Genomic DNA, 226,557 nt, shown 5'->3' on the forward strand with positions numbered 1-226,557 from the left:
TGCAAACTAAACAAATAATAAATACAAAGCCCAGACACAAAAGTTTGTGTCTACACAATACATGAATATTAATCATTTAACCCACTGTGCAAAGGAAGTTCAAACTTTTACATGAAGTCTATTGCTAGGTCTCTAAAAATGCTGCACAGTAATTACAAACCCATCAAGTTTATTCCTGACAGCCCCACATGCGATTATCAGTACCCTGTAATTGAACTATTTTAACAAGCCCTCCAAAACAAATGCCAGGAGATCCAGTAACAATGAAAGCATGAACTCTGAACTACATAGGAAATATGTGTTTGCTATTTTCAACTGAAAATTGTTTGGAGATGGAATAGGCCAGATTCTCAGATGGTGTAACTTTATCATAGAATCATAGATGATTAGGGATGGAAGAGACCTCCGGAGGTCATCTAGTCCAACCCCCTGCTCAAAGCAGGACCAACCCAAACCCAAACCCAAACCCAGCCAAGGCTTTGTCAAACTGGGCCTTAAAAACCTCTAAGGATGGAGATTCCACCACCTCCCTAGATAATCCATTCCAGTGCTTCACCACCCTTCTGGTGAAATAGTTTTTCCTAATATCCAACCTAGACTTCCCCCACTGCAACTTGAAACCATTGCTCCTTATTCTGTCATCTGCCACCACTGAGAACAGCCTAGCTCCATCCTTTTTGGAACCCCCTTCAGGTAGTTGAAGTCTGCTATCAAATCCCCCCTCACTCTTCTCTTCTGCAGACTAAGCCCAGTTCTCTCAGCCTCTCCTCATAAGTCACGTGCTCCAGCCCCCTAATCATTTTTGTTGCCCTCTGCTGGACTCTCTCCAATTTGTCCACATCCTTTCTGTAGTGGGGACCCCAAAATTGGATGCAATACTCCAGATGTGGTCTCACCAGTGCCGAATAGAGGGGAATAATCACTTCCCTCGATCTGCTGGCAGTGCTCCTACTAATGCAGCCTAATATGCCGTTAGTCTTCTTGGCAACAACGGCACACTGTTGACTCATATCCAGCTTCTCATCCACTGTAATCCCCAAGGCCTTTTCTGCAGAACTGTTGCTTAGCCAGTCAGTCCCAGCCTGTAGCAGTGCATGGGATTCTTCCATCCTAGGTGCAGGACTCTGCACTTGTCCTTGTTGAACCTCATCAGATTTTTTTGGGCCCACTCCTCCAATCTGTTTAGGTCACTCTGGACCCTATCCCTACCCTCCGGCGTATCTACCTCTCCCCACAGCTTAGTGTCATCCGTGAACTTGCTGAGGGTGTGATCCATCCTATCATCCAGATCATTAATGAAGATGTTGAACAAACTGGCCCCAGCACCGACCCCTGGGGCACTCCACCTGATACCGGTTGCCAACTAGATATTGAGTTGTTGATCACTACTGATTGAGCCTGATGAGCTAGCCAGCTTTCTATCCACCTTATAGTCCATTAATCCAATCCATACTTCTTTAACTTGCTGGCAAGTATCCTGCTGGAGATTGTATCAAAAGCTTTGCTAAAGTCAAGGTATAGTGCATCCACTGCTTTCCCCATATCCACAGAGCCAGTTATCTCATCATAGAAGGCAATCATGTTGGTCAGGCATGACTTGCCTGTGGTGAATCTATGTTGACTGTTCCTGATCACCTTCCTCTCCAAGTGCTTCAAATGGATTCCTCGAGGACCTGCTCCATGATTTTTCTGGGTACTGAGGTGAGGCTGACGGGTCTGTAGTTCTGCAGATTCTCCCTCTTCCCTTTGTTAAAGATGGGCACTACATTTGCCTTTTTCCAATCATCCGGGACCTCCCCTGATTGCCACGAGTTTTCAAAGATAATGGTCAATGGTTCTGCAATCACATCAGCCAACTCCCTCAGCACCCTTGGATGCATTGCATCCATCCCCATGGACTTGTGCATGTCCAGCTTTTCTAAATAATCCTTAATCTGTTCTTTCACCACTGAGGGCTGCTCACTTCCTCCCCTTACTGTGCTTCCCACTGCAGCAGTCTGGGAGCTGACCTTGTCTGTGAAGACCGAGGCAAAAAAAGCATAGAGTACTTCAGCTTTTTCCACATTGTCTGTCATTAGGTTGCCTCCCCCATTCATTAAGGGGCACACACTTTCCCTGATCATCTGGTCCCTAACATACCTGTAGAAACCCTTCTTGTTACCCTTCACATCCCTTGCTAGCTGCAACTCCAATTGTGCTTTGGCCTTCCTGATTACAGCCCTGCATTCTCGAGCAATATTTTTATACTCCACCCGAGTCATCTGTCCCAGTTTTCACTTCTTGTAAGCTTCCTTTTTGTGTTTAAGATCACCAAGAGTTCTCTGTTAAGCCAAGCTGGTCGCCTGCCATATTTGCTATTCTTTCTGCACATCAGGATGGTTTGTTCCTGCACCCCCAATAAGGCTTCTTTAAAATACAGCCAGCTCTCCCGGCCTCCTTCCCCCCTCATATTGGCTTCCCAGGGGATCTGGCCCATCGGTTCCCTGAGGGAATCAAAGTCTTCTTCTCTGAATCCAGGGTCCGTATTCTGCTGCTCTCCTTTCTTCCTTTTGTCAGGATCCTGTACTCGACCATCTCATGGTCACTGCTATGATTTACAGCAGCTGAGAAACTGGCAGATCCTCTTCACTAGATGTTATTGCCTTCTTAACATTAGAGATTCAGCACACATTTTCAAAAGCCAAGTTATCACAGGGAAACAAGATTCATTTAGATCAATATGCCACACCATCGCTGGTCCCAAGTGACTAGGTGCTGCTGCAGACGAAGTAAAATATAACGTCCTACTACAAGAACAAACCATGAGCTACTGGGACAATATTTCAGTATTATCATCACTTCCACACTCCCTGGATCCAATTGGGCAACTATCACTCAGACTGGCAAGCACATACCTACATCGTCTTGCTGTAGTCAATGGGACTACTTGGCTTAGTACTTCACTCGACTGTGGAAGGGGTGCAAAATTGGGGCTTTTAGGTCAGCCTTATCTAAAACTCAAGGAAAGAGGATGGGCAAAAAATATATTATCTCCTCTTTGAAAAAAGATTAATTAACATTATCTCAGAAAAAGTCATAATCTATGAAAAAGGAAAGTTCTGCTCATCTCAAGGGAGGCTGATAAAGGTAGCCTTGTAGCTTTTTTCCTCAAGAGAATTTTAAGATTTTGAATACTTTTCCTATAGTTATATTGTGTAACTGTGCATATTGAGCTACACCCATCTATGTAGCTCATGTAGTGAATAGTATTTACTCACTGACATTTATCATGAATGCTAAGGTTGAGAAAACCACATCAGCTTTTAGTATCTCTCAACTTTTTGAGTGAGTAGGATGGTTTTTAGGACAAAATTTTACACACATAGTCTTTAAAAAAAAAAAAAAGACCAAGTTTGAATCACATCTGTTTGACTGCTTGAATAAAAGGAAAATGAGAATCCTCGCACTTTCCCTGTTTGAAAGATTTGTCTCAGGTGTTTGTTCAAACAGACACAGATTAGCAAGCGGCTAGACTTCCAAGATGAAGTCATTACAGTGTCTGAAGAAATCTTTTTTCAGTGATTTTAAATATGATTTAAGCTTCTTTTTTCTACACGGATTATTTTTAAGAATACTCCGAGGATTAAAAGCATGAGACAGTGATTATGATGTCCATCCTGGAACTTCATTTCTTAGTCATGGACAAGTGGAATCCGATGCACATGTAGCAGAGATGATTGCTACTTTTGTGCAATAGCACCACCACTTCCCCTAAGCATTAGTTCCACAATTCCACTACAAGAGTCTGTGGACACACGTTTCTCACACAGAGGCAGAATGATGTTCTGTCTATATGACTAATAATGTTTTTACCCTTAGTTTATTTTAGTTTTTGCCCAAAATGGCATCCGCTGGAACAGATTAGATCAAAATGTACTACTATAGTTAAGTCCTTCAGGTCTCGTTTTGCACACACCTGCTTTAGCACAAAGCAGAACTGCTTTTCCACGCTGGATAAAATACTATCTGCTGGCAGATTTCTTTAACTGCATGGCTAAATCATGAACATCTTGTCTGTGTGTCAAAAGACCCAGTGTGCATAATACAACCTGAATCTGTAACACTGCCAGGCTTCAGAACTAAGATTAGCCAGCAGAGTTATGATTCTACTTGGATGGACAGATGGAGTTCTTATCAAAAGGATTATTCACATACACAATGGCATAGACGCCTCTGGCTAAATGTAGTCATAACAACCCTTTTTAAATGTATCCCTGAATGGAAAGTAAAAGCTCGCAAGAGAGAAGTCTGAAAATATATACCTAGAAGACAGGTTAACTGCATATTTTATCCAACAGCAGCCAAAATTTTCAAACCTGGGAGTAAAATTTTCAAAAGCGAACTGCAGTAGTAGAAAGAGAATTTTTGCTATCATTGAAGGATGGATCCACCAGCATGTCTCTTCTCCCCTCCCCTCCAATCACACACAATACATAAATGACAAGTTTCAGAGTAACAGCCGTGTTAGTCTGTATTCGCAAAAAGAAAAGGAGGACTTGTGGCACCGTAGAGACTAACCAATTTATTTGAGCATAAGCTTTCGTGAGCTACAGCTGCATCCGATGAAGTGAGCTGTAGGTCACAAAAGCTTATGCTCAAATAAATTGGTTAGTCTCCAAGGTGCCACAAGTACTCCTTTTCTTTTTGCGAATACATAAATGAGGAACCAATGCTCTATCCCAACCCTGTCCATGCCATAAATTCACTGCACTCTTACAAACAATATCTGAACTGGGAAGGTCCTCATCTTGTGGCTAGACTGCTTCATCAGTACTGTCATTAATCTCCTCCTCCATTAGCTCCTCCAGTTGTTTTACCCACCAGTCCATGAGATTAACCAACTCCATAGCAAGCCTGCGAGAACTCCTTGAAATAGTGACAGGGCACTGGTTATTAGAGACCTTTTCAACATCTTTCCCCTGACTGTAATGCACCATCATGAACATTATTTTCTCTCCGTGCTGCCTAAGTTCACTGGATCCTGCTCTCCACAAGCTAAGAGATGCCCCAATACGCCTTCTGACTGTGTTTGGAAGAATTAAGTTCAGCCTGAATGCTCTCCTCTTGTCAGAGTAACCAAAGTCCCCATTGGGCCAAACAGCCAGTCACAGATATCAACAATTTACCCAGCAAAACAGGTAAGACATTTTAAATCTGCCTGTGGCTTCCTGCTAACTTAATCAGGTATGTCCTCTGGAATACCTTATGCACACAGAAAGAGTCCCCAGAGGAAAAACCAAGTGACATCCTCCACAATGTGAGATGTTCAACTGAAAATTTGATTTGCTTAACAAAATAGCCACATATGCCTATATACTGATAGGAACCAAGCCATGAGTCAGAGTAGGCAGCTGTGGGTTAAATGATTAATATTCATGTATTGTGTAGACACAAACTCTTTATTTTTATCCCCATACCAGTCTGTAGCATAGTAAAAAGCCGCTGCGTGAATGGAGCCTTAGTCTTTCATGAATAATTCTAGTATAGTTTTAAAAAAAATTCAAGGGTTTTCAGATTTACATTTTTCCCTCACATTCCTAGTATAAAGGCTACCCCCACTATAATTTTTCCTCACAGCCTAGTTGCTCTGCATTGTTGCTACTATTATTTTAAGCAACAGCCTTCTCCATATGCCCAAAAACTTTAGCCATAGGCCCAGGAGACTAGATATTGAACAGTGTTCTTCATGACCATGAGGAGCATTACAACCAATAAAATATAACCTTTTTGTCAGTTTAATTTTTCCTTATTACTACTTCCAGTTGGAGCTTTTTGAATGAGTTATAAGGATAACTGATAGAACTAGATTAATCAAAAGCCACTATCTTTAATTGTGGAGGAAAACCTACATAACAGCATGTGTCAGCTTCAAAAACAAAACATCAAAGTTGATCATTGTTTTAATTATGTGGAAATCAACACATATTGAGAAGGAATTTACATTCTTCAGGAGTATAAAGTGAATTTGGGTTTAGAGATTAAAGTGTATTTATAGATTATGTATCTTCCAGTTTTCAGAAGTCTGATTTGACCATGAAATTCCCTTGAGTTAATCTGATTTTTAAAATATTCTTAACTGCAATCCAATAGCCAGCCATAGAGTGCCACATTTAAATACTGAAAGAAATGTTCAGAAGCTTAACAAAAAATACGGTAAATTCATACTAAATAAAGGGAAACTCCAAATGTATTTTATTAGAATTTTAACAGACATTGCAAAAAAAATTGCCTAATGATTGAAAACAACATTTTTAAAAGGTAGCAATGCAGCATCAAGTAAAAGACAAAGAATGCAACTTCTGTGTACATATGCTGTAAAGGAGATTGTAACAGGGAAATCAGGATTTGGGGAAAATGAGAGATATTTTTAAAGTCCCAGGACAAATATGAACAAAAACAGCCTAGTTTGATAAACTGATTACATATTGCTGATGTTTTACAGACTGCATAGCAGTGTAAAATAAATGCTGTTATACTAATTACGTAATGTATTCCTGCATATGAAACAATTTACAAGCAGAAATTTTGTTTACAGCACTGATATTTTAATAGCTCTAGATTTTCATAAAAATAGAAACTTATATTTAACAAAAAAGTCAGTATCTAACATTTGAGAACAAAAGTGCATGTGTTGAGAATGTAGTGTTATCTGTCAAGATGAAAATATCTAGTATTTAAAATGCCTATTTTAACAAAGCAGCAGAACCGATTTTACTTTAGCTGCATATTTGCACTGAGCTACAGGCTACATTCTGTCAACATAAGCCCTTGCAGTACCCTCTTCTCTCTAGAGAAACACCTCTGCCCAGCCCAGTTGTTCTACAGGAAGCAGGATCCTGGTAGTTACAAAGAACACTAAGTACCAAAGTCACAGAAGTCCTTGGCTAAGTGAATATCTATTACCTTGGGAGGCAGCTTTAAAGATGCATCTAAATAGTCTGAGTTCTTCCAGTATAACAGCTACTTCTGGAAGTCAGGGAAAGGCAGCAAGGGTCCATTACAGCTAAGAGATACAGTGCTGAAAGGGAAATTTTCCCTGCAAGAGACCGGAGGTTTCTTTTCTCTTGGTTTTGGGAGTAAACAGCATTACCAACAACTAGAGGGCAGGGAAGTAGGGATCCTTCTACCTCCAACTAAAACCTAATTTGTATGTCCAAATTACTATATCATACATGTTCCCTGCAGCCACCACCATGGATATGTATGGAGAGTTACTGAAAACAGATGAACTTTTTTTTTTCCAGAGGGTTCTTCCCCAATTTGCTCCCATCCAAGGTGGGAGGAAGAAGTGTGAAAAGAGGACACATGATCACAAGATTCAGACGTTCTAGAGAACAGGATGCAGAGAGCTTGTTTTGCTTGAGCTCTTCAACAGTTTTGTCATATGGCATTGAAGAACTGGGTTTGGTTTCTTTCTGGAGCATCTTTAGCATTCTGAACAGAAAAGGGCAATGACTGTTTAGCTGGATTGGACCCAGAATGGACAATACACAGATGCTGCAATTGTGAACTGTAGCCAGGTTAGCCATAAACAAGTATCTCCTATAGAAGTTACAAGCTTTAAATGTAGCCATTTTTGTAGCATCCTCTTAAGAGTATCTTGTTTTACCTAAAATTGAAATACATTCTATATTTCATTGTTCCAACCTCTGGTTGGTTTCTGTTTTAGTGTGTGGCACAGTTACCAAGTGCAACAGTCCATGGTCACCAACATAAAAGTCTGAAAGTCATTTTGAATTAAGCTATTATACTTTTGCAATTATCAGGGCATTTCTCATAGCACATACTTCCTATTCACAAAATGCTATGCAAGTTTCTACATTACAGGAGACTGTGGAAACAATTTAGAGTTGTTCATTTAATCAAAGTTGTGGCTGAACAGAACATTTTGGATATGCCTTATGCAACTTATGGAAACTGCCTCATCTTATGAAGATGATACATTTTGATACACTTAGGCAATTAAAATGCCCTCAACTAGTGTAGCATTTTTATAGACAAATTAACAGAAACAAAAGACAATACATGTTACAATACCATAAAACAAGTTAAGCCCTTTTGTTATCTGCATTTTAAATCCACAGTTGTGCATCCCATATTCCAATTTATGACCAGAAATAGGAAGATTTTGTTCAAGCATTTTCTCCCTTAATCAACTACAGGATTGGGGAATGGGATTTTTTTTTAAAAAAAGTGATTTTTAACTCAAATGCCAACTAAGGGCTAATATTTCATGGTTTTAACTTCAAGTGAAATAACTGTTAGTTCCCAAGAAAAGTAACAACTGCTGAAACGTCAAAAGAAAGTTGTGCTAAAATTAATCTGCCATAAATCAGAGTTCACTTAGCTCATTGCTACATATTTTAAAAAATTCATATCCTAGGTCACATGTATATTAACTAGGATGAGCACTAGAACACTGATTAAACTAAGAAATTCGCACACGTGCTTAAAAAGTCAAGGGTTTGTCTGAGACATCTACTTCAAAGTTCTGAATAGTGTTCAGCTTTTGAACGTTTAGTAATTTGTAACAAGACCAAACACACAAAATGTGTAGTCAGGATCTTGTCTCACTACAACTCAAAGTATCCTATTTGAATGTGCATACCTTTAGAAGTCCATTTCTGAAATATTATTAATTCAGCAAAAATATGGGCACCAGTGAATCAGGAAAAAAACAAACATACATTAGAGAATTTTTTTTAAAATTATATAAGTTAGATAAAACTACCCTGTCCAGCAAGTTCCAAATTTTTCAGACATTAAGGCAACTTTCAATACTTTCAACTAAACAGTATTATAAAAAATAAATGTCACTTCAAAACATTATATACATAGTGACAGAGTAGATTTAACTAGAAATTATCTTTAGTACATTAATAAAGTGTCACATAGTATTACACAGAGGTTATATCAGGTGCTTGAGTGTATGTGCAAGTGAAGTGACATAGCATTTAAAGTACAGGTTTCAAGACAGAGCGGAGTGAACGTCCTTCTTTAGTGAGTTCTCGTGTTACACACATACATGGCAGCGGGACAGCCTCCTCCCTTCTCTCTACAGCATTATAATTACATTTCTTCAAGTGGTCAGCCATGCTTACAATGTCAGCAAACTTCCATTCATTCACAGTACAAAAAGCTGTACTGAACCGCCACACCTGGAAAACAAGAACATGCTTAGTGTCAAATTGTTCTTTGTAAACAGAGAATCAAACTAGTACTACCATGAACACTTCGTTTTGTAACTAATTTGGGTCCGCCCATTAATTACAGCTAAATCAACATTATCAGCTTGTACTGTTTACTAAGTTCCAGTCAGTAATATCCACCTTGACTTTCAGATTCTAGGCTGACTTTACAAGATGGAAGTTTGGGGCAGGAGCTGAGGTGGGGAAGAGAATTATTTTACTTTTAAACTGAACACATTTGATCAGGAAGTTACATGTCAGGCAAAAACATTGTGTGGTTTTAAGTCAGCGTGGTTCTAGTTTGAAAAGTAAGGTTCTGGTTATCAGTCGTGCTGAGTATCTTCAAGTCCAACTGAAGAGAAAGGAGATGCAGGTACTCAGCTCTTCATGTAACGTGTAACTTGATGCTTGATTTTTCAGGTCACTTGAATGTTTAAAAATTATTTACTTACTTGATGAAGGCACTCAGAACCATGGCAAGAGACATGATATAAACACCCAGACAGAACTTAGAATTTTAGAATCTATATACTATTTAAAACTAGACAAAATTCCCGCTTTCAGATATATATAGTATTAAATAAAGTTATGGAAGCAGATTTCTGATTTCTAGATAAATATTTCAATTTTTCCCAGTATTACAGAACTATTACTTTACACAAGTAAAGTTACACAATAGAAACAATGAACAGGAATTACCTCAAATCCCATTCCCCAAACTGTTGGGGATACGTTGAATGTGCTGGGAAGGTGACAACCAAACTACTTACTGTAGCACTTTTTTTTTTTTTTCATATTGGCTCTCAGAATAAATAGCATTGGGTTCCAGAGAAGATGGTCTTTTTTAAGAGACACCATGTCGTCAATTAACCTGAATACATATTATTTGGAGGGGCGAGGGGATGTTAGGGAAAACAGTCATCCTCAGGACAAGAGCAGATATGTCCCATACCTTCCTATCTTACCTTTTCTTTTATTTGCCATGAAGAACTTCCATCTGGGTACTTTCTCTTTTCCCAAAGCAGTATGACCATTCCACGTGCTTGAAGCAAGCTTTCACATACATCTCTCATTAATCGTGACACTCTTGAAAGCTGACACAAACTAAAGCCATCTAGAAAACCAGCAATATGTTGTAGAACCTCAAAAGGAAGACTACTCAGATGGTCACTACATGGACCAATGAGGCAGCTTTTAGCTGGTTCTACTAATACTGTAGATATACAAGGCTGAACTCCAAATGACCGCAGATGGCGATCATGAATAATCTTTGCCCCTTGTGTTGAAGGACAAAACCTACGTTGAGAGTAAGTACACCCATAGTATGCCAAGGGACACCTCTGTTCCATCCAGCCATTGAGACCAGCATGAATGTCACCATGCACATTCTTAAAATGTGAAGAAAATTCATTTCGCCTAAACAATTGTCCACAAACAAATGTAAACATTGAACGCTGTTTTGTTTGGTATCTAGCCACACATTCCAATACCAAGTCCAGCCCAAGTGTCTGAAAAGGACTTGGATTTGAGAGCTGTGGGTTGGCATGATCACATGCTGAAGCTGAAGCTATTTCCCCTACCATTGTATTTGTGGCCAATATCGCAGATGGGAGGGAAAATGTTTGAGTCCCAAAATCAATGTGATAGCCATCAACAATGTGACTATCTGATATCCCCCTACCACCCGGAGAGTCTCCTAGACAGAACAGCAAAGCTGCTGTGATTAGATCTATCCCCTGAAGACCCATAGGGTCTTCTGTTATCTCCAAATCTGATGTATCAACAGCTTTGTCTTCCTTTGGTGTAGACCAACAGTGGTTAACAAGAAAATTGTATGATCGATGATGAATCAGAGAAAACACATCTACATTTCTCAACCTTTCTTGTTCCAATTGCCTCTCTAACACTTCCTCTCCACTGGAGTCATGTGGCAGTTGTCTATGGTTAACAGTGCCATTAAATAAACGGTGTGGCGTTATTACTTCACTAAGTTGTTGTGCTGCTACAGGAAAGGAGCTGCAAGACTTCACTGCTCCACCACCAGGAGATGCAATACATTCACTACTTGCTACATTAGATGGTTTTGAATCACACACATCTAGATCTTCATTCTGGTCCAACGCCTCTGTACCTATATTTTCTGCATGAAAACCATTACACAAAGCAGAAGCATTACCATGATTCACACTGAAGTCATGTTTTTGCACTACATCATAACAAAAATCACTTGAACCATTTTGTTCCGATTGTGAATTTTGACTCAAGACATCCAAGTCAATTCCACCAACTGCTCCCATGTTATCTTCATCTGGATATTCATGGTCTGACAATTTACTCTGGATACATCCATTAGCAGTTTGTTCTTTAATCTGAAAATCTTCATTCATCCCATATGGCAAAATACATAGTCTTGAACTTAACATGCTTATGTCTCTTGTAGCAGTGTTCAGTATATCTAATGCAGCAGCTAAACTCTTAGTAGTTTCCACAGTAGCTTGATAAAGTGCACTGTAGGAATCTTCATCTGCAGGTACCAACCCATTTGAAAGCACTGTGTCAGGAGCACTTGACTTAACAGAAGTCTGCTCTCTAGGTTCTGATAGCGGATCAGCTGCTTTTGACATCATAGTTGCTACTTTGAGGGATTCTAATAGCATGCGCTGGTCTTGAAGGGCTAAAGCCATGTCTAACTGCTCTACTTCATCAACATCTTTACTTAGATTTTCATAAGATTTCCGGTCTGCATAACTGACTGGCCATCTATTCCATTCCATAGTGCAGCATACCACACTTGCAGGACAAGTTTCTAGATGTTCAGCAATTTTGTTTCGGGCTACATTAAAGGGACATCCAAAGCCACTATTCAAACAAGGCACTCTTTCAAATGGACACAAAATGCGATGCTCCTCAGCTTTGCATGAATGAAAGACTGCTCCACAAACCAGCGGGCAGCCAATCAAGTCACAGGAAATTCCAGTCTCTGGTCTGGTCATGCAACGCCGACTGACACAATTGACACAGTGTAAATGCTGCTGATGTTCCTCCATGATTGCAAGTCCAGCTCTGGGCAGGGAGAGGAAGAGAAAGGAGATAAAACAATCTTAATTTTAACTCAGTATTCGTTAAAGTTTACTAATAAAACAAGTAACTACATATTCTTGGTCTATAATGTATACAGAGGTATAAATGAACAGTACACTAATTGATCACAAACCATAAGTACAATAATAAGTAACACTTTACAAAAAAAAAAAAAAGAGTTTGAGTAACAGAGAAATGAAGGTTACTCAACTGTCACTGTTACTCAACTGTTATTCAAGATGGAGAACACAGCAGGACAAGAGGCAAACCTCTTAAATGCTAGTCTCTTCCCCTCTGAATCCACCATAGGATCAGTAAGCCCGAAGCAAGGTGCAGGAACTCATAAAAAATACATTTATAAAGAAAACAAATGAGCTAAAATTTCTAATATTAATCCTAACTAAGAAATCTAACTAAGGCACCAAATCTTTAAAGAAGATGGGTAAGTCTGGAGATGTTCCTAGTCCATCTGCTGCCACAGTTGAAAAGTAATAAGGTAATTGGAGTGTCATGGTGCCTTTTACAATCTTGCCCATAAAACACTGAGAAACAGCGAGGGGAAGACAGTAGGGGGGCACTCCAATGGCCACCAGCAAAGCTGCACTGTTAGTGCATCCCATGAGTGGGAATGTGCAATGGTCACTCAAAGAAGAAATCAAGTTACACTGTTTTAAAGTGACCTCAAACAAGATCATGGACACTTCTTTTAAACTTAAATTTTTAAAATAATTTCACACCTTTATGCAAAATGTTTGCTCAAAGCTCTAGCATGCAGCAGTTTTACTATCCTTTCTAATTTGCTAACCCCCTCCCCCCCACTCCATCAGTAAAAACAAAAAGGTGCATTTCCAGGTGTCCTAAATGGCTTTTTCTCCTCCCTATTTGGTTATGCTAATACTAGTGAGAAGATGGGGGAGCAATAAAGAAACTCCACATAATTGGAGTCATGTGATCAGTTTTTTTGTGAAGCAGCCACGACTGTAAAGCACTTTGGCACTAGAAAGTTGGATTCCTTGTTCTGATTTGGAGGGCAGAGTAAACACGGCATTCCATGTTTCCCCACTGCAAACATTTGTATTTGAAAGTACATTGCATTACTATGTTTCAAAGTCAGTTTATCCTCCCCCCCCACACACACATTTTTAAGATACAGGGGCGGAATACACTTAAAATTAGAGGGCAGAGAAAAGGAGACAATTGCTCAACAACATGTTCTTCACATTCACATGCTGTTCACATTCAGTCCATGTTTACCCCAAACCTTTGTGGTTAAACTATTAATCTTGGAAAAAATAAATTTACAGGTTGCTCATTTATGCTTCAACCCCTTGCGTTAGCACAATTAGCAATCTCACAATATCACAAGCATCATACTGCATCACTCCATGATTCTCATGACATGTTTTACTGAAAGACTACACTGATGAAGTATGGAAAATATTCTTAAATCTTTAATTTTTTGTAGAGACTTAAAGGAACAGAACAAATGTACATCCCTCTGCCCACCAATAAATAAATAAATAAGTTTTCTAAAAATAAGCTGAATATAAAACTTAAAGTTGATAGAACAGAAATGTTTCCATGTTTGATTTTTATTTCCAATGGCAAAGAAATATACCCTGCAATGTTTTCAACTCAAGCAATGCAGCAGTATGCTATTGCAAAAACTCTGAAATGAAATTAACTGACTATAAATAAAAATGAAAGTGACTAGAATTTTTTCATTGTCTAAACTGACAAATGTAAGTAACCAACCAACGAACTCACAAGTTTTTATATTTTTTATTTTTTAGTAACTTAAGGTGGTTTTGTCACAGAATGCTATTCATGGGATTTTAAATCTATGCTCTTCTGATGCTTAAAGTTGTCTTGAAGTTCAAAATGTGAAGTATCAGCCCCCTAAATTTGAATAATTCAAATGTTTTGGCCACCCACTCTGCTGAACTCTACTAACAAAGAAACATATGTGCTGCACTTGATAGGCACAACACAGCTGGTTTATTTTTCCCCACTATGAAGAGTTCCTTTTTATTTATATGTAACAAATTAGCTTTTCATCATATGTTGTAAATAGTTTACCAATCACTAAAGTTATGCAATTAGTCAAAGGCTTCTTGCATATGTCCTACAGATTAAGTCAGTGTCTAAGGAAATTCTTTAATGAAGTTTTAAAATGTTTTGACTGTAAATAATTAAAAGGAGGGTGGGGGAAGAAAGGTCCGTTACAGAATTTTCCATAAATTTTCCATTCTGCCAGGAGTGCCTTTTAAGATGACTCCTGCACAAATTTCTAAACTGAACAGAAATAGTTTAAAAATGGCCTCTTTACAGCTATGGAAAAATATTTCCCTCCCCTTCGGATTCTATTAGTTGAAAAGGAACATCGAGCAGGTTATTCAAAGAAAGCATCCTTTTTCACCATATTAGAATTACTTTCTCTGATAGGACCACCCCACCCTGCACACACACATACACACACACACAGCTTGCAATCTGTTTCTACGAAGCTAGGAAAACTAAAGGGCATGGAGAGTTCCACAGAAGAGGGTCTGCTTGCAAGACCATGTTGCAAGACCATTCCAAGCTCAAAAGAGGATCTTTGTTTGCCCCCGTTTCATATCTCTGCTCTCTAAATAAAAATTCTGAAGCACAACAGTCACTCACTCATGACCTCCCTCCCAGTCCAGGGTGGAGAGAGGGACCCAAAAAAGTAGGACTCATGGTGATGGAAGAGAAGCTTGTCTTTACTATTGTTGAAGTAGTAGAGGCTGCTATTTTGGAAGCGGTTGAGAACTGTATCATTCTCAGGTTGGGAAGAGAGATGCTTTCAGGGCTGCTGGGGATAAGGTACGTGGTGATGCCTGGGAGGAGGCCATATCCACATTGGGTTTATGTGAAGGACTGTCATGATTCTGGGATCGGGGCAGCAACTGCGTTAGTAAAATGAATATTGGGGAGGGAATGCTGTGTGTTTTTAGAAGAAAAAGTAAGGATTCATATTGAAAAAAATTACAACCAGCTACATTCACTTTGGATCATAGAAATTAGCTAGTGACAAAAATTAATTTTGCTAACATGTTCAGCTAATCCCAACAGATATACTGATAATCCTTCAAAATCATACATTGAAACTGTCAACCCATACCAAAACGTGAAAATAGAAAAGCAAGTTTATTGAAGGGGAGAAATTCCCCAAAATTTCCCATCACAAAGTGACCTAGTCATTGAACGTAGGGTTGAAGGGAGTGTGTGTGGGTAGGGGAGAAATAGCCCTGTAGCAGCAAGGCTTGGTTTATTCAGTTTTCCATAGTTATTTTTCAAGAGAGCTACAAACATCGTTAAAAGTGACCAGTGACTTCACTAACTCAGCTGCAGCCCAGATCAAACAATAATGATGCACATCGTCGAGAAGTGCCTGCTAACCAAATTTGGCGGTGGACTCCGAGAGCTCCACTTGGCCACTAAGAATGCTATTGCTTGGCTCTGTGAATACAAAAGCGGGAAATAAATAAATAAATCAATGTAGCCATCATGAAACACTATCTTTAAATAGACTATATAAGTTTATACAAGAGCATGCTACTATAGCACTAATGCACCCTAGCAAGCTATATTAGTCTTTGAAGTCAGATTGTGTGAAATTTGAGCTCTGTGATTAGTAAATAATCTTTTGTTAAGTTCCCAGCCTCTTCTCTCAGCCATTAGCTGACATTCACTAGTACTGAGTCAAGTATTTATTACACACATCCAGACAAAATTTAAAGTGTCTGGGGAGGGAGGACGTGGTGGAGACTTTTCAAATAAACCTAATGGGCACTATATAAATGCCAGATCAGACACTAAAATTTAATCACTTATACTAGGCAGACTCAACTAATTTAGCCTAGTATTCGCTAGGTGTTTGTGTTTGCACTAAATGTATATCTGCTTCTTAATAAAAATATTTTAAAAAAATACTTTAGAAGTGGATTTACATTTTCAGGAGGCAATGAGTACTTCAAATTCACCAAAATTCTGCATGCTGCACACTTAGGACTTCAGAACCCCAGCTGATGAAGTGTAATTGTGTCAGTAGTGTTTTATTCGTATCTTATTACCAAACTTCAAATCTTTTTGGATATTCTTTTCATGGATTTGTTATTTTAATCCCTGCTAATCAACACTGAACATCTACAGTGGACTTTCACTGGTTTAAACCAACCATGAACTCACTGATACACTGACAGTGTTTTAAAGTAACCTAAAATCAATTAGAAAAGGAGTACTTGTGGCACCTTAGAGACTAACCAATTTATTTGAGCATGAGCTTTCGTGAGCTACAGCTCACTTCATCGGATGCATACTGTGGAAACTGCAGCAGACATTATATACACACACACAGATCGTGAAACAATACCTCCTCCCACCCCACTGTCCTGCTGGTAATAGCTTATCTAAAGTGATCATCAAGTTGGGCCATTTCCAGGACAAATCCAGGTTTTCTCACCCTCCACCCCCCCCCCCCCCACACACACACACAAACTCACTCTCCTGCTTGCAATAGCTCATCCAAACTGACCACTCTCCAAGTTTAAATCCAAGTTTAACCAGAACGTCGGGAGGGGGGAGGGGGGTTAGGAGAAAACAAGGGGAAATAGGCTACCTTGCATAATGACTTAGCCACTCCCAGTCTCTATTTAAGCCTAAATTAATAGTATCCAATTTGCAAATGAATTCTAATTCAGCAGTTTCTCGCTGGAGTCTGGATTTGAAGTTTTTTTGTTTTAAGATAGCGACCTTCATGTCTGTGATTGCGTGACCAGAGAGATTGAAGTGTTCTCCAACTGGTTTTTGAATGTTATAATTCTTGACGTCTGATTTGTGTCCATTTATTCTTTTACGTAGAGACTGTCCAGTTTGACCAATGTAAATGGCATAGGGGCATTGCTGGCACATGATGGCATATATCACATTGGTGGATGTGCAGGTGAACGAGCCTCTGATAGTGTGGCTGATGTTATTAGGCCCTGTGATGGTGTCCCCTGAATAGATATGTGGGCACAGTTGGCAACGGGCTTTGTTGCAAGGGTAAGTTCCTGGGTTAGTGGTTCTGTTGTGTGGTATGTGGTTGTTTGGTGAGTATTTGCTTCAGGTTGCGGGGCTGTCTATAGGCAAGGACTGGCCTGTCTCCCAAGATTTGTGAGAGTGTTGAGTCATCCTTTAGGATAGGTTGTAGATCCTTAATAATGCGTTGGAGGGGTTTTAGTTGGGGGCTGAAGGTGACGGCTAGTGGCGTTCTGTTATTTTCTTTGTTAGGCCTGTCCTGTAGTAGGTAACTTCTGGGAACTCTTCTGGCTCTATCAATCTGTTTCTTCACTTCCGCAGGTGGGTATTGTAGTTGTAAGAAAGCTTGACAGAGATCTTGTAGGTGTTTGTCTCTGTCTGAGGGGTTGGAGCAAATGCATCGCAGAGCTTGGCTGTAGATGATGGATCGTGTGGTGTGGTCAGGGTGAAAGCTGGAGGCATGTAGGTAGGAATAGTGGTCAGTAGGTTTCCGGTATAGGGTGGTGTCTATGTGACCATTGTTTATTAGCACTGTAGTGTCCAGGAAGTGGATCTCTTGTGTGGACTGGACCAGGCTGAGGTTGATGGTGGGATGGAAGTTGTTGAAATCATGGTGGAATTCCTCAAGGGCTTCTTTTCCATGGGTCCAGATGATGAAGATGTCATCAATATAGCGCAAGTAGAGTAGGCTCCAACCCCTCAGACAGAGACAAACACCTACAAGATCTCCGTCAAGCTTTCTTACAACTACAATACCCACCTGCGGAAGTGAAGAAACAGATTGATAAAGCCAGAAGAGTTCCCAGAAGTTACCTACTACAGGACAGGCCTAACAAAGAAAATAACAGAACGCCACTAGCCGTCACCTTCAGCCCCCAACTAAAACCCCTCCAACGCATTATTAAGGATCTACAACCTATCCTAAAGGATGACTCAACACTCTCACAAATCTTGGGAGACAGGCCAGTCCTTGCCTACAGACAGCCCTGCAACCTGAAGCAAATACTCACAAAACAAACACATACCACACAACAGAACCACTAACCCAGGAACTTATCCTTGCAACAAAGCCCGTTGCCAACTGTGCCCACATATCTATTCAGGAGACACCATCACAGGGCCTAATCACATCAGCCACACTATCAGAGGCTTGTTCACCTGCACATCCACCAATGTGATATATGCCATCATGTGCCAGCAATGCCCCTCTGCCATTTACATTGGTCAAACTGGACAGTCGCTACGTAAAAGAATAAATGGACACAAATCCGATGTCAAGAATTATAACATTCATAAACCAGTCAGAGAACACTTCAGTCTCTCTGGTCACGCAATCACAGACATGAAGGTCGCTATCTTAAAACAAAAAAACTTCAAATCCAGACTCCAGCGAGAAACTGCTGAATTGGAATTCATTTGCAAATTGGATACTATTAATTTAGGCTTAAATAGAGACTGGGAGTGGCTAAGTCATTATGCAAGGTAGCCTATTTCCCCTTGTTTTCTCCTAACCCCCCCCCCCCCCCGACGTTCTGGTTAAACTTGGAGAGTGGTCAGTTTGGATGAGCTATTGCCAGGGGGGGGGGGGGGGGGGGGAGAGAGAGAGAGAGAGAGAGAGAGAGTGTGTGTGTGTGTGCGCGCGCGCGCGCGTGTCCCCCCGGGAAAAAAAGGGTGGGGGGGTGAGAAAGCCTGGATTTGTGCTGGACATGGTCCACCTTGATTACCATGCACATTGTAGGGAGAGCGGTCACTTTGGATGGGCTACTACCAGCAGGAGAGTGAGTTTGTGTGTGTATGGTGGGGGTGGAGGGTGAGAAAACCTGGATTTGTGCTGGAAATGGCCCAACTTGATGATCACTTTAGAGAAGCTATTACCAGCAGGACAGTGGGGTGGGAGGAGGTATTGTTTCATGATCTCTGTGTGTATATAAAGTCTGCTGCAGTTTCCACGGTATGCATCCAATGAAGTGAGCTGTAGCTCACGAAAGCTCATGCTCAAATAAATTGGTTAGTCTCTAAGGTGCCACAAGTACTCCTTTTCTTTTTGCGAATACAGACGAACACGGCTGTTACTCTGAAACCTAAAATCAATTGTCCATAACTAGGGCTATGATTATGTCATGGAGGTCACGAAAACCGTGACTTCCAGAAACCTCCATGACATTTTCTGCTCTGGGGTTGGACTGGTCTCAGCAAGAAGCCCCGCAGCTCTCAGCTGCTGCTGGTGGTGGCCCACAGCAGCTCCTAACCACTGGGCAGCAGGGGGACCCCGGGGCTCCCTCCCTGGGGGTCCCTCAGAGCTCCCACTTGCCACGGGCAGCTGGGCTCACAGCTGCCCATCCATGGCAGTTGGCAGGAACCCCCCATCCCCAGCAGCCCAGCCATGGCAGGGGATCCCCCGCAGCAGCCCAGCTGAGGGGGGTGATGGGAGTCCTCCGGCATTGGCCCAGCTGCCAGGGTGGGGATTGGACCCCACAGTAGCCCAGCCACTATGGGTCCTGGACCCTCCTCCCTCCCCATTTTGTCAAAGATATTTTTAGGAAAAATCACAGGTCATGGGCTTCCATGAATTTTTGTTTATTGTCCATGACCTGTCCATGATTTTTACTAAAAATATTCAAAACAAAATCTGAGCCTTACATAACCCATAACACAAAATGTTTAAGTCTACATCAAAATGTGTACATTTTCCAATTGGGAAATTTAAGTTTAAGTAGTATTCATTTGTTTTAGGAATAATCAAATATATGAATGACAAGTTAGTTGCCATTACTACATTTAATTTTTCAAGCTAGCATACCTACTGAAGCCCCTCATTTTTCTTCTTCCATTTTCATTAGTTACAATATCTCTCACAGCTAAGCTTTTACATGATCCAGCAAGCAAAGAAATCTTTATTACTCAAATTTAAGGCTACAATCTTTTAAATGAAAAATGAGTCATTATTACTTCACTGAAAACAGGGAGCAAGAACCGTGAAACACTAATGTTTGTGTTAACTTGAAAAAAAGAAAAACTCTGGTAAAAAAGGATTTAGGTTTGAAGATACCTGAATGTTTAACAGTGTGTGAAAGTTGTTCTTTCAAAACAGTAATATAAAACTCGAAGAGTAAACAGATCAAGTAGTTGTGTTGCAATCATATAGAAATGACAAGGGAAAATATAAACGTTATTTCCAGATAGAACATGCCAGGAAAAGAACTGACTTATTTTATGTTACCCTACATGATATTAGTTACTTACCATACTTTGTCAAATTAGTGACTATACAAAGAACGAACAGCTGTACTTTTCCGATTATATAATGTCAGCAACTAGGTTTAGTTCATCTGAGAAGCTGAAGTATTTACGCTTGACTGTTACTAGCAGAGAAACCTAAAAATACATCCAGTTCCAGTGAGGTGACCACCGCTCTCAGAATTTGAAGGATCACTTGATGTTATTGTACATACAATATAGTCAGCTGACCAGATCAGCCAGAACATGCTTTGAAAACCTGCCATAATGAAAAGGATTAAAATTCCACCTGTTATGAACAACCTCATGATTATAGCTGTTGTGCTAATACAAATATTAAGACAGAGTTTAATAATGGCTTCAAAACGGTATCTTCTAGACCTTGTAGCAAGGCACCTCCTTCACCTCACTGGGCTCAACATTTTCCCCTCTAGCAGTTGGGGGCCAGGAGCAAATCAGTCCCACTTCGGAGAATTTTTATTCCTCAATCAGATTTTATTTTTGAATATTTACAAGGTGGGCCTCAGAGGAGGCCCAAGGAGTAAGCTCTAGCCAAATAAAGAGAATCAAGTTCATAACATAAAAAGGAAATACCTCTCCCTGTCACCTCTCTGGGGTGTTGCCTTGTTATGCTGGCTTTGGGGTGCCAGTCCTTCCCCAAACAGTCCATTAGCTGGATTGTTTCCCTTATAAGCAAGAAAGCAGTCTTCCAGCCAGGAAAAGATTTTTCTCCCTGCTGCAGCTTGTCTGTCTGTCTGACACACACGTGCACGTACCAGAAAAGGGGTTTTAAAAGGTCACAGGGAGCCCTTAATTGAACTGAGGTGTCCCTAAGTTCACCTGAAGTAACCTTTTTTCAGTTCATGGGGAAAAGAGCCTTTTACCATTCTAGGGCTCATATCAGTTTTCCACCACTTTCTGGTAGCTGTCCTGTCTCATTTTGTCACAACTTGCATAGTCAGGGTGCTAAAAAGGCCACTTTCCTACTTGCTTTACTTTTTAAAAAAGTTTCTAGCCCTTAAGATTTTGAAGGGAACCTTTCCAATGTGAATCAAGTATAAACTGATGTTATATCGTCTGCCCGACTCCAGACTGACCAATCTCTGTGCCTCTATTGCTCCTCAGCACCTTTTAAGCTGCAGCAGAATGAAAATTGACCAGTCTATTCAGAATCCTGTGAAACTGACAGTTACGTTCTAATGTTTGCTTTGGAAAAACATGGAGCAGAAATAGGCAATACAGCTAGTCACTGAAGAAGAGGACTCAAAAAATGAAGACAGACATCCCCTTTTAGCAGCCAGGTGGTTAATACAAAAGGCAGAATCCAGAAAGAGAACCCAGAAGGGAATCCTGGTAGTTTGGGGAGGATGTGGAAATATTTGGCATCTCACCTGGAATGGCTCCTGGACACTGCCACCCTACTGACCTTTCCATCTTTCATACTGGTTTTTCACCAGTAGATTGAGTCCTCTGTCTATTGTGTCTGGTAAAAATTTCACACCCTATATTTGAGAGGGTGGATTTATGTGCTGAGTGTAGGTGGGCAGGAGAGAGAGATGGGGAAGATTTATGATATGTGTTAGAAAACAACTGGATTGAAAGATTCTGGAGGACGAGGAGAAGAAAGGAGAAAAAAATACTGGAGAAGGTAAAGAACACAATGTAGATAAAAAGATAAGTACATGGAAGCAGGAGGAAAAAAAAACTGAAGACAACTCAGGAAAATATTCATCAGGATCCATCACAGGAGAAGGAACCCACAAAAGGAAAAATGGTGAACCAACCTGCCCCCCCCCAAAGAAATGCAAGTTTAAAGTGCATTACAGAAAATGGATAGGCAATGTTACAGTTAGATACAAAACAAAGTTAGACCTATTTTACTCTTTTAAACTACACGATGCATACTCTGATAGAAATTTTTCATTTTAACTAGTAAATTTAGTTCTCAGGTTAGTAAGTGTTAGGCAATTTTTTTAAGCTCTTACATAAATTTAAGCTCTTACATAATGTTCCCCAGCCCATCCTCCCCACATTCAAAAGTTTAAAATAATTTACAAAGTTAGAAAAAAGTGAGATAAGAACTCATTCTCTACTATAGCAGGACAATAACACTAACATTTAAAGTATGCATATTATTTGTAGCACTGTTTTTTTTCAGTTTTATTAAGTTTCAAATAATGGGGCAGATACATTTAACTGGAAGAGGGACATGCAAGTTCTATATCCTTGCTTCAACTAGAACTCTTCTGCTAAAAGAAGGCAGGTGATATACCACAACCTGTCATCCCTATGGGTTTTGACCAAAGGAGGGTAGCTTTAATGCCCACTGAGGGCTTCAGAGGAACAAAGGTGCTCAGATAAGTTGACTACAGCCATGACCTCTTCAAAGCTAATACAGCCTCTGCACCACAAAACAGAGGTTGCAGCCTCAACTTCCTGTTCAAACTTCCCTTCCCACTTCTGCAAGCAAGTGCAGACTGTGAGGGAAATTTAACCCAGTATTAGTTTCTTTATTGTAAATAAATAAAATCTTTATTTTAGTTGTAAATGCATACTATTATTAAAAATTAGTGACTGGAACTTAATTAACAACATCTAGTGTTATTTGGTAATCATTCATACGAAATAATTATCTAAAACAAGTAGATGGCCATGTATTATGCTGTACATATAGACACAAGGTACATTTAGACACGGATCTCAGTATATATTTAATACACAAGCCCTTTTATTTTACTATGTACAACAATTATTATGCAATTTTTAATTGTTTCTTGGATAAAGAAATATGTGGTTATTATAGATACAGCACCCAATGGTATTAGGCACTTCAGATAAATACAAAATATGGCACTTCCCTGATGAGTTTATAATCTAATTTTAAATTTATAAAACTAGAACAGTAAGGAGGATGAATTAGCAAGGGTAAGGGTTATAGTTTCAAGATTAAGCAGCTACTCAGCTGAGATATGCGCACGTCTTGATTCCATACGAATTTTTTAAGAGCAAATTAACACTTTCTGTAGCAAGAGTCAAGTGAGTTTTAGGAGATACTTGAACAAAGGTTTTGTTCAGAAAAAAGGAATTGAGAAGGCATGACTTCTCTGAAAACAGCATAAAAAAAGAGAGATCATTGACAAATTAATCTAATCCTCACAAAGCATATACAATGAACAGGATTTTGTATTTGATATGGATTTATAAAATCCCATAGTCCGTTTTCAGAAAAAAACTACCGTAAAGGCAACTTCATGTAGTTGTATGTTTCTCTCGTAATTAGGTCAAATCATATGTATTCAGTTTACAAGAGGTTTTCCCCCATAGCATCTAGAAGTCATGCTGGGTTCTTTTCTTCTCACATACCATCATCATCATAAGGTTCTGCAGGCCAGTTACATCTTCAGCAATACCTGTGCAAAGCAACTGCCCTCAAAGCATTTGCTCAGGTGTATACAACTAGACCAAGGCTTTTGATGCCCAAGAAGGAACAAAATTCCACTCCTTTTCTTAAAAGTGCTGGCTCTCCATGGCTAACATGAATAAAAAGCAGTAAACTTACTTTAGACACTAAATTCAGTAGAGAGAGCTCTGAAAACACACAAGGAACATACTACTAACTTTACTGTCACAAAGCATGACTATTTACAACCACCATACGATAGAAAGCAGAAAAACAACATTCACAACACTGTTTCCTGATATCTTATGGGGAAAATACCACTAAGAGAGATTCAGTTAGCATCTTATAGTTCTATGCATCAACAAACTATGTCTGACGAATGATCAAAACAAATACTATACTATTTGAAAGGCAAATGACCTAAAATCATGCCCGACGCAAAATTATAGTTGCTTCTAAATGAGACTCGGTAGAAGAAATAAAAATCCTCAGCACTTATTCCTTTTTAGATTTTAACATTAGTGAGAGAGTTTTATACATTTTACTAGTTCTAGGAGTTATAAGCCTGTCTCTAGGCCCCTTATGCCTCCGATTTCTTGTCTTAAAACCATCTCCCCACTCTCCAGAGTATTTATTATGACAGGGATCGGCAACCTTTGGCACATGGCCAGTCAGGGAAATCTGCTGGCGGGATGGGACGGTTTGTTTACCTGCCAGCGTCCACAGGTTTGGCCAATCACAGCTCCCACTGGTCACGCGCCGATCCAGGCCAATGGGGGCTACCGGAAGCAGCGGCCAGCACATCCCTCGGCCCATGCCGCTTCCCACAGCCCCCATTGGCCTGGAACGGTGAACCGTGGCCAGTGGCGGCTGCGATCGGCCGAACCTGTGGGTGCTGCAGGTAAACAAACCGTCCCGGCCCGCCAGCGGATTTCCCTGATGGGCTGAGCGCCAAAGCTTGCCAATCCCTGAATTAAGACTATTTCCTTCAGAAAGTCTTCTGACTATAGCCCAGAAATAGAATAATTTAAAGAAAAAACCCTTAGACCATTATACCACTTCTAGATTGGACCCCTCCAGCTGGTGCCTTTGACTACAAGACACCGGTTTTATTTTAGAATGCAAGCCTCTCTCAGGTGGAACTCAGGCTTCCCTCCAACAACCTTAAATAAATTAGGTAATATTGTCATTTTAAATCACCAGGATTTCCCTTTTGTGTTTTTGTGACACAGGTCTACCATGCTTTCTTGATCTCTTGCCCTATTTCCCAATTAACAGTCCAAAACTTTGATTAACCTTGGGCAATAGACTACTACAGGACAACTACACCTGGAGCAACTATACTTAATGCAAGGCTCAGGCACAAAAGCACTCTACCTGCTGAGACGGTGGCAGAGGGAAGTCAGCTAGAGAGCCAGTTTGGCTTCATGTGTAAATCACTTCTGAACTTGACCTCAGTACGACTGCTTGATTGTTGCAGACTCTGCAAAAGATGAAATAAAAAAAGATATAAGGCTTCATTTTTGACTGTAAGGATCACTCCCTAGTTGTACAATCCTCTAAAAAGAGTTATATGCTTGCCTATCTGGGACTGCAAGTAGGTTTGTATGACTAACATTTTGCAAAATTCTATATTCCACAAAGGACATATAAAATGTAATTAGTTTTATTATTAATCTTAATAAAGAACAGGGCAAACAGCTTTAGCACCAAAGATGGTAAGTTTTGCAACACTTGTCTGATGCCAGTTATCAGTCACACGAGATTGCTACTTCATAGATTTTAACGCCAGAAGCAATCATTAAGTTTATCTAGTCTGACCTCCTGCATAACATTCACATAGCGATTCCTGCATCTAGTTCAAAAACTGGCATCTTGAATAAGAACATATTTTAGTAAGATCTCCAATTATGAGTAAAAGGTTACAAGTTATGAAGAATTTAGCAAAGCCCATGAATATAGGATCTAGTGGTTAATTAGTCTTAAAAAATCTGCATTGTATTTCCAGTTTGAATTTGTGTAGTTTCAATTTCCAGACATTGGATTTTGTTAAGCATTTATCTGCAGCATTAAAGAGCCTTCAAGTGCCCTATCTTTGCCTTGTATATGCATGTAGCCACGCACTGCTAGTAGCTGTTAGGGGATATGGAGCACAGGGATGGTAAAAACAAAGGGGGGAAACGTATCCTTTAGGACGGTACCCTCTCTCAGAAAAGTTCTGTCTTCAGAAAAGCCAAATCAGAGGTTAAGAAACAAGGATGAGAGGGAAGCAGTCTGACCTAGAGAAGTAATGAGACACTGCACAAGGATAAGAAGAATTAATTATGCACCTGTTTATACTTATAAATGCAAAGATCTACATTAATGCATGATGGTTGACATTTTTAGCTGCACAACCAAAATCACAGCGCTACACACCCTCTTGCATATGTGATATATATTATTTCTGCAGAGGGTGTTAAGTTTAATACTTTAATTCATGCATGTTGTGGCAATTTTGCTGGGAAAACATCTAAATTCATGATCTTTGCCTAATTATAGATGTCAATCATAACATCTTGTTGAAACTTTGTTTCTGTGGTTTCTACACAGATATTTGTAGGTGCCCACCTTGGAATGAACAAGCATATTTAAATGCAAACTGAACATATGAAAACCTGTGTCTAGTGATCAAGCACTGAAATGCAGATGCAATGCATTGTTGTGTAATTTTACATATTATGCATGTGTATCTGGGGATCTGATCATTCTTTTGTACTATTGTAGCACCTAGAGGCCCCAACCAGGCCCCCGTTTTTCATTGCACGAAGACAGTCTCTGTCCCGAAAGACCTTCCAATCTAAATAAACAAGACATACAACAGACAGGAGAATGATACACTAAACAGCAGGATGATCAGTTCCCTTAAGTTCATCCTGTGTGTTAAAATTTAAGAAAATTAATGTCCCTTCTACTTTCAGGAACTTAACTTCAGTATCATTAAACCATGCTTCATTAAACAATCCGAAACATTCATACTCATTGCAGTCTAGCATGTTTCCCCCCCCCCCCCCTATTTTCCCCTCTATTTGAGTTTTAAAGCATCAGAAATCATAGGCCTTTTTTACCAGGTAACTGAATAATACAAAACAAGGAGGAAAAACAATTCAATGTTTTTCATTAAGCTTTAAAAAGCCACTTTTGAGCTACAAGTAACTGAGATATCTAAGCCCCCAAAGTAACTTTCAGAATGTTATAAGGACATGTAAACAAGGGCTTAAAATTGAAGAGCTCTCTCAAATAGTTGCTAGGATGTACCTTTTAGCAACACAAAAGCGAATGTGTACTGATAACTGCCCAATGATCATATCTGTCAATATACTAGCTGTTTTATAGTTATTGAATTAAAATGAAGACGACTGTGTAAAGAAAAAAAGCTTGGCTCTTCAAGATTGTTTTGAGATGAATTTTTAGAGGACAATGAATCACCAATTTCTCATCTATATTTGCCAGTTAAAAACTGAAGTATTTTCCAAATGTCAGCAGACATGAAACTTAGATATATAATCCATGGGCTCCAAACAAGCATGCTTGTCCAAACCCTCTCAAGGACTGATGACAATAGTGACTCAGCTAAAACAGAGTGTTTTGAGTATTGCAATGCACTGTGGCTGTGGTAAACAAAGCATACTTTAAAAAAAACTACCTCATTTGTAACTGAGCTGTCACTCAAAACTGTTATGCTTCTGCACAGCACAGAAACATGCCCACATTCGGGGGGCGGGGCGGGGAATGGGACGGGACTACTGATTCTATAAGAGTTCTACTTCTAAGCCACTCAAATTTACCTTAACTGTAAGTATGATTGGCAAAACTGAAGATAATTTTAGCACCTACATGAAGTTTTTAAAAAAATGTTGCAACAGATACCAGTAGTTTGATGAACAACTTGAACCAAAGTCTTTTGTTAAATTGTTTTGTACTGACCATTACTTCTGCTAAGATTTTGTACTAAAAGACAGTGAGCTTACTAATTAGAAATTTAGCCACCAATATACCTTGTATTTGCTTTTAAAAAACCATTTGAGAGGATTTATTTCATAGTAGTGCTTAGAACAATTGTTTTGCCTTTGGCGAATGAAAAAATTGTTTTCCATGTGATTATATTCCCTCCAATGATTAATAAATGTTCGTTGCATATTCTTTATATACGCGTGGTACTGAGAGGTATTTCAACATGAAAATATTCAGACATACTATATGTAAGTCACAGGTACTTTCATAATTACAGTGTATAAAAAAAAAAAAAAATGTAAAGACCTTAGTTTTCAAAGTCAAGTTAGAAAATCCAAGAATTTAGGTTGCCCTTGCAACCTTAATTCTGCCCTCTTGTGTGTATGCATTACAATACAGTCTTTCATTACATGATCACATACTACTTTTAACAGGACCATTGCTTCATTCAGTGCAGAGAGGATGGACTATGCTCACAGAATGAGGCAGCTGTTCAATACTTCTTTTTATCCTCTAGCAGTGGCTCCTGCATACCATCCAAAGCCTTCAATTAACACAGAATTATTAATTTCCTTGTGGTCTTTTCTAGGGTATTCATCATCGTAACATCTGACTGACTGCCTCACTAACAAATGAATTTATCTCCACTGTGAGATAAGAGCATTATCCCCAGATGGGGAAAATAAGACAAGAGATTTGCCTAACGCCATACAGCGATTTAGCAATACAGACAGAGTTAGGATTCCTAACCCTATAGTTACACCTCCAGACCACACTGGATTACTGACAGAGTGCAAAGCATCCACCTTATTTGCAGTGTGAGCACTCAACACTTCTGCTTATCAGGCTCCAAGTGTTTCAAGTTGAGCACCCAGAATATAAGAAGCACATAAGAAGCCCCCTGCCAAAATTTTGGTTTATGTGACTTGTGTAACATCACAGAGGAAGTCTGAAACAGAGGCAGGGAGAAAACTGTGCTTTCATGTGGCATTCACCTGCCTTGAACATGAGACCATCCTCTCTCTTCTTTCAGTCTCTTCCTTTCTTCTCTAAATACCTTTACACTTCTGCAACAAATGAGGCAAAGAGCATAAAAAAAGCCTCATACATACTAAGGTCAGAAGGGACCATTATGATCATCTAGTCCGACCTCCTGCACAACGCAGGCCACAGAATCTCACCCACCCACTCCTGCGAAAAACCTCTCACCTATGTCCGAGCTATTGAAGTCCTCAAATTGTGGTTTAAAGACTTCAAGGAGCAGAGAATCCTCCAACAAGTGACCCGGGCCCCATGCTCGAGGAAGGCGAAAAACCTCCACGGCCTCTTCCAATCTGCCCTGGAGGAAAATTCCTTCCCGACCCCAAATATGGCGATCAGCTCACACAAGCCTGATTCATTTCTCTACACCAAATAAAGCAACGCTCTTGTAGAAAAAAAAAAATAGTACGTGATCATGTAATTAAAGGCTATCATAATGCATACACACAAGAGAACTGAATTAAAATTGCACAGACAGCCTAAATTTAGACATTTTTCAACTTTCAGCTGTTTGACTTCCCAACCTAAATAATATTCTTTTAACAGTTTTGTATGTGTAATTTCTTAAAACTTTTTTTAAAAAAGTAAAAACAAAAGTATATGCAAATATTGTGCATCTTTTGCAGAGTTTGAACCCTAAGCCTTCAAAACTGCAACACAGGTTGAGTTACAGGATTAGTTATATTACCTAGCAGTGACAGAAGGTTGTTATCCTGGGTGAGGTGGGGGATTGGGCTACGTTCTGGGCCCAGAGAAAGGGAAGGGAACCCAGCCCAGCTCTCTCTTTCCCCACTTCCTGGGGAGGTTATCAGCTGCTTGGGCTCCCAATGCAGGATGTGCTGCTGCTGCTTATTTGACATGTTAATAATACAAACAACAGAAGAGTAATGCGGATTTGAAAAGTTTCTCAGACAAATCTGAATGGAATTCCAGGGGACAAAGAAAAAACACTTACCCAACCCTACAGCTTTCTCCCTGCCAAATTGCAAAGGTGTTAAAGGCTTCTCAAAAATAAACTGCATGATTTTTTTAAAGCTAAAAGTTTTAGGCAAAGTCACTACCCAGCCCCCCTATATTTATGTTTGTTATTCTTTATTATCAGAGAATCGTAGAACTGGAAGGGACCTTGAGAAGTCATTTAGACCAGTCCCCTGCACTCATGGCAAGAGTATTATCAGTATTAATAAGTATTATCAGTTTCAGAGTAACAGCCGTGTTAGTCTGTATTCGCAAAAAGAAAAGGAGTAATTGTGGCACCTTAGAGACTAACCAATTTATTTGAGCATGAGCTTTCGTGCATCCGATGAAGTGAGCTGTAGCTCACGAAAGCTCATGCTCAAATAAATTGGTTAGTCTCTAAGGTGCCACAAGTACTCCTTTTCTTTTTAAGTATTATCAGTGTTCAGCTCTACTATCTCCTTTGTAGTTATATAGGAACAAGTTGCCTCCTCTTTTTTTATTTCAATGGATTAAGCAACTAACGGACCAAGTCCTCTCTTAGTTGGAACTGTCACTTATAATACTCACATAAAGGATCAGAGAAATCTTTAAGCAACTAGGAATTATTTGCTCCCTTTTCTATGAGTAAAAGAGCAAGACCGCACTGTGGGGCAGGGGCTGACTTTTTTTATTTGGATCACACCTAGCGAAACAGGATCCTGACCCTACTCTTTGGGGGCTCCTGTAATACATGTTTTTTTTATTAATATGAACAATAGCCGCAATGGGCAGGCTAAATAGAGGGGGAAAGCGACCATATGGCGAGCGTCTCCTCCACACAGCCATTGTGTGCTCCGCAAGAAACCTACCCAGGCAGCGGCCCTTACAGGGAAAAGGGGTGGGGAGCTAGACAGCAGGGGTGGAGCTGGTTCGCCAGCCACCCTAAATGGCATGTTACCACCACATACGCCCAACCGCAGGCTGGGATCGGTATTAAAGCCCAGCAGCCAAGGGAAGGGAGACACGATCCCCGCCCCGCCCCCCGCCGGGCTGTCCCAGGAGAACCCCCCCGTGCAGCGAGAGATCCCCCCCCACCCTCTCCCGGGGCAACAGAGAAGGGCGGCGGCCACCCACCCACCCACGGCCCGGGCTACCCGTCCCCCGGGCCGTGGGGAGGAGGGAAACGCCCCTCCCCGGCCCCGGACTCTCCTGGGGGTGGCCGAGCTTCTCGCGGCTGCGGCCTCTCACCCCGCAGCACCTGAACTTTCACCGCCGCCGAGCCGGCGCGCGGCGGCTCCCGGCCCCAGGCCCGGCCCAGAGACCCCGCCCCCCTCTGCCCCTGGCGGCGCCGACGGGGAAGATGCGGACTGAGGAGAAAACGCCGCCCGGCCCCGGCCACTCACTCACCGTCCGCGCGGCGGCTCTGCCTCGGGCAGGGCCCTGTGCAGCCCCGCTGCCGGCCGCTCCTGCCTCCAACCGCCGCGCGAGCCGGCGGGAGGGCGCGCGCGCGCGGGGAGGGAGGGCGAGCGAGCCCCTCCGGATTCGACCCGGTTCCGGGGTGGAAGGAGGAGAGAGTGTGCGCGCGCCGACTCCTCCCTGGGACTGGCGCTGCCAGCGACGTCCCGCTGCCCCAGGTTCCATGCAGCGGGGGTGGGGCGGGTCGCCGGTGACGCTATGACGCACGCCGCAGGAGGGGAGGAAAAAAAGGGATAGATGGAACGTCCCACGGGATAGGGTGAGCGCGTGCGCGTCAAGTACCCGGGCGTACGCCCGCCCGCCCGCCCCGCTGTGTGGGTTGCTCTGGGGACTCTGAGCTCAGTCATCGCCTCGGCTCCTGCTGAGGCGGGGGGTCCCCGCAGACGAGTGCGGATTGCGTTGGAGGTTGACGGCCGTGGGGGTGGGGCAGGCTTAAGTTCGTCACAGCGCGGGGGCTCGGTCCCCGCCCCGGGCCGCTGTCACCCCGCGAGGGCAACGGGCCCCGCGTTCTCTCGAAGCCGGACGCCAGCTGCGGCGCCCCCCCCCCCGCCGTGGGGGCGGCCCGCTGGAGAGGGCTGTTTTGATCGGGTTAAATGCTGGCTGGTGTTTTACACGGGCACGTTGTTCGGTGGGACCGTGCGTGGGCCCTGGGAAAAGAGAACGTTTTAAAAAATAACTTATTGCCACTTTAAATCTGTTCCAAGAGTAGGAGCTGGACTAGCTGGAATGAATTAAATTCTGCCCCCCATGGGAAAAGCCAGGGGGAGCAGAGTGGGCCTGTAATTCGCTGCCAAAGGCGTACTTGCCTCATGCCCCGCTTCCGCCTGTGTTTTTCAAAACCCTTCTTCAAATGGTCAGCACGCAGGCCAACTCTTATTGAAGGGTCAAAGCCAGCGAAATTCTGAGCACCTGCAGTGAAGTGAATGAGAGTTGTGGCTGCTCGGTATCTCTGAGGATTTATCCCATAGCTAATAAGTGCACTGTAAGAAATACAGACTTGGACCCATGCATTTTTATTTAGAACATAAGGACTTCTTACTTTTTCTTGTTCTAAGAATAACACACAGAAGAGGTTTATATATACTACTCATTCAGTAGTATATATAAACTGAAAACGGTCTCATAATAGGAAGCACTGCCAGCTTTGCCTATAATGAATATTTGCAAGTTTGCCAACATTTACAAAAAACCTTGATCCTGCATTCAGATTCCTGTGGTGAGATCTTTGTTCCTGCATAGATCTGATTACAGGATCAGGACACAAGTATCCCATGTAGTAAGCTCAAGAAGACAGGCATGGAGCCAGTCCTTGCTATATACAAAAGCAAAAAAAAAAAAAAAAAATCCTTTAAATTATGCAGCAGACAACTAAAGAGATTCCCAAGGAGTTGAAGAAGTCCAGCTTTCACTTATTGGCCCTGTATCTGTATTTGGGCTAGTGCACCCTGTGGGAGTTTTTGTAGTCCTACTATCTCCAACTGGGAATGTGAACTGAATTCCATGTCTAGTTTGAGATCAACCTGGCTAAACATTGTTAATTCTTTTGTACTGTGTGCATTTGTGTACAGCAGTGGTTTTCAACCTTTTTTCATTTGCAGACCCCTAAAAATTTCAAATGGAGGTGCAGCCCACTTTTGAAATCCTAGACATAGTGTGCAGACCCCAGGTTGAAAACCACTGTTATATGGTAACAACAACCTTTTGCAAACCCCTTAGACAAAGTCTGCAGACCCCAAGCGGTCCGCAGACCACAGGTTGAAAACCGCTGATATACAGAACTTATGCTTCCAATTTCCAGCGTGCTATGGCAGGACTTCTATTGTGATAGCGGGTCTCCTTGTTCTAACTACTTTTTTGAATAAGTAGAATAATTTTCAAGTACATGGACTTTTTGTTCATGCCCTTGGCTGATCTCACCCGTAGATGTTCAGTCCCAGAGGGGAGAATCCACCCTTGCATTAATACATTAGTGGACTTGTTCATACTCAGTGAGCTCTCGCGCTTTACTCCACCAACCAACATAATTTCCATGAGCATAGCTGCCATTTAAGGGTGATCAGGCTGGGTGGAATCACTCAGTTGGCATTCTGTGGTTACTAAAGAAGAGGTGGTACTCTGTGAGCACAGAATGCAGTGGATTCCACTGCGTCAGGGTCCAGAGGCCTGTGAGGGTTCTGCGAGTAAGCAACTGTGGAGGCAGTTTTCTGCTGGCTCAGGTCCAAAATGAATGAAACTTCATTCTGGTTACTTATAAAGGGAAACGGAGAATCTATGCTTGAGCCAGTATTGTTTTGCATGTGGAACTCCTATTAAAAGTCAGTGGGAAGTTGTGGTGTGAATTATGCAAAATCTAATTGAGTCTCAGGCCAAATGCCATCCAGTTCTTTCCACAAGTCTGAAATAAAAACTATGATCAAGTGTCAAGCTGTTCGGTTGTGTGTGCAGGCTCTGAGAAACTCCTGCAAATTAATAGTTATTTGTGAGTAAAATGTTAGAAGTTTCCAAATCTACAACTAGGTTCAAATTATTTGCCAAGAACCAGTCTTCTTACATGCCAATTGTTCCCATAAATTTTAAAATACGTAAGCTCTGTCTCAAGTTGCAAGTAGATATAAATACCCAAGTTTAGAATAGTTTTTCTTTTGCAAGAATTTGTGCATGGGAATTGGTGTGTACACCAAAAATATTTAAAGTTTTGGTGAGTGCTGTAAATTTGAAAATAGGTACAAATGCTTTCAACACACATTTGCAACAGATTTACAAGTATGTAAGCATTTCCATTTAGCAAGGTGTAAAAATCAAAAGTTTTGGTATCAAATTCTGCCTGTAGATCTGCACATGCATCTTCCACTGTTTGTATGCACAGATCTCAGAGGGAAATATATATAAACAGAGACCTCATACTAAGTTTAAAATACACATCGAGGGCCAACTTTTCAAACAAAGGCGCACATGGTGGCACTTCACAATCCTTTCCAGCAAAGCTCATCTGCTCCTATTAAAAACATCAAACAGTAAAAATTGGGGTTCATACCATAGGATAGCAATAATACTAATACTAAGCCTCACAGCATTTGGCATACTGACATTATAAGAAAAGTGGTTTGAGAAGTTCTCATGACCGGTTAGATTTTTCTTACTGTTGCTTCAATGCATTCTGCCTTTAATCATGAAAGACCTGTTTGCTTGTAGGAAGAAAGGGTATTCTAACCACCTTCTACATTATCATTATGACTGAGTCAGGGTTCCTGCTTTCAACACAATTATTCCCATTCCCAGTTATAATAGTTAAAACTTGTAAACAGCAAAGTGCCAACTGGGTTTCTATAACAAATCATGGCCTGTCTAGTGTTTTAACACTGTTACAGGGATGGGATTAAGTCTAGACTACTAATTTTGATCATGATGTAACCAGATCCCTTAAATCTGTCAAAAAGTGTCAAATAGCAAGATACAAAGGATTAATGCTCATCTCAAAGAATGCAGAAATTTAGTTTCTTCATGTACTTCAAAATAAAACGTGCCAATGAATGAAACTTGTCTATTGAATTGGAAGAGTAGAACATTGATGACTTTAGTGATCCTGCAAATGATACTTTTGATACCATCATAGTCTCTGAAACTACATAGTAGTAGTTTAAGTGTCTGTTCCATGACTTCTACTAGTGACTCAGCATCAACTTCAGTCAGAAACAGTCTGTTTATCTTTGAGACAATAGCCAATTGGTGATTATGCCATAACAATTGGGGTGGCCTTTTGGGGTGAAGTAGGAGGAGGTGAAAAATATCTGGGTTTTTTAGGTAGGGGAAAATGACAAGTCTATGGTAAATTAAAATTCTCCAGAAAACATAATTATAGGTTCTCAGCATGCATTACTTTACCAATTGCATAATAAACTGTACTGTTTATTATGAAAATGAACAGAAAAGTGTAGCCTCATTAATCTGTGGCCTTCAGTTGAATCAAAAATAAAAATCACATGTATAAAATAAACATTAATTTGAGATTGGCACCCTATTAGGCCTCATGACCCTTGCTGTGACTCAGATCAAATATTGTAAGATAGAGGAATCAGCTAATCATGATGCTACTTCTGAGTTATGAAAATGTGACATAGTCAGCTGAGCTTGCATAGGAGGATATGCTCTTCTTGACTGAAGCAAAAGTGTTCCAAAGACTCCAGTTATAACTAAAAATGCCATAAGCAATCCTCCAAGGATCAAGGTTTCAACTGCTGGAAGTTTTCCTTTATCTGGGGGGAAAAAACAGAGAGGATTTACAAAGGAATTGCCTGTCATCAAATCCATCTGACAGTATTGTTACTTGGGACAGAAGGTGTTTTTCCAGTCTTAAAGGCAGTGGTGAGCTGGAGCCGGTTCGCGCGAACCGGTTGTTAGATTTTGAAGCCGGTTTAGAACCGGTTGTTAAAGGGGTGGGGAAGCTCAGGTGGGATGGATAGGATGTGGCCCATGGGACCGTCCTGTCCGTCCCACCTGAGCTCTCGGCTGAGGAGGCTCCCATGTGAATTTTTACTGACCCGGCGGCACTCCGAGCCTTCGGCGGCACTTCGGCGGCAGGTCCTTCACTCGCTCCGGGTCTTCGGCGGCGGATCCTTCAGTGCCGCCGAAGACCCGGAGGGACTGAAGGACGTGCCACCGAAGACCCGGAGCGAGTGAAGGAACCGGTTCTTGAGCTTCTGGCAGCTCATCACTGCTTAAAGGTATAAGAATTAATTAGAATCCAATTCGGAACCAAATTTACATAGTTCTATCGAATGCATAAGCTGCAGAAGGCGGCAAAAGTGAGGGGCACCAGACTCACTTATCTTGGGGAAAGTTAGTTTGATGTGCAATGGCAGGAAGAAGGAAATCACACCTGAAACTCAGGTTCAAGCAGCTTGTTGGGGGTGAAGTGTGAATTCATGTAAATGATCTCTCCATCTTCTACATTGCATATCATAAACCTTCACTATCTCTTCTATTTGCAGGTGGCATATGGAGGCAGCAAGGGTGGCATAGGGTGTGTTTAGTGGAGGTGAGGAAAGGATCAGGTTTCTGGTCTTGTTTTTAAATAAAACAGCAAAAAGTCTGCCCAGCAAGAGATGGATTTCCTCCTTCTCCTCCCTTTACTGATTGCTATAGTGGGGAGAAGAAAAGGAGTACTTGTGGCATATGCATCCGATGAAGTGAGCTGTAGCTCACGAAAGCTTATGCTCAAATAAATTGGTTAGTCTCTAAGGTGCCACAAGTACTCCTTTTCTTTTTGCGAATACAGACTAACATGGCTGTTACTCTGAAACCTGTTATAGTGGGGAGGTGATTATCTTGATCCCAGGGGGTCCTTTGTACTATTGTTTCAGACCTTTCAGCTATTGGCCAAGTCTTCACTTGGCCCTTTCTGAATTTTTCCCCTTCTGTCTGTCAACTGGGAAAGAATTGATTCCTTTGCTGAGAGGTTGGAGAGATGATCAGAATGGTTAAAGAATTCTCTGATATAGTCCCATGTGTGGCAACTGGGCTGGGCAGAGTGTTAGGGCTGGATTCTCCTTTCAGTTACACAATTCTACAATGGTGTAACTATGGTAACTATAGTGACTTCTATGGAGTTACTCCTGATTTACAACAGGGTCAGTGACAGAAGAATCAGGCCCTCAGACTCCACCACTCTGAGAAGCTGGGTGGATGACTGAATTGGACATGGCTATTTCCAGGGGACCTCCCCAGCTCAGGACAAAGATTAGCTTCTAAAGGTATATCTACACAGGAAAAAAAAAAAAAAAACCCACCCAAAACCATGGTACTGAGTGTCAGAGCCCAGGTTGGGCTCATGCTACAGCACTAAAAATAGCCATATAGACATTCTACTCAGGCTGTGAAGCCCAGGAAGGAGGGTGAGTTTCAGAGCCTGAGCTCCGGTCCGAGCTGTAACATCTACATGGCTATCTTTAACACCATAGTGCAAACCCCACAAACCCAAGCCTGCAGACCAGGACTCTGAGACTTGCTGCCACAAATTTTGTAGACTCAGAATTCTGCTGTGTGGACATGCCCTGAGGCTACAGAACAGTCAGATCCCCACAGTGGGCTGACTGCAGCCACGTCTCCTGTGGTGGGGGCTGACCGCCAGCCCTGGCAGTTAACCTGGCCCTGTTGCTCGTGCTCCAGCCCCAGGCTTCTGGTGTGACGGTGGCGGCTGCTGCTTCAGCAGCCCCAGCACTGCTCCTGGGGCAGGGGCTGACTGTCGGCCACTGCTTCGGTCCCAGGCCACTACTCTGGCCTCTGCTTCTGAGTGGGGGCTGACAGCTGCTCCAGCCTCGCTGCTGTAGCGGACAAATAAGCCAAATAAGTCATGGGAGGTCCACTGAAGTCATGGAAGTAAGTTAAAGCAACATAGATTGACTTAATCACATAAATAAGAAAACTCATATTTATGGTTTCCATCACAGCTCATAGGGCCATTGACTTCTCTGGGAGTTTAAGGTTTTCAGAACCATCCAGGAACTGGCACATAATAAAAATTAATATGCATTGGGCAAGGAAGCTAAGTTGTCTGTGGTATGCATGAGTTTGAATTTCTTGGATTTTGTGTGTTTAAATTTTTTTTCCTGTTAATGGAATATTTGACATTTTTAACATTTAAAATATACCAAAATGGATCACATCAGGCTACATAAAACATTTGAAACATGGCTTTATACATTCAATTTAAACATTGAAACATGGCTTTATAAATCACTTACTTATGTTAGCTTCTCCATCATCTTCCAGCTTTCGCTTGATGGGACCATAAGAGACTGTGTGAGTAGGAAATGGTGTAGTTTCTCTTTTATTCCTGGTTATTCTACCATAATTAGTACAATTCTGATAAAAAAGAGATTGCAAACAGTAAGTGTCCATGCCTATATGCATACATGCTCCACAAAGGGAGGTCAAGTAATTCACACTTAAAACTGTTTGCCTGATAAACACAGGCCTCTGATTAGATGAAGGAGCAACAGAATCGAGCAATGCTGTGAATAGAATAATGTTTGAGATGAGCAGAGTCATCTTGCTCCAAAAGAGGGCAGTGATAACCATACACACACACATCATATACTCAATACTTAAGACAGAGCTTGTCCTGAAGTCCAAAGCAGGAGTAGCTGCTATTCAGGAGAGTCATAGTGGAACACAAACCCTTATCATGTAGGTTACTGGCTCAAATTCGGGTCAGGTCAGTAGTGACCTGATCTTGCAGACACGTACATGTTCTTCTCTTTGCTGAACCATAGTGTCATTAAACTCAGTGGGGTTACCTGTGAGCAAAGCTAAATTGTTACCATCTGGTGGCTGTTCAGTGACCTGTTAGAAATGAATTTGGTAGGTTCAATTTTAGTGGACAAGAGTCCATATTACAAGAAAAGAAACCCTCACCTGCACAATGGTACTAACTGGGACCTTTTATGCCTTTCTCAGCAAAAAGACAAAGGACTGAATAGACTTAGAGATAGAACTGCCCTCTCACCCCCAATTTAGTGTTAGGGAAGCATGGGAAAGTTTGCTAGCTGCTGATCATTCTGTACTTATTCTGTGGATAAATTGGAGTGCATTTTCCTCAGCTGCCAATCTTTTACAAGCACCAAAATCATTTAGAAAAACAAGACTCTCTCAAATCTATGTGTTCAAGACAAGCTATCATCTAAGAATAAATTTGCAATGATCTATTAATATGTGTATATATGTGTGTGTTTCTATGAACAAATCATTGCAAATAGATATATTCAGTAACAACAACAGAGAGAGGAAGTAATAGGATTCAAACCTGGACATTTGATCACAAACTACAGGGTTCTTGTCTGATACCTTAATGCATAATTTCTAGCTGTACTTACATTTCAGGTCTGGTACCAGGTCCTCTAATAAAGTACTGGATACAGAAGTAAATTGAAAGGTAGTTTCTAGACTGCAGAACACTAAGCGTTGGGGTAATAGTTAAAAGTTTGGGGGGTTGTGACAAGCCCCTGAACCCACTTAGCACCTACTCACTTTGCAGACTTGTGTTCTTATTTCTTTCTCTCAAATATTAACAGGTATGGCTAAAGAAAAAGGTCCATATTAGCTCAGTGCAAAGAAATGCTATTCTTTAGCAGAGCCTAATCCCATAGAGGGCAATTTTATATACATGGCAAGAAAGCACAACTGTGGTTTAACTTTTGGTGCATTGCAGATGCAAAGGATAGTTGCTGTTGCAGTAAGAATGGGTTGGCACTGCAGAAAGCTCAAGTGGATAGATCACAAGTGGAAAACTCAGGAGCACGTCTGCCAGCTTAATAAAAGACACTGGGCTCTCAGTACAAAACACTGACACCTCCAGAAGTGAGTAATACTGCTGGGAAGGAGACGTGGCTGGGGTAGCAATAGCACAATGATGCACATATTTAAAAATATTATTTTGGAAGGTCCTGCACATCCAGAGGGGACAATTTTCAGATATTAATAAATTTGACCTTTCTCATTTTATACCCCAAAATAAACAATGAGCTTGATCCATCCAAAATGATCCTACATGGCTGCTGTCCCATGGAAACTGTACAGGACCTTTAGTCTCTGCAATCATGGAAGATAATCTCTAGTCTGAGGAAGAAATGTCCCCTTTCCTGCAGTCACAGGTCAAATCAGTCATCCTGTACTTTTGCCTTTCCGAGGACAAAATTAGAGGCTTCTCCCAGCCCAAGTACTGTATTGGCATTCTAGTTCTTGGGGATGACAGGGAATCTCACATTCTTGTGGGAGACTGGGTTCTTTCCAGCACTCAGTAATCTGGACGGGGAGGAGGCTTAAAAGGTTTATATATCTGAATAGCTGTACAGTGTGGGAGACAAGAATTTTAAAAACAAGGATCAGGATTCAAGAAACCTTCTGCATCCATAACAAATCAAAGATCAGGAGGCAGAAATTCTACCCTTTCACTCCCTTGCAACACACTGGGGACTGGACATCCAGGTCAGCTGCAGAGACAAAAATAAAACTCTGTTCATTGGTTGGGCTCTGAGCCCATCAATCCCTCCACTCACAGCTGTGCAGGGAAGTTACTAGGGCTGTAGTTATCCCCTCATTGTGCTGCGAGAGATTTGTGAATGTCCTGAGTCATGAGAGTTGTGCAGATCTATAGAAAGAGGGCTGGCTCATTGACAGAAGTCCGCTTCCTCCTGGGTACATCTACAATGTGCAGCCACAAAGCCTTTACTTAAAGGCTTCTATTGCAGGCTGACTTTTCTGCTGAGGAACTGGGATCCACATCCTCCCAACTTTTGGGTTCCCAGCCCACATAGGCATATTCTTCTGGGTCAGGCTTTAAAAAATCCCAATCCATATATTAGACTACCAGCATGCACAATTTCATCCTGTTCCAAAACCTGGAAAAACAGGTTTCAGAATAGCAGCCGTGTTAGTCTGTATCTGCGAAAAGAAAAGGAGGACTTGTGGCACCTTAGAGACTAACACATTTATTTGAGCATAAGCTTTCGTGAGCTACAGCTCACTTCATCGGATCAAATAAATTTGTTAGTCTCTAAGGTGCCACAAGTCCTCCTTTTCTTTTTGCTGAAAAAACTGGTTAGCAGTAAAGGACTGCAAAAATCTACCCAACACCAGAGGCCAAATTCAGGCTTGGCGTAAAGGGATTCAACTGCAATGGAGGTTGAACTATGCTATTTCCCTATGGAATTGCACTTTGCTATACTGGGTCTGAATTTGGTCCCAGATATTTAAGGCCTGATTCTCTTCTCACTTACATCAGCTTTACGTGTGGGTACGTCTATTGACTGCAATAGATTTACTCCGATTTACACCAGTATACGTGAAAACAGATTACAGGTCAAAAGAGGTTGGATTTTTTTTTTAAGGGGAAGTGTACACTGTTTTCTGGGCATCTTATAAAAACCAGCCTACATAACAAGGTGCGTAGCAACAAATGACACATGTATCAGGAAACAGACGCATACCCTAAATTGTCTATGGCAGATTTTACTTATGCTGAACTACTGTCTTGTGTGACTTTCAGACAAAGCATCTGGTTTTATTTGAGTCAATTTCCAAAATGTCACACTGACTTCTTCCTTAAAAAGAAAAGGAGTACTTGTGGCACCTTAGAGACTAACCAATTTATTTGAGCATAAGCTTTTGTGAGCTACAGCTCACTTCATCGGATGCATACTGTGGAAACTGCAGAAGACATTATATACACAGAGACCATGAAACAATACCTCCTCCCACGCTACTCTCCTGCTGGTAATAGCTTATCTAAAGCGATCACCAGCAGGAGAGTGGGGTGGGAGGAGGTATTGTTTCATGGTCTCTGTGTATATAATGTCTTCTGCAGTTTCCACAGTATGCATCCGATGAAGTGAGCTGTAGCTCACGAAAGCTCATGCTCAAATAAATTGGTTAGTCTCTAAGATGCCACAAGTACTCCTTTTCTTTTTGCGAATATAGACTAACACGGCTGTTACTCTGAAACCTGACTTCTTCCTTGATTTCTTTCTTTGCTTAATATGTCATCCTGGTAGCTTTTCAGATGTAATTCTTGAGGAAATAAACCAACGTACAAAGCCTTGTTATCCTTATGAAGCTGCTGTTAATGCCTAAACATCTACCATCAAAAATCATTCACACTGATATTGCATTCTGTGCCATAATGTCAGACAAGTACTGAGCAAGCTGTACTGTATCTTCCTTTATGATATCAAAAAGGTTTCTCTCCTGTTCTGTATTGTGAACAAAGATATAATCAATCTCCTTGCTAATAATATAAAATTCAACTGCATGGACAGTTTTAAGAACAGTGTGGTTCTGAGATGGAATTTTGTATTGCTCCCTTTAGAAAACTTGTCTTCTATGTCACCAGCCCATAAATTGTCAGCTGAACGCTGGTAAATGTCACTTAGTTATAGCTCCTCTAGGATCAACTAATATTTCATGCTTTTTCTTACCACATTATATTATCAGATGAAACGGATGCAAACTCTGCTATATGTTTTGCTACCATACTGACATATCTGAATTAAGCTGTAAGCTTCCAGCAGCAGAGCCCTCATCTTCAATATGTGTTTGTACAACATTGGTTACATTGATGGTGCTCTAAAAATAATATTATAAATCAGTCCAAACTATGTGACCTTGCTCAGGCAAAACACTCTTTGATGTCAATGGGAATTTTGCCTCTGGAAGGTCTGAATAAGGACCACAGGACAACAGTAATTAATATAGCACTTCACATTTGAAAATTGCTATACAAATATTAATTTCTCATGATAATGCTGAGAGTTAGGCAAGTGTGATGGCGTTCAGAGACACGATGTTGTCCTTAGGGAGCAAGGAGATAAACTCAGCTCCCCCTCCCTTGTCACAGGGGGGAAGGACTTAAAAATGGGCTACTTGGGAGATGGGGGCTGGAGGGGGGGATGCCAGTGGGAATCAAGTCCACAACCAGAGTTGGAGAACTTGGCTGAAACTCTGGTGGAGAGAGTTTTCTGTTACTCTTTTTTATTTGGTTAACTTGATTTGATTTCTGTTTATAAACATTATCCTTAAATAAAAAGCACGTTGAGTGCTCCTGGGTTTTGTTTCTGTTTAGTCATTCGACCAACTTGCGCTAAGGATTACTATTCTAATTTTGCAGGGGAAGTGGAGGCAGAGGGCTATGTGTCTTGCTCAAGGCCACACATCAAGTAAATGATAGAGATTAGAATTTAGGAGCTCCTGATTTCCAGACCTGTACTCAGTCTACTAGACCACATAGTTTCTCCAGTTTGGCCCAACAATAATAATAATAATAATTAATTAATAACCCCACCCCAATCCTCATGCACACATGGATATATACAAAACTTACTGGCTTGCAAACAGTTGCTCTACTGTGACAAATCTGAACTGTGCAGTGTAGGAAAATGTCATTGTAAGAGATGCCAACAAACTTGAACATCTGGATCCTAAACATTGCTTCTGCACCTTCGCCATTCATTATTACTGACAGTGTTTCATCTTTGACAACTTGGGAGCAGCTATGTAGGATAAAAGATATAAAATAATTAGATCCAAGGGTCATAAATCTTTGGCATTCACCTGTGTTATATCAGACACTAGAGGAGATTTAGCCAAACAGCAGAGTCTCAGTCTGATGACTGATCTTGTTTGTGCGTCCCTCACATTACTCAAGGTTAGAGCTGGTCAGAAAATGTCTTTGCAACCAAAATAAAAAAAAATTGCAGAATAATTTGTTTTGATACACTTTTTTGAATTTTTATTGTTACAAAAATTTCAAAACAAAAAAAGTCATTTAGAAAAAGCTTCAGATCTGTTTGTTTTCAACCCTCCCCTTCTTTCATCTCTAAAACTATTCTTCCCTATTCTCACCCCCCCCCTCCCATTTTTCCAGTGGGGAAAAAAGCAAGGAAATGTGAGTAAAACACCCATTCTTCTAAGTTTTACTGTCATCCCCCTTTTCAAGTGCATAAAATAGGGAAACACTAAAAGTAAGAGGAAAAAGAAAATATCTAAATGATTTTTTTTTAATTCAAAATGAATTGAAACATTTAATTGCATTTAAAAAATTTTAATTGAAAAAATTCCTCAAGCCTAATAAAAATTGTTGCAGGTAGTTGGCTTCAATATAAACACCTTCACAATGTGAATATATCAACCCCAAAGGGTAGGAGAGTAAGGCACCTAAACTACAACCTTAATGATGCACAGCAGTGCCATTTTGAATTGAAATATTTTGAGTTTTGGCCAAAATATTTTGGTTTTTCAGGTGTTAAAGTTTTTCAATGAAACATTGAAATTACCTAAGGATAGGAGAAACTTTTAATAAATATTTTGTTTATTTGAAAACCCAGTTTTCCATTGAAAAAGAGTTTTGATGGGCATTATTCAACTAGCACTAATGTGGGATTCTTTTTATTTGCCTTCTGGTTTCTGAGACATTAGGGTACACTTGAGTCATGTTTTCAAGATTTTTTCCGCAACCATGAGGGCTAGAAAATTTCTCTTTTTTTAAATGATAGCTGAGATTTTCACATTGTCCCTTCACTTCAGGAACTGCAGTTTTAAGAAAAATACCAAATAGAGCAAGTCTAACAATAAAATTGCAAAAGTTGGCAACACTGAGATTCCTCAAATGCAAACTATGAACTTAGAAATTTGAGTATTCACACCAGAACCTTGTTACTAAGAGTTGCTCTCATCCAATCTAGGAACATAAATAATAGCATGTGATCTACATGTCCAGTCAAAACTAAATGACACAATTTTAATTTCAAATATCAAATAATTGCAGGGCTTAAAACAGCGCAGGAGAGGGCTGTGGCTGGAAGCAAGCAGTTCCCAGGCTGATTGGGGGAAGCAGGCTCAGCTGTGTGCAGATGGCCCTTATAACAGGACAGTGGGCCAGGAGCAGAGAGTCCTCCTCTAGCTGAGGAGGGAGAAGGACCTAAGGGTGCCTGGAGTGAAGCAGGGTTGGGGAAAGGCTTGAGGAGCTGCGGTGCTCCAGGCCTGCAACTCCGCAGGCTGCACGGCCTACTCCAAGGCCTACAGGGTTGCAGGAAAGGCAGCAGGTCAAAACCTCCCTTGCCTATGATGACTGGCTTGTACAGACTGCAGTCGGCCCCAGTGAAAGGGGGCTAGATGGTGACTGGCAGTAGCCCATAGGCTGAGGCAAGGTGGGGTTAGAGGGTGGGGGTTCCCCAGGGAGGGGAGACCCAGAAAGGTAAAAGGGCACTGGGATCCAGGAGGGACATGGGGGCCAGCGGAAAGCAGGACACCGGCCTGCAGAGGGCGCTCCGGAGGCTGGACGAGCTAATTCCCTGAGACACCAGCAGGAGGTGCTGCAGGGGTGAGTCGCCGCCCCGTGACATTACCATTCCATCCAACAATGGAAAATAAGCACATTAACTTGGTATTTCTGCTAAAATTATCATCAGTGGAAAAAGCTAATGTATTTAAACTGTTCTCAGTCTTCACTGTCACCACCCCACAGAGATGAATAACAGAAATTTATGCTACTTACATTACAAGCTGTGTGCAGACTCAAGCAGATCTCACATGATTGGTTTACATTTAGCTCACACTTGAAAAATTTTTCCTTCCCAACTGTATGGTATAGTGTGACATTTTGGGAACCACCCAGACTGGTAATATTGTGTTTTGTTTTTAAATGAAATCTTAGATTCTGGAATATAATTGCATGGGAATTTAAAATGATGTAACAATTTACATGGCTGCATAATCACATTATACAAAGGGCCCAGCTAATGTACTTTTAGAATGATGCATCTACTATGTATGCTGGGATACAAACCTATCTTCTATAAAGGAATATTGAACAGCATGAGAAGGATTCTTTGTTGGTGTAGACCAGCAGTTTTCAAGCTGGATTATTAAATGACCTGGAACCTGCCAGAGGACAGAAAAAGAAATCTGCATTCTTATCAGATTCATTATCTTCAACATATAATATTCTCACCACCTACTAGGTGCTTGTGACAAGCTCAAAATACATGAAGGATGAAACCAATAGTTAGACCTTCTTCAGATGACAAGAACAAAATATCAGGACACATGGGGGGGCAGCCACAGGCTCACCCTCCCCCCGCCCCCCTTGGGGCTGGAAAGCCAGAGTGCCGCTGAAGCCACACACACACAAAAAGTTGGAGTGCCACCGAAGCAAAATATTGGGACAAATGGTGTCCTGACGGTACATGGGTCGGGATGCAGGACAAACAACTAAATATAGGGACAGTCCCAATTTTATCGGGACATCTGGTCACCCTAGTTAGATCAAATTGGTTACACTATGTCATGGTTCAAACTCTCCAACAGAGGTTGTGTTGTTGAGACCCCTTTGCATCCACTTGAAGCATTTCCGCATCGACTTTCAAACTTCACTGAACTATGGGGGCAGTCAAGGAAATTATGTGTGTGTGTGTGGGGGGGGGAAGGGGAGTAGAAGAAAAATGGGGGACATAGAAGGACACACTGGTTTGTCTTAATCCATCCCCACAGGATCTCCACTTCAACAGGCCTTCTCAGGTCCACCAGAATGAGAACTCCTCTCCCAAATTAAGTTCTCCAGAAGGAGCTATCTCCAGAGTTAAACTTGTAGCTCCTTCTTGAAACATCCTGAGCTGCAAGCATCCGCATCTTCAGGATCTCCTCCCTGTAATAAGGGCTGGGACATGGTGGGAGGGGACAAGATGAGGGGGAGCTTTGCAGCTGAACAGTGCTACCAGCTCCAGTCCTTTCTTCTGGCAGATTATTTGTCTGGTGAACTGCCCATAATTCACTATTGATGAAGGTCTGATAGACCCTTGGTCAGACTGGGCTTCCGTAGGCTTTACAGCCACAAAAGGGTGGGGATAGATTATGGGGGCATTATACATAAATGGAGGGATGTAGCTGTAGGCAGGGAGCATACATGGTGAAGGGTATGAATAGGGGCGGATATGGCAAGGGGCTCAGAGGTTGTTGAACGGGCTGGAGAACAGAGCTGAAGAGCTAGGCTGAGTGGAGGAGCTCTTTGACTCTCACCCCCATCCCCTCTGACCATTGGTTCCTAGCGCTGCTAAAGAGACCAGTTCCCTGGCCCCAGTGGACAGCCTTGCTCCCTTATTCCATAGGCCTCTGACCAACCACACCATCCAAATCTATTCCAGGCAGAAAATTTTTTCCTTGCTACCCCTTTATTTTATTATCTGTTTTAAAGGATCAAAATAAATTATCATAAAATTCCTAATGACTGAAATGTTTCCTTTTCTGTTCCTTCTCTCCCTTGTTTGGTTAACTATCAGAAGGTCTCTGTTATACTCACTGTGAAGACCAATGGTTGTACAGATGCTTGCCTTCACTTTCTCGGCACTGTGCCTTCACCTGCAAGGGTTTAATCAAGGAATCAAGTGTATTAGGTACCATATTGACTTTGACAAAGATGTTATCCTCTAGGGTTAGAAAGGGAACAGTAGTCCACATATCCTCAAAATTTGGGTCCTTGTACAGCATCATTGAGACAGAAAAATTCCCATCTTCTGTGTTCAGTGTAATGGTTCTGTAAACAACAGTTCAGATCAATCAATCAATTAAAATGGCACACACGTTATCATGAGTGTATGCAAAAGTAAAGCTAAAACATTTTAACTGCCATGGTTGAAGTGTTTATTAAAGTCTGCACTACAGAGAAGCAGCAAGGTGCCTGGTGATCAGGCATAACCAGTTAGATTACTACACTCAATGGCTTGACTCACCATGGGGCAGACCCTGTCCCACACCCTTTGGCTGCTTAACATCATGACAGTAGTGCTGGTTGGAAAATCTTTGACAGAACCATTTTCCGTCAGAGAATGCATTTTACAATGTTGCAACATCCCATTTTGACATTTTCAGAATGAAACATTTCTATTTGGAAATGACTTTTCATTTCATTTTGTATTCTATTATAATGGCAAATAAAAATAATGACAAAATCCAAACAAGATGAAATGGGTTTTTTTCAGACTTTTCTTTCACTGAGAATTTTCAAGAGTCTACGGATTTCCTTCCTAATTTAGAATGAAGGCACAGAATCCTTCACAAAATGGAATTTGCATTCTGCCATACAGCTCTACTCTCCAGTGATGCAAAACAGCTATAAAGCCAATGGATCTGACTCACTGAGGACTTTCCCTAGCCAGGGGAATCCTCAGATGGGCTGAGCTGCTCTACTGCTTCCTATGCCACTATCTTTCTGCTTAGTGCAAGGGGGTGTAAGCCCTAATTATCTCTGACTGCCAAAATGATTCTTTGGGGCCATTGATAGCCAGGCGTAAGTTCGAGCAGCCTCTGATCTTCTTCAGTTTATGACAGAATCTGGCCCACCCCATGGTTGTCTCCAGGACGAGGTTAGCATAAAGCTACCTTTGCATCCCCACTTCAATGGTCTTGCCCTGATAGGGTGACCAGATGTCACAATTTTATAGGGACAGTCCTAATATTTGGGGCTTTTTCTTATATAGACACCTATTACCCCCCACCCCTGTCCTGATTTTTCACACTTTCTATCTGGTCACTCTATGACCTGAAAACAGGTTAGTCAGATTTGGGGATCTGGGCCCATTTGTGCAGACTCCACAGTACTCTAGCTAAGACTCAAACCATGGCTATCATAGTATGAGCCAGGAAGGCCAAGCCAGTATGAGTTGTGAAAGTGTGTCTGAGCTAGAAATAATTCTTAGTGTCTCTTACAGGGATTCCTCTATTTTTTTCACGCTAGTGTTTCTGGATTTTTCCCTTTTGCCTTCAGAGGTCCTCTTGTTTCAGGAAACAGAATCAATTATTTTAAAATAACAAAAAACAGGCTGAAAGAGAATATTAGTTAAAAAAGCATTATTTTACCCAGGGTGGTGCTGGGGCCCTGTGCTGCTGATGCTTCTGTCTTTCAGAAGACACACAAAACTGAGGCCCAAAGTTAGAGGCTCAACTCTAATGCAGCAAAGCACTCATTACAAGCTCAAGTCTGACTGAAGTCAATGGGACTTGAGCACAAGTTAAAAATTTGCTATATGTTTAAGTGCTTTGCTGAATTGGGGTCCTGTCACGGTCATTTTTCACAAGAATAGGGCTGTTAACCCCAGTGTCCTGGCCAGATTCCATTTCTGATATTTAGGGGTGAATTGATTAATCTAGGCCCAGATCCACTTACACTCTGGGGTTACTCTGACAGCTGAGAGTGTGTTCATGCATGCCAGCTGACCCAGTCATGCCTCCCATCTGTTGCTGGTACTTCCCCTATCTTGGCTGACATTGTGCCTTGTGGCCCCAGAATTCATTTCTTCTCTGAGTTCTGGGCTGGGAGTAGATGGGTGACCAGCAGCAATCAGCTGTGCACCATAATGCCAGTACATACTGAGGCAGTGATTCAAGAGCTCCTCAGTTGGTGATTTAGTAATTCGTATTAGTCAGTGATTTAGTAATTTAGTAACAATTTGTATTACTTTAGTACCCAGAGGCTCCATTGTATGGACATAAAGAAAGACAACCCCTGCTCTGAAGAGCTTACTGTGTAAAACAGACAAGACAAAGGAAGTATTATTAGCCCCATATTTTAGTTTAACAAATGAGCAGCTGCGGCACAGAGAGATTAAGTGATTTGCCTTAAATCAAAGTCCATTACAGAGCCAGGGACTGGAAGGAAATCTCCAAATCCCAGTCCAATGTCCTAGCCAAAAGAGCGTCCTTCCTCTCAATAAATGTGCCCCAGCCAATATTACTGTATATTATGCAGCCTGGTTCTTCTGGATGAAATGAGCTATGTAATACTAGACAAATGAGGAGTGCGTATACCTTCTGGCTTAATTTGCCTTTGTTCTCAATGGTGCTTTATGCAGGGCAATTTTAATAGTATAAGCTAGAAAACAAAAGGAGTTACCTGATGTCAACACTGATTTTATTCTCTCCGTTAGGCTGTTGCACCATGTAATTAACAGGGTATCGGCAAGCAAATGTGATATTGATAAAGGTCCTTGTAATTATATCAGAGAAGTTGCTTTGTATAGTGTTGATGAAAACAATGTGTGCACCATCAGAATCCTGAAAGGTAATACAAAATATAGAGAGTTGTTGCTATTTCTGTATAAAGAGCCTAGTTTGCTTAATACGCTGGACACTTAGGGATGCATGTATCACTGTACATTCTGGAACTCCATTAAAACTAATTATTATTTATTAGTTAATTAAGTCTATGGCACAGTACAAACATACACCACTTGACAGCTCCTGCCCAGAAGACCTTACAATCTAAAGGTATGGTCCTGCCTCTGCATTCAGATATGGTAGTAGGTGTGTGGTAATGGATATGCAGGACTTGGAGATATGACTGTCATCATACAAGGAGACCCAGTAATAGACTCGTAAAAGACATGCGGAGATGGAGTCATGGCAAGCTGTGTATAGACATATGATAAAGAATGTTCATGGAGGTGGAGCGCTAGGTGTGTGTGAAGACCTTGTAATGCCTGGAGGCAAACCACGATTGTAAGCAAGGGAGTGCATGTGCTCCCGGAGGCAAATTAATGAGTGTGGAGGTGAGCCAACCATGTGAATAGAGCTGTGGCAATGAGTATGCCTTTTGTGGTACACATGTTTGATTTTTGTAACAAAACAAACTCACTAACATTATAAAAGTTTTTGGCCAGATGTTGGTTTTTGCTTTGCACAGCATTAGAGGGCAATATGTTCTATTCTCTCCAAAGATGTCAGCTATTAAGGGAACCTGCTTTTAACTAAACCATTCCATACTTGACAGGGGATTGTATCTGTTTTCCCCCACAATAGCTGTAGAACTGTTCTTGTTTGTGTGTTCATTTAATAATCAAATACTGAGAATCTGAAAGGTGATGTCAAATTCAAGGAAAGCAATAATACAAAATACAAAAATCTTGTGCTACCTTATTGCTTTGCTCATCCTTCACGTTTGGATGTTCCAACTGTTGTTTTAGTTAATATTGCACCAACGCTACTTATGTGTAACTTCTCTGGACTTGAGTGGGAGTGGCATTCATGTAACCAAGGGCAGAATTTGCCCCTTCTAGTCTTAATAAATGTAAAAGAACTGGATCACATCCAGTGATTCATCTAGTCCAGTGTCCTCGCTTCCCAGATAAAGAACTTTTTAAAAACTGGGTGTCACATAGAGTACTGTAAAATTTTTACAAATTTAGGGCCAAGTATCTACAACTCCCACGGAAGTCAGTGGGAAGTGCATCCCCCACATATGAGAATAAAATATGGCACATAATATTTTACCTAAACTCTGTCTTGTGTTTTAGCTGTATTTTCTTTCTTACAGTTGCTGATTATAAAGGAAAAAACACATAAACCCGTGTAATCAGCCGTATCATCCTTCTGAATCACTCAATAATCTCATCTCCGTGGAAATAACTGGAATCCCAGTTATTTCCACAGAGATGTAATACTGTGCAAGAGGAGACTGGTTAGAAAGGGAAATGTCTAGGTTTACACATTCATACAATATCAGGGTAATGGATCATCTGATGGGGACATTAGAAAAATATTATGGGCTTGATTCTGCTCTCACACCAGTATATATTGGGGGTAACTTCGCTGCAGTCACTGGATTAAGATGGTGTAACTGGAGTAAAGGAGAGCATGATTGGGATCTACATTTTAAAAACACAGAACAATGCACCTTCAGTGAAGCAGTTTTAATCTGACCAGAGTGTGGGGTTTTTTGTTTTTTTTTTTGGATGTGGTTAGGTGCTAGAAATTATCAGACCCACAATACATTGGGAATTAGAGACAAAGGTATTTGAGGAACTTTTTGTAAAGAAGCATCTTTGATTTGAAACTCAGAAATTTAATTGATACCTATTACTTTTACAATGGTCTGTTAATTGTAATTCATGTTAGATTAATAATTTTACTTATTAGTCCAATAAATGTAATTGGAGAAAGTTGCTACTTCTCCATCAAATTCTTCCTTGCATTTTCCTAATACAATTCTGTTGATGTCTAAGGGGTTGCATGGGATTTTATTCATGGCAGAATTTGGCATTTTATTATTGCTGGGGCTTTCCAACCTAAACTGCATACGTACAGCAAATCTTTGCAATTGCCTGTAATAAGACCTGCTCAGATGCACCTCTGGCAATATGAGCTTTTTGATCAGTGACAGTTCAGTATAACTTCCCTGTCAGCCATTAACACATTAAGCGTTAGTAATATTTTTACTAGTGAGCCCACATTACTACTACTAATAATTCAGACTACATGTATGATTGGTGTTAGTGCTACAATGTTCTAGGAACTCTTTATGGCAGCATCAGTCTTGCTGAATGTCTGAGAGAATAACAAGAAACTAAGACTGACTAGCAGCAATGGAACATGCAGAGAAAGTACCGAATTGTTTGATTCAGAGTTAAACATTTGAGTTATTCTGCAGTTGCAATCTACCACAGCTGTAGCACACAGAAACAAACATGGTATTCAAAGGAGGTAATACAGCTACTACACAACAACAGCCTCTTGTGCATATTACCATTCTAGTCCCACAGTCTGCGAAATTGGTTTTAATGCTGAATACATAGAAGCTTCCTGTCTCAGTACCATGGCATTCTGGGTCATTGAGGTGTAAATCAGAGATCTGGAATGAAATGATCATTTTTTGTACAATTTATCACACTTTTAGCACCAGTTTATTTAATCACTACCTAATCTATACAACATCCTGGGTCTTAAGACATAATGTTTCACCATCAGATAGTAAAACAAAGAGGAGACTATTAATCTTAACTACACAGAGTAAAAAAAACAAAAACACCCCCGCCAACCGGATGACTAGACTCTTTAAAAAAAGAGCCTGATTCTGCTCTCACACCAACGTAGGTGAGATCAAAATCAGGGTCTAAAATACTATGGGCCAAATTATGGCTCTGAGGACCAGTGGAGCACAAGACTTTCAGCATGTTACAGGGTGACTGTGGAATGCTTTCAGGGTGCTGGGGGACAGAGAGCTGAGCAGCAGCAGCAGTTGTTATATCCGTTCTACAGACGGGGCAAGTGTTCCCTGAGTAATGCTCTGCTGGCCCAGGGCCCTGATCCAGCGTTGCTCTAACGACCCAGGGCCATGACCACAATCTCTCTGGGGCATACAGCACTGCAGGAAGTCAGGCAGAAGCATTGTAGCTGTTTCTCACAATGTCGTACTAGAGAGCTGGGGAGGATCAGTTTCTTGTGTTTTCTCCCCTCTAATCTTCCACCCCTGCCCAGGGCAGGCATAACAAAACCCTGTGAGTTTGATTTAGATGACTCCAATGTAAACTTTGCTTCTTTTTTGTTATGGCTTGTGCTGCCAGCATGCCTGACTTTTCATGCCAATTTATGTGTTGTCAGCTAAAGGCAGGCGAGTAAGTCTCTCAGTTCTCATAGCAGTTCCAGGAAAATGGTGGCAAAGAATACGGCAAGACATTACCATATATATAATCTTTTCACACCTCTCTGCCTGCCCCACTCCAGTCACTAGGTAGACCAATCCATCAACAAGTAATAAAAAGCAACAAATGTGAACATAGTTCTCGTAATGACTCAGCAAATTATGCAGCAAACTGAAAATATCTTAACTGCCATCAAATTTCTCTTCCAGTGTTGCTGAAACATGCAAGCATTCTGCCTGAATAATGATGGAAGAGACTCTTTAAAAGGGTAACCTGAATCTTAAGGAAATGTCTCTCTTGCGATACAGAACATAATGTTAAGTACTGGATAGTTATGTAAAAGCTCAAGGGAACAGCTACATGACATATCCCTGTGCATAAGCTGCATGCAAAGCAGAACTTCACTCTGTTAAAAATATTGGTAGACACACAGTAGAGCCAAGTTTTCATTTCAAGCTCTCTTGTTTCTGAGTGTTTGTGAAATTTGATTGTAGGGCATGCCCCCACCAAAAGTCAACAGTGAATCAGCAATAAGATCCCTGGATTGCAAACTGTTGAAACCAAGAGGGAGAAATATGCTCTCTTGATAGAGGGAACATTCAGAAACTCCTGCCAATCCCTCCTGACATTTCAGGAATCGCAATTTGAAAAGATAAACAATTGCTCTTTCTAGAAAGAGCCATACAGACAAACCTTCCACTTTTGTCTTCACTGGAGATGTACTGTCCATACCTGCTGAGGATCTGGCTCATTATGCTTTATTAAGGCCCCTTAACAAAGTCAAATAAAACTTATTTAAAGGGGCTTAATACTTAAATGCATTTTCACAAATTTTGGTCTAATCTGCACTGTCCTTTCCATGCAGGTGTCTGCCTGGACCATAGTGTCTGCCAGGACCATGAGACTTTACAACTTAATATCTGATTGAGTCAAGGAGGAAAAGTACTAGGAGGAATAAAGGAGAAAAACACGCATTGTTTCCTCTTGGTCACTGCTAGATTATATAGTTTATAGGGTCACATATGGTGCATGGGTGGATCGTGTTGACCTCAACAGTTGCCAGGATGATAGAATTTGGACCATCATTTGTTGTCTACCCAAATTCAGGAGCTTGCACAATATCATGATGATGTGAACTACAGGTATGAATAATAGTCACTGAGATCAGGGGAAACCATATTGCATACCAGAAAAAAAGTTGACATATGTGAACACAGTATTTTTATTTATTTATTTATTTATTTTTAAAGCATCTGAGCTGTTTAACATATTAGAGTACTTACTAGGATTGGAGGGTTCTTTGATAGAAAGAATTTACTTGGAATCTCCACCTCAATCAGGTCTTTGGTACAGATGATGGTTTCATTGATTTCTGTATAAACATTAAAGTTGCTGCATATTAAAGGGTGAGGACTTTCACCATCACATTCGATCAAACAAATTATCTACCTTGGTTTTTTTATACCACAGCAATGGGCATGAAACAAGTACGTTTTGCACAGATCTGAGTACCAAGTTGTATGCATTTAGTATTCTGATTGGCAAAAATTAATTCTTCAAGGAATTCTTTTCAATATCAGTTACTTTCTAATAGCTACATCTCCATTTTACTGCTGTCCCCACCTGCATTTAAAGTACAATATGAAATGTCTTTGTCTCTGTAAGGAATGTTATTTCTTCCTTTTCCTGTAACTGAACACTCCTAGCTGCCTTGCTGAGCTCTGCAAGTGAACAAGACTCCAGTTTATTTGTCCAGTTGGCATTTGTTGAAGTGGGCTTTTCCTTCCAAAACTGTGGAGTATGTTGACACTGAAGCCTCATCTGGGTTGTGGTTTTGTTACTACACTCAGGCCTTCTCTACTTTTGGGAATACCTTTAATTTAACCATCAGTGGCCAGCAACTGGTACGGCTGCAACTGTGCAAACCCTTATTATGGATAAAGAAAGCCACAATTTGTACCTATTGAGATAACCGCTGTGTCTAGCAGGGGTCAGCTACATCAGCGTAAATGGCTATGTTCCTTGTCCACACTAGTAGTGGCTTGTGTTGGTGATAGCTAAATAACTAGAAAAGGATCCTAGAGAGAAAGGAGGAGCCATTTGTTAGGGTGCTGGCATGAGGTCTGAGTGATTTCCCTGGCCCACCACAGACTTTCTGTGTGATCCTTGGCAAGTCAGTCTGTCTGCGGCTCAGTTCCCCATCTGTAAAATGGGGACAATAGCACTTCCCTACCTCACAGGGGCATTTTAAGGCTAAGTATTTAAAGATTGTGAGGCACTCAGATACTATGGTGTTGGGGTCCGTATTAATATCCTGGGTAGTTATGGTCTCAGAGCAGGTTCACTGAAAGGCTTTTAACCCTGAGCAACTGAGCCTAGGCCAATTTATAGTTTCAATGCACAGTCAAACGAAACCTGGCAATTTCATCTGAGTTTTGTTTTAAGATTTTGTGTTCATTTACACCACTAATTGCATATGAATTGCTTATTGGCCAGGTTTAATCCTTATGAAAGATCTTATGATTTAGATACGTGGCTGTTATGTTTGCTTTCTAGTCTTGGAGAGTAACTATTTCCCAAAGTGCTATTCTTCAGACATGTGTAGATATCATGGACAGGTACCATCTATCTCTCCACAGTGAATTGCTTAATGCAGTATGGTGGACGGAACATGAAGCTTGAAGTCATTTTAAATGAGTGAAATAAAGCTATGTAGCCTGACCCAAGTTGACTCTGCATCCAGTATGTATTTAACAAAAAGCCTACTGCTTAAAGCTGAGTAATAGATTCCATGGTTGAAATGTCTTCAATGACAATACATACAAAGAAAAAAAATGCTATAATAAAAAATCAGGGAACAAGCAGAGCTGAGCAAAAATCAGAACCCCATCCCATCCCATAGGAAATTCTGATATTTTGACATTCAAATCCTGACCCCAAAAAAATTAAAATATTAACATTTTTTGAAGATCAGAAAGTTCTGAAAAATTTCTGTTCAGAAATGTCAAAAAAATATTGACATTCCTTCATCCAAACATTTTGTTCTGAGTGAGTATGAGATTAAACCGCCTTTACCTCACGTGCCATGGTAGTGCTTCATACCCTCATTCTTTTCGATGGGCTGGACTAGAACTCCCATGATGCACTATAGACCTGTGACTTCCATGATGCACCACACAGTTTAGTCATACAAGAGACTGTGGGTACATAATGGGAGATGTAGTCTGGCCAAATAACCCGGCCCACAGGAGAGAATGGGGGCACGAAGCACCTGAACTACAACTCCCATGAGGCACGGTGTCAACTTAGGCAAATACAATTTAATGTCAAACTGACTGGAAACAAAATGTTTTGATTTAAATTTAACACACTGAACTTTCCCTAAATGAAATTTTATTTCCATTTTCCCAATGGAGAAATTCCCAATGGAGATTTCAGCAAAATTGAAATTTTCCCTTGGAAAATTTTGATTTTGCAGAAAGTAAATTTTCCATTGAAAATGATTTTGACAGGAAATTCCTGACCAGCTCTAGGAACAAGACTAGGGTTGCAACTCAGTTATCAGTTTACACAGTTATGCCCAGGGACGTCAGGAAACACAGCATTATGTGTGTGGTTTTGCATGCCATATGGTACAAGGCATAGACAAGTTGAACTTCTATTAGTTTTATTTTTAAAACTGGCCACTGTCGGAAGACAGGATACTGGGCTAGACGGACCTTTGGTCTGACCCAGTAGGGCCATTCTTATATACAAAATTCTCCTCTTTGAGCCACACTATGATTCTCTTATCCAAGCAGATTTCCTTTGTATATTCTGTATTGTTCTATGTACAGAATCAGTATAGAATATGCTTTAGAGAGCCATAGTTTTAATTAGATAGGAACATTTTGCTTTTAGTGTTAGTGTAATATACATTTCCTTTTGGAAAAATCATCTCTCATTTGTAGAGACACTTACATAGTACACATTTTGTTGTGCACTCATGCCAGTCAGTATTATACTGGAGAATCTTTAGAATGTAAATTATTAATACAACAGATAGTAATATCCCAGTGAGTCAAAGCTTACTTTGGAACCTTTAATCCAGAGTTTCTGGTTGTTGTAAATCATTATGTCTCTATCATGTTAAGACCTAATTTAGCAATTCCCTCATTCACAGCTCACTGGACCAATAAGCCTCAAAGGTCATGTCAGAGTTCTTAAGGATCACTGAAATAATAAAACAACACAACTCCTTTCTTTCTGGTACTAAAAGGGAAACAACAAATCTTTTATACATGATAGCAAAAGACCTACGGCATGACAACATTTCTGTTATTTTTGCTATTTCTTTAACAGAACCAATTTTTAAAAAATTATACACTAAACTTTCTGTGGGCTTGAGAAATTTTCATCCTGGAAAAAGAAAAGGAGTACTTGTGGCACCTTAGAGACTAACCAATTTGTTTGAGCATAAGCTTTCGTGAGCTACAGCTCACTTCATCGGATGCATACTGTGGAAAGTGTAGAAGATCTTTTATACACACAAAGCATGAAAAAATACCTCCCCCCACCCCACTCTCCTGCTGGCAATAGCTTATCTAAAGTGATCACTCTCCTTACAATGTGTATGATAATCAAGTTGGGCCATTTCCAGCAGAAATCCAGGTTTTCTCACCGCCACCCACCCCCAACACACACACAAACCCACTCTCCTGCTGGTAATAGCTTATCTAAAGTGACCACTCTCCTTACAATGTGTATGATAATCAAGGTGGGCCATTTCCAGCACAAATCCAGGGTTTAACAAGAACGTCTGGGGAGTGGGGGGGAGTTAGGAAAAAACAAGGGGAAATAGGTTACCTTGCATAATGACTTAGCCACTCCCAGTCTCTATTCAAGCCTAAGTTAATTGAATCCAATTTGCAAATGAATTCCAATTCAACAGTTTCTTGCTGGAGTCTGGATTTGAAGTTTTTTTGTTGAAGAATTGCAACTTTCATGTCTGTAATCGCGTGACCAGAGAGATTGAAGTGTTCTCCGACTGGTTTATGAATGTTATAATTCTTGACATCTGATGTGTGTCCATTTATTCTTTTACGTAGAGACTGTCCAGTTTGACCAATGTACATGGCAGAGGGGCATTGCTGGCACATGATGGCATATATCACATTGGTGGATGTGCAGGTGAACGAGCCTCTGATAGTGTGGCTGATGTTATTAGGCCCTGTGATGGTGTCCCCTGAATAGATATGTGGGCAAAGTTGGCAACGGGCTTTGTTGCAAGGATAGGTTCCTGGGTTAGTGGTTCTGTTGTGTGGTATGTGGTTGCTGGTGAGTATTTGCTTCAGGTTGGGGGGCTGTCTGTAGGCAAGGACTGGGAGTGGCTAAGTCATTATGCAAGGTAACCTATTTCCCCTTGTTTTTTCCTAACCCCCCCCCCCCCGACGTTCTTGTTAAACCCTGGATTTGTGCTGGAAATGGCCCACCTTGATTATCATACACATTGTAAGGAGAGTAGTCACTTTAGATAAGCTATTACCAGCAGGAGAGTGGGTTTGTGTGTGTGTTGGGGGGGGGTGAGAAAACCTGGATTTCTGCTGGAAATGGCCCAACTTGATTATCATACACATTGTAAGGAGAAAGAAAAGGAGTACTTGTGGCACCTTAGAGACTAACCAATTTATTTGAGCATGAGCTTTCGTGAGCTACAGCTCACTTCATCGGATGCATGCCGTGGAAACTGTAGCAGACATTATATATACACAGAGAATATGAAAAAATACCTCCTCCCACCCCACTGTCCAGCTGGTAATAGCTTATCTAAAGTGATCATCAGGTGGGCCATTTCCAGCACAAATCCAGGTTTCCTCACCCTCCAGCCCCCCACACAAATTCACTCTCCTGCTGGTGATAGCCCATCCAAAGTGACAACTCTTTACACAATGTGCATGATAATAAAGTTGGGCCATTTCCTGCACAAATCCAGGTTCTCTCACCCCCTCACCCCCCTCCCAAAAACCACACACACAAACTCACTATCCTGCTGGTAATAGCTCATCCAAAGTGACCATTCTCCCTACAATGTGCATAATTAAGGTGGGCCATTTCCAGCACAAATCCAGGTTTTCTCACATCCCCCACACCCCCATACACACACAAACTCACTCTCCTGCTGGTAATAGCTCATCCAAACTGACCACTCTCCAAGTTTAAATCCAAGTTAAACCAGAACATCTGGGGGGAGGGGGTAGGAAAAAACAAGAGGAAATAGGCTACCTTGCATAATGACTTAGCCACTCCCCGTCTCTATTTAAGCCTAAATTAATAGTATCCAATTTGCAAATAAATTCCAATTCAGCAGTTTCTCGCTGGAGTCTGGATTTGAAGTTTTTTTGTTTTAAGATAGCGACCTTCATGTCTGTGATTGCGTGACCAGAGAGATTGAAGTGTTCTCCAACTGGTTTATGAATGTTATAATTCTTGACATCTGATTTGTGTCCATTTATTCTTTTACGTAGAGACTGTCCAGTTTGACCGATGTACATGGCAGAGGGGCATTGCTGGCACATGATGGCATATATCACATTGGTGGATGTGCAGGTATACGAGCCTCTGATAGTGTGGCTGATGTTATTAGGCCCTGTGATGGTGTCCCCTGAATAGATATGTGGGATATGTGGGCACAATTGGCAACGGGCTTTGTTGCAAGGGTAAGTTCCTGGGTTAGTGGTTCTGTTGTATGGTATGTGGTTGTTGGTGAGTATTTGCTTCAGGTTGCGGGGCTGTCTGTAGGCAAGGACTGGCCTGTCTCCCAAGATTTGTGAGAGTGTTGGGTCATCCTTTAGGATAGGTTGTAGATCCTTAATAATGTGTTGGAGGGGTTTTAGTTGGGGGCTGAAGGTGACGGCTAGTGGCGTTCTGTTATTTTCTTTGTTAGGCCTGTCCTGTAGTAGGTAACTTCTGGGAACTCTTCTGGCTCTATCAATCTGTTTCTTTACTTCTGCAGGTGGGTATTGTAGTTGTAAGAAAGCTTGACAGAGATCTTGTAGGTGTTTGTCTCTGTCTGAGGGGTTGGAGCAAATGCGGTTGTATCGCAGAGCTTGGCTGTAGACGATGGATCGTGTGGTGTGGTCAGGGTGAAAGCTGGAGGCATGCAGGTAGGAATAGCGGTCAGTAGGTTTCCGGTATAGGGTGGTGTTTATGTGACCATTGTTTATTAGCACTGTAGTGTCCAGGAAGTGGATTTCTTGTGTGGACTGGACCAGGCTGAGGTTGATGGTGGGATGGAAATTGTTGAAATCATGGTGGAATTCCTCAAGGGCTTCTTTTCCATGGGTCCAGATGATGAAGATGTCATCAATATAGCGCAAGTAGAGTAGGGGCTTTAGGGGACGAGAGCTGAGGAAGCGTTGTTCTAAATCAGCCATAAAAATGTTGGCATACTGTGGGGCCATGCGGGTACCCATAGCAGTGCCGCTGATCTGAAGGTATACATTGTCCCCAAATGTGAAATAGTTATGGGTAAGGACAAAGTCACAAAGTTCAGCCACCAGGTTAGCCGTGACATTATCGGGGATAGTGTTCCTGACGGCAATAAGCTATTGCCAGCAGGAGAGTGGGGTGGGGGGAGGTATTTTTTCATGCTTTGCGTGTATAAAAGATCTTCTACACTTTCCACAGTATGCATCCGATGAAGTGAGCTGTAGCTCACGAAAGCTCATGCTCAAATAAATTGGTTAGTCTCTAAGGTGCCACAAGTACTCCTTTTCTTTTTGCGAATACAGACTAACACGGCTGTTACTCTGAAACCTTTCATCCTGGAGTAATTTTCAGGGACAAAAGTCCTCCTTTTCCTCTCTCACTCTCACACACACACACTTACTTCTTAATATATTAAATAATACATTAAAATAATAATAATGGACCAAATCCTGAAGTTCTTACTCATGAAAATTCCTGTTGACTTAAATGGGAGTTTGCCCAGGAACTAGGCATTGGCTTATACTGAGCCTGGGTGTTTGTTCATGCTGTTTAATGCAAGAGCAACGATCAATAAAAGTTACCATCATCTATGATTTGACCAGGGATAAGAACCTTGATTTATGTATAACAGACCTGTTTAAGATGAGTCTGCAGAGCTAATGTTGTTCCAGCTGGTTCTGAATAGGTACTTGTCTCAGACCCAAGAGAGTAATGAGGAGGAAGAGTGGCCTTGGGTTTTGCTACTGACTCCAAATTTGGAGCTGAGTGCTTATGAACAAATCTCAGGATGGAATTTATGTTGTAAATAATCCGTTGCACCGTGAAAGCCCTTTCTGAGTTTCTCCAGTTCATCACTGCGGTGATACTAGTACTAAAACTGATACTCCTTGGTGACAATGATTCTTCTGGGTGGAGTTCCTGGCTACCATGGCCAGAGTTCTCACAGGTGATTGATGTCTTCACCCATATAGTTGGCCACACTCTGGATCTAATGTTTGGAATGCAGATTGGAGAGGTAATGATGACAAGCTTATCGTGGACTGATAAGGTTTGAGGTTGGGCATTCTTAGCCCATCCAAGTGAGACATATTTTGATGGACTGCCCAAGGAGACAGCCAGAACCAGAACGGTTTCAGAAGGCTCTGAGGAAGTATATTCTTACCTAATGGCTTCTTGGCACTGCTGGCAGGATGGCTATTATGAATAAGTTTATCCATGATTATTGATACCGTGGGTCTTAAACACTCTTCCCTCTCACAGCTCACTGTGGTCCAGGTGATGCAAGAGGGAAGACTGCTAAAGTGCTAGTGGGAGAAGTCCTGATCTGAGTTTACCTGATTGTGACATAAAAAGATTATGAAGTCTTACACCCTGGCTGCGTGGGAATCAGTGAAAGGTTTCTTTGCCGCTTTCAGTGCATATTTGAAGTCATAACCAGCAAGTGATAGAGAGCTTGATTATTCCAGGAGGCCTCTGTGTGGTTACAGAATTCACTTTTTTCTCGCAATGAAGAATATTTAAGTTACTTTGTGAGTAAAAATCTGAATGGAGCTTGCTGTGTCCATGGGGTCAGAAGAGTTAGGGAACACACACTCAGTCAGTTTCTACCAGTGTTACTTGCTAGGATTTTGGGGATGGGTGGAGGTGGGTGGAGGACTTCAGGCCAGTATCTGTGAACTAGATGCTTGTCCCACCTGGCTGGCTAAGGCCAGCAGGGGAGATAGTGACTCAGTTTGGTGGACACTGTCAACTGACAATCTTGTTGACTATAGACTGGCATTAGTTCTCCATCTTTAGGAAAGATTATTGAGGTGGTGGTTGCAGAGCAAGTATAGAAATATTTGATGTCTTCATATTCCTTTCTCCTGCTCAATCTGTATTTATACTTAGGTATGGGACAAAAACTGCTGTATTTGCACTTGTTGATGATTGATTGGCTGCTCCTGGCTGTGGATGGAGACAATGAACCTAACTGGAGTTGGTGTAAGTCAGTGCCACCAGCTGAAGGTATGAACCAACAATGCCCTAGTTAGATTTGCCAGTTGCCTTTGATACGGCTGATCACACGGTGTTGTTTACAAAGATGCAGTCCTTAGTGGGAGTGGATGCCTTGAAGAGATTTAACTCCTCCTGTGGAAGTATGCAGAGGATGATTATGGGCAATTATTCATCCATCTCAGTAGCTCTCTCATGTGGAGCATTATAGCCATAATTCCCAACATTTGCCATGCCAGGACACTCCCCCATTCCCTTTCCATTTAGCAATATGGGAAGGACAGGGAGAGTCATGACCCTCAGGGTGAAAACTCCTCTGCTAGAGAAGGAATCTACTCTCTCACTCCTCCTTCAGCGTATGTATGAAGCCACTAGGTAGGTTAGTAAGGAAATACTGGTTATGGTGTTTATAGCATGCAGATGATCCCCAGCTGTATAGCCTCATTATGGTCAGTCGTGCTGGTGATGTGGAACAGTTGACCTAATGCTACTGGAGATTGTGGCTTGGATGAGGACTAGCTGCCACAAGTGGCTTCAGGTAAGACCGAGATAACTTTGCTAGGGCTGGAGCAAGCAATTAAAAAAAAAAAAATTCTCGCTATCATTGTCCTTCACTGAAGTTTTGGGTACTTGTGAATCAGACATACAAATAGACTCAAGCCTGCTGCTGGATACCCAGTTAGTAGTCATGTCGATAAACACACATTCTCATTTGCACTAGATAAGATGAGGGAAACATTGTATTTAGGATGTGGCCCTTGCAATTGTCTGCCCCAGCCTTTCTTACCTGTGTGTTTGAAAGGATGCAGGGAGGATTATTTGCAAAGCTTGTAGAGGTGCTATACAGATACTTTCAGCTCTCATTTAGCATGCTTGGAGTTGAGTTACTCCTCTTGTACAAACTACCAATTCATGTCAGCTGCAGCTAGTTTATTACACCTCAGTACAAACATTTAATTCTGTCTGCCAGTTAAGGCTGGCACAATAAGCTACAAATATTTTTTCCATATTGCAGACAGCAAGTCTTTCGAATTTTATGAGCAGTTCTTGCTTCAGTTGAAGCTGCTCATGAGCAACCTTTTGTGCTAATTGTCTTTCAAAATGTCACAGTGGTTATTGGTTTTTAATTTACATTCTGGAATGGCTCATTTGCTGTGGGTAGTTTCCACAGGCAGCTGATATTTATGAGGGGTCTAATTTCTGTATATAGTTGCTACCAGAGAGCATATCTAATTTAGAATAGCTCCTATTTCTTACAAGCTGAAGCAGGCGTGGGGAGAGGATAAGGAGATCTGAGAAGCAGTTCTCCTTTCCTCCCCCTTTTCCAATAAACCATCTCCATTTCTCAGCATCTCAGTTAGTCTTCATTTTGGACTGAGGCCTCAGACTGCTTGCAGGAGCCTAAGTATCACGCCATATATGTCCATGGTTTAGCAAAATGGAAGGCTGGGATTTTCAAAGGAGCCCATGGGCGTTAGGTGCCCAACACCCACTGAAATCTCAGCTAAAGTTAAGGGGAATTAATAAAATAAATGTGAAAACAGAATTTCTCAAAACTTGACTCCCTCTTCATGTAAGGATCAAAGAAGACTGTGTGTGTGTCTCTCCCTGGCTGTGATATGTTTTCACAGGGGATCACTGGGAGAAGGGATGTCCTGAGCCCCCAGCAATCCTCTTGTAAAAGAAACTTGTGCATGTTCTAATATTGCGCACTTTTGTAGCAGCTTCTGAGGACCTGAAAGTACTCTGAGCTAAGTCTCAAAATGCCTGTAACGGGGCTCGGCACCTTCAGTTCGCCCCCTCATGTCCTACGGCCATGCTACAAACAGCCTGCCTAAATCTCTGCTCTTGGACTGTTCAACACTTTTATCCATTCCTGTTCCTTCTTTATTAAATTGACAGACATTCAAAATAAAAATTTCCAGACTATCCAAAAATAAACCAAGGTTTCTCTTCCTCCTCCAAGGCCTTCCTGCCCAGGGCCTTTCCTGCTTCAGCAGACTACTCCCAGCCTCTACTTGGCTGGAGTTTCAGTCCAAACTTCCAGGACTCTTCACTAGAGCCTGTTCATGGCTAGTAATCCGTAATTTCTGAGCATTCACTGCTTCTTTGCAGCCTCTTTTGTTTTAATTTCCTATTGTATGAAAACAGAGGCGTGGTTTGCTGCAAACCAAGGGCATAGCATTTTCAGGGGATATTCCATGGGCCTTTGCTTCACTGCTGAGTGCATGCATCCTGGGATAGTTTTTGTTGTCAATTGTGAGAAGCCAGGTAGGTTCAATTAAAAAAAAAAAAGTTTCCACCACATGCTTCCTTTCCAGGCAACCTCGTACTATTTTCAATTGCTGTCCTCCAGCATGGATCCAGCAATTCTTCACACCACAGTGGTGATAAGTGCAAGTACGCACAGGCTGTTTGGACTCTATTACAACCCTCAGAGCCAGATGAATTCTGCATTGGACCTTACCCCTCACACCACTGACCAGATGATAAAGGAGCAGGACAATGTTCTTTTAGAGCAGTAGCTCCTACGGCAGCAGGAGGACACTCTGTGGTGGTGGCAACAGCAGGATGAGGAGGAAGGACAGGATGATATGGAGCTGTTGGAACAAGATTTCTGGATCACCTGCACAGCATTCAGCACCATTGCTGGGCCTGGGAAACCAGTGTGGATTAGTGGGAGAGGATTATTCTGCAGAACTGGGATGACCTGCAGTGGTGAGAGAACTTCAGGATGGAGGGGGTACCTGTATTGAGATTTTTGCAGAACTGACTTTGGAGTTTCAGCAACAACCTACAACATGTAGGACCCCATACCCAGGGAGAAACAGGTCACCATTGCCATCTGGAAGCTGGCCACCACAGAATATTACCAAGCTCTAACCAACCAATTCAGCCTGAGAAGATAAACTGTTGGGGCCTGTCAAGGTTCCTTCCCCACTCTGAACTCTAGGGTACAGATGTGGGGACCTGCATGAAAACCTCCTAAGTTTACTTTTAACAGCTTAGGTTAAAACTTCCCCAAGGTACAAACTATTTTACCCTTTGCCCTTGGACTTCCACTGCCACCACCAAACATTTATCTGGGTTTATTTTATTAGGAAAGCGTTGTTTGGAAACGTCTTTCCCCCCAAAATCCTCTCAACCCTTGCACCCCACTTCCTGGGGAAGGTTTGGTAAAAATTCTCACCAATTTGCATGGGTGACCACAGACACAAACCCTTGGATCTTAAGAACAATGAAAAAAGCATTCAGGTCTTACAAGAAGAATTTTAATAGAAGAAACAGTGAAAAAGAAGTAACAATAAAAAAGAATCACCTCTGTAAAATCAGGATGGTAAATACCTAACAGGGTAATTAGATTCAAAACATAGAGAATCTCTCTAGGCAAAACCTTAAGTTACAAAAAGACACACAGACAGGAATATCCATTCTATTCAGCACAGCTTAATTTCTCAGCCATTTAAAGAAATCATAATCTAACACATATCTAGCTAGATTACTTACTAAATTCTAAGACTCCATTCCTGTTCTGTCCCCGGCAAAAGCATCACACAGACAGACTTTGTCCCTCCCTCCCTCCAGCTTTTTAAAGTATATTGTCTCCTCATTGGTCATTTTGGTCAGGTGCCAGCGAGGTTATCGTAGCTTCTTAACCCTTTACAGGTGAAAGGATTTTTCCTCTGGCCAGGAGGGATTTCAAAGGTGTTTACCCTTCCCTTTATATTTGACAGGGCCAGTCTGAAGCAGGCTGCTATGCCATTGATTAGATGCTATCTAACCAGGTCATGAAGCTGAGTAATGCTCAAGAGACTATTGGTGGCTTTGCATGCATGGCGGGACCAAACTGTACTGAGGCAATTGATATAACCCATGTGCCTATCATTTGCCACCCCCATCCCTGCTGCCCCATGAGGAAGCTGAATTTACCTATAGAAAGGGGTAGTTGTCCATGGTGCTCCAAGGACTGATTGACCACTGTGGGAGGTTGACAGATATAAATGCAGCGAGGTCAAGGAGGGTTCATAATGTGATGATCTTTCAGAACTCAGTTCTATTTAGAGTTACGGAGAAAGACTGTTCACCCCCCCAGGAGCACTGTGGTTGATCAGGTTATTCTGGGAGACCCGGCTTATGATTCCCTGGCTAATGAAGCCACACACAGGCCACTTGGACAGAAGGAAGAAACATTTTAACTTTTGGCTGAATAGCTGCAGAATGGTAGCAGAGTGTGTATTGAGCCGTTTGAAAGGCAGATGGTGCAGTTTTTGGAATAGTTTGGAAGCGGCAACAAAAACTTTGCAACCATTATAATTGTATGTTGTGCTTTTCATAATACTTGTGAGAGGAGGGGGAAAGCTTTACTGATGGGTGGGAGGCTGAGGTGCAGAGACTTTCTTGGAGGTTCAAGCACCCAGCAAGGCGTCCCACAGAGAACACGAACATCTGTGTGAATGCAGTCAGGAATGCCCACCGTTCGTATTTTGAGTCTGATGCCCAAACATGTTAGACCATGGATTGGAAGAGGTGTTTGTTGGGATGCACACATTGCAAGCACTGGGGTACTGCGGGTAGATGATTGAAGTTTATCTTTCCCTATGTGCTTTTGTAAAACATTTCAGCTTTATTTAAAGGATTGTCTGTGTTAAATGCAATGACGACTCAAGGGATGTACTGTGAACAGTTTTATTATGAAACAACAATAAAAAACAATAACATTTTAATAAAGGAAATGGAAAAATAATTTATTTGTGTTTGGAAATACATTTAACAAACCAGTCTTCTTAAGTAACCAACTATATACAAACCTTTTAATTACTCCCACTGTGCGAACACAATTCAAAGTGCAACAGTCACAATATTCCAAGTATAACCAAATGGGGGATGAGAAGGGAGAGTGAGAAAGGGAGTTAAAGGCAAGTATAGCCCTTGCCTCCCATTCCTCTTATCCACATGGGTTCTGGGCTTGAGCGCCACAGTTCAAAATTCTCAGACAGATCACAGGGCTCAAAAGTGCTGGACTCCCAGGTGCAAATGTTCTCGGTGGCCAGAGGTTGAATATGGGAGATGAATGAATGCTCCGTCTAGGAACACTGCGGCTGGAATGCAGATGTTAGGAGTTGCTGCTGGTCTCAGTAGCCACCATTGTTCAAGGGCTGAAGGAGATGGCTGGAACCTAAATTATGGGACTGCAGGGCCCACTGGCCTAGCTGAATCATGTTTTCCAGAGGGCATTCTGACTCGGGATAGCATCCATGAACTGCCTCAGCATCTCTGTTTTTCCCATGCTCTCCTTCACATGGGGCAGCTGCATTTTTTTTCTCATGTACAGCCTCCACCTCTCAGCCAGCCTTGTTTTCCTCTTTGACTCTGCCATGAGTTCAGCAAACATCTCCTCTCAAGTCCTCTTTTTTCTCTCCCTCAGGTTGGAAGGCCTGTCAGCATTAGATAGAGGCCCTTCCTTGACAGTCTGTTGCAGGTGCTGGGGCTGTAGGGAAAAAACCCAGTTGCTTATTGTTCATATCCCAGAGAAGTCATGCTAGCTTTTATTCATTGGATATCTCTCCTGGAGACTCTTCCCATTCTTGGGGGCACCTCCGCAATGGTAAGTGGTCAGCATGTACGAAAGGTGCTGGGTGCATTTGCATTTCAGTCTGTGTCTGCTTTCATGCTGGTAGGGGTGGCTTGATTGGAGCTACGTTCCAGATTTGTTTTGGCAGTTTTATTTGTGCTATGGTGTTGGAGGTGTAAAGAGGGGACTATGTGGGGCGGGGAGGAGGAGGGGCAGGGGGGCAAGCTGAATAGTAATACCTTCTATAGCCCCTTTAGGCCATCCTGATTCTTGATGACATTTCACAGAGGCAGATGATCAGGAGGCAGAGAATGGTCTTATTCAAAAAGGCAAAAGGGAGACTAGTGAGATATGCTGTGAAGTTATTCACCCCCCAAAAGTGCTGCGGGAGTGGAAGGGGCTTGCAAGCTATACTGAGGAGCATGCGTATGGGGCTATTCCCTATAATGTGCAAAACAAAACAGAGCTATTTCTCAGACTGACATTCTGCTAGATCTCCCCTGCAGACATGGAGAAACTGCAGGGGAAAATAGAGTCATGCAATCGCTGTCAGCCAGACGGCGTGTTACGGGGCATTTGTACTTCAGTGGGCAGCAGTAGTGTTTGTGCCTTGAGCAGGCATGCAACGTGCACTCATACCTAAGGCTACAGTTATGTCATGGAAGTCACGGAATCCATGACTTCCATTGATCTCCGTGACATTTTCTGCCCCGGGGCTGGAGCTCTCAGCCAGCCCCGCCCGCACAGCTCCCAGCCCCTGCCCCGTGGCAGGGGGACCCTGCAGCTGCTCAGCACCGCGGCAGGGGGACCCTGGAGGTCCCATGCACCACAGCAACGGGGAACCCAGGAGCCCCAGCAGCAGTGGGTGCTGGAGCCACCTACCCCTTTTGTCAGGGATATTTTTAGTGAAAGTCAGGGACAGGCCACAGGCCATGAACTTTTGTTTATTGCTTATGACCTGTCCCTGACTTTTACTGAAAATATCTATGACAAAAATTTAGCCTTATACCTCATGTAAACTGTGCAAACTAAGCACATTTCTCTTCCTGTAAGCACGGTCTCAATAAACTGCTGAATTCTGCACAAATGAATGTTTTCGGTATTCAAATCTGCCGGGGGTGGGGGAAGGAGGGGAAAGGGAGCAGGACAGACCGCACCATGCTGGCGGGTGCCATTTTGAAGCAGCACAAAGGAGGGTTGGGGAGGTGGCGGGGACTGGTAGCTCACATCTGCCAACAATAATAATACATTTCAAAGATAGGTACTTACATGCTGAAGTTTCCTCCATAGGATTGGACTCTTCAGTCCCGGCCTGGCTTTCTGGCTGGGACTTGGGCTCAGCCTATTCAGGGCAGGATTGGTCCATGGTAGCAGGTCAGACCAGGGGCTGGCTTTCCAGCAGCTGTCATCAGGGTCCTGAGTCACAAAAAGATCTTGGGGCGGGAGCCAGGGGGGAGACAGCTCTTCTCCGGCATCCTCCTGCTTATCCTCTGATGGGTTGAGCCCATCATCCTTGGAGGGCGGAAGGGAAATTGTGCAAAAAGTGGTACATAGCAATTGTGTGCACAGAAACAAAAAGCTAAACCAATTCAAAGCAAACACAGTTCACTTTGCAAGAAGACTCCAGATTCCCCACCAATGTGGAGTCAGTATGCAGTGATAGGTTGCATTGTGTGTAAAGCAAGCATTTTCAATCCAGGTTAACTGGATTTGATACAGTTTTAAAGCCCCGTGTAGGCAAGCCCTCAGCGTTAAGTATTATTGGAACAAAATCCTGAAGTTCTCACTCATGCAGAACTTTCTGAAGTCAATAAGGATACTTACATGGAGAAGGTGAGCAGAATTTGATCTCAGCAGGTGTAAGCAGCCATGTCTGCCCTCAGTTACACGAGGTGTAAGTACAGAGAAACTCCAAAACACCAGATTTACACTGGAGTGACGATGGCAAAAGATGTCCCAAAGCCTTTAAACTTTTCCTAAGCCATCAGCTTCCTTAGAGAAATCTTTTTAGGAATAGTCCCCTCTGTGCCCTTGCTTTTGACCTCGTGCTCAAGCTGTCGCTTCTATCCAGCTTCTGCCTCCCATTGGGTCAGATGTCAGGTTGTTTCCCCTGTGAACATCTCGCAGCACTTGCCCTATTAACACCCTGCATTCCAAGCTCAGGTTATTTTAAATTAAAAGCAGGTTTATTTGACAAAGTGAGACTCAACAAATGAAAACTAAATGGAATGAAAGCCATGACTAGGCTTATTCCTGTGCACAAGTGCAGCAAACAGGCCTGACACTGTAGTTACAATTTATTGATTAAGCTTTTTAATCCTGTTTAAAGCATGCTTATCCCTCCTGCCAGCAGCATTCTGTTGGGTGCGTCATCTTTGTCAACTTCCTGTCAGATCTTCTTGGAAGAAGACCTGTAGAACCCATAGATTACATAGGTCGTTGGAGCTTTTTTCCTCATGTTCAATCATCTTCATTAACAGGTTGAACAGTTTATCATCTGTTTCTCTCAGAAGTCAATATGCAAGTAACAATTATACTTTGTATAGTTCAGCATTTTTGGTTATGTTCATTATCCTTTGATATAAAATCTTCTCCTTCTCCTCCGTGTTTGTATAATGAGTATATCGGAGAGTATCAACCCATCAGAAAGATCTAGTCAAATGTGTTAACAGCATTGCTCCCATTTCTAAAGAACTACGGTCCTCCAAGTTGTTGCTTGAGCCAGTGTTTTCTCCACTTTTAGAGGGAATTTCATTAGTAATTTACTAGCTTCTTTAGCTCAAGATGTCTTATAACCATTTTAAAATGAGTAAACTGAGAAAAAGACAGCTTGTGAGATTTACTGACAGTCACAGTGAGCTGTGGGGAGTTGGACCCACAAGCTCTGACTATTGTTCCATCCCTTGACTAATACACTCCTCCTCAGGTTAAAAAGAGTCCAGATTGGCTTGTCTTATTGGTTACTTCCCACTAGGATCTAGTAAAAAGAGCAGCATCTACCAAATATCCTGTCCATATTACACCAAATTTTCACCAAGTCCTAAGAAAAAGTGAATATTGCAAGAAAACAACAATAATTTTAGTCCGATTCTGCTTTCCTTGCCTCAGTTGTACATAGACATAACTCTCCTGGGGCTGCTACCACTTTCATCTATATACAGTTGAGTAATTCCACTGAAGTCAATATTATTTTAAAACCAGTGGGTGGTGAATCTGGCCCATTGACTTCACCGGAGTGACTTTTTACTGCGCACTGGAGTATGCACGGTTAGAATCAACCCATTGTTGTCATGTTCCCTGGGTTTGTTTGGAAAAAGCCAGAGTCTGCCTGGTGCCCGTTGGTCAGCAAACCAGCCATCAAAAAGTTGATTTCTGACAGGAATAAGGGGTGCTAGCAAGCACTGTGAGCAACAGCAAGTAATGAATGGGCCCCTGGACTGACTGTGCTAACATCCTCACATGACAGATTCTACAGATCTAGGTTGGTTTGCTGCTGCCTACAACAAATGCATGTAGGAGACATCATTCCAATGGATGGGGTGCTGGACTGGACATCAGAAGGTCTGGGTACTATTCTTGGCTCTGCCTTTGAGTGACCTTTGGCAAGTCTGCTTCTCTGTGTCCCTTTCCATTCTTTGTCCTGTCTGTAAGCTCTTCTGTCTCACTGTGGGACTGACCAAAGCACACTGAATTCAATGAAAAGTCTCCCATTAACTTCAGTTGGCTTTGGATCAGGCTCTGTTTGTAGAGCTCCCAGCACAGTGGGGGGTGGGGGGGAGGGGCTGATCTCTTTTGGGGTTTCTAGGTGTGACTGTGATACAAATAAGAAATAATAATAATTATACACATTCCTTATTTACAATATCTTCACTTCCACTTTCTCTTTCAGAAAGTTTGTTTTTTCAAACATTTTACCAACTATTTTTTCTGCTGTGAAACTAGCACCCCTGCTTCTAGTTAACGCTAAGTGTAACTGGTGGAGTAACTTTGTCGATTTTTGGTTTTTCATAGCTATATGGTTTCCTGAAACAGTCATGCCTGAGCTGCTACTCGGCAAGAGACTCAAGGAGTTGACTTCTCCAAATGTAATCTAGAAAATGCTGATTCTTTATACCTGGGATGGATGAGAGGTGATTTATAGCCACAAAAGCAGAAGTACACTACAGTTTAGCAGGCAAGCCAGCAGAATAATCCCACTATCTCAGTTCCATAGAACAGGAGGCCTCAGAACGAAGGATGGGAAGAGAGCAAATCTGGCCATCTGACTTAGTTCCAAAACAGAGCTGGACTTGGCTTCAGTTTCAGCTGGCCCAATTCCAACTGACTACAATGAGTAGTGATATATTAATAGTAAACAAATTGGAATAAAAATCAAAACACTCTTTCAAGTAATCAGGTGTCACTCACTTGGACTGAGATGTCATAAACCTACCAGCTCTGCAGGCGCCCATGAAACCTTGCAGGGTAAATAAGACTGGAATTTCTAAGTTAAAAAAACAAGCAGGGGGAAAAAAATCCCTTCAGACCTTCTTTATACATTAGAAAGAAGCAAGAGGGTACAGGATCATTATATCCCCTTGCCCTTTTTATAGGTCCCTTTTAACATGTTTTCTAATACAGACATTTCAGTCTGAAAACCAGGAGATGTCTACATGCAGTTTACTCAGAGCAATCCCATTCACTGAAACTGCTTAACAATGTGTAGCACAGGTTACATCTGTCAGACACCTCAGCAACATGCGGTGTAAAGAAAAGGATTAGGAACACAGCATTGCTTAACGACTAGCTTACCGGAATGTTCCCCAGTGATTTCCCCAATGGCTTAGCAAAAAGTAATGAACATTTCACAACAGTTTAAAAGAAAAGGAAAAATGTTTTCGTAAATATTGTAATATATGCTGTTATTTCAGTTCCCAGGTAATTCAGAACAATTTTGTATTTAAAAAAAGAGAGATTAAGAGAAATTTTAAGAGACAATCAACATATTTAACACCAAAACATGATTTCAAAATAAAAGGCTGCTGACAGAGACGTGTAGTTCTTCAGGGACCAAAGGCACAATATGTTTCCTGCTGTGTTAAGGTACCGATAAGTTATCAGAGAGGAAAAATATATTGCACAATAAAATTAGAGGTGATGCAGCAGCATGTGATATAAAAACCCAGAATGAGTAATCTGACTAGAAGAGATACCAGCCTCAGATTTTCTATGTGGCAGCATTCAGTGTTTTCTTTACACCTTTTCACTCAGCAATTTGCTTTTAATTTTTCGTTAATCTAGTTTAGGACTGAATTCCTCCATGACAGAACACCCACCCACATGGCGCCTAATCAAACACCTGTTGAAGTCACTGGATCAAGTGCTAGAGGCATAACCACGAGACTGAAATGTTCTAGTCTGGATTAGAAACAAAATCCAGAAGCTCTGATATTTCACAAAGTAAAAATATTGAATCCCAGTGGAGAAATTGTGTTACTGTTCGGGGAGGAGCACTTGGGAGGGGGCGAAACCTTACATCAGATTTGGAGTATGACAGGGAAAAAACAGATTTTTTTGGCATATATTCCTTTCTTTAAATTTAATTTCTTTACAAATCTCTTCACTGTAGCCTGCTAGTGTATAAAATGATTAGTTCCAGTTTTCTCTTAACAAAGCAATTCAGTTAGCATCTCAGAATGGAGAGGGAGTATCATTAAATTACAATATAAGAACTCCAACAATTTGTGAGTATCTGACTCATGTTATTTTATAAAATACAAGTTGATTTATACATAGAAGAATGCACATGCTAGCTCAACATTGATGCCCAAAACTAATTAAAACATACACAGCAACAGAATAGTAGTAACTGCAATTCAAACAAAGCTCCATGTCAGGATTAATTTAAAGCTTAATTGTAAATGCACAGTGCTTACACTTACCAACCGATCACATAATGGGGACATATTTAATGCTGGTACAACTAACCATTACATTCTAATACATTTATTTATTTAGATTTAAAATACTAAAAAGATGCCTATCCAAGGCTTTCGATGCCCTAACATTTTTAACAAAACAATAAAGTCGTATATGAAAGTAATTCAGGTGCAAGCCAGGAAAAACAAAGGTTTCTAAATATTATCTCAGTTAAACTCAATCGCATCTACACCCACATATACCAATCTGATGCCTAGTGAGTACGATTTGGAAAGCATGCCATGTCCTGTGCACACAGAGCTTGAGTCTGATCTCACATTGGTTTGAAGCCAGTGTAGTTACTCCAGTGCAAGTGCAGAACTTGGCCCACGCTTGTTCGGAATTCCCCATGGAAATGCTTTTGTTGTGTGTGAATTAATGGTAACATTTTTCTTTTTCAAAAACTCACCCTCCCCGATGCCAGCGTCCTTTGCTGGAGTTAAAGAAGTCAGCAGAGAAACGGTCAGGAAAGCAGCAAAGAGCATCTTAAACACTACACTCAGAACTAGAGATCCTTCAAACAGCTCAAAGTCAGGAACCCCCTAAGTATCTCTTGCCCTTTCAGTCCCTTTACTTGGCTGGAATAACTAGCTCAATGGGGGGTGACTTTCCTCAAGACTTTCACATTGTGGGTAAGTTTCTAGTTTTGTTTTTTGTTGTAAACCTCTTCACAGAAATGACCACCTCCCAGCGAACGGCTGAATGGGGTCCTGTGCCCAACAATGGGATTCCTAATGTACACAGAGATAGTCAGTGGAAACCAAGATTACTCACAAATCAATTTCTACCTAGTTTAGGACTGAATTCCTCCAAGACAGAAAACTCCCCCCCCCACACACATTTTTGTCTTTTACTATAGCAGCAGCAGAGTTCATTCTTTGTTAGGCAGGAGTCTAGCCTCCTGTAGACATCGCTCACGTCGCTGATTCCTTTGGCGTTTTATACCCTTGCATTTTGCTTTGCAGGCTGCTCATGGGAGCTGTGAATGATTTAGAGGCACCTATCCTTGTTGGAAACACGTAACAAAGAAGCCCAAAGCATTTTGTGCTATCTCCCCCTCCCCCGAAAATATAATGATCCTTTGAAGAGAGGCAATTTTTTGATGAAGGAAATTTGTTTTAATGTTTTTTTTTTTGAATGCTACATAGAAAATCACAGTTTCAAGAGTCCTTACTAAGAACGTATATGAAAGAATAATGGTCACATGGCCACCAGTTACTGGAGTTGAAATATTTATGATACAGTCCTGTTGTGAGCTACCAAAGGGAGCCAGACTCCCGCTCTGCAGCCTGTATGCTCCCATACAGTGGAATTGCAGTGGTTCTTTGCTTTTTAAGCCTTGTGCTGACATGCAAGTTTGCAAGGTGCAAGATTTCATTTTGTGGGGGACAGTTGTGAGATTTGCAGCCTCATCCCATCAAGATGGCTGTACAGTCACTGCAGAGAATGACTTGTAAGGCTAATGCATCTGTTTTAAGGACAAAGTCTATAATTTTATTGTGGGGTGCTATACATTTGTACTGCATGGTGTTTTGCTATTACACTCACAAATCTGCAGTATGGGTTTGGCCAACAAGTGCCAGAGTAGTTATCACATGCATTGTTAAAGTACCCGTCACTATGGCAAACCTATACAAATGGGGTTATTTTCCTCAACAGCTGCAAAGCCCTTTACGTTTCCAGTAATTCTGTTTGTTTCCACTAAGAAAATAACTATAGTCTTGATTATAAATGCAAGTAAAATATGGCTTGATAAACGTTCATATTCAGCTTTTTATGATCCCTGTTGCCAATGAATGTGTTACCTATGAAAAACACATTATTCATTGTTCATAGCTGAGGGCTGGATCATTCTTACCATGGGAGAGGACCTGGGGGGAGGAAATTGCTACAAGGATTCAATGGTTCTCTTCCACTGTTCTATCAAGAGTGGGTTCTGCCCTCCAGCAGGGTAGGTCACAGGACCAGCCCTGAACCTGACGGATGACCAGGGACCTAAGGGAGGCCCCATGCCTCTTCACTGGCTGAATGGGGCTCTCCTGGCTTGTTACCAGCTGCAGTGCCAGGGTTGCCTCCTTGTTACAGCTGCTTCCAGACCCAAGGAGTTGGAAGGGCTCTGTGGAAATGACAATATAGTTCCAAGCTATGTTTAAGTTTTACTGGGACTCACCAAGAGACTGAGAAGGGACAACATGCATTGCCCCAGCTGACCCATTTTCCTTTCTCTCTCCTGATGTGAACCAGATCTACAACATGCTCCCCCTAGAGTATGGAGAACAGTGCCACAAAGGCAGCTAATCATCCCCCTTTTGATTTTGGAGCAGGTCATCCATACGAAAGAGCCCCTAAGTGCACAGAGGTGGGAGGCTGATATCCGAAATGTCAAGGACAAATCCTACACTCTTTACTCAGATTAAATCCCCATTGTCTAAAGAGTGCAGGATTCGACCTGATGTTAGGAAACCATTGCAGAGCAAAGCTACTTGCTGTGCACCCGCATCCATCATTCTTAAGCTTTCTTTCATTGGTGTTGGAATCAGCTAGAAGATACTATGGCTGGAATAATGATCCACTCCCTACACGCACAGCAGCTGGTAAAGTAACAGTGTAGGCCTGATGTAAGTGGGAAGAGGAAGAATTAAACCCATTTGCCTTTCCTCTAGGCAAACTTCCTCCTTTTGTCACCAGGAATTGCCCCTCCTCTCCCCCCCCCCCCCCCCCGTTAATCTACATGAGTCTGAAAGCTCTCTCTGAGCAAAGACTTTGCATTCACGTTAGCTAGGTTACCAAGGTGATAAAGAAAAAGCCGTTCCCAGGAACCATGGCTCCAGTTCAGCGTTGTCTCCATCAAATCCAAGCTACTGCTGGATTTAAGTACAGTCCCCTTTGTCTCACACATCAGATTAGTTAGATCTATATGTCACTATTTGTCCACTGTACTCATGTCTGGGCTGAAAATACGAATTTAGCTCCCAGCACAATTTAACAGGCGGTACAAACAAACAAAACCCCTCAACTAAAGAAGGAGCAAGAAAGATGTCAGTCTAGTTGCTTTTATGTTGCATCCTTTCCCTGTTTCCTTAGCTGCAGCTTGTTTCTTTTGGTTACAAACTTGTCTTATGTGTGCCCAAAGACCTTATACAGCAATGGCACAGTATCAATAATTGTAATTATTAAGATAATATTATGCAACATGTAGGAAAGGGCCATGTCAATGAGAATTATTCACAGCTGTGTGTGTTGAACATGTGTGTGCTTGTGTGAGGTGACCTATACAGGAATGGGTCAGGGTTAAGTGGTGGGGGAGGGAATGTATGTATCTTGGTATTGTTAAGTGTCTAGCATTTGGATACCTAAATAAAATAAACTATAACAATGTCCCAAGTAAATAAGGAAAATGTAATTTTAATGGAAATGTTTGTTCTTATTTCTTTTTAGAAACGGGAACTTCATTTAAGCGGCTTGATGGGGCCAAATCCATTCCTCTGCTTTTTTGAAGCATCTGATATAGTGGCAGTGGTCTCAACTTAAACATAGAAATGTGGGGCTGGAAGAGACCTCAAGAGGGCCTTAAGTGCAGCCTCCTGTGCTGAGGCAAGGCCAAATAAACCTAGACTACCCCTACAGATGTTTGTCCAACTGCCATTAAAAATCTCCAACAAGGGGGATTTTACAACCTCCCTTGGAAGCCTATTCTAGAGTTTAAGTACTCTTCTATTAAGAAAGTTTTTCCTAATATGTAAGCTAAACCTCTCTTGCTACAGATTAAGCCCATTATTTCTTGACCTATCTTCAGTGGATACAGAAAACAACTGACCACAGTCCTCTTCAGAACAGCCCTTAACATATTTGAACAGAGTGTTATATAATTTCCCCTTCAGTTGTCTTTCCTCAAGACTAAACCTGCCCAGTATTTAGAAAACCTGACCTGTGAGGAAAAATTTACAAACGTTTTATCATTGTTGATGCTCTCCTCTGGACTTGAATTTGTCCACACCTTTCCTGAAGCGTGGCACCTAGAATTGGACACAGTACTACATCTGAGACCTCACCAGTGCCAAATAGAGCAGGACAAATTACCTTCCATATCTTAGATACAACACTCCTGGTACTGTACCCCAGAATATTATCCTTTTTCACAACCGCATCACATTGTGGACTCATGTTCAATTTATGATCTACTATAATGCCCAGATCCTTTTCATCAGTACGACCTGGCCAGTCATTCCCCATTTTGTAGTTATGCATCTGATTTTTCCTTCCCAAGAGAAGTAATTTGTGCTTATCTTTATTGAATTTAATCTTGTTGATTTCAGACCAATTCTCCCAAATTGCCAAGGTCGTTTTGAACTTGAATCCTGTCCTCCAAAGTGCTTACATCGTCCCAGGTTAATGTCATCCGCAAATTTTATAGACATACTCTCCACTCCATTATCCAAGTCATTAATGAAAATACTGAATAGTACCAGACCCAGGACCAACCCCCGCTGGCCCCACTAGATACACCTTCCCAGTCTGACAGTGAACCATTCACTGATTACTTTTTGAGTACAGTCTTTCAACCAGTTGTGTACATACCTTACAGTAACTTCATCTAACCCCACTTCCCTGGTTTGCTTATGAGAATGTCACGTGAGACTGTGTCAAAAACCTAACTAAAAATCAAGATATATTGGATCTACTGCTTCCCACCAGTAATCCTCTCAAAGAAGAAAATTAGGTTGGATTATCATGATAAACTGGTTCTTTAAATATCCTATGATGAATTTCATCAGGCCCTGCTGATTTGAATACATCTAACTTACCTAAATATTCTTTAACCTGTTCTTTCCCAATTTAGATTGTGTTCCTTCCCCATTCCTTCCTTAATCATAGAATCATAGAATATCAGGGTTGGAAGGACCCCAGAAGGTCATCTAGTCCAACCCCCTGCTCAAAGCAGGACCAATTCCCAGTTAAATCATCCCAGCCAGGGCTTTGTCAAGCCTGACCTTAAAAACCTCTAAGGAAGGAGATTCTACTACCTCCCTAGGTAACGCATTCCAGTGTTTCACCACCCTCTTAGTGAAAAAGTTTTTCCTAATATCCAATCTAAACCTCCCCCACTGCAACTTGAGACCATTACTCCTCGTTCTGTCATCTGCTACCATTGAGAACAGTCTAGAGCCATCCTCTTTGGAATCCCCTTTCAGGTAGTTGAAAGCAGCTATCAAATCCCCCCTCATTCTTCTCTTCTGCAGGCTAAACAATCCCAGCTCCCTCAGCCTCTCCTCATAACTCATGTGTTCCAGTCCCCTAATCATTTTTGTTGCCCTTCGCTGGACTCTCCAATTTATCCACATCCTTCTTGAAGTGTGGGGCCCAAAACTGGACACAGTCCTCCAGATGAGGCCTCACCAATGTCGAATAGAGGGGAACGATCACGTCCCTCAATCTGCTCGCTATGCCCCTACTTATACATCCCAAAATGCCATTGGCCTTCTTGGCAACAAGGGCACACTGCTGACTCATATCCAGCTTCTCGTCCACTGTCACCCCTAGGTCCTTTTCCGCAGAACTGCTGCCTAGCCATTCGGTCCCTAGTCTGTAGCTGTGCATTGGGTTCTTCCGTCCTAAGTGCAGGACCCTGCACTTATCCTTATTGAACCTCATCAGATTTCTTTTGGCCCAATCCTCCAATTTGTCTAGGTCCTTCTATATCCTATCCCTCCCCTCCAGCGTATCTACCACTCCTCCCAGTTTAGTATCATCCGCAAATTTGCTGGGAGTGCAATCCACACCATCCTCCAGATCATTTATGAAGATATTGAACAAAACTGGCCCCAAGACCGACCCTTTTATTTGATTTTATCTAGAAATGGTCAGAGAGGTTAAGAGCTAAAGAGGATTGAACAGACTATTACATTTCTCAGAGGAGGTTGGTAGGTTTGTTTCTCTGAAGGAAATGCTGATAATTTCTGGTAGCAGTGAGCACAATTCTTAGTTAGTGGAGGATCTGTTTCATATTGGGGTTTGTTTGCCATGACCTCAAGCTTTGAGTACTTATGGCACCTTAGAGACTAACACATTTATTGGAGCATGAGCTTTTAAAGCTGTAGCTCACGAAAGCTCATGCTCAAATAAATTGGTTAGTCTCTAAGGTGCCACAAGTCCTCCTTTTCTTTTTGCGGATACAGACTAACACGGCTGCTACGCTGAAAGCTTTGAGTGTGATGGGATCAAATTCCAGCAGGAACAACAGGTAAAGCACACTGGTCTTAATTAAAGTAGCTTTTCTTTGCTTCTTTTAGTAGACGGCATAGTCCCAGAGAAGGTCTTTGTGTTGTAATCTGCATTGTAATCATCTGCCTATAGGCCTTTACCTAACAAAGTTAGTTGTTGAACTATGGTGATCTGTTGGTGTAAAGAGAAGGCCAAGGGACAAGCAGTTGTCCTGTCCTAGTAGCTCATCAGCCCTTTGGTTGTGTAGGTGGGTGATGGTTTTCCTAAGGCATGCTGGAAACTTAAGCTTTAAAAGATTTTGTGGGCAGACAGACTTTGGTGGTTCATTCCCTTAGTGCAGGGGTGGGCAAACTTTTTGGCCTGAGGGCTGCATCGGGTTTCTCAAATTGCCTGGAGGGCCGGTTAGGGAAGGCTGTGCCTCCCCAAACAGCCAGGCATGGCCCAGCCCCTGCCCCTGCCCCCTATCTGACCCCCCCACTTCTCACCCCGATGGCTCCCCTGGGACTCCTGACCCATCTGACCCCCCTACTTCTCACCCCAATGGCCCCCCAGGGACCCCTGCCCCATCCAACCACCCGTTCTCCCTGACCACCCCCACCACCCCATTCAACCCTGCCCCATCCAACCCCCCAGTCCCTGTCCCCTGACCGCTCCATCGAACCCCTCCTCTCCTTCATGACCGCTGCCCCCATTCAACCCTGTTCCCCACCCTCTGACCACTCCAACCCCTATCCACACCCCAACCTCCTCTGCCCCTAATCCCCCGCTGCTCCCTGTCCCCGCACTGTCTGGAGCAGCAGCGCGGCTGCACCAGGACAGGCAGCCACGCAGCACAGAGCACCGGGTCAGGCCGGGCTCTGCAGCCCTGCTGCCCAGAGTATTGCGCCTCACGGCAGTGTGGCTGCAGGGGAGGGGAGACAACCTCCCAGGCCAGGAGCTCAGGGGCCACGTGTAGTTTGTCCACCTCTGTCCTAGTGGAATGAAGGGAAGACAGTTTCACAGGGCTGAGATGGTGGTTGGACGACGAGATCAGGACACTTTGTGAGAGTTCCAATATCCACTCCTGAGCGGACAATAAGGTCCTGTTGTGTGAGTAGGTACAGAAATAGTTTCTGTGAAAGCCATTGTTTCCATGCAGGTTTAAAGCTGATGTCCTGGGTCCTCTCCATGTGCAAGTTGAGGTAACCAAGAACATGATACCATAAGCAGACCCTCCCCACACATACTTAGACCCAGAGCCTCCTATAAGGAAGAAAAACAGTAACAGACTTGATGAATCCAGTCGGGGCCCTCACTTAGCAGATCTAACTTAGAGGAGATGCACTAAGCATGAATATAGAAAATTCTGAAGTACATAGGCCATTCTGCAATTCATGCAAAGGAAATTCCACCCTAAAACATACATTTCAAAAATAGGTTATATTTATCAAAATATAAATCAGAGACTGGGACTTGAACAAAGCTGTGAGTCTAAATGATTACTTAATACTCAATTAATACTTAATTACTTAGCTGCCTCTCCAAGTCTTCAGATGATGATATTGTTGACGCTATGTAACAAGCTGGAAATATAAAGTGCTTAGATTGAAATTCAAAATTTGCTTCTGCAGTAAACAGAGAGACAGGCAAAGAGGAGACGTTATAGTCACAAAAAATGTATAGTGGGGTAACAATGGGTTAAACTTTTCTTTAAAAAAAGTTTCCACTCATCTACACTCTTTAGTTCCAATAAACTAGTTTTACAGTAGCTATTTAATAGATTGTGACTCATCTGCCCTAATGCCATTGACCAAACACACTCATTCTTTGTAAGAGATTAAGCAAGCTGGGGGGGTGAGTGAGGAGTGATTTCTTTGGGTTCCTTTTTCCTAGTGTGGGATTCCCATGGTCATGTACCATAAATGAGGGCTATTCTTGTAAACATCTTACATGTCCCAGACAACCAAAAAAGGAAGAAAAACACAGTGTACTGACACAGATGCTTTGCAGAGCAGTGTGTCAGCATGTATAAAACTAAAGAAGCTCTTGTATTTCAAGCAACAAGCGTTCTGATTAAAATTCAGAAATAGAATATTCTAGTTAATCATATTTTTCAGACTCTTCTGTTCACGTCCTTACCACAATTTAAGGGAATGTAAATTTTGAGCTCAAACTTTATCATATTGTTCAGTCCACCCAAAAAGTTTCTCCTCTAGTTTATCACAACATTTGTATTGGAGAAAATAACAGTGTACTTTCTCTAAAAAACAGCTGTATGGAGTGAAAGCCCAATTAAGGAAAATTTTTGTACATTTGCAGACAAAACAATGATCCTGGAAGAAATAATGCAGACACAGGGAGCATTAACTTGGTGCGAGTTGTTCTGAAGGGCATAAGGAAAGTGTTGGAAAGGAGTATGTGTGAACTGCCCCATGCAGATCCTGCAGGTGTGCTCTAAAAGGTACCTAGTTCACATTAACGTAGTCCACAAGATGAGGTACCTTTTAGACCATGCCAGAAGGGTCTATACAGGCCAGTTAGAGCACAACAACATGTTAGCGTGCGTTACAAATCACACCCTTCTGGCGCACTGTGCAGAGAAGCCCACCGTTTCAGCAAAGAAGTGAATGGGGAAAGAGAAAAACACACAGACACCAAATGAGTATAAAATGATGGGTAGCTTATTTTCTTTTTAAATTCTATAACAAAGGAACCCACATTCTTACAGCAAAGCAGTAAAGTAGTCATGGCTTCAAGAATTTTTTAAAATGTGTACAACTGATTCAGCTTTTTACTGTTATTTCAAGACCAATATACATATAAAAGGCATAATTTATCAAGATAACACTGCAGTAAGTGAACACGAAATCTAACTTGCAATGAAACTTCTGTTGTGTTACATAATCTACACGAATACCTAAAAAGGGCATTATGAATACCCAACTGGTTAGTAAAGAGTTTAAGTGTTAACAATAAGAGGTGCAATCCTTGAGAGTTAAATGCTGAGAACCCTAGAGCCCTTTCTATGAGGGTATTCATTCTCAATAAAGCTTTGTAGAGTAAAAAACTGAGAAGCAAAATACTCTGTTCAGTTTCTCTGATTCCACTTTCCCTTCCCCCAAAGTGAAGCTTTACTCGGAGTGAAATCCTGGCGCCATTGAAGACGGTGGCAAAACTCCTGTTAACTGGGGCCAAGATTTTACCCTCAAAAGTCCAGCTCAAATGTCCTTTGGAAATAAAATCCATTGTTTTGTATCGTGTGCAAAGTGCAATATCTCTCCAGTGCTATCAGAAAACATGCTGATAAGGACATAGCCACAGAATCAAATGAAAACAATTAAAACCCTTACTAATTCTAGCAATCCTAACAGAAGAAGGGTGTTTGATATCTACAGGAATTTATGACAGGTCAACTGATTTAATACAGATGCTATTACTAAGACGTGTCCCTTCTGATTTCACTGCGTCAAATCAAAGTTGTTTCACTCAAGTTCTTCAGTTTCTTCTGTGAAAAGGTCTGCCAGATCAGCCACTGTCAACACTGAGGCTTCTGACTGTTTCATGGAAGAGCTGGTGTGGCTGTAGGGAAAATTTGCACATGAGAGTTAGAGAACAGACTCTGCACAATAAAGAAAGAACATGCAGTTGTAGATTGTCTAAAATTTATACTACAGTGAACATCACAAAGGAAGATGACAAGGAAGGGTATGTATACAGTGTAGTTGTAGCTGTGTTGGTCCCAAGATATTTGAGACACAAGATGGGGGAGGTATTATCTTTTACTGGACCAACTTCTATTGGTGAGAGAGAAGCTTTCGAACCACACAGAGCTCTCCTTCAGGTCTGGGAAAAGTACTCTGAACATCACATCTAAACGCAAGGTGGAACAGATTGTTCAGCATAAGTAGTTAGTACATATTTTAAAGGACCATTTTAGGCAGAGTGGCCTATTAACTGCTCTGCAGTGATAGGACAAAAAGAGGGAGTTAGTAGGTTACAGACCACAATGATGCCTGCGTCAAATATTTACAAAACAATGGACAGCCCTCAGATATCCATCCCAAACACGCGGACAAACTTATCCATTTCATCCTCTCCCGTAACAATTTTACATTCAACAACAAACACTTTGTCCAAACCATGGGAATAGCTATATGCCAACCTCTTCATGGGCCACCTTGAAGAAGACAAATGCACCACAAAACCAATGATATACCTCAAACACACTGATGATAGTTTCTTCCTCTGGACAGATGGCTTAAACTCCCCTCATAGACTTCCACCACAATTTCAACAACCAATCCCAATCCATTAAACTCCACAATCAGTTTCAACAATGGATCCCTACAGACAATCATATACAAGAAAGAGGAGATCACACCTACTTTCAAAATTCCAGTATCCACCCCAAACACACCAACAAATCTGTTATCTACAGCCAGGCACTCAGATACCACAGAATAGGCTCCCAGAAGGTGGTCTGGGATATATATCTTAATACTCAGAACTGCCTTCACCAAAAAAGGACACTCCACCAGAGTAGCAGACCATCATGGAACGGGCCACACAAATACCCTGAGACCCTGCTTCAATACAGAAATAAACCTCCCTCCAGCTGCATGCCCCTAGGTGTCACAGACCACCCTACACTGGAACCCATATGGGGTATCAAACAACTACAACCTATACTCAATGGGGACCTAATCCTAAAAGAAATCTTTCCTGAACCCTCACTTCTGGGCTTCATACAACCCCCCAACCTCTCCAAGCTCATCATCAGAAGCAAGCTTCCCACAGATCAGGACACACCAACTGCCAGACAACAGATGCAAAACCTGCAGACATATCTCCACTGCTGTAATGATCAACACATTTCAAGATCCATGGATCTTACACGTGCCTATCACAACATGTGGTATACCCAGTGCTGTCCCGAGAGATTATGGTGCCCTACGCACCCCCCCTGTGGTGGAACCAGCCCTGGGCCTCCGACGGGGAGAGGGGTCCCAGGCCTCTGCACAGGAGGGGGTGGGGCTGCACCCAAGGGCTTTGGGAGGCAGGAGCAGCCCGTGCAGGAAGGCAGCAGGGGTCGGGCCCACCCCCACACTCATGGGGTGGTGGGAAGTGGAGCAATCTGGCCCCAGCCTGCTCCGCTCTGCTCCCAGGCTTGGGGGAAGGGGAGAAACCACCCCCGTAGCACTCACCAGCAGAGCAGCTGGGAGCTGGCATAGCATAGCGGGCTGGGGCCGGGTCATTCCACTTCCCGCCACCTGCTGAGTGCCTGACCCTGACCCCTGCTGCAGTCCCCCAGGATGCATAGCTCAGGGGACGGGATATGGGTGGGGGAAGGGGTGGAGCGGGGGCAGTAGCAGCTTTCCTGGGCCCTGCTGTGCACAGCCCATGAGGGACTGGCTCAGCTGCCTGGGGAGGATTGGGCTGGCCACAGCACACAGCTGCATAGAGCACCATGAAATTTGGGGCAATTTGGTGCCCCAAATTTCCTAGTGCCCTACGCAGCTGTGTAGTTTGTGTGTGGGTAGGGATGGCCCTGGGTATACCTCATCCAGTCCACTAAACGCTCCAATAGCAACCATGTGGGTGAAACCAGACAATCACTAGACTCTCAAATTAACTCACACAGGAAAACGATAAAAAACAAAAACACCCTATCATAGAATCATAGAATATCAGGGTTGGAAGGGACCTCAGGAGGTCATCTAGTCCAACCCCCTGCTCAAAGCAGGACCAATCCCCAACTAAATCATCCCAGCCAGGGCTTTGTCAAGCCTGACCTTAAAAACTTCTAAGGAAGGAGATTCCACCACCTCCCTAGGTAGCGCATTCCAGTGCTTCACCACCCTCCTAGTGAAAAACTTTTTCACAACATCCAACCTAAACCTCCCCCACTGCAACTTGAGACCATTACTCCTCGTTCTGTCTTCTGCTACCACTGAGAACAGTCTAGATCCATCCTCTTTGGAACCCCCTTTCAGGTAGTTGAAAGCAGCTATCAAATCCCCCCTCATTCTTCTCTTCCACAGACTAAACAATCCCAGTTCCCTCAGCCTCTCATAACTCATGTATTCCAGTCCCCTAATCATTTTTGTTGCCCCCCGCTAGATGTTTTCCAATTTTTCCACATCCTTCTTGTAGTGTGGGGCCCAAAACTGGACACAGTCCTCCAGATGAGCCCTGTCGAATAGAGGGGAACGATCACGTCCCTCGATCTGCTGGCAATGTCCCTACTTATACAGCCCAAAATGCCATTGGCCTTCTTGGCAACAAGGACACACTGTTGACTCATATCCAGCTTCTCGTCCACTGTAACCCCTAGGTCCTTTTCTGCAGAACGGCTGCCTAGCCATTTGGTCCCTAGTCTGTGGCAGTGCATGGGATTCTTCTGTCCTAAGTGCCGGACTCTGCACTTGTCCTTGTTGAACCTCATCAGATTTCTTTTGGCCCAATCCTCTAATTTGTCTAGGGCCCTCTGTATCCTATCCCTACCCCCCAGCATATCTACCTCTCCTCCCAGTTTAGTGTCATCTGCAAACTTGCTGAGGGTGCAATCCACACCGTCCTCCAGATTATTAATGAAGATATTGAAGAAAACTGGCCTGAGGACCGACCCTTGGGGCACTCCACTTGATACCTCATCCACAGAGCCAGTTATCTTGTCATAGAAGGCAATTAGATTATTTAGGCACGACTTGCCCTTGGTGAATCCATGCTGACTGTTCCTGATCACTTTCCTCTCCTCTAAGTGCTTCAGAATAGATTCCTTGAGGACTTGCTCCATGATTTTTCCAGGGACTGAGGTGAGGCTGACTGACCTGTAGTTCCCAGGATCCTCCTCCTTCCTGTTTTTAAAGATGGGCATAACAGTAGCCTTTTTCCAGTCATCCGGGACCTCCCCCGATCGCCATGAGTTTTCAAAGATAATGGCCAATAGCTCTGCAATCACATCCGCCAACTGCTTTAGTACTCTCGGATGCAGCGCATCCGGCCCCATGGACTTGTGCTCGTCCAGCTTTTCTAAATAGTTCCGAACCACTTCTTTCTCCACAGAGGGCTGGTCACCTCCTCCCCATGCTGTGCTGCCCAGTGCAGTAGTCTGGGAGCTGACCTTGTTCGTGAAGACAGAGGCAAAAAAAGCATTGGGTAAATTAGCTTTTTCCACATCTGCTGTCACTAGGTTGCCTCCCTCATTCAGTAAGGGGCCCACACTTTCTTTGACTTTCTTCTTGTTGCTAACATACCTGAAGAAACCCTTCTTGTTACTCGTAACATCTCTTGCTAGCTGCAACTCCAGGTGTGATTTGGCCTTCCCGATTTCACTCCTGCATGCCCGAGCAATATTTTTATACTCTTCCCTGGTCATTTGTCCAATCTTCCACTTCTTGTAAGCTTCTTTTTTGTGTTTAAGATCAGCAAGGATTTCACTGTTAAGCCAAGCTGGTCGCCTGCCATATTTACTTTTCTTTCTACATATCGGGATGGTTTGTTCCTGTAACCTCAATAAGGATTCTTTAAAATACAGCCAGCTCTCCTGGACTCCTTTCCCCCTCATGTTATTCTCCCAGGGGATCCTGCCCATCAGTTCCCTGAGGGAATCAAAGTCTGCTTTTCTGAAGTCCAGGGTCCGTATGTTGCTGCTCTCCTTGTGTCAGGATCCTGAACTTGACTATCTCATGGTCACTGCCTCCCAGATTCCCATCCACTTTTGCTTCCCCTACTAATTCTTCCCTGTTTGTGAGCAGGTCAAGAAGAGCTCTGCTCCTAGTTGGTTCCTCCAGCACTTGCACCAGGAAATTGTCCCCTACCCTTTCCAAAAACTTCCCGTATTGTCCGTGCACCACTGTATTGCTCTCCCAGCAGATATCAGGGTGATTAAAGTCTCCCATGAGAACCATTTGGTGAATGCTTTTCACAAAGTGATCACTATATCTGACTCATCAATCCTCCTCCTCAAAGAAAACCTGCACAACACTTTCAAAAGATTAACCTGGGAGCAGGGGTGGCAGGTTTGTAGAAATGTTGGTGGTGCTGGGTGCAGGCCGCCGGCTGGGTCAGGGATGCAGGAGGGGGTGAGGGATGCAGGCTCTGGGACGGAGTTTGGGTGTAGGCTCTGGGCTGGGGCAAGGGGTGGGGGGTGCAGGCTCTGGGAGGGAGTATGCAGGGCTGGGGTGCAGGCTCTGGGAGGGAGTTTTGGGGGTAGGATAGGGTGTGTGGGAAAGGGGTGGGGGTGAAGGCTCTGGGAGGGAGTTTGGGTGCAGGCTGGGGCAGGGGGTGGGTGTGCATGAGGGGGTGAGGGGCTTGGGGTGTGGCTGGGGATGAGGAGTTTGGGGTGTGGGGGGCTCAGGGCTAGGGCAGAGGGTTGGAGTGTGGGGTGAGGGCTGGAGATGAGGGGTTCATGATGCAGGAGGGGGCTCAGGGCTGGGGCAGAGGGTTAGGGTGCGGGGGGATGGAGGGTTTGGGGTGTGGGAAGGGCTCAAGGCTAGGGCAGAGGGAAGGAGTGTGTGGGGAGTGAGGGCTCTGTCTGAGGCTGGGGATGAGGGGTTTGGGGTGTTGGAGAGGCTCAGGGCTAGGGCAGAGGGTTGGGGTGCAGGGAGTGGGTGGGCTCTGGCTGGGGGTGCAGGTTCTGAGGTGGGGCAGGGCTGGGGATGAGTTTGGGGTGCAGGCAGGTGCCCTGGAGCTGCGGCCAGAGAGGAGGACTGCCCCCAAGCCCTCTTCCCACTGGCAGCAGTGAGCTCTGGGGGAGGGGCCCCCTCTCCCTCCCTCCCCATCTCTCCGCCCCCGGCAGCATACTCATTTCACACCACTGTCACTGCACATGCTCCTAGGGCCCCTCTCAGGTCCAATAAGCCCCCTCACCTCCCTTGTGGTGGGTGCTCTGGGCAGGGGGGAAAGGGGGGCTGCCGCCATCACATGTGCACCTCCTCTCCTGCTGTAGCCTCACTGGGGGTGAGGGATGGGGCTGCTCCTTGCCCAGCGGGGGGCAGGAGTGGTGACGGGGGGGAGGGGGAAGGCTGTGCTGGAGGAGGGTCCCGCTGGAAAAGAGAAGGGTCCGAGGCGGAAGGGGAGGGTAAGGGCAGCCTGCCCTGGCACTAGTGGGGCGGGGGGCACTAGGACCCTGTGGCGGCAGTTGATGCCGGGAGCCAGGAGAACAGAGGCAGGGTGGAGCTGCAGGGACACACTGGGGGGCCAGGGAGGTGCACAGGGGCAGCAAGTGGAGGCTGGGGGACACTTGGGGGAGGTGCAGGGGGTGGCAGGTGTGGCCGAGGGAGAGACCCGGCCCCGAACATTGGTGGAGCTGGGCCCCCGGGCCCTGACTATTGCTGGAGCCCGGCCACCAGGGGCCCATACAACTCGCCGCCCCTGCCTGGGAGTTTAAATTCATAACTCTCACTCCATGATTTTTCATGTCTAGGAACAGAGACACTGGATTTACGGCTTATTACAACAATCTGTAACCCACTAACTCCCTCTTTTTGTCCTAGGACTGCAGAGTTGTTAATGGGCCACTCCACCTTGAATGGTTCCTTAGAATTTGTGCTAAACAATCTGCGTCACCTTGCATTTAGCTGTGACACTTGTCCCAGAATACCTTCCAGAAGGACCAGAAGAGGAGCTCTGTGAGGCTCATTAGCTTGCATCTCTCACCAGCAGAAGTTGATCCAATGAAACATATTACCTCACCCATCTTGTCTCTTTAAGGAAGGGTATGGTTATTACCATGCTCAACCAAAGCAGTATGAACCATCCTGTTCATTATGTGGAGACTATCTTACAGAAGATTTAGTTGGGGACTGGTCCTGCTTTGAGCAGGGGGTTGGACTAGATGACCTCCTGAGGTCCCTTCCAACCCTGATATTCTATGATTCTATGAATCGCATGAGGTCTTCTCACTAGGCAATTTTAAAGACAAAGCAATTAAAGTAGTTTGATCAGGTATTTTGTTGTTCATATTATTCACTACAACTCAGATTAAGAGCACAAGAATTGCCATACTGGATCAGACCCAAATTCCATCTAGTCCAGGACCCTGTCTGACAGTGACCAGTAACCACATGCTTCAGAAGAAGGTGGAATAATCTGTCCCTAGCATGAGATCCTGATCTCTAATAGTAAGAGACTGATGTAAACCCTGCTTTGTACATCCTCCCAAACTACCACAAGTAATAAAAAGACTGGAATCTGAACTCATCTGGTGATTTTGTTGTTTGGGCAAGCAGCATAATACAGTAGTTTTGCTCCTCTGCAGCTATATTGGATCTGCAGTTCTTCTAGTCACATAAGCTTGGTTCTGTGAACTAAATGGAGGGAACTGTGCAGTTAAAGGGTTTATTTTTTCATAACTTTTGACTATCACTATGCTGTACGACTAGAAATTCTCACCTTGTATTTGTTTGCAGGGGTAAGGGTATGAGGGGTAGGGCATCATCCTTATCTTTGTAAGTATCAGTTTTCCACATCTGTACCATTCTAATGTTTTCGCATGTAAAAATTCAAATAATTTGTCCAATGGTTAAACAACATGATTAACAGCAAACATTTGGGAAGGAATATTAAATCTCATGCTTCAGGGTTTACGTCAGTCTCTTACCATTAGAGATAATTAAAATGCCTGGCTAGTAAGGGTTTTCCCCCCCCCCCCAAAAAAGAAGAGTCTAGTGTATACCAGAAATGTAACATCCACATCACATCGGTTTGTTATCTAGCCAATACAAGATTTGTCCAAATGCCAGCTTTTAAAGCATAACCTGGTACACATTTGTACCATTCTAATCTTTTTGCATGTAAAAATTCAAATAATTGTCCAATGCTTAAACAACATTATTAATAGCAAAACCCCATACACCTTAGGTCTAGTTCACCATTGCATTAGTCCAGTTTTATGATAGTGTAATTTCACTGATTTTTGTGCAATTACACTAGTGTAAAACTGGAGTACTGCAGACATGAATCTGGTCTCACATTTATGGTTATTCAGCACACATATACCTGACTGGTTCATGTCCTTGCAGACATCTGGTCTCTTAATTAAAATGTCTGGCCAGTAACTGCACTTATTTACATTGTGTTTCTGTTTCAAATTACTGAATACCAAATCCAGGTTAAAGTGTCAATTTTTTCAAGCTTTGCTGAAAACATTTTGGGACTTTAGTCAAAACCTCACAACTATAGTGAATACACCTCTTAAACAAACAGAGTGAATGCAGGGTGTATGTATGAATATGACTTTCATTTCAGTGCAGTAATGCTTTTTAGCTCCCCCCCCGCCCAAAAAAAAAAAAAGTACCTTCTCTCTACAGTTTTCAGCATCATCTGCATTCTCTCTTCTATTGTTGCTTTTATCAGGAACCTGTGAACAATGGTGGGCCTGCATGTGTTAAAAAAATAAAATTGAGCACTGGTATATTGTCATAGGACTGGCAAGAAGTTTAGGCCCAAATTTTCACCTCCCTACAAATTATTTTAACCTTGTTGAAAGTGTCCTCTGGATTTTAAAGGCCCAATCCTGTAAGGTGCTGAGCAACCTCTACTGAGAGTAAAGGGTGTTCAGCACCTCCCACCACTCAAATAGCTACTTTGCAAGATCAGGCCCTCAATGATCATCAAAATAATTAAATAAAACCCTAATAGACATTGGATAAAATTCTGCTCTCACTTTTACTAGTAACAATAAAAAGGGTTCATTATGTGCACACCCTGCTTAGGGAGCTCAGAGACATGACTCCTTCTGTAACTCCCAGGGCCAGATTAACTCATCACTTGGTCCCAATCAAACATATACTTCTGGGCCCCTACCCTGTTGGAGAAGTAGTTTCTTTACCCAGTGCCCTCCTTGGAAATGGCAAACGAGCCTCAGCTGTGTGGGAGGAATATCTCTGCCCACTCATCCACTGATGTGGGGATGCACATGAACTGAAAGAACTTCATTCACTTGATTCAGAGTAGCAGCTGTGTTAGTCTGTATCCACAAAAAGAAAAGGAGTGATTGGTAGGATTGCCAACCCTCCAGGTTTGACCTGGAGTCTCCAGGAATTAAAAATTAATCTTTAATTAAAGATTATGTCATGTGATGAAATCTCCAGAAATACATCCGACCAAAACTGGCAACCCAAGTGATTGATGTTGTGATCTGGCACAAAGTGGTACAACATCATGTGAAGTTCTTTCAGTTCGCATGCAAATCTGCATCAGCAAATATATATATATATATATATATATATATATAAAAAATAAAAATAAATAAATAAATAAAATAAAGTGGGGGCCCTGGCCCAGGGACATGCCCAGTTTACCTATGCATTAATCCAGCCCAGGTAACTCCTCAGCACACAGGGGGACCACTCCTGCAGTTACACCCCTTCAGGGAATGTGGCCTGCTCCTCCTTGTATGTTGGGCCTGCTCCATAGACTAGCATGGTATGTGGATGGGAGAAAAGTCCTGCCTTCTCCCGGCCCACTTTGGGGTGATGTACACATGGAATGGGGACATGGAGGAAGCATCTCCTGAACTTCCTTGAGTAAAGGGATTGTGACAGGCTCCTCGCATGTTGTCTTGAAGAGCCCCCTTTATGAGGGCCAGTAATGAACTCAGTCCATTGTTTGTATAGGACCTACAATGTTGCTTTTGAGCCCGTCCAAGAAAGTGAGCTCCAGGTAATGACTAATTAAACATCATTTTCAGAGCTGTGCTGACATCGCTAATGCAGAAGACAAGCAAATATTTTGTTCGGTTTCTTATGTGCCATATAAAAAAGGGTAAAAAAATCTGATTGGCAAATGGAGAACAACAAAGCTAAAGGAAAAGAAAAAGAATTTTCAAGGTCCTGAGTGGGTGAAACAGAGCAGAGTAAAAATCAAAAGTTAATATCTATGAAAATAGCTGTACATCCTTCTGACAATACATTTTTTTTCAGATTAGGAATTTATATTAGAAAATGAAAAGCGCTAAACACTACTCAGAACCTGATTCAAAGTCCATTTAAGTAATGGGATTCTTTCAAGCCCTAAAGTAAAATGTACTAGAAAAAGCCAATAGAACTACTCATGTGGGTGAAAGGGAAGCATAAGCACATGCCTATGCAGGGTAGGGGTCTAAATCTGGAATAACTCCAGATATATGCTGGTGAAACAACATAATTTGGCCCTTACTACACATTTAACTTATACATTGTTCTCTTCTTGACTCAAGGCTCCTTACAGTTTTATTTTCATTATCGTTTTATTAAAGTGTACAACACAACATATTGTTGCTGCTGGTGCTGCCTCATTTTCTGCCATGCCTTGACATGTCAGTACCAGCACCATGTGAAATTACAGTGCAGGCTGTTGCTATTCATCTGATCTTCATCCCCACAGCTGAGTCAAAATATTTAGCACCACACCCAAATATCCATTTACTCATGCATTCACTCTCACACATGACGACTCCTGCAACTCCCTCCGCCCCAAACAAAAACATACATTATCTTTATTCCAGAACACATTCGGTCCAGCTATGTTTCTATTTAGTGTATGGCTTTTTTGGTTTTACTAGTAATTTTTGAAATCTAAGTAGGTGAGCTTTTAAGGGGTGTGGTTCAATGGCTTGCAACACCAAAATAGCAATACTAAAAGTTGTGCAGATTCATGGATCATCTATGCTTGAGATATTTAGATACTAATATAAAAGAAAAGTGTCAATTTAAAACCTAGCCAATTTCAAAAATTAGATATTAAACCTGGCCCTTTTGTCCCTCTGCCAGTCTGTAGTTTTACAGTTAAATTTTCCTATTTTTAAAACTATTTCTCTTTCCCCGACATTGTGTGAGATCCCCACACAAACAATGAAAACTGACTATATAGTGGAAATTGCATTTCATAGTGCTTTGTGTATTGTCAGTTTCACAAACTAAACAGACATCCATTTTTCCAGTTATAGTTAAACAAAAAAGTTTAGAGGAATCTTAAGTGGTTTCAATTAGTAATGGCTACTGCAGAAAAATCTGAGAGAGATACTTCTCATAACAACAGGAAGTAGCATTTTATGAAAGTAGTAATTTTTATTTTCTAAGTTGACAGTGTCCCTTTAAGGAATGACTGTATTGTTGTACAGGTGTCATAGGTTGCTTACACAAGTGAAAGTGCTAAACCCTCTCTCCTATAGTTTTAATGGTTACAGAATATAAGCAATGATCATCAATGTAAAGCTTAACATCAGTAGGTATCTTTTAACCTAATAAAAAACACATGACCAATAAAGATTTGGGCTAGACTGTCTCCTTCCGCAGGAGACAGAGTCTACTGGAAACTTCAGTAGTTCATAAGATGTTTTGTTTTTTAACTGCATGGTGTATTCCATGAGTAGAGAGTGTGAAAACCTCACAATGCTCATTTCAGGAGACCCAGGTGGTGGGCCAACTCTTCCTCTATGCTCCAAATAGAGCAGGGGTGAGGAAACTACGGCCCACCAGCCATTTTAATCCAGCCCTTGAGCTCCAGCTGGGGAGTGGAATCTGGGGCTTGCCCTGCTCTGGCTCTCCACGCGGCTCCCGGAAAGCAGTGGCATGGCCTCCCTCCGGCTCCTACGTGTATGGGCAGCCAGGGTGCTCCGCTCTGCACGCTGCCCCCGCCTCAAGCGCTGCCCCCACAGCTCCCATTGGCTGGGAACTGCAGCCAATAGGAGCTGCAGGAATGGTGCCTGCAGACTGGGCAGCATGCAGCAGAGCTGCCTGGCCGCACCTCTGCATAAGAGCCGGAAAAGGGACATGCTGCTGCTTCCGGAAGCCACTTGAGGTAAGCCCCGCCCAGAGCCTGCATCCGTGAGCCACTCCCCTGCACCCCAACCCTCTGCCCCAGCCCTGATCCCACTCCCACCCTCCAAGCCCCTCGGTCCCAGCCCAGAGCACCCTTCTACACCTCAAACTCCTCATCCCCAGCCCCATGCCAGAGCCTCCTCCTGCACCCTGAACTCCTCATTTCTGGCCCCACCCTGGAGCCCTCACCCCCTCCCACACCGCAACCCCAATTTTGTGAGTATTTATGGCCCGCCATACAATTTCTATTCCCAGATATGACCCACTCCTGAAATACACCTACCACTTAGCCTGACCACCTTGCTTCCTCAGGAGCCAGACCTACCCCCAAACATATACTTTATCTCCCTCCCCAAAAGGGGGGGGTAAGCAGGTATGGAAGGGTAGCTCACAGCAGCATTTCCAAAGCTGATTTCCACTCAGAAATCCAACAGCACCCTCGGGAGCATTTTGCTGGGAATGACTGCGCCTCATTTCCATTCATCTACCTCTGACTCTTGGTTCACTTCCTTTGGACCTGTAGAATCCAGGCCCTGCACTGTTTGAGAGCGTGCTTTCACAGCTCCCAGGGAAGATGAAGCTTACAACTGAGTCAGTGGTAATCTCTCCCAAATCTTAAATGTGCTTCACCCACTTTTTACTGAGTTAGGCTCAATTGTGGCTATCTAAATAAAGGGGAGAATTGTGCCTTTTATGTTTTCCAGCCCAACCCACCCATTTCCCAGGAAAACATGCAGAAGGGCCACACCCTGGCAGAGTGGCTTGTTTTTATTAGTGTAAATATACAGTTAAATGATTAAGATCACTAATTAGAAAAAAAGAGAATCTTTAAGAAGTTTGCGTTAAAACACAACAGCAAAACTGAATAGAAGAGAAGCCTACAAGGAAAAAAATATTGCTATGCTTCTTTTTTTCCACATGTAAGGCAAGTGGTTCTTGAGACCAAAGCAGTTAAAAAGCTAGTAAGATATTGATCTCTTCTGAATTATCTGCCATTCAGATAAAATAGAAAAATATCATTAACCTAAGCTGCCACTACAAAATCAAAGAGAGTTTGTAATGATAGTGGCTAGAGCTTGAGATATGGAGTCAAGACAATAGATTCTAGTCCTGGATCTGACTATGTGGTCTTAGGTAAGTCACGCAGGGCAAAGTTTTCGTAGGTTCCTAAGACACTTAGCCACTTAAGTCCCAATGACTTTCAATGGGACTTAGTGCTTAAGTCACTTTTGAAAATGGAACGCAAGAGCTTAAGTCACTTAAGTATTTAGGTTCTATTTGAAGATTTAATCCATAACCATTTTGTTTCTCAGTTTATCCATCTGTAAAGTGGGGATACCTGTCATACTTCAGCTTAAAGATTCTCAGAAGGAGTTTGCCACATACGAGCATAGTATTATTTTAGACTGACAAGGCAACAGAACAGCAATTTTAAGCAACGTTTATTTTAATTCTTACTTTGTTTGTCCAATACGATGCACTCTGCCAATGGCCTGAAGTTCATGTGCAGGATTCAAAATGGGTTCCACTAGCAGAACATGAGTTGCCTCGATTATGTTTAATCCATTGGAACCAGTATGAAGGGGTAGCAACAAAATATTGATCTTGGGATCATATTTAAATGCCGAGAGGTTCTCCTAGAAGATAAACACCATGTTAGCATTTCAGTGGGAGTTGTTCCTGAATAAGGACTGTAGGGTAGGTACGACAATCAGGATCCAGACACCCCAAGGTAAAGAATAAGAAATTGAATCGACTAATTGTATTCAATATTATTGTACTACAAAAGTGCATCGAGTAAGGTCTGTTAGGAAAGCTGGTGACTTTCTGGTCATTAATATTACTAAGTGATCTATGTACATTTAGTGTGTAAAGAGTTAGGTATGTATACTGGGAATATGTTCCTAAAACATGGTCGGGGGGAGGGGAAGGTAGACTAAGTAATCTCAGTAGAGTAGATAAATAGGTTTGTCCCAGAGAAAGGAATGTAGATTTGCCAGTCTGCCGGAGTCAATATGCCTTAGTAAACTAGAGACAGTGAAAATATATTTGTATCTAAGGTAAATAAAATAAGTAAACCAACAGAAAGAGGATGAAGACAGCTTGGCATCTGCACATCAGTCGGAAATTACCTCTGTCTGGGGTGTACACTTCAAAAGAAACACATTTCAAAGGTTTACTAGACTATAAGAAGTGGAGAAAATCCCTTAGTTATCCATCAGTTAGGGGACAAAGGGATCAGCACCTGCTAATTCTGTGAACAGCGGATCCTCCTGCCCAAAGGGCTGGAGATGCTGGAGGCTTGATGTGAGAAATCTGCTTAAGCAAAGATTGTAACTTGCTAAAGTTAGTTTTAGTCACCAGAAAGCGTATTGTTTTGTTTATAACCATACCTGTCTCTTTTTCTCTGGCCGAGTACCACTTAAATCTATGTGCTTAATAAACATACTCGGAGTTGTACTATAAACCATCTCAGTGTTGTGTACCAAGGTAAAAAGTATGCCTTCAGCTGGACTATCAGGCTGGTGGGGGTGTGTGTGCGCGTGCGCGCACGGTCTCTTTGGAGACAGTGGATTGAGTAATTTCTGTGAGTATCTAGTGAGAGGGACTGGACCCTACAGAGACACATCTCTGGGTTCACTGAATGTTACCTGCAAGGCAAGGTTTAGATTGGCAAAGTCTCAAAGAGTTTGCTGGAGAGGCGGACAGACTGGTTTGGCAAGGAGGTGAAATACGAAATACTATTTAAGCTCCAGCAAAGCTCTCTTTTGCAGAGGCAGAGGGGTAACACACTGGCTTACACTTCTGGGCTCCCTGAGAAGAATGTCACAATCAGGTGTTTTTTGTTTGTCTTTTTAAAGAGAATTTAGTAACTGACAGCCCTGAACACAGAAATCTTTTATCCAAAGGACAAATGAGCAGCAGCAGCGCAAGCATACCCCACAACACCGTGGCCAATCTATCTCATCCCCTTCATTCACATAAACTTTATTAAAAACAAATAGTATATGCCTTATTTTTGTGGTTTTGATAGTGTTTTTTAATTATTATTTTAGAGTTCATTAGCTCAGAGATCAAATGCTCTGCCTTGATCAGTTCTATTATTCTCATTCCATTTTCTGAAAGGATATGCAAGGCGAAAGGGTCAAATGAATTTCTGCTAATTATTCCCCCACCAATCCCTCCCGCAAAAAATGACTTGCAGCAAAATCAGCTTTCTGTACCTGAAATTTACTAATTCCATTAATCTGAGCAAACACCATGTTGTTATCATATAGAGCTTTTGAAATTATGTCCAAAACATCTTGCCACTAGAAAAAACACAATATAAAAGCAAGTCAGTATTACAAATAGCACTGACAACACTAGAACATGAAAATATGACATGACTGTAATATCTTAACCTTACCGATAAATAACCCAGTTATAAAAGGAACCTCTTATGATATGCCTTAAATTAACATTAAACAATTTTTTGGGGGTGTTATTTTTTCTCCAAGAACAATATATTTTAAAAATTGTCTTAATATTAAAGATACAAAGTAGCAAACAGTCCAGCATTCAAAGTGGGCAAACAGAATCCAGAGGAGAGAAAATTAGTGTAAAGAAATAAAGATAAGTTTGAGCAGACGAGATTTGCAACAATGAAATGTAGTTTTAAAATTTATGAAAAATACTTTGACAGTATCTTTTCTATCTAGTTAAAATACATGTAGAACTGATAATACGTCTGCATATGAATTTTCAGTGTTTGCCCTTTGAACATCTGTAAAATGGGGGATAAGATACTGATCTCCCTTGTAAAGTGCTTGGAGATCAACTGAAGAGAAGTGCTATATAAGAGCTAGCTGTTATTATGATACAATACTTTCCATCTATTAACCATGAGTACTATCAACAATGTCCCAATGACATGAAGAATCCTTCACAATGCTCAAAGAATCAAGTGGATATTGAAAACTACTTACATAGTTTAGTAGCTAAACTGAACTTTGGAAACAGTTATTGGAATCTAAGAATTTGTAGAACACAAAGTAACTTTTAAGGTAGAAAATAAGGTTGATCAATACCGTTGAGAAAACCAAAGATTTAGCCCCTGGATCTTTAAACTGGATTTTCTTCAGAGTCCGAACCACAGCTTCCACTTTGGTGGAGTGACTTCCCTTTGAAAAGGGGAAAGAAAAACACCAGCATACAATAGGATGCAGCAAAACTGAAGGAAACAAAATCACACATGCACATTATATACTGATCTTTCTATTAGCATCTCTTAAATATAGTGCGGTCTCTGTCTTATAGATCTCAAAAGGGATCAGCAAATCTCTCTTACCCAGGTACCCATTTTTTTGGATGGGCCTTACAAAATTATACCAGGAACGTTGGAAGTACTTACCATAGTTTGCTCTTAGACCGTACTCTTCTCGGGGCAGAAACTATAGGTGAAATTCAGAACTTGCAGCATGGGAGGGGGAGGGGAAGGTAGGCTAAAATGGCTTTAAGCTGCCTTTGTGCCCTCCCAGTAATGTACTGTTCTGGGAGTTACAGCGATCCCCGCTGTAATTTGGACAGCCCTCTGGATGGCAGTGCTGCCCATAACCTCCACAATACTTTGTGCTGAAATCCAGTACCTGACACAACTCGCCCTCCCCCAGCATATCCACTATGCCTCGGAGGGCTTGCAAGGGGGTCCTTGAAGGATAGCCTATGACAGTCTTGCTTAGTTCCTACATGGGGTGAATTCTCCCCTGGCCAAATTCAGGGCTTTTAGGCGTTATATGACACTTGGCTGGCTAGAGTGGGAGTGAGACTCTCACTCTGTTTTTGTTTGTGTCTTGTACAGCAATGAGTATGCTGTCACCCCTGAAATAAATAATTCTTTAAAAAGGTTATTTAACATAAGGTTCTAGCTATTATTTGTTTTATTTATTTTGATTTATGTAACAAGATTTATGTAGCATCTTATCCAAAGCTCCTTGTTGCTTTTAACAGACATTTAAAGAACAATTACAACAGAAGACCAGCTGAAAACTTAACTGAGCAATTAAAAATTTGAGGTAAACAGTACTCACAAATCCCAGCTCTCATTTAACGCTAACAGATAGGCTTTCCCAAATGTTGTAATGTCAAAAGACTCAGGCTATTTTGGATGAAGTGGAGGGGACAAAAATCTGAAGTTCAGGGCTATTATGGAGAGCACCCTGCCAGCAAGTTCTCCCTTCATTTAAAGAAGAGATCTCCAGCTTGGGTGCTCTGATGATTATAATTGCAGAAGTATGGCATAGGAAGAGATGTCTGTCACGTAGGCATGTTACAAGCATCAAACCCAACACATGAAACTCCATCTGAAAACCAAGAACTAGGGGCAGAACACAGTGAATTTCTTCTGTGTTTGATCCTCCACTGGTATAAGGTTTCTGAGTGAACTTCATAAGAACTTACATGTGTATACTTTATTAAGACCACGTCCACCAAAGCATCTGAGCACGAGAATAGCAGTCTACTGAAGTCAAGTGGAGGAAGAATTATGGTGGTATTCCACCCCCCTTTGATTCCAATGTCCTAAATACAATTTTGCTCTGTAGGCCACTCCAAAAGATTCCATCACCAGAGCCAAGAGGAAAGTATACAGGGGACATTCTTGCTCAGGTCCCCTCTCATGAGAAGGTATGGAAGACTGAACAGATTTTGGCCCCAGTAAACACTATAAAAGTCTGATTAATAAATCACTCTCTATAGGTAAAATACAATTTGACATCTCATAGAGAGAGTTCAATGTAGCTGAGAGCATTCTCAGTATCAAATGACAAAATGAAGCCTGGATATCAGCAAAATTACAATCTCTGATTTATTTCTTTTTTCTCTTTTTTTAAATTCAGAAATTACAATTTTTAACAATATTATCTAAAATGTGACCATCACAATTAATGAGAGAAAGTAGGTGCCAAGACTTGCAACTAAGTGCATCTTTCCCCTTCTTCAGAACAAAGGAATTAACAGTCTGACATTTTCTGTAGAAAGATAAGGAAACTTCTGACAAGAACTAGAATTATTTATTAATAAACAAAAAGGTCAGCAAATCAGAATATTTTCCATAGACTTCAGTCTGGAGATAATGCAACATTTTCTCTTTATATTGGAAATGTCAGACAACAACTTCTTGTATATTGTACAGGAGGCATATAAACTAATTTCAGTCATCACAAAGTTAAGTTTCACTAAAATAGATGGGAGTCTATTGCACAATCAGTGATCCACAACTGTCTATGACAGGGTTTCTCAATCTTTTTTTTTTTGTGGGGGGGAGACCCCCTATGAAAATATTTCAGGCTGTGATCACCCTCCCTCCCAAAAAGTGATGACTCCTCCCGCATACCATAAGAGTTTTCAGCAACACCACCTATGAAGGATCTTCAAAATCCAGATTTAACATCCTCTCTCTTGATACTACCTCTCGGCAAATTTAGGTCCCCAGTAAGATTTTATATTCACGAATCCTGCTTCTGTTGCATCCCCCACTCAGTTGCGGCACTAATATTTAATGCTTTTTGCTCCATAAAAAATAATAATTTGTAGTGTCTCAAAACTATTATAATAATACCCAGGCACTTTAAAAAGAATTAGCAAATAGAAATCAGTTAGCAACACCTCAACCAGGATCATGGCAAAATACCAAGTCCCATGACTGCAATGAAACGAGTATTTTCTCATGGCATTTTTATTGAAATTACAGAACTACAATTACATGACCACAGCTCCACTTATCACTGCCAAAAGTCGAAATATGGTTATGTGCACAGAAGCAAATGAAAGAGGGCACTTAAAATATTTACATATTAGAGCTGTTAAGCAATTAAAAAAAGTAATTGCGATTAATCACGCAATTAAAAACATTAATCGTGATTAATCACACTGTTAATAGAATACCATTTATTAACAATATTTTTGGATGTTTTCTACATTTTCAAATATATTGATTTCAATTACAACACAGAATACAAACTGTACAGTGCTCACTTTATATTTATTTTTTATTATAAATATTTTCACTGTAAAAACAAAAGGAATAGTATTTTTCAATTCACCTCATACAAGTACTGTAGTGCAATCTCTTTATCATGAAAGTTGAACTTACAAATGTAGAATTATGTACAAAAATATAACTGCACTCAAAAATAAAACAATGTAAAACTTCAGAGCCTACAAGTCCATTCGGTCCTATTTCTTGTTCAGCCAATCGCTCAGGTAAGTTTCTTTACACTTGCAGGAGATAATGCTGTCCACTTTTTGTTCACAATGTCATCTGAACGTGAGAACAGGTGTTCTCATGGCACTGTTGTAGTCAGCATCACAAGATATTTACATGATAGATGTGCTAAAGATTCATATGTCCCTTTGTGCTTCAATCACCATTCCAGAGGACGTGTCCCCATGCTGATGATGGATTCTGCTCAATAACAATTCGACACAATGCAGACTGATACATGTTTGTTTTCATCATCTGAGTCCGATGCCACCAGCAGAAGGTTGATTTTCTTTTTTGGTGGTTTGGGTTCTGTAGTTTCTGCATCAGAGTGTTGCTCATTTAAGACTTCTGAAAGCATGCTCCACACCTCGTCCTTCATTTTGGAAGGCACTTCAGACTTTTAAACCTTGAGTTGAGTGCTATGGCTATCTTTAGAAATCTCACATTGGTACCTTCTTTGCGTTTTGTCAAATCTGCAGTGAAAGTGTTCTTAAAATAAACATATGCTGAGTCATCATCTGAGACTACTATAACATGAAATATATGGCAGAATGCAGGTAAAACAGAAGCAGAGACCTACAATTCTTCCCGAAGGAGTTCAGTCACACATTTAATTAATGTATTATTTTTTTTAATGAGCGTCATCAGTACGGAAGCATATCCTCTGGAATGATGGCTGAAGCATGAAGGAGCATATGAATGTTTAGCATATCTGGCACGTGAATACCTTGCAATGCCGGTGACAAAAGTCACATGAAAATACCTGTTCTGACTTTCAGGTGACATTGTAAATAAGAAGTGGGCAGCATTATCTCCTGTAAATGTAAACAAACTTGTCTGTCTTAAGAAGAAAAGGAGTACTTGTGGCACCTTAGAGACTAACAAATTTATTTGAGCATAAGCTTTTGTGAGCTATAGCTCACTTCATCGGATGCATGCAGTGGAAAATACATAGGGAGATTTTATATACACAGAGAACATGAAACAATGGGTGTTATCATACACACTGTAACGAGAGCGATCAGGTAAGGTGAGCTATTCCCAGCAGGAGGAAAAAGAAAAAAAAACTTTTGTAGTGATAATCAAGGTGGGCCATTTCCAGCAGTTGACAAGAACATGTGAGGAACAGTAGGGGGGAAAACAAATATGGGGAAATAGTTTTACTTTGTGTAATGACACATCCACTCCCAGTCTTTATTCAAGCCTAATTTAATGGTGTCTAGTTTGCAAATTAATTTGAATTCAGCAGTCTCTCGGGGTCTGTTTTTGAAGGTTTTTTGTTGTAATATTGCGACTTTTAGGTCTGTAATCGAGTGATCAGAGACACTGAAGTGTTCTCCGACTGTCTTAGCAATTGGCTGAACAAGAAGTAGGACCGAATGGACTTGTAGGCTCTAAAGTTTTACATTGTTTTGTTTTTGAGTGCAGTTATGTAACCAAAAAAAATTTGTAAGTTGCACTTTCATGATAAAGAGATTGAACTACAGTACTTACATGAGGTGAACTGAAAAATACTGTTTCTTTGGTTTTTTACAGTGCAAATGTTTGTAATAAAAATAATAATCTAAAGTGAGCAGTGTACACTTTGTATTGTGTTGTAATTGAAATTAATATATTTGAAAATGTAGAAAAACGTCCAAAAATATGTAATAAATGTCAATTGGTATTCTATTGTTTAACAATGCAATTAAAAATGTGATTAATCTAGATTAATTTTTCTGAGTTAATTACATGAGTTAACTGCAATTATTCAACAGCCCTAATACAGATGTAACATTTTTACCCTCTATTGTAGGTTATTAAAATGTGCTCCTTTAACTATTTCAGCCCTACTTGATTTCATCACATCTGTAAATCACAGGGATGAAATATATTAAATAGTAATATTTGTAAAACACTTAGATTCTTAGATCTAAAACAAAGTATATTATTTTACCATGTGTATTACATATATATAAGTTACACCTTTATTGACCTAATGGATATTTTAAATTTGTCACAGTGAGACTTGTAACTGTGAAGTTGAATACTAACAAACTATTTTTACCTTCAGCTATGCAAACTAAGAACAATCTAGGAAAAAGTACATAAATTAACTTTAATTTATCCTTAGGGCACGAGGGGAGACTCATACTAAGTGCGTACTGTAATGCAAATCCTGTCTACCTAGTCTGTCTACCTTCCATTCATTCAAGACCATTTCACTGTACTTTAATGCATGATCTTATGTATACAAATTACAATGTTCTCAATACAGAAGAGTACACAACTATGTTCTACTTCTTGCTCATTCTTCATTTTGTTCTCTATGCCATTTACTTGTTTGCATACGGGCTCTGTTTGCCTGGCAATCAGAAAATGTATTTCCTTAATTATTAATATTGTGTTGCAGTGTTTTTTAAAGGTATTTTATTGCTTAAAAGTGGTTATGTGTCTATACAAGTGCACACTGTAGTTGTTTCAGCTGGGCAAATATTGTTTTATTTTTGTCTGTACCTGTTTTCTGAATGCTGATTTGCACATGGTTGGCTGTGCTATACTGACAGGTCAAATTTAGTGCAGTTTTGCTGCTTGTAGTATTGGTGGGGAAGTGATTCCAGTCTAAGTGAGTGCCTGGAGCAAGCACTGGGCAGCTCACAAGTAGCAATGTGAATGCTCAACCTGTCAAGGGTTTCCGTATTCAGTGCCAGCTTCTTTGCTACTATTTTCTATAATGATTTCAGTGCTATGTTCTGGGTACAGGAGTGAACAACTTTTGGTGCCAACACCTTTGCTGTTGATACGTACCTGGCAGCCATCTAGAATCCTGTTTCCAGAAGTGTGACTAGACTGTTCAAAAAATGTATATCTAAAAAGGGGTTGGAGGCTGGGGGTCTGGATGATACTGTTGGCAGCTCCCTAGCAACAGCCAGCCAATGGTACCCATCCTTGGTTAGGGGATCTGAGATTGGTTAATTCTCAGAATTTCTTACAAGTGTTGGGACGGAGTTGCAGGAGGATGGGGTGATTCCCCAAGTAGAATTAGGCTTCTTTCTGCTCTGGTCTCCACACTGCTGCAAGCCGCAATTTCTCTCTCTCCTTTGTCTTCTGGATTTTATTAGCTGCTTGCAGAATCTGTAACTTGTTGCTCAAGTTATTGGCTGCCCTAGGGATTAGGGTAGGATGCTGCGGGCATCTCTGGACTTGGAAGTGACTGTATGGACACTTATGGTGTCTTGGTACAATTAGTTTGCCTATGAATCATAGGACTGCAGCTTTGGGTGGTACCTTGTCTTGGATGCATGAGTTACATTCCCCTGGGAAGCTGGTGGAAAGGGGATAAAATAAATAGGAGAGCACAACTGGTATGACCCTACAGAGGTTGGGAGTTGGAGTGATGCCCCTTTTTCTGCGAACTGTGTATCAGTGAATCTTCCTAGAAAGGGCTGGATTTGCCTGGAGGTCCAGGTAATTATGCAAAGTGTTGCCTCAACATTTAGCAGTTGCCTCATCAGCACAATACTTTGGCCTTAATCAGGCTTTGGTATGATGCAAACATGGTTGGTCAAGGAAATGTTACACTCTGGACTAGAGAATCAAAAAAGGGAGGTGGTTTATGACAGTTTTCTCCTCTTTTCACTGCTTCCAGGGACAGGCTGCTTTTAAGAGATATTTTCAGTTAGAGGGTTAATAAAGCTACAGCCCCAAGTCCAAAAGATGATAATTCTTGCCACCATCCATTCACAAGCAGAAAAAGATCATCATCACTCTGCCATTCAGAACTATTACTTGTACAAGAAATACTTAAAAACATAGAATGTCTCATGAGTGTAGACCAATTTTGCTTAGTCAACAGCACCACAGTTAGTGGCACTGTGGAAATAACTAACACAAATAACAGTGGGTAAGTTGACCATTTTCCCCTTTTGTACAGTGTTTATGCAGATGTGCTACAGAACTGCTTCATACCATTTCACTTTCAGAAATCACACATTTACACTACAGAGAGCCTTATAATTAGGAAGCTCTCTCTTCACACACAACATCAAACACTGACAAATGAATTAAAAGCAAATCTACCAAATTCAATCTTTGCAACAGGAAAACTGCCCAAAGAAAATATATTAATTCAACTGAAAGGTCAAAGTGTTTATATACCCAGCTTGAGTAACCATGTGATTTTATTACTGCATCGGTCCTCCTGCATTCCATCCTCATACCTCTCTTTGTTAACATAATTTGTCATGATGTACAAAATTAGAGTCCTTTTACCAATCAGGCAGTGAGTAACTCACTTGTGTAAATGTCTGCAGTTTCAAGGCCTTATATAGTCTTCAGGACAGGGACCATATTTTCCAGATTCTTGACTGATCAGCAGCAGTACAAAGGAAGATAAAAACCTTCAATGAACAGTACCACAGAGATTTTGTAAAATTACCACCACCAAATACCTTGAAATTTGGTAATTTTTACACCTAAAAAAAGCATATTTTGCTGCTTCATTGCTTCACTCATCTCTGTGGTTCCACTCTTTCCACAGCTCCTATTTACTCTATGTTTTTTGTTAGTTTTTGCAAACTCATTCTCCTGCTGATTTGAGTGTGTGGCACATCTGTGACACCTAAAAGGAGTGAACGGAGCAGCAAGAGAGTTGAAACTATGGATACAGTACAAAATATCTCAGTCCCTTTGCTGCCCCAGTTTTTTTTTTTAAATCATTCTGCTCTAAACAATCAAGGTACATCATCAACTTGAAAAAAAAAAATACATGTGTAAACCACAACCCCTCCGGCCCTCCACCACCACATGAAAGAAACCTGGGTTCACATTTTAAGTAAAAATAAATACCAAATGAAGTTGATTCTTAGTGCCAAAAATAAGTCAGCATTTCCCACCATAATGTTTACAGGAGATGTACCATAGATACTATGTATTCTTGGCTTCCACGCTGGCCATTTGTTATCCTATTGCTCAGCAACACATCTTGCATTTGTTTACATTAGAGTTTAACTGGAGTTAAATGATAGCCATTTAACTTGTGTTAGCTTTAATGTTTGTACATGCTAGTCTGACCAGAGTAATCCACAAACATCTGTATTCTGTTGTGGAATGTCCAGACTAGCATATATAAACAGGTTAACTGACTATCAATTAACCTGTGTTAAAAAATCCCTAGTGTGAGCATATCCCTTGATCAGATGGCAGACTAAGAATAGCTAGAACTTTCCACAGAGTGAAAAACTTGCTAGGATCCCCCTGATGACTTTTGTATAGAGAGTGCCACATGCAATTGAGTGCAGCATTACCACTGTGTGGATAATGCTGTGTTGACAAAATAGAAGAAAGACACTCACTAGAGAAAGTAATGAGAAATAGGACAATCACAGACAAGTGTAAATACAGGACAGATCCCAAATTTTCACATACAGATTGGTGAGCTACCAACATTTATCATGACACTCTACAGGACCATTATGCAATACAAAAAAAAATGACCATTCTTTTAATAAAGGAATAGAGGGGGAACAACTGCATTTTAAAAAAAAATCTTGCTTGCTTTTGCAACACATGTACTGAAATTGGAATGATACAAAGAAGATATTAGCATGGCTCAATGCAAGGATGACATTCAAATACATGAAGTGTTTCATATTTTAGCTGAACCAAAGGTTATGGGCTTGATGAAGGAATCCTTCAGTGAAATTCTATGGCCTGCATTATGTGGGACATCAGACTGGATGACCTTAATGGTCCCTTCTTGGCCTAAAATATATGAATCTACGAATGAGACCTCCCAGGATATTCCCTTACACTGTTCAAGACGGAATGACATTTACCCTCTCCTTCCAAAACTCCTGGGTAAATACTGTAAATATGGAAAAATACTGTGAAAAAAACTCTACAAACAGAAAACCAAAACAACGAACACTCCCAAAGAACAATCTACCTACTCCCCCTGGTGCCAAGTCATGCCAATTACTTCCATCCCTATATTCACTATTTGGCTTAGGGTATGCCACACTGAAGGTTAATTTCCAGCTCAGGTAGACAATCACATGCGAGCTTTTATCAAGGTAGTGTGAAATAGCAGTGTAGTCATGGTGGTGTGATGGGGCAGCTGCCCGAATCCGTATCCAGGGTCTCTGACAGGATTGTACTGGGGGTAGCTAGCTCATCCTGCTGCCTGTACCACTACAGTTACCATGATATTTTTAGTGTGCTAACTCAATCAAAGCCATTGCATGTATGAGTACTTGAGCTGGAAATTACACCGCTAGCTCCAGGATAGAAATACCCTTAATCTCCTCAGTGAAAACATTACCAAACGACCAGAGTCTCTACCACTTTAAATCCAGGCTCCTCATCCATGTTTTTTCAACCACCATAAGTCATCAGTTTTGTTTTCTTTTTCAACGAGAATTTTATAAAAACTACCATTGTAAAACAAAAATGAATATACTTCTGGCCCAGCAGCCTAGGGATCCCAAAACATTACTTAAAATCCAAAAAAATAAGCCCTCTCCAAACAAACTCATCAGGAAGAGACAAAAATGGCAAAGCAGGAACACACCTTAATAGGGAGATTTCTCCAAAAGCCTTCAACGCAGCTGCACAAGGACTCAGATGGACAATCTCAAGGAAAAAGTGGTACAGAAAGGAACCCTGGACTCTTGGGATAAAGAACCAGCCAGTTTCAACTGCCTTAACAGGTCACACGGCTTAGCAATTACTTTGATGGTAAGCTCTTCAGGGCAGCGACTGTATTTTTGTTGTGTGTTTGTGCCTATCACAACGGGATGCGGATCTATGATTAGGGCTTTTAGGCACTACTGCAATATAAATAATTAGTAGGGTTTTGGCTCCTAAGTGCCTAAATCCCTTTTGAAAGTAAGTCTTAGGTGATGTAATTTTGAGCACAGCAACACCTAATAGCTTTAAAAATCTGAGGCTGTGAGCTTTGTACCCTCAGTAACCTTGAATCAAACCCACTGACTAATCAACAAGCAAAGTAGATGGCGGACGGATGGAGCTGCAGACTCCATCTTTTCACCACTGAGAAAGAAAGCAGCCACATGCTGGAACTCCTCAAAATAATGTTAGGAAGGAATTGAAAGGAGAGTTTTACATGAATCCACTCTAGAATGAAATAAACAGCTGAACCACATAATAAGACTGACCCTGCAAATGCTTACTAGCAGTCATAATGCCTACTACTGGGAGCAGTTTCCTCAACAGCATTGACTGCCTTCAGTGTTCTACAGTTAATGTTGTATATGTTAATCTTCATTCAGCAATGTTTTAAAAAAGATAAAGGAAAAAATATACCTTCTTATCCTTTAAAACCACTATAGTCTGAACAGCAGCTAATCTTTCATGGCTATCCATGAAGTCCATAAACCTAAATCTGTACCAATGAGAGGTGCGGAAACCAGATTCAGGAACAAAATTCAGATCGCTGGTAAATCAAGATTTAGCTGTTTGGTTACAAATTGGTTAAAAATAATGAGGCAACAAATTTTTCCTAAGAAAGTGGAACTCATCTGACTAAAGGCTGCAGAATTCCCTGCCCTTCCTTCCCCCACAAATAAAAAATTACAAGAGATACAGAAGGTAACTACAAAAAGCCAATCATTCAACCATCTTCCAAGCAGGTTGTCCACAGCCCTTTATATGTTCATGAGTCTGTTTTTATAGGAGATGAGATGTTATGGAAATCCTCATTAAAGCGCAATAAAGGCTGTTTCCATTTAGGTTCTGGCCTTCAGATTTTATTTTCACGTGAAAGACAAATATTTATCCAATTTAAAAAAATTATAGTTTTGTAACTCATCTCTAACAGACTTCAGTCAGACATTTAAAAACATCCTTCCAAAACATCTGATCTTTGATGCCATCATATGCGGCATGTCTGTACTTAAAGCTAAAAAAGGTAACTAACATGGATTTTGTGTTTAGGAAAAATTAAAAATGTTTACTTGATAGTTAGCTTCTAGTTGTCTAAATTTTTGAGAAGGGAATAGAAGGGAGGACCATATTATCAAAAAGGTGCATGTAAGTCACACCCAGCTGGAATGGGGAAAAAAAACGTACATGCTTATGGACAAACCCAGCTCATGAACATATAGCTTAGGTTTGCATACCAAAATCAAGCATGCACATGCTCTGTTGCCTACTAAGTGTGCATCTCTGAAAAGATTGGCCAAGATATGCTACATATGGCAAATTACCTTCACAGGAATATCGTCCTCCTGGTTTGCAGTCTCTGCAGTGAAGACGTAGGATATTTCTTTATGAGAAGTTGTCTGCCTGCAGATGGCACATTTAATCGAACTTCTGCGGGTGCCAACACTGTACTGCTCTATAATAATAGCTATGCACTCATTGCAGAAGCAATGTCCACATGTCAGCACTGCCCACTAGATAGGGAAATATAAGAGGAACAACAATACAATATAAAACCACTTTCTTCTCTTTATATATACACACAGAAAAAAACTCAGATATATAATTTGGTTAAATTATATTTTTAAAACATTTCCTTACCTTTATGAAAAAAACACTTTAGATTATTAAAACAGAAGGAATTCTAGAAAAATATTTGTATTTATTAGAGTTGGTTGAAAAATTTTGAATTCTGAAGTTTTCCAACAGAAAGGGATAATTTTGTGAAAATTTCCAACCAACTGTACTATTTATGCGTTTACTATTTGCATATCTCTCAGTATAAAAAGTAAAATTTGACAAGTCAGTTTTACTTTTTTTTCAAAATAATTGCCTAGCCAATTTTTTATTTTTGGATTTTGCACTAGAACCAGTTGCAAACATCAGAGAAACAATATTTGTTAAATAATAACTGTTTGTAAATCTGTAGATTATTTGTATTGGCCTTCAATTTTGTAAAAGCTTTGTTTTTATAAATCCTGTTAAGAGCAAAAGTCACAATCCTTACTCCAAAAAGAAAAGGAGTTCTTGTGGCACCTTAGAGACTAACAAATTTATTAGAGCATAAGCTTTCGTGAGCGACAGCTCACTTCATCGGATGCATCCTTACTCCAAAATTCATGAAATAATGTTTTAATTTTATGTATATCATTACTAAGTTCCATGTAATGGCACTCCTTTATTTATAAAGAAAGAAAATTGTGAACTGGAGTTCTCAATCTTTTTTAGAGTGTGGACTTTAAGATAATGAAGAATTCTGTTGTGGACACCTTCCCTTCCATTTATGATTGTGCTGATCACCTCCCCTATCAATTGGTATCATATGACATCCCTATGGCAACTACAAGAGTTCCTTACAGAAGAGTAATATTTTGTAATAAATAGGGTTTTTTAGCAGATGGAAACAAGGAGGAGTCAACACCATGTGACCAGCCAGCTCGTCTTTGGACCACTAGTGGTCCAAAGACAACACTCATAGAAATGCAGCTTTAAAACATTATATAGACGAAACATTTCTGAGGGATTGGATAATTCAGAGGATTGAAAAGGGGGCATGAAGCTTTCAATCTAAGGTCACTGGTTAAAATCCATTAGTAGTAGACTGATAGTATGACAGACTATTATGCACAGGCTCTTTCATGGTTTAAGTGAAATGAGTCAATGGTCTCAGTTCGTAGCAGACAGATGTCCATACCACAGATTGTCTTCTTGGGTGGCTGTCTCAGCAAAGGTGGACTGAACTACTATCTCTTATAGAGGTGGTCCCTCCAAATCAGGGCTGAAGCATATTGGCAGGCCAGTGTAGGGAAAGCTACCATTACCCATGCTGTACCTGCACTTAAAGTCATAGGATGACAAATCCCACAAGCTAGCTGCCAAAATAAAACATTTTTCAGTAAATTCACTCCCAAATTCTGGCTTTTCTAGTTCTGAAAAAGAATCTAGATTATTAATATTTATTGTACAAATTGTATTGTATTGTTTGTTTCTGAAGAGGAGGTTAATCACCCTGTGCAGCAAACGTGAAAGTAAGCCGGTCCGGCGTACCGGCAAGAGCCAGTATGCCGTGCCAGACCAGACCGGCTCCCCGCAGTGGCCAGGGCTTTCGGGGCCTTCAAAGCACACCCCAAGCCCCGCTGCCAGAGCCCTTTAGTGTTGACTAAAGGCGTCTGTGTATGCCCAGGTGGCCACCTTACAAGTGTCAATAATCGACATGTTTAGAAAGGCTATCAAGGTGGACAGTGAGCGAGTGGAATGCGTCCGAGTTCCCGGTTGTGGTCGAAGCTTGTGTCATTGATAGCAAAAGGTGTATGCACTCCTTTTTGATAGATGTTGTTTGGATACGGCTGATCCCTTTAATCTTTCAGCAATAGAGAAGAATAAGCCTGGCAATTGCCTGAATGATTTAGTCCTGTCAAGATAAAAGCCTAATGCTCATCTGACATCCAAGGTGCGTAGTGTGGCTTCATGCTGGATGGCATGTGGTTTCGGGAAGGAACGATGGTGGATAGGTTGGTTTAGATGGAGAGAGAACCGTACATTAGGTAAAGAATTTTGGGTGCGGTCATAGCATAACTGTCTCTTTGTAAAAGTCTGTGTACAGAAAGTACACCATGAGAGCACCTATTTTTCCAACCCGTCGGGCGGATGTGATAGTGACAAGAAATGCTGTTTTCATGGATAGGTGTATGGAGGAGCAAGTTGCCATGGACTCAAATGGAGGGCTGGTCAGAGTGCAAACCAAGAATGGGATCCCAACAGCGGGTGGGGTCTTGTATTTGAGGGTAAAGATTTTGAAGGCACTTAAGGAGTCTTTTTGTTAGTGGGTGGGTAAATATGGAATGACCTTCTATCTTGGGGTAGAATGCTGTAATGATGGCCAGATGTACGCTACCAGAGCTTGTGGACAATCCTGATCTTTTAAGTTCTAGAATGTAGTCTAGAATGAGTGGGAAAGGAGTGTTCATTGCTGGGACATGTGTGGTGTTGCAGCAAGTCCAGAATCTTTTCCATTTATGCAGGTAAATGTAGTGAGTTGTAGCATGTAGCTATTTAAAAGAATGTCCTTTACCTCTTCCTAACAAGTTATCTCCAGATCCTGAAACCATGAAGGAGCCATGCCTTCAAATGGAGAAATTCTAGATTCAGATGGAGGATTTGGACTGCATCCTGCAAGAAGAAGTGTGGAGTCAACAGCAGGGTGATTGGCAGAGAGACCATCATGCGCACGAGGTAAGGATACCATATCTGTTGTAGCCATGCTAGAATGACTCTGGCTCGTTCCAACTGTATCTCGTGGTGTACTTTGAACAGTAGAGGAAAGGCATAGAGCAGGGAGGGGTGCATCCCATATAATCAGGAAGGTGTCTTCCAGTAGTCGGTGACCCAGACCCACTCTTGAGCAGAATTATGGACATTTGGCGTTTTCGGGTGTGGTGAAGAGATCTATGTTCGGGAATCCCCAGCAGTTGAATACGTGCTGCAGGGTTCTTGTATCTTATTCCCACTTGTGGTCTTGTGAGAATCTTCTGCTCAGCGAATGTTCTGGTGTCCCGGTAGGTATGCAGCAGAGATGTCGATGCCACATTGAATACATCAGTTCCACAATTTTAGTGCTTCCGAGCACAGGGATGGTGACCTTGCTCCCCCGTCTGTTGATATAAAACATGCAGGTTATGTTGTTCCTCATTACTCTCATGGTCCTTTGTCTGATTAATGGTAGAAAGTGTCGGCATGTGTTGTGGACTGCATGTAATTCTAGGAGGTTAATGTGCAATGAGGATTCTGAGAGGGACCACCAGCCCTGCACCATGTGGGTCTGTAGATGTGCTCCGCAACTGAGTACGGAGGTGCCGGTTATCAGTATCAAGGACAGTGTTGGCTGGAGAAAGGGGACCCCCATGCAGACATTTCGGGGTTCTTTCCACCAGTCTAATGAGTCCTTGATCTTGACTGGTATTGATAGGAGTTTGTTTAGACTTTGTGAGGTACATACACTGTTTGTCGTCATCCCCTTGAAGACAGTGGATGCGTAATCTTGTGCGTTTCACCATGAACATGGCCGCTGCCATATGACCAAGCAGCTGTAGACAAGTCCTGGCAGAGACCTGTTGCCTGGTTCTCATGGTGGAGCTGAGACTGATTATTGCGGAAAATCTCTGAACTGTGAGGAAGGCTCTTGCCTGCATAGCATCCAGCTGGGCCCCAAAAAATTCCAGATGCTGTAGTGGCATCAGTACTGATTTTTGTATGTTTACCTGGAGGCAGGGGTGAAAACTTAAGGGACTTAATGGTACAAAGGATAGCTAGGGTCCTGAGCAAGGTGGGAGGGCAGTTCTAGGCCCTCAGAAGGGGCGGGGATGGGGCCAAACTCCCCCAGCCAGCCATTCAGCACTGACTGGCCTGCGCCACCCGGGGCCCTAGCAGCAATTTAAAGGGCCCAGGGCTCCCGGCTGCCACTAGCACTACCCTAGGGCTCCGGCCGTGATTTAAAGGGCCGAAGCCCCGGGCTCTTTAAATCACGCCAGAGCCCCGGGGTAGCAGTAATAGCCATGAGCCCCATGGCTCCAGCAGCAATTTAAAGGGCCCAGGGCTCCAGCTGCTGGCACAGTAGCAGTAGCAGTGGTTGGGAGCCCCGGACCATTTAAATCACTGCCGGAGACCCATGGTAACAGTAGCGGCGCTAGTGGCTGGGAGCCCCAGGGCTCTGGCGGCAATTTAAAGGGCCAGGGGCTCTGGCCACTGCTGGGAGCTCCGGGCCCTTTTAAATTGCCAGGCCCCGGGGGAGCTGCCCCTTTTGGCTCTCCCCATCAGCGGCCCTGCCAGTATGGTCGGCTCTGTACTCGCTCTTACCAGTATGCCATACCATACTGGCTTACTTTCACCTCTGCCTGGAGGCCAAGGTTCAAGAAAAGGTCCAGTGTTTTTCTTCTGGCTTCAAATGTGTTGACTCTGGATGGAGCTTTGAGACAGTAATTATCTAGGTATAGAATTATTACAATTCCTTGTTTGCATAAATGTGCTGCCACTACCAAAAGGCCCTTGGAAAATACCCTAGGTGCTGTAGAAAGGCCAAAGGGAAGTACCTTGTATTGATAACAGTCAGACCCCAGGAGGAATTGCCTGTGGGAAGGTTGTATGGTGATATGGAAGTACCTGTCTTGGAGGTTGTGGACCAAGAACCAGTCCCCTTGTTCCAGTGCTGATAGCGCGACCATCTTGAAGTGTTGTAGTTTGATGAACTTGTTGAGGTTCTTCAAGTCTAGGATAGGTCTCCACCTGCCGAATTCTTTTTTGGATCAGAAAACATTGGGAATAAAAACCTTTCCCTCTGCGTTAGAATGGGATCAGCTCTATGGCTCCCAGTCTCAGGAGGTCTCTACTAGTAGATGGTGTTTGAGAAGGTTCCCTGAAGTGGGATGGGGAGTGGGTGGGAAAGAGAGGAATGGATGGAGTACCCTTTGTTGACTATTTCTAGAACCCAACTGTCCAAGGTGATTTGTCATCATGATGGGTAGAAGGGGATCAAGCGGTCACCAAACTCATAGGTTATATAAGATGGTTGTGAGTCATACTGCCACCAAGGGGTGAAATGTTGAGGTCAAGATTTAGGTTGATATCTACCCCGTCTTCTCTACGGCACTGGTGTATATATGTCAAGTGAATGCATTGTTGCTCTAGAGTCTTTTAAAGAATGTAGGGACTCATCTGTGTGCTCAGGTGAAGAGTTTAGACCCTTCAAAGGCAGATTTTCCGCAGCGGCCTGCAACTCTCTGGGGAACCCTGAGTGGTGAAGCCATGAGGGTCATCACATCACCACCGAAGTTGCAACAGAATGGGCTGCCGCATCCACAGCATCCAGAAAGGCTTGCAATGTCGTATGGACCAGAAGTTGTCCTTTCTTCACAAGTGCCTGGAACTGCTCTTCTTTGTCCTCTGGGAGATGTTGGCTGAATTCCTAAAATTCGGAATAGTTAATGTGATTCTATTTGGTTAAAAGGACCTCATAATTAGCAACACAGAATTGGAGCATTGCTGAGGCGTATGCTTTGCGACCGCAGAGGTCTAGCCTCTTCCGGTCCCTGTTGTAAGGGGTCTTCCTAGAATGGTGTTGTCACCCCTTCTCTTGCACTGCATTTACAATGAGGGAATTTGGAATAAGGTGGGAAAAGAAATTCCATGTCCACTCGCTTGCATGTGGATGGTATTGATGCTGGGGTCTGCCAGTTCACCTTGGCAGGGTCCAATAAGCCCTCATTGATCAGGAGTGCAATCTTTGCCAATATGGAGGTGTGTAAGATGTCAAGCAACTTGTGCTTTTACACTCTGACTTCTTCCAGGGGAATCTGGAGGGAATCCACAATCCTACAGAACAGTTCTTCGAACTGTTTACAGTCATCTGCCGATGTTGGAGGTGGTGTCATGATGGCCTGATCAGGGGAGGATGAGAAGTGGGCTGGTGGTGTAACTAATTCCTCCGTTTCTTCCTCCTGCTCCTCTAGTAATTCTGGTTGAGAATCAGGCAATCTAGAGACTGATGAGGACAGAGTGTATGTGCCCCTCTCCCTGGTCCATGGGCAGTTTGGGAACATATGCCCTATTCACAGCCCAAGCGTTCAAATAGAGCTAATGTGGGGGAAGTGGCATATGTGGTTGCACGTATGGGAGTCTGTAGCAGAAACCTGATTCGCTTCTTGTCTCTGGGTATCAAGGACAAAAAGATAATTCTCTGTGTGACTGCCCTTGATATGATGAAGAGGGGTGAAGTGCAATGGAGTACTCCTCCTATTCCTCCTCACTAGAGAAGGGTGGTGCAATCCTTGGTGGTGAACGAGAGCAGTGTTGTGTCTCTGGGGAAGAGGTATGAGCCATGGGGAATGTGGTATGTAGGAGCAGCGACTCTGAGGTGTCAGAGATAATCAAGTCTCTTGGGTATTTAAACTTCTGTGGTACTGGTAGGAGCATCATCGGTACTGGTGGTTGTGTGGAGATTGAGGGCATTGCCAGTGCCAAGGGTGGAGTGAATTCTCTGCAGAGGCCAGTAGATGGTGCCAAGGATTGAGTGAGTGCCGAGGGCTTGCTAGGTGCCAAGGACTTGGCTGGTGCCAATGCACTCAAAGTCATTTTAGTTGAGGCGATCGCTGCAGATTTTCAAATCGTTGAACTGTCCTCCTCGGTTCTGAGCGACAGCGTTCCTGTTTGCGGTCCTGCCCATTTAGAGTCCTTGGATTTTGCGGTAGAGTTGGTAAAAGAGGTGACCAGGTGGTCATAGGAGCTAAGTCTCGCCAAGGCTACCGATCTTGCAGGGGATGCCTTTCTTTAAAGTGGCTCCCTGGTGGAGGACCTCCGGGCCCACTTCTTTTCATCTGGACAGGAGAGCATAGATTTTCTCTTAGTGGCGTGCGGTGAGTGGGGGTTGGCTGATGACCATGCCAATGGTGACCACCTCGGAGAAGACGTATCAGGAGCAGGGTCTGAGACGGGTCACAGTGAGCTGTCCATTAATAAAAGTTTTAGTCTGAGATCACGGTCCGTTCTGCACCAAGCTTTCAATTTGAGGCAGCAGGTGCACTTTTGTGATACATACCCCCTACCCAAGCCGTGTGTACACTGTGAGTGACTGTCACTCACAGGGATGGCCTCACGAAATGAATGGCACCTCTTAAACCCAGGGGATCCGGGCATAACCCAGTGAAGATAGAACTTCCCAGTTGGGAAGGGCGTAGAAAAAAGGAAACCTTCACTAATCTAAAGACTAATGGGGAGGAAAGAGCAAAGGAAAAAACCATTTATCTAGTATCCATTTATTTAAAGTTTTCGATCCTCAGAAGAAAAAAATAAAATATATACTCAACAACAGCAGATACAGAACAGTATGTGACTAAGTACACAGTATATTAAGGAAGCCAATCTACTTCATGATTAGCATGTGAGCTTCCAAGAAGAATCCCTGACCTGCCAGACAGCAGTGTTTATTACATTTATTTTATTTGATAAAAAAGAGAGACTGAAGGAAACAGCTAGAGAATTATGTATAATATAGTCAGCAATGGACAAGTTCCCCATACATCTCTACCAATGCACCTCAGTAGTGAGGGGACACATGCCAACATCTATTGGTTTTTATTATTCTGTGAAAGGCATGCTTCAGTGCTGAAATTCCAGTGAATTAACCAGTGTAACTAAATTTAAGTTACTACAGTTCAGATACGGACAAAATTTGGTAATTCTGGATTTGTACACACAATTTTTTTAAAAAAATATCCATTCAGCTGTATGATTTGTCCTGGTGTATCTCTTAAATATATAATGTTTTGCTATATCAGAAATGTTGAGAGATACGATATTCAGCCAAGTAAAACTGAGATGAAAGGCAAAATAAAAAAAATTTAAAATGTCACAAAATTGTATTGGAATCAAAATTCTGCTCTCTTATTCTTCTCTAACACCACAATTTTGACTTCCAAAACAAGTTGATTCTATTTGAAAAGAGACTCTCCCACATAAATTTTTTTACCACATGCTTAGTCTACTTCTCACCTAATACAGGAACCAAAAAGGTACAGTACATATAAATATTAGCCCATCTGATCAAGAAGATATGTTGGAAAAGTATTAATTTCCCAGTTTAAACATACTGTTCAGTTAAACTCAGATAGCTGAAATCTACTCTAAAAATGCTGAGAATTCTTAGTCTAGATCTGTAAAAGGGTGAATCAATGCCTGGATGTTTTACCTGTTTTCCCAGTTGGCGGGCACAAATTGGACAAGGTTCTGGATTAACTCCTCCGGTGGTCTTATCCTGAGACTATAAAGCATAAAAAAGCATAACAAAAGTTAATTGAAAAACAAAATTGAGTTACTCAGCAATTCAGATAATTAATTTGGCAACTGATCACAGTTCATTCTGAACTGATTTTAAAATTGCTTTTAAAGTTGCCAAATGTCTTTAATAATTCTGAGAGAAATAAAGCAAGTTCTTTTGCCCATGAATTACAGGAAGATAATCTGGTTTAGGGTCATTAAATAACACTGCTGTTTATGTCACTGTACTTTAAGTTGCACCTGCATTTCTACTAGAGTAATTTAGAAAAAAAATTAGTAAAACGATGTTCCACTGAAGACAGAATATTGTGGGAATTTTGCCGCACAACCTCCATTTTTTAAACCAGCTTTAATTTCTATTATAAAAGCACTGTTAGACCAGCCAAAAGATATCCTCAATAGGCTAAACATTCAAACTCCTTTAAAATAATGTTTTCTTGTATAATATCATATTTAATGTAATGGTCTGTTGACACACTAGGAAGGAAGTGACAGCAGAAAGCTGTTTGGTTTCTGAAAGTTTAAAATATGAACCTTTCTGATATTGTAACATGTTTTCAGTCTGCTTGGATATCGAGAATTTTTATCTTTGTTTGTGCTAGTTTGCATTGTCCAAATTGCTCAGGTCAGTTGGCAGAAATAGGCAGGGTAGAGTTGATAAAAAGCTATGTTTATACAAAAGCTAACCTCCATTAGGCAATCTTCTGTCTTAAAGACATTGTACAAGTATCCCTAAGCATATTGGGTACAATTCTGACCCATCTTTATTAGAACACCTCCTCCATTAAGTAACTGATTTGTTTTGGTGGTTTAAAATAGGTTTCACTATATATATATATATGATACACATTTGGGTATTCCTTGGGTATTCCAGTCTAAGTTATACAGCCCAATGAACAAATTAGATAGCTTTATAAAACTGTCATGCAAATTTACCAGTCCAGATATGAAATCTCCTCATCTGTTCATTATCATTATGATTGATGATAGTGAGAAAAAACTAAAGAGGTTTCACTCACCCATCTAAACGGGAAAATGCTATGCCTACTAAACATACAATGACACAAGGTCTGATTTTTCAGAACTGCTATGCATCTGCAGCTCCCAGTGATGTCAGTGACAACTGCTGGTGCTCATCATTGCTGAAAACCAAGTCATGTACCTTTAAAGCAGACTAAATTACCTATGCAAAATAATCACATTTTAAAAAAGATAATCTTTTACTCTGAGTTGCTGTATATTGTCCTGTTCTTCCCCTTATATATTTACATTTTCCCCTCTATTTACACCTTCATTTGCACTATTTAGAAAGCCCAAAATTGTTTTCTCCGCTTTTCCACTCCAACATTCAAACAATGGACTCTGTAGCCAAAAATAAAATCAGCAGTAGTTAAAAGCCAAATTATAGTGATACTGAAAAAATTAGTTACATTAAATTATGAATAATACCCTCACACACACTTTTAACCTCTTCAGGAGTACTGAAGGAGAGTTGGCTGGTAACCTCTGAAACAGTTAAAGTTTAACTATAAAGTTTGTGCGTCAAGTGTACAAAATCCCTCTATTTTTTCTACATACGTTTTCAAAGTTAATTCATAATCAAATCTATACCTGAATAATTTGGTATGTAGAAAAAGGAGAGCTAGGCATCACAAAAAGCTTTTAAATAATTCATAACTACTCAGGTAAATGCACTAATTTTGGCTGTGCAGTTAGATTAATAATGTAGAAGATGGAACTGAAAGCTTAAATACACTACCATAGCTGTAGATCACCAGTTTATGGACTCTTATTTAGAAGTGAAAATTTCATTTTTTATTAAGTGCCACTTACTTCAAATTCTGAAGTGTCCATAGTGTAGCTGCACACCCATTCAGACACTAAACTGCCACTTTTTCTTTTAAATCTCACACAGCAAGTCTCAGACATGAGACAATTTTTTTAAAATCAGTTTGGAACAAAATTTAAGTGTCTGTATGCAACAGACTGAGCCAAGTGGAATAATTTGGATTGTGATTAAGCTCCAGATTCCAACCTCCTCCAAAAGTACTAGGGTGTTTAGGATCAAAGTTCCAGTTTAGGCCCATCTGTAGCTATCAAGTTGTAAAAGCATAAAAAGAAAGTAGAAGCAAATGGTAAGGTTTGTACGTGCCTACAGATGACAGATGACTGTTTTCCAAAATTAAAGCTTGTGGACTACCCCAATATTTAAGAAAGAGTGTCAAGTCAACAGACAGAGTAAAACCTAGGGCACTGTGGGCTTCTGAATGTTCCATAATACCTTGTGGTGTGTAGGGGTTCCAGGGAAGTGAAAGAGAAAGAAGGTATCTGGAAAGAGAGAGATTCACCACAGGGATAGCTAGCAAGAATGGGCAGAGGTATCTAGAAAATCAGTACCAGTAGACTGACTTATGTACCTGCTGTATTAATAGAATAGGTTCCATCAACAAGACAAGGACCTATTGGTTAAATCAACCTCTGTACCAGATGACTGGAGGATAGCTCATGTATCACTGATTTTTTAAAAAGGCTCCAGAGGTGATAATCACAGTTACAGGCCAATAAGCCTAACTTCAGTACCAAAAAAATTGGTTGAAACTAGAGTAAAGAATAAAATTATCAGACACACAGATAAGCACAATATGTTGGGGAAGAGTCAACACAGCTTTTATAAAGGGAAAAAAATGCCTTACCAATCTATTAAAATTCTTTGAGGGGGTCAACAAGCATGGGTACAAGGGTGATCCAGTAGATACAGGGTATCTGTGCTTTCAGAAAACATTTGACAAGGTTCCTCACAAAAGTCTCTTAAGCGAAGTAATCAGTCAAGGGATAAGAGGGAAGGTCTGCTCATGGATCAGCAACTTGTTAAAGGATAGGAAACAAAGGGTAGGAATAAATGGTCATTTTTTACTTTGGAAAGACGTGAATAGCGAGGTCACCCAAGGATCTGTACTGGGACCTGTGCTCCTCAACATATTCATGAACAGTCTGGAAAAGGAGGTGAACAGAAAGGTGGTAAAATTTGCAGACGATAAAAAATTACTCAAGATAGTTAGGTCCAAAGCTAACAGTAAAGAATTACAAAGTGATCTCACTAAACTGAAGACTGGACAACAAGATGACAGATGAAATTCAGTTTTGATCCATGTAAAGTAATGAACATTGGAAAAAATAATCCCAAATATACATACAAAATGGAGTCTAAATTAGCTGTTACCACTCAAGAAAGATCTTGGAGTCATTGTGGATAGTTCTCTGAAAACATCCACTCAATGTGCAGTGATAGTTATAAAAGCTAACAGAGTGTTAGGAACCATTAGGAAAGGGATAGATATAATAAAATAGAAAATATCATAAAGACTATATAAATCCCTGGTATGCCCACTCCTTCAATGCCATGTGCAGTTCTGGTCGCCCCATCTCAAAAAAGATATATTAGAATGGTAAAAGGTACAGAGAAGGGCAACAAAAACTATTAGGGTATGGAAAAGCTTCTACATGAGCAGAGATTAAAAAGACTGGGACTATTCAATTTAGAAACAGATGACTAAGATATGGGTGCCGGAACAATTTGCATAGTGGGGGTGCTGAGACCCATTGAACCAAACTGGGTTCCTGTATATAATGGAAACCACTGCAAGCCACGGGATGCAGCAGCACCCCCAGCAACCCTAATTCCAGCATCTGTGGACTAAGGGGGGATATGAAAGAAGTCTGTAAAATCACCAATGCTATGGAGAAAATGAACAGGATATTATTTATCCCTGCACGTAACACAAGAACTAGAGGTCACCTGATGAAATGAACAGGCAGCAAGTTTAAAACAAACCAAAGGAAGTACATCTTCATACAATGCACAGTCAACCTGTGGATCTCATTGCCAATGGATGTTGTGAAGGCCAGAAACATAACTGGGTTCAAAAAAGAATTAGGTAAGTTCACAGAGGATAGACAAGCTATTAGCCGAGATGATCAGGGATGCAACCCCATGCTCTGGGTAGCCCAAAACTTCCATCTCTCAGAAGCTAGACTGGATGATGGAATGGATCACTCGAAATTTCTCTGCCCTTTTTATTCCCTGGCATGGGCCACCACCAGAAGACAGGATACTGGGCTAGATCAACCATAGGTCTGACCCAGTATGGCCTTTCTTATGTCCTTATCCAACACAGATTTGAATCCAGTATCACAACAGAAACCACTTAAGATGAAAGCAAGTTCTGTATATTTGTTATTACATAGTCTCAGGACACTTTAGTGTCTCTTTGGGAGATCATGAAAACATTAGAGAGTCTTCATCCTATATTACAGCTTCAATTTCTACATTAAAGCTTCCTAATTATGCTTATATGAACATTTGCACTTATTTGAATTATATGGTTCAATAATATAATATATATAATTAGTTCAAGATCTGCATGAAAAGCAATTAGTGCACATGCTCAGCAAATGCTTTTTAAAAATTGTATCCAAACATTTCTGTAAAAAATATTTTTTTATAATGAAAAAACATTAACAGACTTCCTGTCCATTAGGACACTAGAGGGTGCTACTATATTGTAACATCGAACAAGGAACTGTATGACCTTACCTTCTCCAAATTAGTAAGATACAGGAGTTGGCCTAGTTTCTTCTGAAGCTGTGATTTGGCAACTGCCTTGTCATTCAAAAGTTTCACTCGATTTTGTTCTACCTGCAAAAACAGCATTCATTAAGTGTGTTGTACATATCACAGGGTGTTGTCTGAGAAGTTTCCAAATAAAGCTTAAAGGGATCATTAAAATAGTTGTAAAGTAGATAATTTATTATTTAGGAAATTAAACTATGCATTTAAACTTTTGAGACACAAGACAGTTAATTTCTTCATTTAAAAATGTCTCCAGGGTAGCAACTGAATGCACATTCCTCCTCTATATCTAGTAAGGGTGAGATAGGAGATAAATCCAAATTAATTTAGTTGTCATTTGCTTCACTTTCACTGCAAACAGCAGAAATTTAACACACCAAACTATTAACCTTTATCACCAAACCTCTGTAAAGTGAAATAGTCACACTATTTATTTTATTTAAAACATAAATGATCCTCTGGTCTATTGCTGGCATTACAAATGCCTTTTGAACCTGAACAAGAATTTTTAAAATTTAATTTAAATGTTCACTATCTATGTTGTTTTACTTTATCTCTTTGCCCTTCATTTAGTCTGTTCAATAACAAGAGATATCACACTCACTCTGCTTTCTAGTCAATTTCATTTTCTACTTCTTATATATTAGCTCAAGCTTGCACTACTGGAGTAGTAAGGCTGAAGACCAATTAAGAAGTAGTTTTCTTTCAATTTTAAGTACACATTTTAAATAAAACCTAAATTTTGGATTTCAACTACCTGATAACATCCCTTTAAAACAGGGCTGAAAAATCCACTGAAGGAAAAGCAGAGCATCAGAAACATACAACCCACAGCAGCCAGAAAACTGAGAGAAGGAGCAGAGTAGTGGGGAGACACATGCACTTATCACAGCAGCCAGGAGACTGAGGTACATGAAAAACTAGCAGAATACCCTCACCCACATAGTAACAACGAAGCTTTCGGAGATGAGGGAAGAACAGAGAAAGACGCCTGAGGGCTAGCATATTTTTATACTTTTATAGGACAACCTTAAAATACCAGTCCTTTTTTTGACTATTTTTCTCTTGAAAAACACAACTGCCCCTTCTTTGACTCAAATATTTTACCTCATGTGGTTCTATGATGTGAAGAACAGGGGGGCTAGGCTTTGGCTCATCAGGATGACGCACTCGGAGCCGTTCTGTAGCCATAGCAAGTTCATCGATAGCAGATACATGATCTCTCAGTACCATCCAATATTCATGAAGTAACTACAAGAAAAACCAAAATGAATTAGTAACAGAACTGTGGGCTGAGTCCCCTGTAAACTGCTGCTTCTTATTGTAAGTGGTACACTCTCAACACGGACCTGAATCTTTTGAGAGAGGATTTCACAATTTTTTCTGAACAGAAAACTGTACAGGAACATAGGCATAAACTGCTCTCTTCCACCAATTCTTTATGTGTGGCTATGAATGAACTTAATTGACTTCTCACCTCTTTCTCCCCCACACAATTTCTCCAATGAGATACAACTACAAAAATCTATGTAACCAAAAATGTAGAGGTCAGCTGCCTCTGCTCGATTAAGCATACTCTCTGAATAAAATGAGGGAAAATGAGAAAACTAGTAGCAATATTTGCAAAGCATAAAGTAGTAAGGCATAGCTTCTTAGATGAAGCATGAAATATTTTGTTCACTTGAGTGACAACACCAACTTTTAAAAAATGCTGATATGCAACGTTTGATCATTCTAGATAACAGAGGAACAGAAAAGAGTAAGAGAAAAAGACAGACACTGGGTTGTATTCACCTGAGGAAGAGCAAGTATTTCAAATATTAGTTACCTATTTTAAATATTTATAGAAAGCCAACATATTGCAAATTGTCACACTTCCTGGTATTCTCTCAAATCCCTCATTGATTATATTGTGACAAATTTAGATTTTTTTACTCCTAAATCTTTTTGTTCTATGAATCTTTCCTCAACTTTTAATGATTTTATTCAAGAGTCCCTCTAGGACACTGTTGAGATCCTAGGAACTACCCCCCCCCCCCCAGTTTTTTCTGCTAAGATTCCTACCTTCTCTCAAGACCAAATGTCATATATGAACACTGGTTTGCTACTGTAAGGATGTTCCTGAATACTGGCCTGCTGGCACTGTTTTGTTCTTTGTTTTGAAATAAAAAAAAGCACCGAAGCATTAATTTTGGAGCCCACACCTTAACACCTACAAATGCAGAATTACTCTGCATGTAAAACTAGCATGAAGTTAGACAAATAAGTCAAATTTTGAGACTACTTCAACAAACAAGGAAAACAAGGGTGGCATCAGCCTCTTCCCAGTCAGGGGCTGAGGTGGGCCATAGCCCCATCTTGCCATAAAGCCCTGCCCCTCTCCTTGATCCTGTCTCTTCTCCTCCTCTACCCCCGAGGTCCCGCTCCCTGGCCAGGCTAGAAGCTGGTACCGGGCAGTGGTGAGAGCTGCCCAGGGAGCATGGGCCATTGCGGGAACCCCGGACTTTCCACCTGCCCGGGGCAGCGTGCCCCAGAGGGTGGGGACATGAGCCGGAGGCTGCTTTCAGGCATCCTGAAAGTGTACTGAGCTTGGGGTGACAGCCAGGATCTTCAGAGTTCTAATTCCAGCTCTCAGAGTAGCAGCCGTGTTAGTCTGTATTCGCAAAAAGAAAAGGAGGACTTGTGGCACCTTAGAGACTAACCAATTTATTAGAGCATAAGCTTTCGTGAGCTACAGCTCACTTCCTCAGATGCATATCGTGGAAACTGCAGCAGGCTTTATATATACACAGAGAATATGAAACAATACCTATTCCCACCCCACTGTCCTGCTGGTAATAGCTTATCTAAAGTGATTTCCAGCACAAATCCAGGTTTTCTCACCCTCCACCCCCCCACACAAATTCACTCTCCTGCTGGTGATAGCCCATCCAAAGTGACAACTCTTTACACAATGTGCATGACAATCAAGCTGGGCTATTTCCTGCATAAATCCAGGTTCTCACATCCCCCCACCCCCATACACACACAAACTCACTCTCCTGCTGGTAATAGCTCATCCAAACTGACCACTCTTCAAGTTAAAATCCAAGTTAAACCAGAACATCTGGGGGGGGGGGGGGTAGGAAAAAACAAGAGGAAACAGGCTACCTTGCATAATGACTTAGCCACTCCAAGTCTCTATTTAAGCCTAAATTAATAGTATCCAATTTGCAAATGAATTCCAATTCAGCAGTTTCTCGCTGGAGTCTGGATTTGAAGTTTTTTTGTTTTAAGATAGCGACCTTCATGTCTGTGATCGCGTGACCAGAGAGATTGAAGTGTTCTCCGACTGGTTTATGAATGTTACAATTCTTGACATCTGATTTGTGTCCATTTATTCTTTTACGTAGAGACTGTCCAGTTTGACCAATGTACATGGCAGAGGGGCATTGCTGGCACATGATGGCATATATCACATTGGTGGATGTGCAGGTGAACGAGCCTCTGATAGTCTGGCCACACTATCAGAGGCTCGTTCACCTGCACATCCACCAATGTGATATATGCCATCATGTGCCAGCAATGCCCCTCTGCCATGTACATTGGTCAAACTGGACAGTCTCTACGTAAAAGAATAAATGGACACAAATCAGATGTCAAGAATTGTAACATTCATAAACCAGTCGGAGAACACTTCAATCTCTCTGGTCACGCGATCACAGACATGAAGGTCGCTATCTTAAAACAAAAAAACTTCAAATCCAGACTCCAGCGAGAAACTGCTGAATTGGAATTCATTTGCAAATTGGATACTATTAATTTAGGCTTAAATAGAGACTTGGAGTGGCTAAGTCGTTCCCCTCTATTCAACATTGGTGAGGCCTCATCTGGAGTACTGTGTCCAGTTTTGGGCCCCACACTACAAGAAGGATGTGGAAGAATTGGAGAGAGTCCAGCGGAGGGCAACAAAAATGATTAGGGGTCTGGAACACATGACTTATGAGGAGAGGCTGAGGGAATTGGGATTGTTTAGTCTGCAGAAGAGAAGAATGAGGGGGGATTTGATAGCTGCTTTCAACTACCTGAGAGGTGGTTCCAAAGAGGATGGTTCTAGACTATTCTCAGTGGTGGAAGATGACAGGACAAGGAGTAATGGTCTCAAGTTGCAGTGGGGTAGGTTTAGGTTAGATATTAGGAAAAACTTTTTCACTAGGAGGGTGGTGAAACACTGGAATGCGTTACCTAGGGAGGTGGTAGAATCTCCTTCCTTAAAAGTTTTTAAGGTCAGGCTTGACAAAGCCCTGGCTGGGATGATTTAATTGGGGATTGGTCCTGCTTTGAGCAGGGGGTTGGACTAGATGACCTCCTGAGGTCCCTTCCAACCCTGATATTCTATGATTCTATGATTCTAAGTCATTATGCAAGGTAGCCTGTTTCCTCTTGTTTTTTCCTACCCCCCCCCCCAGATGTTCTGGTTTAACTTGGATTTTAACTTGAAGAGTGGTCAGTTTGGATGAGCTATTACCAGCAGGAGAGTGAGTTTGTGTGTGTATGGGGGTGGGGGGATGTGAGAACCTGGATTTATGCAGGAAATAGCCCAGCTTGATTGTCATGCACATTGTGTAAAGAGTTGTCACTTTGGATGGGCTATCACCAGCAGGAGAGTGAATTTGTGTGGGGGGGTGGAGGGTGAGAAAACCTGGATTTGTGCTGGAAATCACTTTAGATAAGCTATTACCAGCAGGACAGTGGGGTGGGAATAGGTATTGTTTCATATTCTCTGTGTATATATAAAGCCTGCTGCAGTTTCCACGATATGCATCTGAGGAAGTGAGCTGTAGCTCACGAAAGCTTATGCTCTAATAAATTGGTTAGTCTCTAAGGTGCCACAAGTCCTCCTTTTCTTTTTGCGAATTCCAGCTCTGTCTCCCCACCCAGGCTTATTTCAGTGCTGCTGCTGAAGGTGGGCCCCCAGCCAGCAGTTGCCGCTCTCTCTGCTCTGCCTTCAGAGCTGAGTGGCCAGAGAGTGGCAGCTGCCACAGGGTGGCTACAGGGGGGAAGCCCTCAGGAAAATCTGGGGGTGGCTATAACTCCCTTAAGCCCTCCCCAGCACCAACCCTGAAGGAAAATAAAATCAAAACAGGTTTTAAAAATAGGTAAAACACCAGCACAGTTTATAAGCCCATTCAGTGACAATTCAGATGCTTCCTTGGATCATGTTACAAATACACTTTCTTTCCAGTCACAGAGAATGCCACCAGCAAAGTCTTCTCTCATGAATCCCCTGGCTGTCATCAAGTATATGTACGGAATGTTCATCTCGGCATACAGTTTTAGCAGAATAGTTGCATAAAAGCTCTGCAATTACTATTCACTAATAGAAAAGCATGCAGTTACTTTGGCTTTCTTCTCTAAGTGAGTGTTTAAGCAAGTTGAGTGTTTTGTCTACACTGGGCAAGCCTTCACAATTTTAAATAAAGCTGTCAACCAATCTGTGTGATTAGAAAAGAAACACGTACATTTCCCATTTCATCCTTGTCTGCAAAGAACTGGCACTGACAAAACATTTACATTTATATTACATAAACAATGAATCCTAGAGCAAACTGACATTATTTGTCCTTTGCTTAAATGCAACAGCTATATTTCAGAGTAGGGTCAAAGAAGGTCTATTTAAGATCATTAGTCTAAAAAGTTAGTTCTAGATACATGAGGGTGTGACAGGGTCGGGCCAGATGGCTACAGGAGAGTGATAGAAGGCAAATATATTAGCCCCAGATTAAGCAGGTCCCTTTTCCCTGGGTAAGGTAACAGAACAATCAGGAACTTGCTGTAACCAATTAAGACAGGCAGGCTAATTAGGACACCTGGAGCCAATTAAGAAGCTGCTAGAATCAATTAAGACAGGCAGGCTAATCAGGGCACCTGGTTTAAAAAGGACCTCACTTCAGTCAGTGAGGGGCGCGCAAGGAGCTGAGAATGAGAGGGCGTGCTGCTAGAGAACTGAGGAGTACAAACGCTAGCTGACATCAGGAAGAAGGTCCTGTAGTGAGGATAAAGGCCATGGGGAAGTAGGCCAGGGACTTGTAGCTGTCAAAAGAAATATTGTAGACAGCTGTGATCCACAGGGCCCGGGGCTGGAACCCAGAGTAGAGGGCGGGCCTGGGTTCCCCCTTCTCCGCAACTCCCTATTGGATCAGAGTTGTCCTGGACTGTGGGTCCTACCAGAGGGGAAGGTCCCTGGCCTGTCCCCCGACTCACTAGGTGGATCACCAGAGACTACGGGGATTGTTCTCCTTCCATTTCCCCATACTGGCCAGTGATGTGGTTAGCTGAGTGAATGGCAGGTTTGAGCCACTAGCCAAAGTGGCCAAACTGAGGGCTGCCATGAATCTCTGAGGCGAGCAAATCCACTAATAAGCACAGGACCCACCAAGGCGGAGGAGGAACTTTGTCACAAGGGCTACAATACATGTAGCAGTGCTCTCCCAGCTCAAAGTGGATTTGAGTAGCACAGTCAATTGAATCAATGTTGCCAGACCAGGACAGATGGAGTCACAAAAGTACTATTTACATTGTCATTGGCAATACTAGCCCTCCTTCTGTCTCCCAAAGCAATAGAACATGAAGATACCGTGCTGAATACGGTATAGAAAAAGCAAAGCAATAGAACATGAAGATATCAGTGTGCCATTGTTGCCGAGAAGGCCAATGGCATTTTGGGCTGTATAATTAGGGGCACTGCCGGCAGATCGAGGGACATGATCGTTCCCCTCTATTCGACATTGGTGAGGCCTCATCTGGAGTACTGTGTCCAGTTTTGGGCCCCACACTACAAGAAGGATGTGGAAAAATTGGAAAGCATTCAGCGGAGGGCAACAAAAATGATTAGGGACTGGAACACATGACTTATGAGGAGAGGCTGAGGGAACTGGGATTGTTTAGTCTGCAGAAGAGAAGAATGAGGGGGGATTTGATAGCTGCTTTCAACTACCTGAAAGGGGGTTCCAAAGAGGATGGATCTAGACATGGTTCTCAGTGGTAACAGATGACAGAACGAGGAGTAATGGTCTCAAGTTGCAGTGGGGGAGGTTTAGGTTGGATATTAGGAAAAACTTTTTCACTAGGAGGGTGGTGAAGCACTGGAATGCGCTACCTAGGGAGGTGGTGGAATCTCCTTCCTTAGAAGTTTTTAAGGTCAGGCTTGACAAAGCCCTGTCTGGGATGATTTATTTGGGGATTGGTCCTGCTTTGAGCAGGGGGTTGGACTAGATGACCTCCTGAGGTCCCTTCCAACCCTGATATTCTATGATTCTATGATACTATTTGTTCTCAGAGCAGAAGAAACACACTAATGCAACAAATGAGCAGCTCATGTCAGGAATCTAGTTCTCTCTGTGCCAACTGCACTAAGTTCTGCACATATAATAGTGAAGCATGACACAGAACTATGGCCAAAATTTTCAAATTAATAAAAGTGGCCTGATCTTCAGAGAACAAGTGGGATTTACAGGGTGCTCAGTATCTCTGAAAATCAGGTGCTTAAATATTGTTTTAGATGCCTGAGAGCTTGTGTACAGTTTCTGCAGTGTCACAGAGTAAGATGGCTCTCTGAAGTAGTCGTGAGTTCAGTCTCACTTGGGATTAGTTTAACTCTGAGTCAATGGGTCATATGATGGGAACATGTGACTAGGAACTTGTCCTGCTGGGGAATATAAGGGCAGCCTGGCTTCAGTCAGTGAGAGTTTGGGGATCATGCTGGGAAGAAGTGGGTGAAAACTCTCCAGAACTATAAGGCAGAAGGCCTGGGAGAGAGATCAACAGGAAGCAGGAATCTGCTGAAAGAGAAGCTCCGGCTAAGGGGGCTGCAAATAAGTCATCTTAGAGCATACGCAATGTGCCTCAGGTGGCACATGACCAGGATTCATCACCAAATTTGGTTGGATCCTTAGCTTCCCTGGCCTGGGTCAGGTACCGACGGAAAGTGCGACATGAATGATGAGCCATGCCCCCCTGCAAAGCAGTGAAACTCGTGGGAAGATTATAAGGAAGGTGTGATGTTCTGCTCAGGACCCAGAACTTTAGGTCACTGTGTTACCCCTCTGCCTCAGCAAGTGAGAGCTTTGCTGTTAAGTTGTGTGTCAGTTCCCTGACACTCCAGCCTGTCAGTCTTGCCAGCAAATTCCTTGAGACTTTGCCAGTCTAAAACTTGCCTTGCAGGTAACAATAAGTAAATCCCAGTTCCCGAATTCCCCAGAGCGTCTCTCTGCAGTGTCCAGTCCACCTCCCTGTGACACTCAAAATAGCATGCATATTAGCTGAAGACTTACATTTTAACACAGAGCACTGAGATGGGTTTGTAATAAAACAAGAATAAGTTTATTAATGAAAAATAGAGATTTAAGTCATGCTAAGCCAGAGAAAGAGAGACAGGTATGGTTAACAAAACATGCTTTCTAGTGACTAAAAGTTAATTTTAGAAAATTACAATTGTTGCCTACCCTAAACAGGTTTTTTTTTTTTTACACTTACATCCTATTACCAGCATCTCTAGCTCTCCAACATAGGGGATCAAACTTTCACAGGCACAGAGGGTGTTGTACCCTATGTTGCCTAAGTGATGGATCACTAAAATGTCTTTTTGCTCCCCTTATATTACCCAAACTCCATTGTCTCAGCCTTAAGAGCCAAGAAGGCTTCCTGGGGTGCAGATTCTGACCCCTCGGTGAGCTCACTAAGCTCCTTCCTCGATTGCTTGTTACTTTGTTTACCTTATATGTATATATACCTTCATTGTCCTCAGTCTGTAATCAAGCCAGTCAGACAGGGGAACCACATCCGATGTACACACTGCCTCCCAAACACATTTTAGGAACATATTTCCAGTACACACAAATAAAAGTCTTTGTACACAACCTGTACACAGACCATGCAATGATTTTCAGGACCAGCATGTCACCAGTTTAGATACGATTCCTTACCTGACACCTTTTAGATACATATTATGACAACATTGTGCTGGGGGTAATGATATGGTAATTGTGTTGGGGGTAATGATAGGTCACGCCTGATATGTATTACAGTATAGTTAACCTTTGCCAGTGGGCATGAAGGGGCTCCCAGAGTCACAGAAGGTGAAGCTGTGGTAAAGGATTTTTGAGTCTAGAGGGAGGGCTAAATGCATGCTGAAGCCTGTTATAAACCAAAAGAACTAAATGAGCCCAGGGGTGAGGGCTGTATGGTTTTGTTATTTTACAATAATAAATTATCTCCAAAAGGGGAACAGTACTGTGAAAACACCAGGTGTGGTGGTTTAACTGATATGAGACAAAAGGTAAATTGAGGCATTGGATGGGCCAGACATCTGATTTGGTGAGCCCTACTAAATACAGAACAATGAGATTAACTGGTTTAGTCTGCAGTGGATGCAATTATACTGGTATAGAAGTGTGTATACCAGTTTAGCTTGCTTTGGTAAATGTTAAATCTGTGCAAAAACTACAAGTAGACAAGTCCTAACTTTAGGCATCTAGATTGAAAATTTTGGCTTATATTCATGTTACATATAATACACTACTGCAATGTTTCTTCAGAATCTTATGTGTTGTACCTTGTACTCCTTCTTCCATGCTTCAAAGAGTTCCAGAAATATATTCCCTTCTTCAATTAGTCTAACATCCATTCGGTGAGCTTTGGCAAAAGACAGTATGGCTTTTAGGGAGCGCTCTGTCTCACTTGCGGCCCATAGTCCTCGACTTGTGGTGGGCAAACGGTCATCAACCAGCCCATCTTCATCTTCTATCATCTCTTCAAAGATAGCCATCTGGCCTTTCACACTTTAAATACACCAAAGCATAACACTTGTCACTAGCTTCTCAAGATATATACATATCTTACATATACATATATTGCTATATTTACATTTATATATACACACACATTTGCTAGATTTAAGCTATATACATACCTTACATATATACATATATATACACTGCTGTATTTAACTACCATGTTGTTGGCTATTTGTGAACCCCAAAACATGGCCACATTGACAATCAGGAGATATTAACAAGGCAAAATAAAAATAATCATCCAGGCCAAACAAATTTAAGCAGCCTGTGGTTCTAGTCACATTCTGGTTAACATCAAGTCTTATGCTTCTGGTTTAGAACATATTCATAATTTAAAATAGGGAAACAGCAGCTTTGGTTTGTGAGTCTGCTTTTAAACTATGGTTATCCCACAGTCCCTTGAAAGCAGCATGTTAGATACTGGTAGCATGAATACTATGCAGGGCACCTTGTCAGCTATGCACTCAATACTAGCTCTTGCAAAGCCTTAGACATCATACTTTTAGAGTGGTTATTAAGGACACTGGAGGTATCAAGTGTAAAAAAAATAAATATTTTTTTAAATAGCACTTCTGTATATTTAACTTGTCCCTGGACTGACAGCAAAGAGATGCAGAGGAGGAACCTTGGCTCAAAGTCTACTACCCCAAAAGAGAATCTTTGAAACCCAACAGCTCCCAACTCCCTTCCCTACCAAACTGACCATGGATGAGTGTACATTAATATGCGCCCTCACCAGCCCAAGAAAAACTCAGTGCCATGCCAAAGCCTATTTCAGGCCCTTCAGTCAGGGCACAGTTTATTAACTCACACACAAACTCAAAAAACAAAACTATTCCCTGACCCTAGCAAGTGGCAAGGAGCCCAGAGGCCTCTCTCTTTCTATCTCTCATTCCTCTCTGGCAAAACAAAAAACACACCACCCCCTTTCTTTAAAGCCGTCTTGAATCATGGGATGGGGGTTTCATCAGTTAGGAGCACAAATTCCATTGACTTCCAATGGGACTTGTACGTCTAACTCATTTTAGTGCTTTTGAAAATCCCTTCCACCAACCCCAAACTCTCTGTATTCCCCCTCTCCCACTGGGCATTTGAGATTTACAACATTTTTGAATGTGGAGGCAACATGACCTAGTGTACTGAGCTTGGGCATGACAGCCAGGATCTTCAGAGTTCTAATTCCAGCTCTGCCACTGACATACTCTCTCTCTCTCTGGGCACTTCATAACCATTACCATAATGATTATCATCACCTAATTTATCAGATTGTACTCTTACTTAGAGGAAATGAAAAGCCACCAACAGCCATGTTCTCTGAGGACTTCTGACTTGCATACATACACAAGAGCATTTGCCCATACAGACTGTGTAGGTGAACATACAGTTACAAAATCTGCACATTAAGAAGCTGGGAACATTTTGAAAGTTTAGCTCTGTGATCTTTCAAATCATAAACCCCTAATGAGAAAACTACACTTATTTGTTCATTTTACAAAAGTGTGTCTTTTTAAATGAAACATGCATAAAAAAGTGACACTGCCTATAAACATTGACACTGACTCTCTTTGTAAGAATATGCTGAAATAGTTTCCTCCTAAAACAAGTGTTTTAGGCAACTTAAGATGTTTATATTTTAAACTTTAACTTCCAAAACAAAATTTTCCTTGAATCACAAAAATAAGAATTAAAACTAAGTACTTACGTATGGGAGAACAGCTTTGACTCATATTCTGTGAACAGCTCATCAGCCTTACAGAAGACACAACTAGAATACAAGAGATTGAAAATGAGCATTTAAAACTTTAATTGTCAACCAAGCTAATTCCTAAGAAATGCCCAGAATTCTCTCTGTTCTGATGAATGAAACTATTATTTAAAAAAAATAAGCTCATTAAATTTTCAGTGAAAAAAATAGGAGATCTCCATTTTTTTTTAATTAATGTAGGGCCGGATCCTGCAAACTAGATCCATGCAGACATAAGGGTTTATTTGCATGGATCTCATTTAAAATGGGAGATTTAATATTTCAATTTAATTTTTCTTCCTCTTATTCCAAAAGAAGATGGACTTCTCAGTACGCCTCCTACAAAAACAACATTTTTGACATACTTGTTCAAAGGAAGTCTAACGGGCCGCAGATGGCAGAGAGTGGCTGCTTCAATAACCTTCTTAGAGGGAGGACCTTCTAGATTTTTCACAGCTTCTCTTACAAGCTTCTGGAACTTCTTCACCTCCTCCATTTGAGTTGTGAGCAGGTACTGAAGGCCTCTACAGTCACGGAACCTGACCAACATCAAAAACACATAATAGCACACCAAGTCAAAACCCAATTCAATATTTTCACAAAGAAGAGAAACAAATAAATGGCAGTATGCAGTGAAACTTCTTAAGACCCAGTCCTGAAGTGTAATGCTCACTATCATGAATAGTCCCCATTGAAGTCAGTGACATAAAATGGCTCAGATTTTAGAAATGGGGAAACAGCACATACCATCTTGGTCACTGTCTCAAATGTGGTCAAGGTCAGTAGTGCCTGAAAATATTTACTATCTGATTTGTGTTTGGTGGCCAGTGAGTAATGAGTTTGGTGGTCTCAGTCCAGTTCACAGTGGAGACACATACATAAAACCGCACACCAAACATTTGTTACTCTAGATCTCAGAGGCAAAATACCGAACAGGCATGAAGATGAACCATCTATTCAAACACCTAGGTATCTCTCTTGATCAGGTGCACAGCCTGCTGCCAGTGCAATACAAGGGAAGTGAACTGTTGCTGCCCATGCTGTAAGTGTTCTTTGGGTACGCTGCTTTGGATGCCAGAACACTGCTCAACTTGGCATCCTTAAAAGTACTTACAGTAGAAACTCAGAGTTACAAACATCTTGGGAATGGGGGTTGTTCAAAACTCTGAAATGTTCATAACTCAAATGTTATGGTTGCTCTTTCAAAAGTTTACAATTGAACATTGACTTAATACAGCTTTGAAATTTTAATATGTGGAAGAAAAATGCTGCTTTTAACCATCTTAATTTAAATGAAACAAGCACAGAAACAGTTTCCTTACCTTGTCAAATCTTTTTTTAGTAGTTTACATTTAACACAATACTGTGCTGCACAGTATTTGCCTTTTTGTGTGTGTCTCTGCTGCCTGAGTGCATACTTCCAGTTCCAAATGAAGCGTTTAGCTGACCAGTCAGTTTGTAACTCTTGTGTTCATAACTCTGCGGTTCTACTGTGTGTATATATATATTTTTCTAAATAGATTACTTCTCTCTCTTAGGGAAAATCTGATCCAAAACTACAATGAGCCAAGTTAGAGAAGGATAAGTTCATCTGTGTAAAGCTGAGCAAAGTTAGAAAATTAGTAGCTGTTTAAATGATCAAGTTAAGCAATACTTAGGGCTAATTCGGAATTCTGCAACTAAATAAAACCCACATATGGGAGAGCTAACCAATTACCAACAGGGTATTTTGGAAACACATGGGTAGCATTTAAGTTTGAGTTAATATAACAACCTGAGCTGCCTAGTGTCCCAAAAGAGAGAAATCTCACTTTGTATCTTGGGTCAGTCAACTCCACTACTCAGCTATTAGATAGCACTTGCTGCTTCCATCATTGCATTTTTAAAAATAATAATAAAAATATTTGAGCTCTTCTGGAATATTTTTATTGCAAATCTTAAAGTACTTTACAAAGGAGTACCAAGTATCATCCCCCATTTTACAAATGCGGAAATTGAGGCACCGAAAGAAAAGTTACTTGCCCAAGGTCACAGCTTGTCAGTGATAGAACTAAGAAGACAGTCAAGGTTTTTCTGACTAGCCCATTTTAAGTGAAGAACTATTTCCTCTTTCAATATACATAGTGGCTCGTATAGCTTGCCATAAATTTTCCAATGAAATTTAGTTTAGTCTGGGAAAGTGAAATATTTCAATGAGTCTACCACAGATTCAACAAAAACTTTCGTTGAAACACAGCAGTGCACTCAGGCACTCTGCCTGGCTCCCCCACAGCTCCGTCGGATGGGGAGGCCAGCAGTGCTTGGCCTCTCTGTCTCCCGATAGTTGGGCTGGAAGGCTCTTGTCAAATTCACCTGTGAAATTGTTCAAAGCCTTCCCAGAGGCAAAGCCAGGAAGCTGAAAAAATCTTTAGGTTCAAGAAAAATTCTGTTTTGGGAAACTCCCTGTGAAAACGTTCACATTTTTGATGTTTTGTCCTGCTTCAGAATGAAACTTTTTCTCAAACACCCATTTTTTGGTGGAAAGGGAATCATCCTTTTTGGCAAGCTCTAATGGCAACCACACACACACATCTGTAATAGTCTTCACCCAGCTATGTTGAACAGCAGCATTTAGAGAAACCCTTGGTCTCAAATGATCGCTCACAATAAGATGGGTCTTCCATGAGTGATGTGTGGAATTTGTCTTCCTTCTCAACACAACTCTGAGTACAGAAAAAGAAAAGCTATAAAAAGTAAAAAAATTTTTTTTTTTTTAACAATACTTCAGTGGAATTAAAAGTCAAACATGTTATTAGGTGCTTTGCTGTATCAGTACTCAGCATCTTGCAGGATCAAGTCTTATGACTAAACTCTTCAAAGTAAGGGTACCATTTTTCCCTTGTGTGAGAAGAACTATATTTGTTTATAGCAATGTAGAGTAAATAAACAGAAATTTTCCTATAAGGAATTCACATTTCAATTTTTTTTTTTTTTAAAGGCAACTACTTACACTTCATGTTCCTGTATCTGAAGCCAGACTGTTTACAAGTACAGTAAATGCTAGTCACTCATCTATAGACCACTTTACAGGACAAACATATGAATTTGTAATTTATTGCTCCATGAGCTGGGAGTACTCTTGAACTTGGGACTTATGGTATTTGTGAAAAGGATGATGCTGGTGGGGAGAAAGTAACTAGTGACAATTCTAACAGAAGAAGTAGTACTGATGGTCTCCAGTGGGAAACCCATCCAGAACTTGTTAACCAGAAAATGGTATCTCAAGAATGGGAAGCTGCAAAGCGGGAAATGGATAGACCCCAATAAGGGTCCAAACCGATGCAACTGAATCCCTAGAGGAACAAAATTAATTGCAAGTCCGTTTGTTTTAGAGAACATTAAATCCCAATGCAATTAACATTGAATTATTTTGCTCAGCAGTTGCATGAACACAGAAAATTAAAAAAAAAACATAGTAGATTACACAAACGAGAACATTTTAATGTATACTTGTCTGGGGGAAAACCGAAGGCCTCTCTCTTTTGAAGTTTTATATATTTAGTTTCTCCTTTTTGAAGTGAGTTCTTAAACTTAATTGCAGTGCAGATGTTCTGAACACAAGTGCCTGGCACTTAATTGCATCTGCTAGCACAAACTGATTAGAAGACTTGAGCGGAATTAAGTGTATTTTGTAGTTAGTTATTTTCTTACTTGTCTGCCATGGAGAGTTTATTAGTTTGCTGTTTGTAGTTACTGGTTATCTCATTTTGCACACGCTGAACAAGCTCCTCATCAATGGCATATTGTATTGCTGTCTGGATCACGTCCAACCACCAAAGCGACCCAGAATGTATCTGTATGCAAGAGAGATTTATTCATGAACACTCACAACAAGTAAATGCTTTGCATGCTGTGGTAGGAGCCTTTTTTTCTCTCTGAATCATATTCTGCCTGGACTGGTAAAATCTACTGGAAGTAGCCAAGAGATGAAGATGCAGTTGGAAAAGCCCACCTCTGCCCTCAAATATATCCAGCATAACTAGCTGGTACTTCCTTGTAAATTTCAATTACTTCAATATCGTTAAATTGCTTACATAAGGTAGACGTAGGATATCTATGCAAGAGAAGAAAATCATCTTTTATTATTTAATCCTCTATGTCTTTATTTATTGTAATATAGTATAGCCGAATCTGCATTTCGGCTCAAGCCTTCATCAGTATATCTTTCTTTTACACCTTTCCTCATCAGGTATGTTGTCAGAGTGAATTAATGCTGTTGAGATATACTTCCCTGGAAGAACAGCTCCCTAGGAAGGAACAGAGGCCTCACCTGATGCAGAGTTTTTTAAATATAGAAACATAGTATCTTCTAGGCCAGTATGGTATTATTCTTATAGCTTGATTCTTAGCCTAAATTTGAAGAGGCGAGTGTGTATGTGTGTAACATGATACAATGGAAAAAGCATAAAGCAGTTGCTTTATCATCATTTTCTCACTATTACCTTGTGTTCCTCCTATCTGCTTGTTGTGTCCATTTGTTGTAGCTCATCAAATACTAAAAATGTGAGCTCTTTGGAGGCAGGAACCATCTTTTTGTTATGTGTTTGTGCTGTGATCAGCACAATGCGGTTCCATTCTGATCAGGGCTTCGAGGTGCTACCACATTACAAATATTAAATAATATTTTGAATCTAGGACACCCAGGTTAAAAAGTAATTAGTAAATCAAAAATCATAAGCCAAAGAGAGGCACCTGCCTTTCTCTGGAGCTCACGAATGGTTTGTAGCGCTGGTTGCAAGGCCTGATGAGCTTCTGAAACTTCTGCATTGGATTTACTCATATAATGTTGTCGAAGTTGTTCAGCCTATATGCACATAAGAGTTTAAAATATGCATCAGTCATTTATATTTACAAGGAATAATTAAACATAGAAAAGCTCTCAGCTACTGTATTGCATTAGTCCAAGAGTGTGGTTGGTTACTCAAGGTCTGTATTTGCTTCCCTGCAAATTCAATTCTTTAAAAGAGCTTGAAATGCATGAGATTATAAATATGAGAACAGTACAGTTGTGACAAACTGTAGGCAGGAAGGAGGTTGACTACCATTTTTCCTTCTCCAAATAGAAGATAAATAAATTAAATACATTAAAACTACATTACTGTGATGAAAAATGACTTTAGCTAAATTCAAAAAAGCCAAGGAATTCTGAATTAAACCTTTCTCTCTGTGTCCTTTCAGCCATTCTGTTGTGCCTACACAGCAGTAGCTGTTGCTGAGTCAGAGAACAGCAATTTATTTTATACTTTACCTGAACATCACACCTAACTGCAACATACTGAGTAAAGACATTTTTAGGCCAAAAAAAAGTTAAGAAAAATGCATATTTGGGTTGTCCACATCATTTCAGGAAATTGTCTTGGTCAGAAAAAAAACAACTTAAAAAAACTGGAAAAAAATCAAAACATTTCATTGACATTTTCAAAATGTTTTGATTCAAAACTCATTTTCATTTTGAAATTTCCATCAACTTTATTAAAGACATATAAAAAACTCCAAATCAATCTAAATGTTTAGTTTCAGATCAAACAAAATCTGTTCCACCTTGCATTTAGCAGTGATGCTCGGAGTACCCTTCCCAGATTTGAAGAGCTCTGTGTGGGTCGAAAGCTCGAAACAGAAGTTGGTCCAGTAAAGATATTACCTCTCCCACCTTTTGTCTCTGCTATTTTTAGGCAAATCAGATGATGAACTTCTTATTTTTGATACAAAGCACTTCTATGAACAAAAATTCATTGTGGTATTGGCACCAGTTTGGCAATATGTTACTGTCAGGTTACCAAGTAAATTACTGGCATGTGTTTTCACAAATAAATAGTCAAAATCTGTAGTACCTCACAGCACAATTTTGGTGCGTCAGATTTTTGTCTTTATTTTCTGCATTTTGGTGTTGGTTAAGTTTCACTTCACTTTTCTATTATTATGGAATTATCATCATCATTGGTATGGATGGAGCTTACTCACTGAAACTAGAGATGTTTCAGAGTAGCAGCCATGTTAGTCTGTGTTTGCAAAAAGAAAAGGAGTACTAGTGGCACCTTAGAGACTAACCAATTTATTTGAGCATAAGCATCCGATGAAGTGAGCTGTAGCTCACGAAAGCTTATGCTCAAATAAATTGGTTAGTCTCTAAGGTGCCACTAGTACTCCTTTTCTTTTTGTGAAACTAGAGAGAGGCTCATGGGGGTGGGCAAGAGCACTTTATTGAAAGAGGACAAAGAAGAAGAATCTAAATTTTTTTCTTTAAAAATGAGAGCTACGTTTCCAGCCCTTTTCCTTGTGACAATAACAAAAAAGATAAAATGATGTAAACCAATTGCTAGGGGTTGAAAGAAACAAGCAACTGGGCTGCTACAGTCCAACTTCCTCCCTGACAGTGCTTGCCTGGCCCCAACCTTAGTATGAAGAGTTCTTAATGTGAGGGAACCTGATTCTGCTCTCTCACACTACGGTAATCAAGAGTGAGGTCAATGAAGGGAGGGACACTGGTATAAATGGAAGGAGGATCAGGCCTCTGAAGTCCTATTCCCCAAATCTCCAATACCTATCCCCTTTCCGCTAAGTCCCCTTACCAGCCACAGAAAACCTGTTCTTCTGGCTCCCCGCATTCCTCATACAAGCTAGGGGAGATTGATGCCATCCTGATCCTCCCACACCAGCTAGGACAGTGGTTTTCAAACTTTTTTCTGGCGACCCAGTTGAAGAAAATTGTTGATGCCTGCGACCCAATGGAGCTGGGGATGAGGGGTTTGGGGTCTGAGAGGGGCTCAGGGCTGAAGCAGAGGATTGGAGTGCAGGGGTGAGGGCTGTGGAGTGCAGGAGGGGTCCAGTGCTCTGGGCTGGATGTGCAGGCTCTGGGGTGGGGCTGGGAATGAGGGGTTTAGGAATGGGCTCCTGGTTTGGTGGGGGGCTCAGGGCTGGGGCAGGAGACTGGGGCATGGGGTTAGGGTGTGGGCTTACCTCAGGCAGTTCCCACTCAGTGGCACAGCGGGGGGTGCTAAGGCAGGCTTCCTGCCTGTCCTGACACCGCAGACTGTGCTGCACTCTGGAAGCGACCAGCAGCAGGTCCGGCGACTCCACGCAGCTCTCGCCTATAGACGCTGCCCCCTCAGCTCCCATTGGCTGGGAACCACCTGAGATAAGCCTGCGCCCCAATTCCCTGGAACCAACCAATGGGAGTGTGGAGCCGGTGCTCATGGTGGTGGCAGCATGCAGAGCCCCATGGTGCCCCCGCCTAGGAACCGGACCTACTGCTGGTCACTTCTGGGGCGCAGCACGGTGTCAGAACAAGTAGGGACTAGATTTGCCTTAGCCAGGCAGCACCATCAACAGGACTTTTAACAGCTCGGTCGGCGGTGCTGACCAGAGCCACCGCGACCCAGTGCCTTACATTCCATGACCCAGTAATGGATCACAGTTTGAAAACCACTAAGCTAGGAGACTACTAGCAGTAAGGGAAACTTTCCCACATAAAATATTAAAAAGGGATTCTGTCCCAATCACCTACTGAGCCCATCACCAGAGAGCCTCTGGCCTGATCACTCCACAATCAGAGATGACAAGACAACCCACCTACCACTACTTTTGTTGCTATGAGGAACAGCTGGACAGGTAAGGAAGGCATGTAGGAGCCTATACAAAAGTACATGGATGGATAGAAATTAGTCAGAGTGGGGTGAGGAGCAGAATATGGAACTGATGGAATTTGGGTGAAGTGGAATAGAAACGACCTCCCATATATCATCTCTGATTGAGGCAGAAATTTTGAGGGCACCCTGTTAAAATTTTGACAGCACATCATGGAATTTAGCAGCATCCATAAGAACAGTTTAAGACCAATTTATGCCCAAAATATGTATATTTTAATCCCCTCAAAAAGAAAATTGAGTAGATTTGCTCAAATTATTGGCATGTATATCTTATAAAAAGGGTAATAAAGCACTATGATTGCGCTGTGATACAAGAGAAAAAGACGAATAGAGAACGGTAAAGCATTTTCTCTAGTTCTAGAAGGGAAGCAAGGAAAAGGAAGCTAAATATGCACTACTGAGAAAGTAACAAAGCAGAGTCTAAATTGGTGACAGGTGAACAAAGATATGGGCTAGCCATCAAAGACTTTTTTTATTAGTGTAACAGTATGATCACAGTTTGAGAGTATGCCCTTTTTCAAATATGAATTTTGCTAAGAAGCACATATAAATCTGTTTATGCATAGTTACTTTTGAGAAAGAGAAAAACAATTCCACTTTGAAAGCTTATGGTACATGTCCTCCAGTTTAAAATAATGCTGAAACTACTTTAATCTCCATCACTACTTTAACTCGCTGTGGAAAAAAGCACCCCATTCAATGCAATACTAGAGAAACACACACAAGAGATATGCATACAAAATTACATATGCATGCACTTATTGAACATTCCAAAAACCATGGTAATTGTGACAAGGTAAAGGGGATGCAGTCTGTAAAAGGTTCACAGGTCCCTGCCTCTCATGTTTGGTCAGGGCAAAGTACAGAAGTAAGGGGAATTTGCACCAAAGGATATCTAAGGGGAAAATTATGTCCACTCCCTTCTCAGCTGGCTAAAGCAGGGAAAGCCTACTGGAATTACTGCCCAATGCTTTTCAGTTGATTTGTTTTTGTTTTATGATAGTTTGTGGCTTGTTGTATTCTCCACAAACAAATGGAAAATTTCTTTTAGAGTTTTCTTTCTGCCAGTAGCAACTCCCATAATTCTGGATATCTGGGCTGCTCTCCTCTCACTATAGCTTCACAGAGGCAGATCAGCATTTTGGCTCTGCATACTCTTGCCATACTCCCTTTTCTCCTGCTTACCACCAGATGAGTTATTCCCAAACTGTAAAACCTGCATAATTTCACTAACAAAATATTCCAGAGACAATGTAACAACTATGTACATTAGACCAAGGGAAAAAACTGTTCTATCATAACAATTCCACTTGATATTTGACCCTTGGCTCTTGAGCCATCTAGGGTGGATAGAATTGTGGTAGATGCTACTTACAGAGAGGAAATTATTGGTAAGAAATTTCCATTCTGCAACCCAGAATCTCCCACGAATTCTGGATGTCCAGGAAGTAGCAAGAAGTGATCAGACAGAGAAAGTGTTGTGAAAACAGAATTCAATAGATAAGAAGCCCCCCTCTTTTCATGAGCTCAGTCAAAGGTCAATATTATTTCTGGGCTACCTCCTGCAGCCCCTTCCTGCCAAAGGAGGTCTTTGCAGAAGATAGATCCATCTTACAGCAATTAATGAAGGTATTAAATGTAGACCAAGCGGCCACTTTGCAAGTTTCTGAAGTGGACACACTTGCTTGTTCCACCCATGAAATTGCTAAGGATCTCATGTAGCACACCTTGATCCCTTCTGAGGCAGGAACCTCTGATGATTTGTAAGCTTCCACAATACACAGTCTAATCCACAAAGTGATAGAGGATTTGGAAGCTCTATGTCCATTTGGAAGGACATGAATAGGGAGCCCAATCTTCTCATGCATTCTGTAGATTTTCAATGCTCTTCAGACACCTGAAGATGTAAAACACCTTTTCAGTTTGGTGTTATGATTTTGGACAATAGGAAGGAAGCACAACCTTTTGGGAAGTGTTGAAAGAGGAATTCACCTTAGGAAGAAAGGATTCTAGCGTTCTGAGCATCACCTTGTCCTCATAGAACATGAAGTCAGGCTCTTGTATAAATAAGGCTCTGAAACTTACCTTGTGGGCAAGACAGCCCTTACCTTGTGGGCAAGACAGCCACTAAGAAACAAGCCTTAATGGATAAAAGCAGCTGACACTGAAGTCATAGCTTGTCACAGCCTTCCATACTAGTGGTAGGTCCCATTTTAGAAAGAGTGGCCTGACCACTGGTTTGACTAGCTGGACAGCTCAAAGGAATCTGTGGATTGTCTGCCATGGAACCCAAAGACCCCATGAATAGCATGTTACTAAGAGCAGACACCTGAAGAGCAATGGTACTGTCTGTGCCTTTTTGGAGAAAACCCAAAATGTCTGGAATGCCAAGGTCTCTGGGATTTGCATTGTGCTCTTGGCACCAGTTGTAGAATCTGGACTAGTTAGAGAAGTATGCTTTTATTATCGATTTCCTCCTAAACGAAAACAATGTCTTGATGACTCTGAAGGACAGACTGAGACCACACTTCCATCTCAACAGCCAGGCTGTGAACTGAAACTATCAGTTGAAAAAAAAAAAGAGGACGTCTGGTCTCAATGGGAACTGGAGTGGGGGTTCTGGTTTTAGGTCTATCAGGTCTGAAAACCAAGGTGTTGGCCAATGAGGAATTACCACCATCTGTTCTCATCTTATTTTTGAGACCATCTTCCCCAATAGCCAACTGTACAACAAGGCATCTGTCCCCGGTTCTAGGGTTTGCCTCCCTTGTGAAATATTTTGGCATCTTTGTGTTCATGTGATTTGCAAACAAGTCATAGAATCATAGAATATCAGCATTGGAAGGGACCTCAGGAGGTAATCTAGTCCAACCCCCTACTCAAAGCAAGACCAATCCCCAAATAAATCATCCCAGCCAGGGCTTTATCAAGCCTGACCTTAAAAACCTCAAAGGAAAGAGATTCCATCACCTCCCTAGGTAACGCATTCCAGTGCTTCACCACCCTCCTAGTGAAAAAGTTTTTCCTAATATCCAACCTAAAACCTCCCCCACTGCAACTTGAGACCATTACTCCTCGTTCTGTCATCTGCTACCATTGAGAACAGTCTAGATCCATCCTCTTTGGAATCCCCTATCAGGTAGTTGAAAGCAAAATCCTTTCAAATCCCTCCTCACGCTTCTCTTCTGCAGACCAAATAATCCCAGTTCCCTCAGCCTCACCTCATAAGTCATGTGTTCCAGTCCCCTAATCATTTTTGTTGCCCTCTGCTGGACGCTTTCCACTTTTTCCACATTCTTGTAGAGTGAAGCCCAAAACTGGAGACAGTACTACAGATGAGGCCTCACCAATGTTGAGCAGAAGGGAACGATCACGTCCCTCGATCTGCCAGCAATGCCCCTACTTATATATCCCAAAATGCCATTGGCCTTCTTGGCAACAAGGGCACACTGTTGACTCATATCCAGCTTCTCGTCCACTATAATCCCTAAGTCGGTCAAAAGGAGGCTGAATGTTTGAATGAGGAGATCAAAAACCTTTTGATTCAGGCACCACTCGGAGTTGTTGACCCTACGCCTGTTGAACAGCCTGCCTTTTGGATCAGATCCCAGACATAGAACACTCTGAAGGAAAGGAGGAACTGTTCTGCTGACCTCATTATTTCCAGCGCTACCATGTGTAGCATCAGTCTCCTTGTTTCCCCTTTGTTGTTTAAATATGCAATTGTAGTTGTATTATCTGACTGACCCAGGACATGGTTCCCCCTTACGGTGAGCTGGAACCTTTGCAAAGCTAACTTGACTGCTCTCAGCTTTTTCCTACTGGCTCCAGATACCCTGGGTTGTTTAGGTCTTCAAGTGAACTCCCCAGCCCTCCAGATTGTCATCAGTTGTGAATACTAAAGGATATGGAAGGAGATGTGCCTTTGTGGACACTGTTTGTGGACTGAACACCTCTGTCAGAATCTGTACTTGATCTTTCACATATTCTGGGGAGTGGTCCTACACCCTGAGAATCAAGGCTTGAAGGCTTCTTATGCATGGAATGATCCTTATGCACAAAACCAGGAGTCCTAGCAGTTGGAAGCATAATGCTATGGCAGGTCTCCTGTGACTCTGGAACAAGATGATAAATTCCTGGATTTTCTGAAACCTTTCTAATGATTGGTAGATCTTTGCTACCGAGATGTGTATTTTTGCCCCCATATGGATGGAACCAGGAAATCTTTCTTGGCATTGATAATGAAGCTGTGCGCCTGGGAGAGACACAATGTCTGAGACATGGCCCTGTGCACTGGTGATCAAGATGGAGCTCTAATCAGAATGTCATCCAGGAAAGGATACAGCTGAGTTCCCTACAACCTGAGTGTGGCTGTTTATCATTACCAATATCATTGTAAAAACTCTGGAGGCCAAGGACAGGCCAAATGGAAGTGTTCAAGTACTGATAATGTTTCCTGCTGTAAGTGAACCTCAGAAGTCTGCAGTGGCACCATCTAATGGGGATATGCATCCACTGGATCTACTGAAGTCAAGAAGTCCCCCTGGGATAGGGATGACTCCGTAGAGGTCAGGATCTCCATCTGAAACTTAGTTTTCTTCATCCACTTGTTGAACCGCTTTACGTTTAGAATGGCTCTGATAACCCTCATGAAAAACAATGAAAAACATGGAGTAGAGCCTAGACATCCTTTCTTCTGAAATTACACACACTATCATTCTTATAACCAGAAGATGAGATCCTTGGTTCTGGATCAGATTGTGGTTTATAGGGTCATTGGAGCTGCATGACTGGATGAAGAAAAGATAGGACAGAGCCTCTAGCTCGAGGGAGTATCTGTGGCTGTCTCCCTGACCCATTTGTCTGTGGTCAGTGGAAGCCATTCCTCTAGGAAATGGGAAATTCTTCCCCCTAGCGGCAGTTCTGGGCGAAAGCAGATATGATCTTTTTCATGAAGTAAATCTGGGGAAGAGAGGGAGGGTTAAAGTCCCTCTAGACTTCCCAGCCGGGACCTCGATTTCACAGTTTTTCCTTGGAGAATCTGTTGTACTTTTGCTAGTACCTCCATGAGAATGGTGAGCGAAAGGAGTGCCTCTATCTGAAAGCTGGTCTGTACTCTCTCCTGGGAGCACTTAGTGGGGCAGGGAGAGACTGTCTGGATTTTGCTGCATCAACCACCACCTTCTCCAGCTTTTCTCCAAAAAGGATGGAGCCTCTAAACTCAGCCAAGCATAGGACCTGTTTAAAGTGAGTGTCCACCTTCCACGGACACAGCCATAGGTGGTGCCAGGCTATTGAGCTGGAAGTCATGGCTCAGTCTGAGAATCTCAGTGCCTCCATTGAGGCACCAGCACCAAATGCTGTTGCCAGGGACACCTGCTTTAAAAAGGAACCAAAGTCGGGTGATCTCTGTCCTTACGGGCATTGAGATTTCCAGCCAGGAAAGAAATACTTTTGCAAAGCAGGTAGCTGCCCAGGGTGCTCAAAGGGTGTCTGAAGCTTCAAAATCCTTTTTGAGAGTGGCCTCCATCTTTCTATCCATGTTTATTAGTGGTTCTTCTGGTACAACTCCCCCTCTGAGGGAATAACCAAATATCACTGGAGGGACGCTATAGTGGCATCCACTCTCGGTATCTCAGTAATAGACCCCTTTGGTTTTTGAATGTTACAGAGCCTACGATCGCTCCTATTAATGTGCTTGCCTGCATCGGGTTTGTTTCATCATCCCTACTCACTTCCTTGAAGAAGGAATAATGGGGTATTGCAACCTCAGGGGATGATTTTGTGGAGAGAAATTTGTTCTGAGGCTTACTCTCAGGAGCCTGCTCAGGTTGGATTTGAATCATGGAAACAATGTTGTTGCTTGAAATTTCGCCGAGGGGGGGGGGGGGTGACGACATGAAAAAACCAAAACACACCCTTTTGTTACATTCCCCCTCCCCGCATTCCGTTGGGATTCAGATCTGAACAGCTCACCTTCCTAAGTGGAGGAGGGGGAGGAAGAGGAGTCCGAAAACTCATCTCCTGGATTTTGTGTATTTTTTCCTCTTTCTTTTTTTCCTTTTTGGATTTTTAATCTTTTTATGCAGGCTTTGGGAACACAGAAACTGTTGCAGCTTTGTAAGGCTTTTTGTTGCTTACCTTCCTGGAGTCCTCTTCAGAGGTTTGACTCCGAATCCTCTCTCGCTGGGTCTCCTTATTGGTGGGAGTGGGGAACTCACTGTCCGAGTCCTCCTGGTTGGCTTGGGAGGGAGGACCCTGCTTCTTTCCCCAGGGCACTCAGGACCCACAAGGCTCCCCTCATTGTTCTGCACTAGGTCCCCTGGGATTTATCCCAGGAGTCAGGTGGTCAGGATCCTCCTCATGTTTAGAGCCTCTCCCTGCTCTGCACTGGGGTTCTTGGTCCATTTTTCCCAGACTGGAGTTGAGGACCACAACTGCCTATCTGACTTATAGACCCAGAACCTAACAGAGTTAGGGTCAGTTGGCTGGGTACTACTCAACATTTACGGAGCCCGGGAAGGTGCTTCATGGACAGAACACTGCTTGGATTTAGTCCTGTGCTTTCTTGGCTGCTCTGCCATGTCTGGAAGGGAAAGAGGAGCAAGCAGGGAGCAGAGGCTCAAGGTGGATTAAACCCCCGAGGGATTACCTGACCTAGGGAGGAGGAGTAACTTCTCCTCACTGCCCAAAAGCTGGACAGAAAAAGCTCAAATTGCAAAGTAAGGACGGAAGCAACAGAAACTGCTCCAGTCTGCTGCCATGGAGGCAGCAGGAAATCTGCTGGCAAGTGAGAGTGGAGGGGGCGTGGCCAGAGTGTGTGGAGCCAAACATCGATCCACCTCCATAAAGCTGCAGAGAAAGAAGAGTAGCCCAGACATCCAGAACCATGGAAGACACTGGGCTTCAGAAAGGATATTAAAGAGACTAAGGGCTTGTCTATACAGTGTAGTAGTCCACACCAAAGGAATGGAGATTCTAATACACACTAGCATGTTGCACACTAACTGAAGTGTGGACCCTGCTGGTATGCACTAAAAGTTCTCTGGAGTCCTATTTCACATAAGCCAATTAGTGCACAATACATATGGGTGCACTAGAACTTACACACCTTTGGTGAGGACTAATGCACAGTATAGACAACCCCTGATGCTTGGAAATTTATTTCCTTTCCCTCACTGATGAAATCACCCACCAGCTTACGCTACTAGACAGAGAAGAAAAGGTTAAGGCAGCAAGGTGTGTTTATTATACATGAAATTTAGCAGAGGGACATTCACGTACTCTAAGGCCATAAGGGACCATTTGATAGGGCAGAAGCAGTAGATGTGATATATTTCAATTTAGTAAAGCTTTTGATACTATGTCACATGACCTTCTCATAAGCAAACTAGAGAACTATAGCCCAGATGAATCTACAATAAGGTGGATGCACAACTGGAAAACCATACTCAGAGTAGTTATCAATGGTTCACAGTCACGCTGCAAAAGCCTATCAAGAGAGGTCCCGCAGGGATCTGTCCTGGAGCTGGTTCTATTCAATATTAACATAAATTATTTGGATAATGGTATAGAGAGTACACTTATAAAGTCTGTGGATGATACCAATCTGGGAGGGGCTGCAAGTGCTTTGGAGACAGAATTAGAATTCAAAATGATCTTGACAAACTTGAAACATGGTCTGAAGTAAATAGGATGAAATTCAATAAGGACAAATGTAAAGAACTACACTTAGCAAGGAATAATCAGTTGTACAAATAGAAATTGGGAAATGACTGCCTAGGAAGGAATACTGCATAAAGGAATCTGGGGGTCATAATGAATCACAAACTAAATATGAGTCAACAATGTAATACTGTTGCAACTAAAGCAAACATCATTCTGGGATGTATTAGTAGGAGTGTTGTAGAAAGACACAAGAAGTAATTCTTCCACTCTACTCAGCACCAAAGAGACTTCAGTTGGAGTACTGTGTCCAGTTCTGGTCACCACACTTCAGGAAAGATGTGGACAAAAGGTAGAAAGTCCGGAGGAGAGCAACAAAACGATTAAAGGTCTAGAAAATATGAGTGGGGGGACATGATAACAGTCTTCAAGTATGTAAAAGGTTGTTATAAAGAGAAGGGTGATAAATTGTGTTCCTTATTCTCTGAGGACAGGAGAAGAAGTAATAGGCTTACATTGCAGCAAGGGAGATTTAGGTTAGAGATTAGGAAAAACTTCGTAACTGTAAGGGTAGTTAAGCTCTGGAACAAATTGCCTAGGGAGGTTATGGAATCTCCATCTGTGGAGGTTTTTAACTACAGGTTGAACAAACACCTGACAGGGATGGCCTAGATAATACTTGGTCCTGCCTCAGTGAAGGGGAATGGGTGACCTATTGAGATCCCTTCAAGTCGTACATTTCTATGATTGTGATCAAGTTTGACCTACTGTATAGCAAAGGCCATAGAACTTCCCCAAAATAATTCCTAGAGCATTTTTTTTAGAAAAACATACAATTTAAAAGTGATCAGTAATGGAGAATCCAGTAAAACCCTTGGTGAAAACATGTTCAGAGATCACTAGATATCTGTGAATTGAGAAGTTGACTATCATTTGTCACACAACATTCAACAGACCGCTTTGTAAACTTCAAATATAGGTACTTTCCATAGTTTGGTCCATGAGGTGGCTAATACTTATTCCTTCTCCTCTGACACTCTCTTTATAAACTGCACTATTTGACCCAGTCCTGAAAACACTTATGAGAGGTACTTAATTTTACACGACTAGCCTTATTGACTATGAGACTATTCATACGTAAACACTTGTAAGATCATAATTCTAGTGATCAATGTTTAAAGTTTCCTCAAAACATATAATCATAATGTAGCAAAGATCAGCACACATTCAGAATAGCAGCAATTGGACATTTTCCCTTCTCTCAGTACAACTGCATCTGATTGAATGAGTAACATGGCTGGAGGCTTATCCTGGAGTATTTGGCCTGATGATTTTTTCCCCTTCTTTTGACATAAAATAATAGAAAAAGATGGTTACAGTCTTTAAAAAAGTACAATCTGCAAATCATTGTTCTTTAAAATACATTTACACCAAAACGAACAATCACCTCTTCCTCAAGTCTGCCATCACGCAAGGTTGGTGGTATCCCTGGATGCTTTGCTGTCAGTAGTTCCATCAGGTTGTGTGTAGAATGAAGTCTCTTCACATAGAGAAAAGCAACAATTATCATGAAACACAATATACTGTATTATCTGGTACAGCAACAATGAAATCATTAGTGGAATCCCAGAACAAGGCTACTTATGAGAATAATAATAAATATTTCATTTAAAGGTAGGGCTTTCCTCTGTGAATCGTAAAGTACCTTATGAAGGTGGGTAAGTATTATTATCCCCGCTTACAGAGAGCAAAAATGGGAGAACTAGGTTACCTGACTCCCCCAAGATCTCACAGCAAATCAGTGAGAAAGTCTAAAAAAGAACCCAGGTCTTTGATTCTCTGCTTTGTACTCTATATACTGGATCACAGCTGTTCCCCTTAAAGCCCTCGTGAGATGCAAGGCTTTTATCTTAAAATTTATTCTTTTATAAATTATTTTTAAAAACTAAATATGGAAAGAAGTTGTTTATATGTCCCAAAAATAGACAAACTTCAGAAAAGTGGGAAAAAAAATTATGAACTCTGAGCAGCTTCTGCCATTTTTCTTAAGTTACAGTAGTATAGTTTCATTAACATCATTATTGTTATATTAAAGTCAGAGTTTAAGGCCACAAGAGACCATCAGATCATTTACTCTGACCTCCTTTGTAACACAGGCCACTAAATACCATCCAATTACCCCACAACAAGCCCAGCAACCAGAATTAGACCGAAGTATTACAATCTTCAGGAGACTAAACTATTGTGTGGCACAAGATGGACAAAGGTGCACCACTGCCCAAGGTTCCTGCAATGTCAGGGAATTTATTTAGTGAGAGATACTCAGACATCAACAGAGGCAGTTTGATATACTGGTACAGATATGATTAATGAGAGGTAGATCGCGCTTGAATTGACAAAACAAAAATATTACACTGGGTGCAATAAACATGACCAAAGCAACTCCACATTGGTGAAAAGTTCTGTGTTAGAGAACCTCAATGGAGGACAATGACTTGAAATAATATTTCATTTCCCTTTGTGGCCGTAAGTGGTAAGAGAACCAACAGGCAAGTAGCTCACTTCTGAGTTGTCATTATCATGACATAATACATAAACATGCTTCTGCTGTAAGACAAAAGAAAGTTGGTCCAAATTTACCTTGTTGAACATGTTCTTTAAATATAAAATATCATCTGCAGTTGCTGGTTATTCACATAATATAAATACAGTTTCCTAAAGGGATACTGTCAATACTTTTTTATTCTTTCTTGTCTTATAATGCTCTTAGAGGTATAATTTCTTGTGATATAACAATTTGACTTGGTTCCATTTATACTTCACCAGGAACTATCACAGCTGCCTTTTGTCTATTTCTCTGTCTGTATTCTAGTACCACTGATGTTAGCAGTGATATGCAAGACTCCAAGATTACAGCTTGTTAAATTCTATTGTAGACCAGCAGGCAAAGCTCACATTGTTTTTTGGTGCATCACTAAAAATTAGAGGCAAGGCCTTATACAAATTTTATACAAACAGGCAAGGTAGCCTGTTTCCTCTTGTTTTTTCCTCCCCCCCCCCCCCCCAGATGTTCTGGTTTAACTTGGATTTTAACTTGAAGAGTGGTCAGTTTGGATGAGCTATTACCAGCAGGAGAGTGAGTTTGTGTGTGTATGGGGGTGGGGGGGATGTGAGAACCTGGATTTATGCAGGAAATAGCCCAGCTTGATTGTCATGCACATTGTGTAAAGAGTTGTCACTTTGGATGGGCTATCACCAGCAGGAGAGTGAATTTGTGTGGGGGGGTGGAGGGTGAGAAAACCTGGATTTGTGCTGGAAATCACTTTAGATAAGCTATTACCAGCAGGACAGTGGGGTGGGAATAGGTATTGTTTCATATTCTCTGTGTATATATAAAGCCTGCTGCAGTTTCCACGATATGCATCTGAGGAAGTGAGCTGTAGCTCACGAAAGCTTATGCTCTAATAAATTGGTTAGTCTCTAAGGTGCCACAAGTCCTCCTTTTCTTTTTGCGAATACAGACTAACACGGCTGCTACTCTGAAACCTACAAATTTTTTGTTGCACTATGGTGGCTTTAAACAAGAAATCTGTAGTTCCATGGACTTGTCATAGAACACAATGTTTAGAGCAGTGGTTTTCAAATTTTTTTTTGGGGGGGGGGGGGGAGCCAGTGCTCGGTGTGGGGGCAGTGCATGGAGTCCTGTGGCCCTGCCACCTAGGAGCTAGACCTGCTGCTGGCTGCTTCCAGAGTGCAGTGTGGTGTCAGAACAGGTAGGAACTAGCCTGCCTTAGCCAGCCTGGTCAGCTGTGCTGACCAGAGCCACCGTGACCCAGTGCCTTACATTCCGTGACCCGGTACTGGGTCCCGAACCGCAGTTTGAAAACTACTGGTTTACAGTATGTTATATTTGAAGACAGAACAAGTTAACAGTGTCCCTTTGGCAAGCCCCTATGAGAAATAGCTGCATAAGAAATTTAACTGTGATACAAGAACAGTCAAGTACACGTTGACATGTCTATTTTAAAAATGCCTGTGAACTTAAATTCATACTCACTTGCAGCGAATCTGTTTTGAGCTTTTCTTTGTGCTCTTCAGAGGAACGCAACACCTCTCTGTACAGGTCTGCTGCCAATGCATATTCATCTGAAGAATTCAAATCCACTTAGAACCAATGCAACATTATTTCTATCTCCAAATGGCCACAAATGGCCATCATCTATGACAGAGGTGGTCAAACTATGGCCTGGGGGCCGCATCTGGTCCTCCAGATGTTTTAATCCAGTCCTCGAGCTCCCACTGGGGAGCAGGGTCCGGGGCTTGCCTCACTCTGGCACTCCAGCCGGGGAGCGGGGTCAGGGGCTTGCCCCACTCCGCGCTGCTCCCAGAAGCAGCAGCATGCCCCCCTCCAGCTCCTACGTGTAGGGGCAGCCAAGGGGCTCCGCACAGTACCCCCGCCCCAACCGCTGTCCCCACAGCTCCCATTGGCCAGGAACCACAGCCAATGGGAGCTGTGGGGTGGTGCCTGCAGACAGGGCGGTGCACAGAGCCATCTGGCAGGAGCTGGAGCATCTCCACAGGAGCTGGAGGGGGGACATGCTGCTGTTTCTGGGAGCTACTTGAAGTGCTGCCAGGAGCCTGCACCCCTGACCCCGCCCATGCCCCCCCATGCCCCAGCCCTGATCCCCCTCCCACCAGCCAAAACCCTCAGTCCCAGCCCATCCTCTTACACTCCCAACCCCTCATCCCCAGCTCCATCCCAGAGCCCTCCCCTCTTCCCCACCCCGCATCCCAACCCCCTGCCTCAGTCCAGAGTCCCCCCCTGAACTCCTCATTTTGGCCCCACTCCAGAGTCCACACCCCCCAGACGGAGCCCTCACCCCAACAACCAATTTCATGAGCATTCATGGTCCGCCATACAATTTCCATACCCAGATGTGGCCCTTGGGCCAAAAAGTTTGCCCACCCCTGATCTATAACATATGTAAGATGCCTTCAGAGGAACCATCTACTATTTACTTACTGATTTTTTGGTTTTGTAAATTGCCTATTTTAAAACACCAATTGAAGAAGAATGTTTTACTCAACATAGTGGAGTTCTACTCTGAAAAGTAAGTCTAAGAATGGCATTGTGGGGTACCATATTTGTTGTTTCTCAGTGACTTCCAGAGCAAACAGTTTCAGTTTCCAAGTTAAACATAGTTTTCGCAATTGTCAAACCTGAAAACTCATGATGATTTCAGAGTCAAGCAGAATTCTACAAGTCATATTTTCAAACTTCAAATTCAGCCCTAATACGAACCCATCTGTTACAACACCCACTGCACTGGTGCAACTAAATGCAGAATTTGCCAATTCATGACTATGAATCACCAGTATCAATAATACAGTATCAATGAATAGTCACTGGGGCAGGGAAAGAATGATTCTATAGCCTGGTGATTAGGACACTCACCAAGGAAGTGGGAGACTCAGTTTCAATGGCTCTGCTCCAATGGCTAATAATTATTTATAAAAAGTGGAGCAGCTTCAACAGGAGAGATTAAGAAAGACACATACCACAATGTCCCATAGCCCAATGGCTAGAGAATTCTCCTACAATATAGGAGACCCATGTTCAAATCCCTTCTTCACATAAAGCAGAGGGAGGAGTTGAACTCATGTTTCCTGCATCCCAGATGAGTTCCCTAACCACTGGGCTAAAGATTTTAAAGGAAGCCACCTCCTACTACAAGCTCACCCCATTCTCCCCACTGACCTTTTTGTGGATCTAGTCCTCTGCTTTTGTCAAAATTCCCACAGTCACAATGTTTTATTTCGAAGCACTAAATTATTTTGATTTGCCAAAAAATTTCATTTTCAGTTTTCAGAATTATCACTAAACCAAAAAATCCATTATTCACCCCCTCTTGTGCCATTTTCACAATCACTTTTAATAGTGGAACTATAGTTTAAGTGGCCATATGCACCCTGAGGAAGAAATTAACCAATATTAACTTGAAGCTACATTTGCAAATCATAAAAACCACAATTACGTATACTTTCTTCTCCTCCAACAACACACAGAAGATAGGTAACCAAATTAATAGTCTGGGAAAACTTTTGAATGAGTGTGGTGGTCCATGGGACATAAAAATTTAAGGGTGGACAGTAAGATAATAGTGAAAGCCCTTTTCTAGTTCCAAATATCTTGAAAAAAAGTGGTGGCAAGTTACAGGGTGGGGAAGTTGTCTAGTACAGTGGTCCTCAACCAGGGGTAAGAATACCCCTGGGGGTACGCAGAGGTCTTCCAGGGGGTACATCAACTCATCTAGATATTTACTTAGTTTTACAAGAGGCTACATAACAAGCACTAGTGAAATCAGTATAAACTAAAATTTCATACAGACAATGACTTGTTTATACTGCTCTATATTTTATACACTGAAATGTAAGTAGAATATTTATATTCAAGTTGATTTATTTTACAATTACATGGTAAAAATGAGAAAGTAAGCAATTTTTCAGTGCTGTGTGACACTTTGTATTTTTATGTCTGATTTTGAAAGCAAGTAGTTTTTAAATTAGATGAAACTTGGGTGTACACAAGACAAATCAGACTCCTGAAGGGATATAGTAGTCTGGAAAGTTTGAGAGCCACTGGTCTAGTAAAAGCTTTATTGAAAGAAGAACTGAACAGGTAAACTGAAGAGACCGTTGAAATTAATGCAGCTTAACTAAAAATGACATGATGTGATTTGATTTATCTGAACTACTAGGTGCTACAAAACGTATTACACTTCACTATACACTTCAGAGTTCACTGGTAATCACCAGGACCACATCCGATTAATAGGTGCAATTGGGAAGGAAAGGAACAAAATTTATTCTTATCCTTATTCCTAAGATTTATTCATAAGATAGTTATAGTATTAGTACTCATTTTTAAAACAAAGGGCAGGTGTAATTCCATGCAACTCATTAGTTTTAACAAAGATCACTTGGCAAAAAACAAAAAACAAACAAAAAACAGGCTGTACTTTTGCTGTGAACATTTAGAACTAAGCATCCAAGTAAATTATGCTGCTTGGTAAGAGATTCACATAATTATTTCTCTTTGCTTCATTTTTCAGATTTCTGATTAGAACTCACAAAACCCCCACACTGATTCAACTGGAATCTACACTGCCATTTATATGCTAATATTCCTTCAACTAAACAGCGTTTGCAATGGCAACAACATAATGCCTTCTTGTATTTCTTACATTCTCTGTGTACACAGCAATTGCTCCAGACATGGGGGCGGAAAGTATTGTCATCATTGCTACCAAATTGGTTATCTTTTGTACCTTCAACTTCAAATGGCAGTATCAATCCTCGCTATTGATGCCATTAAAATCTATTACAACTTAAAAACAATATTGCAAAAGCATCCATATGTTATATGATATTGAAACTGAAATGCAATTTCACTTTATGAGAGACAAAAAGCCTCAATACCACATTTTACTAAAATGTTTAAAATACTGTATAATGTCATAATATTCTAGGGAAGAGGCCAAAGATTTCACTGACCATTAGATCAAAGGAGCAAAGTTTAGTGACTGGAATGAATGTGCAAAGGACAAAAAATGTTTCTGATAAATTAAGCACCACACATACTTCCAGCATTGTGCCACTCTTTGCTAGCTATGTGTTTCAAGTTCTATTACCTACACAAAACCTTTGATGTAGCTGTCACAGTTCCAGAGGTAACTGCATCTCTGACCTCTTCTCACCCCTCTTAGATCTCCAGCCTCTAGCCATCACCCTTCTCAGGAGAGAGTCCTGTGACACCCTCTCTAGGCTGGGTATTTAGGCAACGATCGTCCCTGCAATTCATTCCGATCACCTCAGCAAGTCTGACTTTAGTTCAGCACTAACAGTCCTATTCTTTCTGGGGCAATGACAGGGTTAACCTGTGACCAGCCAGCCTTCATAAAGCAAAGTATTATTTATTCACAACAAAAGCATTATAGAGAAAACATCTCAAACAACAAACAACTTATATGAAGTCTTAGCTTGTCACCCATCTTCCACATGGAGACCTTGGCATGTACTATCACAGGGCCTGTCCCTCTGGCTCACAGTCTCATGTCCATTCTTGGATCAGGAGAGTGACCTCTCTCCCTGCTTCAAGGTTGTCAATGTACTGGCAAACAAGGAACCCAAAACCATATATTTTTGAACCAGATCAAACCAGTTTATGCAATTTTCCACAGGGGTGAGGCTTCTCCAGACTGGTTAACTGCCATGGGATTTGCATTGGTCACCATCTAGTGATTTTAATTCCTCCAGGAAACCCTTTAGTTCCCCCATGAATCCATAATATAATCCCTACCCCAGAAAGATGCACATAACTTTTACAAAGTTGATACAAGAATCTTTGGATATTCCAAGTGTCCATTGTATCTGTCACAGTAGCCACTGTCATAGCCCTAATAAAAGGGAGAAAATAATGGCGCTAATTCACCTCATCTGCTCCAGTTTTACACTAGTGCAACTCAATGGACGTCAATGGATTTACACTTGAATTACACCACTGTGAAAGCAGAATCAAGCTAGATTTGTTGCTTTTATCCTCTCTTGATTAGACTTTAGAAAGTGAACATAGAAAGAACGTTACAAAATTTAAAAAATGGAAAGTGCTGTGATGCAGTTCCCAATATACTGCACCTCTTTCTTCCCTGTCAGCTCAGAGAAATTTGTTAGGATTTCAGCTGCTGCCTATATGCAGTTCCAGTTTTCTGTGACCGCATAATGCACTTTTCCCTGAAATCAATGGACCTGTCATTTTGCCATGATGATAGCTAACCTCATGACTCGCCCATCAGACAGAGTAAATTAACATAGTGAGCGGTATGCTTTTACCTTTAATGATATGGATACCAGCTAAACCATTGAGAGCACACACCAGTTGTCGATGGGCTTCCTCACATTCAGTGCGACATTTCTTCTGCAGTGAAGTTAGTAGCTCCTCCATGGTCATTGTGCTGAAATAAAGATCTAATGGATCAAATTTGAAAGAAAACAGACGCTACACTTGCATGAAAGGTCATATTATGCAAACATATGTTTGCCACATGATAAATATTCTCAAGGACAATATAGTGACATGACTTAGTTTTAGCAGTCACTCTTTCAGCTGCAGCATCTGCACACATCTAGTTACGGGCTGTGCCCCAATCACTCATCTAACCAAGAGTGCACGTCAAGAGTATAGGAATGAACTCCCCCACTCTGTGGAGACTTGGGAAAAGTAGACCTGTCAGAACTCCAGTGCCAGGAATTTCTCCCATTACTTCATTCAGAGCCACTATGTCCAAGTCTCTACACTGCAACAACACAGCATCATTCCTCCAGAGACAAGGAAGTACAGGCCATTCTTGTAGAGAAAGAGCTATACAATCTATTTTCAAAAGCACCTTCCCTCCGGGACCAATGCATTACTTCAGCAACATGACAGCTCCACCAGACTCTCAGGGCCTGAGAGTATGTATTGTTGTAAAGCGATCTTTCCACATTGTAACCGGCCTCTCTCCTTTAAGTATTATTATTTGTATTGCTGATATACATAAGAGCCAAATGAAAAAGGGATCCCATTGTGTTAGGGTTGTACAAATGAATAAGCAATAGTTCATGAGCAAATCTAAATAGATAAGACAAAGTACAGGGGAAAGGAGATAACAATACAAGCGAGTAAACAGAGCGATGGTTGACAAATGTCACATTAGTTACACTATGCTTTCCTTCCTTTAATTTTTTTTAATTCTCTGAGTGGGGTTTAGCAGGAGATTACCTAAATAGAAAGAAAAAGGGAAGGAGAGAGGTGAAAGGGAGAGGGTAGGAGAAGAAAGAGGGAAGGAAGAATGAAGGGACCATAAAGGGCCACTGGGGTCAGGCTGAAATGAAGGGTTTGGGCAGGAGTGGATTGAAACAGACAAGCAATCAGCATGAGAAGAGACTGACCAGAGTAAAAATGGTAGAAATCAGCACCATCACATTAGTATCCAACAGTCCCTGCTAAGGCTGCTTCGGTGCCTGATTCTGGTTCCCGGGGCTGGCTCCTCCCTGGAATTGTTCCTCGTGTCCTAGAGGGATGCGGGAGTCACCCCTGCACAGTTTGGATCCAGGACGTGAAGGTATGGAGAAGCCGCATTGACTGGGCCCCATCTTCCCCTCCCAGCAACACTGCAGTACCTACTACGGCAGGGGTAGTCAATATGGGGACCACAGGCCAAATTCAGACCGCCAGATGCTTTTGAACAGACCTGAAATCTTTTTATTTACTTATTATCATAATTATTGGGGGTTTTTTAAATGATTTTCTTCTCTGGAGTCTGGACCTTGACTATACCTTGACCAAGAAATTAGGACCTTGACAAAAAGTAATTGATTACGCCTGTACTAAGGTTTCCCCCTTACCTTTGCTCCTGCTATCTAAAGTTTCAATGCTCCTGCTGCCATTCCAGCATCGGAGATGGAGGTGCTATTGATTTAAAACTGCAATTTATACTGATCTACATTTCTCAGTTGTATTGGAAAATATGCACAGCACCTGCTGCTCTCATTCTGCTTAGCTCTAGCCAGCGCCATTAATCTTTCATTTTCATAAGCATGGAGAGTGAAAGAAATTTCTAAAAGCAAAACAAAAATAGCACATAGTTTCATAATTTGTAAGGCCTAGCCTACACTAGAAAATTAGGTTGGTTTAACTATGTTGGTCAGGGTTTGAAAAATCTACACCCCTGAGCTGCGTAATTAAGCCAACCTAAGTCCCCATGTAGACAGCACGAGATCAACAGAAGAATTCTGCCATCAACCTAGCTAGTACCTCTCGGGGAGGTGGATTACCTACACCGATGGGTAGCATCTCTACTGAAGTGCTACAGCTGTGCCGCTGTAGCATTTTAAGTGTAGACAAGCCCTTAATTCATTTACTTTGAACAATCTGAGGCTAATAATCAATTTCAAGAGAAGTTCCTGATTCAGTTGAAATTCTAGGAAAACCTAAAAAGTATCCTGTTTAGGAATGGCTAGACAGCCTTACTCACTGCCTTTACTAGATGAGAAAATTAACACTCTCATAGAACACACTCCAGGCGTCAGTTTCCTTGTTTCAGTCCAATTCTCCTATTCACCACAATACCTGGCACTGAATTCTTATTTATTCACATGCAAATAAAGGAAGCCATAAGCCAAATCTTCTGCATGTTCTGGGAATGGTCCATTGCTACAGACAGCACTTGTTCACAAGAAAATATATAAATGGTATCTCCAAACTGTCTTTTCTTACAGTGTGTTTACTGGGGGTTCATCTTTTATTGCTTGTCTTCCACTGCAATTGCTATGCTGCTGTACTCATCAACATTTCACTGAAATCAGTGCAGTGCTAGGATATTCCTGGTGCATTCAGCAGCATGGCTTGCATGCTGCACTTGTACATCATTGGAATGTTCGGCAGTACTCAAACAGTAACTTGCTATGGATTGGGGGAGTACTGGTATTTCTCATGTTCCACCCATGCTTCCACAGCTTTAAAACTATCAGGCAGGAAAATCCTACAACAGATTGTCTGCTTCTATAGCTATTGCACAACAGCACAGACATAATTCTACACTGAAGGTGCCCTGTCAGGAGAGAGAGGAGGGACGAAGGACAGAGGGAAAGAGACACAGGAAATGCGTGAAGAGAGCAGAGAGGAACAAAAGAAAAGGTGGTTGAAAACAGCAGAAATACATTCACATTAAGGGCCAAGCTTGATTCTTTCCTGCCTGTGGCAGCAAGAGCTTAAAAAAAAAAAAAATGCAGAAAAGCCAATGCTCTCAGTCCCTGGCATAGGATTATGCACCCATACCTTTCTCTCTAGCAACTCACTGTTGCTAGCCAAAAGAGCAGCACTCACTTGCTCCAAAAGGAGCAGTATTAAACCGTTTTTGGCTAAAGACAGGGCTGGTGCAGTGATGGCCTTATGGCAGGGGTGGTCAAACTTTTTGGCCTGAGGGCCACATTGGGGTTGCAAAATTGTATGGAGGGCTGGGTAGGGAAGGCTGGGCCCCCAAAACAGCCTGGCCCTGCCCCCTATCCGACACCTCCACTTCCCGCCCCTTGGCTGCCCCCCCTCAGAATCCCCAACCCATCCAATCCCCCCGCTCCTTGTCCCCGACCGCCCCCTCCCAGGACCCCTGGCCCCTAACTGCCCCCCGCCAGGATCCCACCCTCTATCCAACCCCCCTGCTCCCTGTCCTCTGACTGTCCCAACTCCTGTCCACACCCCCACTGTCTGACAGGCCCCCCGGGACTCCCACACCTTTCCAACCCCCCCGTTTCCCATCCCCTGAACACCCCCCCAGAACCTCCGCCCCATCCAACCACCCTCTGACAGGCCCCCCAGGACTCCCACACCTATCCAGCCGCCCCCTGCTCCCTATCCCCTGACTGGCCCCCAGCCCTGGCCCCCTTACCATTCCGCTCAGAGTAGAATGTCTGGCAGCTGCACCACCCGGCTGGAGCCAGACACGCTGCCGTGCTGCCCTCCAGGAGCATGCAGCCCCGCAGCCCAGAGCGCTGCTCGCTCAGCACTATAACTGCGGGGGAGGGGAGACAGCAAGGGAGGGGCTGCACTAGCCTCCCCGGCAGGGGAACTCAAGGGCTGGGCAGGACGGATGTGGCCCGCGGGCCATAGTTTGCCCACCTCTGCCTTATGGGTTGCATGTGGGGGGAGAGAAAGATCTTTACAAGTGTGCACACAAAAGTATGCAAACAGATTTTGAAAGTCTAGCCCTAAATTTATTTTAAAACACAGAAGTTCTTTATTAACAGTTTATTTAAAACAATGTTTTAAAAAAACCTATATTGTACTGCTTATTCACCTTGTGAATAACTCTTCTTTTAGACAGTGAATCCTGCAGGCTAAATAGGCTCTCTTGTTTTTTCCTAGTCAGTTTAATTTTTCAAGTGCTCATGCTCTAGCGCAATGTTTGTCAGCAAACACTGAAGACAAAATAAATTCCACTGAATTTAGGATCTCAGTTTTGTATCCCATCATAAACATGGTAACTCCATCAGTATAGTGCCTCTCGTCATCATAGTAAAAGGTCAGTCCTTGGAAGAGTGCCAAATACAGAACAATCAAAATCGCTTTCTCAGGCACCTAGGAATTAGTAGGAATAATAGAATCATAGAATATCAGGGTTGGAAGGGACCTCAGGAGGTCATCTAGTCCAACCCCCTGCTCAAAAGCAGGACCCATACCCAATTAAATCATCCCAGCCAGGGCTTTGTCAAGCCTGACCTTAAAAACTTCTAAGGAAGGAGATTCCACCACCTCCCTAGGCAACTCATTCCAGTGTTTCACCACCCTCCTAGTGAAAAAGTTTTTCCTAATATCCAACCTAAACCTCCCCCACTGCAACTTGAGACCATTACTCCTTGTCCTGTCCTCTTCCACCACTGAGAATAGTCTAGAACTATCCTCTCTGGAACTACCTCTCAGGTAGTTGAAAGCAGCTATCAAATCCCCCCTCATTCTTCTCTTCTGCAGACTAAACAATCCCAGTTTCCTCAGCCTCTCCTCATAACTCATGTGTTCCAGACCCCCAATCATTTTTGTTGCCCTTCGCTGGACTCTCTCCAATTTATCCACATCCTTCTTGTAGTGTGGGGCCCAAAACTGGACACAGTACTCCAGATGAGGCCTCACCAATGTCGAATAGAGGGGGACGATCACGTCCCTCGATCTGCTCGCTATGCCCCTACTTATACATCCCAAAATGCCATTGGCCTTCGTGGCAACAAGGGCACACTGCTGACTCATATCCAGCTTCTCGTCCACTGTCACCCCTAGGTCCTTTTCCGCAGAACTGCTGCCTAGCCATTCGGTCCCTAGTCTGTAGCTGTGCATTGGGTTCTTCCGTCCTAAGTGCAGGACCCTGCACTTATCCTTATTGAACCTCATCAGATTTCTTTTGGCCCAATCCTCCAATTTGTCTAGGTCCCTCTGTATCCTATCCCTGCCCTCCAGCGTATCTACCACTCCTCCCAGTTTAGTATCATCCGCAAATTTGCTGAGAGTGCAATCCACACCATCTTCCAGATCATTTATGAAGATATTGAACAAAGCCGGCCCCAGGACCGACACCTGGGGCACTCCACTTGACACCGGCTGCCAACTAGACGTGGAGCCATTGATCACTACCCGTTGAGCCCGACAATCTAGCCAACTTTCTACCCACCTTACAGTGCATTCATCCAGCCCATACTTCTTGCTTAACTTGCTGACAAGAATACTGTGGGAGACCGTGTCAATAACCTTACTGCATCCTTCTCAGCTTCTGACGTCAGGTAAGATCATGCCTGATGCAGCATAGCTGCGAAGTGGCTCAACTGGCAGGTATAATTTTTGACTTACTGTAACAACATTGGCCCCTGATCCCATACCATTAAGTTCAATGGGAGCTTTGCCATGGATTTCAATGAGTGTAGGATCAAGCCCTCAGCACTCAATTTAAGCAGTGGTAAAATTCACCTTTTCTGCAATGGCAAGAATTCCCCACGAACAGCTTGTGGATGACAGCAGGCCTGCCTCAGCCGCAGCAAAGGGTACAGAATAGAAGTGACCGTCCTCCTGTCCAAGCTGCTAAGTTTAAGAGTCCAATCAGAAATCTTCCTGAGTTTTGCTAGCGCATCTTGGCAGCACACTTCATGTTGACGATGATAAAAGTGTCTCTCCACAGGAGAAAAGTGAAGCCAGTGCACATCTTCTGTCTGAGGGGGAATCTGAATCTGCAAAGTAAAATAAAATAAATACATAAAAATGTTTTTGTTGAAAGTGCTATTTACATGCAATTTTTTTAAAGTCCATATTTACTTGATCAATCACGTCCTTCTTTGCTGATCTCCACATTATGTTGGCAATTAGGTTGTAGAGAGGCTGAGGATTTTTCCTACAGTAAGGTCGATACAGAAGCTGATCCCACCAATGTTTGACCCAGTAAGGATCAACTCCAAGAAAAAGCACTAGGCCATATAGATCTGACAAAAGAAGAAGATTACTGTAGAAATTTTTTTTGGTGTGGCATTCTAAAATAGCACACAGTAACGTAATGTCACCAAGTTTGAAATACCTAAGTGCTTAAACCGCAGAAGCAGACTCAGTTCATCACTCTTCTACAGAAAACAGATGAAGCTCCATGCAATTTACTATGTGCTGTGGTCTTTCAGCTGAGACCTTAAATATTAAGGTCCTGTCTGTTCTGTATAACTTTAAAGATTGTATGACACTTTCCATAAGAGTTAGTTTTCCCTAGGATCTTGTTACCAAAAAAAAAAAAAATACTGCTCTCCATCATTATTTTGCAACCTGCAATGCACCAATTGCTTATTGCCTACCACCCCAGCAGTGGCTGTAATTCAGTAGAGTTTCACTCCTTCAATAGCGTCTTAATATTATGACAAAGGAAATCAATTAAGACTTACAAACTATAAGCATTCTTCTCTAGGAATACAAAATATCTACTGCAGGAATCTAGAATAGGAATATCAAAATTGGCAAGTTTAGTTGTCTTTCCTGGAGCCCCAATTCATTGGGGAAAAAAACCCAAACAGACTACACTACTACACAAAGCTTACCTTCTAATCCTCGCTGCACAGGAGTGCCACTGACACACCAGCGATTGATTCCACTCAAACGGAGTGCCATTTCTGCAGCCTAATGAGAGAAGACAGGAATAGCAATAAGTAGAAAAACACGAAAAGACCACAAGAGCCAAGAAAAAGCTCACTCACTCTGAAGAACCATGATTGTATTTGTCAGCCTTGCAAAACACTATTCACCAGACATGCCAAACCCATGAAAAAAAGGCTGAAATTGGGCTTGTTTTTGCTTAATTGGCTTGTGAGTTGCTTGATGGCTAGTTTTTGGCTTGTAGCTTGTTGCTTTTTTTTTTTTTGGATTGGCTCCCGGCAAGCAGGAGCAAGGGGGGGCAAATAGGGGAGGAAGAGAATCAGGGTGCACAGTGGGCCCACCACAGTCCCAGACTGCACGCCGGGGGGATCTAGTCACACAGAATGTTGGGGTTCTTAGGGATTGACTTGTTTTAGCCTTGTTTTGAAATGGGATTAGCTTGATTTTTGGCTTACTGTGAAAGTCAGGATGCTTATTTACCATCTGAAAGTTGGCAACTGTGCTACTCACCTAAGTTGCCTGTGGAGAGCAGTATTTTTGGTTGACAGGTAAGAGACAGATAGTTTTTTCATTAAATAATAAGAAAGGATGGGAAAGAAGATATTGTGCCTCGGCTGATGAAGAGAAACATCAGGGTCATTAGTACAGTAAGAGAAGTAAGAACTTTGGTTCCACACACAGATTTCCCTACATGTGTGGTAACTACAGTATCTGCTTACATGTAAAAGAAAGGAACTGATCCAGAGCAACAGGTCTCAGATTGCTACCTCTGTAATCCTTGCATGTTCCAGACAGAGTTTGCTGTAAATATGGTCCTGGCTCTCCTCTGTTTCTAGCTGTAACTACCATTAAAAGACAACTAAAATTACATTAAATACTTCCCTGACATTACTTTTACATGTAAGCAATTGATGTATTTGCCATATGGATGTTAAATAATCATTTGGGAAAGTGGAAGTGATACACACTTAAGACATTTACACTATGGAAGAGTGAGAACCCCTGTACTACAGAAAACTGATAGATATGCAAGCAGAACTGATACACTTGTGTTTTTTCCCCCCTCACACATGCACGCACACACACGGAAGGGCTCTGGTATGTATATATAGATTCATTATGCTTTTATTTTAAAAACAAATGGATCACTTGACAGCTGATGAGATCTATCACAGATCTAATTCAAACTGGATGAAGTGTTTACAACAAGGAGGTAAGTTAACTGGGCATAAATTGTTATGTGAGTAGGATTTTCTGTTGGCATTTTTATCTCCCTACCTTGGGCAACGGGGTGGACACACACTAACTAAAATAATCTCTCTCTACAAATTGCTAGAATGAGCCTAAAGAGCTTCTCAAGTCATTGCTGACTGTTTTATAGTTTCTAGACCTAAAGGACATATTAATACCTCTAAACCAGGTCACTGAACAGGCTAATGCGTTCTTTGAAACTATCAAACACTGTATACAGCATGATGACCTAGTTCTTTAAACTGTTGGTATGAATTATGTTAAATACTTTTTGAGCTAGATACACATCATAGCATGCCAAAACTTCAATGGGGAATCATTTAACAGTAAATATCTCCAAGAGGAAGCAAGCCATTAGTACTTCTGAAGAACAGATTACAAGGACAAGTTTATGTTTAATACACATTAAGAGTCAAGAAGCAGCTTTATCTTATTTTTTTTTCTTTAAGTTACAATAATCTTATCAAATCTTTTCAATACAGGCATGCCCAGGAGACTTCCTCACCTTTGCAGTGGTGCATTCAACCATCTGTGCTTCATCTAGACAGATCCTCCACCACTCCACTGCTACTAAGGGACTTGGGATAGCCATATACCGCTTCTGGTTCCTGAAACGGCGCCCATCTTCACTGTTACTATGTGGGATGTCCACGTAGTTCAGCTCAGTGCGAAGGACATCATAAGTGGTGATGACTACCTCCTGCTCTGCTAACATGTGAGGCTGCAAGAAGCCATGTTTCTTCACACCTTGATACACCTACACACATTTATATACACAAACATGAGAGCAAAGACTGAAGATAAGAAATACTTCATAAAGTGTAAGAGCTCTTTATAGTTTTACAGAACACACACTTAAAAATGTTCTTTGCATAATGCAGTGTCAGTTCATAAAAAATGGCTACTAAACTTTTCGTAACTGTTGTTCTTCAAGATGTGTTGCACATGTCCATTCCACATGAGGTATGGATGCACCACACGCACAGTTGTCAGGGAATTTTTTCCCTCAATGGTATCTGTTGGGCCAACTCTAGCACCCTTTGGTGCTAGATATAAGCATATATAAGGGGCCTGGCTGGCTCCGCACCCTCTCAGTTCCTTCTTACTGGCTAACTCTGACAGAGGGGCAGGAGAATGGGTCGCAGAATGGACATGAGCAACACATTTAGAGGAACAGAAGCTACGGAAAGGTTAGTACCCATTTTTTCTTCGAGTGCTTCCTCAAGTCCATTTCATGTTAGGTGACTCTCAAGTGGAACCTTAGGAAGTGGGCTTGGAGTTCACATATATGCGGACTGCTCTACCAAACGCAGCATCACCTCTAGCCTGCTGTGTGATGGCAAAGCGGGATGAAAAGGTATGCACCAATGACCAAGTCGCCATTCTACAAATATCCTGGGTTGGGACCTGGGCCAGAAACACGACTGAGGAAGCTTGAGCTCTCATCGAGTAAGCTGTCAAGATAGCAAGAAGTGGAGCACCTGCCTGGTCACAGTACATGCGAATGGAGGAAGTGATCCAGGATGAAATTCTTTGGGCCGAAATTGGTAGGCCTTTCACCCTGTCTGCTATTTCCAGGAAGAGCTGCGTGGGCTTACAAAACAGTTTGGTCCTTTGTGTATAGAAGGCGAGGGCCTGCCTAACATCCAATGTGTGAAGGCGCTACTCCTCCCTATTCTTGTGCGATTCCAGGAAGAATACTAGCAGAAATATAGAGTGGTTATTATGCACGTAACCACCTTTGGGAGGAACACAGGAGTGGGGGAGAAATTGTACTTAAAGAACACCATATACGGGGCGTCTGAAGTAAGGCCCCTGATCTCCGAGACCATCCTGGCTGAGGTAATCGCCAATAGGAAGGCGACCTTCCAGGAGAGGTACGACAAGGGGCACAATACCAGCTGCTCAAAGGAAGGGCCTGAGAGTCTTAACAGGATCAGGTTTAGGTCCCACTGTGGAATGGGTTCATTAATTTGTGGTTATAATCTCTATAAGCCCTTAAAGTGAATGGACATTTTATGTGAAAAAAAACAAAGATGGCTGCTAGGTGCACTCCAACTAGCCCTGCTCTTTCAGATGAAGCATATACTCCAAAACTGAGTGGAGAGGTGACCTACCAGGTGAGATGCCTCGTTGGGATGACCACAAGGAGAAACGCTTTCACTTGGCGAGGTAAGTCACTCTAGTAGATGATTTCCTACCGTCTAGCAATACCTGGCGGACTTACTCCAAACAGGCCAGCTCCGCTTCCATGGAGCTTCCACACAGTCAAGTGGAGAACCTTGACATTCAGGCGGAGCAATCGGCTGTGATCTTGTGAGATCAGGTCTGGAGGGGAGGAAACGGCACTGGGATCGCTACTGACAGGTCTAATAAGATGCCCAACCAGTGCTGGTGTGGCCATGCTGGGGCTATAAGAATAACCTTTGCTCTATCCTGCTTGACCTTGAGTAAGACTTTGTGCATGAGAGGAATGGGGGTGGGGGGGAAGGGGGACAAAAACACACATAACAGATGCTTTGTCCAATGGAGTAGGAAGGCATCTGTAAGCGAGCCCAGGCTGCACCCACGTAGAGAGCAAAAACTGCTGACACTTTCTGTTTTGCTTGGTTTTAAACAGGTCTTTGAGGGGAGTCCCCCACTGCTCGAAGATGGTCCTGATTATACCGGGGTGAAGGGACCACTCGTGGTGAGAGGAGAAAGATCTGCTGAGGTGATCTGCCAGATTGCTCCAGGCTCCCGGAAGGTGAGAAGCTTTGAGGTGGATCGAGTGCTTCACACAGAATTCCCACAAGTGAATGGCCTCTTGACACGGGGAGGGGAGGAGAAGAGCATGCCCCTTCCTGCTTGTTGATGTAAAACATTGCTGTTGTATTGCCCGTAAGGACTCACTCAACCTTGCCTACAATCTAGAGTATAAACACTTGGCATGCTAGGTGAACCACTCAGTTCTCTGACATTTATATGTAAGGAAAGTTCCTCCTGGGACCACAGACCTTGAGTTCTGAGTTGCTTAAGGTGAGCACCCCAACCTAGCTCGGACGCATCCAAGGTTAGGGATACTGATGGTCAGGGACTGCCCAAGCCTACCGACCAGGAGTCCCTCCACCAATCTAGAGAGGCGAGGACCTGGGCAGGAACTGTAAGCACTGTGTCCAAATGACGACGGCTTGGCGAGTACGCCGAGTCCAGCCATACTTGAAGGGGTCTGAGGCACAGTCTCACAAGCGGTACTATGTACGTGCATGCAGCCATATGATCCAATAATCTGAGGCAAAAACTGGCTGTCATGACAGGGCGTGCACTGACCTACGATATCAGGGATGACATTGCCTGGAACCCGAAAAATGGAGGTGTGAAAACAGGCGTCTTAAGTTGAAGGCAGCATACCAGTCCTTTGGATCCAAGGAGGGGATAATGAAGGCCAGGGATACCATGCAAAAATTCAGTTTCTTCAGAGAACTCTTGAGGAAACTCAGGTCTAGGGTGCATCCGAGACCCCCTTTGGCCTTCAGGATTAGGAAACAACAGGTGTAAAAATCTTTTCCCCTCAAACTCTGAGGTACCTCCTCCACAGCCCAAACCCAGAGGAGGGCTTGCACCTCCTAGGCCAAAAGTTGCTCATGAGAAGGGTTCCTGAAGAGGGATGTGAAAGGGGTGTGGGAGGGAGGAATGGAAATAAACTGGACAGTATAACCTTCCTCCACCATACTCCTTACCCAGCAGTCCAAGGTGATATGGGAACATGCCTGGCTGAAGCAAGAGCAATGGTTCAAAAACCAAAGTGGGGCAGGATCCAGTACAGGAACCGGCATAATGCACTTGAACTCCCCATCAAAAGTTCTGCTTGGATCCTCTGGAGTGTCTGTGAGAGTCTGTCAGCAAGGCCAAAGTGGGTGGGATGTCTGTTTTTATAACCTGTTTCACTTCTAAAACAGGTCCTGGCACAGCGATGGAGTTGGGAAGTGGACCAGTTGTTGAGGCCTGAAGTTTCCTGGAAGGCGCTGGTGCATATAGATCTAGAGACTTGAGGGTGGCTCTGGAATCCTTCAGGCTGTGAAGCTTCGCATCCATTTGCGCAGGGAAGAGCAAAGTACCTTCAGGTCCTGAATGGATTGTTGGACCTCCACTGGTAGACCCGAGAACTGAAGCCACGCGCATCTGCTCATGACCACTGCAGAAACCATGGATCTAGCCACCGAATCTGCCGCATCCAGGGCAGCCTGCAGGGAGGCTCTGCCCACAGACTTCCCTTCCTCCACCAGAGTGGAGAACTCCTGTCTGGACTCCTGGAGAAGAGAATCCTTGAACTTCATCATCGACTCCGACATTAAAACCGTTAACTCCCCAGCAACGCCTGCTGGTTGGAGAAGCAGAGCTGTAGACCCTCTTTCTACCACAAAGGTCTAGTCTCTGAATCTTTTGCTTTCGAGGTCATTTCTTGCTCTCCCTCTCATTGGCCGCTGAAACCACTCAGGACCCCGGGGGGGGGGATCAGAGAACAAGTACCCGCAGCCTGGGGTTGGAACAAAGTACTTCTTTTAGGTCTCTTTTGTGGTGGGAGACAAGGAGGACAGAGTTTGCCACAAGGCTTTAACCGGTCCAATAATGGCCTCATTGAGAGGGAGGGTCACCTTCGATGGGCTTGCATCAGACAAGATATCAACCAGGCTATGGAAGGACTCTACCTCCACTTCCAGCCCAAGGTTCGAGGCCACTCTTTTCAATAGCTCCTGGTGAGCTACTACTAAGTCACTGTGCAGGAGGACAAACACGCCCCAAACACTGCCTCATCCGGGTGAGGAGGAAGAACAGTCCTGCACCAGTCGAGAGGTCCTCTTCCTCACCTTCTGCAACAATTGGGTCCCATAAATCTAGGTCCTAATGCTTGGCACCAGAGTCCATGTCGGGTGCCGGTCATATGGATAGGGGCACTTCATTCCGAGACTACGGATTTCGAGCATCTGAAAGAGGGCTCTTGCATAGGAAGAAACCCCCACAGGTTCCAAAAAGGCCATTGCATCTACATAGGCCAGTCCCAAGTGCTTGGCAGTACCCCTGTACCTGGGTCCACTGACTGGTTGGGCTGCCTGGGTGGAGAACTGGCTGTGGTTCCTCGAGTGGAAATATGACTCCACTTCTCCACTCCGGTCCTGGGGCCGGTTTTGATCAATATCTTCATAAATGATCTGGAGGATGGTGTGGATTGCACTCTCAGCAAATTTGCGGATGATACTAAACTGGGAGGAGTGGTAGATACGCTGGAGGGCAGGGATAGGATACAGAGGGACCTAGACAAATTGGAGGATTGGGCCAAAAGAAATCTGATGAGGTTCAATAAGGATAAGTGCAGGGTCCTGCACTTAGGACGGAAGAACCCAATGCACAGCTACAGACTAGGGACCGAATGGCTAGGCAGCAGTTCTGCGGAAAAGGACCTAGGGGTGACAGTGGACGAGAAGCTGAATATGAGTCAGCAGTGTGCCCTTGTTGCCACGAAGGCCAATGGCATTTTGGGATGTATAAGTAGGGGCATAGCGAGCAGATCGAGGGATGTGATCGTCCCCCTCTATTCGACATTGGTGAGGCCTCATCTGGAGTACTGTGTCCAGTTTTGGGCCCCACACTACAAGAAGGATGTGGATAAATTGGAGAGAGTCCAGCGAAGGGCAACAAAAATTATTAGGGGTCTGGAACACATGAGTTATGAGGAGAGGCTGAGGGAACTGGGATTGTTTAGCCTGCAGAAGAGAAGAATGAGGGGGGATTTGATAGCTGCTTTCAACTACCTGAGAGGTGGTTCCAGAGAGGATGGTTCTAGACTATTCTCAGTGGTGGAAGAGGACAGGACAAGGAGCAATGGTCTCAAGTTGCAGTGGGGGAGGTTTAGGTTGGATATTAGGAAAAACTTTTTCACTAGGAGGGTGGTGAAACACTGGAATGAGTTGCCTAGGGAGGTGGTGGAATCTCCTTCCTTAGAAGTTTTTAAGGTCAGGCTTGACAAAGCCCTGGCTGGGATGATTTAATTGGGTATGGGTCCTGCTTTTGAGCAGGGGGTTGGACTAGATGACCTCCTGAGGTCCCTTCCAACCCTGATATTCTATGATTCTGAGACCAATAACAAACCTTCCTCCGGGGACCATGGAGGGGTGGTATACGTTGATGCCAGGGAGAAAAGACCTGCATTGGGGCAAGTAGGGATGGTTTCCCTCTAGAAGGTACCTGAGGAGGCTGCTACCGAACTGGCACTTGGGGCCACATGCTCCCTTCTGCTCCCTGGTATTGATGCCGCTGACTCCTGTACTGATGGTGACAGTGGCACCAAAAGCCAGGTCTCTGGCCACAAGCAACGCTTCCGGGGTACGTGGTACTGCAATCCTGCTGGTACCATATTGCCCTTCCAAAGGAATGGGATAGTCTGGGACTTGACTCAACGGAGCCTGCCTACAAGGCAGAGTTGACACTGCCCCTCTCAGAACAGGGGCAGAGGAGGGGCTAGACACTGTCTCCACTGTGCTCCCCGTGCTTGACCCTCTTCAGGGAACGTCCCCTCTCGAGCTGCTTCTCAAGTTTTTTCTTCAAAAGGTGAATGGTGCCGAGAGTCTCTCATGGCAGGAGGAGCACTCTGTACTGACACAGAGGCACTGGGTGCTGAGTTGGACCAGCTTAGCTCCGAAGAGGGACAGAGTGCTGCCTCCATCAGGAGGGACTTCCAGATGGCCTCCCTGTCCTTCTTCATACGGGGCTTGAAGTCCCAACAGACCTGGCAGTGGTCCCTGATATGAGTCTCTCCGAGGCACTTCAGACAACTGAAGTGTGGGTCACTCACAAGCACAGGCTTGCTGCAGGAGGCCCAGGACTTGAAATCTGGGGGTCAAAGAATGCCCAGGCACTCGGGGCAGACAAAATTCCACTAACAGAGCGAGAAATGCCAATTAACTATATACAACTAATCTACAACAGTCCAAACTGTGAACTTGAAGAGCTGGGATAGGGAAACAAGAGAAAAGGACTAAACGAAGACTGAGTAAGAGTTTGCCGAAGGAAGAGGAGCTGTTCCAGTGACAATCATAGGCAGGAAGAAGGAACTAGAGGGTGTGAAGCTAACTGGGCCCCTTCTACCAGCACACAGCACAAGAGGGTGCTACAGCCAACCCGACAGATACCACTAAGGGAAAAAAATTCTCTGGAGACTGTGCATGCCCGTGCGTGCACACCTAAGTATGGAATAGACATGAGCAAGCACTCAAAGAACATTTGCACTCAAGATTATTATTAAATTATACAATTGAAAGGAAATAGGGTGTCCCAACTGATTGCCTCCTCACCCCCAGAGAAGAAAAGGATTTTTGTACTTCATATGACAGCTGTATTTGAGCTTAGCTACTTTAACATGGATTTAACATGCAGCAACATTATGGAAGCAACTGTTAAAACATGCACTTTTTTCCTACAGCAGAATATCATGGTAGAATAGTCAAAGACAGAAACATGCAGCCAAACACCTTTAGGAACAGGAACAAAGTGTGAACTTGAGTAGACTATTATTTCTATCTTCCAAGGAATCTCCAAACAGAATCAATGCAACACATGGAATGAACATGAAAGACGGTGGCAAAAGCACCAACAAAGTCCATAAATCTCCTTTAGTGACCTTCCACCAGAAGTCTTATAATAAAAGTATCTTTATTATTTATTATAACAGAATGTGTGTATCTGTCTCTTTTACCTCAACATTTTCAATGTGATCCTTTCTGTGAACCATACAGTAGATGAAAGGGGAAAAAACCTAAATTCATAAGATAAATTGAGGCTTGTAACGGATGCATTTCACAGTGTTAAAATGTTACATCTGCAGGAAAATGCAATAAATATTGTAAACTTAAAACTTTTATGTATACTTTGAGTACTTTAAAATATTAACATTGTTAGATTTCAGATTGTACATGCCATACTCCTAGAATTTAACCAGATACTGTAACAATGTATAGTTTCCAGTTTCCTTGATCTTATTTCCTGTGTCTTGTGCCACAACAGTCTCTGCCAACCAGAAGCATTTGCAGATAAATCCTGCGTAGCCTCTGTGGCCCCAGGATAGAACATGTTTAGTCACTCTATGGTGACAGGGCAAATATGATCTGGTTGGTATGTGGCAGCTGTGAGGGGATAGATTGCTAAGTGCAGACAAAATCTTAGGAGAATTTAGCTGCCAAACTCTAACCTCCACGAAGCATGTGCAAATTGAGATTTTTCAGAAGTTTATAACTTGGCCAAATATGGGAGAATTCTCAGACGGATGGTGAAATACAAAACTCTGACACAAAGGCCAGTCTTCTGCCAAATTTGGTTTGTGTCTTATATTCCTAAAAGCTCACACTTTAGGGTTTCAGCCAGCCATCTGCAGGGGTCAGGAAGGGATTTCCCCTCTCCTCCCAGTGTATTCTGCGGTGATTTTTGGTCTCCCTCTTTTGAAACATCAAAGATGGCCATGGCTGGACATGAGACACAGGATGGGATGAGGAGGCACTGAGCATTCTCTCATTCACGTGCTTAACTGGTTGGTTCTTACCTCACACGCACAAGATATAACTGATCACTATACGGGACACTGGGAAGGAATTTTCCCCCAGGTCAGATTGGCAGTGACACTGGGGGTTTTTTGCCTTCCTCTGCAGTGTGTGGGTGCGGGTCACCTGCCAGGATTTATCTGGGTGTATCTCACGTAATCATTTCGCTGCCACTGCAGGGGCTTTGGGCATTGGTGCATCTCAGTTACTCCTATTCTCTCCCTGTAACACATAATGGCCTAGTCTTCTGTGGGCTGTGTAACACGTTGATCTAATTTCAGTTACTGAGTTTAGTGGAGAGATGCTAGGTGGTGTTGGTGGCCTGTACAGGAGGTACACGAGGTCAGACTAAATGATCTGGTGGTCCCTTCTGAACTTAAACTCTATAAACCCACTGGGAATTGATGAAACAGGAAAGCTTGTTTTCCTCTTCCAATCTGTGAATCTAGGTATGAGAAGATAAGATGAAATCATCTTACCAGGACTTGAAGGGAAGATGATCTCACATGCCTGTTGATCTCATCCACCCACTGATGGCAGATGGAACTTGGAGAGATTATCAGAGTGGCGCCTGTAGAAACTGGTTTCATTGCTACTAGGCAATGGGGACAATAAAAGGGCTTAATCTTCAAGTTTTCCTCTTTGTAGTTTACACATTCAGCATGCTGCCATAGGTGGCACTTCAGGCACTGCACACGGGCCTTACAGTCAACCAAGCCAAGCTCACCACAAATGCATTCAAAACGATAGTCAGAGGTGTTGAATGGAAAAATGGAACTGGCATGCTGTATGACACTGCCAGCACATTCTTGGGAGTCTGAGGACTGGTCCTTTAGGACTTCTACATCATCTATATTTTTACATTCACTGAGGACAGGACTGGTGGAATCACTGAACATGAGATCGCCTTGCAAATCAGCAGACTCCAAGTCCATAACTCTTGGCTGAAGATTTTCTTCTTTTATGCAGGTCCTTTGGCCTGTCTCAGACTTTTTGTTATTTTTGCTAGTTGTACAGTAGTCATGCTCTTCTGCGGGAATGTCCACCAGCCGGGGTGGTTTGACTTTTTCTGAAGATGTGACCCTACTTGCTGATTCTTTGGTTTGAGTTTTAGCATTAGGCAAAGATGTCTTCTGAATCCTTCCAGGACTCCTTGTTGTCTAAAAAATAAAGTTAAATTGTCAGTTAAAATTTTTTTTCCCCTCTTTGATGAGGAAAGTATAGCCATCTCGGGAGTAAACTGTTAACATAACATATATCTTCTGGTTTGGGCTGGGTTTTGGGGACCAAGTACTTAATATTAATTTAGGATTTTTCAAAGTGTTTCATAAACCTCCTGGTCATAAAACTGTAACATCTGCCAACCCTTACAGCAAGAGCTTCAAAACTTTATAAAGGACATAGTGAAAGATTTTAACCCCAAAATTTGACCTACTTTGGGTTTTATTTTTGTTTTTCTTTTTGGTACAGTCTACATATTATAATTCTTTATTTCTGTTTTCAAAGCAAACGCTTCAGGTTTTTGGTTTTTGGTTAAAAGTCAGTACCATCAAGCAAGCATTAATGGGGAGCCCTTTAAATAGCATCACTCTGGCAGCATGTAACTGGCAAAAATAAAACAGCTCCATGCAACATTTGCCTTAATTCAGTGGTTCTTAACCTTTACTGCAGCCTACACCCTTTGGTTCTCAAACTATGTTCTCGCACCCCCAACCAAAATCATTGAAGTAGATCAGTTCTTTAAACCCAGATATATTTTTTGTTTGTATATTACAGTTATGGTTAAAAAATGTATAATGTTAATAAATACATAGGTTTGATGAAACAAAGTAGTTGTACTTCTGTGCCTGTGCTTAATTTGTGTTTTCGATGATTTACCTTCTAAAAAAATATGGCATATCTTGCACCCTCAGAAAGGGCATCTCGCACCCCCAGGGGATGATGGTTCTTAACCTGGAGTTAAGAACCACTGCCTTACAGATCCAGGCTAACACGGCTACCCCTCTGATACTTGACTGCCTCAACTGATACTTTCAGCTCTTGTTTTACCTGTTTTTTGGTTCTCTCATGCCTCTTTTGTTCTTTGTAATTCTTCCCCAACTTGAACGATCCAGCCAGACCATGACCTTTAACCTGTTCCACTACTTGTTCTGCAATTAGTTTTTCCAAAGTTCTTTTGAGAAGACGTCGGTTTCTCTGTATGTCATATCTATATATGGCACTGACATACTTAAATATTGCAATGATGGAAGCTCCCTTCTTCACATTCATTTCCTTGACAGCTGCTAATATCATCACCCGTAAGCCTACATGCAGAATGAAACTAGGGTTCAGATAAAATGAAAAGTTACATGGGAGAAAACGTATTTATGTAGCTCTGTAAATGCATTGCCTGCAAGTGAATTAAAAGGTTAAAAAAAAATAAGCTCGACAACAGAGTAAGCAGTCCTGCTCAAGCTAGTTTTGCAGACCATTACTTTTTAGTCAAGATATTGAATACTGTCTAAGGAGTACATATAAGAGTGGAAACAAAGAAGTCTTGTTTTTATTAACAGGGATATGCAAGTACAATATTTTGGTCTGCCAATAAACCATCTTGTTACAATGGTTCTACTCTAGGTAAAGCTGTGCTGCATGGAGTTCTACAGTGCAGCTCACAACTGGTTTTACCTTTAAAATGGATCTACTAGTAAGGACAATTACAGTTCCCAGAGTGCAGTGCTATATTCTTGAGGAAAACTATCCCTCTGCATCAGAGATGAAGCCATCAGTAAACTGCTCCCTTCATACAAATCAGGTGCAACCCTTGTGCTCCTAGTAAGTTGCCAATACAACCTCAATAAGCAAACTGTTTTATATAGGTTTTGTCTCTCCATGAATACTTACTGGGATACTGTACTTTCTCCTTTGACTTAAGCTCCACTTTCTTTGCTTTTTTCTTTTTGTTTCCTTCAGTAGGCTGGGGTGGAACGAAGAAGTTCACCAATTTACCCTAATAAAGACAACATTCAATAACGGTAGGATGACATATCTGTGACATAATTTTGAACTGTTTTATGAAATTAATATTTTCAATTAGCAGACTAGCAAAAAGCATTTTTACTTCTAAGACATCAGTTCCTCATTAAATACTTTCGCAGGACCACAGGAATGGTCATGCTGGATCGGACACAATGTCCATCTAATCCATTATCCTCTCTCTGACAGTGACCAGCGCCAGATGCTTCAAAGGAAGGTGTAAGAACTTCATGGTAGGCAGATGTGGAATAATCTGCCCTCCACATTTAGTTTCATCCTGATCTTTAATAGGTTGAAACTGACAAACTCTGAAGCATGAATTTAATAGCTCTTCTGAGACTGCTATTATTAATTATAACTCTGGATATTCTTGATATCCATATAAATATCCATTCTCTTCTCAGTTCTTGTTAAATTCTTAACCTCCACAATTTCCTGTACAATGAGTTCCACGGTTTAATTATACATTGAATAAATAAGTATTTCCTTTTATCAGCTTTGAAATTCCCAACCTTTTAATTTCATTGAATGAGTCCTTGTTCTTGTGATAGGAGACAACAGAAAATTCTTATCTACTTTCTGTATACCATTCATGATTTTATATATCTTTATCATGTCCCTTTTTATTCATCTCATTTCTTAGGTAACACTCCCAATTCTTTTTCATCTTTCTTTATATGATAATTTTTTCCAGGTCCCTGACCATACTAGTTCTGTAATATCCTTTTTGAAATGGGTATTTCAGTACTGCATGCAGTATTCCAGGCCACATCACTGATTTACATAAAGACATAATAATGGTCTTTGAATTATTCATCATCCCATCCTTTACGCATCCTAATATCTTGTTAGCTTTTCTGACTGCCGCTGCACATTGAGCTGAAGTTTTCATTTAGCTATATATAATGATGCTCAGCCCTTTTCTTGAGTTGCTACAGTTAACTGAGAAAGTGTATGAGTACTTTAATTGACACTGGATTTAATTTGTCATCATGTTGCCCAATCACCTAGCTTGTTTTGCTCCCTTTGAAGTTCCTCAAAATCTTCTTTGGTGCAAACTAACCTAAAAAATTCTGTGTAATCTGCACTCACTCCCCTTTTCATAGAATTAATAAATATATTAAATCGGATAGGACTAAGTACATAACCTTAAGGCACCCCGCTGTTAACCTTTTGTCATGACAAAAATAGACCATTTAATCCTACTCTTTGCTTTCTGTCTCCTAGGGATCTTGCCTCTCAGCCCATGTCTAATTAGTAGCCTCTTGTGTGGATCTTTGTCAAAAGCCTTTAGGAAGTCTAAATAAAATTATATCCACTGGCTCTTCTTTAGGCACCACCATATTGACCAGCTAAAAGAATTCTAAGAGATTAGTGAGACAGTTTTCCTATACACAAACCATATTAGTTAGACTGTATCATATCATAGTCTTTCAAGTTCTATATTATTTTATCTTATTTCAACCAATTGTCTAGGTACACATTTAAAGTTTACTGGTCTATAATTCCCCAGATCATCCTTGGAGCCTTTTGTAAATATATCTACAATATTTTCTACCCTCCAATTCTTAGGAACAGTTGCTGTTTATAATTAGAAATTACATATTTTTGTAGGCATCTCCATCACTTCATACTTAAGTTCTTCGGAACTCTTGGATGTATTATCAGGGCCTCATGACTTTCTGCTTTTTAATGTGAAAGATGAGAGCCACAAAGAGCCGTGTGTGGCTCGAAGGCTTGCCTCTCTCACCAACAGAAGTTGGTCCAATAAAAGATATTACTACACCCATCTTGTCTCGCTAATATACTGGGACCACCACCGGTACAACTACACTGCTTTTTAATTTTTTAATTTTTTCAGTTTGCTTCAGCACCTCTTTTTCTGATATCACTATCTCCAAGACTACACATAAGAATGGCCATACTGGGTCAGACCAAAGGTCCATCTAGCTCAGTATCCTGTCTTCCCAGAGTGGCCAATGCCAGGTGCCCCAGAGGGAATGAACAAAACAGGTAATCATCAAGTCATCCATCCCCTGTCACCCATTCCCAGCTTCTGACAAACAGAGGCAAGGTACACGATCCCTGTCCATCCTGGCTAATACCCATTGATGGACCTATCCTCCCTGAATTTTTCTAGTTCTTTTTTGAACCCTGTTATAGTCTTGGCCTTCACGACATCCTCTGGCAAGGAGTTCCACAGGTTGACTGTGTGGTGTGTGAAGAAATACTTCCTTTTGTTTTAAACCTGCTGCCTATTTCATTTGGTGGCCCCTAGTTCTTGTGTTAAGGAAGTGTTATTTACTCCTTCTCATATTTACTTTCTCCACACCAGTCATGATTTTATAGATCTCTATCACATCCCCCCTTAGTCATCTCTTTTTCCAAGCTGAAAAGTCCCAGTCTTATTAATCTCTTTTCATACGCCAGTTGTTCCATACCCCTAATCATTTTTGTTGCTCTTTTCTGAACCTTTTCCAATTCCAATAGATCTTTTTTGAGATGGGGCGACCACATCTGCACACAGAATTCAAGGTGTGGGTGTACCATGGATTTAAATAGAGGCAATATGACTTTCTGTCTTTACACCATCTTTATTAGCAGAAAAGAGCAGATCTAGAACAAATATTGCCCAACATTCTCAGCAGTGAAGACCAATTAAAAAAATTAGCTTTTCAAGTGTCCCTGTCTTTCTTAATTGCTCGTTTGAATTCTGGTGATCCAGTGAATCCATTGATGTTTTTCAGGCTTCCTGCCTCTGATATATACTTAAATAATCTCTTAAGGTATATTTATATTTAAAAAAAAAACCTAAATTATTTGAGCTTTGAAATCCATTCTGGCTGTAATTTATGCTCCTGTTTATTGGCTTCACCTCATAAAGGTCAGATTTCCAAAATTTGAAAGATTTCTCTTTGGGTTGAATAACCTGTTGTAACTTTCCATTTAGTGTTCAAATTATTTATTTGTATTACTTGAGTGCTTAAAAGCCCTAATCTTAGACAATGACGCCATTGTGCTAGGTGCCATACAAATACAGAACAAAGGACAGTCCTTGCTCCGAAGAGATTACAATCTTGGCTTACTCCTTACCTTCATGGTTCCCTTTTTGTTTAGCAGTACACACATCTTGTGAGACTAATTTTTAAGTAGCCTCCAAGCCACCTGTATGGATTTTACTTTCTTTAGTTTTAATTTTAAGGACCTTTTGACTAAACTATTCATTTTGTTGAAAATTCTTTCTAAAATTTCGCATCACTTTTTAAAGCATCACCTGCCCTTTAGCTGTTTAACCTAATTATATATTGTGGTCACTATTACTTAGTGGATCAGCTACTGTTACTGAATTAATTGTGTGTGTTACTTAAGACAAAGTCAAGAATAGCCTCTTCTAGTGTGCTTCAGAACTAGCTGTCCCAAGAAGCAATCACTTAAAATGTCTAGAAGCTGTTTCTCCAGACTTTGTCTTGTTAGTGCCACTTGACCAGTTGGGTAATTGAAATCCCCCATTATCATCATTTTATTAGATTTTGTTGCCTCTGATCTCTCTCAATGTTATGCATTCAATTTCCTTTTTCTGATTCAGTGGGCAGCAGTGTGACTCCTCAGGACACTCACTACGCACAGCTCAGCTAGGTGGCAGCAGCCAGCAAGAGCGCAGTACAGAGCCAACCCTATGGGCAGGAGGAGAAGAGCTAACCTGAGCCTGAGAGGTTGGATTGTTTTACGACCCAATGCAACACTTGTAGTCGGTCTTGTTGATTTTAGGATAAGTTGTAGGGTTCTACACTGTCAAGTATAATACACAAAATGTTAATGTTTGAAAGAAAATTGGTTGCTACAATAAGTCTTTTAGATGGCAAGATTCTATGAAGAAACACATATGGATAGAGATCACTAATATTTTTACATGCTATTGGGAATTGTATGATTATGGGAGACTAATTTCCAGATATACATTGCAAGACAAGTGCTACTAATAATAGTAGGGCCCAGATATTCCTGGATGTGATGGCTGATAGATTTCTTCACCAAGTAGACACCAAACCAACTAGATGGGATGCCATTTTAGATTTAGTATTGGTAAGTGGCAAGGACCTCATAGAAGAGCTGCTTATAGAGGACAGCCTTAGTTTGAGTGACCATGAGATAATCCAGGGTAAACTAAATGGAAGGAGAAACAAAAATAGGTCTGCAAATAGGGTCACTGATTTCAAAAGGGCAAACTTTAAAAAAATAATGGGGATTAGTTAGGGAACTGGACTGAAGAACTCCAGGATCTGACGGCGGAATAGGGTTGGAATTACATTAAGCCAAAGTTGCAGAAGCTACCTGAAGCCTGAATCCCAAGCAAGGGGAAAAAATTCATAGGAAAGGGTTGAAGAGCAAACTGGATGAGCAAGCAGCTCAAACAGATTATTAAGAGAAAGCGGAATGCTTACAAAGAATAGAAGATGAGAAGGATCAGAAAAAAAAGCTACCTCTTGGAGATCAGAAAATGTAGGGGGAAAGTGAGAACTCTCAAAAGCCGAGCAGAATTGGACCTTACAAAGGAAATTAAAACCAATAGTAAAAGGTTCTATAGCCATATATACAGAAAGAAAACAAGGAAAGAAGAGAGACCACTAAGTATTGAGGATGGGCTGGAAATTAAAGACAATTTAGGCATGGCTCAACACCTAAACAAATACTTTGCCTCAGTTTTTAATAAGGATAATGAGGAGCTTGGATCAGTGGTAAGATAGCTAATGGAAATGAGGATATGGAAGTAGCAATTACCATGTCTGAGATGGAAGTCACACCCAAAGAGCTTAAGGGGATCAAATTGGAGGGCCCAGATATCTCCATACAAGAATATTAAAGGAATTGGCACACTAAATGACAAGCCCAATAGGGAGGATTTTTAATGAAGGGGTTGTACTCTGTGACCAGAGAATTGCTAATATAATACCTATTTTTAAGAAAGGGGGAAAATAGTGACCCAGGAAACTACAGGCCCATTAATTTGACCTCAATTGTACACAAATTTTGAAAGAGACAGTAGTTAAGGATAGAGATAAATGGTAATTGGGATAAAATATAACATGGTTTTTATGAAAGGTGGATTATGCCAGACCAACCTGATCTTTTTTTGAGAAGACAACTGATTTTTTAGACAAAGGAAATGCAATAAGGATCTACCTGGATTTCAGTAAGGAATCTGAAGCAGTTCTACATGGGAAATAAATAATTAGGTAAACTGGAGAAGATAGGGATTAATACGAGACGTGAACGGTGGATAAGGAACTAGTTAAAACTGGAGATTACAACGAGTCATACTGCAACATGAATGGTCAGGCTGGACAGAGGTTACTAGTGGAGTTCCTCTGGGATCGGTCTTGGGACCAATCTTATTTAACATTTTCATTCAAGACCTTGGCACAAAGTGGATGACACAAAGTTGGGAGGTATTGCCAATATGGAGGAGGACCGGAATATCATACAAGAATATATGGAGGACTTGAAAACTGGAGTAATAGAAATGGGATGAAATTTAATAGTGCAAAGTCATGCACACAGAGACTAACAACAAAAATTTTTGCTAGAAGATGGGAATTTATCAGTTGGAAGTGACAGAGGAGGAGAAAGACCTGTGTGTATTGAATCACAGAATCATAGAATATCAGGGTTGGAAGGGACCTCAGGAGGTCATCTAGTCCAACCCCCTGCTCAAAGCAGGACCAATCCCCAACTAAATCATCCCAGACTGGGCTTTGTCAAGCCTGGCCTTAAAAATATCTAAGGAAGGAGATTCCACCACCTCCCTAGGTAACGCATCCCAGTGTTTCACCAGTCTCCTAGTGAAAAAGTTTTTCCTAATATCCAACCTAAATCTCCCCCACTGCAACTTGAGACCATTACTCCTCATTCTGTCATCTGCTACCACTGAGAACAGTCTAGATCCATCCTCTTTGGAACCCCCTTTCAGATAGTTGAAAGCAGCTATCAAATCCCCCCTCATTCTTCTCTTCCGCAGACTAAACATTCCCAGTTCCCTCAGCCTCTCCTCATAAGTCATGTGTTCTAGTCCCCTAATCATTTTTGTTGCCCTCCGCTGGACTCTTTCCAATTTTTCCACATCCTTCTTGTAGTGTGGGGCCCAAAACTGGACACAGTCCTCCAGATGAGGCCTCACCAATGTTGAATAGAGGGGAACGATCACGTCCCTCGATCTGCTGGCAATGCCCCTACTTATACATCCCAAGATGCCACTGGCCTTCTTGGCAACAAGGGAACACTGTTGACTCATATTCAGCTTCTTGTCCACTGTCACCCCTAGGTCCTTTTCTGCAGAACTGCTGCCTAGCCATTCGGTCCCTAGTCTGTAGCGGTGCATGGGGTTCTTCAGTCCTAAGTGCAGGACTCTGCACTTATCCTTGTTGAACCTCATCAGTTTTCTTTTGGCCTAATCCTACAATTTGTCTAGGTCCCTCTGTATCCTATCCCTACCCTCCAGTGTATCTACCTCTCCTCCAAGTTTAGTGTCATCTGCAAACTTGCTGAGGGTGCAATCCACACCATCCTCCAGATCATTTATGAAGATATTGAACAAAACCAGCCCCAGGACTGACCCTTGGGGCACTCCGCTTGATACCGGCTGCTAACTAGACATGGAGCCATTGATCACTACCCGTTGAGTCCGACAATCTAGCCAGCTTTCTATCCACCTTCTAGTCCATTCATCCAGCCCATACTTCTTTAACTTGCTGGCAAGAATACTGTGGGAGACCGTGTCAAAAGCTTTGCTAAAGTCAAGGAACAACACGTCCACCACTTTCCCCTCATCCACAGAGCCAGTTATCTCGTCATAGAAGGCAATTAGATTAGTCAAGCATGACTTGCCCTTGGTGAATCCATGCTGACTGTTCCTGATCACTTTCCTCTCCTCTAAGTGCTTCAGAATTGATTCCTTGAGGACCTGCTCCATGATTTTTCCGGGGACTGAGGTGAGGCTGACTGACCTGTAGTTCCCAGGATCCTCCTCCTTCCCTTTTTTAAAGATGGGCATTACATTAGCCTTTTTCCAGTCGTCCGGGACTTCCCCGGATTGCCATGAGTTTTCAAAGATAATTGCCAATGGCTCTGCAATCACATCCGCCAACTCCTTTAGCACTCTCCCATGGTGATCAGAGGATGGCTATGAACTGCAATATGATGCGGCTGTGAAAAAGGCTAATGCAATTCTAGCATGCATCAGGCAAGGTATTTCCAGTAGCGATAGGGAAGCATTCCTGCCATTATACAAGGCGCTGGTGACACCTCACCTGGAATACTGTGTGCAGTTCTGATGTCCCATATATAAGAAAGATTAATTCAAACTGGAACAGGTGCAGGGAAGGGCTACTAGGATGATCGGAGGCGTTGAAAATCTACCTTATGAGAGGAGACTGTTTAGCTTAATCAAATTAAGGCTGAGGGGAGATATGACTGCTCTCTATAGATACATCAGAGGATAAAAAATACCAGGAAGGGAGAGGAGTTATTTAAGTTAAGAGCCAATGCTGACACAAAAACAAATGGATATAAGTCGGCATCAACAAGCTGCGACTTGAAATCAGATGAAGATTTCTAACAATCAGAGGAGTGAAGTTCTAGAACAACAACTTCCCAAGGGAACCAATGGGGGCAAAAAACCTAACTTTTTTAAGACTAAGCTTGATAAGTGTATTGAATGGACAGTTCAATGAGATGGGCCACATGCCATTGTAGGCAATCTGACTGCCAGTAGCAAATATCCCCAATAGAGGAGGAGGGCTTTGAGTTACAACATAGAATTCTTTCACAGGTATCTGGCTGGTATTTCTTGCCCACATGCTCAGGGTCCAACTGAGCACAATATTTGGGGTCAGGAGGGACTTCCTCCCAGGCCATATTGACAGAGACCTTCGAGGGAAGGGAGGTTGGGACTTGAGTCACTTGCTGGTTTAAATTAGAGTAAACAGTGGATTCTCTGTAACTTGAAGTCTTTAAATTGTGATTTGAGGACTTCAGTAACTCAGCCAGAGTTTATGGTTCTATTACAGGAGCAGGTAGCTAATCTGCTGGCAGGCCGCAAGGTAGGCGGGGACATTCTGGCCGCCGCCTCCCGCAGCTCCCATTAGCCGGGAACAGCGAATTGCGGCCACTGGGAGCTGCAGGCAGCCATGCCTGCAGACGGTCAATGTAAACAAACTGTCTCGCAGCCCACCAGCAGATTACCCTGATGGGCCATGTGCGGCCCATGGGCCGCAGGTTGCCCACCAACGATCTAGTTAGAATGTAATACACAACGGAACGTGGAGGAGTAAATTCCCAACATATGATGTGCCAAATTCTGTACACAGATCAATGAAGATATCCCAGTGAAGACTACGTAATGTGCGTGCATGCATACAAGGCCAAAATTTGATCCGTTTTCTATGTTATAAGTCTCATTTAAAATATATCAGAAGCGTAGCCATGTTAGTCTGGATTTGTAAAAGTGGCAGAGTCCTGTGGCACTCTATAGACTAAATGACGTATTGGAGCATAAGCTTTCGTGGGTGAATACCCACTTCGTCAGATGCATGTAGTGGAAATTTCCAGAGGCAAGTATAAATATGTAAGCAAGAATCAGGCTAGGGATAACGAGGTTAGTTCGATCAGAGAGGATGTGGCTCTCTTCTAGCAGCCGAGGTGTAAACGCCAAGGGAGGAGAAACTGCTTTTTGTAGTTGGCTAGTCAGTCACAGTCTTTGTTTAATTCTGAGCTGATGGTGTGAAATTTGCAAGTGAACTGAAGCTCAGCAGTTTCTATTTGAAGTCTGGTTCTGAAGTTTTTTTGCTGCCGGATGGCTACCTTTAAATCTGCTATTGTGCGTCCAGGGAGATTGAAGTGTTCTCCTACAGTTCTCCAACACTTCAATCTCCCTGGACGCACAATAGCAGATTTAAAGGTAGCCATCCGGCAGCAAAAAAACTTCAGAACCAGACTTCAAATAGAAACTGCTGAGCTTTAGTTCACTTGCAAATTTCACACCATCAGCTCAGGATTAAACAAAGACTGTGACTGACTAGCCAACTACAAAAAGCAGTTTCTCCTCCCTTGGCGTTTACACCTCAGCTGCTAGAAGAGAGCCACATCCTCCCTGATTGAACTAACCTCGTTATCCCTAGCCTGATTCTTGCTTACATATTTATACTTGCCTCTGGAAATTTCCACTACATGCATCTGACGAAGTGGGTATTCACCCATGAAAGCTTATGCTCCAATATGTCTGTTAGTCTATAAGGTGCCACAAGACCCTTTGCCGCAGTTAAAATATACTTTGCCTGGAATCTCTGCACTTTTACCATCCCTTTTTCTAAAAAGCAAGCTAATAAAGTAACTTGCCTACAACTGAGACTTTGTTCTTCATTCACATCAATGACAAACAATACAAATTGCTCCTCATAATATTTTGTACTGTTCTCCTATTCACATCACCAAGGACCACGTGCTAACAGACAGACTATTTCTTTCACTTGCACAGCTTTTCATTACAGACTTTGCCACACAAAAAATGATAGCTAAACACCAGGAACATGCCTCACATATTAGAAGTACCTTGTTTGTTCCCAAAATCTACCATAGTTCTCTCACCTCGGGTAGTGTCAGCACATCTTGTTTAACATCTCGTCGGGTGTGTGTCAGAATAAGAGCCAGTACCTCTACTGTCTTTCCAAGACCCATCTCATCTGCCAGGATTCCTCCAGGCCACGGAGGCCCTGCAACTGGGTGTTCACGGATAATGCTAAAGATTAAAGACACACCCAAACAAAATGTAACAAGTTACAAACTAGTGTGACCAGAAGAGTAGTATGTGTTCGAAGTAGCAGAGATAATGAATAATTTCTGCAAGCTACATATATAGAGAGAAATATGCACCTGTGTTAAAGAAAACTGCTTTGGTGGCTATGTTTAAACAGATTACAAAACAATAACTTACATAATTTTCAAAAGGTTAAGATGAACAAAAACTGCATAAAGCAACTATACACTACAGTATACAAACAAATTTACTTCTCACAAAGTTCATAATTTGTTAAAGCAATACTAGTTACTGTATTAATCTATTTTCTTGTCCAAGATCAATAGAAAAATGAAAGTTTATACTGTCTCTTTGCTGTAAACTTTAAAAACTTGGAACACAAATTGAAGGGTTGTAGCCTTCAAGTCATTAATTAAAAAAGAATGAATCCATTACACTTGAATTAAGAAAAAAAGTTCTTACAGCGAATATACTGATGACATTAACCTACAATTTATAAACTTTCTTCTCCCTGCCACACCCCACATTTTCTTCTTTCATATTAAATATCCTATACCTCTTATTCTACATTTACAAACTGAAAAGACACGGTTATTACTTATCCAATGCTCTTCATGTGAAGGTTTCTAACAAAATTTTCACAAAGTGGCATGTTTAGGTGCTGCCAGGAACAACAGTGTTCCCTCTACAAAACAAAATCAACTCACCAGCCAGTAAATGGATTATAGTAGAGTTTTACTCCATCTGGAGTGATGACCTCTCGCCATAGAAAGTGTAGTGTGTTTTCTATAGAGAAGGAAACCATATGAATATTACAAGATTTTTCATAGTGCTTAGAACTGCACAGCATTATTATGACATTTAAAGGCAAACAGGAACCAAAAACTGGAATTAGTTGCCTATAACTGGAAGTTCTTTGACATGTGTGGTCCCTATCTGTACTGCACACGTGAGCGTGTGCACACACCATAAACCCATGTCCAGAAATTCTAACAAGCAATGTTTGTTGCCCTACAAATGCACAGTAGTTCTCCTCATGCTCCAGACTGAGGGTGTAAGAGGAAATGCAGGCTGATACCTCTCTAGTTCCTCTTCTTACCGCAAATCTAGTAGGATCCAAACAAGAGACAGACAGACAGTGGGTAATGGAATTCAGATAGGGACCACACATCTCAAAGAGCTTCCAATTACAGACAAGTAACCTCCATTTCTTCTTCAAGTACTCGTCCCTACGTGCATTCCACACAAGTGACTGAGAACCTGTATTGGGACTGGAGTGGGGTGAGGGAGACAGAGCAGCAAAGATGCTTGAAGTACTGAAGTTCCCACAGCACTGCATCTGCAGCAGAGGACTACACTAGCACGTAATGTTTTGTGAGTGTGTGCCTGGAACTCTAGGTAGCCACTCTGCACATGTCCAGTAATGGTACTTCCGGCAGGGATGCTGGGTAGCAGTGGCCCCAAACTGTGGAGTATGCTTCCTTCTGGGGGTGCGGAGGGGCCCAGGCCAGCCCCCATGTGGGGTATGGAGGGAGTGCCACCCAGCCCTGCTCCACCCCCAACCAGCTCCAGCCGCAGCTCCACTCTGCCCCCAGGCGCAGCTCCAGCCGCAGCTTCACTCCATCCCCTGCTCCGTCCCCAGTCATAGCTCCACTCTGCGCCCTGCTCTGTTCAGGCCCCAACCACAGATCCACTCTGCCACCTGCTCAACTGCAGCCCAGCTCTGCCCTCATTCCTGCTCCGCTTCTAGTCCCAGCTCTTCCTCCATACCTAATTCTTTTCCCATCTCTGCTTTCAACCCAAGCTCCTCTGCTGAGCCAACTGTGCAGTAAGAGAGAGCACGCTGCGGACAGATTCCATAACTGGTAACGGGGGCGGGTGGAGAGGAGGGGTAACAGGAAAAGTTTGGGCACCACTGCTGAAGAGGCACCTTGTGCTCTCATGGTGGAGGTATATGTACTAACTGATAGCTCACAGTGATGTGCCCAGAAGTCCATTTAGATACTCTGAGGATAAAACTTGTTCTCGCAACCTTTCTGCTATTGCAATAAATAACCTTAATGATTTTCTCATCGATTTGGTCCCCTGCAGCTAGAAAACCAAGGCACATCTGACATGGAGGGAATAAAGTCTTCTCTCTTCAGCAGCGGAATGGGGTTTCAGGAAGAAAACAAGTAAGTAGATAGTTTGGTTGTCATGGAACTCAGAAATAACTTTGGGGAGGAATTTGGATGGAAGCAAAGGAAGACCTTTCCCTTGTGCAAACAGTACATGGTGGGTCTGCCATGACGGCTTCCATCTTATTCACACTTCTGGCTCAGGTAATAGCAACCTTCATGGACAGGTGGGAAATGGAGAATGTTCCCAAGGGAAAGATATCTTGCTCTGCCCTGTTATGTAAAAGGCTGTGTGGTGACATTGCCTGACGTTACTTGGGCATGGAAAGAATGAATGAGTGGAAGACCAGACCTGCATGCCAGGCAGACTGCCCTCAGTTCCAGAAGACTGATGTGCAGTCTGGCCTCCTGTGGATCCAGATAACTTGTATGGCATGGTTGTTCAGGTGAGCACCCCAACCCATAAGGGAGCCATCTGTTATGATGGTGACAGAGGGGGCAAGAGTGATGAAGGGGACATCTACTCTTATTCGATCCAGGTTCAACCAGCAGGTAAAAGAAGCGATAGTGGGAACAGTCACTCTGGTGTTGATGTGATCCACGCCCAGTTAGTAGATTTACCGGAGTCCGGCCTGTAGACAGTGTACAGGAAGCCTGGCAAATGATATCACAAGTTCACAAGGTCATGTGGCCTAGAAGAGAAAGCACAGATTACTTACAGACTGAGGACTCTGGTCAAAATGTGCCTATCAGATTGCTCATTAACCGAAATCTTTCCACGGGGAGAAATGCTCTTGCTCCCATAAAGTTTATTATCTGTGTGGGTGTGTTAAAAAGGACTTTTCTTTGTTCACACAGACACCCAGTACTGCTAGAAGATTGTTCCTTCTCAAAGTTGCCAATCTAACCTCATAGCTGGAGCAACCTATTAGGAGTCAGTCATTGAGATATGGGAAAACTGTTTAACGCCAACATCTCATTTGTGCTACCACCACAGAGAAGACCTTAGTGAATACTCTGGGTGCTATAGAATATCTAAGGGGAAGGGCTCTGAACTGGAAATGTTCCCAACCCACTAAAAACTGAAGGAACTTTTTGTGGGAGAGATTAATATCTGCATGAAAGTAAGTGTCCATGTGGAAAGCCATGAACCACATCCCCTGGGAGGGGATTATTCATGCTAGTGTAACCATCCTAAATTTTGATTTTTGAAGATGTTCACTTATAAATGTCCAGAATGGGTCTCCCTGCTCCATCTTTTAAGGACTAAAAGATAAGGGGACTAGCACTCTCTCTCTCTCTCTCACACCAAGGTGACACTCGGTCTATTGCCCCTCGGAGGAGGAGAGAGTCCACCTTTTGTTGAAAAATAACCTCATGAAAGTGGTCCTTGAAGGGGGACTGGGAAGGGAGTTTGTGGGGAAGAGAAACTCTATGAACTATCCTTGGTGGATAATTTCTAAGACCCAACTGTGAGTCATATTAGGAGTCCCAATTGTGGGTGAAAAGTGAGAGATGGCCCAAAAGATAAGGGGAGGTAAGCGGTGGGTTGGTCTCGGCTGAAGCATCAGAAGTAGCCTTTAGTGGATGAGTGGGAATGGATAAAGGTCGTGGTAGCAGGGGGTCTGAAAACCAAGACTTCTAAATCCTCTGACATTTATGAGGGGTTGGATGCAGGCCGTACTGGAGTTTCCCATCATAGGTAAAATTTAGTTTGTTTCAGTGCACCTTGTGCGAATGTAAACTGATGAGTGATGCACAGATCCATCTGCACGTCTGACCACATGTTTTTGGCACAGCCTGCTTTCTTCACTGAGGCTTCTCTTTGGCTTTTTCTGTGCTGATATTCTCAATGGCTTTAACTGCAGACCAACAGGTCTGCTGCCATCCTGATTAACCAACAGCAGCAGCTTCCCATGTGTGTTCGGATCAACTTTGGCAGCTTGTAGGTGAGTTCTGAGAATGTCCTTACATCATTTTCACTGGCCTCTTAGCACACATTCTTGTTTTCCACTGTCCATAAAATATGGCTTCGTAGAGTCACATAGCATCCATACATACAAGGTGATCAGCCCAAGGAAGTTGTGCCTGTTTGATTAGGGATTCAACACTAGTCACGCAGCACCAGTCCAGGACTCCAATGGCTGGTACGATGTCTGACCATTTAATATTACTCTAGTTCCTTCAAGTCCTGATACAGAGTGCCCAAATCAAAGATCCAGAATGGGTCTCAGTCTTCCTTTTTTTTTCTTTTGGGGGGGGCGGGGCAGACTGAGGAATAAGGGGAATAGAATCCTCTCCCTTGATACTGTAGTGAGACTTGTTCTATCGCCCCTTGCTGTAGGAAGGAGTCCACCTACTGATAGCAGAACGTCTGTGGAGGATATGGCCTTGACCTACACACCTGCCTCTGGTGTTTTCTCCTTGGGCCCAGGGGGTCAATTCCCAGGAAGTGTATAGTCAACCTCTAGTCTTTCAATGAGTGAAGGAACTCATCCTTTTTCTTACTGAACGGTTCAACTTGTTGAAAGGCAAATCCTGTATGGTATTCTGGACTGCCCTGGAAGCCCCGAAGGGTGAAACCAAGACACACACCTTATAACTACGCCAGTGACTAAGCCATTGCAGCTTGACTAGATGTCTTTGCCGCTCATTTGCCCTCCTCTATGAAGGACTGAAATTGGGCTCTGTCTTCAGGGGGAAACTTGTCCTTAAAGTCAGCCAGCCTGGCATAATTTTTAAAATCATATTTTGCTAACAAAGCCTGGTAGATACTGATATGGAATGGCATGCTCATAGAGGAAAAGACCTCTCTTTCCAAGAAATCAACCTCTTTGAGCCCTTGTCAGCCAGGGTGGTCTTGGAATGCTGTGATCTTACTCTCTCCATGGCTGTCTGTACCACTGGGAAGTTGGGTGATGGGTGAGAGAAAAGAAATTCAACCACTTTGGCAGAGACGAAATAGCATCTCTGAGCCCTCTTAGGCATGGGGGCCCATTAGACTGGGGTGCATCAAACCACCCTTGCTGGCTCCATGATGGCCTCATTAATCAGGAGCACCACCTTGCTTGGACCTGTAGGCTACAGAATAGTCGGTACTGGAAGTCCTGGACCTCCTGATATTTGGAGGTCATTGGCTAACCTCTGAAGTAGCTCCTGGTACTGCCCATGGTCACTTGGCAGAGATAGTGAGGATGGAGTGACAGTTTCTTCCAGAAATGAGGATGAGATTCCCATCAGCACCTGCAGATCTGGATCAATGTCGTTCTCCTCATACTCTGATGATCTGGTGGATGCCAAGTAGGAGAAGTGTGGTATGACATGAACGGATCTGGGGTGTTTTCCTTAGGAGTCCCACAGGCCATAATAAGGACAAACGGAGAAATCGACTGGATGTGGGGGCCCCACTAAATCAGGTGCCAGCAGTGCTTGGGGAAGTCATATCTGGGAGGACGGCATCCAGAACTCCTTGACTGCCTATCAAAGCTCAGCTCTCTCTGAGGAGAAAAGAGACCATCCAGGGTGTCTGATTCATCTGCATCTGAGAACTGTTCTTTCTCCATTCATGGGGCCAACAATATTAGAGGATGCATGCATGCATGACCAGGGAAGAGTATAAAAATATTGCTCGGCCATGCAGGAGTGAAATCAGGAAGGCCAAATCACACCTGGAGTTGCAACTAGCAAGGGATGTTAAGAGCAACAAGAAGGGTTTCTTCAGGTACGTTACCAACAAGAAGGAAGACAAGGGAAGTGTGGGCCCCTTACTGAATGAGGGAAGCAACCTAGTGACAGAGGATGTGGAAAAAGCTAATGTACTCAATGCTTTTTTTGCCTCTGTCTCCACGAACAAGGTCAGCTCCCAGGCTACTGCACTGTGCAGCACAGCATGGGGAGAAGGTGACCAGCCCGCTGTGGAGAAAGAAGTGGTTCGGGACTATTTAGAAATGCTGGACACGCACAAGTCCAAGTGCACTGCATCCGAGAGTGCTAAAGGAGTTGGCGGATATGATTGCAGAGCCATGGGCCACTATCTTTGAAAACTCATGGCGATCCAGGGAAGTCCCGGATGACTGGAAAAAGGCTAATGTAATGCCCATCTTTAAAAAAGGGAAGGAGGAGGATCCTGGGAACTACAGGTCAGTCAGCCTCACCTCAGTCCCCGGAAAAATCATGGAGCAGGTCCTCAAGGAATCAATTCTGAAGCACTTAGAGGAGAGGAAAGTGATCAGGAACAGTCAACATGGATTCACCAAGGGCAAGTCATGCTTGACTAATCTAATTGCCTTCTATGACAAAATAACTGGCTCTGTGGATGAGGGGAAAGCGGTGGACGTGTTGTTCCTTGACTTTAGCAAAGCTTTTGACACGGTCTCCCACAGTATTCTTGCCAGCAAGTTAAAGAAGTATGGGCTGGATGAATGGACTAGAAGGTGGATAGAAAGTTGGCTAGATTGTCGGACTCAACGGGTAATGATCAATAGCTCCATGTCTAGTTAGCAGCCGGTATCAAGCGGAGTGCCCCAAGGGTCAGTCCTAGGGCCGGTTTTGTTCAATATCTTCATTAATGATCTGGAGGATGGTGTGGATTGCACCCTCAGAAAATTTGCAGATGACACTAAACTTGGAGGAGAGGTAGATACACTGGAGGGTAGGGATAGGATACAGAGGGCCCTAGACAAATTGAAGGATTGGGCCAAAAGAAATCTGATGAGGTTCAACAAGGATAAGTGCAGAGTCCTGCACTTAGGACTGAAGAATCCCATGCACCGCTACAGATTAGGGACCGAATGGCTGGGCAGCAGTTCTGCAGAAGAGGACCTAGGGGTTACAGTGGACGAGAAACTGGATATGAGTCAACAGTGTGCCCTTGTTGCCAAGAAGGCCAATGGCATTTTGGGCTGTATATATAGGGGCATTGCCAGCAGATCGAGGGATGTGATCGTTCCCCTCTATTCAACATTGGTGAGGCCTCATCTGGAGTACTGTGTCCAGTTTTGGGCCCCACACTACAAGAAGGATGTGGAAAAACTGGAAAACGTCCAGCGGAGGGCAACAAAAATGATTAGGGGACTAGAACACATGAGTTATGAGGAGAGGCTGAGGGAACTGGGAATGTTTAGTCTGCAGAAGAGAAGAATGAGGGGGGATTTGATAGCTGCTTTCAACTACCTGAAAGGGGGTTCCACAGAGGATGGATCTAGACTGTTCTCAGTGGTAGCAGATGACAGAACGAGGAGTAATGGTCTCAAGTTGCAGTGGGGGAGGTTTAGGTTGGATATTAGGAAAAACTTTTTCACTAGGAGACTAGTGAAACACTGGAATGCGTTACCTAGGGAGGTGGTAGAATCTCCTTCCTTAGAAGTTTTTACGGTCAGGCTTGACAAAGCCCAGTCTGGGATGATTTAGTTGGGGATTGGTCCTGCTTTGAGCAGGGGGTTGGACTAGATGACCTCCTGAGGTCCCTTCCAACCCTGATATTCTATGATTCCTGCCTGACGGCTGGAGAGGGGATGGTTCTTGTGTCATAAAAGCAGTTTCATCCTCCAGTTTCACCCTCGGGACCAATGAAGAGTCAGGTCCAGCACTTTTGGATGGAGCTGGCAGTTGTTGGTCCTTGTGTTTCAGAGCCGGAGCCACTGATGGAACCAGATTCTTTTTCTTGTGCGTGCTACCTTTCAGTCTCAGGGTTTTTAGTGGTCCTGGCACCACAGCATCCATGTGTGAGGCTCTCCCGTCTTGGGTAGGGTTAGGGAGGGATCTCTTCATTTATGAACATATCCTTGCGACCATGAGAGTGCCCCCTACTCTCCTGGGAAGTCTGGAAAGAAGATTCCTTGGCTTAGCAGCCATAGATTCCATTCCTAAGCTTGTGCTTGGAGGGGCACTACTCATTTGATGGGACTGATATACACAGGCATCTCCTTGACCCAGATCATAGTGATGTCTCAGCCTTCTTCATAAGGTGTTTCCTTAATCAAAGTTCATGAGCTTCATGTGTTCATGGTGGAAACAAGTGAGATGCTGCACTTTACTGCTTGGGTGCAAAGCATAATGCTGCAGAGACAGCATTGGTGATCATCACTCATGAAGAAGTAGTGAGGGCAGGACATGCAGCTCTTGAATCCCCAGGACTCTGGGCATAGTCCCAGACTGCAAGGAGGGAGTCCCCAGTATGGGGGGAAAGAACAAGCTATACTACCTATACTAATATAAAAACTATAAAACTATTTACAATACTTATTTACAAGCTATCAAAGAGAAAAGTTGGAGAAATCTGCAGACATGGGGTTCCAACTCAGGCCATGCAGCAGTAAGAAGGAACTGCAAAGGCGTCAGCCTGCATTGCTTCTTATGTCTTCAGTCTGGAGCACAAATAGAACTACTCCACACGTGAGAGCCAATGGGCACGGTTTGTTAGAATTTCTGGACTCGGCCATATGGCGCACATGTACACTCATATAGGCAATATGCATAGTGACCAGCACTTGAAAAAGTATCTTCAGAGCGGTAGGGTCAACCAGCTTGATCAATTGTTCCCTGGGTCACCAGAACTATATACTGTAATAATATATAATCCTTAGTCTAAAACTCTGGCTTCTTGTTGATCATAACACATCCACAGCAATGCAGAATCAATGCCAAGGCTGCTCCAAAAGACATAGTAAGTAAGTAATGAACAATGGTAGGGAAATTCAGTGTATAGCCCAAAATATTCTGAAGCTGACAACTGATCATGGATAATAGCTATTTTTCAAACTTAAATACTTTAATTACAAGACTACTTTATTTTGTGAAATGTTATATTTTGAAACAATCGTAAAATGCAACGTATCCAGATTGACAATGTCTATATTAAGTTCTAGACCAGAATGAAAACAGCTCACAATTAAAAAAAAAAACCCACAAAAATAACGCTTAACTAGTTGACTCAAATACAACTACAATTTTTATTAATAAAATAATAAAAGCAAAGCTTCTAATTACTAAATTATCAAGGAGACTATTCTCATAAAATTGTGCTAGTTCATATTCAATCCTTTTTGATACTGTATTGTTAATTTGTTTTGAGTAGTGTTATAATCAAGATGTGCATTTGTTGTCCACAGCCATGTACTTGCCATTGGTAGGGTTGTTTCTGAAATTCTCCCGTTGCAACATCCAGTTCACAGCCTCACTTTGATAGGGCCTCAATACAGGAATCAATGCAGAGTGCTGTACGTCCTCCCACAAAAACTGGATTTCCTGCTGATGTGTGTGCCTCACAAAGTCATACAGCTCTTCAATATTCTGTCGTTCCAGCTCTCTGTCAGATTCTTCCTCATCCTCTTCCAACACATCTGCATATATGAAGAAACATATCATCTTACCCCATCTTTATCAGCAACTAACATCACCTCAATTAAATAAGCCTAGCTTTATTGCTACATGTTTAGTTAATATATGAAAACAGTTAAGCACTGCTTCCATAAAGAGTATGAACTGAGTATATTTTATTTTAGTTGATTGTTCCTGGTGGGGGTGACAGTAGTAGACAAAGATGGGAATTAAATTCCTGAATCTTAACACTGGCATTTTTTCAGACTGCAAACTTACCAAATGCTTAGAAGCAGGAAGAGGTGGTTCCTTAGCAGGTGCTGGGCCCAAATATTATCCATTTGAAGTATGGATACTCCAGGGTTTCTCCTCTATTGAAGTCCCAATAGGGCATACAGCAAAACAAGGTTTTTTTAAGCATGCTATGCTCTTTAGAGCTTCAGTAAAATGGAAGTCACAGCCCCAGATCAAAGTGTAAAAGACAACACGGGGAAGAAAATACTACCTTTCTGCTCCATTTCCAACTAAGAAAGGAGAAGCAAAACATGACAAACTGACCATTTCTTGGCCCCCCTTCAAGGGAGGGGCATGTAAAAAGAATTTGTACTGCCTTCTCCCAGCCTGAGGCAGGAAAGAATGTGTCATGGAAGCCGAAGGAGAGAAAAGGGTGAGGGAGAAGATTTGGAAATGTTCTTTCCGTGGTGCCCCATGAGGGAGGGAAAAAAATTAGATGGATCCTTTGCCTCAACTTCATGAGCAAGGGAAGGGAAGAGAGAAGAGAAATGCTCTGTCTGGCTCAAATATGATAGAGAGAAAGTGAGAGGAACGCTTCCCTCACACACATAAGGGTTACTACACTTTCCTTCATGTGATTACATACATTGTTCTAATGGCAAACCTAAAAAACCCCCAAATAAATGGAAAATCTTAATAGCAAAACACCCTGTTTTCTGAAGCACAAAACTGGAGAAGTATCCAAAATTACTCTGAAGTGAACCCCAAAGAAATGTATGCAACATTTAGGACCACGTGTTCAACTGATGGGAATCAGCATGGCTTTATTATTTCAACTGAACTAGACTGATTAATATCAATGAAGGATTAGTCCTTAGTTTCTATCTTATAATTGTGGGCTCAGGGGGGTTCTTTTGTTTCAATTGTTTTTAATAAATATTTTTCTAGATATTTCATGCTGCCTTTGAAATGTCAGCATGTCAAAAAAAATTGATATAAATGCACCACAAAATTCAGAGATTCTTGCTTCAGAATTAAGGCCAGGATGGTGCAGAATAAAAATAAACTTGTTTAAGAGATATAAACCTTCTAATAACCATGTTTTTCTAGATTGTCTTTTAAATTTGCTTGTACTAATTTCTACATTTTTTGCCTTGCTAAGTGAAACGCACTTTTAAAACAAAAATGCTAGCAATCAAGAGTATACAAGTTCATGAATCTCATATATCCATGCAATGTGAACTTTAGTGAGCATACAAAATTTCAAATTCAAATCTCCATTTTTTAAAGTTATGAAACATATTCCCATGACGACACTCTGAACCCAGCACTTCTGTGGGTGCCCTTGGGAAATATTCAAATGTAAAGATAATTTGCATCACTAGATTGGAGATACTCCCTAACCCTCTAATTAACTTATTCTCAGTTTATTACTAAGAACTAGGCCTAATTAATGTCGTCAGTATTTCAGCTGTTTCTGAGCCATATAAACAAGCTAAATAATTAAAATTCACCATGATAAATGTTCCAGGATTTACAGGCTCACCTTTCTGGGGAAAAAAATGCTTCCTGATATACCTGTCCTATTTGTCCAGAAGGCATATAATAAATAAAGCATCATTTTGCCATCATCTGGTTCTCTAAAGAGCTTCTGTAAAATCAGGAAGAGTACCATTACTAGTTCTTTCTGCATATTATTAACCAAGGAACCAAAGGTCATGACGAGAGGAAATTCTTTAGTTGCCTATATACCAATGCTAGGAGCCCACATAACAAACAAGAGGAATTAGAATTGCTCATTTAAGAGCAAAAATTGGATCTAGTTGGTATTACCGAAACCTGATGGGAAGATTCTCATGACTGGAATGTTAAAATCAAGGGTTATAACCTAATTAGGAAGGATTGAGTGAGCAAAGGCAAGGAGGAGTGACACTGTGTCATAAATGATATTGCTTGTTTCTGAGTCACTGATAACTTGGAAGAAAATTATCTTCAGTACTAACAGATAAAGCACAAAATGGGATATTACTTGGTGTCTGCTACAAGCCCCAAAATCACACTAGGGAAAAGGATGACCCGGCTGAATAAATAACAATCTATGCTGTGTAGGAAAAAAGCTCTGTGATAATGGGGACTTCAATCTGAGTGACAGGTGCTGGGAAGCCTCATGCTGCCAGTACTAAAACATCCTTGAAATTTCTAAATAATACAAATGACAATTTCTTAACTCAAAAAAAAAAATGTTGCTCCAACATGGGGGAATGATATATAGTAGACCTTGTCTTGACAGATAAAGAGGAACTGATCACAGAACTAAAAGGTGATGGTAACTTGGATACAAGTGATCATGACTTGATAACATTTATAACGTGCAAATAGAATAAAGTCCAGACCATTGATATATACACACTTGGTGCTTTAAGAGGTCCAGTTTCACAAAGCTGAAAACAATTATGAACCATAATAGCTGAGAGGAAGAATTTAATCAGAAAAATGTGTAAAATAATTGCGATTGTTTTAAAGAACACTTTACTAGATGCCCCCCCAAAAAATCACAATATCACAATTGAGGAAGAAAGTTGTATTGGTCAAAAAACAGATCTGGTTTAGAGGGGAAGTGATGGCAGCTATAAAAAAGAATATATAATAAATGGAGAAAGATGACGTTTATAGTAATGAATATAAATCAGAAGCTATGAAATGTAGAAAACTGTTAAGGGAAGCAAAGGGACACAAGGAGAAATCTATGCCCAGCAGATTTAAAGACAATAAGGAGTTTTTAAAGTATATTCGGAGTAAAAAGAATCCTAACAATGGTATCGGTCCATTGATAGTCAGAAATGGTAGAATTATCAACAATACTGTAAAAGGCAGAAATGTTCAATAACTATTTCTGTTCTGTATTTCGGGAAAAACAGATGATACAGTCATATCATATGATAACATTCTTTCCATTTCTGGTATCTCAGGAAGATGTTAGAAAACAGCTACTGAAGTTAGACATTTTTAAATCAGCAGGTCTAGATAACCTGATCCCAAGAATTTTTAAGAAGTTGGCTGAAGACCATTAATGTTGATAAATCTTGAAACACTGGGGAAGTTCCAGAAGACTGGAAGAAAGCTAATTTTGTGCCAGTATTTTAAAAGTATAAATAGAATGAGCCAGGTAAGTATAGGCCTGTCAGCTTGACATTGATCTGGGCAAGATAATGGAGTGGCTGATACAGATTCAATTAATAAAGAATGAAAGGAAAGTAACAATTTAATTCCAATCAACATGGGTTTATGGAAAATGGATCCTATCAAGCTACCTTTTTTTTAAAGAGATTGCAAGTTTGGTTGATAAAGGCAATAGAGTTGATGTAATATACTTAGACTCCTGTAAGGCATTTGAGTTGGTGCTGCCAGACATTTCAATTAAGGAACTAGGAACGATAAAAAATTAACATGGCACACATTAAAAGGATTAAAAGTTGGCTAACTGATAGGTCTCAGCATGAAATTGTAAATGAGGAATCATCATCAAATGGCTGCGTTTCTAGTGGTGTCGTGCAGGGATCAGTTCTCAGCACTATGCTATTTAAAATTTTAATTAATGACTTGGAAGAAAAATCACTGATAAGTTAGCAGATTAGAAGAAAATTGGGGGGAGTGATAATATTGAAGAGGACAGGTCACTGATACTGAGAAATTTGGATTGCTTGGTCATAGCTGTGCATAAGCAAACAATATGCATTTTAATAAGGCTAAATGTAAATATATACATATAGAAACAAAGAAGGTAAGCCATACTAACATGATGGGGGACTCTCTACTGGGAAGCGGTGACTCTGAGGAAGATTTGGGGATTATGGTGATAATCAGCTGAACATGAGCTCCCAATGTGACCCTGTGGCCAAAAGAGCTAATGTGATCCTGAGATGCATAAGCAGGAATCTTGAGCAGAAGTAGAGGGGTTATTTTACCCCTCTATTTGGCACTGATGCAACTGCTGCTGGAACAGTGTGTCCAGTTTTGGTGACCACAATTCAAGAAAGATGTTGATAAATTGGAGAGGGTTCAGAGAAGAGCCACAAGAATGATTAAAGGATTATAAACATGCCTTATAGTGATAGACTCAAGGATCTCAAACTATTTATCTTAACAAAGAGAAGGTTAGGGGGTGACTTGTTTATAGTCAGTAAGTTCCTATATGGTGAACAAATATTTAATAATGGGCTCTTCAGTCTATCAGAGAAAGACATAACATGATCCAATGGCTGGAAGTTGAAACTAGACAAATTCAGATTGGAAATAAGGCATAAATTGGTAACCATTGGAATTATTTACCAAGGGCCATAGTAGATTCTCTATCGCTGACAATTTTTAAATCAGGATTGGATGTTTTTCTAAATGATATGGTCTAGGAATTATTTTAGGGATGTTCTATGGTCTCTGTTACAAAGAAGGTTAGACTAGAGGATCACAATCATCCCTTCTGGCCCGCAAATCTACAACTCTGTTCTGCTCTGTGTTGTCTTTATTGTACCTCTAATGCCAGTTATGTCATAGTCTCCCAAAATATGCACAGTAAGTCGTCTTATCCTATTTATTACAAAATGTTTAAAATTGCAATTACCTCCTCTTTCACCTTTCCCATCCATGTAATTACCCATATAATATATGCTGGATTTTGGAGGGTGGGGGGATGGGGTTGGGGAGTGGGGGTTGATAGATTCAGAGTTACTCTTCTTCCCATCACTAATCCAAAAAGGAAAAAAAAGAGCAGACAAGTAATTTTTATATCTTACATATGTATGCTTTGGTCCAGTGAAGATATAGCCCATACCTCCCCTAGAATAATGGTTCTCTTAGAGAACATCCAAAAATCGTTCTCCGTATATCAAAAATCTTTTCACAGTCACCCTTCTATCTCCATGGTTTAAAAAGTCCACACTGCCCATTTATCTTGGTCTAGTAGGAAACTTTCTGGGTTGAGTAGAGGGATCTAATCTAATCAGTTTTGACAGAATTGTTTTAATAAAAATATAAATAACTGATGAAATACTTTTCTCCCAAGTCTGCAGGCAGAAAGTTCCAATGCCTCTGCTGATGCCTATAGCTTTGCTAAGCATCTGTGGAGTGAAATTAACACACAGTTGCAATAGAAATTGCTATGGGAAGCAATGAAAACAATAAGAATAAGGTTAATTTCATTTAATCTCATGGCCAAATACTAAAAGGTGCCAGGTATCTTCCAAGTGCGTACACTTGCCATTGAAATCAATGGTAGATAAGTTATAGGTGTTCAACATCTCTCAGCATTTTCCCCTTAGTGTAAACAATCGCCCAAAGAAATAAATAGCCTTCCATCTTCACCTTCCCTCACCGCATTATAAACTTTACACAGTCAACCCTCTCCATCATACTTAATTCAGTACCCAAGAAGAATATGATGCCATGAAGAGAAGCATCACATTAAGAAGATAATACTTATAAAATACTTTGCATTTACAGAGCTCCCTCCATTCCAGACTCTCAATGCATTTTCCAGATATTAGTTTAACTTCACAACCATCACATGAAGTAGCTAAGTATTAGAAAAGTGCATGGGTCTAAGTGACTTACCCCAAAACATACAACAACGCTGTGCTGAAACTATGAATAGGTCTCCCAATTCCCAGTCCTTTGCTTTACAAACCTATCCTGCCTCCCCTTCACAAAAAAATTACCAAACACAAGCTTCAACTTTCTGAAAAGAGAACTAAATACTGAAACATTTAAAACAAAACTAAAGTACCACTCTCACATCCCATTCTGTCCTCAGCCTGAGAATAATATATTGTTTAAAACTTTAGTTGTTCTTTAGAGAGGACATTCATTGAAAAACAGAATCATAGGACTGGAAGGGACCTCAAGAGGTCATCTAGTCCTGTCCCCTGCACTAGCGGCAGGACTAAGTATTATCTAGACTATACCTGTCAGGTGTTTGTGTAACCAGCTCTTAAAAAGCTCTTATCATGGAGATTCCACAACCTCCCTAAACAATTTATTTCAGCGCTCAACTACCTTGATGGGAAGGTTCTTCCTAACATCCAACCTAAACCACTCTTGCTGCAACTTAAGCCCATTGCTTCTTGTCCTGTCCTCAAAAGGTAAACAAGAACAATTTTTCTCCCTCCTCCCAACCATTTATGTACTTGAAAACTTATGTCCCCTCTCAGTCTTCTCTTCTCTAGACTAAAACAAACCCAATTTTTTTTAATGTTCCCTCATGGGTCATGTCTTCTAGACCGTTAATCATATTTGCTGCTCTTCTCTTGACTTTCTCCAATTTGTCCACATCTTTCTTGAAATGTGGTGCCCAGAACTGGACATAATACTCCAGTTGAGGCCTAATCAGCACAGAGTAGAGCAGAAGAATTACTTCTTTTGTCTTGCTTACAATACTCCCGATAATACACCACCACCCCCAAGAATGATGATTGCTTTTTTGCAACGGTGTTTCACGGTTGACTCATATTTAGCTTGTGATCCACTATGACCCGCTGATCCCTTTCTGTAGTACTCCTTCCTAACCAATTATTTCCCATTTTGTATGTGTGCAACTGATTATTCCGTCTTAAGTGGAGTACTTTGCATTTGTCCTTATTGAATTTCATCCTATTTACTTCAGACCATTTCTCCAGCTTGTCCAGATCATTCTGAATTTTAATCCTATCCTCCAAAGCACATGCAACCCCTCCCAGTGTGGTATCGTCTGCGAACTTTAGAAGTGTACTCTCTATTATCTAAATAACTGATGAAGTCATTGAACAGAACCGGACCCAGAACTGATCCTTGTGGGACGCCACTTGATATGCCCTTCCTGGTTGACTGTGAACCTCTGATAACTACTCTCTGGGAATGGTTTTCCAACCAGTTATGCACCCACCTTATAGGAACTCCATCTAGGTTGTATTTCCCTAGTTTGTTTATGAGAAGGTCTTGTGAGACAGTATCAGAAGTCTTACTAAAGTCAAGATATACCATATCGATCGCTTCCCCTTCTCCACAAGGCTTGTTACCCTGACAAAGAAAGCTATTAGATTGGTCTGACAGAATTTGTTCTTTACAAATCCATGCTATGACTTACCACCTTATCATCTTCTAGGTGTTTGCAAACTGATTGCTTGATTATTTGCTCCATTATCTTTCCAGGTACTGAAGTTAAGCTGACTGGTCTGAAATTCAAAGGTTGTCCTTATTTCCCTTTGTATAGATGGGCAAATATAGTGCCATTTTCCAGTCCTCTGGATTCGCTCTCATCTTCCATGACTTTTCAAAGATAATTACTATCCAGCCCTCGCTCATTTTCACTGGCATTCACTACGTTTTGCATAGTGTAGGTTCACTAATCTTTTTGTTGTCATTTAGCACTTCCACGATTTCCACATTTTCTGTTACTGTCTCCCCTCCCCCACTGAGTATGGGACTACCCTGTCTTTGGTCTTCCTCTTGTTTCTAATGTATTTGTAGAATATTTCTTCTTACCATTTATGTCTCAAAGTAATTTAATCCTTAATATGATTAAGTTCATCAAGTCAGACTAAAAAGCACAGCTTTCACACATACAGTTAAATTAATGGATTACTAACCACACACAACATAGTTTTACATTGTCCCCTAATTCACAAAGTCTCTCTATTCACACAGAACACGCACAGAGGAAGATTTAACCCTCTGGAAGGGCAAAATTCAGTGATTCCCCTCCACTTATAGTTAGCTAACATAATTGTCAAGTGACCTATCATTCTTCCCTTTATTAAAAATCTAGAAAAGTCAACGGCACTGTTGTAATAGATTTTTCTTTTCATTTCTTTCTGAGTTACATAGCCATGTGTTCCAATTAGAGAATGATTAGACCAAATGCCAAGTTTGACACCAAGAGAAAGAACATATTCCCCATGAAGAATTCCCTTCAGGAAACTTCTAAAATATCAGAATAATGTTCCCCTTCCAAGTCATATAGTTAATTTTTCTAGTTCATGCCTAATTTCCTTTTTAATAAAAATAATGGAAAACCATACTGAATTTATTTTAAACTTATCAGGAATATTTCCAAATCACATTATGTTACACATAATGCTCATCTTAAATTTGTTAATAGACACTCAGAGAAAGAGGAAAAAAAATCAAACTCTGGACTGTGAAGGATTCATACTTTATGGCCCTTGTAGGAAGGAAGGTTTGTGTTTACGAAAATTATTGGGAAACTACTTGGCTTCCCTTCAGTGAGCTTTCACAATAATTCTAATGACAGTCCTCTTTACCTTCACTTAATGAAGAAATTCATAGCAAGTTTACAACACAAAACAGCCTCCAAAGAGAAGAGGATAAAGGTCAATTTCTTGAGTCATTTAAAAAACAAAATCAGACTACACACAACATTAGAAATTGTACTGTAGAAAATGATTCTGCACTGGTAGGGTCTGGACTCTGATATATATGCAGCCCAGCCTAGTAAATTTTCCCCATCTCTGATTCCTATTATAGAACAAATTAACTAAACATAGACCAGATACTCAACAATGTAACAACTGGAGATTCAGAATGAATCCAGAAATTATCAATGGTCTCATGATCGCCCATATTGAAAGATACAAACAAACAAAAAAGATACTGATTAAGAGTTGTTAGAACCTTTGCTAATTTGAGTAACAGTACATCTCACAGGAAGTTATCAATTGCAGCTAATACTGGAGACATAACACACCTTGCAACACATTTTTTCCAAGGTACAATTTGACACTGACTAAAGCTGGCATCCTAAAAGCATGAGGTGTTAAGGCTCTGTTAGGAATGATATGAAGAAATTATTGGAAGGAAGAGAAAAAAGATGAGCAAGGGATTAGCACACTGAATAGCTTTACAATAAAGGGCAACAAAGTTTGGATTGGTGGATAGGGGGAATGCGGTGAACATATGTTGGACTTTAGCAAGGCATTTGACACAGTCCCACGTGACATTATCACAAGTAAGCTGGAGAAATGCAGGCTTGGTGGAACTACCGTTAAGTGGATACATAATTGGTTAACCAACCACAAAGAGTAACTATTAATGGAATGATGTCAGATTGGAAAGAGGTCTCAAGCAGGGTCCCACAGCTATCTGTTCTGGGTCAGAGTTATTTAACGTCTTTATTAATGACCTGTGTGTAGGAATAGAAAGCACACCTATCAAATTTGCAAAGAACACAAAACTAGGTAGGGCTGCAAACGCTTTGGAGAACAGAGCTAAAATTCAAAGGGATCTTGAGAAATTGGAAAAATGGGCTATAGACAACAAAATGAAATTCTACAAAGACAAATGTAACTTGCTATGCTTAGGGAAGAAAAACCAAAGGCACAAATACAGAATGGGGATAACTGGCTTGGCAGCAGCCTTGCTGAGAGGGATCTGGGAGATCTGGTGGATCACAACCTCAACGTGAGTCAACAATGTGATGCTGTTGCAAAAACATCAAATGCAATTTTGGGTTGCATTAACAGAGGCACAGCATGCAAGTCACAGGAAGTTATAATACCACTCTACTCTGTGCTAGTTAGGCCTCAGCTGGAGTATTATGTCCAGTTTTGTTCACCGCTGTATAGGAAGGATGCAGAAAAACTAGAAAGGATCCAGAGGTGAATGACAAAGATGAATGCAAGCCATATGAGCAACGGCTGAAAGAACTGGGTATGTTCAGTTTGGAAAAAGAGGAGATTAACGGGGGAAGATGATCGTGGTCTTCAAATACTTGAAAGGCTGTTATAAAAAAAAGACGGAGAAAAATTGTTTTCTCTTGCCACAGAGGACGGGGCAGGACAAGAGGCAATGAGTTCAAACTACAGTATAGCAGATTTAGATTAAATCTCAGGAAAAACTTCTTAACTGTAAGAACAGTAAGACATTGGAACAAACTGCCTAGGGAAGTCGTGGAAGCTCCTTCACTGGAAGTTTTCAAAAACAGACTGAATAGTCATCTGTCTTGGATGGTTTAGACATAACAAATCCTGCATTTTGACAGGGAGTTAGACTAGATGACCCTTGCATTCCTTTCTAACCTTATGGTTCCATGATTCTATGTTCTATGAAACACGCACAACTAAATTAAGTTCATCTCCCTTTGCATAGCATGTATCGTGATTAAATTTTTCACCAGTTCACCGAAAGCAAGACACATGAACACCATAGAATCAGGTCTCAATATAAAAGATCTGAGTTGCCATTTGTCCTTTCTTTCTGGTGAGTTAAATGTCTTTTTTTTTTTAAAATCACAATTTTCACTTGGTATAGGAAAGGGAAGAGAAGCTCTTTTTCTGCATTTCATTTAAGCATTATCTTCTCATTAACATGATGCCTCTCTTCACAGCATCCTCCCTGAACTTCAAGGAGAGGAATAATTAAGTAATTACCCTTACTTAATTAGTAATTACCTATTTTTGGAATGAGTGCAAGTTGACAACCAAAAATGTTTCCAACAGAAAGCAAAGAGGGCTTCCATAATATTGGTGGTTGTTCAAATGTGGAATTAAAACATATTTAAACTCTTAACAAAATAAAATATAAACTTTCGAAAGAGATGAGCAATGACAGATAATGGGGAAAATTTGCTTCCTTCATGCAACATATAATCATAGAATAAAATACTATGCTAGAAATTAAGAAAGGTCTGGAAGATCATTTTAAGACCATCAACATTTCCATGCTAAAATAAGGGTGATCAAATCTCACATTTTAGAGGATAAAGGCCCTGCTCCACAAAGGTACGTAGGCACCTAAACCCCAGACTTAGCCACCTAAGTCCAGTTTTAGACTTCACAAAACTCCCACCAAACCCTACAAGTGCCTAAACTCACTCAGCACCTAAGTTTTCAGAGTACAAGTTCTCTCAGCACCTACAAGTTCTCTTTGCACCTAAGTTTCTGCCTCTGGACATGCACTCTGCCACCTCACCCTAGGTGTGCAGATGCCTATCTCCTGCCTAAGCCCCAAAGTGATTCATGAACCTAGGGAAGATAGGTAATCAACTGCCCAAGTTGCATGTGGGGACTGATCAGGTAGGCCTGCTCAGAGGCCACCTATTGGATTGGCTTCCATTCAAAATCTGGCCACCAGAGGAGATGGTGGTGGTGCCACCTATAAGTTCTAACCCAGTGGTCAGAGCACTCGCCTGGGATATGGGAGACCTTGGTTAAATTCCCCTCTTTCTGCCAGAGAAGTTGAAAAGAATTGAATAGAGATGTCACAGGGTGCTTAGCCCCTGTAAATGAGGCAGTTCCAGCATCCCTGTGTCAGAATAATTGGCCAAACTGGGAGCATCTAAGAGGGCAGAGAACCACCTAGGGGCTATAAAAGGCCAGGGAGAGACCAAATGAGTGAGAATCAGTCAGGAAAATGGAGGAGGTTTTTGAGGAAAGATGCAAAGAGCAGAAAGTACTCTGCAGGCCCTCCCTGTGAAGAGGAAGGAATTGGCTAGGAGATAGTATTTTTGGGAGAGCGCTGTAGGCAGCAGAGCAGAAAGAGGGGTTTGCTAGCTGGTGTCCCCAAGCCAGAGTCTCGGGGCCAGAGAGGGATGAAAGCAGAAAGAGCAGTAGAGGCAGATGCCTGCTGGCTGAGAGCTTGAGCAAGGGCCGGAGGTGGCTGAAGGCAGGGGCGGCAGCAGAGGAACTTACCCACTGACATCTCCAAGGCTGGAGAGCTGGACCCCAGAGGAACAGTGAGAGGGCCAGAGAGACTGAGGGATGCTCCCCTGACAAGGACACTCCTAACAGAAAGGCTGTGGGGGTTCTCACTGGGAAAAGTGGGATTGCACTCCAGCTAGAAGGATAAGGGTGGCTGTCCTGGCAGAGAGTTGGAAAAGGATGGATAGGGAGCCTAAGCATGGCAGAAGACACCATACCAGGGAGACAGTGATCTCCCAGCAGAGAGGCTGTGGGGGTTCCCACGACAAAGAGTACAGTTTTCAGGACTATATACACTGGGGATGACATGAACTAGGCTTTAGAACTTTTGTTAAAGACTATTTGCACTATATTTGGTAATGAACTGCTCTTCACGAGGGGTATTGTTTAAACAGAGAGTCTGAAGTGAAGTCATCTGGGTTACCTGAGAGGGGAAACTGAGATAGGCGCACCTGCTGTGCTGCAGCATATCACAGGAGGGTGCTCCAGGCAGGGTCTGCCTTCTCATAAAGGGTCTCACACCTCTCAGGAGAATGCTCTTACCTATGAGCTATGGGATATTTTTATTGCAGCAGGATGCCTCCCACAATCTCTCCTGTTGAAGCTGTTCTACTGTGGATAAATAAAGAAAAAATGATTTGAGCAGGAGGACCAGACCCAGAATCTTCTGCAACCCAGGTGGGTGCCCTAAGCATTGGATTAGAGCAGTAGTTCTCAACCTATTTATCATTCTGGGCCGCATATGCAGCCCAAAGAGTGTTATCTGGGCTGCAGGTTTAAAATCAGTGCCCCACACCGAAACCGCCCCCATGCTCAGAGCCCTCCGCCCATGGATCGCTCCACAGAGTGGGGCCAGAAGCAGAGAGCTGAGTGTGGGGCGGGAGGCAGGGACCCCGACTCCCACTGTACAGGGTGGGGCGGCAGCTAGCTCCTGAGCCTGGCCTGGTTGGGGGCCGGGAGGCAGCCGGCTGTCCACACCCAGACGTTGGGGGGGGGGGCGGGGCCAGGTGGCTGCCCGGAGCCCGCCGCAAGGCAAGGCAGACAAAAGCCCGGAGCCTGCCGTGTGGCAGGGCAGTTGGGAGCCCGCAGCCTTTAGCACACACCTGAGCTGGGCCGCAGCTGTGTGCTAATTGGACCGCATACAGCCCGCAGGCTGAGAACCGCTGGATTAGAGTGTCATTTTCGCCCAATGACCATTTAAGTATTTATCCACCCCACAGTGGAACAGGCTTTGGGCCAGACAGAAAATAACTCTATAGTCCAGTGGTTCAGAACATGTGAGGAGAAAGACTCCAATCACTCTTCTATTATTTATCCATAGTGAAACAACTTCAACAGGAGACCATGATAGAGATGCCCTCCCCCACATCAGAATATCCCTTAGCAGTGTGATTAGAGCACTCCCGAGAGGTGGGAAACCCGTGTTCAAATCCTCTGGCAGAGAAGCAAGGGGAAATGAACCTGAGTCTCCCATATTCTTGGTGAGTGCTCTAATCACTGGGCTAAAAGTTGTAAGGTAGGCACCTCCTCCTCTGGCCATTTTGTGTAACGGCGGGCAGGTTCCTAATTCATTCTGCCAAGAAACTACATAGGTGCTTACACTGCCTGACTCCAAGACACAGGATCTCATTAGTGGATTGCTAGCACAGATAGCAATCCTAGACTTAGGTGCCTATCTCAAAGTGAGGAGGAGCTTAGGTCACACCTCTCCCAAGATCTCCCACTGGCTAGCTTAAGCAGTCCTCTGCCTAGCATTCTAGCTTTTGTGGATCACATTCTAAAGCATCTGTCTCCCTCATTCACTGTATAGGAGCCTAGCTGCCTAACTCAATCTTGTGGATTAGTGTCATTCTAGTGATTTTATAGGCACCTAAAAGTTAGGTCCTGCAACACTGAATGCTTCAGCACCAAAGTCCCTTTGTGGATCTGGCCCACAGTGATCAATACTGGAGTCAAAAGATTTCTTATGCATACTCTTTTACAACGTCACAGTACACAAATTGTTTGGGGTATTATTTTTGTTCCTGCCTTCACCCCTTTTTTTTGTTTGTTTGTTTTTCTGATACTTTGTATTCTAGACAAACAATTTAGGCCCCAATACTACAATGACAAAGTCAACTGGCCTCCTCATGGGTGTAAGGGTCTTCTCATACAGAAATTATTACAGGATCAGGGCCTTATATTATAAAATTCCTGGGGCTGCCCAACTATGTATTTTATAAAGCACAGGTGCAAACAGTGGGGCCACATAATTAATACTAGAGGCAGAGTAGTTTTGCCTTCTTCTATACCATGATCAGCCACCACTGGAGAGAGGTTATCAGATGTGATGTACTGATGCTCTCATCTGGTAAGCACAAATTCTATATTGATTCTGTGAGTAAGAGATATTTTAAAAATATATATATCTAAGGCAGCAGAGATGGCTTCAGCATCATGTGAATGGAAAGAAATAAGGGGACCTGGAGAGAAGACAGACTAGGGTTCTTTCTGAAAGTGAAATTTTGACATGTAGTAGACGTGGGCAAAGTTAGCATGTGGATTAGCAAAACTACAAGTTGTCAGTGCTAATGATAAATTAGCCCATTGGTTGCTAAAGTTCAACAAATAAAAGAGACAAGGATTTATGGAGCTCTTATGATACATTCTATACTGCAATAGAAGACTCACAGCACAGTCGCGGCTGGCCCATGTTAGCTAACTTGGGCTAGCGGGGCCATAAAATTGCAGCGTAGACATTGGTCCGAGTCCCAGTGTCTATACTACCATTTTATAGCACCACAGCCCAAGCCTCACAAGCCTGAGTTAGCTGACCCAGGTCAGCCGCAGGTCTTTTACGGCAATGTGGACATACCCTTATTGTCAAATACTCAGCTCAGGGCACTTTTGACTTACATGTAAATTGTTGAAACCATCTGGGATTTTATTAACATGAGACTAGTACGTGATGAAAAACAGATTAAGTTTTTATATAAAACAATATTTAGTACAATTGGATATATACTGTCCACACATTTCTTATTTGTGCTCTTCAATAATGTAATCACACAGCTACTCATATTTTCAAACATTTTAGTGAGGGAAAAATAGCTGTATTTACTGTATAAATAGATCATTTTAAAAGCTTTGTTAAAGCTTTCCTCCACACTATTAATTAAAAGCACAAATGAATATTCAATATTACCCATTATACCATTTTAAAATGTGATTCAATAAACATGTAACACATTACATCTCAATACCTTTAATTCTCAGAAAGACTGGGATTCTAAATGTTCTATTTCTCTGTAGACCCTATGTTTCAAATTAATCTTCTGTCAGACGTTGGAGGTTGTGGTTTTCAGTATTTTAGCCATTTTACCCACCACAGTGGAGTTTCTCTCAGTTTCTAAAACAGTGTCACTTACTGGACAGTTTTCAGAGGAACTTTTCTTAAGGTTGAATATTAAAATGTGTACATTTACAATTTGGTATCACTTCTCAAAAATAATAAAGACTATCTCCCCCTTTTGTCTAGATTAATGGGAAATGTATTTATGTTCGTATTTGGTTACGAAAGCAGACCATGCCCTGCAAAAACTAAAGGGCTTATTCTTCCTGAGAAGCCTGGGGACATAATGTATCCAGATGTCATTTAATTTCTGAAAAGTTATGTCACATATGTGCCCATGTATTGATGAAAGAACAAACCCCAGAGCGCTGACCCTTAAACAGAATAAATATATGAACAGCACATTGCATTTACATTTACATTCTTTATTCTCATTGGATTTTATAGCACAGACCAACTATTTTTCATCCCTTGAACAAGGCTAGCTCAATTTATGGATAGCCTAGGGCTATGAGTCTACTAAACCAAAAAGTAGTAGTCTGAAGTATTTGCATTATAGCAGACACAGGAATAGCCTATTATAAAGGATAGCTGTTAAAGTAGACAAAATAAAGATCTCTACAAGTAAGTTATCAGGAAGGACCCAGTTAATTCTACAATCTCTGTTTAGGACCACCACAAAGGTTTATAAATGACATATTTTGCCTTAGTATTTAAGTTGGTAGATTTCAGTGAGTTTTGCTAAATAACTGGAGCTGGGGGTTTTGTTTATTTTATTACGCACAGATTCTGTCTTGCCATTATGAAAGACACAGACAATCCCTACCCCTCAAGATCTCAAAATCAATTAAAATACATGAATGAGACAAAATGCACTGAAACCCCGCAGGGGAAGTTGTTAAAAAAAAATCAAAGTTAAGTCTTCCTCTCATAAAATGCAGGGTGGGAGAAGGTATGTGTCTCACTTTAGTTTCTGTGGGCCTCATAGCATTTGCAGCAGAGCCAAAGGAAAAAAAAAAAACTTTTTAAATAAAACTCCCCTGGAACACCATCTATAAAAAAAAAAATCAAGTTCCTTAAAATATAAATTAATATATTCTGGTATTCCAGGCAAATGGACACAGAAAACTTTTGGTGCTCTGAACTTGTGCTTTAATTCAGCACCTAGATATCAAGGGGGTAATGGAAATGTGATTAAAAAAATAAACTGAATTGTAGATAAAGATGTACCTGTGCAGGATCTTTAAGGAAAAAATGGGAAGTTTAATCTTTAATACTTAAACTTTAAACTTCAAGAGCTGTAGCGTGATACACAATAAGCCCCAACCCACAAAAATGCACATTCAAAAAGACACTGTGAAAATTACCTGATTTCCAAGTCATCACATTCCAGTTTTTATTGAGTTGTAGGATTTTAGTTAAATGTTGTGAACATTAGTCATAAAAGTAAGAGGGTGATTACTTTGTCTAGAGCAGCAACCTTTCTGATAGAAATCTACCAGTAACCTTCCATACCAGATTTAGAACTAGTGTTTTATCCCATACGCAGAACATCTTTGTCTTTCCCCTATACAATTCCCCTATTCACACATTTCTCTAGATTATTTTGTCTCCGGTAACCAAAATCCATTGGTGGTTAGGAGAGAAGAGTGGTGTGGTCAAGGCACTAGACTGGGAACAAAGGACAAAAGCTTATGCTCAAATAAATGTTAGTCTCTAAGGTGCCACAAGTACTCCTTTTCTTTTTGCAGATACAGACTAACACGGCTGCAACTCTGAAAGGATATCTGGATCAGTTCCTGGTTCTGCTAGAGACTTTGTGTGTGATCACAGACAAACCTAGCACCCACATAATTTTATTGAGTCTTTTCATTGACTGCAATGCATTGGATTGGGACCAAAACCTCTTTGCCTCAGTTTCCCATTGGTAAAATGAAAATGCTATACCACCTTCCTTATTTCAGAAGGGTGTTATGAAGATAAATTACTGTCCATGAGGAGGGTAAGATATTTATGGTGGTGAAGACTATTATTTCCTGACAAAGGCAGTTGTCATGACAGACAAAAATGCTGTATACTTCTTGCCTTTTCCTTAAAAATATCATTGAATTTAAGAAAAACTTTAATAGTAAAACAGTTCTGCAGTAACATTCAACTGCATGATGGACAGATTATGTTACCTGGAATTATAAAGTTGTAGTACTTTTCCATTAGTTTCTGAATCAGCTGGTTGGCCTTTTTTATTCTCCCACCTCCATCACTGAGAAACTCTGATTTGCTTAAACCAGGTTCCAGAAGGTAAATCCCAACCTGTGAAACATATTTGCAAGAAATTAAAATGATTAAGGAATTAAAATAGATTTAGAGGACAAAAACCAAACTAGAACAATGCTTATAAGTTAGGAAGCCACATTTGGAAAATTTTGAAGACTGGTGGCTATGGATAGAGTTAATCTCTTAACCCCATACAAGATTTTAGTATGGAACACTTAGGAACTCAGATGGTTTCTAAATTCATTTTAAGTGATCTTAATATGTAATGATTAAAGGCAATTATTCCCAAAACATTGAAAACATGTATGCAGGTAACAGCTGAAGAGTATACTTTGCACTGTATTATAAAAGTGTGTGGTGGGACCTGGGCTTGTCAAATGTTCACCTAACTTTCTATTTTATGGTACCAAACACAAAATGAGCTATTTTTATTTTAAAATCCCTCTTAAAATAAACTGCATGAGCAAATACCTTTAAAGCTTGGTCTTCTCTAGGTCTTTGATAAAGTCCAATTACCTTCTTCTTTTGCAACCACCTCAAGTCTTCTAACGTTTCACTACTGAGGGATGATTCCACCAATATGCCCTCTTCATAATCACCTAGGCTTTCTTTTTCCTCATCACCTCCCTCTTCTCCACTTCTTGCATGAACACAAATTTGCAGCTGATCACCAGAATCTGCTCTCATCAAAGTAAAACTCCTTTTATGGATCTTCTCAATAAGAATTTTCTCAAGAAGAAGCTGAAGAACAAATTCTCCAAGTAAAGCTTTCCAGGAATTGTCTGAATGGTAAGGCGAGACTACAATATTTAGCTGTACAGATATAGAGGTCAAGATGGAGCAAGAGTCTTCTCCTTCATCTGTTGAGAAACCCACTGACTTTGACCCTCCGTTTTCTTTGTAAGACGGTCCTTCATCAATGCTATCATCATCTATAACAAAGGATACAGAAGAGGTGCTTGGACCTGGAACAGGGTGGTCTTCATCAATGTTATCATCCAATATTATCACCTCATTCCTTCGGTCTTCATGCATATTCCAACAGAGTTGCTTCTTTTTCTCCTCATCCATCCTCAGTGGAGGCGCACACTTTCGACGACTACTCATCTTGCTGTTTTGCTGGCAGTACCCAAATCTCTGTAAAATGGATTAATATTAGTCAATAGTAGATAACACTAATTAGATATCCAGATAGATCTTTTACTGTGCTATAGCTGAAGAGTTTGCAGAAGTCACATTACTTGCAACTCTGCTCACTAGGGGTTCTGCAGATGGCTTAAAGTGTCTATTCAGTTTTATAAAACATCCCTTTGTTCCTGCCCCAAGAATGCCATGTAAAAAGCCATGTAAAAAGATGTCTTGTGGTGGTTTTAAGAGATCAATTGCTTATTTTAATCAGAGAAAGCAACTCACTCGTTTCTTCTGCCTAGTTCAATCATCATCCAAAACTTTCTAGTCAACACCACTTATTTTTCAAATGAAGTTAACACCAGGAGTACTTTTTCCTCTTGAACAAAATGTTTCTTGGAAGTTATAATTAATCATTAATTAAGACCATGAAAACTGCAAAGTGAAAGAAGAAGAGTACACAAAAGGCTTGAAAAATCCATTCTCCTGTGGTAAGCGGGAAACTTTCCTTAGAGCCTACATATCAACAATTTCAGTACAATTGAAGAACTCGGAATTTTTTTTATAGTCTTTGTGATTGCAAAGACAATTTTCCAAATGCAAATTGATTGTAAACCTATGCAGTGCTGTCACCTGGAATCTGAAGACTAACAGTTCAATGAGTCTGCTGCTGTTGCTTCTAGTTTTGCCAAGCAGCAACAGATTGAAATTAAGACAACTGACCAGTTTCACTGCCATTATTCAGAATCCTATGGACAGCTGTGAAAACGTCAGGGATCATATTAATTTCACACTGCTGCTGCTGAAGAAAAGTATGAGCAGCAGCACAGGAAAGTGCTAGAATTATCCCTGGAAAGCAGACGCCAATCCACTTACAACAGCCTGTGGGTTCCAGAGAAGGAGAAGAGACAAAACATTTCTTATATCTTCAAGCATTAAGAGTGGAATGGAGTTTCAAATGTATCCAGCACATACTAGCTGGAGGATGACAGGATATAAAAGATGGATTGGAGCTTCTCAGTAGGCTGTTGTCCAGGTACATCTCTGGTGATGTCCATCTGAGTCTTAATACCTACTACTGGCTAGCAGCTTTAGCACCACACCCCAATCTCCCTCCCCAGTTAATAAGCAATTGACGCATTTTTTTCAAGGCCTGGAAATACTCTTCTCTTGAAGAAGCTTGCACAGCAGTCCTTAACAGTTTGTTGTTGCAACTAGGCCCAGATTCAGCAAAGAATTTAGGTATATGCATAGCTTTAAGAACACCTGTAGTTCCACTGAAGTCATAGGAACTACCCAGGTACTTAAAAGATATACATGTACTTTGCTGAATCTAGACTTTGAAGCACAGAGGTTATTTTACACATAATCCTATTGGTCAATAACACACATATGGTAAATACAGCACATGGAACATGGGGAACATTAAGGATCAATGGTCACAATAAATGCTATCAGTTCTCAGAAGTTAATAACTATATATTCAAAAAGGTAGTTGTCAAAATATTGGATTTTCAAAAAAAGAATTACAGAGACTCAGATTAGCTCAGAAAAAGGTTCAAAATAATGACCTTGTATAATTTCAATTTCATTTGCCAGGAATGATGGGCCAAATTAACAGACCTATACCTCCTGTATCAAAATTGTTACTGAAATACAATAGCAAAGAAGCAGATATGCTAAACTACTCATTATATAGTCACAGGTCCCAAGGCTAAGGAGGGGTTAGCTCTGGAATAAGACAGGAAATTTCTAGAAATTCTTGAAGACCTTTCTTTTCTTGAATTTGACACAGAGACTCACAGGCCTGATGTACAATTTCCCAAATTTTTGTCTTAATTAAATAATCAAACTCTACAGAAACTATTTTCCCTAACGGAAGCTAGCAGTAAGCTATTTGTAGACCTGCTCCCTCTGATCACATGGCCCACATTTTATGTTCCTCTGTTAAAGAGATTCTCATTGCAGCTCCTGATCATTCAACATCCACAACAGCAGCACAAGGAACTGCAAAAACATACTGCCATTTAGAGTCTGGACATTCAACTTTTTCATAATTGAGTTGTATGAAAGGAGCAAGTGAAAAAACAAGCACTCGAGGGTAACAAAAAGAGACAATTTATCTTTCACAAAGCAGTACCTCTTTTCAAGTTATAATTACATGGTATTGCTCTTCAACTGGACATCTCACAATGGAGGAAGAGAGAAAACTGGTAACAGTTTTCAAGTACATAAAAGGTTGTTACAAGAAGGAAGGAGAAAATTTTTTCTTCTTAACTTCTGTGGATAGGACAAGAAGCAATGGGCTTAAATTGTAGCAAGGGCGGTTTTAGTTGGACATTAGGAAAAACTTCCTGTCAGAGTGGTTAAGCACTGGAATTAATTGCCTATGGAGGTTGTGGAATCTCCATCATCGGGGATTTTTAAGATCATGTTGGACAAACACCTGTCAGGGACGGTCTAGATAATACTTAGTCCTGCCTTGAGTGCAGGGGACTGGACTAGATGACCTCTCGAGGTCCCTTCCAGTTCTATGATTCTATGAGAATACTATATGCAACTACATCTTAACCCTTCTCATACCATCAAACGTTTCCTAAGGCACAAGCATGGCTCTGCCGTCCCTGACCACAATGGCTACCTTGTTCTGTTCCTACAACTTTTTTTTTCTTTTTTACGAGAATAGTTTATTGGTCTATCACTCAACCCCCAAACTGGAGGACCAATGGACTGCTTTTTGTCTGGTCCCGATCCTCTGACCTGTCCAACTTCGGTAGCCCTGCCAAAAGAGTTAATCCTGATGGCACAGCTCTCAAGGTCACAGGCAGTGTTCCCTCTTAATTTTTCCGCACCCATGTGAGGAATGACTTTTGTTATGCGCACCAATAGGGAGGTGATGTCATATTGGTGCACATAACAAAATTCATGTGGCGGGGGTGGGGCCAAGAGGTTCGGAGTATGGGAGGGGACTCAGGACTGGAGCAGAGGGTTGGGATGCAGGGGTGTGAAGGTTCCAGCTGAGGGACTCCCCCCAGCTCTCTCCCCCCGCAGCAGCACCTCGGCTGGGGGACAGAGGCGCCCCTCCCCACTGTGGCAGCTCCGGGGCTGGGGCCGCAGGATAGGCATCCCTCCCCCCGGCCCTAGCAGGTCCAGGCTGGGGTCGTCCGGGTTCGGGGCTGGAGCCGCCCAGATTAAGGGTTGAGGCACCCCGCCCACAGCAGGTCCAGGCCACGGCATAGTTGGGGCCAAGGGGCCGTCCCAGCCGTGGCAGGTTGGAGGCCGGGCTAGGTTGGGGTGTCCCTCCCCCAACAGGTCCCCAGGTGGTTTCCCTGAGTGCCTATGCAGCGCTAAATAGGCTGCTGCGCAGCTTACAGGGAACGTAGGTCACAGGCATTCACCACATCAAGGTGTAGTCCCCAGGGAAGGATATGCAAGCATATCTGCAAAGAAATCATGACGAATTTTGGAAACTAGATGAAATAATTAAAACATGACCTACGAGGAAAGACTGAAAAAATGGGTTTGTTTAGTCTAGAGAAAAGAAGACTGAGCGGGGACATGATAACAGTCTTCAAGTACGTAAAAGGCTGTTATAAAGAGACGGGTGATAAATTGTTCTCCTTAACCACCACGAACAGGCCAAGAAGAAATGGACTTAAAATTGCAGGAACAGAGATTTAGGTTAGACAGAAGGAAAAACTTCCTAACTGTAAGGGTAATTAAGCACTGGAACAAATTACTAAGGGAGGCTGTGAAATCTCCATCACTGGAGGTTTTTAAGAACAGGTTAGAAAAACTCCTGTCAAGAATGGTCTAGAGAATATGTAATCCTGCAACAGTGCAGGAAACTTGACTTGATAACTTAACTAGGTCCCTTCCAGTCTTACATACACTTAAATGTTTTACTGTTTTCTGTTTTGTATTTGTTTTTCCTATAAAACCAGCAGTTCCGACGAACGCTCCACATTCCTTTCAACACTGTCCCACATCTTCAAAACAATTCTTTGGGACCTGTGATCCACAAATATTTTCTAAAAATATAAACTAGGAATGTCAAGCAATTAAAAAAATTAATCGCACTGTTAAACAATAATAGAATACCATTTATTTAAATAGGTTTTGATGTTTTCTACATTTTCAAATATATTCATTTCTATTACAACACAGAATACAAAGTGTACAGTGCTCACTTTATATTTATTTTTGATTACAAATATTTGTGCTGTAAAAAAACCAAAGAAACAGTATTTTTCAAGTCACCTAATACAAGTACTGTGCTGCAATCTCTTTATCAAGAAAGTTGAACTTACAAATATAGAATTATGTACAAAAAATAACTGCATTCAAAAATAAAACAAAGTAAAACTTTAGAGCCTATAAGTGCACTCAGTCCTACTTCTTGTTCGGCCAATCACTCAGATAAACAAGTTTGTGTACATTTGCAGTAGATAATGCTGCCTGCTTCTTGTTCACAATGTCACCTGAAAGTGAGAACTGACGTTCGCATGGCACTGTTGTAGCCGGCGTTGCAAGATATTTAGGTGCCAGATGCGCTAAAGATTCATATGTCCCTTCATCTTCAACCACCATGCTAGAGGACATGCATCCATCCTGATGATGGGTTCTGCTCAATAACAATCCAAAGCAGTACAGACCAACGTATGTTCACGTTCACCATCTGAGTCAGATGCCACCAGCAGAAGGTTGATTTTCCCTTTTGATGGTTCAGGTGCTGTAGTTTCTGCAATGGAGTGTTGCTTTTTTAAGACTTCTGAAAGCATGCTCCACACCTCGTCCCGCTCAGATTTTGGAAGGCACTTCAGTTTCTTAAACCTTGGGTTGAGTGCTGTAGCTATCCTTAGAAATCTCACATTGGTATAGTCTTTGCGTTTTGTCAGATCTGTAGTGAAAGTGTTCTTAAAACAAACAACATGTGCTGGGCCATCATCCAAGACTGTTATAACATGAAATAATGGCAGAATGCGGGTAAAACAAAGAGACATACTATTCTCCCTCAAGGCATTCAGTCAAAAGTTAATTGACGTATTATTTTTTTAACGAGTGTCATCAGCATAGAAGCATCTCCTCTGGAATGGCAGCCGAAGCATGAAGGGGCTTATGAATGTTTAGCATACATGGCACATAAATACCTTGCAATGCTGGCTCTGAAAGTGCCTGTTTTCACTTTCAGGTGAAATTGTAAATAAAAAGCCGGCAGCATTATCTCCCGTAAATATAAACAAACTTGTTTCCCTTAGCGATTGGATGAATAAGAAGTAGAACTGAGTGGACCTGTAGGCTCTGAAGTTTTAAATTGTTTTGTTTTTGAGTGCAGTTATATAACAAAAATAATCTACATTTGTAAGTTGCACTTTCATGATAAAGAGACTGCACTACAGTACTTGTATGAGGTGAACTAAAAATACTATTTCTTTTGTTTATCATTTTTAAAGTGCATATATTTGTAATAAAAAATTAATAATATAAAGTGAGCACTGTACACTTGGTATTCTGTGCTGCAATAGAAATCAATATATTTGAAAATGTAGAAAAACATCCAAAATATTTAATACATTTCAATTGGTATTCTATTGTTTAACAGTGTGATTAAAACCACAATTGATCACAATTAATTTTTTTAATTGCAATTAATTTCTTTGAGTTAAATCATGTGAGTTAACTGTGATTAATTGATAGCCCTAATATAAACAGATATCAGTAGTATCCTTTTAAAATCACTGGCACATGAATTGGACTCTCCCATTGTACATGGTCTCAGGATCAAATTTAATCATCATTCTAAGACATCACATACCTTTCATTATAAAGCCAACAATTTCCCCATGCTTGCTAATAGGCAGCTGCCCTTGTTGCATTCATCCCCAGCTGAAGGGTGGGTGATAGCAGCCTCTTCCAAGTAATGCTTTGATATGCCACAAAATGGTTAGCATTAGGTACTCATAAAAATAGAAGTTGTCATCCTCTTTAACATAAATCCAAGAACACCTGAGCTCCAACAGTTGAGGAAACAATGACTGGATTTCAAATTAGATACACAATTGCATGCACACTTTTGCACATGCACTTTAGGCAAGCAAATGACCAATGTATATATAAAAAAAGAGGTATGTGCACGTGGCTAATTAAATAAAGACAACATGCAAATGTACACACACTATTGTAAATGCAGGCTTAGAAAATCTGACACCCTTCAACCAACCCCAATAATCAAGGCTATTTCCAAGGCTCCTGTTCAGCAACCTCATCTTCTGTCTGACTGAAGACTCTCGCCCGTATATTAAAATAAAGTAAAATCAACAAGAGTCTGACAAACATTTTTAGGCTAATATAGTATATGTAATATTATGTATATATTTGGAATCTAGTGTCCTGTTAACTTGACATTAAATATGCTTCTTCAATGTAAATGGACACGGCCAACTTAAATTTAACCCACAATTTACATTTCATACAAACAAGATTGTATAAAGCCTATACACATCAACCAACAGAAATGATTTTTCATCATTAAGATGAGTCTAATGAAATGTTTTTAGACTAAAACCTATATTGTTTGAATTCCAAACATTATACCCCTAAGAATATGAAAGTGAAACTGTCTGATTTCTCAGTATCGATACTAAGAAAAGTGCGAGCTTTAAGAATAGAAAAAACAAAGACAAGCTAACTGGAGTTTTAGAATTCTTGCACTTAATGTGAACAACAAAGGCCAGTATCCTTCAATCAAATCCATGGAGTTCTCCCTGCATGAACCAGCTGAATACAGGTCATAATTACAAACATAGTTAAAGAAATCTGTTTGTTTCATACATGATTTTAAGTGTCCCTTTAACTATGATGCAATCATGTCCACAATATGAGGCCCCAATCCTGCAAAGAAAAGCATGCGGCTAAGTGTTTGACAGATCGGGAATTTAGGTTTTTTTATGTAATCTTTGCCAAACTAAAGGATTTCTAAAATACCTTCTGAATTTGCAATGATCTTTAAAACTGTGATATCTCACATTATTTCTTATTGTATTGGGCATGTGGGGTTTTTGTTCTGTTTTTTGGCCTTATGTCATTCTTTAGGAGAGCTCAGATTTCCTAGACCAGTGGTTCTGAACCTATGGCCCATGGACACCTGGGGGTCCGCAGACTATGTCTAAGAATTCTAAAGGGGTCTGCTGCACCTCCATTTCAAATGAAAAATGGTTGAGAACCACTGTCCTACACTATGTTTTTACATTATTATTGCATGCTCCAATGTTATACATTCTAACAGCTCTTTTTTCCCGATTTTTCCTGTAACTGCTGGGGAGCTACTTGAAACATCAAACGAATATGAAAGCAGAAGTTAAGAGTACCTTTTGAATAATAAACTCTCTCCTCAGTGGACTACTCCAAATAAAGCTATTAATGTGGAAGGAAATGTATGATATTTTGATACCTCCAAAACACTGCATTTCAGAAGCTGATGAAATTTGGGCAGCACCAAGATTACTGACATTATAACGACAGGTTTCAGAGTAACAGCTGTGTTAGTCTGTATTCGCAAAAAGAAGAGGAGTACTTGTGGCACCTTAGAGACTAACCAATTTATTTGAGCATAAGCTTTTGTGCTTATGCTCAAATAAATTGGTTAGTCTCTAAGGTGCCACAAGTACTCCTCTTCTTTTTGACATTATAACTACACTCACCAGCCTTCCATCTTTATTTTTCCTTATTACACACTCACTACGTGAATACAGAGCAAAGTTAATATTTATAAAGTAATGTACATGTACAGATCCATTTGCAAACCTAAACAAAGCACACTCCTTGCCCTGAAAGAACTTCTGAAAACCCAGCTGTTCTCTGAAGCATTCCAGCTGTGAAGCTCACAGCCCTCACTCTCCTGTATAATATTACACAATGGAAGCCGATTTATCCGATCTAATTGGGATTGGGGCCACATCAGATAAACAAAAATTCAGATAAACAGAAGAATGGGTGGGGGATTTCGGGGCTGTCGGCCTGAGCCCCGCCACCCGCGACGGACAGCGTCAATTTCCCTTACTCTGTTCCTGTCTGGCGCTCGGGTGGTTTGGTTAATCCGGAGAGCCAGACAACGGGTAAATGGGGTGCTACTGTATTGCAATGTACCCATTCACCCCTCAGACTGCAAGCCCTTTGGGGCAGGGACACTTACGTGCAAAGCTATACTTACCCTTGTCTAAAGCACCGCGTACTCTTGCATTGCCACAGAGGCAAGGGGCCCTCGTCCCGAAGAGCTGCCAGGCTAACCCGGACAAACGCAGCACACCCAAGCGAGGTGGCAATGTACGCAAGGGGGGGGGGGGGGCATTATCGCCGCTTGGCTGTATCAGGAGCGCTCGCCTCTTCCCAGAGACACTGGTTGATTTGAGCGCCCGGCTCAGCCCCACTTCGGGCCTGGCCTGGCCTGGCCTCGCCACCGGAACGTCCCCGTGGGAAGGGGCCGCAGGGGGAGGCGAAGAGACTTTGCCCTTTCACAGCACAACCGGGCACGCCGGCGGGCGAAAGGGGAGCCAGGCGCAGGCAGCGGGCAGCACACGCGGGGTACCCCAGCAGAGGGGAGCCCCAGGGCGGGGCTGCTGCACCGTGACACAGGGGGCGCCCTGCGGGGTCGGGACCCACAGCCTGGCAGGCCCCCGCTCCCGCCCTGAACCTACCTAGGGGATAAGTCCGCTCCTGCGTCGGCTCCTTCCAGCCCCTCGGGGCGCCTCTGGCGGGGGGGGGGAGGGGAGAGGAAGGGGATACAGCTCCCGAGCAGTTGCGCGCGTACGAGACCCCGCAGCGCTGCTCGGCGGCTGACTAGGGGCCACAGCCAACAACGGCCTTCCAGCCGCGCGCGCTCCCGACAGCACCAGGGCGCGCCCGTTCGGTGTGGGAAGGAGCCTCCCAGCCGGCAGAGGCTGCCCCGGCGGAAAGGAGCGTGCGGGCCCAGAGCTGGCGCATGCGCAAGGGCCATGCCCAGCAGCTGGGGAGAGAGGTGGGCGGGGCCTCGACGGCTCCTGTGGGTTCCTCCCAGCCGCAGCGGGGAGGGGGGAGAGTGGCCGGGGGCAGGGAAGAGACGCAGCTGCGGCTGGCCGGGCTGATCCCGGACAGCCGGGCCCAGGGGTGCCCCTGGGATGAGAAGCAGCAACAGCCTTGAAATGCCCGCAGCAA

General features: G+C 42.0%; 3 protein-coding genes across 4 annotated transcripts; all 3 read right to left on the bottom strand.

Annotated features, from left to right (window-relative positions):
- Positions 1-6,272: 6,272 nt before the first annotated feature.
- FBXO30 (F-box protein 30) lies at positions 6,273-31,613 on the bottom strand. Its single transcript, XM_084622664.1, has 4 exons — positions 31,369-31,613; positions 25,366-25,471; positions 10,193-12,290; positions 6,273-9,197 (listed from the first exon to the last, which is right to left on the bottom strand). The coding sequence occupies exons 3-4, from the start codon at positions 12,272-12,274 to the stop codon at positions 8,994-8,996; spliced, it is 2,286 nt and encodes a 761-aa protein (XP_084478790.1). The 5' UTR covers positions 12,275-12,290; positions 25,366-25,471; positions 31,369-31,613; the 3' UTR covers positions 6,273-8,993.
- A 3,671-nt stretch (positions 31,614-35,284) lies between these two features.
- On the bottom strand, positions 35,285-74,895 carry LOC311518638 (alpha-tectorin-like). Its single transcript, XM_084624620.1, has 9 exons — positions 74,795-74,895; positions 54,677-54,765; positions 52,499-52,603; positions 49,871-50,031; positions 47,380-47,515; positions 45,773-45,867; positions 43,310-43,478; positions 38,178-38,298; positions 35,285-35,690 (listed from the first exon to the last, which is right to left on the bottom strand). The coding sequence occupies exons 1-9, from the start codon at positions 74,868-74,870 to the stop codon at positions 35,518-35,520; spliced, it is 1,125 nt and encodes a 374-aa protein (XP_084480746.1). The 5' UTR covers positions 74,871-74,895; the 3' UTR covers positions 35,285-35,517.
- An 8,377-nt stretch (positions 74,896-83,272) lies between these two features.
- Positions 83,273-226,307, bottom strand: SHPRH (SNF2 histone linker PHD RING helicase). 2 transcript variants are annotated; one of them, XM_084624118.1, is made up of 30 exons: positions 226,062-226,307; positions 216,712-217,377; positions 216,147-216,276; positions 198,522-198,740; positions 189,991-190,069; positions 189,115-189,265; positions 179,344-179,449; positions 178,507-178,763; positions 176,937-177,617; positions 168,396-168,647; positions 166,585-166,663; positions 165,824-165,987; positions 165,482-165,738; positions 159,826-159,947; positions 154,994-155,082; positions 152,384-152,476; positions 140,322-140,429; positions 139,277-139,419; positions 135,952-136,125; positions 135,545-135,607; positions 133,602-133,827; positions 125,117-125,260; positions 123,974-124,075; positions 119,291-119,362; positions 110,841-111,029; positions 99,461-99,553; positions 98,615-98,701; positions 96,849-97,027; positions 91,886-91,966; positions 83,273-84,165 (listed from the first exon to the last, which is right to left on the bottom strand). In XM_084624118.1, exons 2-30 carry the CDS (start codon positions 217,345-217,347, stop codon positions 84,069-84,071), a joined length of 5,073 nt encoding a protein of 1,690 aa, XP_084480244.1. In that variant the 5' UTR covers positions 217,348-217,377; positions 226,062-226,307; the 3' UTR covers positions 83,273-84,068. The 2 variants fall into 2 exon arrangements, with proteins under 2 accessions (XP_084480244.1, XP_084480245.1); XM_084624119.1 differs by lacking the exon at positions 226,062-226,307 and adding an exon at positions 225,578-225,597.
- Positions 226,308-226,557: the final 250 nt, after the last annotated feature.

The sequence above is a fragment of the Lepidochelys olivacea genome (assembly GCF_965140295.1).
Source record: "Lepidochelys olivacea isolate rLepOli2 genome assembly, chromosome: 3".
In the NCBI taxonomy this organism is placed as follows: Eukaryota; Metazoa; Chordata; order Testudines; family Cheloniidae; genus Lepidochelys; species Lepidochelys olivacea.

Excerpts from the sequence above, each read along its gene's own strand:
- FBXO30 (XM_084622664.1), bottom strand. The coding sequence starts at position 12,274 with ATGGAGGAACATCAGCAGCATTTACACTGTGTCAATTGTGTCAGTCGG. Across the intron at positions 9,198-10,192 it reads CATGGCAAATAAAAGAAAAG|GTGTGGCGGTTCAGTACAGC; the intron begins GTAAGATAGGAA and ends CTTGTTTTCCAG.
- LOC311518638 (XM_084624620.1), bottom strand. The coding sequence starts at position 74,870 with ATGCTCTTTGCTGCTTTCCTGACCGTTTCTCTGCTGACTTCTTTAACT. Across the intron at positions 52,604-54,676 it reads CAAAGAACCCTCCAATCCTA|ATCTCTGATTTACACCTCAA; the intron begins GTAAGTACTCTA and ends ATTTCATTCCAG. Across the intron at positions 50,032-52,498 it reads CAGACTGTGGGACTAGAATG|GATTCTGATGGTGCACACAT; the intron begins GTAATATGCACA and ends ATTACCTTTCAG.
- SHPRH (XM_084624118.1), bottom strand. The coding sequence starts at position 217,347 with ATGAGTAGTCGTCGAAAGTGTGCGCCTCCACTGAGGATGGATGAGGAG. Across the intron at positions 166,664-168,395 it reads TTGAATGCACCACTGCAAAG|GCTGCAGAAATGGCACTCCG; the intron begins GTGAGGAAGTCT and ends TTCTCTCATTAG. Across the intron at positions 119,363-123,973 it reads ATCTTACTAATTTGGAGAAG|TCTCAGGATAAGACCACCGG; the intron begins GTAAGGTCATAC and ends TATGCTTTATAG.